The following is a 261239-nucleotide window of genomic DNA, read 5'->3' on the forward strand; positions in this document are numbered from 1 at the left end:
CTTTTGTCTGTACTCACCAGCCATCCCTGTGCATTCAGATGAACCACCAGCACCAGGCCACTACCTTTAAACTAGAGAGAGTCTCTGAGATTAACAGGATATTGTGAATATAATGGAAGAGAAATACGTCTCTCATGGCAGTCAGCTGCCACAGGGCCCCACGTGCTAGTGGAGAGTCACCTTGGGATTGTCCCCACAACTTTCTGCTCCCCGTCCTTATTTCCAGACATGTCAGGGCTCCAGGGAGTTTCCTTGGCCTCCTGGCCTACCTGTCTCTTGGGCTCCACATAGCAGGCTTGGAAACCTTGTATAATAATTGCCCAGCCTGGAGACCAAAGAACCCAGAAACAGTGACAGAGACATCAGTGGGTTATTGGATAGGGGATCTTATACTTTTGAAGCAAAAGGTCCTGGAGTGACACCCTCTTTGTGTATGGTGGGTGGGAGCTACCAGGACCTTCAAGACCCCGGAGAGATGGAGGCTACCATTTATAGGGGAAATTGCCGTAAGGTTGGCTCATCAGTTACCAGGGAAACCAGCGGCTGGGGCAGGGGGCAAGCATGCTGATAGTTACTGATTAAGCCCTGTAATTGGATAGCCATGTGAGTGAAGCAGGGTCTGGTCAAGCAGGAGATGTGCAGACAGCAGGAAAACAGCCATCTTGAGTGGCCTGACCATACATGGCCCTAGATAGTTATGATGCATAAGGAATAATTTCTATGAACCCAGACTCTTGCATCTTTCCATACAGAGAAAAGCATTAAAACCATTAACTTGAGATGCCTGTTTTCTGTGATTAACTGTAATCTTTAAATGCTTGACTGCACATTTGTTTGTTTCAGCAAAATCTCCTATATATCCTTCCTCCTCTCTTACCTATTTGGAGCAGTTCCTCCAAACTATCTGAGAGGCTATGGTCCTCAGCAAGGTCCCCTAGAAAAACACAGCTTACAACTTTTAGGTTGTACATTTTTCTTCATTTGACATGATTGTGTTGCTTTATAACTATGGTTCTGATAATTTACAGGAGGTTTACACCAACTGCCACTTTGTTTATTGATTGCAGTGAGACTCAGGATTCACTCCTGGTCTCACTCAGCACCCTGGAAGACTCTGCCTTGATGGGATGGTGGAATTACCTGCTGAGAGACAGCATCCTGCAGGACTGGGGTGCCATCCTACGAGATACAGTATATGCCTAAACTGGTGCCAGTATATTGGGCCATTTCCCCATAGACAAGATTCATGGGTCCAAGAACCAAGGGCTGGAGATGAGAATGGCCCCTTTCGGGACTTCCCTGATGGTCCAGTGGGATTAAGACTCCATGCTTCTAATGCAGGAGGTTCCAGTTCAACGCCTGGTTGGAGAACTAAGATCTCACATTTCACGAGGCCAAAAAAAGAAAGAAAAGAACCCTGTCCAGAAACATGCTGGCAGAGGTTAAGGAGAACAGAGAATGGAAGGTGTAAGAAGGCAGCTAAGATTACCTTGGTCTTGGGTCAGCTATAGAGATGGGAATGTAGCAGCCACATTTGATGAACTACAACTGTTTCTTTTTCTTACCTTGTCTGAAGAACACCAGTGATTTCAGATGGAAGCATAACTAACTGGCATCACCCCCAACATGATACAGTAGCTGATAGGACTTTATGAGTCCTTTGTGTTGGGGAAACAAATTGTTCCTGTGGACAAAGGTCTAGAGTGGATGCTGAGGGCCAAAGGGGTGGACTGTGCCATTATCTTTTGTTTGCCCCTCCAGACACCCCCTGTCACCCCGCCCCCACATCCCCTTCACCCTGCCCTCCGACCCAGGAGGCTGATCTGTATGGTCCACATCCTGTGTCTTCAGCATCCTGGCGGAGCCCAACAGGAGATCAGAGAGAGAGAGAGAGAAAGTAAGAGTGTGGTCAGGTTACTTATTCCCTCTCCTTGAGCTGGCTGTGTCCCTCAACAAACGACCATGTCTTCTCACCACAGCCTTGAGGCACAGCTCTCCCCCACCCACTTTCAGCCTCATGATGGCCATGCCTGGCTGCTCCTAAACTTGGGTTACTGCCCTATCCTTGTGGTTCCCCAATACCCACGTCTTTTTTTTTTTGTAAATAAACCCTCCTCAAATTATCCTATTTTGAATGTGCCATCTGTTTCCTGTTGGAAGACTGACTGATGCAGTGGGTTTTATGCCACAACTACTCTGCTAACAGTTTTTTGTTTGAACACCAACTTGTGGTGTTCTGGCATTTTCTGCCCTTAAATGGGAACCGCTTTGAGCCCCCTAGAAGTGTCTGAGCCATGACAAGCAAAAGGGTGAAATAAGACAAAGAAATTGCCTACCACAGTGCCTGGTGCAGACTCAATAAATGCTAGAAGAATCACCCTCCCCATTGCACCAGACTCTGCACTGCAAACAAGAATAGTGGGGCTTGATATCTTGTGTGTGCCTGTCATGCATGTCAGTAATTTCTGTAGAGAGGGTTAAACTAGAAAAATTTTGCTCCAAATGACTATTTTATTAAAGTCCTGCTCCATTCTTAAATGTTGATACACCACAAAAGGCAAGGAGGAAACATATCTAATTTAAGATGTTTGGAAATAAACAGCGAACTCTAGGCAGAGCTCACCTAGTTGTGGCCAGCAGGGGTGGGTTTCCTGCCAAGTCGTGACACACAAACCCAGGGCCTCTCTACAGCTCTGTGCCCAGTTTTGCATTTATAATTTGATTCCTTTTCTTAAACAAGGAGTCCAAATTGTTTAAGCTTAAGGAGTCCAAATTATTTAAGGCACCATGATACCTGGGGACCCACGCTGCTGGAAAGTTATTACATTTGGGCTCGTCTCTGGGAAAGGTGGAATGAGGGAGACTGAGAGGCCAGCTCACATTTGCTGGAAGTCACTCATTCTGGATGAACACACACAAACCAAGGGCCGCGGGCAGATGTGAGCTGTGCTCAGGACAGTGGTGCGGCTGCAGCTGTGACAGGAGAGCTCTTGGTCTCAGCTTCACCTACAGTCAAGACACCTGAGTGTGTAAGACCATAGACACAAACTCTTCCCCACCTTCTCCAGGGCAGGTTGTGCAGCCACGAGCACACACTTTTCAGAGCGTGGGCATCAGTCGACTTCCAAGTGAGAACGAGTTCCTCACCATGGCCATCACCACCTCTAACCGACGCCGCTTCACTTCACAGCATGAGAACTGTCCTGTGCTACAAGTGGGCTCATTGCCTCCGAAGCCTAACCTTCTGTGAATCCTTTGACCCTGCAATTCCATGTGGAGGAATTTATTCTGAGGAAACAACACTACTGTTTACAATGATATTAGTATAAAGGCATTCTCTCTAGCATTGTTTGTAATAGGAAAAAAGAATAAACTTCAGTGTTTACATTTTTTCAGTGTCTGATGATAAAGCATTGATTAACTCATGGTCCATCCATATAATAGAATGTAGTGAGTCTGTTAACATTACATGGAAGTGTTAATAGAATACATAATGATATGGAACAATAAATACATTGTGGTGGACAGACCTTAGGGGGGACCTCATAAATCCTACCCTGTGACTTGCTTGTAGCCAATAGAATGTGACAAAGATGAAGGGGGTTTGCATTGGTAATTAATGTCCTAAATGAGCTGATTTTGAAGTATAGCATGTGTGTGCATGCTCAGTTGTGTGTGCTTCTGCAGCCCCATGGACTGTAGCCCGCCAGGCTCCTCTGTCCATGGAATTTCTTAGGCAAGAATACTGGAGTAGGTTGCCATTTTCTACTCCAGTAGATCTTCCCAACCCTGGGGTTGAGCTCGAGACTCCTGTGCCTCCTGCATTGGCAGGTGGATTCTTTACCGCTGAGCCACCTGGGTACAGTAAGTCCCCTATATATGACTGAGTTCCTTCCTGAAAGCACGTTCGTAAGTCTAATTTGTTTATAAGGCCAACAAAGTTAGCCTAACACAATCAGCTATATTGTACTGTAATGGGTTTATAAAACTTTTCACACTAATAATACATTAAAAACAAACATGAAAAAATGGAGAGAATATTTTTAATCTTGCAGTACAGTACCTGGAAAATTTCAGCAGTACCAGCTACATTACTGCCGACCTTATGCTTGCTTCCAGACATCCTGGGCTTGAAATAAAGTTACCGCATTGCTGTACTCTCTGCAGTACTGCTCAGGAAAGCATGCAAAAGCTCAACTACTTGTAGATGTTGCACGCACTTGACATGGTACACCAGACACGTGAGCGAACTTACGTGCTGGGACATGTGAATGCATGTTCGCATGTTTGAAAATTCAAAACTTGAAGGTTCACAGGTAGGAGAGTTACTGTAGTCAGAGGGAAGTTATTGTGGGTGGGTGAGCCTGACTTAATCAGTTGAAAGGCTTTGAAAGAGGATCTAGGCTCTCAAGGTCAGAGACTCTCCAGTACTGGTTTTGAAGCTTCTGTATTGTGGCAAGCTGAGTGTCACCCAAACGGACGACCAGCAAAAGACAGAGACTCCACAAGCTTAAAGAGATGAATTCAGCCAGAAATCCAAATAAACTGCGAAAGGACTGTTTCTCCACTTGAGCCTCTATTTAGATCATAGCCCCTGCTGACACCTGAAACAGATAATGCAGGTAAGCTGTGCCCAAACTTATGACTTACAGAAACTATGAGACACTGTGTATTGTTTTAAGCCACCAACTTTGTGGTGACTTATTACACAGCAGTAGAAAACTAACACACATGATGTGTTGTTACATGAAAAAAAAAGCACATTATAAAATAATATGTATAGCATGATCCCATTTTGATTTAGAAAATGAGATATTGACATCTGCTCAGGAAAAAACCTGAAAGAACAAATACCAAAATATTGGCCCAAGATGGTCGTCTTAGAGCATACTTTCATTTTGTTGATTTAAATGCTTCTAAATTTCCCACAATGAACATGTAAGAAGTTATTTTTAAAGAGAAGAAGAATATCAGTAAGTGAGAGTAATATTTTTCATTACTTTTTTAAAATGGAGGGGCTTCCTTGGTGGCTAAGACTCTGTGCTCCCGATACAGAAGACCCCGATTCAATCCCTGGTCAGGGAACTAGATCCCACCTGCTGCAACAAAATGTTCACATACAGCAACTAAAACTATCCTGCATGCCGCAACCAAACCCAGGGCAGCCAAATAAATTTTAAAAAAATTTAATAAATAAAAATGGAATCCTAGACAATGGAGTTAAAAAGAAAAATCTAGACTTCTGTTTCTGAAAATATCAAAAACCCTCCCATAATGATTGCCTAAAATGTTGGATAAAATGTAACAAAGATCCTTTTTTCTTTACTGAGATAGAGCTGACCTATAGCATTATATTAGTTTCAGGCATACAGCATAATGAATCAATATATATATATATTGAGAAACGATCATCAGAGTAAGTTTAGGTAACCCTAGAATGCTCTACGTAACACGTAGATACAATTATTTTTCTTGTGATGAGAGCTTCTAAGGTCTACGCTGTTAGCAACTTTCAAATATACAGTGTTATAAACTATGATCACTATACCATACATTACATCTCTATGACTTATTTTACAACTGGGAGTTTGTACTTTTTTACTCCTTTCATTCTTTTGCCTACTGCCCACCCCCTCACCTCTCAAAACCAACAAGCTGTTCTCTGAGTATAACGAAAAGCTTAGATTTTTTTCTTCCTGAGTATTTGTCTTTTCTGTGTCTCTTTTACCTTCACATAAAACACTTCAGTTCTGACACTTCTGGCCACCAAATGTGTGGAACAAACCTCTGACATTGCTGCTAAGTCATTTCAGTTGTGTCCAACTCTGTGAGACCCCATAGACGGCAGCCCACCAGGTTCCGCCGTTCCTGGGATTCTCCAGGCAAGAACACTGGAGTGGGTTGCCATTTCCTTCTCCAATGCATGAAAGTGAAAATTGAAAGTGCACTCACGCAGTCGGGTCCGACTCTTCGTGACCCCATGGACTGCAGCCTACCAGGCTCCTCTGTCCGTGGGATTCTCCAGGCAAGAGTACTGGAGTGGGTTGCCATTGCCTTCTCCATCTATGACACTAGTGTCTTACAATTTAACTCAGTTCTGACACTAGCCAGAAATAGCATCAGTTCTCACAGCTTAAGGGCTCAGTCCCACAAGACTGCCCCACCATCACACATACACACTCTCTCTTCAGATGGCAGTGCTTCCGACTAACTGGTATTGATCTGAAGTTCAATGATCCCCCTTCTTGGGTTTAATTAATTTGCTAAAGAACCTCCCAGTGTGCATATATTCACCAATTGGAAGCCCTCCAAACTCCATATGTACTATTGGCATTTTATGGAGGCATCTTCACATAGGCATGTTCAATTATTAACTTCATTTCCAGCCCTTGTCTCCTCTCTGGAAGATGAGGGTGGGACTGAAAATTCCAAGCTTCTCATCTTTGGTTGGTCTTTCTGATGACCAGCCCGCATCCAGGAGCCTCTTTGGAGGCACTTCAGTAGAACAAAATATGCTTCTAGTTCTCGTATCACTTAAGAAAATTATCCTGCCAGGTAGTCAATAATACCCAAGGGCTGTGAAGTAGAAAGGTGGAGCTGAGTCCTCATCTAGATCCATAATCCTCAGAGAGTTATAGCCTCAATGAAAAGGTGATCTGGGGAAGCATATCTTTCCTAGCCCAGGAAAATAGCAAAAAAGGGTGTCTCAACTTGGGTTCTGGGTAGAAAATGAAATTCTCCTGTTTAGAATTTCCAATAATAGGTCTGTGTTTCCTGTTTGGGGCTTGAGTTTACACTGCCTTTATGATTATTTAAATAAGATCCAGCAACAAGACAAGAGAATAACATTTAAAAAAAAAATTTTTTATAGTGAGTGATACTGTTGGGGTTCATAAAAGAAGCAATCACAAAGTAACTCTGGAATATCATGCTCTCAACCCAGATCACATAGGATCCCAAAGGATAAAGCCCACTGAACATGAGCTTGCAACCCAGAATCACAAAAAAGAAAGGAGAAAAGAAGGGTGTGGGAGGGGAGGGAGGGAGAAAAAGAGGAAAAGAAAGAAAGAAAGGAAAAAAGAAAGGAAGGGGAAATAAGCCATCATAATGAAAGACTCAGCAGACTTAACCTCAAAATTAGACTCTCAGGTATCTGAGATGTTATATGAAGACTAAAGATATTATACAATAGATATCATTAAAATCTCTAGATGCAGGTAAGGCATTGAAAGCATAAGAAAAGAATAAAATACTATGAATAGATATAAAAGAACCAAATAGAATTTCCAGAAATGAAAAAATAACTGAAATACACAATTCAATAAATAGGCTAAACACCAGATTCAATACCAATGAAGAGAAAAATAGTGAATTGGGAAACTGGTCTAAGAATATTACCCAGAGGAAGAAGAAGAAATAGAAATTATGAAAAAGAGGTTAAGTGATGCAAAGAATAAGATGAGAAGGTCTACCATATGTCTAACAGGAATTTCAAAAGAGAATGGCCAAGGCATTATTGAGAGATAACAGTTGATAATTCTTCAGAATTAATGAAACATATGCCTCTTCAAGTTTGCTAAGAATAGTAACACTTACTTCTAAACTATGCTACCTGTGTTTTATCCATCTTTGTAAATATACTTAAATCTTTTTTTTTTCTTTTTTGGAACAAGATCAAATAGAGACAGAAATTTTCATTAATTTTAAAATAAATTAAATGAAAACATGAATGTAAAGTTTCACAGAGGAAGGACATCTGGATCAGGCTGGGCTGGAATATGTATCAGTTAGTACCGTTTCACATGTAAATGGCATAAAAATCCATTTAAAACTGTCTTAAGGGACTTCCCTTGTGGTCCAGTAGTTAAGAATCTGCCTTGCAATGCAGGGGATACGAGTTCAATCCCTGGTGGGGGAACTAAGATCCCACATGCTGTGGAGCAACTAAGCCCACATGCCACAAGTACCAAGTCAGAGCAGCACAGCTACCGAGTCAGGGCACCACAACTACCTAACCAGAGCACCACAACTACTGAGTCAGAGCAGTACAGCTACCGAGTCAGGGCACCACAACTACTGAGTCAGGGCACCACAACTACCGAGTCAGAGCACCACAACTACCAAGTCAGGGCACCACAACTACCTAACCAGAGCACCACAACTACTGAGTCAGGGCACCACAACTACCGAGTCAGGGAACCACAGCTACCGAGTCAGAGCACCACAACTACCGAGTCAGAGCACCACAACTACCAAGTCAGGGCACCACAACTACCTAACCAGAGCACCACAACTACTGAGTCAGGGCACCACAACTACCGAGTCAGAGCACCACAACTACCAAGTCAGGGCACCACAACTACCTAACCAGAGCACCACAACTACTGAGTCAGAGCAGCACAGCTACCGAGTCAGGGCACCACAACTACCGAGTCAGAGCACCACAACTACCAAGTCAGGGCACCACAACTACCTAACCAGAGCACCACAACTACTGAGTCAGGGCACCACAACTACCAAGTCAGAGCAGCATAGCTACCGAGCCAGGGCAACACGTCTGTCTGCTGCAACGAAAGATCCACAATGCAACAAAGATCCTGCGTGCCGCAACCAAGCCCCAATGCAATAAATAATTTTTTTTAAACTGTCTTAAGAAACCATGGCCAGGGCTTCCCTTGTGGTCCAAGGGTTAAGAATCCACCTTGCAATGCAGGGGATACCTGCTGGGTCCCTGGCCTGGGAAGACCCCACCTGCCGAGGATTAACAAGCCTGTGCACCACAGTTATTGAGCCCACAAGCTGCAGTTACTGAGTCCGTGTGCCCTGGAGCCTGTGCCCTGCAGCGAGAGAAGCCCCCACAGTGAGAAGCCTTCATACCACAACTAGAGAGTAGCCCCTACTCTCCACAACTAGGAAAACCCAAGCTCAGCAACAAAGACCCAATGTAGTCAAAAGTAAATAAATAAACAAAATAATTTAAAATATTTATTTAAAAAAAAAAGAAAGAAACAAGGGCAATGATCACTAACGTTACTGAAAATATAATGAGTAGGGTTGCCTTTAGGTATGGCATGATGCAGGTTTCAACCATGCATTCAAGTTTTGTTTTTCCCAAAACCCCAGCTCTGCTCTTCTGCACGCTGGCTTCATTCTCAGGCTCTATGCCTGAGAACAGAGTCTCCCCCCATATGAGAATAGAGTCTTCCGCTTTTTTGTTCACAGTTTGATCCCCAACACTTAGAATAGTATTTAGCACATAATACTCCAAAAATATTTGTGGGAGTAAGAGGAGGAGAAGGCAGAAGCAGTAATATCAGCATAATTTCTGGCAGGAAAAAGAAAAAGGAGACTCTACCAGATATGTTTTAGAGAAACTGCAGACCAGTGGAGACAAACAGATGATTTTAAATCACCTGACAGATTACCTACACAGGAAAACAATTCATAGCAGCCTTCTCAACAGCAGAACAGAAGACGGAAGTCAGAGGCACGCTACATTCAAAGTGCTGACAAAAACTAACTCACCCTAGAGTTCAAACTCCCCTAAAATACCACTCAAGAGGGCTCCAGTTGGCTCTTGCTGCATAGCAAACCTCTCCATAATATAGTGACTTAAGGCAACCACCCCTGTGGATTCGCTCACAGCTCTGTAACTTGGCAGAGGGGGAACAGCTCGTTTTACATTCTGTGTGGTGTTGGCTAGGGTGGCCCATCTGAGACTGGAAGAAACAGGCAGCTTCACTCACACGCATGGCCCTCAGCGGAAGGGATGGGAATGACAGGTGACTCTCTGGCCTCTTCTCATCTTTCATCCTCCAGGCCCCCTCTCTCTCTTCAGTGGGGCAACTGGGCTTAGCTTCATGGTGGCTGGATCCCAACTGGGTGAAAGTGGAATCAGTCAGTCTTCTTATGACCTAAGGCTGGACATGGCACGGTGTCACTTCCACATTCTACTGATCAAAACAAGTCACAAGGCCAGCCCATGTTTAAGGGCAGGGGAAATAAACTCCATCTCCTTGGGGGGAGTGACATGGGCATCACAGGGATGGTTGTGATGGCCACATTTGGTGGCCACCTTTGCTGACAATCCAACACAAGGAGTGAGAATGAAATAAAGACCTTTTCAGATGAAGACTGAAAAGACTACCATAACGTCACCAGGTTAGGGCTGCCAACACATTTATTTTAAGAGAAAGGAAATGGAACTCAGAAGGTGTGAGACATACAAAAGCAGTGAAGAGCAACAGCAAGGACCTACTGCATAGCACAGGGAACTATACTCAATGTCTTGTAATAACCTGTAATGGAAAAGAATCTGAACAAGAAAAAATTATATATATATATATGTAACTGAATCATTTCGGTGTACACTTGAAACACATTATAAATTAGCTACACTTGAATTTTTTTAAAAAGCAATGAAGAGCAAATACACTCTTTTAAACATGTGGGTAAACGGATATAAGCACCAACTGTGGAAAACTGCAACTGTGATGGCAGTGAGTTGGAGGTGTGAAAACTAAGGCAGACCCACAATGCTGGATGGTACTATGCAAGGTGGAGGAGGTGATCAAAGTATTCCAAGGGCCCTTCCCCCATCAGGGGACGGTCATGTTCCTAATTAACTAGAATCAGTGTACATGTGAAAAGAAGGGGAGAGAAGCCCTAAGGAGTAGGAATGAAACTTACAATTTCCAAGAAAATGAATGAAAGAAGGAAGGAATAAAAGTAGAAAAAATAACAAAAGAGGCTCTGATTTCCCTGGTGGTCCAGTGGTTAGGAATCTGCCTGCCAATGCAGGGAGCACAGGTTCTATCCCTGGTTGGTGAACTAAGGTCCTGCCTACCGAGTGGTGCAGCCAAAAAACAAAACAAATAAAAAACTAAAAGAGACTCACTGAATTTGATCGATATAGGAAACAAGAGAAAAACGAAAAGGAAAAACCCATGAGAAAATTAAGGAGCACGAAATAAGATGGTAAAAATAAGTCCAAGTAATGACAATACTTAAACTTGTAAGTTAAAAGACACAGATTATCAGATTAGATCTATGTATTAATATGGCTGAAATTCAGAAACATACAAGCACCACAGAAAAAAGAAAAAAAAAGCAATGAACTGCTAAATGACACAGTACAATACCCTCCATACACAGTACATAAGATTTTAAAACACGAAAAGCAGTACTAGGGTTCCTCAAACAATTAAACACAGAATTACCATATGATCCAACAATTCCATTTTTGTGTGTGTCCCCAAAAGAACTGAAAGCAAGTACTTGAACAGATACTTATATATCTGTGTTCAATTGCATTATTCACAGTTGCCAAAAGGTGGAAACAACCCAAATGTCCATCAATTAATGAATAAACAAAACTTGGCTGACATGTGCGATGGAATATTACTCAGCCTTTAAAAGGAAAGAAATTCTGATACATGCTACAATATACAGGAACCTTGAAGATGCTATGCTAGGTGAGATAAATCAGAAACAAAAGGAAAAATATTATATGATTCTATTCATACCAAGAACCATAAATTCATTGTGATAGAAAGTAAAATGATGGTTTCCAGGAGTTGTGGGGGAGGAGGGAATTGGAACCTTATTGACAAATGGACACAGAGTTTCAGTTTTGGAACATTAAGAATCTCTAGAGCTGGACAGTGGGGATGTTACACAACACGGGAATGTTCTTGGTGCCAGTGAACTGTGCAATAAACAATGGTGAACATGTTCAATGGGAAATTTTATTTTATGTGTTTTACCACAATGAAAAATAACATGCAAAGCTAATACTACACGTAGTCTGTCGATACATACAGCAAAAGTATGAAGATGTGCATGAGAATAGGAAACTGCAAATTCATAAGAGCAGCAATGCCTGGGAGGGTCAGGAATGCAAGCAGGGACCTGTTTCAGCTCTAAAAACAAAGAAGAAAATAGGGCAAACTCAGGTGGTAGGCATTCGTGTGTTTCTTGCCATTACGTTCTCAACTTTTCAATACTCTTTGAGTTTCTTGTAAGCTGAAGAACAGGGTACCAGGTATGCCTGCTAAGGAGGAGTCATGAGCCAGCCCTGTTTGCCCCACACAGACCCATCGCCTCTTTGGAGACTCAGACCTAGGAATTAGCTCCTCCCTCCTCATGTCCAGAGCAGCCTCCACTGATATGCCACGTGTGGAGCAGAGCCGGGAACTTTGGAACTTTTTAATTGATGTATAATTGATTTACAACATTGTGCCAATCTCTAATGTATAGCAAATGACTCCTAGACATAGACGTATATACATTCTTTTATATTCTTTTCTATTATGGTCTATCCCAGGAGATTGGATATAGTTCCCTGTACTATACAGTAGGACCTTTTTTACTCATTCTAAATGTAATCGTTTGCATCTACGAACCTTAAATTCCCAGTCCATCCCTCTCCCTACCCATAACCCCCTTGGCAACCACATGTCTGATCTCTATGTCTGTGAGTCTTGTTTGTTTTGTAGACTGGTTCATTTGTGGTATATTTTAGAATCCACATATAAGTGATATCATATGGTATTTGGCTTTCTCTTTCTGACTTACTTCACTTACTGTAATAATCTTTAGGTCCATCCATGTTGCTGCAAATGGCATTATTTTGTTCTTTTTTTATGGCTGGGTGGTATTCCATTGTGTGTGTGTGTGTGTGTGTGTGTGTATATATACACATATATATACCACATCTTCTTTATCCATTCATCAGACATTTAGGTCTCCCTATCTTGGCTATTGTGAATAGTGCTGCTATGAACTTAGGATGCATGTATCTTTTTGAATTATAGTTTTGTCCAGGTATATGCCCAGGAGTGGGATTGCTGAGTCATATGGTATTCTACTTTTAATTTTCTGAGGAATCTCCAGACGGTTCTCCATAGTGGCTGCACCAACTTACATTCCCACTGAAGCTGTAGGAGGGTTCCCTTTCTTCAACACCCTCCCCAGCATTTGTCACTCATAGACATTTTGATGATGGCCATTCTGACCAGTGTGAGAGAGCTTTGATTTGCATTTCTCTAATAATTAGTGATGTTGAGCATTTTTTCCTGTGCCTAATGGCCATCCACATGGCTTCCTTTGTAGAGCCTGGAACTTTCAGTGTCAGAAGATCCTTCCAGGCCCATCCCCTCCAGGCTGACCAAACCACATCCTTCTTGCAGGAATCCCCAGGAATGGAGGGGCAGAGAGATGGCCTGAGGAATGCACCTATTAACAAGCAGTGAGCCTGGACTGTGAGTGCCACAGGAGGCCTTCTGTGGGGAATCCCAAAGCCTTCCAGTCCAGGGTATCCATGGCCCCACGCTGGGCTGCAGGCCGCTGTGGGTGGCTGACTCTGAGCAGCCTCCCTGCCACCCTCCACTCTACCCAGACTGCAAGGCCCCCAGAATGGCCCTCTTTTGTTGCTTGGAGATTGGTCTTTGCTTGTCCAACTTTAGTTGTCCTTGGCACAATGCTCATTCAGCTGGGCACCTGCTGGCCTACCGCCTACTGCAGGCTTGTGTCATAGAAGGCTCAGAGCTGAAGGATCTGGAAGGACAGGCTCATGGGGAGTGGCTGACAAGGTCTTCCGGGGGAGGGTGGGGGCTGAGGGAACCTTAACCTCACCTTCCCTTTAGCCCTCAGGGACCCTCATCCACATGGTGCGAAGCCTGCACGGGTCCTCAAAGAGAACAGTCCCACTCCCACCCCTCCGCTGCTGGGATGGACTCAACTAGGGCATCTCCACTCACGAACATAGCAGACGCTGCCCTTGGCTGACTCTCTGTACCTGAAAACACATCACATCTAATTTTTACAACACGCCTGCAGGAGAGATAATAGCGCCACTTCACAAATCAGGACACTGAAGCTCAGCCTGGTCACCTGACTTGCCCATACAGGGGAGACCTGTGTGACTGAGACCCCCACTCAGAGGCAGACTTGGCTCCGTGACCCTGGGGGGCCGGAGTGGGGTGGCAGGTCACGGGCCCTACGTGTGGCAGGCCCTGATTGAGGAAGACGTGTGGGCGGTGACAGACGGTGGCGGGAGTCTCAGGCCGTGCACTGGCGTGTTAGAGGCAAGCTGTTCCTTGCTTGCCCTTTCATTTGTTTTTTAACTACTTCTCACCACAACAGAAACTGCTGATCTGCAGGTGTGCAGCTATTCTGAGAGAATGAACTGGCTGACGCTCGATTCCATGGAAGGCTCAGGTCCTGCCCCCTCACCCTGCCCCTCCCCGGGAGGTGCCCCTCGCTGGCTCTTCAGGTCGCTGCTGGACCGTCGAGGCTGCGGCCACCGCCGACCCTCCCCTCCTGTCCAAATGGGCCAAATCCAGCTGGCTGACGGCCTCTGAAATTTTGAGATGATTTTACTGTGAATTAAGGTCAACGCGGAAACGTCCATAAAGCACAAGCGACGGTGAACAGATCACGTAAACCAAACACCTTGTCGTGGGCCATGAAATAGAACATCGCCAGCACCCCCGGAGCTCCAAGTGTCACTTTCGTCTGGAGTCACCCAGCTCCCTGGCTTCACTGCCCGTGGGGCGGCCGGGGGCTGTGGGTGCTGATGAGGACGCAGGGGGTCTGGGGCTCGGTTCAGAGACTGTGAAGGTGGTGTGCTAGGACTGACCCTCTTTGGACTGATCTGCCCCTCCACACAGAGCTGGACTGAGGCTAGGCCAGGCAGGCAGGGGCACTGTCCCCCTGCTGGGCCAGGACACTGTGCTAGGAATGAAGGAGAAGGACTGACCAGAAGGCCTCGGAAGAAGGACCTGCCAGAGCTGGAGTCAGCCAAAAGGGACAGAAATCTGGACACCAGCAGCTTGAACAACTAAGGGGTCTGTTTTTCTCATCTGAGGGGAGCCCAGGGCTGTGAAGTCTTCCCAGGAGGCTCAGACGATAAAGAATCTACCCACTGTGCGGGAGACCCTGGTTCAATTCCTGGGTGGGGAAGGCCCCCTGGAGTAGGAAATGGCAACACACTCCATGATTCTTGCCTGAAGAATTCCTTAGACAGAGGAGCCTGGCAGGCTACAGCCCGTGGGGTCGCAGAGAGTTGGACACAGTTGAGTGACTGAAGCACACACATAGGGCTGTGTGACTCACGGCACCAGCCAGGGGCCAGGTTCTCCATCTTTCTGCTCTGCCATCTCCAGACCCTGGTTTTCAGCCCGGGGTTCACTGCCTTGTGGTTGCAAGGTGGCTTCTGCAGATCCAAGCACTTAATCTGTGTTCAAGGCAGGAAGGAGGGGGAAGGGCAGAGGCCCAAAAGCAAAGCTGGCTGAGTCTCTCTCCTCTGAAGGAGCTTTTCCAGGAGCCTCGTCCAGTGGCTTTCACTTGTGTGTGTCAGAACTGGGTCCCCAGTCACCCCCTCACTGCAGGGGAGCCTGGGAAATCAACCTCTTAAAAAAAGCTGGTCACATCGCTACCCTGAGAAGAGTGCAGAAGGAAACCAGTAGTTCTTCCTCAAAGAAATACTCTGGGACCAAGACAAGGAGACCCCTTCTCCTCCTCCCACTCACCCCCATCCCTGCCAGCTGCCTTCCAAGAATGGGGGCTCTAGCAGCACTTTTACTGATTGAGGGTGCAAGTTTGGGCCAGAGTTGGCTTACTGAGAGGGCTGAGAGAAGCCTGGGCTGCCTCTCAGGGTCCCCATTTCAGTTCATCCCCCACATAGCCTGCCACTTCACTGCAAAACCAAAGCTGAATAAATATTTTAAAGTATTATCTTTCCCACCAGTGACACATCTGCTTGTAAATGTGCTAAGAAGGACTAGACAGACAAGTTAAGTGGTGAGACCTGGCTGAGAACATCTAAGAAGGTCAGAGCACAGAGGACAGTGAGGAGCTGCGTCCCTGTGGGCTGAGAGCTGAACCAGATCCAGAAAAAGAATGAACAGAGCATCATGTTTATCAACCATCCAAAGTTACTTTGTAGATTTTTTCCAAGTGTGACAATATTACTTTTCCTTTTTTATTTGCAAGAGACCTTTACATATTAAGGATCTCAATCCTTACATATTAAGAGTATCTTACTACAAAGGGCTTCCCAGATGGCGCAGTGGTAAAGAATCCACCTGCTAATGCAAGAGACACAAGAGATGTGGGTTTGATCCCTGGGTCAGGAAGATCTCCTGGAGAAGGAAATGGCAACCCACTCCAGTATTCTTGCCAGGAAAATTCCATGGACAGAGGAGCCTGATGGTCTATGGTCCAAGGGGTCACAGAGTCGGACCCGAGTGTGCACACACACACATTACATTACACGGTGAAAGGAACACATGACTTGGAGTCAGCATCCAGGCTGACTCATTCAATAGTGGGGCTCTGGATACCATGAGGAAAAGGGAATCCTATAGTGGGCTCAAGTCTCCTTCTTCCTTCTCCTCACTTACACACAGGCTTGCACTTCTGGAGGTACAGTCAGAATTTGGGACATCGAGACACTTAAAAATTGGAATATTTCATGTAAAATATGGATCTCCACCTTATGCTGAGAAATTGGAAGATGTAGCAAACAAGGACCCCACATTCCCCTACACTAGCCAGCAGAAGAGACCTCAGTTACACAAGAATGTATTTTCTGGGGACTTCCCTGATGGTCTAGTGGTTAAGAATTTGCCCTGCAATGCAGGGGACACAGTGTTTGATTCCTGGTTGGGGAACTAAGACCCCAGCTACCACAGAGCAACTAAGCCAGCACACTGCAACTACTGAACCCATGTGCTATAACTAGAGACTCTGTGGCTACAAAGACCCTGCATGATGCAAAGATCTCGAGTGCCACCACTAAGACCATCACAGCCAAAGTAATTAATTAATCAATTAATCAAATTTTTAAAAAGGAATGTACTTTCTGGTCATCCCAGCCCCGCCGAGCATCTTCCCCCTTGCATGGTTAGAGTTCCTTACTCTCAATGACATCCCGTAATTGTGTCCTGGAATTTGAGTTTGCAACCCCTTGTGGCTAGCAAAGCCCTCAGGAGATACAGAGATGACCTGCAACGGCAGAGCGAGCCGCTCAGGAACCCACAGCCTTGTATGGCTTCAATCAGTGGCTCCTGGGGCCCTGTTCTGGTTGAAATACTCTCATGGAGACTTACAAACATTGCTAATACCCTTAATTGCAGAGCCTGGGCAGGTGTGTGACTTGAGTGGATCACCTGGGAGCCTGTGAATTTTGCTAATACTGGGCAGCGGCCCTGGAACTCCAGGCCAGGCTGGGAGACGGCCAGTCGTCTGGCATTGTAGGAGTCCCTGTTCTCACGGGGAGAGGAAGCCGCCACAGTGGTTGAGGTGAGAACAAGAGGTTGGACATCCTGGGTGGACAAAGGCAGCCACAGACAGCTGCCACAGGCTGGTGCCAGGCCCAGATGCACCCTCACACCCTTTCTGCAAAAATCGCTGTCATGTGCAGAAATGCAGAAACGTGCAAAGTCTGAGGGCGCTCAGGAGTCCCCCCACCGTGTGTGTGCAGCCTCAGCCCCAACCATGTACATCTTTCAGGCAGCTGAGGATTTTAAAAAAGACGTGTTTTGATCTACAGGTGCTGTGGTTTGAGTGGGGGCGGGGAGGGGAATTGAGGCTCCCTTGTCTCGCTCCAGGCCTGGCTCTGGGTGGAGGGGCAGTGCTGTGTTGCGCAGGCTGGTGGCCAGGCTACAAAGCAGCAGGTGCCAGGGTGTTCTGCCCTCCTCCTCTCCTCCTACCAGACTGCAGCCCCTGCCCCAGTCTCAGTGGTGTCCTGCCTGCTCCCTTTGTCTTCTGGGGCCTCTCCTGTCCCAGGTATGGCCCAGAGCAGGGCCTGGCCCAGGATACATGAGCATCCGGGTTAATGTGATCCAGCCCCCAGAGCCCAGATCAACACTCCTTTCCTGGGAATGCAGGAGCTCACGCATGCACTAACATGACCTGAGAGGAGGAGCTAAGTCACTGGTGCTCCTGGAGCCGGGCAGGGCCTGGCACTGGGGCTCTAGGCCCTCCATGCCCAAGCAGGAGGCTGGCTCAGCTGTCCTGGGGCCCACAGCCCCGAATCGCCTAGAACTATCAGGTCATCATCTGAGAGGTGGGACTCAGTCCCCCACCCTCCTGCCCAGGGAAGCCCTGACACTCAAACCAGAGGGAACACACAACAGATTGACAGGCTGGCCAGTTGGGTCCTCACCTGGGGCCCCCGTAAGGGACTTCATAGTGATACAGGGCATAGCTCCTCTCCCGGAGCTCATGGAGCTGCTCCTGTTCTTAGTCCAAAAGTCCAACTCTAGGGACTTCCCTGGCGGGCCAGTGGCTAAGACTGGACCCATGCAGGGGTCCCAGTGCAGGGGGCCCAGGTTTGACCCCTGGTCAGGGAACTAGATCCCACATGCCACAACTAAGAGTTCGAATGACCCAAAGAAAGATTCCACATGCCATATCTAAGACCAAGCACAGCCAAATAAATAAATTTTTTTTAAAAAGTGCAGCTCCAAGGCCAAGGTGTCAGTGTGGTCCCTGGGGTGGAGCCGGGCTGGGCACCATCTCAGCCCAGACGCCTCGCCCCAACCCGCCCTGGGAGTCTCAGGAAGGGGGTTGCCGGGGAGCATGGGGAGGGGTGCCCACTACAGGAAGTCAGTTCTGCAGCATGCCCTTCACCGTCGTGGGCAACTCAGAGAGGAGCAGACCCTCCATCACCCAAGAGTCCCTGGGGGAGGAGAGCTCAGGCATCACCCATTGCCACCCTCTGTCCTACATACCCAGGCCACGTCAGGGTGCCCACCCCATTCACCGGGCTAACCCCTCATTCTCCCCTGCAGTCCCCGGCCATTTGCCAGTAGTAGAACTCCACAAAGCGCCCACCGGGCACAATGAAGGGGTGTCTTGAGTAGATCAACGAGAACTGCTTGGGGTGGATGAGGACCTCTGGCTTCACTTGGAGTCAGAAGAGAGGACACGGGCACCCTGGGCCCATGTGGAGCAGAGGCTGGCGGCCCTGCAGCCCGGGCATGGGCTCTGGCTCTGGTGCTGCTCAGCCGTGTGGCCTTGGTCCAGGCCTGGGCCATGGGGAGTCTGTCTGCTGGTCCCCACGTGCCGGCCTCCAGAATCCCAGCAGGAGCAGCGGCGTGCAGGAGCCCGGAGCCCTCAGCCCGGCACCGCAGCACTCACCACACAGCAGCCAGTATCAGCAGCCAGCTGGTGGGCATGTCCTTGGCTCCCAGTGCCCCCCGAATCTCTGTGACCACCGTGAAGCCAGGCCCAGAGGATCAGGGCCCCCAGTTCTGGCCCAGGTGTGGATGAAACCCCCACAGCTTTCTGCAGTGAGGCAGGTGTGGATGAGCGTGCCCTGGGGGAGAGCACGGGAGCGTCAGCAGGGCTCTCGGCTCTACATCAGGTGTTTTCTGTTCATCCTCTCCCAGCCTACACACGTGAGGGCTTTAGTGGGAGAGGTCAGCCTGTCAGAGATTTGGAGGGAACAGAGGAAGGGGCCCAGGTTTTTCCCTTTGGGTGGGGGCTGGTGAGGATGCAGCCCAAGCCGGCACATGCATGACCCTGGAGCCCTGCTCTGTGCAGTGGGTGCCAGGGCCCTGGGGCCAGGCGGGAGGACAGGAGCTGTGCAGCCTTGGGCAAACGGCTGCCCTCTCTGAGCCTCAGACAAAGGGGAGAAAGTGCATAACAGACGGTGCTGAGCACAAGCCTGGGCCAGAATCAGGGGGAGCAATTATGGTTCCTGAGCAGAGGCCTGGCCCGAGGAGCTCAGGTAAGAGGGACCAGCAGGGGAGTGAACATTCACCACGGGGTGTGAAGGGCAGGACGGGGCAGCTGGGGGTGGAGGATGGGCTCAGTTTGCCTGGGGGAAGCTGGGAGGGCTTCAGGGAGGAGGTGAGGAGTTAGAAGAAGTAAATTGCCCTCCTACTGGGTTCTTTCTAGAGAGTTACTGTAGGGTCCGAGTAGGGGCTCCGTTTACTCCTTCTAAACCCAGTGCCACCAGGAGAATGACTCCCAAGCTGTGAAATACTGAAACTTACAGAAACTGAGCTAGGTCACCCTGAAAGCTGTCCTGTGAGACGAGGAGAAAGGTGACTGGTTCAAATATGGCCTTCAGCGTCAAAGATTTGGGAGTTTTAGGCATTTACCACACTCCTCTGGGCCGGCTGCTTGTCTGGCCCGGACAATGTGGATAAGGCTCTGAAAGTCCTGGAGGTGAGGAGGCAGCATGGTGGGCTGATACACCGGGGCAGGACCACCTGCTTGCTCCCTGACCTCTGGCAAGTGGCAGCCACACACCCAGGCTCCACCCAGTGTCTTACCGGCAGGTCCCACTTCGGCCACCAGGGGGCGGCTGTGAGCCAAGAAGAGAAGGCCCAGGAGGGGTCCCCTGGCTTTAGGAGGGCCCAGCCTCTTGGCTCCCTGTCCAGCCCCCACCCACAGCCACGATAATGTCTGGAAGCTTCTAGGACAGCCGGATCCTCACCTACCAGTATGGAATCCCGACCTCTCTCCAGAAGACAGGCCAGCAATGGGACTTCCCCAATGCCTGGGCCCCCTGCAGGACCTGGTCATCAGAGGTAGGGAGGCAGGGATGGGGCCTACCCCACCTCAGCACCACGAGGGCAGAGGCTCGGCCTCCCTGGCACTGGGGAGGCGTGAACAAAGGATGCAGAGGCCTTTCTCTAGCTTCTCTGCTCTCTCAGCCTCTCAGCAAACAGTTACACCTGCCCCCACCTGTCAGGGGAACCAACCCTCTGCTCTCCTTGAGCCAACCTAGGTTAAGAGCAGTTTGGCTTCTGGTTCCAGGAAGGAGGTCTTAGCACCTGGGCCTCTTTACATCCTTGGGAGAATCAGGTTCAGGCCTCTGCTTCTGCTGGGATTTGGGCTCTGGAGATGCAGGGTCCTGCCTGGGAAATGGGATCCCATAAGCTACCTGCCCCAGCCCCCCCCCCCCCACCAAAAAAAGAAGACATTCAGAAGGCCAAGGGGCACATGAAAAGATGCTCAACATCACTGATTATTAGATAAATGCGAATCAAAACTACAATAAGATATTACCTCACACCAGCCAAAATGGCCATCATCAAAAACCCTACAAACCATAAATGCTGGAGTGAGTGTATGGAGGTTCCTTAAGAAATTAGAAATATAGCTATCATATGACCCTGCAATCCCACTACTGGGCATAAATCCAGAGAAAATCATGATTCCAAAGGATACATGCTCCGCAGTGTTCATTGCAGTGCTATTTACAATAGCTAACACATGGAAGCAACCTAAATGTCCATCCACAGATGCATGGATAAAGAAGACCTTGTACATGCATACAATGGAATATTACTTAACAGTAAAAAGGGATGAAATTGGATCATTTGTAGTGATGTGGATGAACACTGAGTCTGTCATACAAAGTAAAGTAAGTCAGAAAGAGAAAAACAAATATACATTAATACATATATATGGAATCTAGAAAAATGGTAACTAATTAACCTATTGGCAAGGCAGGTATAGAGACGCAGACATATAGAGAATGATCTTGTGGACACAGGGAGGGAAGGAGAAGATGGGACAAGTCAGGAGAAGCATTGACGTATACACACTACCATGTGTAAACTAGAGAGGGAAGCTGCGGCGTGGCATCGGGAGCTCAGCTCTGTGAAGACCTAGGGGGATGGGACTGGCAGGGGGTGGGAGGAAGGCTCTAGAGGGAGGGGACGTATGTAAGCTGAAACACAGCATTGTAAACAATTATACTCCAAGTTTTAATAAATAGATAAAATAGATAGCCAACAACGACCTACTGTATATCATGGGGAACTAAGTACTCTGTAATAACCTAAATGGGAAAAGAACTTGAAAAAAGAATAGATAACCGAATCAATTTCCTGCACACCTGAAACTAATACAACATTGTTAATCAGCTATAATCCAGTATAAAATAAAAATTAAACAAAAAACAGAAAAAGACTAAAAAAAAAAAAAAAAAAAACCAAGCCATGTATGAGAAGGTGAACTGGCCCTGAGCCCAGACCCTCAGGGTTCTTCTATCCAGGGCGAGATGGGGGCATTAATTGTCAGGTTTCTCAACGCCGGTGCCCAGCACGTTCAGGGACAGTGGCGGCACCTGCTGGTCATTCCTGGGCACTGCAGGGCTCAGCCTCTGGCCAGAGCAGCTTCTCCCTGAAAGGGGCTCCCGTTTCTTGCTTCCCTAGAGGCCTGGGGTTGGGGGGCTGTGACAGGGCTTGACCTTAAAGCTCATCCTCTTGTCCTCAGTATGACATCAGCAACGGTGGACAGCCAGGTGGTGGAGGGGAGTATGAAGTTCAGGTGAGTGGGCCACATCCTCCAGGGAACTTCGGGGCTCTGCTGTCCCCATAACTGGCCATGACCTCCCCTCTCTGGGCCTCAGCTTCTTCCGTGGAGGTTAGATCCCAGGGAGGAGCCCGACTGGCGCTCCCTGGTACCCCTGGGGCTGGGCCTCTAGGTGGGGATCCCACAACCCGTAAGAGGACTTAGGGGCCTGCCCCAGGGGTCTTGCCCCACGGACCTTACCTTTCTCCAGGAGGGGTTTGGCTGGACCAATGGCGTGGCCGTGATGCTGCTGGACCGCTATGGGGACCGGCTGAACTCGGGGGCGCAGGCTGCTTTCCTGGAGCCCCACTGCCTCGCAGACGCCCTCCTGCTCAGCCTCCTGCCACAGTGACGGGCCTTCAGGTCCCCATCTGGCTCCAGCTGCTGCCGATTCAACCTCCACACGCATCCCTACCTTGTCCTGCCCCCTGATCCTTTATCCCTAGAGAGCCCACCCCCTCCCTCTCCCCTCCCCCAGCCCAGTCCTTGGTCATAGCAGAGTGGGGGCAAGGACCTGTAGGTCATGGTTGGGCCCTGGGTCCCTCCTGGAACATTTAATAAGCTGGAAATGCTGCACCGTGGATCAGACCTAGTCTCCTTTCCCATGAACCCCAGCCCACGCCTCTCACAACCAGGCCTCCCAAACACATAGTCCAAATGCTTTATTGTTTTGCTGAGATGCTTGCAAATGCTTAAAATCACCCAGCCTGGGGTCCCTGAAACCAGGGGTCACAAGTGCTAAGAAGTGGGATCAGAACAGTGTCAAACACTGCCCTCCTAAACTAGCCCATCAAGGGAGTTCAAATTTGAGTGCATTAGTATAGATTATTTTATTTCTTTAGAGATTTTAAAAAAAATAAAGCCAGCAGTTATTTTATCAGCTGAATGTACTCCAGGAAAGAGGAAGATCACTGTCATCCCAGGGTTACTAAGGGTATAATTAAAGCTGAGCCCCCTAGAAGCAACATATGCTTAACACCAAGGGAGGGAAATAGCCTTCACTAAAATAAACTAGGCAATCATTCCACACACACACACATACAGATAACAATAACAAGCCCTGGTTGGGGGGCATGGGGAAAGGGAGACAGTCCCCCGATTTGCTATCTTATCCTAAATGTCCATTTCCCAACAACAACAACAAAAATTATGAGACATGCAAAGACACAAGTATCACACACGCACACAAAATAGAGAAGAGAAATTGCCTGTAAGAGTGAACAAACGTAGATTTAAAAGTGAAAACTACAAAGTGACCACTATAAATATGTTCAAGGAGGTGAAATACTTAAAGAAGTATAGGACTCCCCTGATGGTCTAGTGGTTAAGAATCTGCTTACCAATGCAGGGGACACAGGTTGGATCCTGGGCCAGGGAAGATCCCATGCGCCGCAGGGCAAATAAACCCGTGCACCGCAACTACTAAAGCCTGTATGCTCTAGAGCCAGCAAGAGAAGCGCTGCAGTGAGGAGCCCAACACCGCAACTGGAGAGCAGCCCCCGCTCTCCTAGAGTAGAGAAAGCCATGCACAGCAATGAAGACCCCGCGCAGCCAAAAATGTAACTAATTAATTAATTTAATTTTAAAAAGATAACATCCATGTTGATGTTGGACAGAAAACAATAAAGTTCTGTAAAGCAATTATCCTTCAATTAAAAAATAAATTTAAAAAAGGTTAACATCCAGACTCCTTTATATGTTTTTTAAAAAGAAGTACATGATACTGTTGCACCAAATAAAGGATATACAGAAATTTATTTTTTTAAAAAACCAAACAAGTATTTCCAGTTTTTAGTTCAGCACATAAAGAACTTGGAAGTCATCACTCTGTTTTAACAATACTGAAAATTAAGAACTCTCAGATCTGTCAGAGATTGAAGTAATGGCAAATTGATAGCCCCCAAATCAGAGAGACAGGTGGATACAGAGAATCACAAGTTACCAGAGCAAAAACTTGCAAGTCAAAACTTCTACAGGAGTTAACTATTAGATTTCTTTTACCCAGTACACCATGTCCAGGCTTCAACAAAAAATTACAAAACATACAAAAAGAAAAAAGAAAAACCAGTTTGAAGTATCAGAGAAAGCACCAGAATCAGATTCAGATATAACAAGGATGTTGGAACTATTAGACCAGGAATTTAAAAACAACTCTGGGCTTCCCTGGTGGCTTAGCAGTAAAGAATCCACCTGCTAATGCCAGAGAAGCATCAGCTTCAGTGTTCAGCTTTCTTTATGGCCCAACTCTCACATCCATACATGACTACTGGAAACAATGTAACTTTGACTAGACATTCAAAAAACAAAGATCATGACATCTGGTCCCATCAATTCATGACAAACGGATAAGGAAACAGTGGAAACAGTAACAGACTTTATTTTGGGGGGCTCCAAAATCACTGCAGATGGTAATTGCTGCCATGAAATTAAAAGATGCTTGCTCCTTGGAAGAAAAGCTGTGACTAACCTAGATAGCATATTAAAAGCAGAGACATTACTTTGCTGACAAAGGTCCATCTAGTCAAAGCTATGGTTTTTCCAGTAGTCATGTATGGATGTGAGCCATAAAGAAAGCTGAGCGCTGAAGAATTGATGGTTTTGAACTGTGGTGTTGGAGAAGACTCTTGAGATCCCTAAGACTGCAAGGAGATCCAACCAGTCCATCCTAAAGGAAATCAGTCCTAAATATTCATTGGAAGGACTTATGCTGAAGCTGAAGGTCCAATAGTTTGGCCACCTGATGCGAAAAACTGACTCATTTGAAAAGACCCTGATGCTGGGAAAGATTGAAGGCAGGAGGAGAAGGGGACGACAGAGGACAAGATGGTTGGATGGCATCACTGACTTGATGGACATGAGTTTGAGCAAGCTCCGGGAGCTGGTGATGGACAGGGAAGCCTGGCATGCTGCAGTCCATGGACACGACTGAGCGACTGAACTGAACTGAACTGAGTAGACGGACCTTTGTCGGCAAAGTAATGTCTATGTTTTGTGATTATAATTTAAAACTTCCAATGTATAAAACTCTATGTGATAATTAATTTAGGTGTCAACTTAGCTTGGCCAAGTTACCCTGATATTAAGTCAAAGATTATTCTAGATGTTTCTGTGAATATATTTTTTAGGTGAGATTATCCTTTAAATCAGTAGACATTGAGTAAATTACCCTCCATAAGGTAATTACCCTCAATTAGTTGAAGGCCTTAATAGAAAAATGATCAACCTCCTCAAAAAAAGAGAGAATTCTACCAGCAGAGAGTCTGTAGACTTGAACTGCACCTCTTCCCTGGGTCTCCAGTGTGCTGGCCTATCTTGCAGATTTTGGACTTGCCAGCCTCCCTCATCATGTGAGCAAATTCCTTAAAATAAATTCTTTCTCTCCCCTTCTCATATCTCCCTGTTTTCTTTTCTTTCTTTCTTTTTTTTTTTTGGTTTGTTTGTTTTTCTGGAGAACCTTAATACAGTCTAAGAACAAGGGCTTCAGTGGTGAACTCTACCATACATTTAAAGAATTAACACCAATCTTTTCTCACACTCTTCCAAAAACAGAAGAGGAAAAAACACTTCCTAACTCCTTCTATGAGACCAGTATTACCTGACGCCTAAGCCAAATAAAGATATCACAAGAAAATTATGATCCAATATCCTTTATGCACATGATGAAAATACCCTCAACAAAATACTAGCAAACCAAATCCAACAGTATATTTAAAGGATTATACCTCATTGCAAGTGAGATTTACCCCAATAATGCAAGGGTGCTTCAACATAAGAAACTTAATCAATGTAACGCCGATAGTACATTAATAGTACACGTAACAGTAATTGTTGTTTAGTCACTAAGTGGTGTCTGACTCTTTGCATCTCCATGGACTTGCATGTAGCCCACCAGGCTCCTCTGTTACAAGAATTTCCCAGGCAAGAATGCTGAAATGGACTGCCATTTCTTCCTCCAGGGGATCTTCCTGGCCCAGGGATCCAAACTGTGTCTCCTGCATTGGCAGGCAGATTCTTTACCCCTGAGCCACCAGAGAAGTTGGAGGAGAAAACCCACATGATCATTAATTGATGCAGAAAAGCCATCTGACCAAATCCAACACCCATCACCAACTTGAAGGATATGGGCGTGAGCAATCTCTGGGAGTTGGTGATGGGCAGGGAGGCCTGGCATGCTGCAGTCCATTGGATTGCAAAGAATCGGACATGACTCAGTGACTGAACTGAACACCCATCCATGATTAAAAAAAAAACAAACCTAAAAACTAGAAATAGAAGGTAATTTCCTCAGTATAACATAGGGAATTTATGAAAAACCCACATCTGGCAGCACACTCATGGTGAAAGACTGAAAACTTTCCCCTAAAATCAGGGAACAAGACAAAGACATTCACTTTACCACTGCTATCGAACACTACTCCAGAGTTCTAACCAGAGTAACAGTGGTGGGGGGGAGGAATAGAAGTCACTCAGATTGGAAAGGAAGAATATTCTATTCACAAATGATGTGATTCTACATATAGAAAATCCCAAAGGATCCATAGGAAAGCTACTAGATCTAATAAACAGGTTCAATAAAGCTGCAGGGTACGAGATAACACACAAAAATCAATTGAGTTTCTATACATTTGCAAAGAACAAACTGAAAAAGAAACTTGAAAAGGAATCCCATTAAAAAGAGCATCTTAAAGAATAAAATACTCAGGAATAAGTTTATCCAAGGAGATGAAAGCCCTGCATACTGAACACAAAAAACATAGCTAAATCTAAGTAAGATCTACATGGATGCAGAAGCATCCAGTGTTTGGGAGTAAGAAGGCTTAATATTGTTAAGATGTCCTGAATACCTAATGGGATCTACAGATACAACACAATTCCTATCAAAATTCCAACAGCATTTTCTGCAGGAATGGACAAGGTGATGTTCTAATTCACATGGAATTGAAAGACACCCTAAATAACTAAAACCATCTTGAAAAGAAGAACACAGTCAGAGAACCAACACTTCCTGATTTCAAAGCTTACTACAAATTTTTAAGGCCAAAAAACTTGAATAAACATTTCTCCAAAGAAGATAAACAGCTTATAAGCACATAAAAAAATGCTCAGCATCAGTAATCATTAGGGAAATACAAATCAAAACCACAATGAGACATAACCACACACCCCTTAGGGTGGCTATTACAAACAACAAACAGAAAGAAACAAGTGCTGGGAGCATGTGGAGGAAGTGGAACCATCCTGCCTCAGGGGTGGGAATATAGCAAGTGGAAAACAATCTGACATCTCCTCAAATAATAAACATAGATTGACCACATGATTCAGCAACTCCACTGTTAGATACATACTCAAAAGAACTGAAAGCCAGGACAGGAACAGATATTTGTATGCTCATGTCCATAGCAGCATTAAACACAATAGCCAAAAAGTAAAAGTAACCCAGACATCTGATGACAGACGAATGGTTATAGAAAATGTGGTCTACAAAGGAACTTCTGTATGGAAACAGAAACAGGCCCACAGACATGGAGAACTGACGGGATTGCCAAGGGGGAGGCGACACTGGGGAAGGATGGCATTTGGGATGAGTAGATGCAAACTATTACATGTAGAACGGAGAAACAGCAAGCTCCTACTGTATAATGCAGAAAAATACGCTCAATGTCCTGTGATAAATCAAATGGAAGAAAATAAGGAAAAGTGTGTTTATATGTATAACTGACTCACTTTGCTGTATAGCAGAAACTAACTCAACATTGTAAATCAACTTCAATAAAGTAAATGTTTAAAAAATATACTAATTTTATGAAAAACCCACATCTGGCAGCATACTCATGGTGAAAGACTGAAAACTTTCCATTTTCAAAAAATATCTCTACTTTTTTGTTGCTGTTTGTTTTTGCTTTAGTAACTCTGCTAAGAGCTTAATTCCCCAACCAGGGATCGAACCCTAGCCCGTGGGCAGAGAAAGCTCAAGTCCTAACCACTGGATTGCCAGGGAATTCCCCAAAACACATTCATCTCTAAAAGAAAATGTGGTCTAAACATACAATGAAATGTTATTCAGCTTAAAAGAAAAAGAAGGAAATTCAGATACATGCGACAACATAGACTGACTTTGAAAATGTGCTAATGAAATGACAAATACTGTATAATTTCACCTACATAAAGTATCTAGAACAGGCAAATTCATAGAGACAGAAAGTGGAATAGTGGTTTCCAAGGGTGGTGGGGAGAGAGGATTGAGGAGTTATAAAGTGTGTGTTTGGGATGATAAAAACAAAAAGGCTTGGAAATAAATAATGGTGATAGTTGCCAGACATCGTGAATGTAATGTAAATTCAATTGTGTGCTTAAAAACGGTTGAAATGGCTTGTATTTATGCTGTGTCTATTTGATGACCAGAAAAAACTTTCAAGGAAGGAAAGAAGGAAGCAGGGGAGGAAGGGAGCATACAGCGTCTGGAGGCGGGGATGCCAGGAAGGAGGTGGGCAAACCCGCAGAGCAGAGGACCGCTGGGGTGGGAGGGACAGGCCGCTGGCGAGGGCGAGCACGGCCTGGCCACCCCGTCTGGGGCCAGACACCGAGCGGGCACCACAGCTCCGGGCAGCGAGCCCGCGTCGCAAAGCAAAGGCCACACGAGCACTAAACTCAGGCGGTGCTGGCTGGCAGCACCACCTTCCCACCCCACCCGACCCCCCACCCTTACAGGCCTGAGGCAGGGGTCCTGGGTCGGGCTGCCGCCTCCTCACCCGCCCCTTCCCACCCCTGCCCCTAAACTCCCTGCCCTGTAGGAGCGGGAGCTTCCTACAGCAGATCAAATCCTGCTGCCTCAGCTCACAGGCTTCTCTGCCAGCCCCCTCACTGGAACCCGCTGCCTCCTCGGCTTTGGCAAAGGTCCCCGACTGGCCGGTGCCAACACATCCCTCTGGCCTTGCCTCACTTCCCTCCCCGGCACCAACCCCGGTTCTCTCCGGCCAGGCTGGGCTTCTTGCAGCTGCCCTGCTCCTGCCAACACCTGAACAGTCTCCAGCCCATTCCCTTGGCAAACTCCTAAGTCATCTTCAACACCCGCAGCAAATGTCCCCAGTGTGGTGGGTCCTCCTCCCGCCTGTGCTCCCACCGCCTTCCTGGTAGATAATCGCAAGGGTCCTGGGCTTTCATACTGTACCTGGGACAGAATCTTGAGCCCTTCTGTTTGAAATGTTAAAGGAAATGGCAACCCCCTGAGGTGGTAGCCTCGGGGCCACGAAAGGGACTGGCATCTGGGTCACAGATGTGTGGCCAAATTTCGCCCCATCTCCCCACCCTTACCCCACCTCGGGGGGAAGATCCTGAGCAGGAGGAACCAGTTGAGGCTGAGAAACAGAAGGGGAGGAAAAGACAAAGTCGGCGGGGGGGGGCCAGGGGCGGCCGCTGTGAGCTGAGAGCAGGAGCGGCGAGCGGCCAGCGTGCTCCAGCTCCTCGAGCAGCCACGCCTCAGACCTGGACTTTGGTTGCCCCGGGCTGGCGGGCGAGGCGAGCAGACTGTGCCCCGGCTAGCAGGAGGCACCTGGCACTCCCGTGTGGCCGAGCCACAGCCGTCATGCAGGGGAGGACCTGGGGGCTGCGTCTGCTGCTCCTGCTGGGGTCGGGGCTGGGGTCCCAGGAGGCCCTGCCCCCACCCTGTGAAAGGTAGGAGCGGAGAAGGCAGCTGGGGATGCAGCTGGAAGGCCGGGACTGGAGGACCGGGAGGAGAGCTCAAGCATCAGGGTCAGCCCTCCAGGGAGGAGGGAAGGGAAAGAAATCAGGCCGCAGGCTCTGTGCTGGGCACTGACCCCCAGTGCCGGAAAAGACGGGGCAGCCCGTGGGCGGCTAGACGCAGGCCAGGAGCCTGCCGCCCAGGGAGCGCTCCCTCCCTCTTGCCCTCCCTCTAGCAGCTCCTTCAACTGTGCAGGCCTGTTCTCAGGGTTGTTCTGGGAAACTTTCTGCTCAAGTTCCCTGCCTTGGATGTGAGAGTGGGAGTAAGGACCTGCAAGGAGCCCCTGGGTTTGACCTCTGACCTCCATGACCAAACCTCTTTCCAAAGCCACAGTTTCCATCTCCAATAGCAGGGATGAGTGACCCCCTCCTCCCTCTGGGACTCACAGGGCAGCCACTCTCCCTTCATCTTGGGTTTATTGAGCTCTCTTTATGCCTCCTGGGTTGCAGCAGTGAACAAGAAAAATGAGGTCCATGAAGGTTATTAAGGTTATTATTACATAACAAGCAAGAAAAGAAATGATAGAGGTTCACTGGTGATGGTTGCTGTTTTTTAGTCCCTAAGTCGTGTCTGACTTTTGCGACCCCATGGACTGTAGCCCACCAGACTCTTCTGTCCATGAGATTTTCCAGGCAAGAATACAGAAGTGGATTGTCATGTCCTTCTTCAGCAGATCTTCCCAACCCAGGGATCGAACCCATGTCTCCTGCATTGGCAGGCAGGTTCTTTACCACTGGGCCACCTGGGAAGCCCATATCTTCTAATAGTACTCACCAAATGTTTATATTCATGGTTACAGTTTAGTACACACATGAGGCATGGCCAGCCAGGAAGCCTTGGCATCCATGAATTTTTACGGGGATCAGTTACAGGGACGTAGTGTATCCTCATGGTGACTTTAGTTATTCATTCTCCAGGTCTCTAAAGGTCAAAATGATAATGGATGGCCCTCAGCCCCCACCTTAAATACATTAATAGGATAAAATATCTGGCATGGTCCAAGGTCCCAGTAAACAAAAATTTATCAGGTAGGGCCCCAGGAGCTTAGAGGGTATCTCTTAGGCACGTATCAGACTGTCTTTGAAATGTATGGGGTGTGAACACAGTCGATCTGTTAACTCAAAACTGTTTACTGCAAAAACAACTTGTATAACAAAGAATTTGTCCAGTCTTTGTCCTGAGTTCCTGGAATACAACTTTTAAGATCTTGGAAATTTCCCAAGTGGCAGGAGTGTCTTTGGTATTCAGGTTAAGCTTGAATAGCTTCTATGAGTGAGGTGACTCATGGTGAGTACCTAGATGGGTCATGCTAATAAGATGACTAAAGTAGGATAGGTCATGTTAGAAGATGAAGTGATTAGAGGGTTGGGGTTTTGGGATACCTGATACCAGCCTGACCTCCTGACCTCTGGGGAAGGAAGGGGGTGGAAGATTGGGTTTAATCATATAGTTGATGATTTAATCAATCATACCTATGCAGTGGGTAACCCACCTACCTATGCAGGAGACATAAGAAACACAGGTTTGATCCCTGGGTTGGGAAGATCCCCTGGGGGAGGGCACAGCAACCCACTCCAGTGTTCTTGCCTGGAGAATCCCACGGACAGAGGAGCCTGGTGGGCTATGGTCCAGAGGATCGCTAAGAGTCGGACACGACTGAGTGACTTAGCACGCATGCAGGCACACACCTATGCAATGAAACCCCAAGAAAAACCAAACTCTGGACACCAAAGTTCAGTGCAGCCTCATTTTGGCTGACACTTCAATGTGCCATGAGGTTGAAGTGTCCTGATTCTGTGGGGAGAGGACACAGAAGCTCTTTGTTCAGGACTCTCCCAGACCTTGTCCTATATGTGTCTTCATTTGGCCAGTCCTGACTTGTACCTTTAGGATAACTATATTACTGTCACAATACAGTGCTTTACTGAGTTCTGTGAACCATTCTTATAAATCACTATTAATTCTAGCAAATTCTCACGGGAACCCCTGACCTTGTAGCCAGTGGTCAGAAGTGGTGGAAAGTTCAGGACCCCTGAACTTATAACTGGTGCTAGGAGTGAGGGCAATCTTGTTGGGAACTATAGCTTTGACCTGGGGGTGGCATCCAAGCTAACTCTTAGTGACAGAATTTTATTGCAATATTTTAATTGTGGTCAGAACATGTGTAATTTGCTAGGATGATCTTGTCTCACTAAAACACGTGGTTTGGAAATTGCAAGATGAAAGGGCAGGGAACGAGCATCTTTTGATTCCTGAACGGCCACAAGGTCACCCATGTGTTCAGAATAGCAGTTGTGTTGTGATCAGTTACTTACTGGAGGTAAAAGTTACCAATGAAAGTTAGAGCTGATGGATCCAACTCTTGGGATATTAGCTAACCAAATGCATAAGAAAATGCAAAATAAGAAGAAAAAAAAAAAAGAATTTCTTGGTTATTGTCATCTAGAATAGCAAAAGTGAAAGTGAGAGATAAGCCAAACTTAAATTCTGGTCAGTCCTAACTACAGTCTTTGGTCTCAGGGCCTCTGCTAACGGAATGTGTTGGGGATGGGCCTACTTCTGGCTGCCCTGATGTGCAGCCACTAGCCCCAGAGCCATTTACAAAGGAAAAAATTATTCTGAAACAACAAATAATGAAGAAAGTTTGATTCCCAAGAGAATGTGATAGACAGAGGACAGAGCCAATGGTCTCGTCCCAGCAGGATAGGCATCTTTAAACAGTTATTAAGAATGGGATGAGGACTTCCCTGGTGGTCCAGTGGTTAAGAATCCACCCACCAATGCAAGAAACACAGGTTTGATCTCTGGTCTGAGAAGATCCCACATGCTACAGAACTAAGCCTGTGAGCCTTAATTACTGAGCCCGAGAGCCCTAGAACCCATGCTCTGAAACCAGTACCAAAGACCCAGCAGAGCCAAAAACAAGTAAATAAATTTTTTTTAAAAATGGGGTGAATAAGAAATTCCTTGGCAGTATAGCAATTAAGATCTGCACTTTCAGTGTCAAGGGCATGGGTTTGAGCCCTGGTGGGAGAACTAAGATCCTGCAAGCCCTGCTGCATGACTGAAAAAAAAAAAAAAAGAATGGAGTAAATAAAGCAAATATTGATGGGAGCAAAACAAAAGAGGAAGAAGAGAGGGAGTCAAAGGACTGATTTCTTTTCAAGAAATGGGATGAATAAAGCAGCCACGCGTGTGTGCACGCTAAGTGGCTTCAGTCATGTCCGACTCTTTGCGACCCCATGGACTGTGGATAGGCTCGAAAGAAAGGTTTTCATGCAGCATCCTTAGAAGTTGACTGAACCAATGGGAACCCCTGCAGGTCATCCAAAATGAAAAGGCCCTAGACAAATTTTATTCACCCTACCTGGGAGCTACTTGGAAAACTGCAAGATATAGGCAGCAACAAGAAGCCTGACCTCCAATCTTGTGGGGCAATGGTGCCGAAATAAAATCAAGATCAAGGCTGATGGCTGGGTCAGAGTCCCTTAGCTCTATCCCACACTGGGGACCCAGACCTGACACATAGGAGTGGGCAAAGTGGTCAGAGGGTAGAGGAGGCTCCTGGACTCTCTGACGTGGGAACCCCATGCACTGAGGCACCAAAAACAACTGGTGAAGACCTAAAAGAGGCCTACAGTCAGATTAAGAGAATATAGAAATGTAAGAGTTGATGGGATGAAGGTGAAAGGTAGTATGAAAAAAGAAATGGAATGTTTAAACAGGCTTTATGTCAAAGGATTGTTTCTCCTTCACCTGATTGTTTTATGGAAATGAATGTCATGATTGACGAGGAACACTTACCCTCCCTAGTACTCAAAACCCAAACCTGCTGAAGTTCTAAGAGGTGCACAGTGAGGGATGCAAGCGTTGGTGCAACCAAGATGAAAGTTTGAATGAAAATTGGTGTTTGAACAGTTCTATTGGGAAGTGACTGCATCTATTTCACCTGAATGTATTACAGGAATGGATATTGTGCCTGACTGGGGAATGTTTCCACTGTCTAGTATTATAAAGCAGAAGACATGTAAAGCCACATCTCAAGCAATATTAATTGAATGTTCCAAATGAGAGCCAATAAGATTGCCTGAGTCTACATAGATTGTAGCCTTCTTCTGAGGATCACAGACTGGGACTTACAGGAAAAGCCTTTGGGCACCTCCCAGCTGAGACTTTGGACTAAAGAATTTCAACTGGAGAGGCAGTTACTAGTTTTCTGTCAGATATTAATTAAAGTTTTCCCTGTGACTGAAGGTCAAAAGATAATCTTGAAACCTGAAATGCCCATATTATCTTGGGTGATATTGGAAAATGCTCTAAGAAGGAGGGACATGCCCAGAGGAGTTCCATAAGAAAATGAAAATGGTTTATGCAGGACCATGCTGCTGGGGGTACGGAGAGTTACTCAGTGTATTTAAGAGCAGATAGGCTCTTTTCCCTTAGGAATGACGTTGAAACCACCTAAGGAACTACCAGATTTAATTGTCACCTAGGCAGGTGCCCCATGAACAGCTCTTGATTGACCAACAATGAACTGCATGGTTTATGGATGGCAGTTCCAAGGTGAACATACAACATACTGTTTGAAAGACTGCCACTCTTATCAAAGAAGACAAAACCAAATCAGCTTGGTGGGCTGAGTTACATACCATTTGTCACTCACCGTGTTTGGGTTTTTGCTTACTCTTGGTCAATGGCCAATGGCCTGGCCATATAGTCAGACAGAAGAACGGCAATGGAAAACTGGCATATAAAAATGATGCCCTTCTGTGGCGTGGTCCTAAAAACACTATGGGAATATGAATATTGCATTAAAATAGAACACACTGATGTCTACGGGTCAATATAAAGCCAAACATAGGGGCTCTCATCATTCAATTCTTCCATCACTGCAAGGGAAATGAAAGTGTTAGTCACTCTTTATGATCCTATGGACTGTAGCCCACTGGGCTCCTCTGTCCATGGGATTTCCCAGGCAAGAATACTGGAGTGGGTTGCCATGTCCTACTCCAGGGGGTCTTCCTGACCCAGGGATCAAACCTAGATCTCCTGCATTGCAGGTGGACTCTTTACTGTCTGAGCCAGCAGGGAAGCCCCACTGCAAGGGAAACAGCTTGCAATTTAGCCCATAGGGCTGGCTTGTTTTTATGTTTTCCAAAGATCTCCATGAGGCAGTTAGGGTGCAGGGGCTTTCCAACCAAGATACTGTCTGTCCACTTGGAACTGCCATCAGTAAATGACCGAGTTTTTGCTTGGTCAATAAAAAGTTATTCACAGGGTGCCTCCTGGTGGCTTCTCTGTTGCTTCCCCAGTCAGCCCTGCAGGAAGTGAGGCCACCTGCCCTTGAACACAAAAAGTACCTCCTTGTATTCCCCAAGCAGCCTGCTCCTGCAGAAACCATTTCCATCGTTAGGAAACTCTCGGGGCACTGCCTTCTTTATCAGAGGGTTTCTCTGACATCACCCAAAGCATTATGGGTATTTCATGGTTTCAAGAATATTTTGTGCTCTTCAGTCATAGAGGAGGTTTCCATCAATATCTGATAGCAAGCTAGTGATCATCTCCCATATGGTGTGTATTGTACACTGCATCTGGAAATTTCCTGGTTCAAACTTTTCGTTATTGCCACTGAGTATAACTCACAGAGTTTTGCCACAAGCCCTTCCAATTGGGTCCACATGGAGCCGCTGAACAGAGAACTGGTCCATCCCACAATCGCTGATTAAAGCGCTACTGAACAGTGCTCCGGGCTCGTGTGCCCAAGTGTGCTGCTTCCTCACCAGCCCCCCACCCAGAGAGAACAGATCCGAGCCCCTTCCGCTCCTCCCCTCCGAATCCCTGGTTGGCTGACCTCTCTCCCACTAAAACTACCTCACATGCGTAGAGCTGGGAGAGGATGAACAGGCAACTCCTGATGTGGACACGCTCTGAGCTACAGCGCCCTCCCTCCTCTTGTCTAGCTGGTTTTCTATGCTGTTTCAAATTAACCAGAGAGCTGGGCTCAGGCAACTGTTTAGGTCCTTTCCTGCACAAGGACCCTCTGCGTTCTCTCAGCCCTGATGTCACCACCACCCATGAACCCCTGCCACACACCTGCACAGGTGCACATGTGCCCATGCCCTGGCACACACACCGTCCTCGCTGCTCCCAGTCACCATGCCCCAGACTCCCGTTTTCTTCTCCCCGTTGGTGCTGACCCGACATACTCCCCTCCCCGACTCTCCCTGCAGCCAGATTTACTGCCATGGGGAGCTTCTGCACCAAGTTCAGATGGCCAAACTCTACCAGGATGATAAGCAGTTTGTGGACATGCCTCTGTCCTTAGCTCCAAGTGAGAACCCCAGGGGCCCCGCCTTCTCCTGAACCTTCCACCAAAAGGCAGGGGGCAAGACCAGACAGGCAGGGGCCCCTGATCAGGGAAGGCTCCCTGGGGTCCCGCTGACCCCTCCTGCTGCCTGTCCCCCAGACCAAGTCCTGAGGCGCTTCCACGAGCTGGCCCAGGTCCACAACCTCAGCATCCCCCGGCAGGAGCTGCAAGTGTTCATCCAAGAACACTTCCGGGCTGTGGGGAGGAGCTGCAGCCCTGGACCCCTGGGGACTGGAGAGACAGGTACAACCCTGGACGCGCAACAGGAGAGGGGCCTTTGCTCAGGGCTGCCCCCCTCAACCCTGTGGGGGTCTTCCAGCCCCCAGTTTCTGCAGAAGATATTGGACCCCAAGCTGCGAGCCTGGGCAGGGCAGCTGCACCAACTCTGGAAGAAGCTGGGAAAGAAGGTACCAGTGCCCTGAGCCTGGCAGAGGGAGAAGGAGGTGGGGAAGAGGTGAGCCATCTGGGGCCCTTCCTGTTCCCTCTACGCCCTCACCTGTGTAGAGCTGGAAATAGATGAACAGAAAACACCTGATGTGGACCCAGCAAGACACTGGGCCCTATTTCCTGAGAACACAGTCCTTGAACAGGACTCTCCAAAAAGAGCTTCTGAGAGGCAGGAAGGCAACAGCTACTTCTAACTCCTCACCTCCTCCCTGAAGCCCTCCGAGCCTCCCCCAGGCAAACTGAGCCCATCCTCCACCCCCAGCTGCCCCGTCCTGCCCTTCACACCCTGTGGTGAATGTTCACTCCCCTGCTGGTCCCTCTTACCTGAGCTCCTCGGGCCAGGCCTCTGCTCAGGAACCATAATTGCTCCCCCTGATTCTGGCCCAGGCTTGTGCTCAGCACCGTCTGTTATGCACTTTCTCCCCTTTGTCTGAGGCTCAGAGAGGGCAGCCGTTTGCCCAAGGCTGCACAGCTCCTGTCCTCCCGCCTGGCCCCAGGGCCTGGCACCCACTGCACAGAGCAGGGCTCCAGGGTCATGCATGTGCCGGCTTGGGCTGCGTCCTCACCAGCCCCCACCCAAAGGGGAAAACCTGGGCCCCTTCCTCTGTTCCCTCCAAATCTCTGACAGGCTGACCTCTCCCACTAAAGCCCTCACGTGTGTAGGCTGGGAGAGGATGAACAGAAAACACCTGATGTAGAGCCGTGAGCCCTGCTGACGCTCCCGTGCTCTCCCCCAGGGCACGCTCATCCACACCCACCTCACTACAGAAATCTGTGGGGGTTTCATCCACACCTGGGCCAGAACTGGGGGCCCTGATCCTCTGGGCCTGGCTTCACGGTGGTCACAGATATTCGGGGGGCACTGGGAGCCAAGGACATGCCCACCAGCTGGCTGCTGATACTGGCTGCTGTGTGGTGAGCACTGCGGTGCTGGGCTGAGGGCTCCAGGCTCCTGCATGCCACTGCTCCTGCTGGGATTCTGGAGGCCGGCACGTGGGGACCAGCAGACAGACTCCCCACGGCCCAGGCCTGGACCAAGGCCACACGGCTGAGCAGCACCAGAGCCAGAGCCCATGCCCGGGCTGCAGGGCCGCCAGCCTCCGCTCCACATGGGCCCAGGGTGCCCGTGTCCTCTCTCCTGACTCCAAGTGAAGCCAGAGGTCCTCATCCACCCCAAGCAGTTCTCGCTGATCTACTCAAGACACCCCTTCATTGTGCCCGATGGGCGCTTTGTGGAGTTCTACTACTGGTGAGCAGCCAGGGGCTGCGGGAGGGTGAGGGGTGGGGAGGGGAGCCCAGTGCCAGCAAGACGTCTTGGCGTGGCCCGGGTGTGTAGGGCAGAGGATGGGGTGGGCGATGCCTGAGCTGACTGTCCTCCTCCAGGGACTCCTACTGGGTGATGGAGGGTCTGCTCCTCTCTGAGATGCCCGAGACGGTGAAGGGCATGCTGCAGAACTTCCTGGACCTGGTGCAGACGTAAGGCGGGGTGGGCACTGCAGCCAGGGTCGGGGGAGCAGGTGCCGTGGGCCTGGGGCCGGTTTGCCTCGGCTCTGGCAGCCGGTGGGCCAGTCAGCAGGCCTCCTTTTGGCAGGTATGGACACGTCCCCAACGGGGCCCTAGTGTACTACCTGCAATGGAGCCAGCCCCCGCTCCTGACCCTCATGATGAACCGCTACGTGGCCCACACCAACGACACTGCCTTCCTACGGTGGGAACCCCTCCCCATGCTGCCCTGAACCCCCCTTCCTGGGACCTCCCGGGGCAGGGTGCCTGGACTGAGAGGGTGCCCGGCTCCATCCCAGGGACCACATTGAGACCCTGGCCTCAGAGCTAGACTTTTGGAGTAAGAACAGGAGCATTTCTGTGAGCTCCGGGGGAAAGAGTTACATCCTGAACCGCTATGAAGTCCCTTACGGGAGCCCCAGGTGAGGACCCACCCGGCCAGCCTCAATCTGTTGTGTGTTCACTCCGGTTTGAGTATCAGGACTTCCCTGGGCAGGAGGGTGGGGGACTGAGTCCCACCTCTCAGATGATGACCTAATAGCCCTGGGCGGTCCGGGGCTGTGGGCCCCCCAGGACGGCTGAGCCAGGGTGGCTGGGCCTCCTGCACAGGCATGGAGGGTCTAGAGCCCAGTGCCAGGCCTTCCACTCTCTTCTCACCAGGCCGGAGTCTTATAGCAAAGACGCAGAGCTGGCCGCCACCTTGCCGGAAGGTGAGCAGCAGGAAGGGAAGGGGCTGAGCGTGGGCCTGGGCCATGCGTCAGGCCCTGGCCTCCCGTCTGCCGCTGCCTTGTTCCCTCAGGGAACCGGGACACTCTGCTGGCTGAACTCAAGGCCGGGGCCGAGTCCGGCTGGGACTTCTCCTCACGCTGGCTCCTAGGAGGCCCGAATCCCAGTTCGCTCAGCAGCATCCGAGCCAGCAAGCTGGTGCAGGTTGACCTCAACGCCTTCCTGTGCCAGGCGGAGGGGCTCATGAGCAACTTCTACTCCAGACTGGGTACGCGTGCCCGCAGGGAAGGAAAGAAGGGTGCTGCCAGCTCGGGTCCCTGCCTCAGCCTTGGCAGTCAGCTGCAAGGAGGACCGTGACAGGCAGACCTCCAGCTCCCTGGCCTCATCCCACACCCCCAAAGCAGCCGTATCCCTCCCTTTCTCACTGACAGGACCTAGGAGGGGACACCCTACCCCACAGATCCAAACCCCTCCATCCCCTCTCCCTGCCCTTTGACCCCTCAGAGCCAGGGGAATCCACACAGCCAGCCTGTGTTCCCGTGAGGACAAACCTGGGGACAGGCCGGGGCAGGGCCTGGGAGCTGCTTGGGACCGTGTGCTCAGGGAAGTCCCGGCGCTACAGGCCTGAAATACAGTGGGCTCTGCTCCACATCGGTGTGGCCCCTTGGTTCTCGGGACCTCTGAGTCCAGGGGAAGACAACAGGGGGCCAAACTAGAGCCCCTGGGAGGCGGGGGGCCCTGTGGCTTAGCCTAAAGGCAGTGTTGCCCCAGGGAATGACTCTGAAGCTGCGAAGTACAGAAATCTGCGAGCCCAGCGCATGGCTGCCCTGAAGGACGTCCTGTGGGATGAGGGCAAAGGGGCCTGGTTTGACTATGACCTTGAGAACGATAAGAAGAAACTGGAGTTTTACCCATCCAACTTTGCTCCTCTCTTTGCTGGCTGCTTCTCTGACTCGGACGATGTAGATAAAGCTCTGCAATACCTGGAGGTGAGGAGGCAGCATGGCGGGCTGCTACACCGGGGCAGGACCACCTGCTTGCTCCCTGACCTCTGGCAAGTGGCAGCCACACACCCAGGCTCCACCCAGTGTCTTACCGGCAGGTCCCACTTCGGCCACCAGGGGGCGGCTGTGAGCCAAGAAGAGAAGGCCCAGGAGGGGTCCCTTGGCTTTAGGAGGGCCCAGCCTCTTGGCTCCCTGTCCAGCCCCCACCCACAGCCACGATAATGTCTGGAAGCTTCTAGGACAGCCGGATCCTCACCTACCAGTATGGAATCCCGACCTCTCTCCAGAAGACAGGCCAGCAATGGGACTTCCCCAATGCCTGGGCCCCCCTGCAGGACCTGGTCATCAGAGGTAGGGAGGCAGGGATGGGGCCTACCCCACCTCAGCACCACGAGGGCAGAGGCTCGGCCTCCCTGGCACTGGGGAGGCGTGAACAAAGGATGCAGAGGCCTTTCTCTAGCTTCTCTGCTCTCTCAGCCTCTCAGCAAACAGTTACACCTGCCCCCACCTGTCAGGGGAACCAACCCTCTGCTCTCCTTGAGCCAACCAAGGTTAAGAGCAGCTTGGCTTCTGGTTCCAGGAAGGAGGTCTTAGCACCTGGGCCTCTTTCCATCCTTGGGAGAATCAGGTTCAGGCCTCTGCTTCTGCTGGGATTCGGGCTCTGGAGATGCAGGGTCCTGCCATGGGTGGGGTCTAGGTCTGGCCAAGTCTCCTTCAGCCAAAGCCCAGGAAGTAGCTTTCCAGCTGGCCCAGAATTGGATCCAAACCAACTTTGATGTCTACTCCAAAAAGTCAGCCATGTATGAGAAGGTGAGCTGACCATAAGCCCTGTCCCTGGGGTCCTCCTGCCCAGGGTAAGATGGGGAATTGTCAGGCTTTGCAAAGCCCGAGCCCAGTATAACCCGGGGCAGTGGCGGCACCTGCTGGTCATTCCTGGGCACTGCAGGGCTCAGCCTCTGGCCAGAGCAGCTTCTCCCTGTAAGGGGCTCCCGTTTCTTGCTTCCCTAGAGGCCTGGGGTTGGGGGGCTGGGGCAGAGCTTGACCTTAAAGCTCATCCTCTTGTCCTCAGTATGACATCAGCAACGATGGACAGCCAGGTGGTGGAGGGGAGTATGAAGTTCAGGTGAGTGGGCCACATCCTCCAGGGAGCTTCAGGGCTTTGCTGTGCCCTTAACTGGCCATGACCTCCCCTCTCTGGGCCTCAGCTTCTTCCGTGGAGGTTAGACCCCAGGGAGGAGCCCGACTGGCGCTCCCTGGTACCCCTGGGGCTGGGGGGCAGGGGCTGGGCCTCTAGGTGGGGATCCCACAACCCGTAAGAGGACTTGGGGGCTTGCCCCAGGGGTCTTGCCCCACAGACCTTACCTTTCTCCAGGAGGGGTTTGGCTGGACCAGTGGCGTGGCCGTGATGCTGCTGGACCGCTATGGGGACCGGCTGAACTCGGGGGCGCAGGCTGCTTTCCTGGAGCCCCACTGCCTCGCAGACACCCTCCTGCTCAGCCTCCTGCCACAGTGACGGGCCTTCAGGTCCCCATCTGGCTCCAGCTGCTGCCGATTCAACCTCCACACGCATCCCTACCTTGTCCTGCCCCCTGATCCTTTATCCCTAGAGAGCCCACCCCCTCCCTCTCCCCTCCCCCAGCCCAGTCCTTGGTCATAGCAGAGTGGGGGCAGGGCAAGGACCTGGAGGTCATGGTTGGGCCCTGGGTCCCTCCTGGAACATTTAATAAAGTGGAAATGTTGCACCATGGATCAGACCTACTCTCCTTTCCCACGAATCCCAACCCCACGCCGCTCACAACCAGGCCTCCCAAACACATAGTCCAAATGTTTTATTGTTCTGCTGAGATGCTTACAAATACTGAAAAACATCCAGCCCAGGCCTGGCAACCATGGTCCAGGGCTGGGAAGGGGGACAGGGAGGTGGGCTTAGTGTTAAGGCGCAAAGGGCTGAGCCCAGACACCTGGAGGCCTGGGCCTCTGCTCTTCATTTCATCCCCATTCTGAGGGGAGGGCAACCAGACCCTCGGGCTCCCCCTCCTGCTCAAGACTTCCTCCAGGGAGCATCTGAACAGCCCTCTGTCCATCAGAAACTCAGCCATATACCAGAACCCCGAGGACGGCCCTCCTAGCTCCTTCTCCCATCTGATGGCTCCTCCTCTGGCCTCCAGTTCCCGGCTTCGTCCCTTCTGGCTCTAAGCAAGGCACGAGTGTATGGGGGAGGGCTGGAGGGGGGAGCCGGCAGGCTATGTATCAGGGCCTGGAGACACAGGCAGGGGGCAGGGTGAAGGTGTTTAGTCCCTTTCCCCATCCCCAGCAGGAGATGCCCAAGGGCCTGGGCTGGAGAGATGATGGCACGTACCCTCAGATGGGCCCGCAGCTAAGCAGTGGGCTGAGCCACGGAGCCATGGCAATTAGTATGTAACCATGGTGATGAAGCAGTCACTATGGTGACCGTGGTGATGGGTCTGCAAAAAGGGGCTAGGGCTGGGACCTCAAGGATGACACTCAGTCTCTGGTCCTTGAGCAAAATCATAAAAAATACAAATGCGGCACAAGAATGGGATAGAGCGGGGTTTGAGAATTACACTGCCTGAGCTGTTACCCTACTCTGGATGTGGAGCTACTCAGCCCCCAAGGGCCCTGCAATGGGGGCTGAGGCAAGAGGGGATCTTTGGCAGATTCTGGTACCATAACGTGTCCTTTAGAAGAGAACACAGGCAGGGAGCGCAGGTGCCAGGTCAGAGTGGGGGGGCCCCCTCTGTGACAGCACCTCAGCCTGGGGGGGGCCCTGGGGCAGGACCCTAACAGGCTATTGCAAGTTCTGGGCTCCCAGGAGGCAGCAAAGCCCCCTCCTCAACTTTTACCTCCTGGCTGGTTTTTCAGAGGGGGCCAAAGCTCAGAAACTCACAGGACGAGCTCCTTACAGGACATTAGAGTCTCTTGTACAAAAGCCCCAGTCGTGCTCCGCCTTCCAGGGCCTCTGGGAGCCCAGGGCGCGACTTCCTGTCCGGAGGCAGGTGGGGCAGTGGGCGGCTGGGCCCCGGTGGGTCAGTTCATGAACTGAGTGTAGCCCTCGGCCCTGTGACGATGACATCCATCCAGATGCACATGGCCTCAGTTCATGAACTGAGTGTAGCCCTCGGCCCTGTGACGATGACATCCATCCAGATGCGCATGGCCTCAGTTCATGAACTGAGTGTAGCCCTCGGCCCCTGTGACGATGACGTCCATCCAGATGCGCATGGCCTCTGCGGACGGGGCCACCATGTAGTACAGCCGGTCGTGCGTCTTCACGCAGAAGGTCAGGGCTGGGTTCGGGCTCTGCGGGGGGAGAGGAAGCTCTGAGCCGGGGCCCGCCGCTGGAGGCCAGCCTGAGGCACCTCACGCCCGCCTTGCCGTCCACCCTTCTTCTCTGCCTCCAGGACGCCCTGAGTCTTCCATAGGCCTGGAACCCGCTCCCCACCAGCCCAGGCTGGGATGTCCCCTCCTCACATCTGGGGCAGTCTGCAGACCTCAGCAGGATCATACCCTGCCAGGTGAGGACACCGTTCCTTGGCGCCCTCGGGCACAAAGAGAATACTAAAAGAATCAGACGCAAAGGGATGACCAGAGTCCTCTCCCATTAAGAAAGGAGCAGATGGAAAAAGCTGCGAGCCGGGTGCTGGGCCCCAGGACCCCAGCGGAGCAGAGATGAGGACCGGAGCAGGCATCGCCGGCCTGGCAGGAGGGAGGCCAACCCACACGAAGGCAAACAGCCCCAGCCTCCCGCAGCTCCTGTCCCTAAGTCCTCTCACCCAGACCTCGTCTCTTAGGAACCCCCACGCCCCCTGCAGCCTCCCCGTCGCACTGCCCACCCCCAGAGAGGGAGACAGTCTGCTGCCATCTCAGGACCCGGAGGCCAGTGAGCTCCCCCGAGCTCACAGGGGCTCCCTGCTGTCTGCACCCGCTGCATTCCACCCTCAGGCCTGCAGGGAGGGGAGGGACTTAGGGGAGAGTCAGGGAAGGGTCAGGGGCCAGGGGGGTCCAGGAGGCGTTAATACGCGGTAGTTCTGGTTAGAGGTGTGTGGGGAGGGGTACCTCAGTCACCATAGTGAAGCTCAGAAACCTCTTCTGGGAAAGGGAGAGAGGAAGAGAAAGTTTACAAGAGGACGAGGAATGGGTCCGAGCCTCTGAAGGGGGCAGGCTGGAGGTCTCTACCCCAGAGCCCCGCCGGCCCACACTTCCCAGGGCTGGCGCTCACCTTGGCGGCACTGCGCAGGTGGTCATAGTACACCTCCTCGATGGCCTGGAAGTAGATGACCCCCTTCAGCTTCGTCTCGTGCTTGTCTGCAAAGGAAGACGGGCAGGGCTCAGGAGGCCTGGGGGGCTTTAGGTCAAGCTCCGTGGACACAATGTCCCACCCGGGAAGTGGGGTGACTCCCGGGACTCGGAAACAGAGCCCAGATTCTGTGTCAGTGTTTAGCCTTGCCCAGAATGACAGAGGAGGCAAATCGGAACTCCATTGAGATACCAGCGCTCACCCATCAGAGCAGCAAAGATAAACTCAAACACACAGCGCACCTGTGACACGCCTGTGGGGAGACAGGCAATATAATAAATCAGACAGGTGGGGATATAAGTTTGTAGACCTCTAGGAACGACGGCCTCTTTGACCAAAGTTAGAAAGGTGTTTGCCCTTTGAGCCAATTTCAGTACTTGGAAAATTTATCTTACACATGTACCTCTCTCTCTGTGAAAGTCACTCAGTTGTGTCCGACTCTTTGTGACCCCATGGACTATATAGTCCATGGAATTCTCCAGGCCAGAATACTGGAGTGGGTGGCCTTTCCCTTCTCCAGGGGATCTTCTCAACCCAGAGATCAAACCCAGGTCTCCCGCATTACAGGGGGATTCTTTACCAGCTGAGCCACAAGGGAAGCCCAAGAATACTGGAGTGGGTAGCCTATCCCTTCTCCAGCAGATCTTCCCGACCCAGGAATTGAACCGGCGTCGCCTGCATTGCAGGCAGATTCTTTGCCAACTAAGCTACTAGGGAAGCCCCACACATGTATGAAAGAAAACATTTACAAGATTCACCGTGGCAGTAATTATAGTCACAAAAGATTAAAAACAACCCAAGTATCCATCAAGTGGAGGCAGCTAAGTAGAGTGTGCCTTGTGATGAAATACACCTAGCTGTTTAACAGAATAATGAATATCTGATATAGATACACATTCAGAAATAAATCTACAAAGACTTCCTTGGTGGTCTAGTATGAAGATGATTCTGTGCTCCCAATGTAGGGAGCCCAGGTTCAATCCTTGGTGGGTAACAAGATCCCCATGCCACAATTAAGACCCAGTGCAGCCAAATAAATATTTTAAAAATAAACAACACACTTCAAATAATCCATGACCCAAACTAAAGTTTTTAGATAAATTAGAAAAAATATTTTTAAAAAATCTACAAAATACATCTGGATATCAACATCTAGACATTGATATATTTGAGACAGACCTCTAAGATAACATAGCAGGAAAACAAGGAGTGTACTGGGTGTTATCTTTTGTGTAAGAAAAATGTTAGTCACTCACTCATGTCCAACTCTTTGCGACCCCATGGACTATAGCCCGCCAGGTTCCTCTGTGGGTGGGATTCTCCAGGCAAGAATACTAGAGTGGGTTGCCACTCCCTTCTCCAGGGGATCTTCATGACCCAGGAAAAGGGGTAAGAATATATGTTTGCATTTGTTTAAATTCCCTTAAAGAAACTCTAGAAGGATACATAAGAGATTGATAAAGGTAGTTACCTGTAGTCAGAGGGGATATAATTCTCAATTTAAACCTTTTTATGTGTTTTGAGTTTTGAACTACATGAATGCATTTATCTATTCAACTCAAACAGTAAAAACATGGAAGAAGCATACAGCGTCTGGAGGCAGGGATGCCAGGAAGGAGGTGGGCGAACCCGCAGAGCAGAGGACCGCTGGGGTGGGAGGGACAGGCCGCTGGCAAGGGCGAGCAAGGCCTGACCACCCTGTCTGGGGCCAGACACCGAGCGGGCACCACAGCTCCAGGCAGCGAGCCCGCGTCGCAAAGCAAAGGCCACACGAGCACTAAACTCAGGCGGTGCCGGCTGGCAGCACCACCTTCCCACCCCACCCGACCCCCCACCCTTACAGGCCTGAGGCAGGGGTCCTGGGTCGGGCTGCCGCCTCCTCACCCGCCCCTTCCCACCCCTGCCCCTAAACTCCCTGCCCTGTAGGAGCGGGAGCTTCCTACAGCAGATCAAATCCTGCTGCCTCAGCTCACAGGCTTCTCTGCCAGCCCCTCACTGGAACCCGCTGCCTCCTTGGCTTTGGCAAAGGTCCCCGACTGGCCGGTGCCAACACATCCCTCTGGCCTTGCCTCACTTCCCTCCCCGGCACCAACCCCGGTTCTCTCTGGCCAGGCTGGGCTTCTCTCGGGCCCTTATCGGTCCACTCTGCCGATACTGGAATGGCCTCTAACATATTCCCTTAGCAAACTCCTAAGTCACCTTCAACACCTGTTGCAAATGTCACCACTACGTGATCAGTTGTGCGCTCACACGCTCCTGCAGCAGGGGTTCTCCTCTTTACAGACTTACTGTGCTGAATCTGAATCTTCCTTTAGGAGACTTCCCTTCCCTGGTGGTCCAGTAGCTAAGACTCTGAGCTTCCCATGCAGGGGCCCCATGTTTGATCCCTGGTCAGGGAAATAAGATCCCACATGCTGTAACTAAAAAATTCTGCATGCTGCAACTAAGACCCAGCACAGTCAAATAAGTAAACATAATATCTTAATGACCTGGATAACCACAATGGTGTGGTCACTCACCTAGTGCAGACATCCTGGAGCGTGACGTCAAGTGGGCCTTAGGAAGCATTACTATAAACAAAGCTAATGGAGGTGATGGAATTCCAGTTGAGCTATTTAAAATTCTCAAACATGATGCTGTGAAACTGCTGCACTCAATATGCCAGCAAATTTGGAAAACTCAGCAGTGGCCACAGGACTGGACAAGGTCTTCATTCCAATCCCAAAGAAGGGCAATGCCAAAGAACGTTCAAACTACTGCACAGTTGTACTAATTTTACATGCCAGTAAAGTAATGCTCAAAATCCTTCAAGGTAGGCTTCAGCAGTATGTGAACCGAGAACTTTCAGATGTAAAAGCTGGGTTTAGAAAAGGCAGAGGAACCAGAGGTCAAATTGCCAGTATTCAATGGATCATAGAGAAAGCTAGGGAATTCCAGAAAAACTGCTTCATGGACTACACTAAAGCCTTTGACTGTGTGGATCACAACAAACTGTGGAAAATTCTTAAGGAAATGGGAATAGCAGACCACCTTACCTGTCTCCTGAGAAACCTGTATGCAGATCAAGAAGTGACAAAACCAGACATGGAACAATGGACTGGCTCAAAATTGGGAAAGGGGTATGACAAGGCTGTATATTGTCACACTGCTTATTTAACTTATATGCAGAGTACGTAAGGCGAAATGCCCAATTGGTTGAATCACATGCTGGAATAAAGACTGCTGGGAGAAATATCAACAACCTCAGATATGTAGATGATACCACCCTAATGGCAGAAAGTGAAGAGGAACTAAAGAGCCTCTTGCTGAAGGTGAAAGAAGACAGTGAAAAAGCTGGCTTAAAACTCAACATTCAGGTCTTCCCTGGTGGCTCAGTGGTAAAGAATCGGCCTGCCAGTGCTGGAAACACGGGTTTGATCCCTGGTCTGGGAAGATTTCACATGCCGCAGAGCAACTAAGCCCTTGGACCACAACTAACTAAAGCCCGTGCTCTAGAGCCTGCGAGCCACAACTCCTGAAGTTGCACGTTCTACAGCCCCTGCTCCACAACAAGAGAAGTCACCACAATAAGTCCGTGCAACTTTTGCAAGTAGCCCCTGCTCGCTGCAATCAAAGGAAAGCCTGTGCAGCATCAAAGACCCAGCACAAAAATAAATAAATTAATAAAAATTTTTTTTAAAAACCTCAACATTCAAAAAACTAAGATTATGGCATCCAGTCCCATCACTGCATGGCAAACAGACAGAGAAAAAGTGGAAACAGTGACAGATTTTATTTTCTTGGGCTCCAAAATAACTGCAGATGGTGACTGCAGCCAGGAAATTAAAAGATGCTTGCTCCTTGGAAGAAAAGCTGTGGCAAACCCAGACAGCATACTAAAAAGTGGAGACATCACTTTGCCAACAAAGGTCTGTATAGTCCAGGAGTCATGCACGGATATCAGAGTTGGACCATAAAGAAGGCTGAGTGCTGAAGAACTGATGCTTTTGAATTGTGGTGTTGGAGAAGACTCTTGAGAGTCCCATGGACAGCAAGGAGATCCAACAAGTCAATCCTAAAGGAGATCAACCCTGAATGCTCATTGGAAGGACTGATGCTGAAGCTAAAACTCCCAATTTTTGGCCACCTAATGCAAAGAGCTGACTCACTGGAAAAGACCCTGATGCTGGGAAATATTGAAGGCAATAGGAGAAGAGGTCGGCAGAGGATGAGAAGGTTAGATAACATCACCGACTCAATGGACATGAATTTGAGCAAACTCCAGGAGATAGTGAAAGGCAGGGAAGCCTTGCGTGCTGCAGTCCATGGAGTCACAAAGAGTCAGACACGACTTAGCGACTGAACAACAACAATAAAACATTAACGAACCCTCCTTTATCTGTTAAGAGGTCAAGCTCTTCCAATCTGGACTGCTATGTACCCAGCAGGTCCTCAATCGATGTAGAATAAATGAGTTCAAGGAAGCGGGATCCAAAGAAGTCAGAGACCCTTTTCTTAGGAGCCCACAGTTTAGGGGTGAAGAAAGCAGACACACATCCACTGTGTGACTTGGGCATGGTTAGGACTCCAAGGGAACACCTACAGGTTACCGGCGGTCATGAGCACTAAGTGAGAGGACACACTCCAAGGGTTCAGCACAGCGTCTGGCACAATACATGTGGATCTGTCATGACATCATTATGCCCCAGGGCTGATGTCACATGGCAGAGGGACCCTGTGTAACGCAGGAGTTACCCAGAGGAGGGCAGGAACCACTCCCAGTGAGGTGGGGCTTCACAGAGGTGCGTTCTGATGTGGACCCTGTAGAATGGAGGGGTTTCATGGAGGAGGGAGCAGGATCCAGGAAGGCCAGGGAGAATGGCAGCATTCTGTTCTCTCCTGGCTCTTCCTTCACTGGAAATAGTAACACATTCCTGCCTCCGCTTCCTCACCGCCCACCTATCCTCCACCGGATTGTGTGCAGTCTGGCTCCCGCCCCAGCACACAGTGGAAACCATTCTCTCATCAAGATCCAATCGTTGAATCGAATGGCCTTTGGGTGCACATTATCCCTGGCCTTTCTGCAGCATCCATCATCACCATAATGTCTCAATTTCTTCCGTAAATTATACTTTTTTATTCCATGACACCCCATGCTGGCAGGCACACATCCACTCCTCTGCCTTCCCCATTTCCGCACCGCCCTCCCCATCCCCTCCCCAGCTGGTTTCACAGACATGAAGGAAGGTCACACATGCCAAGCGCCAGCTCAGCACCCGGCCTGTGCCGTCCCGGCTCCTGCACCCTGCTTTACTGCAGCCTCCTTCTCCCCAACAAGGGTGGGCCTGCCCTGGGGTACAGTTCTGTCTCTCCCTCTTCTCTGAAGTCTAACTGTCCGAGCTCAGCTGCTGAGAGACCTTAGGCAAGTTACCTAACCTCTCTGTGATTAATTTTCCTCATCTGTAAAACAGGTGTAAAAACAGTGCTTCCTTCACAAAATTATGATGATGATTAAATGAGATGATACATGTGGAGGGCTGAGCACAGCATCTGGCTCACATGCCTGTGCAATATGATCTGCTACCATCATCATCATTATTATTCCAATCGCTTTGACTTTCACTCTACCTCTAGCCCTGACCCTTCTCATAACCTTAGACACCCCAGGGGCCCTTCAACCTCAACGCACCTAAGATGGAGTTGTCCTCCCAGGCCTGACCAAGTCCGTTCTCAGACTAGGCAGAAACATGGGGGCACCCATATGCCTCTCCACACCCAAGGCCCAGGTGGGCAGGGAGGGCTTCCTGGAAGAGATGGCATTTGCCCGGGGACCAGGCCGGGGGGGAAACCGGGTGCTCCAGGCTGCATGACTCCAGCATCACACACTTCTGGCCCTTTCCCTCCTGCTGAGCAGGATGGCTCTCTTGGCTTTGTGGTTGGGTGGGGTGGGGTGACTGGCTGAACAGGCCCGCTAGTGACTTGGGGACAGACTCCACCTGGGGAATTTAACTCAGTGCAAACCCAATCACATTTCTCTTTACTGCCACTGCAGCCAGCAGCATTCCAGAAAGGCATGCTCTGAAGCAAAGAAAGCATCCACACAGGGCAGACCCCCACCAACCCATGACAAACATGGACGCAGATCAGGAGTAAGAAGAACTTTGGTTCTGAGCTCCTGGGATCTTAGGATGGGGTTGCTTCTGCAGCACAGCCCAGCCTGTCGTGACGGGGCTATGATACAACATCCCAGTCTCCAAGTGGGAACTGTCCAGAGGGAACTCCAGGGCTGGGAAACCAAGCTGGAGGCCGGGTGCAGAGCGCTGAGGGAGCAGAATGGCCTGGGGTGCTGCCCCCTGGGCACTGCTCAGCTGCTTGTCTTGGAGTCTGTGGGAACTTGCCTAAAAGGGATCCACAGGACTCCATGCACCCACAGCATCTGGGGTCTCCTACAGCACGCCCATCATTCTTTGTTCACTGTTTGCTTCCTGGCAACAGGCTCCAGGGGAGAGGGTTGTGGCTCCCTTGCTTATCATCAGAGCTTAAGATACTGATATCTTAAGCTCTGATATCATCAGAGCCTGGGACTTACTAGGTGCTTAGTAATACTGCTGGAAAAAAAAGTGAATCAGTGAACAAAGAAAAGGAGGTAAGCCAGGTATACCTTGTACATTTTCAGGGAGGGGAGAACAAGACCCAGCTCAAGGCCCAGGTCCCCACCTGGAAGCTTCTGTGTGACAGAGCCCTGGGGTCCCAGCTCTGAGGCAGTCTAGGGGGAACTCACCCACGTAATAGGAAAGGGTGCGCTTGAGCCGGTCAAAGACAAACCAGCGCTTCTTCCATGACTTGATCTTGCCGCCCATCTTGACCAAGTAGCCACGGCAGACCTGGTGGGAAGCAGGAGTGAGGCAGGACCCAAATGCACAGACCCCTAAACCTTCTTCCCTGAGCAGCAATATCAGCCCATCACCTGTGCCTGTGTTCACAGGGGGCTGTCTCTAGCATCTCTTCAAGCCAGCACACCTGTCCCGGGACAGAGACCGCTGGTATTAGGGCGGGAGCTGAGGCCACTATTCCGAGGACCCAGGAGGGGCCTCTGACCGTGGGGTCCCCACCATGCCCCCCAGAGCCCCTCATGCCTGTACCTTGCTGCTGAGCACCACGTGCAGACAGGTATCCACGCCGTGGCCTGACGACTCGATGTGGGTCTTCAGGTCAAAGTCTTCCTTCCGGATTGGCAGGTAGCGCGTCAGGGGTCGTGCCTGGGGACAGAGAGCAGGATGAGCAGGGGCTGTTCCTTCCCATCATCCCCTTTTCCAGGTCCCTCGGCTTCAGTCCTGAACCCCCACTCTGTCCCTCTGGTTCCACGGGGCTTTGGCCCGAGCAGAGACCTGGCACGCCTGTGCTGACTCCACCCAGGCCTGGGCAAACTGCTGAACGGCTCTATGCCTCAGCTTCCCAGACCCAGCCGCCCTGTCCCAAATGCGATAAGGCGAAAGAATGCGGTCTCGGAAGAAAAGCCCAGTACGAAGCCTGGCCTTCCCGGGTTGGGGGGGGGCTTTGTTTGGGTCACAACCGCTCTCTGGGCTTATCCTCATGTGTAAACAAGGGCTTTGAACTAGAGAATCTCTGAGGTCTGTTCCACCTCAAAATTTCTGAGACTTATCTATAATTTTCAGGCAATGGGAATTTTCTTCCTACTCTTTATTTCTAGGAAGAATGTTAGAATGAGGTGAAAAGGAAACACTACAGATTATTTAAAGAAGCAACAAGATGTCCAGCTTCCCAGAGGTGCCCAGAAACGATGAGCCCACCCCACCGACTCTCCCAAAGATGTGTGGCCACACCTGAGCCCCAGGGCAGCTGGAGGAGTTGAGTCCCAGAGAGGCCAGAGACACGAAAGGGGAACGAGGCATACGACAGCGATCCCAAGCAAACTCCCGGAGTTTCTCATTATTTCTGAATTCTCAAACCAAACAATATACCCCTTAGACTTTATGTCGCTGCATCATTAGGAAATCAAGGAGCTACAATCACCAGTCACTGCAGGGCAGGACCCCCACCCCCGGGGAGGCCCATGGAGACCCCACAGGAAGGGACGGACTGTCTTGAGTCTCACGGGCTCTCCTGGGGGCCCAGGATCTGGGACCGGAAATGCAGGTAGATTTTCCTGCCTAACCTAATTTCTTCTGCCTTCAACTCCTCTGCTTAAGGCTCCCGGGTAATGAAACACCCTCAAGTCGGATTCTGTGTAGGGATGGGGTTCTTGTCCCAGGAAGAAGCTGGTACAATTCTCTTTTGGAGATGTAAACCGCAAGTCAGGGTAAGCTCAGCTGCTGGTGGTGGGGCCTGGAGCCAAAAGGTCCGGTGGAGTGAGGCCAGGACAGACACCAAGCACTTGGTGCAGGAGGGCACAGGGATGCGGGAAGGGATGCGGGGCAGATGCACGAGGAAGACCCACGAGGCCTCTGAGAGAGGCCGAGGGGAGTCCCCTAATCTGTACACAGCTCCCACCTCTGGAAGGCCTGCGCAGACCCTCGTCTCAACAGGGTGGCCTGCCACACCCCCAAACCCGATCCCGCCCCCCCCCAGCACACACACACCGGCTTGCACAGTCCCTAGTGGGTCCCTGTTCTTCAGGGCCAAGCAAGTCCCAGGTAGAATCCTGCTTTGGTAAAACTTCCTGGAGAGAACAGGCTCCACCGCCCAGCAGGGGTACCCTGGGCCACCCGGACCCCTCCACAGTCCCACCCCAAGCCCCCACCCGCTCACCTGCGAGAACTGCTTCTCCCGCATCTTGACCTCCTTCTCCACGAGCTGCTGCCTCCGGGCGCTCTCGCTCTGCAGCCTCCGTTCAACCTGCTCCCGCCGCCTCCGCTCCTCCTCCAGGGCCTGCCGCCTCAGCTCCATCTCCCGCTCCTGCACCCAGGGCTGCGGCTCAGTGTCCATGGCTGCCCTCTTACCCCCAAGCCCCCCATCTCCCCTCCTCGGGCTGGGCCAGAGCTACAGGAGACACCCACCTCAGAGGGCAGCCTGGTATGAGGGACCAGGGTCCTCCAAGCCCACCCTCCTCTCCATGGACCGTGCTGACAAGGGTAAATGCCTTAAAGTGAGACCACCCTGCCTCCAAGCCCTGGTTCTACCACCACTGTGAGCACCAGACCCTGACAAACTCCCTAAGCCTAGTTTCCTCCTCCGTGAGATGCGGCCAAGAGCGCCTACTCCTGGAACTGTAGGGAAAATTAAATGCGATCTTGTAGGTAAATGTCCATCACTGATGCTGGCAGGATGGAAGCACTCAATTGAAAAAAAAAGGGGGGGGCTTTTAAAATCTGTATCTGAATTCCTAGGACATGGGTTATCGAAACAACTTTTTCTGACATCAAATGCATTCAGCAGTTCTGCCCTAATCACTAAGTGAAGGCCCTTTGAAATTCCAAACAGTCACAGTTGACCTTCAAATTTTATGGGGAAAAAAGAACTTATGAAAGCCATTATCAAAAGATTTTTAGTCATTAAAACAAATCATTAAATACAGAGCACATGGGTGATGTTTTATATCTCTTCATCACCGGTAACAACTTTCACATTACTAACTCCCATCTACCATTTCTTCCCAGCTGAAAATTTAGCAGAATCTGTTTTTTTTTTCCTTTTGCCAAGAGATGTTTGCAAATGTGCCCTCCTTTCAAGGGAGTTTAAGATTCAGAGGCCTTCTTTTCTGGTTAGTCTCCTGCTCCCAGGGCCCCACTCTCATCTCCAGACACACAGAGCGCCCCGGATAACAGAGACCGAACGTCTTCAGCAGATTCTTTATTCAGCCTCCTCCCTGGGCACAGTTTCCCCAGCCTGGCTGTGTCCCAGCCCCAGGTCCACGGGCAGGGAACGTGATGTGCCCACAGCCAACGCCTCTGCTCTGGCTTGGATATCTGCTTTCTCTCTGTCCTCATCCTTCAAGCCCCAGTTCCCGACTGTCTCCAAAAGGAGTGACCTGGTACTCAGGTAGACAGGCATCAAAATTTTCTCGGTGGCCAAAGGTCCCCTGAAGTGAACACACAAAGACTGGAAGTTCCCATGCAGGAAATTCACAGCTGGACAATGGTTACCGTGCTCCCTCCCCTTTTCCTAAGGGCTGTGAAACTTGTCATCTCGCCAAGCCTCCCGATCCCCCACTTGAGGAACCCAGGCTTGGAAAACACTCTCTTCCTCAAGGGACTGCGGCAAGAACAATGTGGGAAAGGGGCCTCAGAAGGGACGGAGGCCCCGGGCAGGCAGAGGGCAGCCCCAGGGCCCAAGTCTGCCTCACCCTCGACTCCATCAGCCGACTCTTCTCTGCGTGAGCTTCTTTCAGCATCTTCTCCATTTCCTCAATCTTCCCCATGTCCAGGCCGCTGGCGCTGGGGAGGAAAGGGGGGAGGAGGCGGCTGGTGGAGGTGGAGGCCCCGGGGTGGGGAGGACAGAGGCCGTGCCCGTCGGTGGCCGGGGCCCGGGTACCTGGACATGTTGTCGGGGGAGCAGACCGAGTTGCCCCCCGTGGAGATGCTGGTTTCCATGCTGTCGGAGCTCTCCAGGCTCAGCGTGTCGTAGGCGTGCTCACCCTCCTCGCCTCGCTCCCGCGAGGCCGGCAGATGATGCAGGATGGAGTGGTGCATGAGTGGCGGGAAGCCCGCGGGCCCAGTGGGGAAGGGCGCTGCCCCGTGCAGGGCGTCCCACTGGCACTGCGCCTCCGCCGCCGCCTTCTGCTTCAGCTCTGCCAGCCGCCGCCGCTGCTCCTCGATCACCTGCTGCCCTGCGCGGGGGGACAGGGGACATCACGGTGGGCACCCCACCCAGCCAGGGAGGACACTGGCAGCGCTACAGACAGAGGGAGGTGGCGAGCGGGGAGAGGTAACATTAGCAGCTCCCTCGCCCCCCACCAGCTTCCCCGAAGCCCCCGCAGCTCTGGGTCCGGCTGCCTTGGCTTCATCACCCGCACAAGTGGCCACAGCCGTGCGGTCCGGCTTCAGCATCCTCACTGCATGCTGAGTCCACACAGGGCCCTGAACCTGCCCGGGGGGCGCCCCGGGGGCACAATGACCTGGTGGCTCCAGCTCACAACCCAGGCCTGAACAGGTGGGCAGGGCGCATGCTCCCAACCCTGCTGCTGGGAGGAGGAAGGGGTGCCGGCAGCCCGAGCACCCACATCAGTGCACACCCCGCGGCAATGCAGAAGCAGGAGCTCACAGGAAAGGAGGGAAGGGAGACAGGCGGAGCTCCGCTGCAGCAGAAGAGAGCTCGCGAGGCCAACCCGACACCCCAGCCCAGCTCAGCCTGGGGGTCTTGCCCGCGGGCAGAGGGGGCCTGGGCAGAATCCATCATGCAGAGGCCCGGGCGGCGGCCGCCCGGCCAAAACAATGCCCTTGGTGACCAACGCTCTACCTGCTGGGTCGTCGGTTGGGAGGGGCTCGGCAGGAAGCGACTCGACTGGAGTGGGGGGCCCCGGGCAGAGGGCAGGGCAGAGACACAGAGGGGATGAGAGGAGAGAGAGGCACAGACATGGGCTTTCGAAACAACCAAAATGCACACGAGCAACCAGCACTCCTGGGTGTTCCCACGAACTAAAACGTTAGGGAAGCACTTATGGAGGTCATCAGGCCAAACCCCATACCTCCAGACAGGGCAACGTCTAGCCCTACTGAGGTCAACAAGCATTCCCCTTACTTGCTGGGCTCTCTAGGAAAGACGCCACAGCCCAGCTACCCTGAGTCCCCTGCCCCTTAGCCTTTGGATAAGCCTTCAGGAGTTTCTCTTCCTTAGGTCTCTAGTCCAGACCCCTTCTGCTCCCCATGTAAAGGGAACACATCCTGGGCAGGGTGTGGGCGTGGATAAGCTAGGGTGACGGTGTGGCAGACGTCCAGGGCCCCTGGGACAGCAAGTGGGCTGGCACGGCGGCCACTCACCCTTCTGCTGCAGGGCCAGCTGGCGCTTGGTCTCGATATCCTGCAGGGTGGCTGCCAGGTTGCGAGGAAGGCTGCTGGTGCCGTTCTGGGCGAGCAGAGTGCTCTGTGGGGGAGGAAACAGGGCACTGGGACCCGAGGCTCAGAAAACACCCACTACCCACAAGGCTTCGTGGGAGGCTGCGGTTCCTGCCCAGTGTGGCCATCTCCAAACCCCCCCAACCAAAACACCACCTTGCCCCACACGCAGCCCACCCACTGTTCTCAGACCTTGGGTGAGGGGCTGCGGCCCAAGGTAGCCACGCTGAGCTGGGAGGAGGAGGAAGATGAGCCAGAGGAGGAGGGGAGCGGCCCGCTGCGGGTGCGCGGCAGGGGGCTGGTGGCCTCGCCGTCCATCTTGGAGCGGTAAACCTGGAGGGGGGAGGTGGTGTCTGCTAAGTGACCTCAGGCCCCCCGGCCAGCCACCACCCCCACGGCACCAAGCAGGCTGGGACCCAAGGTGCCCAGCACCAGGCCCCTGAGGGCTCGGTCTCTTGCTGACCACAGCACTGAGCCTCCGGGGCCAGCCCAGCAGGCGGACATTCCCGGCAGCTGCCAAGCCTCTTTTCCAGGCTGTTCCTCCTTGGGTCCACCCCTGGTCCAACCCCACATCGTAGAAAGGACCGTGTAAACCGGCCCATGTGAGGAGTTAGCACCGATGGGCTGAGTTTTACAGGAGGCCGACTGGAGGCCAGGGCTCCCTCTGGTCCCAGCTCTGCCAAGTAACGGGCTAGGTGACCTTGGGCCACGCACCTCCCCACTCTGGGCCTCAGCCTCCTTATCTGCAAGAGGAGGGGGCAGGGCTAGACTAAATAACTGCCAGCCTCCCTCTCGGCACTCATGTTTGGTGACACAGTCTTTGGAGTCAGGAACCCTGACTCTCAGTGTTTCCCCCGCCACTTCCTAGTTGTGTGACCTTGGAGAGATTACTTATCTGCTCTGGGCCCAAGTGTTTGATCTGTGAAATGAGAGGTCTCGTTATCTACCTCAAAGGCCTGTGGTAGAGATCACGTGAATCAAAACATGTAGAAACCTCAACCCAGCTGGGCACAAAATAGAAAGGCCATGCCAACAACTCCTAAAGGGAACGTGGAATTTCAGCTGAGATCGGTCTTCGAGGTACTAAGTCTTCACTCTAGGAATGAATCTTGAGTGGGCAGGGGCAGGGGGTTGTTCAGGCACCACGGCCAGTCAGTGGAGTAGAACCTGGAGCAGAAGACTGCCCGAATACCCTGCCCCACACCACGGTCAGCAGCTTGCTTGGGGCTCCAGGAGACCCATTGCCCCTCACGGCGACTCTGAGTCCAGGGAATGAACTCAGGGCCGTCACCTGAGAGGCTCTGACCTACTCTCTCCTGCCTTGGGGAGTCATCCCTGGGGAGACCAGGAGAACAAAGACGGGCGACTCTCCCAGGATACACAAGCACCAGGGGCAACAGGCTCAGGAGGGTGTGAGGACTGAGCGAGAAGCTCTGGGGTGAGAGTTGCCGAGCACAGAGTGAGGGTGTTGAGTGCCGCATGAGGCACTGCCGCTCCCCAAGCCCCCTTCCGTCGGACCGTCCAGCGCATCACCCTCGGATTCAGGAAGCTGGCCCTCCATGCCCCGAGGGTCAGGATGGCAGCCCGCTCAGGGTCCAGAGGCCCCTGCTGCACTGGCTGGATTAATCCCCCACCATCTGTGCGGCTGAAGGGTCGGCAGGATGTACCCAGAACAGAGAGGAGCAGGGCTGGGCGGTGAGGGACGGGTTACCTGCAGCTGGCGGGAAGCTTTGGCGGGCAGAGGCGGGGGGGAAGAGCGAGGGGAGGCGGCAGCGGGGCCCGGCCCCAGCCCGGCCATCAGCTCCTGGTACCACTGCTCTAAGTCTACAGCGGGGAGCAGCAGCTTCTCCATCTGGAGGGGGCGTGGGGGAGGAGGACAGGGGACGGGAGGGCAAGGATGGAGAGAAAGAGGTCAGGAAATCAAGAAACAAGGGGAGCGGAGGGAGGAGGAAGGAAAGGGTGAAGAAAGGGTGAGGTTGGAGGACGGGTCAAGGCAGGCCATTATCGGGGAGACAGGAGGGGAAGGGAAACGGGGAGGACGGGAGAAAGGAGAGCATAAAGAGAAGAAAACACAGTGAGAACACAGTTGCCATGAACGCGCTAAAGGCAAAGAGAAATAGGGCACAGATCCCAGACCACAGGCATGGACTACGCCAACCACGAGGCCAGCCGGCCGCAGCCCGCCCGGCACACAGCGCTCCCCTGGGGCCGGCCGCGGATGGCGGCACCATGGTGTGGGGGGGAAGCACACACAGACAGAGCCACGCCGCGAGTGGGCTGCACGGGCGGCGGGGGCAGAGACCACCAACCTGGGGCGAAGGCGTGACAGAAGCGAAGGAGGAGGAAGAGGGCAGCGCGAGAGGAAGGCAGGAGGTGGGAACCAGGTCCTGGGAGGCAGGGGCCCAGGGAGGCAGGCCCGGCGCGGGGGCCGTGGGCACCAGGGAGCTGCCCCACATCGCCTTTAGCTGCTCAAGCGTCACGTACTTGGGGAAAGGCCGGACACGGGAGGGAATACAAGAGGTTAATGGGACTGGAACCCAAGAAATGGCCCTGCCCAAGGGTAGGAGCCGGGGAGGCCTGCAGAGCCCGGGAAAGCCAGGGTCCTCTCAGCAGGAGGCCCTCACGCTGGAGCAGAAGGCCTTCCCTCCTTGAGCCCTCAGGGGCTGAGAACGCAAGAGCGGGAACCGCTCCCAGCTCCCCTTACGCCAGGGGCCCTTCTCCGTCACTGCTGAACAGACCCTGCTGCCCACCCCCTGCCCCACACCCCGGGGCGATGCAGGGCACCCACGAGCAGGCCCGCGGGCACAGGTGGGCTCACTCGGTGGCCGGTACCTCACTGTCGGGCAGGGGCTGAGCGAGTGCGCTGGGGGAAGTGGCAGAAGCATAGGGGTCCAAGCGGGAGCACAGGTGGAGAACCTCTGCCAGGCTCACATACTCCTAGGGCGCCCAGTGCGAGGGGGGGGACGGGCAGAGAACAGGTTAACAGGACTCCACCAGGCACCGGCTACCACACTTCACGCCATTCAACACAAAATCCAAGGCAGGGGTGGGGAGCTCGCTGCGGCCACAGAGGGCTGTCAGGGGGGCTGGAGGGAGGGCAGAAAAGGGCAGGCAGAACTATCTGAAGGCTTTTTTTTTGGCCACACTGCACAGCTTGTGGGATATTAGTTCCCCAACCAGGGATTGAACCCATGGCCTCAGCAGCGAGAGTCCTGACCACTGGGACTTCCAGGGAAGGCTCTTCTTGACCTCCACTTATGAGGCTGCCCTGACATCCAGCCAGCTGCAGGGCCTGGATAGGCCCTGAATGGGCCCCCTGATCGCCCATTCCTGGGTTTGCCCTTGGCGAGGGGCAGGTGAAGAAGTCATGAGCCCACCAGGGATCAGGACCCAGCTCCCAGAGAACCCTTCTGTCTCCAACACCTTGGGCATCCCCCGTGGGGCACACACATGCACTACTGAGCACCAGCCACACCATTCCCATGGGTCCTCTCACACCCCACCTGCTGGAGCTCCAGGAGCTGGAAGGGTGGGGGGTGGAGGCACTACGAGCACCTGAGCAAGGTGGATCCTGAGAAACAGACCTGAGCAGGGAGCGGCTAAAAGCCCAGGCAGATAAACATGCCCACTGCCCAAAGGTTAGAACTTGGAAAGATGCTCACACAGTAGATCGTGGGTTGGAAAGACAGGCACTGTCATATTCCCTGAGCGTATCCTTAGAATCCTGAGTTTGTCCAGGTCTGGAGGACACAGCAGGCACCCAAAATGCATGCGGAATCAAAGCCCAGGACCCTAAGCCTGCCCCACCCAGGGGAGCCCACCCTGGTCTAGCTCCAGAGGCAGACTGTCCTCCAGAGGTCACAGAACAGGGAAATGAGCTGGAAGGTCCAGTGTGTTGTGGGAACTGATGAATGGCATGCAAAATATATGCAAATTGATACGCAAATTAACACTCTGACTTTTGCATGAGCTGCCCAGCCACCTATGGAACCACTGGCCAGACAAAGGATTACTGCCACTTGCCCTTCAGCCGGGCCGGTGGGAGGAGTCGAGGGCAGAAGCTCATCAAGCAGGCAGACAGGCAGTGATCTGTGATTACCTCTTGCGCTTTGAGGCAGAGCTGAGTGGAAGCAGGTGGGGTTAAGGGAACAGAGAAGGCCCCAGCCTGAGAAGACTCTGGGAAGGGGCCCACAGCTGCCATCCCCAGCCCCACCTCTGAGGACTCAGAGATGAGCAGGTCAGCCTACAGAGAGGGTACAGGTGAGGGGCCTCATCCCTCACACTCAGCCCAGCCACCCCACCTGAGGCCTAACTTGCTTGTGCAGTGAGGCAGAAAACCGGGCATGTCCTGGTGGGACCTCACATGCCAGGCGTGCAAAGACTCAGGGAAGAACGGCTGAAGGAGCCTCAATGCCCACATCTGCGCCCACAGCCCAGCTCTAGACAGAAGCCCAGGGAGCTCCAAGATCAGGACCCCGAGATCCCTACACTCCCCCTCAAGTTGGGTCTGCCCTGCCCCATCCTGAGCGGCCATCTTACCCACCCGAAATGTTAAGATCAGCAGGCTCCTGGGAGCCAGAGAGGAAGCTGAAAGGCAGCCAGCTGGTAGCCATGGAGGATCTGATCCCAGACCTCAGGGCCATTCCTGCTACATCTTTCCAGTTCAGGAAAGTGTCCCTACACTAGACCTCAGCTACTGGGGCGAAGGTGCCACATGTTTCTCCAGAGCCTCCCAGGAGACCCTTGGGCTCATGAGGCTGGGGCTGACCCAACCACGTTACCTCTTTGAGGGTGGACGTGGTCTTTGGGAACGGCCGGCCACCTGTGAGCGAGTGGTATCTTCTTTCTAGCATAGCCAGTTTCTCCTTCTCCTGCAAGTCCAAAGCGGCAGAATCAGGAGTGGGAATGAAGCAAGGAGCCCCAAATAAAGGGGGATCCCACAGGGTTGGCCAGTCTCCACCCCGCACCCTGCACTCACCTCCCACTCCCCCAGCCCCTCCCTGACCCTCCTCCCCCCCTCACTCCTAGACTGATGGGGCTACCTTCTGCAGCAGCTGCAGGGCGGCATTCTTATCCCGGGCAAGGCGTTCCGACTCCTGCACAGCCTGGGACCGGATCTGCCCAGCCTGACTGTCCAGGACCGCCAGGCGCTCCTAGAGAGGATGGGAACAATGGGTGAGGCAGCCCAAGGTGAGGCCTGGCTGTCTCTCCTGCCCAGAGGCCCTGGGCTTGGGTGAAGGGAATCAATCAGCACTTCCGCTCAGCCTCTCACCCCCGGAAAACGCAGGCTGCTGTGGTCAGCTCCTTCTCTCACCCCTCAACCAGGGAGCCCTGGGCCACCAGGCACACCAGCCAGAACTGAAGTTCCCAAACCCCTCATGCCCCCACCCCCCAAAGTCAACAGGTCCTGAATCCTGGAAATGCTGAATGGTCCTCCACCTGACCCCGTGCCCTCAACCCACTGGCACCATGCCAAGCCAGGCCCTCTGCTTTCCCGGCCTCGACCTTTCACCAGCCCCTTGTTTCCACTCTCTCACCTTTCTGATCCACCCTACACTGCCACAAACAGCTTCCTAAAATGGCCTTTGAAAGGGTTTGCTTGTTTGCTTGTCTGAATTTCCTAGACTTTTGGGAATGTATATTGTGTGTTAGTTGCTCAGTCGTGTCCAACTCTTTGCGACCCCATGGACTGTAGCCCGCCAGGCTCCTCTGTCCATGGAATTCTCCAGGCAAGAATAATGGAGTGGGTTTCCAGCCCCTTCTCCAGGGGATCTTCCTGACCCAGGAATCGAACCTGTATCTCCTGCCTTGTAGGCAGATTCTTTATGTCTGAGTCACCAGGAAAGCCCAGAATGTATATTACTTGAATAATTTTCTTTAAATCCATGAATAAGGGTAGATCACGCTTCTCAAAATCTTTCAGCGACTCCTCACTACTCACAGGATAAAGCACAAACCCCTCAGCCAGCACTCAAGGGCTCCTGGACCTGGACCTACTTTCCAGCCTCCCTCCCACCCTGAGCCTTTGGCGTGCCCTCAGCTTGGCCCTGTTGTACCATCAGCTGTTCGGGTGTACACTCCCGGGCCTTTCTTATACAGTGCCTTTTGCCAGGAATGCTGTCCTGTCTTCTCTACCAATCAGGAGCTTACTTCTCCTCTAAGACCAAACCTAACACTATCTTCTCTCCAACATCTCCCCTGATTATCATTCAATTTCTTTGCTCCTTGTTCTATGCTCAAATTATTCCCTATCACTCTTTGCCTTGGATTACTGCTACCTATGAATATATATCTCTCAACACCACCAGCTGTATGATCCCACCCCAGCTGTATGATCCAAGGACAGGCTCTATGTCTTTTCTGTCTCCATATCCCCAACAGGACTTAGTGTAGTGCCTGGCTCAACAATCGAGTGCTAAAAGGGAATGAAAAGATACTAAGTGAGAGAGAAGGATGGGGGCTAGTGGAAATGAGCTGTGTTTATCCCAGGAGGTCTTCCTGAAAGAGGAGGCCTTAAACTAGCACCATTAAGAGCAAGATATAGGAGAGAAGGGAGGGAAGAAGGGAGCTGTACTAAATCTGGGGTCAGTCCAAGCAGACTGAAGCAGACCAAGTGGTAATCGGGCAAGATCCGCCATTTACAGAGAACCTGTCAGGACCCAAGAACACTGCTAAATGCTTTGCTTTGCATGTGTTACTTCACTTAACTCTCTTATGAGGCAGGTGCCCTTATGCTCATTTCACTGATAGGTAAATGTATTTGTAAAGCAGAGCAGCTCAGGGAGAGAAGCAACAGATCTGGATTCAGGGGGAAGTTCAGTGACTCCCCCACTTACCACTAAACTCAGACTAGCCATCAAGCCCCACTTTTTGACACCCTTCTCCAGTCTCACTGCATTCACCTCCCACCTACTCCTTCCAGCCTGGCAAAGTGCACATGCACACATATGTAAGCAAACACACCTGGTCCACCCGATCCCTTCTCCTCACCCGCATCTTCCTAACCTTGCTTAATACATCCTCACCCCATCACCGTGTCCCGGTCTTGTTGAGATCAGGAGTGGATTTTATAACATCTGAAGCATCAGACTAGACCAGAATAGATGCAATACCCAATCCTCTTGTTTCACAGCTCAGCTGAGCCAGGACTGAGCTGTGGCTGGAACCAAAGTGATGCCTTTCTAGGACCTCGGGCTGGCTCTAATATCCAGATCTCAGGTCTGTGTCCCAGCACTTCCATCGGACGGAGAGCTCCACAAGGGGCAAGCCTCCTCTTCACCCCCCTCCTCCTCGTCCTCCATCTCCATCTCTCACTTCCCGGCCCAGCCAGTGCCCAGCTCCGAATGTGAGCCCCATCCACTTTCCACTAGAGGACCGGGGTGTCACAGCTTCTAAACAATGGCTATTGTTCCTCCAGAGCTTACTATGATCACATCCTATGCTGTTTCCACATACATCATCTCCTTTAATGCTCACAACAGCCTGTTACTGTTCCTGTTTTACAGATGAAGAGACCGAGGCTCAGCCAGGTGAGGTCAAGCCGGCACTGCCAGGGATGGGGCGGGCGCACCTTCCTCTTGGCGATGCTACGGAGCAGTTCTGCCTTGCTCCGGAGCAGCCCCTGGCCCGCCAGCTCGCGCTCCTCCTCCACGCGGCTCTCCCGCTCCAGCTGCTGGAACTCCAAGTCCTCGAAGAGCTTCGTCTCCGTCTCCAGGGCCTCGGCTTCCTTGAATGACAGTGACAAAGGGGGTCGGGTGGTGCTCACGATCCCACTCTGCGCCTGGAAGGCCAGGCCACAGAGGCGAGAGCTCTGGGGGCCGGACCCGGGGAAACGGAGGAGGGGCCCTGCCCCCACCCTGCCCCCTTTCCTCCGCTTGGCCCTGCTGCTTTCCCGGGCAGCGCGGCCTGCAGCAGCAGAAAGGAGAACCTCCATCCCCAAACCCCCCATCCTTCCCTGTCCCCTCCAAGCCACAGCACCGACCCTGGCGTCCGGCAGGTACTGCAGGGCCCGGGCGCTCCCGGCCCACCGCTCCTCTCTTCCGGGCGGGCGGCCCTCGGGGGCGGGGAGGGGGGCTGGTGAAACTGACCCTTCTCAGCTGCTCCAGTAACTGTTCCCGCACTGACTCGGGGCAGTTATCGAGCTGCGTCTGGAGCTCGGCGTAGAGCGCCTGGCGGGCCTCCAGGTGCCTCCGTCCCGCGGCCAGCTCCGCCCTCTCCTGGTCGCCGGAGGCGGAGGGGGCGGGCACAGGGGAGAAACAGAACACACACTCCTCAACTCCGGCCCGGGGCCGCGGCGGCGCGGGGCGCGGGGCGCGCGGGCGGGAGCAGAGCCGGCGGGGGTACAAGCAGCAGGGCCGAAGAGGGCCGGAGAGAGCCAAGAGGAGGAGGAGGAGGAGGTGCCGACTGGGGAAGGCGAGGAGCCGGGGTGCGAGACGGGACTCAGGTGCAGGCGACGGTGGCCGAAGCAAGGGTGTGGGTCCGGGCAGAAATGTTGGTCTCTTGGAGTCCCCTCACTAGAGAGGTTTGGGGGGTGGGTCCTACGAAGAGGCCCTCTCTTTTCTCTCCAAACCGCTCAAAGCCAAAGCTGGTTCCACATCACAAACCCGGAGCCTCCAGCTCCTGCGCCCCCCACCCCCACTCCTTCTCCCACTTCCCAGAGACCAAAATTTAGCCCTGGAAAAAAAGGGTAGAATTGGTGAAGGTTAAATCCGGGGGTTGGGTGTGAATTGCGAGCCGAGGATGTTAAAGCTAGGGCGGTGCAGCGGAGGGGACCCCAACCCAACCCCCTCGGCCTCCCCCACTCCTGCCCAGGGCGGGGGTGGGGTGCTGGCACTGCAGCCTGAACTTCAGCAGGATAAAGGTTGCAATTAGTTCGGCCGTCGCCATGGTAATAGGAGCCCCAGGAGTGGGTACAGAGAGGAGGTGGATGGCTCTGTCTGGGGTGAGATGACACCTCTGAGGGCGGGAAGGGGGATGAAGGGGGGTCTGGTGAGTCACCCCCTCTGAAGGTCAGGCAGAGGAGAGACTGTGATTACAGATTCCAAAGCCAGAGTGGGGCGAAGGGCTGGGGCGGGGAGGGGGTGCTGCTGAGGGAACCTTCCCCATTGCCATCACATGGCCACCACCATCTATCTCCATCACCACCACCACCTCAATAATTGGGCCCAGAGAGAAGACAAAGTCCACACCTGCAGGCAATGCCAGTGCAATGAGAAATGAGGCTAGGCAGGTTCCTGCTAAAATGCTGAGCATCACCCCGGAGTCCTCATGTTTCCTCTACCCACCCCTCCGTCCCATGAGGTCCCCATCCCCATCCAGGAGAGGGGGACATGATCAGGCCAGTTTCTGAGATCCAAGCACTTCCCCAGGCTTGGACTCAGCCTACGATGTCCTATAGGGAAGAGGCCTACCCCTTCTTCCCACCCTCTGGTTGGAGTATCTGCAATTGGGAAGCCCCAGAGGAAAACTCAGAAGGGTAGCCACTGGGTGGCAGAGAGCCCTTGTCCACGCCCTCCCCGGCCATGCCACCACCACTGACCTCCTTACCCCTGTGCTCAGGAGGGAAGGCAGATGATGGCTGGAGCTCAGCCTGCCTCTCCCCTGTGCAGGAAATTGCCAACAAGCTATGGAGGCCACACCCTGGCTTTTCCAACTGAGAGGAGGCCTTCAGGCTGAGAGGCTCCTCAGCCAAGCCAACCTCCCCCAATCTTGAACCCCTCCTGCCAATGCCCCCTTGAGAAAATTCAGCTGCACCCGCTGTCCGTTCCTTTCTGATCAAAACCCTGGGGTCCCACACCAAGAAAGGAAGGAGGCAACATTAGACGGGAGAGGCCAAGGGCACACAGGTGCCCATGGAGTTAGTGCAAAAGCAGGCACGGCTCAGCCCTGCCTGGGTGGGTGGTACTGGCAGTTAGGGGCATGCGGAGAGCCCAGGACAGTGATTAGAGAGGGCATTAGTGCAGGCCTGGTTGGTAAGCGTGGAGTTAATTTGGCACAGAATTTGGGAGTGTGGTTTTGGGGGCCAGAGCCAAAGCTCAAAAAATAAAAAAATTAAAAAAGGATGGGCGGGTCAAATAATTTTTAAGAGCTTCAAAATTGAGGGGCAGGAGGAAGACACTCTCCAAAAAATCCAGAAGGAAAATTTAATTCTTGGAAAAATACTGTCAAGTCCAGAAAGAGGTGGCCCCTCTCCACTTCGGAGCTTTGGTACGTTGTTGGGCATCTTGGGAGTGGCTGGTATGGCCCCTGTGGGATGGAGCGGCCCCTGCAGGCTGGCAGGAAATCTGAAAGGGGCAGGGGCAGGAGCTGGGACCCCCTGGGATGGGAGGCTGCAGATCCTGAAGGCTCAGGGAAGCAGAGACTCGAGAGCCATCTCCCAAAGTTCACATCCTTAGTCCCAGAGCCCTGCTTGGAGGGGATGTCCTCCAATGCAGGGACTGGACCTGAATCACTCCCCAGCACTGGTCCCCTGGGCAGTGCTCACCACCCAAGAAGGGGCTTCGACACTTCCAAGAAGGGGCACGGAGGGCCCAGAACAGCAGGCACCCAGGCACCCAGAGGGAGAACAGAAACCCAGGCAGAGGAGACCCCAGACACCAGCCCAGACCCTGGCAGCACCCTCCACGTTGGTACTTTCCACCAAGGACAAGGCCCCCTGCCCCTGTGGGATGGACGATGAGGTAAGGGGTAAAGGGCACTTCTCCTCTCCCAGGCCGCTGGCTCCCAGCAGAGCTGGGCCAGGTTGTGGGTTACCTTGTCCCTCTCCTTCTGGATGCTCGTCTCCAAGGTCATCAGCTTCTCCTGTAGCTGGTCCACCGCCTTCTGCTCTTTCTGCAGCAGCGCCCGCTCAGCCTCCCTCTCCCCCTGCAGCAGCGCCCGCTCCATTTCAGCCTGCAGGCCAAGGCAGGGTCCATGTCAAGGCCACTCAGGGCAGCTCAGGCCACGCTTGGGGTGATCACCAAGCCTGGGAGGAGTCCTGCCCAGGGCCCTTGCTCTCACCTCTCGGGCCGACTCCTGCAGCTGCTGTTCCAGCTCCTTCACCCGGACTTTGAGCTGCTCTATTCTCCCCAGCACCTGAGCCCGCTCCTCTTCCAGGGCCAGCACCTCTCCCTGGAGCTTGGCGCCGGGGGCATCCTCGTGCTGGAGGGGAGGGGGGCCATCAGCTTGGGGGAGCCTAGAGCCTCCCAGGGTGAGACTAAGAAAATGGATCGCTGTGTCTCAGGACACTCAGAAGGAGCAGCTGGACTGAGAGGAGGAAATTCCCCTCCCTACACGGAGAGCAATACGGCTCTAGGCTGCAAGGAATAACGACTCACTGTCGAGAGCCAGGCCTGGGTGGGGCCCTGAGGAAAAGGTAGGTCATAAAGCATATTTATAGCTTGGGAAACTCATCAGCACCTCCCCCTGTTCCTTGCCTCCTCATTTCTACACCTCTCATTCCTGGGTGTCCCAAACTTCTGTTACTGCCCACTCGCAGGGCGAGGTACCCACCCATGCCTGCCCGCTTGGCCCCGGCCCTGGCCCCGCGCCCGGCCGGCTGGCTCCCACCTCCTGCTGGGTGCTCTCAGTGCTACTGCATTCCTCCTTGAGATTCTCCTCGTCCGAGCGCTCCACACTCTCCCACAGGCGCTGGGCGGCACCTCCAGGCTCCTCGCTGCCGCGGCCTGGGGCCCCAGGGCCCACCGCGAGGCCTCGTGAGGGCCTCCGGCTGGCCAGGGCCAGGGCTGCGGCTGCCTCCCCTATGCTGGGCAGCTCCCCGGCCTCGGGTTCCCCATCCGCCCGGCTGTACTCGGCGCACAGGTTCAGGATGGTCTCCAGGCGCTGGCGTTCCTGGAAGGGCGGGCAGAGCAGGCGTGAGCAGACGGTCCTGGGGCCAGGAGGCTGCCTAGACCCAGGTCTGGCACCTTGTCAGGAGCAAGGACGCGGACGCCAGGGGCTCGGACTCAGAATCAAGTCAGGAGGGCCCTGGCCCCAAGGTCTGGGGAGGCAGACAGAGGGAGGGCGGGTGCCCCCGAGGCAGGCGGGGGGAGCCAGGCTGTGTGCCCCCTGCCCAGGTGACCAGCACCTCCTGCCTTCCTGTCTCCTCTCCCTTCTCATCTTGTCCCAAGGTGGGTGTCCCCGTGGACAGAGAGACACACTCAGGAGCGCACGCTGGTGAGCACGTTCTCATTAAAGGCCACGGTGAGAATACAGATAAACACTTCAGGTGCTCACGCTGACACGGGGACCCCCAGAGACACCCCAGCACAGCAGCTCTGACACACGAGGACACAGCACGAGCCCCGGCCGGCAGTAACAGGCAGGCACACACAGACACCAGCCCTGACACGCACGGACGCACACTGGCACACACTTACTCGGATAAACACAGCCTAGCACACAGACGGGTGGGCGCCCACACAGACGGGGCCGGAACACAGACTCAGGGGCCCACGGCGACCTGACACCGGCTCACCCTGCCCCAGAGGCCTGAGCCGCGGTCCTCACTCCCGTCTCACCTCCCCGTCACCTGCTGGCAGCTCTCAGCTCTCCGCCGGCACAGCAGGTCCCTGGCCCAGCCACTCCATCCGCCCCGTCCCTGTACAGAGCCCACCCAGACACCTCCCAGGGGCCTTGGAGGTGAAGACAGGACAGTACAGGCATGCCCCGGCTCCCACTCATTACACCCCAGATGTGGAGCCTCCCCCCCAGGCTCCCTTGACTCCCTGGCATCCCACCACCTCTGGTGTCTCTCACCACGGTTTGGTCAGGACCCCCCACCCCCAGGCTCTTACCCAGCTTCCTTCCTGCTGCTTGCCCAGTTCCATGGCGCCAAAACCAGGAACAGAGTCTCAGCACCCAGGAGGCTGGGCCAGTGCCCCCGCCCCTGCCCCAGGACACAGATAAGCAGCCTGGTTGAGGTGGGAGGAGCAGGGCAGGCAGCCTCTGAGATTTAAAGTGGCAGGTGGGGCAGGTCAGGGCTGGTGAGGCATCTGGGGGTGGGGTGGGGGCGGTGGTGGGAAGGCTGAGTGGAGTTGAGGGAGGCTGGGGCCACCACTCTGCCTGCGCCAGGTTCATTGTCCCCCCCTCCAGGATGAGACCCCAGGGCGGGCCAAGCATTCTTGTCTAGGCCAAAGCAAAAACATAGAAGATACAGCTGTGGAAGAGACTGGGGGGCCCTGCCTCGTCCTTCCCCAACCCCCCCCAATACACACACACTGTCTCACACCCTCACCTCACCCAAAGCTGTCCCAGCCTCCTCCTTCCAAAAGGGCTCCAGACAAACCTCCTCTGTTCTGACTCTCCTCCTTAAACCAATCCTTGGGTCCCAGGGCCCCCAGGGACCCTGCTTTCCTGCTCACAAGGGAAAGAGGCAGAAGCTATTTCCCTGTGCATGTGCTCCAGGGTATAGACACCAGCCAGAGCCCCCAAGCTCCCTGCGCTATCTGGGGAATCCCAGCCCCCACCCAGCTCAGATGCCATCTCCAGGACAGCTGCCCAGAGCCACACCCGGCCCCCAAATACACCCATGCGTGCATGTGTGTGCGCATGCACACACACACAATTACTATCACACAGGCTGGTCACAGATCAGCCGGGGCTGCCTGTCGTGTTTTCTCCTTCTCCCCCCATCTCCAGATGATCCTGCATAGGCCAAGGTGAGCAGCTCCCACCCATTGAGAGAGGCCAAAGAGAAACAAATGGCAACCCACTCCAGTATTTTTGCCTGGAAAATTCCATGGACAGGTAGTCTGACGGGCTACAGTCCATGGGGTCATAAAGAGTCAGACCTGACTGAGTGACTAAACAACCACAACAACAAAGGGAAGCAAGAAAGAAGGACCAGAGGCTTTTTTAAAGAAAAGCCTGGAGAAGACAGGAGAGAAAGACAGGAAGTATGAGTTCAAGTCCAGTTCTGCCAGGATGTGCTGTGTGACCTTGAACAAATCCACTCCCCTCTCTGGGCTTCAACCTTCTAATCATTAAGCCCTGTGTTCTCAAACACAGGTACAAGCCTCATCCTAAACATGGTGTGTTTTCCTAGAGCTTCCCTGTATTCCAATAAATCATGTGAAATGTTAATTTATACATGAAAACAAACACTGTTACAGAATAAATGCAAAGTTAGCATGCATTTGAAATAAGGCCTTAGAGACTTCAAAGGAAGGGCTTCAGGGGACCAGAGCCTTGGCATCCAGGTCACTGTGGTGTACCCTGGAAGTGGAGAAGCCTGGGAAGCCCAGACTCTGTCCACGCGCCCCTCCCTCCTTGCCAGCTGGCCCGCCCACACCCTGGCAGAGCGCCTGTCGTGATGCCCGCAGCCTCCCTGGCATGGCTCACCAGCCTCTCCATCTCCTGCTCCCGAAGCCGCTCTTGGCGCTGCCGCCGGTGGTACTCCAGGAGGTCATCCTCATTGTCACTGATCTCCGTGATGCTGTTTTTCCGCTCCCGGGTGACGGGCACCCGCAGGTCCCCGCTGGAGAGCTTCCTCTGGGCGCGGGGGCTCTGGCGGGGTGAAGCCCCTGTCAAGGAGCCCAGACTGTAAGCTGGGCTCAGTCTGCCACTGAAGCTGCCCTTGCGGGGTGCTAGGGACTCCCCGAGTGTGGGAGAGGGGCTCCGTGTCCTACGGCCCCGGGCCCCCAGTGTCAGGGAGAAGTCCTCCGGCGAAGCCCCGTGGGCTGCCCAGCGCCGGGAGCGGGGGCTGTCTGCCACGTCCCTGGTTAGCTTGGGATCTGGGGCGGTCCGGGCAGGCATGGGGGAGAGCGCCCTGCGGGACAGAGATGGGCTCAAGGGAGGCAGTTCTCTCATGCTGTCCAGGCCCCGCCGGCCAAGGCGGGGGCTCTCTGGAGGCTGCAGTGTGCGGGTGGCTGAGCCATCCGAAAATGTTCGGCCCACCAGCTGGCGTGAGGGGCTGGTGGTCAGCACCCGCTCAGCGCCTGGCGGCTCCCGGAAAGGGCTGGGAGGGCGGTCCTGGAGCGTGCCAATCTTGTTTCGGGGTGCAGGGACTGGCGGCTGGAACTTGGGGCTGCCGGGAATGCTGGTGGGCGGGCCCCGGGCACTGGAAGCAGGGTATTCACTCAGGCTGATCGCCACCACGGGCAGCTGCCCACCCGGCCGGGGGCTCTCGGTGGCTCTGCGGGCCTCAGCCAGGACGGTAGCTGCAGGGCTGTCTGTCAGCAGACCTCGGAGACCAGGGCTGGGAGGCCTCTCGTGACCCCCCTTCCTGCCCAGCCGGGGGCTCTCGGAGGGGCGAGCACCGCTCGGTCGGGACTGTGGGGGCTGCAGGGCCAGATGGTAGCTGGAGGACCGGGCGGGCACCAGGGGGGGCAGGGAAGGTGCTGGTTCCTGCCCGCTGGGTGAGTGGCTGGCACAGCTCCCACTGCTGGCTGGCGAGGAGAGTGGAGAGAAGGCCGGAGAGGTGTTCTCATAGCTGGAGCCCACAGACATGGCGCCGGGGCTGGTTGGGGGGGACAGCAGGTAGCGCCCGCCATTGGCCATTGGTGACAGTGGAGATGTGGCGGCAGGCTTCTTGCCAGCAGCTCCAGGCTCCTCTAGCACCAGTGAGTCCATGATTTCCTGCAGGTCCTTCTCAATAGAGCTCACCAGGGAACTGTGGCTGCCACAGGCGGAGGGTCCCCGGATTGCAGGCTGAGGGGTGTGGTTCCCGTTGACCAGGCTTTCGGATTCTGTGAAGGGAAATGCAAACAGCCTCAGGCCCCATCTTCACCTCCTGGGCCCTAGGGACCTGCATATACACAAGAGCCCGCACTCCCCACCTCCTGCTAGGAGGGCGGGGCTGCCAGGGCCCTGGAAGGTCTCAGTCCTGGGGCCAGCTCTGCCACTGACCTGCTGCTGCACCACCTTCCCCAAGTCGCCTGCTTTTGGTTTTGCCTTCTGCATAGGAAGAATGCTCCTCTGGCTCTAATATTTTATGACTTAGGGCAGAGCTGGCAACAGTGCTGGGCACTTCTAGGTTCCTCCCTGCCTTGGTTTCCCCAACCTCCTTGACCTCTCCTTCAGAAAGGGCAGGCACGCATTTTACAAAGAGCAGGGGGGCATGCTGGGGAGCAGGCCAGAAGTTCCAAGGGGTTGCCGTTTATTAGGACATTAGCGCCTCCCAACACGCAGCAGAGACCCAGGAAAAAAAACACACACATAGCCTCCAGGGCTGGGTGACACTGCGTGCAGCAGCACTTTATCCAATCAGAGGCAAGGGAGGGGCCTGGCCCTGAAGGCCAGTTCCTGAAAGCCAGGCTGGCTAGCAACTAGGTGCAGCTCAGGGCCTCCAATTAGACCATTAAGCCACGCCAGCAGGAGCCTGCTTTTGCCCTGCCCCAGCCCTCGTCAACCAACCAGGAGTCTCTGGAACCACTGCCCCAAACAGCTGAGAGAGTGGCATGACAATTTAAGGCAGGGTAGAGCTACCCAGGGAGTGGACTGGAAACCCAGGCTTCTGAGCTCCCAAGAGCCTAGTATACAGGAGGCAGAGGAGAAGGGAAAGCCTCTGTAAGCCTGAGTCTGGTCCAAAATTATGGGGACTGTGTGGGACCAAGGCAGAGGGGTTGCCATGGATACTGGTGATCCCAGTGACCACCCATCTTTCCTCAGATCCCCAGGCAATCCATTGAAACCACTGATGCCAGCCCACTCGATGCACCTGACACACACGTCCACCTGTCCCAGTACCATGATGACCACTGTCACCCTACAGCCATCTGAATGCCTGTGCAAAGTCTGGGGTGGCAGGCCTATGGGCAGCCTCCTGGTCTGCACCCCACCCCCAAGGCAGCTGGGCTGAGGTGGGGGCTGTGCTGGTTCCCTGGGACAATCACCCACTCTCCTCTAGGGATCAGTAATTCACACACAAAGTGCAGCTGCCCCACTGAGTCATCAGCTGGCATGGCCTGGCATGGCCTGGGGGCAGGGCAGAGCCCAAAGACACAATCACAAGCAGGTGGGCTCCCCCCGCCTCGAGCTTACAGCATCTCAGTCTGATGCTTCCTTCTGCCCCCTCAGGCCACCCTCAAGGGTGAGGATCCCTGGTGGTGACATAAGAGGGTCAGGGTCCCGGACATTGAGGTGGCACCATCCAGGGCAGTGGGACACAGGCTGGCAGAGCACCCCCATCCCTCAGGCACATGATTCTCCCTAGTTCCAGCCAAGCAGCACTTCTTGGATCTCTCCCCGTGGCCAGACTGCCTGGCACTCTCCCCCAGTGGCCCATGGCATGTGGCAGCAAGCCCAGATCATGAGTATTGTCCCACCCTGACACTATAAGTATGGCTGGAGTGGGCAAGGGGGAGGACTGTCCACGGGGTGCCATCAAACCAGCCACCTGCCCCAACTGGGTACCCACCTGGGCCAGGACCGTAGTGGGGGCCAGGGGCCCGGCCCCCTGCCGGGATCATGCTCTTCATCCACTTGGCTTCAGCTGGGTGGTTAAAGCGGAGGAAGGTGGACTGACCCAGGCACAACATGCAGCCTGCAGAGAAAGCACACGTTCAGAGGGGCAGGGCAGAGCAGGGCTGAGGCAGCCTTCCACCCGCAGCACCGGCAGGCTCATCCCAGGCTCCGAAGAGCCATCCCCACCTGCACTCCCAGCGGCCACATGGTCCACCCCTGACTCAGCCCGTGCCTGAGGCCCCAGCTCGGCTCCACAGCACATGGCCCCATAGCACATGGCCGAATGGAAAGAGCACTGGCTTGTAAATCCTAGTCCTAAATGTTCTTCATTACCACCTGTGAGATCTGGGGAAAGTCATTTCACCTCCCTGAGTCTAATTCTCTCAGCAGAAAAATGAGGACAATACCACTGCCTTGCAGAGTTAAAAGAGACAGTGTATGCCAGTACTCTGTCAATGGAGAAGGTTCTCCAGAGAACACAGACCCCCACGTGCCCCCACCCAACCTGGACTCGTGATCCATCTATCTGCCCCTTGGGTGGAAGGGTCAGTTCGAGAGGCAGCAAATTCCAGGATCACAAACAAGCTCTGAGATAGGAGATGGGGAAACACACCATGGATCCGTCAGATGCCCCGGCCACCCTTTCTGACCGTCGAGAGCGACTGCTACCCTCTTTCTCTCTGTCGAAGCATTCTGTGGCCTGACATTGTCCCACTCCATGGACTCTCCTGCAGTGTAGCCAAGCCTAGGCCAATGGGCCGAGCCTCAGTCAAGCACATTCCCAGGCAGTAGACACAAGCCCAGTCCTGCCCAGGAAGTGTGAGTGCACAGAAGGGGGAGGGCATAGGGGAGTCAGAAAACATAGCCAGGGGCACTGGGAGTGTGCGCGGCGACAGGTGTGCCCACAGCACCTAAGCCTGTCTGGCAGAATTCCTCTTCCCGCCACACCAGGGGCTGGAGCGAAGAAGATGCTCTATTGGGAGAAACCAGAGTCCTGTGCTCTCTACCACCCACCCTTCCAATCTGTCCACATCCTTGGCCCCTGGCCCCAGGCTCCTGTCTACCCAATCTGCTGCCACCTGGCACCCCAAGCTTCATGCCAGTCTGAGCTAAGACTGGCAAGGAATTCTACATTCCTGGACGCTGAGACAGTTCAACTCAGGCAGGCCACAGGGGCATGGGGCATCCCGGGCCACGTGGGGTACCTTGGCGGGCCCCCCACTGAGAAGCTCAGCAGTCTGTTGGGGGGGCACCCTGGGTATTGCCACGGATGGGGGGCTGGCAGTCTGAGAAGCCCACAGCAGATAACATAGTAGACAAAACCACCCACTACATTGGTATACCCACAGGCCCTCCCAGGCAGGCGGGCACAAACAATTCTAAAGGCTGATGGGTGGTTAGGAAAGGAGGGAGCCTTCCCTGCCAAGCCACCAATCAGAGGAGCTGATCACAGAGTAATTATAACCGGAATAAATATTAGCCAGCCACACCGTCCACCTAATTACAACCACAGCTGTTTCAGACAGAACCCTGCCATTCCCATCCCCCTCCTTCCAGCCATTTAACAAGCTAATTAATGATGAGTTCGCAGGGTCTAGACAGACCTACTCAACCCTAGGTTGACTGGGGGGGGGGGGGGGGGGGCAGAGGGGGACAGCTCAGGAGCCTGACCACACAGTCCAGACTGGGAAGGACTGGGGAGTCTGGGTAGATTCCAGCCCATCAGCGCCAGGCCCACCCAAGGAGGCTGTAGGCAGGTAGGGACCCTCAGCTCTGGCTCCTCTAGCTGTGAGCCCCCTGTCCCCTCCTCTGCCCCTCACCCTCCTCTATACAAGGGGTGTGGCCATGCTGCCTCCCTGGCTATAAATAGGTGATGCCAGGCAGCAGAGCTGGGTCTGTATTAATAGAGCGGGCAGGAGGGCAGCAGGACTGATTGTAGCCCAGCTCCTGCCCAAATTAACTTTCTATTTGCACTCAGGGGCCCCAGGCATTGCCCCTACTCTTGTCCCGTGCCTCCAGGGGCCTGGCCAGCCTGTTTCTGGGAAGAAACCTCCTCTCTGCTCACTCCTGCCCCCGCACCGCCAAAGGTCAGCCCACGCAGGAAACCCCAGAACCCCTCCTCATCCAAGCAAAGTTGCGTTCCTGTCCCCCCTCCCCAAAGGGGCTCAAGGCCCAGCTGTGTGCAGGTGGGTAAAGGAGCTGCACATCTGGAGGGGAAAAAACGGGGCCAAGGAGAGGGTGGGTCCTTTCTCTTAAGAGATGCACGCTGCACACAAACACACCTACACACTCAGAAACACACAGACTCACCCAGAGACAAGCAGGCTCACACACTCAGAGCGACAGTCAACTGCCCTGCTGGCCACACAAACAGAATGAACTGGCCGAAAGGAGGCTGGGTGTGGGGAAGACGGGAGAAAGGGCCTAGGCTCCTTCCATCAGAGACCCCTCTTCGCCATAAGCCAGGCTCCCCTAGTCCTAACCGGGAACCCTCTACCCGGTGGAGAGGCAGGTCCCAAGGAGGGGACCACCGAGCGCGGGTTGGGAAAGATGAATTCTACCCCGCTGAGGAGTGGCCCCGAACCCAGACGCCCCACTTGGATATGTTAAGGGCTCTCTCTCTCTCTCTCTCATACACACACCCAAGTCTCGCAGCCTCAGGCTCCCAAAGTGCGGCCGGGGACCCGATCCCGCTCCAGGCAGGCCTCCCCACCCCCTCCACGCCCCTCCCAGTCCAAGCGGCTCCGCGCCGGGCTGCCGGGGCTGCGGCGGCCGGGGGACTGAGGACTCACCACCGAATTCGGACCTCCGCACGGCTCGCCCCCGCTGGCCCGGCCCTGCAGGTCCCCGGCCCGCCCCGGGCCTTTGAGGGGGCGGGCCGACCTCCCGCCGCCGGCTCCCGGCTCGGAGCGGCGAGGCAGCGAGGCGGCGAGCAGCCACCAATGCCCGGGGAGGGGCGGGCCGGCCACCGGCGGCGGGGGAAGGGAGCCAGGAGGGAGGGACAAAGGAGAGGAGGAGGGGAAGAGGAAGTGATGGAGGAGCGGAGGGGAGCGGGATGGAGGGCGCGGGGCGGGGCGCGGCGGGGACGCGCCGACCGAGCCCGCCCGGGGTCCCGCAGCCCGGGGCAGGGGCAGAAGTGCGGCGGGGAGCGTTCGCGCGGGAGGACAGAGAGAAGGAAACGGGAGGGACAGACACAGAGGCCAGAGGGTGAGCAGCCAGGAGGCAGAAGTGAGGAGAAGCGGGTCTCACTGAGAGCCCTCTGCGGTGAGAAGTCACCAGACGCCGGGCAGGGGCCAGGCCAGCCCCCAGGTCAGCGTGGGCAGGCTGGCCTCCGTGACAGCAGAGGTTAAGCGCTGACACTCCACGGCTCCATGTATTAGAAGCCGCAAGCCAGTCAGTTCTAAAGGAAATCAACCCTGAATACCCAGTGGGAGGACTGATGCTGAAGCTCCAGTACTCTGACCACCTGATGTGAAGAGCTGACTCCCTGGAAAAGACCCCGATGCTGGGAAAGATGGAGGGCAGGAGGAGAAGGGGGCAACAGACGATGAGATGGTTGGATGGCTCACCGACTGGATGGACATGAGTTTGAGCAGACTCCGGGAGATAGTGAAGGACAGGGAATTCTGGCGTGCTGCAGACCATGGGGTACACAATATATTAGAGAGAAGAGTGAAAGTCCCAGGAATCCAGCCAGGTCACTGGGTCCAGCTCTGGCCCTCAGTCTGCCACTGTGACAAGTGGGAGTTCAGGATGAGGCAGGGCTCTGTGAACAGTCTTGAGTCTAGCTCCTGTCTCCACACTATATACCTCTTCCTCTGCCCCTCTGGCCCCCACTCCCCACACTCCCAGCAGTTCACCTTACCCCATGACCCAAACTGGACCCGGGCACTGGCTCTTCCAAGCTAGCCTATTTCCTTGGGCTCCAGGAGCCAACTCACCCCTTCCCAACCACAACCAAGTGTGCAAAGAGCTCCAGTAGAGCTGGCCCACTCCAAGGAGGTACCTTCCCATCTGGAAAGAGTGCCACCCACCTCTGGAGCCCCGGGACCATGCTGAGGTTCTGGGCCAGGCAGGTACTCACCACCCAGCCTCAGTCCCAGAAAATTCCTCACATTCCAGGACCTGCACATTCCTGGCCTCTGGACACCAGAACCTTAAGGCACATGCTGTGTTCTCTCAGACGTCCTCTGTACGCTCAGAGCTCACACAGCCCCACACACTTCTCTCAAATACACACCAACACCTGCCCAGCCAGACACCACTCAACTGTGCAGGCTCTGAATCACACAGACACCCCAGTTAATGTGTCTCATACACATTTATTCTCCAGCACACAACCCCTCAGGCACCAGTCCCTCTCTTGGTTCCACACTCACTCAGGCACAGATAGCCCTTCACTCAGTCTTGGAGAGACTCTGAAATCAAAAGTCCACCTCCTGGGACTTCCCTGGTGGTCTAGTGGCTAAGACACCACATTCCCAATGCAGGGGGCCTGGGTTCAATCCCTGGTCAGGGAACTAGATTCCGCATGCAGAAACTAAGACCTGGAGTGAAAGTGAAATGAAGTCAGTCACTCAGTGGTGTCCGACTCTTTGCGACCCCATGGACTGTAGGCTACCAGGCTTCTCCGTCCATGGGATTTTCCAGGCAAGAGTACTGGAGTGGGTTGCCATTAGTAGCCACATAAATAAATATTTTTATTTATTTATTTGACTGCACCAGGTGTTAGTAGCAGCACGCCGGATCTAGTTCCCTGACCAGGGATCAAACCCCAGACCCCTGCACAAAGTTTTAGCCACCAGACCACAAGGGAAGTCCCTATAAAGAAATATTTTTAAAAAGCCATTTCCTTCCATAACTAAAAAAAAAGTCAACCTCCTTAGAGAAACAATCAAACAATTTTTCCACCCTCGATGAACACCTACCCACACTGCCATACTACACATACACATACACACACACACACCCATGCATGTACACGCATGCACACACTCACATGTGCACAGGCAGCTCATTCCCCTTCTGAAGGAAAAAGGAAAACCATATAGGGTCAAATGCAAAATAGGGGGAGGCTTAAAAAAACCTCCTCAGGAAATGTGATTCATCGGTCTGGAAACTGTGACAGCCAGCTGGACAGACCCAGACAGACCCAGAGGACACTGCCAGGGAGAAGCAGGGCAGCAGGCAGGCGCACACAAGTGGGGAGCTAGGAGCTTTTGCTTTTTCTCTCCTTCCTTTGAGCTTTATCAGTCGAGATCTTTATCAGTCTCATCATTGAAGACAGTCGAGGCTTCCCTCCCATTTCACAGAAGGGCTAACTGACAGGTGGGTGGAAGAGGAAGCGGTCCATCGTCCTGGATCCCAGAGGGAGGCAGCTGTATTACTCAGGAATCCTGGCTCCAGCCGCATTCCAAGGAGCCTCCCGGCTGGCCCTCCCAGAAGCCCCTACCCACCAGCAAGGGGCCTGGGGAGCGAAGGAGACTCGGAGGAGGCTCAGAGGCAGGGGCTGGCAGTGAATGGCTCCGAGAGGGTAGGGGACCTTCTGTCTAGACAGCCTGGGCCCCGAGCTGCGTGGCTTTCTGGGTCCTTCCCTACTGGGTCTCCTCCCGGATCTTTCATGTGGTCTGGCACTGTGGTCTCAGGGTGGGGCAGCCTTGACCCAGATTGAGATTCCTCCTCATTTCCTTAGTCCTCTTCCCAGCTCCATCGACCTCTTGCTCTGTACAGAGAGGGCTGCCTGGGATGTCCCAAGGTACCTGGGGACAAGACTGGAAGCAGGATCTTCCTGGTTCTCTCCCATCAGGGCCCCATGGCCATAGCTTTCGCTCAAGTTGTCGTTGGCATCTGTTTTCTGCCAGCTTCCCCTCCACCCCGCCCCTGGCCCAGGCATATTCCTGCTCGAAGAGCCTGTCACTGCCACTCTCCTCGTTATGACGTGTGCCTCTCCAAGTTGCCTATGGCTGGGCACAGTGCCCAGAATGATGCAGCCAAGGACCAGCCCAGCCAGAGAGGGCTCCGTGTTATTTCTAGGGTAGTCCTCTGGTTTTTCAAAGAGGGGGTCCTCCCGCACCAAGGCTGGATCAGGGAACAAGACAGGGAAAATGGTTCTCTTGCACATATGCCCACAGATAGTCCGGTGGTCAGTGAGTGCTCCTGTCTTCACAGGAGCACACCAGTGGACGGTTTGGTACCACCAGCCCTGAGTTCACCCTGCCCCCTACTTGAACACTGTGATCCGTAAACACAGGGAAAGACACAAACACAGAGATATAAAGTCCAGAGTCACAAACACATCCGGAGACACATAAACACACTCCAGTCACACAGACACACAGAGATAGCACTTGCACCCCGAGCCACCCAGTTTCCAGGGAAACACACTCCCAAGAATGTCCGGAGTGGGGCCAGGCAGGGCTGGGCTTGGGGCCTTGCTCCAGAGATGAGACAAGGAAACCCTCAGCTCCTGGAGCCCAGGGGAGGGGCAGTGCTGGGGAGAAGAACACCCGTTCCTTTGTGCCTCTGCCTACCCCTCCCCAGGCTGCCAAGCTTCTGAGACAGGCTAGCCTAGACAAGGCGGCTGTGGGGTGGGAGGCAGGGAGAGGGAAGGGGGTTTAGGGTCAGGAGAGAGTGGGAGGGTACATACTTGGCAGGGTGGGCTTCTGGCTGGGGAAGAGTTGAGGGTCACTTGGGCCACAGGAAATGCCTGAGAATTCCATCTCAGCCCAGGCCCTCCCTCTTCCCACGGAGCTAAATGCTGCCCTGGAAAGACTGGGAGGGAGAGACCTGCAGAGCATGGGTTCCTCCATCCTCGTCCATTCGTGACAACACACAGGGGCAAAGCGTTCTTGCCCAGGAACATGAGGGATTTGGGGGTGGGCTCTTGCTCCAGCCTTCTCTGAATGCTGCCCCTGCCTCTCCTTGCTGCTCTGTTATCTCACTCTCATGTACCCAAATCTTGGGGAAGATGCTCTCTTGGAAATGGAAGAGGAGGACGGTCTGGAGCCAGACAGCAGCACAGCCAGGCCCCCAATTTATGGGGGCCCCCCCTTAGCTGGAGTCAGATAAGAGGGAGAGATAATAGGCCCTCTGGAAGAGACGCGGGCCTGTTTGCTGCTGGTGGTGGAGTCAGCTGTCCCCTCCTCACACACCCCCAAGGGCAGGCAGGCTGGGTCTTCTGGGTCAGCCTTGAAGGGAGAGACCCCAAGGGCTGCGAAGAGCAGGAGAGGAAAACAGTGGAGCGGGTGGGATTCCCACTGCCAAGGAGCTTCCAACCAGTCAGAGGTGTGCCTGTGCTTAGCGGCTCAGTCATGTCTGACTCTCTGCGACCGTATGGACTGTGGCCCACCAGGCTCCTCCATCCATGGGATTTCTCAGGCAAGAATCCTGGAGTGGGTTGCCATTTCCTCCTCCAGGGGATCTTCCTGACCCAGGGATGGAACCCACATTTCCGGTATATCTTTCATTGGCAGGTGGACATTCTTTACCACTGAGCCATCTGGGAAGCCCAGTAACAGGTAAGAGTCCCCAGAAAACACTGCCAGGGCATTGGTCCTCCTCCTTAGAGCCAGGCTTAGTCCAAGCTCCCATCCTTTACGGCTACCCAAGCCCACTTTTCACATCCCCCTAATATGACGCTTCATTGTATACACTGATGCCCAGGGCAAACACACCTGGTCTATCAGAGTGCTACCTGGGCCAAGCCTTTCCTTACCTGCCTCATCACCATAGTAACTGGAGGCCCAGTTTTTAGAGCTCCCTTATACAACAGAGAGACCTGTTCCTTTGGGAAACAGAGTGGTAAAGACATTCGTGACTCAGACGCTGTTGTCAACAGTGTTTTAACAGGAGTGAGCGTGCCCTCGTATTTTTTTGCCCTTGTCCCATCTCCTTTGTCCTGCTCTCCCCAACCTCAACAGCTTTCTAGAACACCTGCCTCTTGGCATCATGGAACCATGCCATTGTTCCCCTCGTTGCTGCTCCAGCTCTTCTCCCCTAACAACCATTAGCGACCACTGCACAGCTCCCTGTGTCCTCCGAGAGCAGGCAGCGGAACCTCTTCTCTCTCTTCCTACCACAGTGTGAGAGGTAGGGTGGGGCGACCGGAGAAAAAAGAAACCGGTGTGGATGCTGGCGGGGGTTTTGAAATGCACCTGATCCAGATGCACCTGAGCACCCCACCCCCAACTTGGCCACTCAGGCAGTTACCATGGCAACCAAAACAGCAGACTTCCCCTGCACCTGTCACGCACAAGCTTTTAAACAGAAGCTCCCTGGCTTCAGGGCGGTCAGACCTTACCCTGAGTGAGCCGAGTGGGCTGCCGGACCGGGAGCCCATCAATAGTGCAGGCATTGCCGCAGGGGTAGAGGGTGAGGGTGCCCCGCAGGTTCTCGATGTAGCAGTGCTCCGGAGCCAGGCCCGGACCCTGCAGTGAGATGTCCCTGGCCGCAGAGCCAATCACGGTCCTCCCTGAAGACAGGAGGCAAGTGTCAGAGGGCCAGTCCAGGCGGAGGAGGCAGGGAGGGGCTGGGAGGGCCACGGTGGGACTGCCATCTCCTACTCCAGGGAGAATCGCTGCCCACCCCGTGGGGCCCCTGAGCCTGGTGGAGACAGTGAGGGGTAGGAGCCCGTCTCGGCCCCAGAAACAGGAAGGCCCAGAGGGCACAGAGGATCTGCAAACTTGGTAGGAGCTTCTTCTGCAGAATTTCCTTAGTCCCCCCAAGCCCCCCTACCCAGAACTTTTCTCTCCTTCCCTAGCCTCCCCCACCTTTTCTTCCAGCTCTCCCCCCCCTCCTCTCCCTCCCTTCTGCCACCTGCAACCCTTGCCCTCCTCACACCCCCTCTCTCCCCAGCCCCTGGAGAGAGAGAGAGCTCCTGGACTGGTATTTGGAGAATGTGGGGAATGTAGTATCACCCAGGCAACAAGTGCAGCCAGGAGAGGAGACAGGAAGGGCAGAAGCTGCAAGGTGGAGGGGGCTGTGCCAGGGCCTGACTCGGAGGTCTGCCCCAGGCCCATCTTGCCCATCTCTCCAGCTCCACCAGCGCCTTCTCCCTCTCCAGGCATGGCCCTGGATCGGAGTTCCCTTTCTTCTTGGCCACACTGGTTGCCAAGAGCCATGAGCTCTCCTATTTCAGGGCTCTCCTCCTGATTTCTAAGCTGATCTTTAATCCTAGTCATGGAGCCAGATTAGTCTGGGGAGGCACAGACAAGGGAAGCAAGCTGGGGGGCGGCAGGGGGGCGTTGTGACATGGCCTCCCATTTGGGAGAGGTGAACACTGTCAGCAGGTAGCAAAAGGGGCCCCTGCATGCATGCCTGGATTCCCAAGCAGGAATGTCTGTAAGGATGGAGGGGTGGCAGGCAGGATGCACCCCAGACTCACCTTCTTCCAGCGGTAGAAGGGTGATGGCTGTGCTGAGCCGCCCGCTGCCCAGGCTCACCAGATGGGGTTTGTCCGTCTGCACTTTCAGCCCTTTGCCTGTTTCGATCAGGTCCAAGGGTCCTTTCTGTAGGTGGTGGAGGTAGGGGATGAGCATCATGAGAGATTCCAGGCGGGCACCATACCACCCTAGTCCCAGTCACACCAGCACTCTCTCCAGCACCTATCCTCTCTAAAGGGCTCTGTACGTGTACAAAATCTTGTGCAGAGCAGTATTCCATTAAATTGTAATTAGATCTGAATCTAGGCCACTAACTCATCCCACTGGATTTATCTCACATCTTGGTTTAACTGCCCCTTTTGTCTATTAGGACAGAAACAACGAGAAACTAAGGAGAGCTGGAAGGTGCTTGCTAAGAGTTGCGGGGGGAGTTGCTATAGAGGGGACCAATCAAGACTCATCCCTGTAGACTTGTCCATGGCAATCCACTTGGCCACGGCTTGCCCCTGTTAAACTGAATTACAAGAGAGGGCAGGGCGGAAACAGCTACAGCTCCGAAGTTGAACTGTAAACCACTTCCTGACTTTCAAAGGGTATTTTCTGGGTGAACCAATTAACCTAATTCAGCTAAAGACTTAGCTGTGAATAGGCTTGGGACCTGGGGAAGAGCATGGAGGTAGTGTGGATGTCATTCTTAAGCTGGGACCACAGGGAAGGAGAGGAGCCGACCTGTCCTCACCAGACTGCCCTCTTGCCCCATGGCCCCCACCTTGCTCACCTGCACCAGGGCCGGGGTCTTACATCCAGGGCCCACCTGGTTCCTATTGAGAGTGTCCATGTTCCTGGGGCCCCAGAGCTCCTGTGGACACAGCAGAAAACAGGTGAGGCGAGGAGGCCAGGGCAGAAAGGGGCAAGGAGTGGGTTCTGCAGCAGTGTTCTCAAGGCAGGAGCAATGGCACGGTGGCTCCCAGCAAGCTCCTGCTGAAGGAGACCTGGAGGCAGTTCAGGAGCTTGGGGCGGGGTGGGGGCCATGCGGAGGGAAGGGGGCGGCGCCACGTCTTCACCCACAACACAGGTCAGCGTGGATGCTACCCCACCACACTGGCCCTGACCCCCCCGCAAGCACACACACAGAGCGCCCCCCCCCAAAAGTCCTATAGGGCCCAAACCATATGGTCTCCCTCTTGCCTCTGACAGCCAGGACCCAGGCCTTGGCAGTTGAGGACCCTCGGGCATCAGAAGCCATAAGAAGGTGGGGAAAATCTACCTTAGAGAGGAAAGCTAGCTCAAGGCAGCCCCTCCAGGGACACTGGTAGACAGGGGGCCCCAGGCAGGTGGCAGGGCTGAGTGGGCGCTCCCTTCCACAGCCTCTCCCCGTCTCTTTCCCCAGGAGTCTCAGAAGGATGTTTTCTTCAAGGAAACATGAGGGGGAAATGCCACGATTACTGCCATCTCTGTCTCAATTCCTGCATCCTCTCCTCCCCAGAAAGCATCTTACCCACCCCGACCCCCACAATCAGCAAAAATAAAAAATAAACCCCCCAGTGGTGACTAACACTGAGAATATAGGACTCTTGGGTTCTCAACCTGATTTGGTACCGTAGGGAGCTGAAGTCCTTAGAACCAGAGGTAGAACAGATTCCAGAGCTCCAGAGCCTTCCACTCCAGAGCACTGGCACCTGAGAACTGTGAGGAAGGAGCTTTACGTACTAATCTGTGCCTACGTGCCCATCCCTTGGCCAACTTGCCGAGGTGAGAAACTTCCTATTGACTGCTGCAATGTTACTGGGGAAGCTGAAGAGAGTGTGACCACAGGGAGGGAGGGAGGGAGACCCAGGAAGGCAGGGTTCCCTTCCACTTTCTCTTCCAGCCATCTTCTAAGAGACTTGAAGAGGAAGTGGGGCAGGAGCCAGCGTTCCAAGGAGTGTCTGACCCTGGCAGTGGGGCCCAAAGGTCTTAGCAATAGTGTTACTAATTTTACCCTCCCAGCTTCCACCCTTCCGGACCTGGCATGCATCGTCTCCGTCACCATTTCCACCCAAGCTGGAGGAAGAGAAGCTGGAACGGGGCCTAAGGCCCACCCCAAGTCTGCCTGGGAAGAAGGAAGGCAAAGGCCGTTAACCTACAGCAAGGCGCGAGCCGGCCTGGCACCTCCCCAGGAGATCTGGCCGGGGGGAAGAATTTCCAGGGACAAAGATGGTGCTACTGCTTCTTTCAACTGAGGGAAGTCCTTCAGGTTTCTGAGGGAGGAGAGGCAAGACAGTGAGCTGGGGATATAAGCGTATATAAAAGAGGGGGTGAGAAAAACAAAACAATGAACAACGGTGAAGGAAAGGCATCACTGGGTAGCGGAAAGAGCTTTAGACTGGGATGCAAGAGCCTTAAATTCTAATCTTGACTTTCTTATTTATTAACTGAGAGAAACTTAGACATGTTATTTAACTTCTCTGAGTGTCAATCATTCTCTATAAAACTGGAATAATGATTTATATTAAAAATAATTTAAATAAATAAAATAAAAAATAATATTGTCTGGATTACTGCTTGCCTGGGGCTAGGGGTGGAATGGGTGAACCAATTAGACCTGTCAGAGGGACCATCTAATGGGCTATAAAAATGGGCAGATTTGGGGGGCATGATAGAAATGTTCTAAAACTTATTTGTGATGATGGTTTGCCCAGATCTGTAAATACACTAAAAATAACTGAATGTACACTTAAGTGAATTTATGGTATGAACATCATTCCTCAATAAAACTATTAGTTTGGTTTTTTTTTTTTAAGATGATTGTCTTAGAAATTCAGAAAGTGAAAGTTGCTCAGTGCTGTCCAACTCTTTGCAACCCCATGGACTATACAATCCATGGAATTCTCCAGGCAAGAATACTGGAGTGGGTGAAGTGAAGTGAAATGAAGTCACTCAGTCGTGTCCCACGACTCTTTGTGACCCCATAGACTGTAGCCTACCAGGCTTCTCCATCCATGGGATTTTCCAAGCAAGAGTACTGGAGTGGGTTGCCATTTCCTTCTCCAGGGGATCTTCCCAACCCAGGGATGGAACCCAGGTCTCCCACATTACATGCAGATTCCTTACCAGCTGAGCCACAAGGAAAGCTCTAGAGATTCAGATATTATATCAAATGACACTCTGTGAAGTGCAGAGCACTGTAAATATGCCAGTTACTAGTATGAGCTTCCTGAACTTAAAGTCACTTCACTTTTCTGGGCTTCAGTTTCTTCATCTCTCAAGTTTGTCACCATCACTCCGTGAGGGAGCAATGAGTGTGTTCACTTATTTACACCACGGATTTCAAGTGGCGATAAATCCTGTAAAAGAACAAGGTTGATGGGGGAAAAGAGTGATTGGAGGGAGGAGAGAAGGAATAAGGAGGTGAAAGAACAGGAAGAGATAAGGAGAGAGGTGTAGGGAGAGACGGAGAAGACAGGAAAAGATGTAGAGTCCGGGAGGCTCGAGGCCGTGGCTCCAGGTCCGAAACTCAATCCAGGTGGAGTGGAGATACACCAGACCGACGCGTCCCGGCCCGCGGGCGGTGCTGACCCACGGGCTGCACTGCTGCCCGGAGAGCCGCCACCGGGGGGCGCTCTCTCTTCCAGCCGCTCCCCTGGCGGGGAGAGCCAAGCGAGCTCCGCCGGGGCGCCCCCCAGCGGCCCCAGCGGCCGACCTGCTTCGTCCCACCAGGCTGCCCACTGCCCGGGGCTGTAATTATACCCACCCGATTCACCCCTCTGGCCTCCGCCGCGGTCCTGGGAAATCCGGCCCGCCCGCTGCCAAAAAAAGGGCGCTGCGGTGCGTGTCCGGCTCTCTGGGAGGAGGGGCTGGGGAAGCGCCGCGGTCAGCCCCGGCTCTTGGTAGCGGTCTCCCACTGCGAGCTGAGACGCCCAAGCGCCTCCTCGGGCGCAAGGTGGCAGAGACCTGGATGTCTAGGGAGCCCCGCGTGGGTGAGGCCAGGGCTCTGGCAGGTGACCCCGCGCCGGGCCCCCGCGGCCTCCCGGCCCGGCGCGAAAGCCCGGGCATCCAGGCCACCGGGGATCCCTTGCCCTACCTGGACCCCAGCTCTCTGCCCGCGTGGGGGAGTCACCGCTTCGGGGGACTCGGTCGGTCCCTTAACGACGGGCGCGGGAGGCCCTGGAGAGCGACTGGGAAGTTCCAGAACCAACAGGGATTGGAGGAAGTCCAGCCTCCAAATCGGGCCCCAGAAGAAAGGCCGGAGGCCGGCCCAGGAGCGAGAGCGGTCCCCTGTGGCCCGGGCGTCGCACGGCCCGGGAGCGAGGCCGAGTTGGGATCCTTTCGGCGCGCGTCTGCCCTCGAGGAAGGGCCGCTGGCAGAGGAAGGGGCCGGAAGGGAAGGAAACTGAGGCCGGGAGCCCAGTGGGCGGGGCGCCGGAGCCGGGCAGGGGCCGGGGAGGACGTAGGGGAAAGGACGCAGAGAACTTGACTGTTAGTCGCTCAGTCGTGTCCGACTCTGCGATCCCATGGACTGCAGCCCGTCAGGCTCCTCTGTCTACTTTCCAGGCAAGAATACTGGAGTGGTTTCCATTTCCTCCTCTAGGGGATCTTCCCGACCCGGGATCGAACCCACGTCTCTTATATCTCTAGCATTGGCAGGCAGGTTCTTTACCACTAGCTCCATCTGGGAAGCCCTCAGAGAACTTGAGAAGATGGGAAATCGGGGGTCTGCGGAGGGGTGGGACGGAAGGGAAGATTAAGGGTTTGGAGAGAAAAACAAAAGAGGGAGACTGAAGAGTGAGGGGAAAGGAGGGCTGGGGAGAGAAGACAGGCAGAGGATGGGGAGGAGGCGAAGAAGGTGGGAAACAGGATGGAGTCCGGAGGACGCAGGGGAGGCGGAGGCGGGGGGTGGGGTGGGGAGACAGGGACCAGAAGGAGAAGGACTGGGGGACGAAGGAGATGGGGGAGACTGGGGACAGACGAGTGCTCAAGGTAAGGGGGGTGACGGTACGGGGGAGCAGTCGAAGGTACCCAGGGTCGTGGAGGAGGAGACCGGCGTGGGGACGGGAGGTGAGGCTCTGGAGTGAAAGAGGGGTCCGGAGGGCTGGCCTGGGGACCCAGCTGTAGACAGAGACTGTAGGCGGGCAGCCGGGGCTGGAGCAGGCGGTGGGACGAGGCGCGAGTGTAGTTTGGGGCTGTGATTTTATTTGTGTGAGGAGTGGAGGTGGGGTGCCTCCGCACGGAGGGCTCCCTGCTGCCCCTCGCCGCCCTCCCCAGGGCCGCCAGGTGGGACAAGGCCGCAGTGTTGGGCGGCCCCGCCCGCGGCTGACGCCGGACAAGCGGCCTTTCTTTGGCCGGGCCGGGAGAAGGGGCCGCTTGTTTGCGCGGTCCGAGAAAGGCGCGGCCCCCAGACACCGCCGGCTCCCCGCGGGCGGCTGCGGGAGGGGGCCGCGCGCGTGGCATTCGTGTGTGCGGACTGAGTGTGTGATGGGCGGGAGCGGCAGGTGGGTGTGTGAATCGCGGGATGCGTGTGCGCGGGGGCTGCAGGTGTGGATGTGGGCTTCCTGCGAGGGCTGCGGGTGCTTGGCGTGTGCGCGGAGTGGGTAGAGGTGTAGGTGTTGTTGGGTCCCACACGTGTCACGGCAGAGAGACGGGCGTGTCCGCGTGGCTTGCTCGGTGGGAAGGGTGCGTGGGTGATGCCGGCTGGGGCGCCGAGTGTGTCTGCGCGTGGGATGCCTGACCGGGGGGGGGGGGGGGGTTGTGTTTGTGTGTAACCGGCCGGATGAGTCAGTCCCCGGAGCCTCCGGGACGGCTGAGCTAACGGGCCCAGAAATGCAGCTCCGCCCCGGCGCCCTGGGTCCCCCGCCGGGCCGCTGCGTCTCCCGGCCCAGCCTCTGCTCGCGCGCGCCTCGGCGGAAGCGTCCGTGGAAGCCTCGGCAACTCCGAGGCCCCTCCCAGTCCCCCACCGCCCCCGCCCGCGCGCTTCCCCTTCCCCGAGGAGCCCGGATGACCTGGCTCAGCCCCGGCACGGGGGAACTCCGCAAGGGAGTCGAATCTGGACTGTGCGGGCGTGGCATGGGCCGGAGACTCACGGCCCCCACGGCCCCCCTTCCAGCCTCCCGGACCCCTAATGACGCGGGGCCCAGGCAGGGCCCAGGAGGCCCCAGATGTGCCACCCATCCCCTGAACACACCCAGCGGTCCCTTCCGGACAGCACTGCCTCCGAGCCCGACTCCGCATCCCTTTCCTGTCCCATCAAGGCGGCCCAGCCCGGGACGGCAGCTGAGATGCCCCCAGGGGACCCCGCTGTCCTGGCGCAGGGCTCTCAGTCCTTCTGTCGGCGGGAGAGGGGAGGTGAGGGGAGCAGGCGGACGAGACCCCGCGAGTGTCGCCCAGTCGCCCTCAGGAAAGTCCTGGGACAAGGATCCGCGTTCCCCCCGGGGCGGCGGGCGGCGGGCGGCCGTGGTGGGGCGGAGCGCAAGGGCCCCCTCTGGCGGCGGCGCCGGCAGCGGCTCGGGAGGGCAGAAGCACGCCGCTCCCGGGAGAGCAGCGGAGCCCGCTCGGCACAAAGCCTCCCGCGTCCCCACGCACTCACCTGCGGCGCCCCTCTTCGCCTACCGGCTTCTCCGGGATCTTCCAGCCCAGAGCTGGTCTGAGGGCTCTTGCCAGGTCCCCGGGACTTCCTCTTATCCCGTCCCAGCCGCGCAGCGAGCGGGACCCGCAGGCGTAGCGGGAGGGAGCGCCCTCACCTCGAGGGGAGAGGGACACACCGGGTCTTTCGCCCAGCTCGGCAGCCGCGGCCCCAGGCTCCGAAGGACACTCTTGCTTTTCCCTGGAAGCCCGCTGAGTAGGAGGAGAGCAAGTGGGTCCCGCCTTCCTCCCCCCCCCCCCCGCTAGTCCCCGCCCCGTCCCCCCGTCCCGTCCGCCTGGCCAGCCAGAGGAGACGCCCTTGTGGGACTGGAGCCCAAGGTCCCCCCACCCAGCCTTTCCCAGAGCGGCACCTCCCCCCACGCCCGCACAGCGCGCGCTTTGTTCATCTTCGCAGCTGGGCTTTCCACCACCACCGCGTGCACACCCTGTCCCCGCTCGCCCTCCCCTTCGGACTCTCCTGGACCACCCTCCACCCCTAGGCCTTAAGGCTCTTCTGAGGGTGTTTTCCCGTTTCTCTCTAGTCCGCCCCTCCTCTTTTTTTCAGTTTAGATGCCTGAATCCTCCATCAGATCCCAGTGAACTTCATGGTCGCAGCCGTGCATGTTCTTAATATCTCGGAATATCTGCTGAAGGTATCCAGGTCTATCTACCCTCTGTCGCCCCTTCTCCTCATCCTACTCCAAGCCCCTCCGCCAGGACGAGCTGTAAATGGGGTTAATAACTGTCCAGATAGGGAGTCACAGATATTTCTGAAGATAGGTATAAGAAGGCATGGTAAAATGCCGCGCAAACTGTAAAGCACAAGAAAACGGAATGGAATTATCATCTTGCCCCCCTGTCAATCCACCCCCCCCCCCCCCAACCTGCGGGATTACAGCTGGGAGGCAAACTGGTGCTCAAAGTGGTTGAGCACAGCATCCTGTAGCAGTTTGGGTCTCTGTAGGAGTAAGGGTTTATTAAGGAAGAAGTGGGTAGGGAGGACCTGAAAACCTTAGAGAAGCCTGGAAACAGCCTGGGAGAAGGTCATTCTTCTTTTCAACCACCACCCGAAATCCAAGCTGACAGCTGATCCTTACCTTGTAAAGCCCAGCTCTTGCCCCAGGAGACTGATGGGGGAGGACCTAGGGATTTGAACCCAACTAGACTGGACCTTTTAAACCTGCACTGGATGGACCCCTAAGACTCTTCCTCCCTGAAGGATAGGAAGCAGAAAGCCCCCAAGGCTGTAACATTGCAGTGAGCAGAGGACAGCAGAAAATAATTTGTGGTGGACAAATCTTGTTCTGATTCAGTGCTTTTACTGTGCACCCTCCCTGTTTAACCCAGGAACAGCAGGAAGCTGAACTGCAGGAACTTTTGGTCACTCATTGACAGGGCCAGCACTAGCAGGGGGACCCTCCCCACCCCCAGCTGGAGGCTGGAACCAACGGAACTAGAAGCAGGAGGGGTGGATGGCTCTTTGCAGCTACCTGCTGTAGCTAACAGAGGTCAATCTATCAGGCTTCATTCAGCATGTGCCGTGGGTATCAGGAAACCCCAGGATCTGTCCAGGGGTGGGGGAGCAGTGTTGAGAGCGGAAGACTTATTCTTTCTTCATACCTTTTGCAGATCATAAAAGTATTTTAACTCTAACCACCTTTCATGAAGCAGATCACAACAGTAATTTTCAGGCTATTCTGTTAAATAAAAAGAAAAGCAAACAAAACCCAAACTTGTATCTTATGTGCCAAGACCCAGGATTTGAGGGGAGAGGCTCAGACTGGAGTGCCTCACAGACTTTTCACTTAACTGTGCTTCACAAATCCAACTCTTCCTTGCTGTCTTGGTCAGGAGGAATTTGGGGGAATAATCAAGCCTGCCACAGAGGCAGCTGATGCTAAAGCAGGGGGTTGAAACATCACGCAACTGCTGTCCTCCAGCCCAGCAGTCCGCTGAGCCCAGCACAAAGGCTCTGTGCGGTGTGTCCTTGCTCCCGCTGTGTCCGGGCCCTGTGTTCCCACAGTTGGGGCGCTCAGGGGACTTCAGACCTACCATCCCCACCCTCCACCCCCACCCCGCTCCACATCTGGAGCCCATCAGAAAGACTCAGTCCTCTCACACAGTTACGCAAGAGGTCGAGCAGCTGGGAGCTCAGAAAGGGGGAGGAAGAGAGAAGAAAGCAGAAAGCAGCTTTCCAAGCATGCTTCAAACTTTCCGAGGTGGAAGCAGGGGGAGAGGGCAAAGGCTGGGTGTGGAAGAGTGGATTTTTGAAAGCCCTCTGCACTTGGTTATGAATGTCAGGAGTCGATTTCCACATCCACCCTGTCCTAGCCACAGCACATTTCCCAGCTGTCCCTCCTCTCAAATTGTACTCCCTCCAGCCTCAGAAAGAGGTTATTATTGCTCATTACAGCAAGCAATCCCTGTAGATACACACCCTACCCCAGGAAGCTATCCCTTCTGGCATCTTGGGATCCTGAACTCAGGCATCATTAGTGTAGGTGTGGTGCCACCAATGATGCCAAGTAACTAACTCCTCACTGCATCCAATTTGGGGAGAAAGTTCAAACCTTTCTTCAGTAGCTGAAAAGAGCAGAAACTCTTCTTCTCAGCCTGTTTTTGAAATTACACAATCCACACTTCTATTCACAGCTAAGATACTTCCAAGCTGAGTGGAAATTTTGTGTAGGATGGAAGACTGGGCTTATCTACCTTCCATGGCTCTGGACCTTCCTATGAGCAGAAATGAACAAGGATTCATTTAGGCAAAAAATGGGAAACAAGACCTATTTCCATTTCTCTCAGGGCTTTGAATTTGTAACACTTCTTTCCCAAATAGCACATCAACCTGATCTCAAGAGTTACACCTATGGGAACTTCCCATAACCCCTGCCCTATGAACAGCAAGGCAAAAAAACTTTCCTTTCTGGCCAGTGGGAGTAGGGGATAGGGGAGTGGCCTAAGCTTCTAAAAACTGCCTGGTTGCTTGACCTCTGGTGTTAAGAGGGGACAGCTCAGTTTGGAAAAGTAGTCTAAACTTCCTAAAGGCTTGTCTCCTCATCAATCACTAACTCCCTAGGGTGAGAGGTGAAACTGACTCTTGTAGAGATGTTGTCTGCTCTTGGGTTAAGACAGGACACAGCAGCCAACCTACTTGTGGATCTTCTAGGAGTTTCAGAGAAGCTCTACAGCTCCAGGTATATTTACCAAAGGGGGCAAAAACAGGGAATGCAGAGAAAGGACGGTTGCAATGATACTTGTGCATGGTCCAGGGGAGTCAATTCTGCATTTTTGCTTAATTTTACCTTTAAAACCTACCAGACCAAAGCCCTCACCCTTAGAGACCCACACTGAGAACCCCTAGTTGCAGTTGAAGTGTCTGCTTTAGCAAGAAAGCTACACTTTTAAGGTGGTACAGCTGTTGCTTCCAGTTCAACCTTCTTGAGGATGGGGACTTTCTGTTTTCCTCTCTTCCTCCCATGAGCCCTGCAGATATAAACTTTTTTTTTTTTTTTTTCCGGATCTTAGCTCACCAACCAGGGATCGAACCTGCAGCCCCTGTAGTGGAAGGGCAGAGTCTTAGCCACCAGACTGCCAAAAAAGTCCCACATAACTTTTTAAAAAGCTGTTCTGTATCGACTCTGGAAATCTGAAGCTACCTAGTGTGTAAGATTTCAACTGAGGGCAATGTTTCCTGCAGCGATGCATGGGCTGATTAATTTGGGGTTTGATACTGAGTAGATGAATGACAGACTTTTTCTTAAAAGGAACTCACCTCCCTCCCTACCTCCTCTATGTGGAATTAATGAACCCAGAGCAGGAACCACAAACCTCCTACATCAAACAGAATGCTCAGTCAGATGTAATTATTTTGTTAAGTCTCCCTCACAAGAAGCCAACAAAAAGTCCAACTGACACCAAGGAGGTATCAGCTGCCAGAGGGTGTGGTGTGGGTTTGGTGTGCTTCATTTCACTGGATTAACGTTACAGCCTCAGGGAGCCAAGCTACACTTTAGAAACATTAGACAAGATACTTGCTAGTTCTCTTAAGTAAAAAAAATTCAAAATCTTACCTCTCACCATTAAAATAAAAACTTACTCATCCCAGAAACTTATTATTCATCAGAGATTTGCCTTCCAATTTGGTGACATTCTATAGTTTTAAACTTAAATAGAGGGTAAGGAAGCAGCCTTTTTGGAGGCATTATCCAAGGCATTCATCACTCATGCCTGCATCACTTACTTCTTACCACTGTTTGTCTAATGGGGAAGAGAATGCACCAAGGTATCACCACCTATGGTTACTCCTTCAAGATGAAGCTTCATTTTTCTGATTACACAACTGCCCCTGACAAAATCAGGATCAAAAGCCCATAGTGTCATCAAGTTCAAAAGCTATACTGTCAGGAGTACATGTATCTGTGTCTGTTCTCAAATGCAGAAAAATACACAAGGAGGTACAATACTTGTTATAGGGAGAAAAGGCAATGAATACTCTTAGAGATTATTTCCTCTTAAAAGAAACATATCATTAATTTTTAATCTTAGATCCCATTACATCATTCTGAATCACCAAGACAACACCAAAGGATGAGAGGGTCAAGAGTCTAAAAACATTCATTTTATAATACTCTTTATTTGATTAAAGAATCTGTCTTCTGTGTGTACACTGGAATGTTATATTCCCTATGTATTTTACAGGGTTACAAAATGTCTCTCATTTTAAATATTACCCCAAAAGTAATTTCAGAAAAAAAAGTTTTTGTGAAACTAAATCTCACTTTTAAAAAATCATATGGACAAGCAACTCTCAAACAAAACTGAATTAATAAGATTCCTTGTCTACGTAACTACATGACAGATTTCTTGTCCCAGTCCCCTTCCTCAAAAAACCTTATGTGGAAACCAAGCTAGAAATAAGGATTCTTCCCTGATGCGATTAAGGGGAAGGGAAAGGCCAGAAATTTCTTTGGCAAACAATTCCATCCATGGCCATTTGTGTGTGACTGCTTTGCTTCAAGTACAGTACACTCTTTGCAGGGAAGGCCAAATGTTCAGAGTGATACTCTCCAACCAGCTGAGAGTGCAGGAGGGCGTCTATTGTCATCCATCTCCACCCCCCACCCCCCGCCCCCGTGGCTGCAGCCTGGCAACAACTCTACTGATCCCCAGTGCAATACTGGATTAAAAGACAACCCAAGGCTGGCTGATGCAGTCTTCTCCACTGAAGAAATAATGGATGGGGGGCTGAGAAACAATCGCTACATGATGACACTCAACAGAAAAGGCTTAGGGGAGAAAAAGGAAGGATTTCAGAGATGGGAAGGATAGGCTGCTGAAAAAAATGTTGAGGAGGCTAGAAAGGAGTATTATCAGCATTCCTATACAGCAATATAATCAGCTGCATCTTTTTTTTTTTTTAATCAGCTGCATCTTGAAAGGCTAAAAATCTGGTGGTGAAACTGGAGTCTCCTTGACAGTTTAGGGCCAACGGCATTGGCACAAAGACTCACTGAGGGTTCAGCCTCCAAAATCATAACCTTATTTCAGATGGAAAGGAAAAAACTGATGACACAGAGAGAACATTCAGGAAGAGGAAGGTGGTGAATCTCAGGAATGTGAATGGATTACAAAGACCATGAGCTATCATGTATTAGCTGAAGTACCCAAAATGTGGAGAATGGAAGGATGGGTAGCACCAGCAGCAGACATGATTACCTGCGAGTGTGAAATCCCTAACTGGACATGACCGTTCTCCTCCCAGACACCTTGAAGTGGGGGGCTATGCCATCTGGAAGCTGCTTCTCAGCTGTCTTTATTATTGACACAATAGGATTCACAGTAGTGTTCTAAAGCAAAGCGACAAACCTGAAAAGAAAACAGCTTGGCAAAGGAATGGAGGGATGAATAGATATAGGAAAAGGACATAAGACAACCTTATCTTTTAATGTGCAGACCTCATACCCCTCAAGCAGTTCACTTGTGTAGTCCAAAAATCAAGACTGGATTAGATCAACCAGTTACGGGAGTGCCAGATACAATGCCTATATGCAGATGACCCCAGGGCTTGATTGGATATACAAAAGAAAAAAACTGAAGGTAAAGAAGTATGAAAGATTAAAATCTTCTGCAGAGAATACTTTTTAAAAACAAAGTATGAAATATAATATATTTAAGGATTCAAATAAAAGAACACTTAGGCAAAGGGAAAGAATGATTAACTGGGGGCATTCTCTGGAGAGCTTGTTTTCCTGCTGGCCAGTAAATCTGCCAAAGAAATCAGCAGCCTTTCCCTGTATAGTGTGCCATTGCTTTGCCAAAGAATGTCTCTGTGACACTGAAACACTGAGGGGAGCTGAGGGTCCTTGCGCTCAGAGAATCGTGCACTGTATTTGGAAAAAAAAAGGGTCTCCAATGGCTTGTGGGTTTGGAAAAAACTCTTCAGCCACTGCTGGCTTCTTCTTTATTTGAAAATTTTCCTTTTCGGTTCCTTCTCGGTATTACAGAATTTCATACTTATCCACTAGGAAAGTGGTCTCTGTGGAAAACCTTACAGGGCTGTTTCCATCTACCTGGGTCACTTTGGTAACCTAGGAAAACAAACAAAGAGTAAGGTAAAGCAGAACAGCGGGTCTTCAAGGTGCTGGCTAAATTCTCAGTACAGAACAGATCAAATTCACGAATGCAGTATTAAAAGTTTAACTCAGAAATACTAAAAAGTTCAATTCACAACTGCAGCTCACAGCATTACTCCTCCCCATCAACATGATTAATCTGTTCTTTGACAGAAAAGACAACTCTTGAGATGACATGTAGAATGGTATTAAGTAAAAGGTCCACAGTAAGCAGTCACTGCCCAGGCCCTGCCCTATAAAACCCATTAGGTCACAGAAATTCTATAAGGATGATCAATGAACATTTTGACCCAAAAGGCAGTATTTTAACAACTCAACATTACTTGTTAAAAGTGCTCTCAAAGTCTCATTAAGCCACTCTATCATACTTATTTTCCAGATATGGCTGGGTCATTCTAATGAGATTTCTTTTTATTAATAATAAACATCCAGTTTAATGAATTACCTGTAACAATGGTGCCTGTATTGACACCAACACAAAACTTGAACCACTGACTCACATTTTCTAATGAAGTTCTGATAGAGCAATTTATACTGTCCTGTTCTTCAAATGGTCCCTAAGACGAAAATGTCTCGGGTTCAACAATGTGCTCCAATACTGATGGGGTTGAGCCAATAACTGAGTGGGGGCAGGGGAGAGAGAAAACTGACAAGAGGAAAACATCTGACAGAGGAAGTTATAACTTCCCAAGCACTCAGAGGAGAGACAGAGACCATCTGGAAAGGTAAGAGTGCAAATCAACAAGTCAGAGGTGAAGATGACAATATAAACTCAGTGCTTGTAACGCAATTTCAAAAACTAGAAAAACAAGGAGTTAAAAATAATGACCTAAGAGTTAAAAATAATGACCTAAACAGTTTAAAGGGAATTCCCTGGCAGTCCTGTGGTTAGGATTCGGCACTTTCACTGCCACGGGGCCTGGGTTCAATCCCTGGTTGAGAAACTAAGATCCTGCAAGCCATGTGGTGCAGCCTAAACAAATAAATAAGGAACAGTTCACAAATTTCCACTGTTTTGTCTACCTAAAGGACAAAGTTTACAGCAGAAATAGCTTATAATGATCCATATTAATGATGGGAAGCTGTCTTTGGGTTCAAATAAAGTGACAATACTACAAAAGGCATTACTAAGTCATGTACTGAATGCTTTGGTAAATGGATTCTAAGATAACATGAGATTACTGAAAAAACAGGCAACTAAGAGATATGACTCCTGCACACCCATAATACTTTTATACATAGTCACATTCAATTTCTTTATCTGATCTAGAGAAAAAAACTGAAATAAAGCAGGTGAAGAATTTGACCAAGACTGTGGCTCAGCATTAAAGAATCTGCCTGCAATGCAGGAGACTCGTGTTTGATCCCTGGGTCAGGAAGATCTCGGGAAGGAGGGCACAGCAACCCACTCCAGTATTCTTGCCTGGAGAATCCCATGGACAGAAGAGTTTGGTGGGCTATAGTTCAAAGGGCTGCAAAGAGTTGGACATGAATGAAGCAACTGAGCATGCATGCAATAAAATGAGACAGCAATGGAATCCATGGGGGACATAGTTTTTTCTGATTTTTCTGCTCTATGAAGTCATATTGCCTATTAAACATTTGTTCTACCACCTTCCCCGTGTAAGATCTCTATTAAAAGGGAATACCTGTATGTTACAGTAATTTTTTTTGGAGATGAAGGAGACTTGAACAGGGAAGAAGTCATTGGGCTGCCCAGCAATGCTGAACTCAAGGCTGCCACTCTTATTTTTGGCATCAATCACTGGCAGGCACCACTCCAAGGTATTTCGTCGACTGTCATGTCGATACTCGCCATCAATCTCACCAATCACTGGAGCGCCAACACCAGATCTGCCACAAGAAACACCCATGTCAAAAAAAAAAAGAAACACCCATGTCAAGTTAGCTGTCCAGAGTTAGAAAAACTCTGCCAAGGAAAACCAGCCCCAAATTTGATTACGCTTCTCAAATTCTGCCTGCTTTTATACAATCCTAGAAAAAATTAGACTCCTTAATAACCTCAAGGACCCTTACATTGGCTAAGGTTTCTTTCACTCATCCCTTCTTGTAGGTACAGATATATACAACCGTAAGTACTTGGCACACAGTCATGAGCTGTTTCAACTTATGGACTGGATCTGGAGCTGGCAGGGGACTGAGACTGACAAATGTGTAAAGTGGGATATATTTCAAAAAATCCTGCACTAATGGTTTGCTGCATTGTCAAGAAGGAATTTTAACACAGTGTTGTTCTCTTTACAGATGCCAATGAGGGGGAACATAGGTTGATAATAACAGTGGGGGAGAACTTAAAAATGCCTATGGTTATTTAGAATGGAAATGAATTTGGACCTCTGAGAGAATATTTTCAAAAGATTTCAGAATGTTTCAAAACTTACTGGAGTTGATGCCAGCGGGTTTATTTGATTTACAATCCAGGAAGTGAACTTTTATTTGGTAAGTGAAAGAACAATTGCCCCTGGGCAAAACGTGAGCATGATGGGAAAGAGAGATACACAGTTGTCCTAAATCTGCAGGAGAACCAGGGCTAGTTAGGATGTATTTCACACCCCCACACACGGCTGACAGGCAGTGTCACCTACTCCTACACATTCTAAATTTACCACCTTTTAATTCACCAGTGACATCCAATGTCTGCATCAGGGGCTCGGTAAATAAGGGAGACCAAAAAAACTTTTATAAGGGTGAGATAACAGCATTAACTCTTTTATGCTCCCAGTTGTACGTATGTTTCTTCCCTTTGCCCTTGTTCCCATTCTGGTTCTAAGCTCTAATTTGATCAGTTCTAGACAAAAGGGTAAAGTGCTATCCAAGGGTCTCTTCTGGAGACTGTTGCAAAATTGAACTAAGACACAGGAAACCACCATAACCACAATTATAGGGTAGATGGAGAGGCCTAAAACTTGTGGCATCCTAAAAATAGTCTAGCAAAATAAATCTTGACAAAATAAAACCCACACCTGTCACCAACGCCCAAGTCTCAGGATGGTTCAAGGCAGACATCTATTGTTCTGAAATACCAACCAAGCTGTGAAGAATTAAGATGATTAGCCCATTAAAGGGGACACTGGTAATAAATCGTGTTTTAAAAAATGAAAATAAGAATGACTAAAACCAGACCTGGCCATGTTAAAACCTAACTCAAACTAAAATTTAATTTTAATTCAAATTAATTTAAAATTAAATTGAACAAACCTGCATATTAAATTAGAACCATCTTCTCTGAGCAATTTAATAGTAAAAACACACTAAGAATATACTTACTAGGTATTCATTATTAAGCCCTGTACTTAATCATGGGGATGCTGAGAGGCAGAGTGGAGAAGCAGGGATTCAATGGTGAAATAATAATAGTTCAGTAACTGGAAATGCTAGTGAGGAGATAAAGTAGAGTATTTCTAGGTGATCCTAGAAAGTATGCCATTTAAACACACATCAAAAGCTTACTGGAACTAAACTTCTGGGGGTGATGGATTTTTGTTATTTTAATTGTGATCATGGTTTCACAGGTGCATATAGGTCAATACTTAACCGACTGTACAATTTAAACATATGTAGTTTATTGCATGTCAACCATACCTCAATGAAGTTGTTAGAAAATTTCCTGAAACTAATGCAAATACCTTATTTCACCAAGGACAGTACCCTGAAATCATACTCTCATCTTTAGCTGGTAACTTAGCAAAGAAGGTGTAAAAAGAATTCTGTCTGACAGACTCAGTTTCTTATTTAAGAGCTGCAAAACAAAACAGAGAACTGGCTCCTCCTGCTGGAAGCCTTCATTACTACAAGAGCAAACTGAAGACCAACATCTGAAAACATCTTCAGAACTACAACCAGCTTTGTATGCTTGGCTTTAAAGTCAGTAATATGCACTCCTTCAAAAGCATACAGTTTGATGCATTTTGACAAATGTATCTTGTAAGCACATTACAATCAAGTCACAGAACATTTCCATCATCTCCAAAGTTTCCTTGTGCTCCTCTGCAATCAAATGCCTGATTTCTGTCTCAAGAGTATTATCTTTTCAGAATGTATTATACATGGAATCATACAGTAAGTATGCAGTCTTTTGTACCAGGTTTCTTTCACAACTGGCCTTTGTATCTTATATATCTTAGCAGGGATAGTCGGCTAAGTGTTGCCTCCAAAATTGAGTTCTAAAAGACTAGTTTTATAAGCTTACTACAGAAAAAGTGATTATGTGGGGAACTTACGGGAGTGGAATGGTGATAACCACATCATTCAGTTCTAAATTATCTTCTTGTAGCTCATATTCTATGTTGACATCACAACCATTTCCACTTTCTGAGGGCCAGCAATTAACTGAAGACAAAAGCAAAGCAAGTATACTAGAACATTAGGAAAAGAATGAAGCAAAGTTAAGACAGCAAATCAAAACTGATACCAGCCTTAAAACTTTCTAATGTAAATTATTAAAAACAATGGTTTCAAAATTAAAGATATTAAAAATTAAATCTAATCATTAAAATATAGTCCATTTTAAAAGGTCATTTTGTCAAAAAGAATTATGGCAATAAGGGTAAGAGTACCCAAGTGACCAAGGCTATTTCTAATTCTCAATGCAGACTAGCTTAGTAGGACTGGCCAGAGGCACTTACTTGTCAGTGGAATAAAAGATTCCTCTGTGGTCTGTAGTCTCCACTTTAGCACCCCTACATCACTGTTGACTGGAAATGATTTCTCTGGATTCTTCAAACCAATTAGAGATTCTGCAGTGAAAAGTTTTTTATCCACATTTGGATGGGTCTGAAATGAGAAAGGAAAGAAAATTTCTGAGGTTCAGACATGACAAGACAGGAAATAAATTCCTTTTGGTCTTACATGGCCCGTAATCTAAACATCTAAAATAGGGTGCCTAAAAATTCCAATTATTTTTGATTTTGAAGAAAGATTTCCCTTCCTCAAAGACTGTTTTAAAAAATTTTGTCTGCTCTGGGTCTTCACTTCGGTGAGCAGGTTTAGAACCCCACAGCATATGCGATCTTAGTTCCTCGACCAGGGATCAAACCCACATCCCCTGGTTGGAAGGTGCAATCTTAACTACTGAACCACCAGGGAGGTCCCTGAATGACTTTTAAAGATTTAAGACATTTTAAAAATAGCAATAAAGTAATTTTCACTCTAACCCATTTTGTTTGTAACAAGTTAGTAATTTTGTAACTGAAAAAGTCAAAAGACCATCAGCCAAGTCCTTTACAAAATACTTCAAGGGAAAAAAAAAACAACTTCAAGGGGAGCAGCGTCATGGTGGGGCCAAGCGTGCCAAATAGAAGAGCAGAGTCAGAGGTTGATCAGCTGTCTGTGTCACATAGCAGTCCTCACCTTACACTACTGAAGGAGAGGGAAACTGCAGCTGCTAAGTCACTTCAGTCGTGTCCAAGACTCTGTGCAAACCCATCCCTGGGATTCTCCAGGCAAGAACACTGGAGTGGGTTGCCATTTCCTTCTCCAACACATAAAAGCGAAAAGTGAAAGTGAAGTCACTCAGTCAAGAAAGCTCTGTGCAAAGTTTACTTGCAATTTTGTGTAGAGAGCTAAAGTTGTTCAAACTCAGGCCAAATAAGATGGACTAATCTTTATTAAAGAAGTCACATTCAGGGGAAAAAAGGAAAAAGAAGAAACTTCTGGATTGATGACTACATACACTTTACAAGCCAGCAATGCTACTGTCAAATAATAAAAGCACTACTTCCAAAAGACAACTGTGTGTTGGTTATGCTTTTGAATTGTGGTGTTGGAGAAGACTCTTGAGAGTCCCTTGGACTGCAAGAAGATCAAACCAGTCATTCCTAAAGGAAATCAGTCCTGAATATTCACTGGAAGGATTGATGCTGAAACTCCAATACTTTGGCCAACTGATGTGAAGAAGTGACTCATTTGAAAAGACCCTGATGCTGGGAAAGACTAAAGGCAGGAGGAGAAGGGGACGACAGAGGGTGAGATGGTTGGATGGCATCACTGACTTGATGGACATGAGTCTGGACAAGCTCCAGGAGTTGGTGATGGACAGGGTAGCCTGGAGTGCTGCAGTCCATGGGGTCGCAAAGAGTCGGACACAACTGAGCTGAGCTAAACTGAACTATGAGGGAGGGAAAAAAGTAGACAAAATCACCTTCTTCTCTAAAAAGGTTTTGTTCTTGTGACAAGAGATGTAAGATCAATTATCTAAATAAAATATAACAATCTTCCTTGGTAGTCCAGTGGTTAAGACTCCACACTTCTAATGGAGAGGAGGTGGGTTTGATCCCTGGTAAGGGAACTAAGACCCCATGTGCCACACAGCGCAGCCAAAAATTTTTAAACATAAAATAAGACAGGACTTCCCATGGCTCAGTGGTAAAGAATCCACCAGCGAATGCAGGTGATCAGTCCCTGATTCGGGAAGATCCCACATGCCATGAAGCAACTAAGCCCATGAGCTACAACTACTGAGCCTGTTTTCTAGAGTCTGGAAGCCTCAACTACTGAAGCCTGTGGGCCTAGAGCCTGTGCTCTGAAGCAAAAGAAGCCGCTTCAAGTGAGAAGCCTGCACACCATAGCTGAGAGTAGCCTATGCAGCAACAAAGATTCAGCCAAACCATCAATAAATAAATAAAATGTTTGAAAATAAGTAAATAAAATGTAACAAGAACAAGTGTTATAAAGGTTTCTTAGAAAGAAGTCACATAGATAGAACATACTCATTTTTAAGAATTTTATGTACGTTTCGAATATACCATTAGATACTGTCCTTCAGCTAACAAAACAAGCACTGGCAGTTTATAGAGTAGCAGAATGAGTAAACAGTGTCATTTGTTTTAATAAAATACCTGCCCATTAAGTTTTAAAACTTGTTGTTTAACTATACTTCAAGCAAAATCCTAAATGAATTTACTTTTGCATAATAGTAACAGATAAGCATTTCTCTGTACCTCTGTTAGTGATTATGAAGTCATTTATTAGATTTCAAAATGACCTTTCACTCATTTTCAATATTAAAAGGCCATACTAATACAGTTGCTGTCAATCACTCACAACTGGCTTGGGAAGGCATTTATCGACTCCAGGCATCCACTGTTGATAACAGATTAACTTTCTTCCTATGCATCTAGAACGGTACTAGTTACATAAAGTAAATAATCATCTGTGTTCTATGGTTCATACAGGAGCTCCAGCTGAAAAAGACTGTGCTAAGTAGACAAAAGCCTTAATAATCCCTTATTAAAAGCCTCTAGGCACCTGTAGCTGTACTCCTTTCTTGTCTTCATTTTCCACATGAAGACGAATTCGGCCAAACTTATCATCTGAGATCCTAAGCATGATCATGCCGTGCAGCTCCATGTTCTGTAATCCTCCATCTCGGCCACAGGTTAATGTGATCTTTTCCTCAATCTTCATATGCACACTGTAGAGAAAGAAAAATAGATCTGTTCAGAAAGGTAAAAACCAGAATTCCCTTTCTCTGGGCTTTAATGCTGATTAGCCATCAGCAACTTATTTTAAGGTGTTATGGCCATATGGATCAAAATATACAGCATTATACAAACTATTACACTTTTTAAAAAATTTATTTTTGATTGCTTTGGGTCTTTGTTGCTGTATGCCAAACTATTACATTTAGAATGGATAAAAAAAAATGTCTTGCTGTATAGCACAGGGAACTATATCCAAACTCCCAGGATAAACCATAATGGAAAAGAATTCCTATATCTGTATATGCATAACTGAGTCACTCTGCTGTACAACAGAAATGAATACAACACTGTAAATCAACTACATTTCAATTTTTTAAAAAAGGAAAAGAATACTTTATCACTATAGAAAATAAAATAAAGCATTATATCCTTTGGTTTAGTGATTCTTCATCCGATAGATAAGTCTACACCTGTGAAAAACAATGTTGTATGTTATTCACTGAAAAACTGTTTGCAATAGCAAAAGTTTAGAAACAAATGTCTATCACTAGGAGGACGACTTAAATACATAAAAGTATGTCAACAAAAATGAATACTGGGCAATTACAAGAAAAAGAGGAACTGACAAAATTCTTTATTTGAAAATAATGTCAAAAATTTAAAAATCAGGGACTTTTCTGGTGGTCCAGTGGTTAAGACGCTGCACTTCCACTATAGAGTGGGAGTTCGATCCCTGGTCAGGGAACTAAGTTCTCACATGTTGCACAGTGTGGCCAAAAAAGAAAAAAATAAAATAAAATGGTAACACAAATATATGTATACCCTTTTTTTCTATTGCTAACATTTTATCCCATTTGTTTGATCATTTGCATGCTCTATGTAACTATATTTTACTTTTTCTCCTGAACCATTTACACGCAGATCATATACATCATGGCCCCTTACCCCTAAACATTTTTCAGAATATACTTTCTGAGAATAGGATATTCTCTCACATAACCACAGTTCTGTTAATAACTTCATAAATTTATCAGTTCAGTTCAGTTGCTCAGTCGTGTCCAACTCTTGACTGCAGCACACCAGGCTTCCTTGTCCAACACTAACTCCCAGAGCTTGCTCAAACTCATGTCCATTGAGTCGGATATGCCATCCAACCATCTCATCCTCTGCCGTCCACTTCTCCTCCTGCCTTCAATCTTTCCCAGCATCAGGGTCTTTTCAAATGAGTCACTTCTTCGCATCAGTCCTTCCGATGAATATTCAGGACTGATTTCCTTTAAGACTGACTGGTTGGATCTCCTTGCAGTCCAAGGGACTCTCAAGAGTCTTCTCTAACACCACAGTTCAAAAGCATCAATTCTTCAGTGCCCAGCTTTCTTTCCAGTTCAACTCGCACATCCATACATGACTACTGGAAAAACCATAGCTTTGACTAGACGGACCTTTTTGGCAAAGTAATGTCTCTGCTTTTTAATATGCTGTCTAAGTTGATCATAGCTTTTCTTCCAAGGAGAAGCATCTTTTAATTTCATGGCTGTAGTCACCATCTGCAATGATTTTGGAGCCCCCCAAAATAAAGTCTGTCACTGTTTCCATCATTTACCTATCTATTGCCATGAAGTGATGGGACCGGATGCCATGATCTTGGTTTTCTGAACACGGTGTTTTAAGCCAGCTTTTTCACTCTCCTCTTTCACTTTCATCAAGAGGCTCTTTAGTTCTTCTTTGCTTTCTGCCATAAGGGTGGTGTCATCTGCATATCTGTTATTGATATTTCTCCCAGCAATCAATTAATTTTTCACTTAACTGAAGACAAAAATTTCCTTATTAACACCCAAAAAAGATGTCCTTTTCATCATAGGGGACTGGAATGCAAAAGCAGGAAGTCAAGAGAAACCTGGAGTAACAGGCAAATTTGGCCTTGGAGTACAAAATGAAGCAGGGCAAAGGCTAACAGAGTTTTGCCAAGAGAACACACTAGTCATAGCAAACACTCTCTTCCAACAACACAAAAGAAAATCTACACATGGACATCACCAGATAGTCAACACCAAAATCAGACTGATTACATTCTCTGGAGCCAAAGATGGAGAAGCTTTATACAATCAGCAAAAACAAGACTGGCTGCTGACTGTGGCTCCGATCATGAACTCCTTATTGCCAAATTCGGACTTAAATTGAAGAAAGTAGGGCAAACCACTAGACCATTCAGGTATGACCTAAACCAAATCCCTTAAAATTATACAGTGGAAGTGACAAATAGATTCAAGGCATTAGATCTGATAGACAGAGAGCCTGAAGAACTATGGATGGAGGTTCGTGACATTGTACAGGAGGCAGGGATCAAGACCATCCCCAAGAAAAAGAAATTCAAAAAGGCAAAATGGTTGTCTGAGGAGGCCTTACAAATAGCTGTGAAAAGAAGAGGAGCTAAAGGCAAAGGAGACAAGGAAAGCTATACCCATTTGAATGTAGAGTTCCAAAGAATAGCCAGGAGAGACAGGAAACCTTCCTCCGTGATCAGTGCAAAGGAATAGAGGAAAACAATAGAATGGGAAAGAATAGAGATCTCCTCAAGAAAATTAGAGGTACCAAGGGAACATTTCATGCAAAGATGGACAAAATAAAGGACAGAAATGGTATGGATCTAACAGAAGCAGAAGATATTAAGAAGAGATGGCAAGAATACACAAAAGAACTATATAAAAAATATCTTCATGATCCAGATAACCACGATGGTATGATCACTCACCTAGAACCAGACATCCTGGAATGTGAAGTCAAGTGAGCCTTAGGAAGCATCACTACAAACAAAGCTAGTGGAGGTGATGGAATTCCAGCTGGGCTATTTAAAATCCTAAAAGATGAGATGATGCTGTGAAAGTGCTGCACTCAATATGCCAGCAAATTTGGAAAACTCAGTGGCCGCGGGACTGGAAAAGGTCAGTTTTCATTCCAGTCCCAAAGAAAGGCAATGCCAAAGAATGTTCAAACCACTGCACAACTGCACTCATCTCACATCTTAGTAAAATAATGTTCAAAGTTCTCCAAGCCAGGATTCAACAGTATGTGAACCATGAACTTCCAGATGTTCAAGATAGATTTAGAAAAGGCAGAGGAACCAGAGATCAAACTGCCAACATCAGTTGGATCATAGAAAAGGCAAGAGAATACCAGAAAAAAATCTACTTCTGCTTTATTGATTATGCCAAAGCCTTTGACTGTGTAGATCACAACAAACTGGAAAATTCTTCAAAAGATGGGAATACCAGAGCACTTTACCTGCCTCCTGAGAAATCTGTATGTAGGTCAAGAAGCAACAGTTAGAACCAGACATCGAACAACAGACTGGTTACAAATAAGGAAAGGAGTACATCAAGGTTGTATATTGTCACCCTGCTTATTTAACTTCTATGCAGAGTACATCATGAGAGATGCTGGGTTGGATGATGCACAAGGTGAAATCAAGACTGCTGGGAGAAATATCAATAACCTCAGATATGCAGATGAAACCACCCTTATGGCAGAAAGCAAAGAACTAAAGAGCTTCTTGATGAAAGTGAAAGAGGAGAGTGAAAAAGTTGGCTTAAAGCTCAACATGCAGAAAACTAAGATCATGGCATCCAGTCCCATCACTTCATGGCAAATAGATGGAGAAACAGTGGAAACAGTGGCTGACTTTATTTTGGGGGGCTCCAAAATCACTGCAGATGGTGATTGCAGCCATGAAATTAAAAGACACTTACTCTTTGGAAGAAAAGTTATGAGCAAGCTAGGCAGCATATTAAAAAGCAGAGACATTACTTTGTCAGCAAAGGTCCATTTGGTGGTCAAGGCTATGGTTCTTCCAGTAGTCATGTATGGATGTGAGAGTTGGACTATAAAGAAAGCTGAGTGCCGAAGAATTGGTGCTTTTGAACTATGGTGTTGGAAAAGACTCTTGAGAGTCCCTTGGACTGTGAGGAGATCCAACCAGTAAATCCTAAAGGAAATCAGTCCTGAATATTCATTGGAAGGACTGATGCTGAAGCTGAAACTCCAATACTTTGGCCACATGATGCAAAGAAGTGACTCATTTTAAAAGACCCTGATGCTGGGAAAGATTGAATGGAGAAGTCAACGACAGAGGATAAGATGGTTGGATGGCGTCACCGACTCAATGGACGTGAGTGTGAGTAAACTCCGGGAGTTGGTGATAGACAGGGAGCCCTGGTGTGCTGCTGTCCATGGGGTCACAAAGAATTGGACACAACTGAGCGACTGAACTGCAGTGAAAAAAGCAAGTGGAAATGTGTCAAGTACACCACCACTTAAGTATAACAAGAGAAAAACAGAATTATACCATATTTTTATTCATCTATATATACACTATCTCTCTTGGAAGATACACACAAAAAGCAGTTAATGCTAGTTGCATCTGAAGACAGAATCCTGAATGGCTGGGTGGGAAGAAGTTTTAGTGTAACATCCTTTGAACCTTTTGAATTTTGAACAACTACATGAATGTATAATCTAGTTTTTAAAATAAGTAAAATAAAAGGTATTGCTGCTATGGACCATTTTTAAGTACAATCTATCCATATTCCTCACTAAAACAGTTTTTAGCTGGGTGAACTGCAGTGGTTTAGAACACTATGCTGGCGTCCTACTTTATTCTGTTCCAACCTCTAAGTCTTCCCAGAAACAAAAGCATGAGACTCAAGACCACAGAGAAATGTATCTTAAAGACAACGCATGGTGTCATTTACCTTCATAAGCATTTGCTCAAGAAGTATTCCAACATTCAGAAAAGAGTTTCAAGCTCTGTCTGGTACATGATAGTCTCCAACATCTTATTAAATAGTATCAAACCTGTCTCCCTCAGAGCAACCACTAGGAATAACACAGGAGCTTTAGTGATTTAAAAGATTTATCCCAACAAAACCTTGTTCATTTCATATAAAATAAGACACACAAAACATCCTCTTTGAAGCACACCTGATAGAGGTATCCTCTGAGACTCATCTTTCACCTGACCTCAAAACCATCAGTAACAGTAGAAAGTCTGGGCTTCAAGACAAGAAATCTGAGTCATGAAAATGTGAACTTGGTAACTACCACTTAAAAATGTTACCAACCATTATCAAGTGTGAAACAGATCACCAGTCCAGGTTGGATGCATGAGACAAGTGCTCAGGGCTGGTGCACTGGGATGAGCGAGAGGGATGGGAAGGTGAGGGAGGGGGGAGGGGGGTTCAGGACGGGGAACACATGTAAATCCATGGCTGATTCATGTCAATGTATGGCAAAAACCACTACAATATTGTAAAGTAATTAGCCTCCAACTAATAAAAATAATTGGGAAAGAAAAAAAAAGTTACCAACCAGTACCATAGTCCTGAGATAAGAAACAAATCAAAATATTCTATACTGGCCTTAAATACTTAAAAAGCAAAAATAACAACAACCAAAAAAAAAAAAGGCAAAAATAACACATTAATTTGCTACTAAAGGTATTTAAAATTTTTGTCCTAATTAGAGAAAGACATGCCAAAATATAGTACAGAGCTAATCATTGTTCTAGTATTCTAATTCAAGTCCATTTTAAGAGACAAAGTATAAACTAAGCATGAAGAAAAGTTATTTTTTGTTTAATTTAACCACCACAGAGTTGGTAGAAAGGTTAAGTTCTAAACAGAAAACAGATGGCTAAGAGTCCCCAATTATGGTTCAAAGAGGGCAGAGGGGAATAGCTCATGTTAACACTTAAAATTTTACTGAAGTGTAGCTGATTTACAATGTTGTGTTTAATGTCTACTGTACAGCAAAGTGACTCAGTTATACATATGTATTTATTCTTTCATATTCCTTTCCATTATGGTTTATCAAAGGATATTGAATGTAGTTCCCTGTGTGATAATATACAGTAGAACCCTGCTGTTTAGAATATACTCTTAAGTCTTTTAAATCTGGAAAAATTAAAAAACATAAAAAGAATTTATAAACTATTGAGACAAAAAAATTTTTAACACCATGTGGTCTGTGTTCCTACTGAAAAAGTTACCACTCACCTCTCCATATTAATGGGTGGAGCATGCACTTTGGTTGCTTCAGAGGTACGCTTGACCATATTGGAGGATATGATATTTTCACCTTCAGATTTCAATTTGTCAACGAAGTTATCTACTTCCTTTCCTTTGGCTCCCAGTTTCAGAGCCTTGCTAGGGCCTGAAGGTCTAAGTGGAAGAATGCAAAAATAAGAAAAAATACACATATGATTTAAAAAGTTAAAAACTAATAATTCCCTATCATTAAAGCTTTCCCTAAAGCCGTTCTTTAAGAGAAATGTGAATACCTCAAGGGAAAAACTAAAGTTTCCTAGTGTTTAGTGGACCACTAAACTATTTCTTGTTCGAACTGGCAGATGGATTACTATTAACATGTAAGTTTCAGAGATTCTCTGGTGGTCCAGTGGTTAGGATTCTGTGCTTCCAGTGCAAGGCACAGGTTCACTCCCTAGTTGGGGAACTAAGATCTTGCATGCTACAGGGGCATGACAAAAAAAACAAACAAACAAAAGAACCACATAAGCTTCAAGTAACCAAAGACCAAAGGTATACTTCGATAAGCATGTGTGACCTGAGGAAAACTTTGTATCTTCTATCCAGATAAATATGTACAAACAAACTTTTTCATATAATCTTAGGTAGTTTAGATTCTCCCTGAAATCCATTTATGAACACTAGATTAAAAGTATGTGTCCCTTAAACAGTTAAATAACTTCTCTTCCAATATAAGGCAACTCTCATAGGAAACTGAGCTTCATGGTAAAATCTGTAAAAGAACTCTCTTTTACACAAAAGGAAAAACACCACAATCAGATTTCTCCCTTATCCCCATATTATCAATATGCAGCCAAATTTAATATTACACTTACTTTATCAAGGCACTCATTATTTATAGTTTGCCTAGAAATCAGATTGCTCTGAGATACACACATACCCAGCCTTCATCTGCCATTCTAGGACTGTATTCTAGGTGATTACACTAGATTATACCTGGCTGGTGCGGGTGCCACTTTTGGTTTATCAGTTTCAATGATGGTCTCTGTGATTATAGAAGTCGTGCTGCCTCCAGACACTGTGGAGCTTCCAAAGCCCCCAAATCCTGGTGCTTTTTTGCCCTGTCTCTCTGCATCTCTTCGGGCCTGCTGTAATTCTTTTGCTTTACGCCGCATCTCAGCCTTGGCTTCACGCTCTTGAGTCTACAAAAAGAGACATACTTGGATGCAGCTTTGAGTTCAGACCAGACTAGCAAATAAAAAAAGGAAAGTCAAACAGAGAAGCCTAAAAGAAAGACACAAACCAGCAGTCTCAAAGAAGACCCTATTTACCTCTCTGACTGCTCTGAACACCTTCTCCTCATGGGAATCCATTTCTGTGAAGGTTCTGATCTGTGCCAGGTTAACATTCTCCCGGTATCCCAAGGCAACAATTTCATCAAATGCAAAAATCAAATCAAAACAGTGTTCAGATATTTCATTCTCTTCTAAGGCTCGGCAATATTCAGGAATCTAATCATGGGAACAATGGAAAAGAAATATTTAGAATGTGTCAGCAGTTATGCTTTCCAATTCTTATCCTGTAAAATACAAATTTCAGTATGCCTGAATTGCTTTACTAGCTCCTTTCACTACTCTTTAAGCAAGTCTTTGGCATAAGCCTTTGTATGTTTGTGGCTACATCAACATATCTCATCAGATTATTATCTAAAAATATGGCCAAACAAGTGTCAGAACCACAAGGGCAGGTTACAGTTACTGTTAGAGAACTGGGAAACAAGAGCAATTTTCATACTCTCCTTTGTAACATTTACAGTCTTAGGAATCCAGTAAAAGGAGATGTGACATAAGATGCTGGGACAGGGACTACTAGGTGCATAGAACATGCAAAATAATAAGCATCAGATGCTTTGGGGGAAAATAGTTTCACACAAAAAACTTAAAATCCAAAAATCTTAACCCAATATTACAGGACTCTTACCACTCTTGAGAAGAGCCTTAGGGTCTCCAGATCTTCTAAGATGTTGCTGTTTTTGGTAGTGATCAGTACCATGTACAATTTCTCCATAGGCTGGTAAACATATCTGACACTCTCTGTTTCCACAAATGTATGTTGTTTTCCAGTGTTCATGAGCTTTGGAAAAGCTGCTAACAAGCCCTCAATCCGAGTTCGAGTCATCTCTACAAACTGTCGAGAAACAATAGCTTTTCCTGCTTTTGTACAGACCGCTGCTGCCAACAGCACCTGCAAGGAACATGTAAGTAAGTACTAATCATTTTTTTACATGTGTTTTCTCAACATCCTCAGATCCGTAGGATGCCACTCTCAGTTATTTAGTGATGTAACTACTACTAGAATGCTGACTTTCAGACTCTACTTCATTGCTCTTTTAATTATACTATATCATTCATAAGATAAAGGTGAAGTACAGAAAAATGAAGCTATTACTCCTATTTTTCAATAACACACCTAGAGAAAAACTTAGTAAAGAAATAATTTTTTCTAAGTCTACACACATTATTAATGGGTCCTCTGTGAAATGGCAACCCACTCCAGTATTCTTGCCTGGAAAATTCCACGGACAGAGGAGCCTGGTAGGCAACAGTCCATGGGGTCGCAAAGAGTCAGACACGACTGAGCAACTTCACTCACTTGTGACTCAAAACTGAGTTGCTCTCTGCTTTGGCAGACCCATAAATAGCTTAAACTTTTTCAAGGAAAAACAGAAATTTCTACAGAGGTCTGATCAGGCAGGCTGAATAGTTATACAAGGCCCCAAAACTTTCCTTTCATTTTTTCCTAAAATACGGAACCAATCTAGTGAGTCTAAATTTATCTTCTGCTCTTTGATTAACCCACACTAACTTACCTCCAGACACACAATCTGTAAAATGAAAAACTAAGTGGCTCAATGTTTCACACAGGTTTGGACACTGGGCAATGATCAAGACCAACAGCCTTTTTTTCAGAGTCTGGCATTTCGTTAAACAAAACAAAGCACCAAAGAATATACAACCAAACATTAGCAGAGTATTAAGAAAATTAAGTGCAGTGTTAATAGTCTCTTCATTGCAGGAACCCAGAAGTTTATAAGGACAAGTAACAGAAAGACTATTTACACATATTGAAAGCCTCAAAAGTAGGATACAACTTCTGAAATACCAACATTCTATTGGGTCAGGCTCCTCAGTTTTATAGAAATCTTTCCTCTACAGGTGAGCAGCTCGAAAAAACACAAGTTAGTCAATTTGAGTAGATATTCTTTTAGTTTCAAAACATGAATATGTTTTACAGTGATTACAGGAGAACATAATGTCCTTATTCATCAATAGGTCATCAGGGTATTTGGGAGATAATTACCATCACACTTAAATGTCCAAGCAGCTAGGTAAAAACAATTTATAGTGAAAACTGTTTGACCTATATCTTGCACAAATAACTTTCCTCTACCAAACAGATCTTTATTTTTACCAATTGATTTACTTCCCATGAACACTGTGCAAATTTTCTCACATGAAATCTCAAGAATAAATCCTATCAACTGCTCTGTTTCCCAAATAACAACTGCAAGTTTAGAAAGAAACACATTTAAGAGAGTAATACAATTTTATGATCCTGAATCTATCAATTCTATGTTGAAACTTACCTTAATTATGCTGGCATAAAGTTATGTAGTATAGAACTCAAAAGTGGGTTTTCTTTTTAAAGTAGTATAGAACTGAAAAGTGTTTTTTTTTTTTTTAAGTAGTTCCACCTCATAAATAAATACTTTCAGGAAGAATCTTGCTTTGTGAATTATATGCTTTTAAAAATATGTGTGCTTAGTCGCTCAGCCACGCCTGACTCTTTGCGACCCCAGGAACTGCAGTCCGCCAGGTTCCTCTGTCCATGGGAATTCTCTAGGCAAGAATACTGGAGTGTTTCCCGCGTTGCAGGCAGATTCTTTACCAGCTGAGCCACCAGGGCAGCCCAAGAATACTGGAGTGTGCAGCCTGTCCCTTCTCCAGGGGGTCTGCCCCACCCAGGAATCAAACCAGGGTTTTCTGCATTACAGGTGGATTCTTCACCAGCTGAGATACCAGGGAAGCCCCTAAAATAGCCCCTGTATGTCTAAAATATATTTTTACATTTGTAAAATATAAAAATATATTTTATATCTTATATTAAAAAATATAAGATGATATTTTAGACATATGGAAAAGTAGAGTATAAAAATTACAGTTGATTACTTTAAAAGTGGTAAATAAGCTAGCTTAAAAGTCCCAGAACAAGCATCTTTCCCCAAAATACTTATAATCTTTTAAATAAATAGTTTTATACTTAAGAAATATATCATTCACCATCACAACTACTTGGGAGGTTGCTGTTACCACCCAGGCAAGAGGCAAGAAGATATACTGAGGGGAGTAAAAGATCCCCCAAAAAGAATAAAAATGCAACAAGGTTATGACCCATTTTTTTCAAAGAAATCTTCCACTCCATGTCTTTATTATTTGTTGCTGTTGTTGCTATAGAATTTTTTTTTAATTCAGCTTTATTGAGGTAGAATTAACATATAAAGTATTTTAAGTGTATATGGTGATTTCATGCCTTTAATTTTATTTTTTTCTTCCAGTTTAACTGAAATATAACTGACATACAGCACTGAAAGTTTAAGGTGTACAGCATAATGATTTGACTTATATACATCACAAGTTTGGTGAACATCCATCATCTCATACACGTACAACATTAAAAAAATATAAAAAAGGGAATTCCCTCATGGTCCAGTGGTTAGAACTCTGCACTTTCACCGTGAAGGATCCAAATCGATCCCTACTCAGGGAACTAAGATCCTTTAAGCTGCCTGGCATGGCCAAAAACAAATAGAAAAAAAACTTTCTTCCCGTGTGATGTTATTCTTTTAACAACTTTCATATATATAAGATGCAGCACTGTTAGTTATATTGATCATATTGTACACTGCATGTCCAGTACTTCCTTAGCTTATACCTGGAAGTTTGCACTGTTTTTGACTACCTTCATCCAATCTCCCTCCCTACCCCGCCCTCCTCCCCACCCCGGCCAACCAGTCCCTGCCACTAGTGACAACAAATCTGATCTCTTTTCTATGAGTTTATTTTTTTAACAATGAGATTAAGTTTATTTATTTTTAATTGGAGGATAATTGCTTTACAATATTGTATTGGCTATTTTTAAAGTATAACTGACCTACAACACTATGTTGATTTCTCATATACAACATAGTTCTTCCATAGTTCTATACATTTTAAAATGTTCACCATGGTAACCTAGTCACCATCTGTTACCATACAAAAATATTACATAATTATAGACTATATTCCCCACACTGTCCCCATTCATGTCTTTAATAGTGTGAAATAAAGAAAGATTTCTTCAAAAAAAGGCAAGGACTCCTATAATTCTTGGTACACACATGTGCTTAGTCGTTCAGTCCTGTCCGACTCCTTGTAACCCCATGGACTTTAGCCCACCAGGATCCTCTGTCTACAGGGATTCTCCAGGCAAGAATACTGGAGTGGGTTGCCATGTCCTCCTCAGGGGATCTTCCTGATCCAGGGACAGAACCCAGTTCTCTTGTGTTGCCGGCAGATTCTTTATCATCTGAGCCCCCAGGGGAGCCCAAGAATACTGAAGTGGATAGCCTTCTCTACGGGATCCTCCTGACCCAAGAATTGAACCGGGGTCTCCTGCATTGCAGGCAGATTCTTTACCGGCTGAGCTACCAGGGAGGCCCTGGTATACACATAGTAATACCTTAATCTTGAAGGAGAAGAAACTGACCTGAAATTATCACCAGGCAAGAGACTTAGACTTATTTAGAAGAATAAAACCAAATATACTAAAAAATTTGCTTTTACATTAGTTTTTATCATATGAAGTTCATGTTTCAACCATCTGCCTATTTCTGGCAGAAAAAGAAAAAAGAAAAGGTAGTTGCTGCTTTTGTTTATGAGTGATAAGCAGGTATGTCTTTGTATGTGTCATATTTGATTTATATGACACATATATCCAAATAAAGTAAGATTTCTGTCCCAAATGAGCCCTCATAAAAGAGCTATGTCACATAAAAACTTGTACACATGTTCATAGCAGCTTTTTCAAAATACCTAATACATAATAAAAAGTGGAAACCAGGAATTCCCCAGCAGTCCAGTGGTTAGGATTTGGCACTTTCACTTCCATGACCCATGTTCGATCCCTGGTCAGGGAACAAAGATTCTGGAAGCCACAAGGCAGGGCCAAAAAAACTAAAAACCTGTGTATTTACATAAGTAAATAAACAGTGAAAACCCAAATATCCACCAACCTATGAATGGATAAACAGAATGTGGTACATCTAAACAATGGACTATTATTCAGCTATAAAAAGGAATGAAGAATATGCTATAGTATGGATGAACTTTGAAAATATTACACTAAATGAAAGAAACCAGATACAAAAGGCAACATCTCACATGATTCTATTTACATGAAATATTCAGAATAAACAAATACAGAGAAAGAAAGTAGATGAATGGTTACCAGGGGCTGGGAAAGGGGAAATGGAAAGCGACTGATAATTAGTATGGGATTTTTGGGGGGGATTATGAAAATATTCTAAGCTTAGGGATGATGGCTGCAAAACCTATGTGAGTATACTAAAAATCAATTAATTGTACACTTAAAAAGGCTGGATTTTATGGCATGTGAATTATATCTCAATTAAAAAAGGAATGGAGGGCAAACCCATAGATTAAAAGACTTAAGAGACATGTTAACCAATCACAATGTATAATCTTATTTGAATCCTGATTCAAACAACTGTTTAAAAAAATTATAAGACAAATGGGAAAATACGAACAGTGAATGAACAGTTAATGACATTAAGAAACTATTGATAAATTTTAAGGTATGATATATCCATTAAAAGTATTTTTTAAACAAGGAATATTTATCTTAAGAAAAAAAAGAGCTGTATAGATTCAAATTCTTCTGCAGTCTTTCATATTACAGATTTTCTCTCAATTACTTTACGTTGAACATCTAAATGAATTGTGTAGGGTAGATTTTATCCTCCGTCTCAAACTGTGCTAGTTTTACATGTACTAATAAAAGGTCATCTCATTTATAAATTATCCTGAGGATCAGAACTCACAATTTCATGTGCTGGATGTCAGTAATGATTTTTTTTTTTCTTTTTCTGTACTATGTGGTTTGCGGGATCTTAAAATAGTTCACCAACCAGGGACTGAACCTGGGCTCTTGGCAGTGAAAGCTCAGAGTCCCAGCCACTGGACTGCTAGGGAATTCCCAATAAATATTTCTTTTAAAATCAACTGCTCTACTGTAATACAAATGGGTTTTTATGACTCATAATACAGTTTCCAAAAGTATCAATATGATATATGGATTCAAAAAGTGCTAAATATTAAAAGTTGTATGTATAAAAGTTATAGAAAACTGTAATTCAAAAAGCACACCTAGTGACAATGATGCCTGTGAAGAATTTGGATAAACAGTTTCATGAACATAAGAACAGGAAAAAATGAATTATTTTTCAATTTAAAAATCAACAGTTGTGAAACAGATCGCCAGTCCAGGTTGGATGCATGAGACAAGTGCTCGGGGCTGGTGCACTGGAATGACCCAGAGGGATGGGATGGGGAGGGAGGTGGGAGGGGGGTTCAGGATGGGGAACACATGTAAATCCATGGCTAATTCATGTCAATGTATGGCAAAAACCACTACAATAATGTAAAGTAATTAGCCTCCAACTAATAAAAATAAATGAAAAAAAAAAAAAAAACAAAACCAAAGACAAAAAAATAATAAAAAATCAACAGTATATTTAAGTAAATTATTAAATACTTTAAGAACATAAGTAAATGTTTAAATACTTTAAGTATTTGTGCTACAGTCCTAAAAGTTTATATACTCCAAAAAGGTTTCCTTAATATTATCATCAGGAAAATGAAGAATTTCCTTATATTTGAGATGATCTCACATTGGTTTCTTCTTTTCCCAAAGACTATGTGAATTAGAAATAGTGTTCTAAATTTGCAAAGAATCAAGTTAACATATTAGGAAAGTTAAAAGATTAGAAGTGAGACGATCTGGATCCTAGTTTTTGTTCTATTTACTATCTGTCTGATTTAAATTATGTTTCAACCCCTCAGCCTCAGTTTCCTCCCTTAGAAAATGGAGCATCATCTGACAATCTCATAAGTTATTATGAGAATGAAATGAGTATAATAAAACTGTAAGCCAAAGCATTATATAACTTACACCACATATACTCAAAAGGTAAAGCAGCATCATTATTAATAATAAACTTGCCAAGAAATGCATCCTATTTAAAAACTTTGTCATTTCAAAGCAATGGATTTTTACCTTTATGGATTTGGCAATATTTTAACAGATTAAAAATGGACACACATTCCCTAAAACATTTTACATTTAATGTCAGAAAATTCATAGAACCTCTAGAGTAGTAATTCTCAGATGATCCATAGAGAAATCACTTTATGCAAAATGGGAGCACATTATAAATTTAATACTTACAAAGGCCCTCCTCACCAAAAAAAGGCTAAGAATCACAATCCTAGAAAGTATGATTCCCCCACCCGAGAATTTTACAATGTTTTGAAGAATAAAATAAGCCACAGTAGAAATACTAAGCACAGCACAATTTAAACACTTGAAGTAAAAAATCTACCCAGAGAAAGGATTGCTCAGACCAAACCTTCAGACCTATATAAATACGCTGCTTAACTGCAAAGCCCATATCTAATATATCTAATAACAGTAACTCTATTTGAAACAATGTTTATAGGCTTCAGGGTAGTTCTCAGACAGCTAGAATTCAAAACACCTCCATATCATGCAGATAAGAGTTTAGGTAAAAATTAATATCAAGGCAACATTAAAGGGAAAAAGAAATTAAAGACAACCTATGACCAGAAAGATGTATGCTATGGAAGGGGGCAATCCATTCACTTTGCTTTATCAACTGGGCATGGTCAAAGGCTAATTACAGGTACTGGCAATCTCCATTTTGGCTATATTACTATAAGAATTAACTAAAAAATTATCTATTGGATACCTACTATACATACTAGATGCTCTCTGGGAATACAATGAGGAAATTAGTAGGACGAGCATTCTTAAGAAATCTAGTAAGATCTCAAAAGTTCTTATCTCAAGAAAAATAAATTATTTTCTAACTATGTATAGTGGTATTTTTTTTTCCATTTATTTTTATTAGTTGGAGGCTAATTACTTTACAACATTGCAGTGGTTTTTGTCATACATTGAAATGAATTAGCCATGGATTTACATGTATTCCCCAGTATAGTGGTATTAACTAGACTTATTTTGATGATCATTTCACAATACATACAAATATCAAATTATTATGCTGTAAACATGAAAATAATATACTGTATGTCAATTACACCTTGGAAAAAAAGGCAGCAGCAGCCTAGCAGGGATAAGACACAAACTAGGCAGAACGTGTAAAATAATGCACTATGGGAATTCAGAGGAAGAAGAGATTACTTCTAGCTCACAAGATCATGAAGATTTGATGGAAGAAACACTACTTAAATTATGCTTTGATCAATCAGGAAACTTGAGTATGTAAAGATGAAGGAACAGTAGGGTAAAATCGTAGGTTCTCTCTTTGAGTCATTCCATTGTTCAGACAGAAGCAAAGTAAGGCTCCCAAAGCAGGACCGAAGTGCCCAAGACAGTATGACTCTCAACTTCAAAACACCCATGACATCACAATCACAGTTTCCACAAAGTTGACATAGGTTTCTATTCACTGTTATTCATGTTAACACAGCAGTTAATAACTTGGTTGGAAGGTATGGTCAACAAGATAAATTTAACCTATTCTAAATCAACATTCATCTTCTTAAATGCCTTGAAATAATTTTCTCTTCACATCAGTGTTTACCAATTATTAAAACAGTATATACTAAAAGGTAGGTTAATTTTTCCTACTGTAATTTGACCTGATTTTCTTTGGGAAACAGTGAATAGTGTGATTCTCTATACAGTTAATTTACTTGTTTTTTACATTTTTGGAAAAGAGCATCTAGACCTAAAACAAACTTTCAAGAGTTCTTGCTTTTTTTTTTTTTTTTTTTTTTAGTATTTATTTATTTGCCTGTGCCAAGTCTTAGCTGACAAGGGATTTTTTTAAAATTTTCCTTTCAACATGCGAGATCTTAGTTGCAACATGTGGGATCTAGTTCCCTGACTAGGGATCAAACCCAGGTCCCCTGCATCCAGAGCACAGAGTTTTAGCCACTGGATCACCAAGGGAGTCCCTCTGGGCCCAGAGTTATGGAGATGATCTCCTCAGGATTGTTTTAAGAAATAAAATTCCCCAATAGGTTAAACTTTGTTAGACAACTTTTCTCTTAATATACTTAAAATACTTTGAATATATCATCATTTGTTTTTTGGATTAAATAACAACACTCTCCTATCCAAGTTCCTTGAGTAAAGAAAGCTGGATAATTAGATTTCTGTTCTGCCTCTACCACTAATTATATTACGTTGGACATCACTTAATTGCTTCTTGAAATACACCTAAAATAGAAGTTGAAGTGAAGTGAAGTGAAAGTCACTCAGTCGTGTCCAACTTTTTGCGACCCCATGGACTATATAGCCTGCCAGGCTTCTCTGTCCATGCAATTCTCCAGGCCAGAATACTGGAGTGGGTAGCCATTCCCTTCTCCAGGGTATCTTCCCAAACCCGGGGATCGAATCCAGGTCTCCCGCATTGCAGGTGGATTATCGGCCTTCTGAACCACCAGGGAAGGCCAAAATAGAGGTTAGTTTATGTGAAAGTGCCTTTGCATCATTATGATACTGTAACTCTAAGCATCTGAAAATTATAGAAACAGAAAATTTGCAATGCCTCCATTTCACACCCACCACTCCAGTGATAACTACTTTGGAACCATGTTTTGCGTTAATATTAAGCTGCCGAAAGGCAAACTGCCTAACCAAAACAAATCACATGTATGTTTATAGAATATGTGTGTCAGATAGCTGCCATATCATCCCTTCATCTCCACTAGCAATAGAGGTCCAAAAATAACAGGAAAAATATGAACAATTCCCTAAAGAAAAAAGTCAAAGACTTCCTTGAACCTCTAAATGCTTCAGTATTCCTCCCTTTCACAATTAGCTGGTAACTCTGTTCTTTGTAATTCACTGTAATGATGACCTCTATATAATTCACGATCATATTACGGCTAGTTTCTACAACTGTCATACAGAATCTTTTTGTCTTTCTTGCTTGCATGAAGTGATTACAGATAATATCAAATCAGGGGAGATTACAATAAAACATAGAGCACAAAACAAAACCAAAACTTGAAGTTACTCAGTGAGAGTTTTAAGCTCATCACCAAGTTCCTGTTCTAAAACAAAAAACTTGTAGTAGAGTATAAAAATAAAAGGACATTGTTCTCCGTTTCTGCAGTGTACTTCCTATTTGGACAATAAACAAGATGGCAAATCAACAGAAACTCAAGAAATTATTTTCATTCTTTGTTCTCCTCTGAAACAACAATCAAAAAGATACATAAAGAATACAACAGGTGTGCAGCTGCTGCATTGCATATGAAAAAGAAAAAAATAACCCCCTAATTGGGAACTGTTATTACTATGTAGGATTTCAGTGCCCGCGGTCCCAGCCCCCAATCTCAGACATAGAAACCCAAATCTAGCTTTCTAATAACTAATGATTCTTGGGAACTGAACATACTGTGATCACTGATATTTAATGAGATCACTACAATAAATTTACTCACTCCCCACACTAAGTAAATAACAAAAGAATAGCACTCTGTAGATAAGTAAAGTCTTCACAGATTAGGGCTACAATGAGACTTAATATCAAGTTCATTCAAATATAAGTTTATTAAGGAAAAAAACTGACTATAACGATACCTGACAAATGTTAAGAAAATAAGATGTTCTCATTAACTTGATGAAAACTAGAAAAAAGATTTTTAAAAAATATCTTTTTTTTGTACTTGATTTTATAACAAAGTCATCATAAATCATTTGTTTTTCCATTTGTTCATTTTATTTCTCTACTAGGACTTTGCAGTGTAGGACATTTTGCACCAAGTTCAGTCACTAAAGCTAAAGGAAATTTACTATTCAAAAACCAACATTTATATACTGATATCTACAATTTATTTTAAAGTGCACTTAAAATATATGTATTTATTTATTTGGCTGTATGAGCTCTTAATTGCAGCATGTGGGATATAGCTCCTTAACCAGGGATCAAACCCAGGCCCCCTGCATTGGGTGCGTGGAGTCTTAGCCACTGGACCACCAGAGAAGCCCCTAAAATGCATTAGAAAAAAAATGATGACCACAGGATGGATGAATAATTAGAGGTGTGATAAAGCAAAAATAGTGAAATGTTAATTACAGACTAGCTGGTGGTTACATGGGTGTTCACTGTAAAGCTCTCAACTTTCCTACATGTTTGAAAATTTTATTATAGATCAACTTTTAGAACTTTGGATACAGCTTTTAGATTCAAGAAATCTTTGCAAAATGTTACCCTATTTGGACATTTCTTTGTCCAGGGATCTCTTTGTAAAGGAACGGAACCCATAAATATTACACAGAAAAAATACTTCATAATGCCTTAATACTCAACAGTGCAGAATGTACTGAGATAAGCTGTTCTCCAGAGTACACAAATCTGCAGATATCTGGATCCTGCCAAGTTCCAAATAATTCAGAACTATAGGCATATTTAAATGCGACACAACTGTATGTATATGCAGTGTCCAAATAATATGCAAAGTTTATGTTTTTATGTTTACCACTCAACACCTAGGGCCCTATGGGCTCTCTGGTTATTGATGAATTAAAAATATGACTAGGGAAAAAAACAGCATGACGTTCCCAAGAACTTTTCAACAAACTAGGTTTTTGTTAAGATTATCTACATTTGGTTTATATAATAAAGCCTTTAATTTTGCTTTTAATGTTATAATATACTCTGAAATCCATTACATGTACATCCAAGATGTAAAAAGAAACTAGTTTTTAAATCACTACCCGAATACTAAGCCTCCTAGTGGAAATAAAGAAAGGAGTTTTTGGAAATTTTATGTCCAACATAAAAATTTTATGAGACAAACCTGCTTGATGCAATTTATATGCCTGAAGCTGAAGAAAACTGTTCAGCGATTTAAAGCCCAAGCCTGAATCTCCTCACCAACCAAGTTTTCATCTAAAAAGGCTGTGAACAGAACTTAGTATAACTGGCACCAAATTATACTGTCATCTCTGAAGTGTGTAGGAAGATGCTTTCATAAATATTCACAAATCATAGCGATGAAGCCAGATGCAGTGGAGTAAGCACTCTGTTTTGTTTCATCTCTCACATACATTAATTTTAACCTTCTCTACAACAGATGGGATGGGAGAAGAAAATGGCAACCCATTCCAGTATTCTTGCCTGGATAGAGGAACCCGGTAGTCCATGTGATCACAAGAGAGTCAACTTAGCCACTAAACCACCACCACCACAGACGAGAACACGAACATAATTCAACTCAAGGCAAGTAACAGGTCCCAAAGAACAAACCCCTTCTCACTCCTGTGAGACACCGGATTCCGATATGCCACATCCACACTTCACCTCAACCAGAAGCTCCTAGAAGACAGAAAACCTGTGTGCCTAATTGGCTCGCATCTTCCCAGTGCTCTATACACAGAGTATACCCAATCACACCGACAAACGGACACACCTAAGATCTATAGAAGAGGGGAGCAGGGTCCCACAATTAGTACCACATCGCTGTCAGAAGTTACTCCTTCCTGTTCTGTGCCTCCCTATGCACTTTCCTCTATTTCTCCTTTTCGAAAAAACTAACGAAAAAGTCCTCAATACTGATGATTTAGATTTCAAACATCCACGGCCTACGGAACACCGGGGATGAGAGATGAGTTGATTACAGAACGAAGCGAACCCCTGACAGAAACCCAGCTTGGGGCGCCGAGGCACCCACTGAACCTGCTGGACACCAGAGGCCAGGTCCGCAGCGTGGGGTCCAAGATACATCACTAAGAGGTAGGTTCTTGCAGAGCAAAAACCCCGGGCCCACTTTAGGGCCCGGATCCCGGCAGTGGAGGGTGCCTAGCTGATGGCGGGGGAGGGGTGTGGGCGCGACGATAGAGGGACTGCAGTCAGGTCCCTCGGATCTCCTGGGGAGTCGAGCACAGGGTGGAGAAGCCCCCAGAGCCCCGAGGAAGTGTCCGGCTCCCGGCCCTTGGGGCGGGGCTCCTCTAGCCCCAGCACAGGCCGGCGGCAGGGAGAACGGTCGAGCAAGGCCGGACGCGGGAGTTGAGCCCGGCTCGGGTCTTACCATGGTGACGGCGGTGGCGGGGCGCACCCGCGCGCTCTGGCTCCACTGCGGCTAGGGCTGGGGTCAGGGGAAGGGGAGGACCGGCCGCTCCGGACCTGCTGCCCCCTGACAGGAGCGCCGCCGACTCGCCTCTTACCAAGATGGCGGCCTCGAGCCACGTCTCCAACCGGAAACGGCGCGGGTCAAAGGGCGGGGGGCGGGGCGCCGTGGGGTGGAGAGACTGTGGGCCCCGGGTTGCATAGCTGATTGTGCCAGGGCGGCAAGGGGGCTCGACCTCCAAGGTGGAGCCGTAGGCTTCTCTCCCTTCCGTGTTCGTCAGCGCTTTTGGTTAATTTGCGACATCTCTTGCAGTTTATAAACCTCTCAAAAAGACCTTATCATTTGATATACAAGATGACTGGTGTTCATAAGGGACTAGTAGCCAGAATATACAAAAAACTCTTAAAATTCAACAATGGAAAGACAACTAATTCGATTTTTAAATGTCTAAAATAACCATTTCTCTAAAAAAGGTATATAAATGACCAGTAGGCACGTAAAAAGATGCTCAACATTTTTAATCTTCAGAGAAACCCACTTCACATCCATTATGATGGATGCAATAATAAGTGTTGATGAGAATGTGGGAAAATTAAAGCCTTATACACTGCTGGTGGAAGCATGAACTAGTGCTGCTGCTTTGAGAAAGTTTGGCAGTTCCTCAAAAAATTAAACATAGTGTTACTGTGGGATCCAGCAATACCACTGCTAGGTATATATCCAAGAGAATTAAAAGCACATATCCAAAGAATTCACCTGTCAATGCAGGGGACATGGGTTTGATACCTGGTCCAGAAAGATACCACAAGCTGCAGAGCAACTAAGCCCACGCACTGCAACTCCTGAGCCTTCTCTAGAGCCCCCATAGGGCAACTACAGCCTGTGCTCCGGAATAAGAGAAGCACTGCAATGAGAAGCCTGGGCACCCCAACAAAGAGTAGGCCCTGCTTTCCACAACTAGAGAAAGCCCACTCACAGCAGCAATGAACACCCAGCACAACCAAAAAAAAAGTATATGTCCACACACAAATTTGTACTCTAATGTTCACACAAGCATTATTCATAGTAGTAAAAAAAATGGAGACAGTCCCATCAATTGATGAGTGAATAACAAAATGTAGTATATCTACACAATGGAATGTTAGTCACAAAAAGGAATAAAGTATTGATATATGGCACAACATGGATGAACCTTGAAAATATAATGTTAAGTGAAGAATGCCAGTTACAAAAAACCACATCTTACATGACTCAGTTTATATGAATTCTTCAGAACATACAAATACATAGAGACAGAAAGTAGGGCTGCAAGGGACTGGAGAAGGAGAGAAACAGAGAATGAGATTTGGTTTTTGCTCCTTTTTTTTTTTTTTGGCTGCGCCTAGAGGCATGGGAGAATGCACCTACTGGTCATAGCAAACACCCTCTTCCAACAACACAAAAGAAGACTCTACACATGGACATCACCAGATGGTCAACACCGAAATCAGACTGATTATATTCTTTGGAGCCAAAGATGCAGAAGCTCTATACAGTCAGCAAAAACAAGACCAGGAGCTGACTGTGGCTCAGATCATGAACTCCTTATTGCCAAATTCAGACTTAAACTGAAGAAAGTAGGGCAAACCACTAGACCATTCAGGTATGACCTAAATTAAATCCCTTATGACTGTACAGTGGAAGTGAGAAATAGATTTAAGGGACTAGATCTGATAGACAGAGAGCCTGATGAACTATGGACGGAGGTTCGTGACATTGTACAGGAGACAGGAATCAAGATCATCCCTGTGGAAAAGAAATGCAAAAAGGGAAAACGGTTGTCTGAGGAGGCCTTACAAATAGCTGTGAAAAGAGAGGCAAAAAGCAAAGGAGAAAAGGAAAGATATTCCCATTTGAATGCAGAGTTTCAAAGAATAGCCAGGAGAGATAAGAAAGCCTTCCTCAGCGATCAATGCAAAGAAATAGAGGAAAACAACAGAGTGGGAAAGACTAGAGATTTCTTAGAAAATTAGAGATATCAAGGGAACATTTCATGCAAAGGTGAGTTCGACAAAGGACAGAAATGGTGTGGACCTAACAGAAGCAGAAGATATTAAGAGGTGGCAAGAATACACAGAACTGTACAAAAAAGATCTTCACGACCCAGATAATCACAATGGTGTGATCACTCACCTAGAGCCAGACATCCTGGAATGTGAAGTCAAGTGGGCCTTAGAAAGCATCACTACGAACAAAGCTAGTGGATGTGATGGAATTCCAGTTGAGCTATTTCAAATCCTGAAAGATGATGCTATTAAAGTGCTGCACTCAATATGCCAGCAAATTTGGAAAACTCAGCAGTGGCCACAGGACTGGAAAAGGTCAGTTTTCATTCCAATCCCTAAGAAAGACAATCCCAAAGAATGCTCAAACTACCACACAATTGCACTCATCTTACACGCTAGTAAAGTAATGCTCAGAATTCTCCAAGCCAGGCTTCAGCAATACGTGAACCGTGAACTTCCAGATGCTCAAGCTGGTTTTAGAAAAGGCAGAGGAACCAGAGATCAAATTGCCAATATCCGCTGGATCATCGAAAAAGCAAAAGAGTTCCAGAAAAACATCTATTTCTGCTTTATTGACTATGCCAAAGCCTTTGACTGTGTGGATCACAATAAACTGTGGAAAATTCTGAAGGAGATGGGAACACCAGACCACCTGACCTGCCTCTTGAGAAACCTGTATGCAGGTCAGGAAGCAACAGTTAGAACTGGACATGGAACAACAGACTGGCTCCAGATAGGAAAAGGAGTACGTCAAGGCTGGATATTGTCACCCTGATTATTTAACTTCTATGCAGAGTACATCATGAGAAACGCTGGGCTGGAAGAAGCACAAGCTGGAATCAAGATTGCCAGGAGAAATATCAATAACCTCAGATATGCAGATGACACCACCCTTATGGCAGAAAGTGAAGAGGAACTAAAAAGCCTCTGATGAAAGTGAAAGAGGAGAGTGAAAAAGTAGGCTAAAGCTCAACGTTCAGAAAACTAAGGCCATGGCATCTGGTCCCGTCACTTCATGGCAAAGAGATTGGGAGACAGAGGAAACAGTGGCAGACTTATTTTGGGGGGTTCCAAAATCTCTGCAGATGGTGACTGCAGCCATGCAATGAAAAGACACTTACTCCTTGGAAGAAAGTTATGACCAAACTAGATAGCATATTAAAAAGCAGAGACATTACTTTGCCAACCAAGGTCCATCTGGTCAAGGCTATGGTTTTTCCAGTGGTCACGTATAGATGTGAGAGTTGGACTATAAAGAAAGCTGAGCACCGAAAAATTGATGCTTTTGAATTGTGGTGTTGGAAAAGACTCTTGAGAGTCCCTTGGACTGCAAGGAGATCCAACCAGTCCATCCTAAAGGAGATCAGTCCTGGGTGTTCACCAGAAGGACTGATGCTGAAGCTGAAACTCCAGTACTTTGACCACCTCATGTGAAGAGTTGACTCATTGGAAAAGACCCTGATGCTGGGAGGGATTGGGGGCAGGAGGAGAAGGGGACGCCAGAGGATGAGATGGCTGGATGGCATCACCAACTTGATGTGCGTGAGTTTGAGTAAACTCCGGGAGTTTGTGATGGACAGGGAGGCCTGGCGTGCTGCGATTCATGGGGTCGCAAAGAGTTAGACACGACTGAGCAGCTGAACTGAGAGGCATGGGGGATCTTAGTTCCCCCACCAGGGATAGTACCTGTGTCCCCTGCTTTGGAGGCATGGAGTCTTAACCACTGGACTGCCAGTGAAGTCCCAAGGTTTGTTTTTTGGAGTGATGAAAAATTTCAAGAACTAGATAGAAGTGGTGGTGACACAACTTTGAGAATACACTAAACACCACTGAATTGTACACGTTAAAAAGGTGATTTTTATGGTAAATTATATCTTTTTTAAAAAAAATGTGTAGAAAGCAGGGCAGTTACTGTGCTTATGTCCATTTTGTAAATGAAGAAAATGACAAGTTTAAGAAACTACCTAAAGTTCTAGTTCTATAAAAGAAACAAGATTCAAATCTGGCCTTCTGATTGTATTGGTGTTCTTCCATTACAAATGTTACACTTTACAGAGTATAGGTGATTCAGGGGTTCTTCCCTGTATTATTTTGCACCATGTTAGTAGCTTAACTCTTTATTCATTATTGCTACAATAATTTTATTGGATGTTTATTTTGTATCAGGTACTTTACACGAATTATCTCTAAGCCTTGTAAACAACAATCCCGATAAGGACCCTGAGGATCAAAGAAGTTAAGCATCTGCCCAAATTCATTCAGCCAGTAAGTGGTAGAGCCAGGATTCAAACTCAGTTTTTCTCATTATGTCACACAGTCTCTCTACATCTCCTGTGTATTCCTTAATGTTTATTGAACACTTACAGTGTACCAGGCTTACTTCAAAATCTTCACACAGATTATCTCACTTAATCCTCACAAGAATTCTCTGAGATATGTACCATTTAATACTTCCCTTTTGCAAGTGGGGAAACCAAGGTACAGAGAGATACATTTTACCACAGGTTTCAGGACTAGAAAGTAGCCAAGCCAGGATTCCAACGAAGGGTGCTCATCTTCACAGCCTGCACCCTTGAATACTACATTTTAGAATTCTCACTCTTACTAATTTCAATTACATTTCCAATGGCTTTCTAGTAGATTCTTAACAAAACAAAAACTTTTATTTTTTAGTATATGTGCTGCCGAAGTGAGCACAAAACAAAAACTTTTAAACTTTAAATGTCTGGAAGGGTATATCAGTTCAGTTCAGTCGCTCAGTCATGTCCGACACTTTGAGACCCCATGAACTGCAGTATGCCAGGTCTCCCTGTCCATCATCAACTCCTGGAGTTTACCCAAACCCATGTCCATTGAGTCGGTGATGCCATCCAACCATCTCATCCTCTGTCTTCCCCTTCTCCTCCTGCCCTCAATCTTTCCCAGCATCAGGGTCTTTTTCAATGAGTCAACTCTTCATCAGGTGGCCAAAGTATTGGAGTTTCAGCTTCAACATCAGTCCTTTCAATGAACAGCCAGGACTGATCTTTAGGATGGACTGGTTGGATCTCCTTACAGTCCAAGGGACTCTCAAGAGTCTTCTCCAACACCACAGTTCAAAAGTACCAATTTTTCAGCGCTCAGCTTTCTTTATAGTCCAACTCTCACATCCATACATGACTACTGGAAAAACCATAGCCTTGACTAGACGGACATTTGCTGACAAAGTAATGTCTCTGTTTTTCAATATGCTACCTAGCTTGGTCATTACTTTCCTTCCAAGGAGTAAGTGTCTTTTAATTTCATGGCTGCAATCACCATCTGCAGTGATTTTGGAGCCCCCCAAAATAAAGTCTGCCACTGTTTCCTCTGTTTCCCTATCTATTTGCCATGAAGTGATGGGACCAGATGCCATGATCTTAGTTTTCTGCGTGTTGAGCTTTAAGCCAACTTTTTCACTCTCCTCTTTCACTTTCATCAAGAAGCTCTTTAGTTCTTTGCTTTCTGCCAGAAGGGTGTTGTCAATCTGCATATCTGAGGTTATTGATATTTCTCCCAGCAATCTTGATTTCACCTTGTGCATCATCCAACCCAGCTCTCTCATGATGTACTCTGCATAGAAGTTAAATAAGCAGGGTGACAATATCCAGCCTTGACGTACTCCTTTTCCTATTTGGAACCAGTCTGTTGTTCCTTGTCCAGTTCTTTTTTTTTTTTTTTATTACCTGCACTATAAGCACTTTACATGTCCAGTTCTAACTGTTGCTTCCCGACCTGCATACAGGTTTCTCAGGAGGCAGGTCAGGTGGTCTGGTATTCCCATCTCCTTCAGAATTTTCCACAGTTTATTGTGGTCCACACAGTCAAAGGCTTTGGCATAATCAATAAGGCAGAAGTAGATGTTTTTCTGGAACTCCCTTGCTCTTTTGATGATCCAGCGAATGTTGGCAATTTGATCTCTGGTTCCTCTGCCTTTTCTAAAACCAGCTTGAGCATCTAGAAGTTCATGGTTCATGTATTGCTGAAGCCTGGCTTGGAGAATTTTGAGCATTACTTTACTAGCGTGTGAGATGAGTGCAATTGTGCGGTAGTTTGAGCATTCTTTGCCATTGCTTTTCTTTGGGATTGGAATGAAAACTATATCAAACAGTAATCTTTAGTTAAAAGCACATGATTTTTTTTTAAAGATGAGCACATGCTTTAAAAAACTTTATTTTATTGAAGTATAGTTGATAGACAATGTTTTAATTTCCAGTGTACACCAAAGTGACACAGATATGTATATATATTCTTTTTCATTATGGCTTATTACAGGACATTGAATATAGGTCATTGTGTTATGGAGTAGACTTTGCTATTTTTCCATTCTATATAAAATAGTTTGCATCTGCTAATCCCAGACTCCCAATTCATCCTGTCTCCACCCTCCTTCCCCTTGGCAACCACAAATCCTTTCTCTATGTCTGTGAGTCTGAAAAGTGAACCAATTCTTAATTTAAAAAAGTAAAAATTCTGCCTAGAATTATTGCTTTAAATGGCAACTTCCAGGAGCCTTTAATATAGACTGCTGAAGTTCACAAAAATCAATAGATCCTGGTTCTTTGAAAATATGAAATTAGCTGAAACTGCAGAATAGAAGCACCTGTGTAAGCATGCGTCCTGAGGAGCAGCTCAGAGACAGTACATCACAACGATTAAAGGCAGAGACTTGGGAATGAGACTGATCCATTTTCACCCTTACTGCCTGGGTGACTTCAGGCAAGTTTTTTAAATTCTCCTAAGCTTCAATTACCTGATCTATATATTGGCAGTAACACTTACCTCATAAAGTTATCAAGTTAGAGAACATCTTAGTAAGTAAGATTATCTACTCTAAGTGTTCCTATATACTAAGTGCTCAACAATACATACCCATTATTGTTAGCCATAACATGACAAAATATTTCTGCTTTGCAGTTCCCTTTTTAACCAGAAGCGTCTCAGAAGAGGTGTCTCTGGTTTTCCTTTTCAAAGGAAAATCACCTTTTGCTTTTCTCTGGCAGGTTTTCATGAACAAATTTCCAAAATTCTTTTGTTTCTCTCCCCCTGACTCCCCAAATTAACTATGTCTGTAATTTTAAAATACTTGTTCCTTACATTTTCATTCACTCATTCCTTCATTCACCCACTCAATGAGCATTTTGAAAGAACCTAATCAAAAAAGCAAGAGAATTCCAGAAAAAAATCTATTCCTGCTTTATTGACTATGCCAAAGCCTTTGACTGTGTGGATCACAATAAACTGTGGAAAATTCTGAAAGAGATGGGACTACCAGACCACCTGAACTGCCTGTTGAGAAATGTGTATGCAGTCAGGAAGCAACAGTTAGAACTGGACATGGAACAACAGACTGGTTCCAAATAGGAAAAGGAGTAGGTCAAGGCTGGATATTGTCACCCTGCTTATTTAACTTCTATGCAGAGTACATCATGAGAGATGCTGGGTTAGATGATGCACAAGGTGAAATCAAGATTGCTGGGAGAAATATCAATAACCTCAGATATGCAGATGAAACCACCCTTATGGCAGAAGGCAAAGAACTAAAGAGCTTCTTGATGAAAGTGAAAGAGGAGAGTGAAAAAGTTGGCTTAAAGCTCAACACGCAGAAAACTAGGATCATGGCATCCAGTCCCATCACTTCATGGCAAATAGATGGAGAAACAGTGGAAACAGTGGCTGATTTTATTTTTGGGGGCTCCAAAATCACTGCAGATGGTGATTGCAGCCATGAAATTAAAAGACACTCCTTGGAAGAAAAGTTATGAGCAAGCTAGGTAGCATATTGAAAAACAGAGACATTACTTTGTCAGCAAATGTCTGTCTAGTCAAGGCTATGGTTTTTCCAGTAGTCATATATGGATGTGAGATTTGGACTATAAAGAAAGCTGAGTGCCGAAGAATTGGTGCTTTTGAACTATGGTGTTGGAAAAGACTCTTGAGAGTCCCTTGGACTGTGAGGAGATCCAACCAGTAAATCCTAAAGGAAATCAGTCCTGAATATTCACTGGAAGGACTGATGTGGAAGCTGAAACTCCAATACTTTGGCTGTCTGATGAAGAGCTGACTCATTGAAAAAGACCCTGATGCTGGGAAAGATTGAGGGCAGGAGGAGAAGGGGAAGACAGAGGATGAGATGGTTGGATGGCATTACCGACTCAATGGACATGAGTTTGGGTCAACTCAGGGAGTTGGTGATGGACAGGGAGGCCTGGCGTACTGCGGTTCATGGGGTCTCAAAGAGCCAGACGCGGCTGAGCGACTGAACTGACTGAACTGAATCTAGGCAATGCATTGACGCTATGAAAAGCTTAAAAAGTAATTGGATACAGACCTGCCCTAATGAAGTCCAGTCTTCGTGAGATAAAAATGAAAGAGAATGAGTTAAATTTGAATCTCAGATAAATAATTTGTTAGTACTCTAAGTATGTCCCATGCCATGGGAAACAATGGAGGGAAAGAAAGGACTATTATGTAATAAAAATGCTATAAAAGGTCGTACAAAGTGTCGTGGGAATTTAAGCAAACTTCCGAGTTTGCCTAAACTCTGGCTGGACTGATTTAGTAGGAATTGCAGCCCAGTGATCCTTGATCTGGGAAGAAAATACACACCTTACCTCCGGATGGGAAGGCTAACTCTAGACGAACCGAAATTCATCCGTCAGCTTTGCCGCTTCCCGACGCTAGATGCCGCCACAGACGTATTTTTTGAAACTCGAGCCAAACGGGATCCAAACCCCTCTGGATCCTCCTTGGAGTCTTCGCTGGAAGAGACGTAACGCGCTGGAATGGAGAAGATCTCACGAGAGTGGAGGAAAGTCTCGCGATTTTTCTTTTCTTTCTTTTTTTTTGTTAGCAACTGACAATACGCCAGTTGCTCCGAGTAGAAGCCGTGGCTCTCTCTTAAGCAGAAGTGGCCAGGCCTCAGATTAGAGTGAGACCCCAGTCCTAGGCTGGGGTTGTTTCCATATAGAGGAGACGGATTCAGAGGGGCTACAGGTAATTCGTACTCACTTTAGTAGAAAGAGAACTCTGTTTCTCCTTCCCAAATAGGAAGGACTCCCGTTCCCTCTCCCCAACCTCCAGCACCTCTTCCCGTCTTCTTGACAAGTATTCTCTCTCCTCTTCCTTCTCGCCCTCGCCAATCTTTGTTTCCTTTACTCCCCGACAAACTTCAGTGGGATCCGACCTACAAGACGAGGGTGGGATGGTGGGGATAAGGGTGATGGCTTTCGGGATTATTGGATGGGACCAAGAGCCGAGTTTACCCTCGCTTCGCGGAACCCCTCCCCCCGCCTCCTCGGTAACCCGAGAGACTGAACTGTTTCTAGAGCCTCCACAGGCTCCCCTGAGAAACGCCGGCAGCATTGGACACTGACCGAACCCGAGGAGAGAGCCGTTATCTACAGAGGGATGCTCTATTACCCTCGCGCGCGTATTTTAGCAGCTTTGGGTACCTGCTGCAGACACTAGCTGTCGTTTCTCTCCTCGATTCCCTGGTTCCTCAGGCAGCCTGCCAGCAGTCCCTAAATAAGGGCTGCAGCAAAGTGATTTAACTGCGTGACTTGGGGCCAAGAAGCCTTGAGAGTTTGAATCGGGGGTAAAGTGGATGTGGAAGTGTTAGTCGCTCAGTCGTGTCCGGCTCTTCGCGACCCCGTGGACTGTGGCCCGCCGGGCTTATCTGTCCATGGGATTCTCCAGGCAAGAATACTGGAGTGGGTTGCCATGCCTTCCTCCGGGGGAGCTTCCTGACTCAGGGATCGAACCTGTGTCTCCTGCATTGGCAGGAAGATTCTTTATGTCTAAGCCACCTGTGGGGTAAAGGTTTCAGGTAAAACTGATGTCTTGGGTAAGGAAGAGGAACCACTGCTTGTTTGGAATCCACCTCTCCAGAGAGTGCTTAATGTCCTGTGATAGGAGCTATGTAGTCATACTTCCTTTTGCTTAGACCAAGATTATTGAAAACCAGACGTATGATGAGCGTCTAGAGATTAACGACTCTGAAGAGGTTGCAAGTGTTTATACTCCAACCACGAAACACAAAGGTAAGAGAGGCATAAAGAGGAAAGAAGAGAAATGGTTGTTTTTGGTTTTGTTTTGCAATTGTAAATCACTGGTTATTAAAAATAAACCAAAACTTGTAAAGTAAAAAACTGATTCAGATTCGTATTGGTGACTATTATTTACCAGGACCTAGGTCCTATTCTTCCACATTAAGTTTTTTCGACTGATCCTTGCAACAGTCCTGAGTGACAAATATTACTGACCCGATTGAGAGGTGGGACTACGGACACCCAGAGAGGTTGAATCGTTTTGTCCACATGATAGAGTTGTCCTTTAAACCGAGTCTTCTGACTATAAATCCAGCACTCCTTTTGCTTCACTAGTTACTGACTTTATTTCAACAATAAACTAAGGGCAGATTTTATGCTATTTGTGTAATGGCAGATAATCAGTATTAATATAATGTCTAACCCAATGCCTTAAGCGTAATAATAATTAGTAAGTATATCTTGAATTGACAGAGCCATGCTAGAATTCAGTTTCCTATCTTTCAGTTAGCTATTCTTATCAATTCTGTTTCATAAAATGGTTAGAGCATAAAATATTATAAATGAAAAATGTCTTTAAAAATAATTTTAATAACCTAATTGGAAAACTTTTCTTCTAAGGAGTTCCTTGTTCCTCCCATCTTTCTAACAAGACTATGGCTGATAACAGCAGTGATGAGTATGAAGATGAAAATAACAAGGTGCAGTATAATCCAAAGCTTCTTGTGAAATTGCTGCTTTGTATTTTTTGTAGCTAATTTAAAGTGACACCAATTCAGTAGCAAATTTCTTGAATACTCACCACTACTGGTTAGGTGCCTTTAAGCTCATGGAGAACAGTCAAGGGCCAAGAGCCTTAAGATTGTGATTCTCCTTCAGGAATAAAGGTTATTGTTATAGCTGACTTTTTGGCAAGAAATTTCATATAACACAGTCCAGGATTTCTCAAACTTTCCTGGTCATGTTAATCAACTGCGGTACTTACTGGAAAAAAAAAAATTACCAGTCCCCACCCAGCACTACCTAATTGGAATCTTGAAGATAAAAACCTGAGAATGTAAATATATTTGAGCAAGCACTGCAAATAATTCTTATGATAAAGCAAGTTTGAAATGACTGGTCCTGGTATTTGTTCATTGTCAACACTTGTGATACTGCCAGTATTTTGTGAAAGAGACTTTAATTTTGAAGTCTTAAGGCCTAGATGTACTTATTGATATTTTATGAACCAAGAGAATCACCATTTCTGAGAGAAAGATGAGAAAATGCCTACAGCTCTAGATGGATGGGGCCTTGAATTTGCATGTGTGCACTGCTTAATAGCCCTTGTGGTTAGCCTTAGCACATTGTCCAATGCCTATGCTTTAATTATCCTCCAAGAATAGGAGTTTTGAGGACTCAAGTGAAGGAGAATATTTGAAGTAATGCAGAAAGCTACAGTGAGAGAGGTGGATTTCACAGGAAGTCTAAAAGGTAATGTTTTGAGATAGCTCTGCTTTGTGACTATGTGCCGTCTGACATCTCACCTACAAAGTAATTTATTGACCTCTTCTCTGGTATATAAAGTCTTCTGCCTTTGGTCAGAGATTTTGCAAAGCACTACTTTGAAGAAGCAGACAAAAGTGAACAATTTCCCTAAATTGACCTCCTAATTTTGTGTGTTCATCCTGAATTTTTCATCTTCACATGATACAGTCAATATTAAAGGCTCACTTATCTTCCCAATTTAATATGCACCTAGAATCAGCAAAAAGGATCCACTTTTGAATAATCTTTAAGCTGACAATATTCTTAAAAAGCTTCCCTTGCCACACTGCTTCCCATGTGACCCAAGAATAATTTGGGCAGATTTTGACTTAGTAAAGAACACTGGGAGATCCTTACCAACTGTATACCAGTAAGACAATTCTGCAACTGTCATCTATACCACATGTTACATATTAGTTAAAATACATTTTTGTTGATGTATAATAAATCTTGTGTTATGCTTAGAAGAAAATGTAACAAAAAGTATGGGGTTTTTTTGATGTCCTATGTCACAGTTTTATATGTCAGAAGCCACTTTAATGTAAAAGAATCATTAAATAATTTTTAAAACTAGAATCAAATATCTCTTAACCTCAGTATAAGCCATGTGGAAACTGAGCTTGAAAACCCATTTTTAAAGGGAGCCAGTTGGCCACCTTTCAGATCCTAAGTGAAGGCATACCACAGGCTCCAGGCCCTAGAGGCAAAGACAGAGACCCCCATCCCAACTGCCCTGGCAAGCCCAAGTACCACCAGACCCCTTCTCATGGGCTTGAGGGGGTGGGATGTTACATTGAGAACCAGAAGCTCAGAAAGGTAGGGCAAAATGCCAAGAACAGAAGAATCTTTTATCTTGAGATATCAGTTCAGTTCAGTTCAGTCACTCAGTCGTGTCTGACTTTGTGACCCCATGGACTGCAGCACGCCAGGTTTCCCTGTCCATCACCAACCCCCAAAGCTTGCTCAAACTCATGTCCATCGAGTCAGTGATGCCATACAACCATCTCATCCTCTGTCGTCCCCTTCTCCTGCCTTCAGCCTTTCCCAGCATCAGGGTCTTTTCCAATGAGTCAGATCTTCACATCAGGTGGCCAACGTATTGGAGTTTCAGCTTCAGCATCAGTCCTTCCAATGAGTATTCAGGATGATTTCCTTTAGGATGGACTGGTTGGATCTTGCAGCCCAAGGGACTCTCTCAAGAGTCTTCTCCAACACCACAGTTCAAAAGCATCAATTCTTCGGCGCTCAGCTTTCTTTATAGTCCAACTCTCACATCCATACATGACTATCTTGAGATATAAGGTACAGTTATTTTATTTAACTTGTGGGGGAAGGAAGGGAGACCATGAATAGGTAAGATCCATTGAATGCAAAGGAAAACCCATAGTCTCTGGAACTGCTGGTCAGAATCCAGGCACAGTGTTGAGTACAATTTTTCTTCGTTAGTTATAAGCAGCTTACCCTGGGCAGTCTTGCAAATTAAATACTAGATTTCCTCCCTGTGATCTTTGTGAGTATTAAGATCCCCTAAAATGTGTCTTCCCCACTTCATCTTCCCCCTATTTCCTCCCAAAATAACTATTTAGAGGCGCTTTCTTCTTCAGAAGTCCCTCAGTTTTAGAGTTGAAGCTGACCGGATAAAGTTTATGCAGAGTTCTCAGGATCTCCTAAGTGAGAGGTAAAAGAGATATGTACTAAATAAAGTATACACAAGCCACACACAGCTGATTAGACTATGGATATAGAAAGTGGGGACTCAGTAGCTAAGAAGGAGCGAAGAAGGTTCTCATGGCCCTTCTGGGGAGGGCTTCCTTCTCTTTCCAGTGAATTGGTGCCAAGTGGGAGGGTTCTGGTTAGAGCGCTAGGAGAGAATTAGGCAAAAGTACACTGGTGGTGGTGGTTTAGTCACTAAGTCGTGTCTGACTCTTGTGACCCCATGGACTGTAGCCCACCAGGCTCCTCTGTCAATGGGATTTTCCCGGCAAGAATACTGGAGTGGGTTGCCATTTCCTTCTCCCAAATTTCTCCTAACCAGGAGCTTTCTATGCCTACCCTGCTTTGTCTCAGGAGAGAAGAAGACCTCACAGCTGACGCCTCAGCGGGGCTTTAGTGAGAATGATGATGATGATGACGATGATGACTCATCTGAAACTGATTCTGATGATGATGATGATGAAGAAGAGCACGGGGCCCCTCTGGAAGGGTAAGGAGAGCACCCTAGCGAAGGAGGGAAACTCCTCCTTCAAAACACTGGACAGGAGGATGTCATTGAGAAGTGAACTTCTAGCAGCTCTTTTGATATCCTCTTCTCAGGGTTATCAGATGCTCAGAAACCCAACATAATGAGTTTCCCTTCTTTTCTGGCTCCACTGCCTGAGTCCTGTGATGTCACTATGATGTCACTTGTACTGTCTGAAACATCTGTGGGCTTAGGGATTTCATGAGGATTCGATGAGTCAATTTAACTGATGGTCTCTGACTCCAGGGAGTTTACATTTTAGGGAAGAGAAGACAAATTTATAAATATAAATTTATATTATAAATTGTATATTAAATATATACAAGAGAAGATAAAATTATACATCAAAGCAGTTTTATTTATCGAGAAAAACATCCATGTGCAGGAGCATTTCTATTTTAGGCTCAGATCCTTTTAGGACAGGTAGAGAATAGGGGCTCTATTCTCCCATGTTGAAGCAAAATATTCCTGGATGATGCTTCAGTAAAAATTCTTCTCACCCTGTTCCAGGCCTGGTGCTAGATTAATCATGACCTACCCTGGTAGGTTTTAATCAAAGTAAATTCTAAGGCCCATTCATTTAAAATACAATTACTAGTTAAATAAATGATGGTATAGCCAAATCAGTAGAGTTCTTTCTGGCCATTAAAAAGTATGAGCCAACACTCTGATGTGGTGGTAAAGAACAATCTTCAAGGGACATTGTTACATTTTAAAAAGGTATAGAAGTCTTTGTATTGTGCTAGCATGTGTATCAAACAGACATTACACAAGCTATGTCTAGGCTACACTAGGAACTCATAACAGTGATTACTCTTGGGAGGGGAGCATAACTTTCCACTGTATACATTTTGTACCTTTTACTTCCTATCATGTGCATGCATCACTTATTCAATGAAATAGTTTAATAAAAATAAAAATAGTTACATTTTAATTATCCACAGGCAGGTAGACACTAAGTAAATTAGGCAAGTATTTAATACCAGTCTGACTTTTCATGCTTCGCAGTTTACCTCATGATCCTGCTTCCATAAATTATAATCTGGGAAAAGGTAAACTTTAAGTAATCTATTTAGTTTTTTTCTTAAGCAACTCTCCCCAGAAGAACCTTAAATAACTTTCCAAGTCACTTATATACTTTGTCAGTTCATTGTTGTTTAGTCATTCATTCATGTCCAACTCTTTTGTGACACCATGGACTCCAGGCTTCTCTGTCCGTAGGATTTTCCAGGAAAGAACACTGGGGTGGGTTGCCATTTCCTTCCCCAGGGGATCTTCCTGATCCAGGGATTGAACCTGCATCTCCTGCATTGGCAGGTGGATTCTTTCCCATTGAGCCATCTGGGAAGCCCTATTAATTCATTACATTTTACTTAATTATAGTCATTAATATGTGCTCTATTATTTTTTTTAACTGTATACATTTCATGTATTAATGCAAGTACCTTTCAATAACTGCAGTGTTTAGCTTGACCTATCAAGTGTTAGACATTTTATTTGCTTCTAATTTTTTACTTTTATAAATAACACTGAAAAACATCTTTGTAACAACTCCTATTTTTCTTGGGACAAACCATTTTCATGTCAGAAATTAAGATCTCATTTTATCTTTTCTCTTTATCCCCTTCATTTAAAAAGAAAAAAGGAAAACAATTTCTGCTACACTCTAAAATTTTTCAAAATTATGTTTTGGATTTTCTGTAACTGTTTTTCTTCGTCAGAGATAACTGAGAGACAATTATAATCAGTTTTAAAGTTGCCTTGCAAGTCACTCAGAAGAGGCAGATGTGGGTGGAGCAGAAAGTAGGTTCAGAGTCACATGCTCTGTGGCTGACCCAGGGCTCAGCAACCCCCACTCTTCTCTGGCCACCTTGAGCCACGGTTTCCTTTCCCCAGGGCATACGATCCTGCAGACTATGAGCATTTGCCAGTTTCTGCTGAGATTAAGGAGCTCTTCCAGTACATCAGCAGGTGAGTACCAGGACCTCCCATCATAACCCCCAGCCCTGCCTTGCCCTTTCCTTCCTCTTATCTGAAACATGACCATTCCCCTTAGATTTTTTTTCATTCTGAATAATAAAGTAAGTTTCACTGACAGTCTCCACCTTCTCATGCCAATATCTCCTAGGTATACACCACAGTTGATTGACCTGGACCACAAACTGAAGCCTTTCATTCCTGATTTCATCCCAGCTGTTGGGGATATTGATGCATTCTTAAAGGTCAGAACATCCTAAAAATGACTCCTTAGGTGTTTCTTCTAACCCCTCTATTACTCTAACAGTTAAACTAATTTCCTTGACTAGCAATAACTTAGTATATATTCTAATTTCACTGGAATTCTTAACTTGCTCTCAACTCGAAATTATACTCATTGCTAATAAGTAAATGATTATCTCATTATGTGTTAAAAATTTGTCATACATTTGCCTCCTAATTATCCATAACTTCAGCTTTATATTTAATGTCATGTATTTTTTTCTAGATAGTATTTTAGTACAGCATGATATATAGGCATGCTTTTTAATATTAGTAATAGTAATGAACCAGAAAAGTTCTTCCATAGCTTATTGGAAACAAGTGTCCCTTTTCATGTTCTTACCTTTCTCCTTACCAGGTTCCACGTCCTGATGGAAAGCCTGACAACCTTGGCCTATTGGTATTGGATGAGCCTTCGACAAAGCAGTCAGATCCTACAGTGCTCTCACTGTGGTTAACAGAGAATTCCAAACAGCACAACATTACAGTAAGTCACTGGCCTAGCACAGGCCCCAGCTCAAGGGGGCTGAGAGTAGAAGCCTTGCTTGTATTTGAACAGTCGACTTATCGCCTGTTAAAAGGGATGGCTATGATTTCAGCCAGCCCTATAGTTTAGATAACAGTTGTATTAAAATATAATGTAACTACTGTGAAATTCACCTTTTTAAACTGTACAGTTCAGTGATTTTTGGTATATTCATGGACTTAATACAACCATCACCATTATTTAAGAACATTTTCATATTCCAAAAAGAAACCCCTTGGTAATTCCCTAGTGGGGAATTACCCCACTAGGTGGTTATGGCTCAGCACTGCTGTGGGCCTGGTTCAATCCCTGATCAGCTAACTAAGATTCTGTAAGCCACTCATGCAGCCAAAACACAGAAACAAAAACAAACAAAAGGAAACCCTATACCCATTAATAGTCACTCCTTTCCTCATTCCCCCTGCTCCTAAACCCTGGTCACTACTTCATTCCCTTTTTTATGGCTGAATAATGTTGCATGGTGTGGATATATCACATTTTGTCTATGCATTTACCTGTTAATCCCACTTCTATTATGCTTCTATGAAAATGCACATGTTTTTGCATGGACATATATTGTTATATGTCTTGGGTATCTTGGGTATAGGTAGAAGTAGGGTTACTAGGTCATATGTAAACTGTTTAATATTTTGAGGATCTGCCAAAGTGAGGATTTTCCAAAGTGGTTGATCATTTTATAGTCCCATCAGCAATGAATGAGAGTTCCAATTTCTCCACATCCTCACCAACACTTGGTATTGTCTGTCTTTTTTATTCTAGCCATCCTAGTAGGTTGAAATGGTCTCTCATTGTGACCGTTCCTGTCCTGTTGACTTGCCTCTTTCCCCTGGCTCCAGAAGACTTTATCAGGGTTTTCTATAATCTTCATTTGGCTGCTGGAAGGCTTCCCTTTTCATCAGTTACCTTGAATATGAAATAGCATATGAGCTTCCTTGTGAAGACAAGGGAGCAACTTCATTGCCATCAGCCTGGCTTTCCTGTTGTTCTTCTAGCAACATATGAAAGTAAAGAGCCTGGAAGATGCAGAAAAGAATCCCAAAGCCATTGACACATGGATTGAGAGCATCTCTGAGTTACACCGTTCCAAGCCCCCTGCAACTGTGCACTATACCAGGTAAGAAATAGCACATTCTTCATCACAGTAACCCATGGTAATCTTCACCACCTAGGAAGTCATTGCTTCTGAGGAGGAGGTGCCAAGATTGGGACATATGTGAGATATATCAACCTCAGGACCTATGGATCCTGGCCGCTACTGGCTAAGATTGCAGACATAAAGATTATGGTTTACCTGGTATTTTTACTTAGCCAACTTCTCCAAACCCTAGGTCTTGGGTAAGTTTGGCCCACCCAGTCTGTGTTCTCTTGAAATCTTAATGTGCCCAGGTTGAGAACCTCCCTTTAGCTTAGAATATCATGATGCAAAGATTGCTGATACCAGCCCATGTTTTCTGTTCACATTTGCCTCTGTAATTCTAGGCCTATGCCTGATATTGACACACTGATGCAGGAGTGGTCTCCAGAGTTTGAAGAACTTTTGGGAAAGGTGAGTGGAAGGTAGCAGGAGCTTAGAGAGTGTGGCATTCATTCTAGGGACCACGGTTTCTCTCTTCTTGTATTATCATTAACTTCTAAATTTATGTATAATATAAAATCAGAAACAAACACATTAAGGGTTGATTAATTTTCACCAACCAGATACCTTTGTGTAACCAACACATCAGATCAAAAAAACCAGAACATTGCTGGCACCCTGGAAGCCCCTTCAGGCTTCCATCTCCCAACTTAACTACTATCCTGACTTCTAACAGCACAGATTAGGTTTGCCTGTTTTGTATTTTATCTAAATCTAATCATGTTCCTTTGTGTCTTATTTATTTGCTCATCTGTATTGTTCATCCATGTAGAGATTTTTTTTTCCATTTATTTTTATTAGTTGGAGGCTAATTACATCATTGCAGTGGTTCTTGTCATACATTGAAATGAATTAGCCATGGATTTACATGTATTCCCCATCCCAGTCCCCCCTCCCACCTCCCTCTCCACCCGATCCCTCTGGGTCTTCCCAGTGCACCAGGCCCGAGCACTTGTCTCATGCACCCAACCTGGGCTGGTGATCTGTTTCACCATAGATAATATACATGTTTCAATGCTGTTCTCTTGAAACATCCCACCCTCGCCTTCTCCCACAGAGTCCACAAGTCTGTTCTATACATCTGAGTCTCTTTTTCTGTTTTGCATATAGGGTTATCGTTACCATCTTTCTAAATTCCATATATGTGTGTTAGTATACTGTAATGGTCCTTATCTTTCTGGCTTACTTCGCTCTGTATAATGGGCTCCAGTTTCATCCATCTCATTAGAACTGATTCAAATGAGTTTTTTAATGGCTGAGTAATATTCCATGGTGTATATGTACCACAGCTTCCTCATCCATTCGTCTGCTGATGGGCATCTAGGTTGCTTCCATGTCCTGGCTATTATAAACAGTGCTGCGATGAACATTGGGGTGCACGTGTCTCTTTCAGATCTGGTTTCCTCAGTGTGTATGCCCAGAAGTGGGATTGCTGGGTCATATGGCAGTTCTATTTCCAGCTTTTTAAGAAATCTCCACACTGTTCCATGTAGAGATTTATCCATATTGTTTCTTAGATTGTGGTTATACATTTATTCTAATTATGGTATTCCATTGTTTGAATATAGGACAGTTTATTTATCCATTCTATGATAGCCATTTGAGTAGTTTCCGGATTTAAGTTGTTATAAATTACTCTGTAATATTACTATACTATTGCTTTGAACACATAACTTTTGGTGAATATACGTACCTAAAGTATTGCCACTGTAGACTTACCCTTTCCACAGAGATATATGTGCTGTTTTGAGTAGCTGATGTCCCATTCCTAATGATCCTAAAATTTTAAAAAGTGCCCAGGAATATATTTAATAAGAAATTGTCAAAAAAAAAAAAAAGAAATTGTCAAGACCTTTTTGAAAGCAAATTATACAACTTGAGTGAAGGGCAGGCACAAGCTTGGAGCGAATGAGGAGTCAAGCCATGTTCCTGGAAGGTACCGTCAATCCTCCCTGGTTCACCATGGCAGTGGAATGCTGTTTCAGTTAGGATTTTAATTGCATTTTTTTTTTTTTTTTAGAAACTGAAATATTTGTAACAAAGGTTATCTGAGAGAGTCAACTTTCAAGTCTAATTAAAATTTCAGGGAAAAAATGATGGAGGATTTGACTGTCAGACATTAGGAAATTATAGAGCTATAGTAAATGATAATGTTCTGGTTAGGAACAGAGCTAGATCAACAGCACATAGACAACCCAGAAAAAAACCCACATAAATGTGGAAATTTGATGTATAAGAAAGATCGTTATTTTACCTTTTTTTTGGCCATGCCTCACAGCATGCAAGATCTTAGTTCCCCCACCAGGGATCAAACCCATGCCCCCTGCAGTGGAAACACAGAATTTTAACCACTGGACCATCAAGGATGCCCAAGAAAGATGTTTAAATGATTACAGGTAAAATGGGCTGTGATGAGATTATTGACCAGTCACTTGAGAAAAACAGATCTATGCCTCAACCATATGCACGCTGCTGCCGCTACTTAGTCACTTTAGTTGTGTCAGACTCTGTGAGACCCCATGGACTGTAGCCCGCCAGGCTCCTCTGTCCATGGGGATTCTCCAGGCAAGAGTACTAGAGTGGCTTGCCATGCTCTCCTCCAGGGGATCGACCCAGGGATTGAACCTGAGTCTGCTGCATTGCAGGCAGATTACCACTGAGCCACCAGGAAAGCCCCAACCATATGCATACATGAATTCCAAATGAGTTAAACAGATAGAGTAAAAATAAAGCTATTACAAGTACCATTTTTTTAATATATAGGAGAAATATTCAGTTGTCCAAAAAAAAGGTTCGTTCGGGTTTTCCTGTATGATGTTATGGGAAAACCCAAACAAATCTTTTGGCCAACCCAATACTACTGTTGGGATGGTGAGGTATTTCTTTGCGTAATAAGGATCTTAAAAGTCATGTGGGAAATGTGACAGTTTATACTCATGCAAATAAAAAATTCTAACAGTTACCATAAACAAAGTTTAAAATATGAAGGACTGGGAATCCCCTGGCAGTCCAGTGGTTAGGGCTTCGCACTTTCACTGCCAAAGGCACAGGTTCGATCCCTGTTCCTGGAACTAAGCTCCTGAGCGGCATGGCTGAAAAAACAAGTGATGGACCTAGAAGTTACTTACATATATATATGTGACAACATTACTGTCCAAGCAAGGAGCTTTTGTGTGTGTGCTGAGACATCGAACCTGCGTCTCCTGAGGCTTCTGCATTGCAGGCAGATTCTTTACCACTGAGCCACCAGGGAAGCCCAAAGAGCTCTTACATATCAAGAAAATTGAGCAAAGATGATAACAGGTCCTTCCTGGTCATGGTATTTAAAACTGCTACCCCATGTTCCCCAAGCTCTTTACCTGCTTTTTCTCCGTAATACTTACCTTCTGACATATTATATACCTTATTTTGTTTTTTGTTTCCCCCTACTAAAATGTAAGCTGATGAAGACAGATTTTTTGGGGGGGTATATGTTTATTGAGAAATTATTGTAAAAAAACAAAGAATCTGATTTCAATCTCTTTTATCACATAATTTAAAAACTGTAGCTGAGGAAAAAATGTCTGACTAGGGAACTGAATTAATAGATTGTGGTACATCCAGTCAGTGAAATATTCACACGATGAATTATTTGGCCTTATTTTGCTCTGATACAGAGAAGTATCAACTATATGTTGGAAAAAGGAAATTGCAGAACCTGATTTTTATAAAATTACACCCTGATTTTTATAAAAAGAGAACAAAAAGTTTTTAAGATGCTTATGGTTTTTAAACTTACAGTATGAACTGGTTTTGATCTGGAGCCTGAGATACCATGTCACTTTTTCTGTTCCTATGGTGTCTAAGGACCATTAGGCCTTGTAACTCCAAGTAACTATAAATACTTGGCCATAACCTGGGTCCAGTTTCTTCTTCACAAATATAGGAAGACTGCATAGCAGTGTATTTTACTTATAAAATATTTTAGCCCTGTTATATCTTCTGCTACTTCAGTGGTTAATGAGTATGACCAATTCCATTTTACTGATCAGGAAAAAAAAATTGTATTATTTGCTTAGGCTGCCATAACACAGTACCACAGACTGGGTGGCATAAGCAAAAGAAATTTATTTTTTCATACTATTGGAAGTTGGACATCAAACTGTCCACAGAGCTGATTTCTTCTAGAGCCTTTCTCCTTGACTGTCTCTTACCTGTGTCTTCATGTGGTCTTTCCTCTATGTGTGTCTGTGTCCTAATTTCCTCTTATAAGGATTCCAGTTACTCTGGATTAGGGTTCATCCCAATGATCTCATTTTAACTTATCTCTTTTATGACAATATCTCCAAATACACCACCTGACACACTTGGGGTCAAGACTTTAGCATATAAATTTGAGGAGAACACAATTCAGCCCAACACACCCCTTATGCTCGGAGCTCTTTTCCTTCAGAGAAAGAGAATAATGCTAGGACCACTGAAATTTCAGCCTTTTGATTTGGGTCTGCCCCATGCCTCTCTTAGGTGAGCCTGCCCACAGCAGAGATTGATTGCAGCCTGGCAGAGTACATTGATATGATCTGTGGTAAGCCCTCCTGTCCCTTCCTTGGCCCTGTCTTTGGATAAATTCACTGTGGGCTGTTGAAAAGGCTTTTTTACTCTGAGTTACAACCTTTTCTTTAAGCCAGTTATGCTTTTTGGCAGCACTTGAGGGTGGTGTTTGGGTTTTTGTGACTACCTGCTGGGTATTTAACCCTTAAAGTAACACATTCCATCTGGGAAGGGACTGGCCACCTAAACAGAAATGCCCCATATTCCCAGATTTTTTTTTGTTTCTGCTCATGGGAGTTCTCGATTTCAGCCATCCTAGACATTCCTGTCTACAAGAGTAGAATTCAGTCCCTCCATCTGCTCTTTTCCCTCTACTCGGAATTCAAGAACTCACAGGTAAGACCAGCACTGGAGACTGACTTAAGCTGTAGTGACTGCTGTCAGCACTGTTCTCAGTCTGCTGTGATTCTGGCACAGTGGAGGAGGAGGTCTCTGCCTGGAGTTATCATTACCCTCCCCATGATGAGGGAACTGTGAAGCAGGCAGGGGTAGGGCTTGTAAAGGAAGGGGAAATAGAAGCCATGCGGCCCTTAGGGTAGGTGAGGATCTACACTGGACACTCAATCTTACAGAACCAAGTGGCCTAATGAATGGAAGCAGGAAGCATGGGAAAAAGGGGGTTCATGTTTGAAGGAGGTAGGGCACATTTCTAGCTATTTTTCAAAGACAACACCAAGAAATTGTTTTAAAAGTAGAATTGGGAGAAAAATGGAGCTTAAAGAGTTGTAAAGAGGTTGTGTGTGTGCTAAGTTGCTTTATTTGTGTCCAGCTCTTTGCGACCCCATGGACTGTAGCCCACCAGGCTCCTCTGTCCATGGGATTCTCCAGGCAAGAATACTAGATGGGTTGCCATGCCCTCTTCGAGGGGATCTTCCTGACCCAGGGATCAAACCCATGTCTCTTCCATATCCTGCATTGGCAGGCAGGTTCTTTACCACTAGAGTCACCTGGGAAGCCCTATGAAGAGGTTAGTTCTTGATAAAATGTCATAACTAGCATATCCCCCCATCCTCCATATTCCCTCTCCTCTCTCCTCACAGCATTTTAAAGCTCTAGCTGAAGGCAAGACAGCATTCACCCCTCCATCCAACTCCAACTCCCAGGCTGGAGATGCCGAGACATTAACCTTCAGCTGAGACACCTCCCATGTCGCTCTGTTTCACGGCTGAGCCAGCTCCTCTGCCCCGGCTGAGGAGGGATCACTGTCAGCCTCCTGGCAGCTTTGCCTGCCTCACAGCTTGACTCAGGCATGGCGCACGTCCTACTACTGTTTCTGCCAGAAAGCACTGCTCGCGACCATTAAATGGCTAATGCCTGTTTCAGAGCTCCTTCACACGGAAAGTATGCGTTGACACCACTGTGGGGATTTGAGCTAGAAGCACTGGAATTCCTGGGATCCCAGGCTGCTCAGGCTGGGAGGAAGGCTGGAAAGATGTTGTTTTTGAGATAGCAATAGGATTGTTTTCTTTCATTCTTAAAGTCAATTGGCAATGGTTTTATAAATAAAATGCTCTTATCTTTCCGGTTATCCTGCTGTCCTTTAATAAAGAAGAGAGAAGGCAGACTGACCGTAGGCAGAGATGAGAAACTTGGCCTAGAGGCATTCAGTGACTTGCAGTTTAAGCAAATCAACCTTCAGAAATAAAATCAAACCCCAATCCTTCAAGGTTGGCAGTAGAGGGGAAACATTTTTCTCCCAGAACCTATTTTTTCTGGGAGTCTCCCACCAGGTACTGCTGCCGGTCTTACAGGCTGCCTGCCTGTCCGGCTGTGGTCTCAGGGAGCCTAGCTACTGCAGCCACCCAGGGGAGAGAGGATGGGGTCTTGGATTAGGGTGGTAGTGGTAGAGGTGGACAGACTGGGGAAATTTTCTGAAGGTTATATCACCTAAATTCTACTCAGGAAGACAAATTCTAACAAAGGATGTTAAATATGGGCAACTGGTTACAAAAGTGTCTGAAGGGCTGAAGAAACAAAAGGGAGAATGAAGGTGCTTGAGGAACAAGGGTTTAGTGTCCACTGCGGGGGTTGGAAACAGAAGAGTTGCCACTGGGGTCAGGACTGCCGAGCAGTTCCATAGCCCCTCTTCCCAGGCGACAGCCACCCTCCTCTCCCACCCTCTCCTGTTCTGCCAAGCGCCTCCCACTGGCAGAAATTAACAGTTGGCAAGGGAATCTGGAAAACTGGGCAGCATAGAGTACAGTAGGGAGGGTGTGGGGTAAGAGACAACAGAGAAATAACCAGCAGAGGTGGAACCAACAGAACTTGGTGATAGAGTGGATGTGGGGGATGGAAGAGAAGAAATCAAGAACGACTTGCAGGTTTTTAGGCTTGAGCAGCTGGGTGGATAATGGACGTGAGAATACTAAGCAACTCTGAGAACAGGGATAAGGGGCCAAATTTAAAATAAGAGGATAAAATAGAGGAATGAACGGTGAGGCTCTCAGCCCTCTTCCAGGCTTATCCCTCCAAAGCAGAATATTGGAAGAGTCCTAAGCAGCCAAAGAGAAAAGACCTAAAGATATTGATGGGGTAATCTAAGCAAATGCCTCGGTCCTGCTACCTACCCATCAGCTTGCATTCAGCTTTGGGGTTTCTCCTTGTGTGTATATGTGTGTGTGTGTGTATACACAGAGGCATGCCTGCAGCTCTCATTCTTAAATATGAATGTACAGTCACTAGGCATTTGAAGAAAGCCAGAAAAAGAGTAAAATACAGCAAAGAAAATCAGAGAAACTAAACTTTTTTTTAACTATAATATTCATAGAGAAGTAGTTCTCAAATTTGGTTGCATGTTAGAATCAACTGGAGATCTTCTAAAGATAAATTTCCTCTCCCAGACAATACACCAGACTAATGAAATCACAACCTCTGAAAGTAGGATATAAGAATCTGTATTTTTTAAGCTCCTCAGATTATTTCAATATGCAGAAAAATTTGAGAACCACTGTCAGAGAGATGAGAAAATACCACATCCATGAAATAAAAGTAGGAGACTTATAAAAGGAACATACAGTACAGCAAGAAGATACAACAATTATAAACATTTACACACCTAATAACAGACTTTCAGAATATGTGAGGCGAAGTTGACAACTGAAGGGAGAAAGAGTTTTACAATAATAGCAAGACACTCTCAATAAGGGATAGAACACCCAGACTGAAGATAAGTAAGGAAATATCCTAAGCAGCACAATAAACCAACTAGTTCTAACAGACACAAACAGAACTCTAGCCAACAGCAGAGAATACACTTAAGTGCACATGGGACATGTTCCAGGATAGAACATATGTTAGGGCACAAATTAAGTCTCAACAGATTTCAAAAGGTAGATAGCATACAAAGTACTTTCTCAGACCACCATGAAGAGCAGTTAGAAATCAACAACATAAGGAAAACTGAAAAATTCTGCGGAAGTTAAATGATACTTAACCAATGGGGCAAAGAAATCACAAGGGAAGTTGGAAAATAACTTAAGACTCTTAGAGATAAATGAGAACAAAAACACAACATTCCAAAACTTATGGGCTACAGCGAAAGCAGTGCTCAGAGGCAATTTGTAGTTATAAATGCTTACATTAAAAAAGTACTCAAGGGACTTCCCTTGTGGTCCAGTGGCTAAGACTCCTGAATTCCCAGTGCAGGGGGCCCAAGTTCAATCCCTGGTTGGGGAACTAGATCTCACATGCCACAAGTAAGACCGGGCACAGCCAAATAAAGCAGTAAATTTAAGTACTCAGTCTGGCTTTACAACCCGAGGAATTAGACAAAGAACAAACTAAACTCAAAGATAGTGGAAGGAAGCAAATAAAGATTAGAGCAGAGATAAATGGAGAATTAAAAAAAAAATTTTTTTTGAAGGAATGAAACAGACATGTGACATTCACTCAGTCAAGTTTATTGAACCTACTGTGTGCTCAGCACTGTTCTTGGCGGTATCGAGAGAAATTACAAAACAAGGTATCAACAAGGGAAAAATATACTTTGCACGCTATTAATTTGCAATCTTTCATGTTGCCTTTCAACAGTGTACTTGGGTTGTTCTGGGATATGTGATCTCCCCTCCTTTCCCACAGCTCCCTAAGGTTCCCAGCACTGTCAAATTATGTGCTACTGTGACCATCCTCTAAAGAACGGAGGATGGGACAAGAACAGTTTCTTGCTGGTGGGGAGGTCAAGGCCAGGCGCCCATGGAAGGGGGAGATATTTTGAGCAGAAACCCATCAACCCCAAGGGCTCAGGGCACTCACAGTGAGTCATAAAAAGGCCAAACTCGGGAAAGCCACAGCAGGGCCCGGGGCCCACACTCCCTTCCCAGGAGATGTGCTTCAAGTGCAACCGCTGTGAAAAACGAGGCACAGCTGCATGCAGTCCTGGAGGCACCAGACTTCTCACCTCCCTCTTGTCTCCTGACTTGTGCTAATACCAGGCTCTGACACCACTGGGGCCCAGGCCAGTGGGGAAGTCTAGTGCCCAGTGAAGAAATGAAGGTCCAGCGTATAACCTACGATGCCCAAGAGGGGGTGGGCACAGAGGGGCAGAGAGATGCAGCAAAAAGGACTGGTCTGTGCTTCACCAGCACCCCTGGATCAGGGGTGGGTTCATTGGAAAGGGCAGGTTGGTTCTCTACAGCTAGCAGGGTCCTAAGTTTTCCCTGAGGGAACAAAGCTGCACAGCATGTGAAGGAAATCCAGGACGTGCAAGGCCCCCCGCCCCCCAACCAAGCATGCCCCATGCTTGTTGTACACAGTGCTGAGGAGCACTGGTGCGGGGCAGAGCCGGCCCGAGCCAGCAGGGCCATGCCACGCTTAGATGCTGGCTGACCTCCAGGCACACCTGGGCACGGGCAGTCATGCAGGCCCCCAACTGGAGTCAGAACAGGTCCAGGTCCAGCCAGGAGTAGGTCCAGCTGGCAGCCTAGCCAAGAATACCCGTGCCCCCAGGCAAGCAAAAGTGGCAGAGGCATGGCCTCTTCCCATTGGCAACATGGCCATGCAAAGGATGCCTTGGACGAGGACCAGGAGGATGCCCAGGGGCCAAGAAGGTATCTTCTCTCTTGGCCTCATCTCAGAGCCAGATTTCATCACTGCTCACACTGGACACCCGGTAAATGTAGCCCAGCATTGGGAGGCGGATGAAACCTGCGGGGTCACAGATGCCAGGAGACTCGGTCACCCTCATTTCTTGGAAGCTTGGAGACCACTCTCTGCCCTTGGCGACTCAGAGGCCTTTGGCACACGTGGGAGGGCAAGGGAGCGAGGCAGCAGGCCGCTTTCCCTACCTCGGCTGGTGAGGAGGCCACCAGGCTCCGGGTCCAGAAGGTCTGGCCTGCTGTTGTCCTGAGCCGTCTGCTGGTCTGCTGGTTTCCCTGTGGGGGGACAAAAGGGGTGGCGCCCGGGATGAGGCGTGTGCCCGATGGGGCCTAGCCCCTCCTGAGGTCCAGCGTGTCTCTTTTTTTCAGAAGCCCCTCTGAAGATAAAGCTGGGGCAAACAGCTTGCTGGGTGTACCTCTGCAGTCTGGAGTGAGGTCATTGAGCTGAAGGTTGGATGGGAGGGACATGTTCTCGCGTGGCAGGCGCACGTTGCTGAGTTTCAGGTTGTTGGAGTCGCTACGGGAGGACAAAGGCTCGGATGGGCCCTGGCACCAGTGGGAACAGATTCCTGCTTGGAGCCCATTCCAGAACCACCAGAAAGCCCAGGATCCCGCCTGTCCCCATGCCACCTCTCCATTTGGCCCCTCCATACAGCCCCAGGAGAGTTACCTAGAGATCAGGGATGGGCGCCGGGAGGGGCCTGAGGAGAGAGAAATCACAGCACTGTCTCAGTGCACCCACCCTCTCTGGGCTCTGACCCTGCCCTCCCAGGCCCAGGTCCCTCGGGCAACGGGCCTCTCAGATGACCAGACAGGGTTCCAGTGCCCAGCACGGTTCCCTGGGATGTGTGTGGTCTAAACCACGGCCACACCCAGGAAGACCTGTCCTACCACTTGTCAGAGACCTGCCCAGCGCCAGTCACTGCCCGTGCTTCACCCTCACCCCTGACCGCATCTCTGCGCTCCCAGCATCCTCTGTCCCCCCTTGCTTTGGCCTTACCTTTGGTCTTCTTCTCTTTCCTGCAGATCAGGCAGGCCACCAAGGTGCTGAACCCCACCAGGGTGCCCAGGGCAAGCCCTCCAGCCACAATGATGCCCAGCAGTGGCACTTCCACCCGGGTGGCCAGGAGCCCTGCAGGTAGTCCTCTGGTTAGTTCCAAGCGGGCATGACCCCTGATTCGGAGATGCCACAGGTCCCTACCCTGTCCTCTTTGCCCAAGGTGGCTGGGGACAGCTTTCATGAGAACTCACCCAAGAGACAAGTCTTCCCATTTCTGTACCCTGACCTTACACTCACCCGAGGCTCTGCTGGGCCCGTGGCTGGCAGTGCTCACCTGGGGCTGGAAGCGAGGAACTGGTGACACCCACGTCGTTGGTGGCCACCACCGAGAGGTTGTGTGGCAGGCTGCGGAGCTGCAGCTGCACGGTGTGGTTGGTGAGCCAGGGGTAGTTCTGGGCATCCAGCACCAGGAAGTCCGAGGTGTTGACAGTCACTGGCCCATCCTGGTCGATCCAGGTCACATTGGCAGGCGGGTTGGCACGCACGAGGGCAAAGAGGATGACCAGAAGGCCTGGGCCCTGAGCTTCCTGGTACTTGGCCCCAACCTGAGCAATCTCCGGCTTAACTGGTGCAAAGCAGAGACCACTATGTTCCCACCACAGCCCCTTGCTTGCCTTGCCCTTTCTTCCCAAACCCAGAAGGGAGCCAGGGGCCTGAACCTCTCCTTAGGGGGCACCAGAAAAAAGGATGGCTGGGTCTGCCAGAAACAGTATTTCATAAGGGCATAAACACTAGAACCAAATGTCCAGAATCCTGACTCTGCTACTTACCAGCTCTATGACCCGGGCAGATTGCTTAACCTCTCTGTGCCTCAGTTTTCGGATTTATAAAATGGGGACAATAGTAATTAACTCATAGGATTGTTGTGAGGATAAAGTGAGTTAATATTTGCAAAGTATGTAAGTGTTAAAACATCCTAGCAAACTGCCTGCCTGGTGGCTGTTGGGGGTCCCTGGGCAGAGAACCCCTCTCTGGCCACCCGAGGGGCACTCACATTGCACATTGAGGATAACGGATGCATTGGCTGACTGGCCACTGCCTGGGTCCTGCAGGGAGCAGTTGAGTTCATGCTGGGCCCGCTGGGCAGTGACAGTGAAAGTGCTTGTGCCTCCAGAGAAGGCCTCCCTGCCCACACTCAGCAGTCTCGAGGTGCTGGCCTCCTGCAGCTGTCCATCCAGGTACCAGGCCAATCGAGGGGTGCCAAGTCCCCCTGCCACATGGCAGGTGAAGGCATGGCGTTCATTCTCTCGAAGTGCCCGCTCTGCCCAGGTCTGACCATCAATTTGTGGCGCCAGCTCCCCCCAACCTAGAACATAGTGGAGTCTGGGGAGAGCTGGTGGACAGTTAGTACTGTTATGTGACATGGGTGAGGTCCAGTTCCAGAGGGACCTGGGTTCTCTCACCAGGGACTGGCTGGACCTTGGTAGGTGGATGAGGAGAGCCCAGTTCTGGTGTCTAAAGTGGGTACCCAAACTGAAGATGCAGGCAAGGAGGGGAGAGACAGGGACTTGACCCCACAAACACATGCCAAGGGATGAACAGGGGTGTACCTGAGCTCAGAAGGGCCGGCAAGAGCAGAAGTGTGTGCAGGAGGGTAGCTGGCCCTGGAGGCAGTGCCATGGTGGCACAGGCCTGGGCCCCAGGCTGCTGAGAGAAGGGGGCGGGCCTTGATGTTAGTAGCCAGGTGAGAGCAGGCAAGTTTAGTAACTCCTCCAGGAATTTATCTCAGAAACAAAAATGAACCATGCACGGAAACACAAATGTAGAATGACCCACAGTGGTGAAGGCAAAGATGTAAATGATCAAGGCCCATGGTCCAAACCCAGGTTGGCACGTACCTGTACACCCTGCGGGCGCAGAATTGAGTCCTGACTCCAAGGGACAAACAGGCACACGCTCGCAGGTACACAGAAACAACGAGCAACCGTGCAGCCCGTACCAGGCCAAGACGCACAACACACACACACACTCACCCACCTATCACACCCACCCACCTATCCCCACCACCACCCCCCCCCCCCCCACACACACACAGACGCAGACAGTCGGGTATACAAGCCCCTCCCCAAAAAGGACCGTCCTTCTCCCGACCCCGGCTCTCTCCTGCCCGCTTCTCTTTTCCCATCCTCCGGATCTGGGCCGAAGACAAGGTGAACCAGGACGCAGGAGTAGAGAAGAAACATCCCCGCTCCCGCCTCCGCCCAGCCTTCCTGGGCAGCTCACCTGGCTCACTCCCCGAGCGCAGCCAGAGCGACTGCTCAGGCCTGCGGAGCACCGCAGTCCGCCGCAGGGCCCGGGGCTGCGCCAGGCAGGGCCAATCGATGCCCGATCTCGGCCCTATGGGCCCTTCCTCCCCGGCGGCGGATCCGGGACCGTCTCATGCGTAGGGGACCCCTGAGCGTGCATCGCTGCGAGGATCGGCGAGCGGACGCGGACATAGGCGGGGGCTGGGCGAACCGACAGCTTTATTGGTTGCTGGCGCATCCCCCCACACTCCTCGCTCTCCCGCCTGCCAGCGCTCAGCGCCCGTCGCGGGGCCGGCGCAGCTGCCCCATCACGTCGGCCAGCATGCGGTTGCACAGCGCCGCGTACGGGTTGAGCAGCACCAGCTGGCGGCGCGCAAACTGGCTGCCCAGCCGCGCCGCCCGCTCGAAGTCACTGCGGGCGTCGTCGTCCCGGCCCTGCAGCCGCGCCACGAGCCCGCGCTGCACAAAGCCCTGGCGGGCGGTGCGACCTCGGCCGCCGCTCAGCTCCAGCGCGCGCTCCAGGTCCTCCAGGGCGCCTGCGGGACGGACCGACGGATGGGCAGGGGTTAGGGCCGCGGCCAGCAAGATCCGGCCCCTAGTGCAGGCTCTGGGGCTCAGCCATTTACATCCCGCCCGCACACGACCCTCGAGATCAGTGTTATTCCCGTTACGCAGAGATAAGACTGGAAGAGTGGGCAAAACTCGGCCTAGACTGCACAGCCAGTTAGTGGCAGAGTTGGGACTGAAGCCCAGGTCTCGCCTTGTCCGTGTTATTTTCCACCATCTGATATATCAGAACAGGGGTGGTCACTATATTATGAACCTGCTCCTGTTGCCCGGCACGAAGCAGGTGGTTTCTTCCACACATCCATTATTAACCTTCTATTATTAGCCAGGTGACTGACTCTGAATCCCAGGGTCCAAAAGCATTAGTATCAACTGACAACTATTTCTTACACAATAAAGTCCGTTTTTTGTTTTTTTTTTTTTTTGGCTGCACCAGGCGGTATTCAAGATCTTAATTCCGTGACCAGGGATTGAACCCTTGCCCCTTCAGTGGAAGGGCAGTCTTGACCACTGGACCACTATGAAAGTCCCTCTCTAACGTTTTTTCCCCCCTTTAATACGTATTTTTATGTATTTATTTGGCTGTGCTGGGTCTTAGTTGTAGCATGTGGGATCTAATTCCCTCACCAGAGATTGAACCTGGGTCCTGTGCATTGGGAGCATGTAGTCTTAGCAACTGGATCACCCAGAGACATCCTTCTCTAACTTTTCAAGACATTTTCTCTCCTTTTCCTCTGTATGCCTTAAAATAGCTTCTCTCACCTGTGTTCTCTACTGACTGCCTCTCCTTATTCTTTATTTCCATGGTCTTCATTATTTTGTATCTAATTTTCTTTGAAGGAGGTCTTGGAGCCAGAGCTGGTCTGCAGCACTTTTGTCACCCTCGTAAATACTTGGCTTCTTAGGCATCAGAGCTCTGAACTCAGCCTCAGGCAGCCAGTTGGTATCCACAGTAGGTCCACCGAGCTGCATTTGTTCTGGGCTCTGCTTCCGTTCACTCCTGTCCTCCAGTCTATTGAGCCTATCAGGGCAGGGAGCTAGGGGAGTGCCAGCAGCATCCTACACCAAGGCTGATCTCCCCCGTCCTCTGTGTTTTGGTTCTCAGAACGCAGCAGGGGCTCTGCTCCCTACCCCACCTGGTGGGTTGAGAAGCTCTCTAATCACAGCATTTGTTGATTTTCCTCAGAGGAGCTGGTCTAGAGGAACTGAAGGCAGAAACCCCTTGGATGCTCTCTGGGGTTCTGGTCTGTAGGCTTTCCCCAGCAGCCTTTATGGCCTTGCTCTGCCAAACTGGTGGCAGACAAGCCTGGGAAAGGGGCCCTCAGAGTTCCCCGATATCCTCAGAATGGAGCCCAGCCTCCCCAACCTGGCACTCCTGGTCCCAGGAACACCACTACCACAAGTGCCCTAGGAGCTCCCTACCACGCTTCTGTGGGTTACTCTTCAGTGATTCCTGGTGTTTTCAAGACAGAGTTCGATCATGGCCTTATATTACCAGTTCATTGCTCTCTTGGCCTCTGTTTACCTCAGGCTTTGAAGAGACTCCATCCTTCCAGCCCTCCCTTTCCAGCCAGAGTGGAGATCTGAAGCTCCCTGTACCTGTCCAGGACTTCTGGACTTCTACAGGCCGTGCCTTTTCCCACTCGCTGCCCTCCAACCAGCTAACTCCTACTCATCTCCAAAACTCACCCCTCAGGAACAGACCCCCAAGCTGAACCCTCTCAGCTTATTATGTGGCTATTAGGTTTGTGTCTGTCCTGCACTCAAGGCTGAGCTTCATGAAAAGCAGTATCACGTGGGGATTAAGCCCTGCCACCTGAACCAAATCCCAGCTTTGCCACTTCTCAGCTATATGACTAGCAAGCTATTTTACTTAACTTCCAAGCTTTAGTGTAACATCTGTCAAATGGAGACAAGAGCATGCACCTTTTTAGTGTTGTAGTGAGGGCTAAACAAATGATGACAACTGACATGTAAAGTGCTCAGTCAGGGGACTTCCCTGGTGGTCGTGGCTAAGACTCTGCACTTCCACTGCAGGGGGAATGAGTTTAATCCCTGGTCAGGGATCTAAGATCCCATATGCTGCAGGGTATGGCCAAAAAAGAAATAAAAATAAATTTTAAAAACCTTTATTATTTTTAAAACAGGACTTCCCGAGTGGTTCAGTCCCCTTCCAATGCAGAGGCTGGGGGTTTGATCCCTGGTCAGGGAACTAAGATCCTACACGCCATGGGGCAACTAAGCCCATGCGCCAAACTATTAATAGAAAAGCCCCCTCCATGTGCCACAGCAAAGACCCAATGCAAACAAACAAAAAAACCAAAAAACGGAATTTCTGAATCCATGATTAAAGAGGAAAGACAAGATGCATCTTGTACAGAAAGCTGTTGGTTAACAGATTTAGAAAGTAGGAGAATAAAGTTACCATTAAGAAAATATATACAAGGGCTTAGTGCCTGGCACATAGTAATTGCTGTTAAGAGTCCTCAGCACCTAGCCCACTGCTACAATATAGGCTCTCATTAAATGTTGTAAATAAACAGACTGTAGTCTCTCTCTCACAATATCCCCAAGAGATCAGCAGGGCCCATGACGTATCTCTTATGAGTAGGGACGTAGGTTCCAGAGCTCAGTGACTTCCCACACTCCATGTCCAAACCCCACGGCCACAGCATCTCTGGTCTGTGTCCTCCCAGACGCCCTGCACAGGCTCCAGGGACCCTCCCCTCACCTGCCACATCCCCCTGGAGACGCCGGGCCTGGGCTCGGTTATTGTAGGCTGAGGCCCTCTCAGGCAATAGGTTGATGGCTTGGCCAAACCTCTCCAGGGCTGTGCTGAGGTCACCAGCCTCTGCTGCGATCACCGCCTGCAGCTCCAGGGCCTTGGACTGCTCCAGCTGCGCTCGCGGGAAAACTTCATCTGTGCCGGGGAGGGAGCCAGGAGGAAACAGCTAGCCAGGAGGTTAGCAGCAGGAAGCAACAGTCCCCTTGGGCTTTGGGAACCTGGGACATGAGCCAGGGCTGACCAGGCAGGGTGCAGGTCACTACAATCAGATGCAGTGTTTGGGGCAGGGGGAGCAGAGGCCACTGAGGAAGAGCTCTGGCACTGCCTAGTTCCAAAGAGACCTGGGAAAGTGGCCTTGGTTGGCTCCCCAGTGCCAACAGAATGAAACCCAAACTCTCTAGCCTGTAGCTAAATCACTGGTTGAAGGTCACACCCCCCAGAAGTTGCACAGATTGGATTGGAACCCAGGTCTTTCCGACTCATTAGTATGTCCCCATTTTGTTCTAGTGCATTGCTTCCAACAGGAAGGCCTCCATGATACAGGGTCACGAAAACCTTTTGCAATGTTTCCCTCAGCTTTTCAGCCTAAAGTTTCATTAAGACTTAGGCTTCGCTCCTTTAGAAATAAAGAGCATCAAAACTTCCGGATGGTGCCAGTCCCTCTTATGGGCCAGTAGAAAAGCCAGTGAGCATGTTCAACCTGGAAGCATTAGCTCAGGGCTTGGCATTTAAAGGTGACACTGAATGCTTGCTTAGTTGAAACTGATTAGCTGAGCTACCCCCTGCCCTGTTTCTGTCTTCCATGCCGTGGAGGGTGATACCATCTGTTCTAACAAACATGTGTGAATTTCACATGGCCCCGCTCCCCGCCACCACAGTTAAACATGGGGCAGGGTTGGAAGACAAACTCTGGCTTTCTCCTCTGGGTTCAGTGACTCTTGCCAAGCTTCCATCAGTGCACTGAGGATCAGCAGTCATCATCCAAGTGTTGGGGAATGAGCAACCTTGTAAGACCACCTACTTCCGCCACCCCAGTGAGGTAGCAGACCAGCCAGTGTGGAGAGCTGGATTCCAAGGTCAAATACTCACCTTCATCTACTTCCTTCTCTGCTTCATCTCCCAGGTCCAACCCAACAATATCTCCAAATGGGGAGTCGGGGTTGAAGATGGCCTGCAAGACGGCCTGATCATTTGGAGTCCCCATGGTGTTCAACTCGCAGATAAAAAAGGTGACTCACAATGAGGGGAAGGAAAAAAGGCTGAGGGCTGAGCCTCTTGTCAGTTTTAAGCCTCTACCTGATCCAGAGGGAGGAGGTCTGTTTGAGGACCAGCTCCCAAGAGGAGTGTTATCCAGTCTTCGGCTGGAGTGTAAACTCAAGCCCCTTCAGCCTGGGGACAGTGACCCTGGCTTGGCTGAATATTTACAAGTATTTCTCAACTGCTTCCCTACCCCCACCCCAGTCTGAGGGAGAAACAGAAAAAGTAAATCCCATTTCAGCTTTAAGGTGGAGTGGAGCCAAGAGAGAGGGTACTGTCCATCTCCCAGAAATGTTTTCTTTATACTCACAGATTTGGGAAGAAATTGTTAGAAGCCAATGCCTGACTGCCTGTGGATGAAGACTGGGTATTTGTAGGAAGTAAAGGAACTATTCTTTTGTTCTCTTGACCCCTTCCTCACATCCAGAGTTAATTAGGTCCCAAATATATATCACTGATGAACAAGAGAAGAAAATACGATTAAGAGAGGCAGTGTAGAGTGAGACCTGACAGAAGGGAATGATTTCAAGATTCCACCTTAAAAGAAAGGACTGTGGAAGAGATTTTGTAATCAGGTCATGGGCCACAGCCCTCCCACCTCAGCCAAAGCCAAAAGAAAGTTCAACCATGTGCAGCAATAAACTTGACATGTTTATTAATTAAACTATCACTTAAATAAAAAAAAGTGCATAGAAAATAAACATGTTTAAAAACTCCTTTTTTTTTACAACTATGTACACTTTTTACTTTTACATTCAGTCTTTCGTAGACAGCTTTCAGCATTATTATTTTTTGAACTATTAAAGTATTTTCCTTCTTCCCTGTCACAGGGAGTTAACACTGATGGACTTTAGACACATTTTTTTCCTTTTTTTTTTTTTTTTCTTTTTCTCTAACCAGAAGCTTGGAAGAACACAAGGGAAAAAAAAAAAAACAAAACCGAAAGATCTGTTATACATGATAAAGTTGTCAAGAAAGGTCTTATTCCTAGAAAAGAAGCTTGTCTTCTGTTGAGCTTTTGAAACAATTATTCAACTACCTGTATTTACTAAAGAGACTGTTAAAAGTTCAATAAAAGAAACACCACAAGTCTATTTTCTTGGTTGAAAGACAGAACTAGAGTACCTCGGAACAAGATACCAGGAAAGCACAGAACACAATTTTCCCCTAAATGCAGGTGGTAACCCCAACATTCATAACCAAAAATAGAGAAACAAGGAGTACAGGTACTGACTGGCAACATTCACAGGCAGAAAAAACCCAGGTGACACCATTTCTGCATTTCTCTCTGATCCCGGGAATGGACTGCTTTACCATCCCCTTAGAGTTGGAGTCTCCTCCCATGTGGGGGGATCAGAGGAGCGCCAGACTGACAATTTCCTGCCACTACTAGCAACTGTAACACAATCCTTATCTATAGTGTTAAGAGAATTAAAGCCATGGACTGAACTAGGCTTTGTTACATGGTGCATTACTATATTAGTTCCTATATATATCATATTTATATTTATTTGAAAACCAAAACAAAAAAGTTGCAAGGTTTCAGAGTGTGAGACTTGACTGGTATTCATGATTCGGCACAAAACCATCTGCTCAATAACCTTGTATTGCTTTAAAATGAAGGAAACGAAACATAAAATTACACCCAGCCCTTTGCAATGACCCGCTTTTCCTTTAAAAAAAAAAAAACAAACACCAAAAAACCCACAACTTGATTTCTATTAAAAAAAAAAAAATCCCAAATCAAACTTAACATCTGACAAGGTTTTGACCTTTAGTATTTTCAGATATTCGATTGAACGTCAGTCCTTTAGAAAGATACATTCATTAGAAGGTTTTTTTTTGTTGTTTTTTTTTGTTGTTGTTGTATTTTTTTTTTTTTTAAATCAAGGGAGCTGCATGGTGCTCACAGCATTGGCCGGGGGGGTTGACAGAGGCAAGCGGGGTGGCGGAGTGGATCCCGGCAAAGGAGTCTGGTTGAAAACTTTTATATATATATAAAGCTGCCAGGGCTTCCCCCTTGATTCTGGTTATTGGTCTAAAAACAGGAGGGGCTGGGCTGGAGGTGGCGGACGGTAACGGAGGGAGCCAAAGGGACCAAGTTCCGGCCAAAGGGTCAGCGCCATGCAGCTCCTCTGGTTACACAGTTGTCGCTGGCCACCAGGAAATGCAGCCACAAGAGGTTCTAGCAGCAAAGCTGTAAGTGAGCTGGCTCTCTCACTGAGAACTGACCCGGTTTGCAGCTGTGACCCCCTAGGGATTAGGAGTGCCCCTTAGGGGATTCTTGGGAACAACCCACCATAGTTCCTCAGTCTGCACTTTTGTGCGGAGATCCCCTTGGTCACTTTCACAACAGACTCAGAGGTGTCTTGGAGATAGCTATGCCGGTTTTGTGGTTGTTTTTTTTCCCGCCTTCTTTCCCTCTTGCAGGGAAAACCTTAGCTTAATCCCCAAGTTGCTGGCAGGTACGCTGAATTTTGGCAATGGACTCAAGGCTGAGATCTAGGAGGAACTCCTCATTTCTGTGGTTGACAGGGAGTGGAAAGGCAAGGCAAACCATCTGCAGCTGGCAGGAGAAGGAAGCTGGGGGTCCCTCCCCGGCCTCAGGGTTTGGGGTTGGTAGAAAGAGATGAGGAGGGGGCTCACAGTACAGCGCGGCCTAGCAGGGCAGTCACTAGGTCTACTGAGCTGAGTTTCCCCCACTCCCGACTGGCCTTTGGGTCTTCCTCAAGGTGAATTCATGACCCGTCAGTGCATTAATCATTTCAGTAACAAATGCAGCTTAAGGTTTTTTTTTTTTTTTTCTTTAAAAAAAAAAAGAAAAAGGAATACAAGGATATACAAAAAAACCTCACACAGTGCAATAATAAAGGAAACCAGACACCAGTGGAACCCCTTGGGCCACTGTATCTTGTTCACGGGCAAAAGGAGGAAGGGAGGTGAGGTCTGGGCAGACTGCTTTGCCCCAGGCCCCTGCTGGCACTTCTCTGAGATGACAGGGAGTCTCTGCCATCCTGGCCACAGTGCTGGGTTCCCTGCACAACAGAGGAAACAGTGACAGTGTTCCAGCAGAGCCACCAAAGTTCTTAATTAAGGTCACGGAAGAACAGGGAGCCCAGGGTGGAAGGCACAGCAGAGCCGTGAGTCCCGGGGCAGAGAGCGCTGGGCTGAGTCGTATTGCTTTGCTAGACTTCCTTCCGGAGGAATGGGCTTGTGGTGAGAAGAGGCGCCCTGCCCTCCACTGGACTACGCTGCTCTGAAACCTCGTGGCTGACAGGCCGAGGAGCATCTGCGTTATCGTGAGTGGTCAGACTGTGCTTCAGTTTCAACGGGCTGCCCAAAAGAGGGCATGGGGGGACCCAGGGGGTCTTTGCAGGCGTGAGGACTTGGTGGGCAGAGAGGGGGGGGACGAGGTGACCTACGAGGCAGATGGTGATGGAAAACATCAGGTTGCCATTCAGCTTGGTTGATAACTCTGAAGGAGGAAAGACAGGGAAGTGCTGGCGCTCACCTCTCAGCACTGGGCTGTGCCAGGAAGGAGGGAGAGAGGCGGGCAAGAGGAGGAGGAACCGCTGTGTCGAGACCCTACCGCAGCCATTCAGGAGCTCTGACGAGGGAAGGAGGGGAGTGGCCCGATGGTGCTGGGGGCACCTTCCTTTTCCACTTATTGTCAAAGAGCAAACCCAGGAAACGTTTATGTCAACAGGGCACAAACAAGCTACACATTAAACAACGAAAAGGACACCTTCCAGGGGGAAGTTGGGCAGGAAAAACCAGACTTTGTGTGTACAGCTGAATATTTTCTCTAACTTCATCCTATGAAAATAAAAAATTATTAAAAACCGATCTTCTTTTAAATTAGGATAATACCGCGGTTTAAAAAATAGCCTTGTCATAAGTGCTTCTCCCTATGAAGTGCTTCTCATAGAAAAATATACAAAATATATTTACATTTATAAAACCTTAAATAGTAAACTGTAAACAGAACCGAGTAAAATCCAATGACTTAATTTAACAGGTTCAGGACACCGTCTTGGGGAAGAGAAGAGAAGAGAAGAAACATTTGATGCTGTTTTGACCACATCCTAAGGAGTAATCAGGGCAGTAGTGTCATTTCATTTCATTTGCTTTAGCCACAGATTTTGCACAGGTGGCAGAGGTCCCTCAATACAAGGTGGTCTAGTCCCCAAGTTTTGGGCCTTGAAATCTGATTAGTGTTCTGCCTTCAACTGGACACTGACCATTTAAAAATTAAGTCTTCCTATGTCTTAACAAGGGGAAAATAAAGTTACCATGTCCTAGGAATGGGACCCAGGGGTCATCCTGGTTGTGAAACTCTGACTGTTGCATGATTCAAATCCTATTTAAATAATCTTCCTCTTCTACATATATTTCTTTAAAACTCTCAGTGGAGCTTTATGAAAACATCTCCAAATTCTGTCTGGTTACAGCCAATGGCTCCTGTCCACTTTCCCACTGGGAGTGCTTACAGGCTCAGGGAACATCTTGTAGGCACATCCTATGCCCAACAGGGAGTGTTCTTACACAGGAGTCACTCTCCCTACCACCCAGAGAGAACGGGAAAGCGGTGGGATGCAGAATGGGGAAACGAGAAAGTGGAGTGAAGAGAAGGAATGAAAGGGAAGCCGCTCCTATTGTCTAGGAAGGTGACTGACTGAGATAAGGCTCATGGGGCTGACACTCCCGCTTAAAGCCCACAGGCTCAATGTTTGGTAATGAACTGGCACAACCCCAAGACAGCTTTTGACACCAAAGGTGCTAAGAATCCTGTCTCCCAACCAGAAGGGAACTGTCAACTGGGAGGATAGTAGGGAAAACCACCAGACCGTCTCTCTTTGTTCAACACACGGCTACAGGCTGGGCCCGGCTGGCAACCTGTCAGGTCTCCAACCAACCCCGCACCAGGGCTGTGCCTGACCCCTCGATTACAGGTGCTCGGGAAACGCCAAGACGAGGATGGCAACTTCTGAGGAGGTGCTCAGGCCAATCTCCCTACACAACTAACCCTCTACAGGCTCCTTCCAGGCAAGTCTGCTAGGGACCCCTTCTCCCACTTTTTAACGGCACACAATCAGAGGGGCCCCAGTAGAAAGCCGATCATGGATCTTTTCTTCTAGACCTCATCTCTCTCCAGGACTATGATCACATGTAGAATGTGAATATGGGACCCAAGGGAACCCAGCTGTCACAGAGGCCCCTCAACTGTGCCCGCTCAATCCTGGAATACCTGGCTGCTGGCAAAGGCCTTCGGCATCGCAGTGGAGGCCCTGGGTCCTAGTACTCCGATACTGGGGAGGAGAGCAGCTTTAGTTTAGGAACTTCCGGCATTTCTTGGCACCACAGTTGCAGGGGAGCTTGTTGCTGGCATCCTCAATGGGGAATTTATAGTCGTAAGTGAGTTCCTCCCCTCGATAGATCTTGCGCATGGCAAAGATGACAATGTGCTTCTGCCCATCGATGTTGATGACCCTAGAGTAGCAGTTGGGCTCACATGAATGGTTGATGAAGCGGGCGGCGTTCCCGTGCATGGTGGCATCCACCACTTCAGAGTCATCGATCCGGAACATGTAGCAGCCGATACCCTGCAGGAAGGAGGACAGAGAACAGCCTGGCGTTGATTACAGCTCAGGCTGGACAACACCCAACCTTTTTCTGATGTGATCTTAGCCATTGACGAACAAAGTTCCTTCTGGTAAAATTTCTGGATTTCTCCCATCTTTCAAGATGCTTCCACGAGAAATTCCTAGATTACAGGCACTGGACCACAGATTTATTAATGTCTCCGCAAGAGAAACCTACAGCTTGCGTCACAATGTGCTTTTGATCCTGGGATCCATTCAGACAAATCGCAAAGAGTATCTTTGTGTGCTAATCCCTAGAGTGGACTGGGCCCACCACAAATTCAGAGATGTCAAAATTTAATAAAACAGTGTCTAATTAATAAAATACACAAACTCCTCTGGGGTCTGGGGGCCATCTGTGTAGGTGATGGCCCCTTTCTATAACCAAAGAGCTGGAGAGTGCAAGCGTGCAGCTCACCTTGCTGTCATAGTACTTCTCTCTCTTGTCAGTCTGGATGGAACGGATGACATTGCCAGCGTACTCAATCACCATCTCACCTGCATCAATGTTTCTCTTACAGAAAAGACCTCGGCCATGGATGGGAGACCTAGGGCATAAAGATGGAAAAGACATCAGCTGCCGATTTTGCAAATAAGGTTAAATGTGTGAATACATGAATAAAATCTCCAGGTCTAAGAAGAGATTTACTGGTCTCTATTTCTATTGGCTCTATTCAGTAGAATCTCTTGGTCACCATTTCTCCAGGAGAGATAGACACTTGGGAGAGAAAAACTGGACCCACCTGAGTATACTAATCATTCTAACAAATTGCCAAGGATTAAAGATTTCTCCATTCCGTAACCGACCAGAAGTAGCAGTACATTAATGCTCACTGTGTTAAATTCCTTGTTCAACACAAGGAGCTCCAGGATCCCAGGACATCAGGTTCAATTAGTAATACTGATAAAAACCTCACTTACTGAATGAAGGAGGTGACTTCAGCATTTGGTCCACTTTGATTTTGGAAAACTTCATTAGTTTTCTAGAGTTCTTTCTATAATTTTAGCCATACCTGTAGACGCCAACTGCCTCCTTAGAAGTCTTTTTTAAGTGCCGGAAACGCATGGGCATTGGTAGATCCATACTAGTTGCCCTCCTAAAGAAAGAAGGCTCGTTATTAATAAATTCTCTTTAGGAAATCACCAGTTTCGAGTCTTGGATCAAAGGGTCCTAGAGCATGTGACTACACTGTGTGTTCAATGCTAAGCCTAACAAGTGACTTAAAAAATTTATTGTTGCTTAGTTGCTAAGTCATGTCCCACTCTTTTGTGATCCCACAGACTGTAGCCCGCCAGGCTCCTATGTCCATGGGATTTCCCAGGCAAGAATACTGGAGTGGGGTGCCATTTTCCTATTCCAGGGGATCCTTCTGACCCAGGGATCAAACTCGAGGCTCCTGCATTGGCAGATGGATTCTTTACTACTGAGCCATGAGGGAAGCCCACCTTATAAAATTATGCCTATAATATGTTATATATGAAACCTATGGTGGTACACCCAAAGCTGACAGAGTATACCATAGTTGAATAAAATAGACATCTTATATAGTTATTTGAGTTTCTCCTCTGTAACATATTCTTCTCTCTTTGCCAGCCAGCTACTGCTACTTCAACACAAACTATATTCCTCTTCTTAAATATTATTTGGGATATTCTGATCCAAGCAAAACTGGAAGAGAGGGAAGCAAAGAATATTTCTTTATTTTTTAATATAGTTGATTTACAATGCTGTGCTAATTTCTGGTGTATAGCAAAGTGATTTTACTTTATATTCTTTTACATATTCCTTTCCTTTATGGTTTATTACAGGATATGGTTTATTACAGGATATTGAATATGGTTCCTTGTGCTATATGGGAGGACCTTACTGTTTACCTATCTTATATATAGTAGAAGTTTGTATCTGCTAACCCTAGACTCCTAATTTATCCCTACCCCCTTTCCCTTTTGGTAACTGTAAGTTTGTTTTCCATGTCTGTAAGTCTGCTTCTGTTTAGTAAAATAAGTTCATTTGTATTGTATTTTAGATTCCACATAATATAAATGATATCATATGGTATCTGCCTTTCTCTTTTTCACTTCACTTAGTATAATATCTAGGTCCATTCACATTGCTGCAAATGGTATGATTTCATTCACAAAGAGTGTTTCTGATGGCCCCTCTCCACCCCAGACTCACCGGGCTGACTTCAGCTGTACCTCCTCCTCTTCCTCATCATTGGGGTTGTACTCGGGAGGCTGCCGGTGTTTAGAAGCCAGGAAGTTAAACATGTCAAATGCTGACTTCCTGGAGCCAAAAGATTAAGATACGTTTAGAGAGACAGTTCAGTAGAACCAATGAAGGACAGTATTAACAGGAAGTCTCAGAGGTTAAGTGGGAAAATAATTATACCAGTAGACGATAAAATCAGGACCCCGCACTGCTTAAGGAAAAGAACAGAACTTGCCTCAGGTGGACTTCAGCCCTGGCTGAGCCGTGAGGGTTCAGTGGGGGCTCATTGGCCTCCTCTGGCTTGTGGAAACGGAATTTGTAATTCCTACAGTGCTTGGCACCAGACAGTTGCTCAATCAGGAATACAACAGCGTCATGGAGAATCCCCAGCATCCGCAAACCGTTCACACCTGTAGGATCGAAGGCACCAGGGTAGTGAGGAGCCCAGCCAACAGAAGCCACATACAATCACAGAAATGCCTAAGCTAGGGAACAACTCTGCCAGGGGCCGCTCAAGAGTGAATTATATAAAGATGAGCTAGAAATGAGCATTAGGTAGCCAATAAAATAATGTGGATATAGATCCATATGGAAAACACTTGTGACACTGAAAAAAGCATGCCGTCAAATTCTGGACTATTTTCCTTTCTATGGTCCTGTGTACATGGGAAATGCTGTGGTATTTCATTACAAGGTCACAGTGACCATGAATTATGAGATGAGGCAGGAGTTACTAGCCTCATCTCAAGGAAAGTAAATCTAGATTCACACCTAAGGTAACCTAGCTAGTGTGACAGGATTTGAACCTTGGACTGTGTAACTCTAACTATGACTCCATTTTTGTTTATAGGTAATGGAGCACCTCGGAGAAGCCCATGGCACCCCACTCCAGTACTCTTGCCTGGAAAATCCCATGGACGGAGGAGCCTGGTAGGCTGCAGTCCATGGGGTTGGGAAGAGTCGGACATGACTGAGTGACTTCACTTTCACTTTTCACTTTTATGCGTTGGAGAAGGAAATGGCAACCCGCTCCAGTGTTCTTGCCTGGAGAGTCCCAGGGATGGGGTCGCACAGAGTCGGACACGACTGAAGTGACTTAGCAGTAGCAGCAGCAATGGAGCACCTGGATTCTATAAGCTCATACACATACACACAGGCACCTCACTAAAATCTATAGGGAATGTTGGCAAACCCTAACAGAGAACTCTCTTCCATGTTATTACGGTGATTGTATGGAGAAATACACCCAAAAGCCACTTTGCTTTACTCTTAAGTCTTAATCCACTAATGAGCACTTCTTATTTCATTTTATTTTTTAAAATTTCTTTTTATAAAAAAAAAAACAACATTTATGTAAGTCTGCTGGCATAGATGGCTTTCTGAAATGATTGTCTTCCTTCATTAATGAATGGGACAGAGTAATAACTGCCATCCCTCTTTTTGACACTAGCAAATAGCTAATTAAGCAAACAGTATTATTTCATGTACAATTATTGTTTTTGATTATTAATAGATAACAAAATAATAATGGTGTCTATTGCAGATAAGATATATATTTCACAGGCCTAACTGTGCTAGAATACATGTAATTCCAACAGACATATAGCTTATTTAAAGCATATTTATAGAGATGTAATCCTAGTGTAATTTGGGGGCCTTATGTTATGCCTCAAAGGATGTCTGTGTTTAAATGTTAACAATCACTTCTAGGAGGTGGAACCTCATCCTACCTTTGAATTTGTTATTGTGGTAGTTAATTTTTTCAACTTGTAAAATTTTACATCTTGGATAATTTTTCTAAAAAGGGAAAAGTTATTATTAGATGCCTAATTTCCACTTTACTTAAGAATATTCTAAGGGATATAATTTGGTTTTAGAGGCAAGCAGAAAGTTAAGTCTCCAGATAAACAACATTCTTATGATAAAATTATTGTTCTGATTATAACTCAACCTATACAAGTATAAAACACAAGTTGACAATATAAGAGCTTAAGCCATAAAAGGCAATGACAAGCATTTAAAATATATATATATTGGGCTGCACTGGGTCGTAGTTACAGCACATGGGATCTTCAGTCTTCACTGTGGCAAGAGGCATTTTTAGTTGCACCAAGCAAACTCTTGGCTGCAGGATATGGTATCCAGTTTCTGACCAGGGATCAAAGCTGGGCTGCCTGTACTGGGAGCACAGAATCTTAGCCACTGAACCGCCAGGCAAGTCCCACTTTTTTCTCTAAAGAACATTGAGTTTCTCCCAAGAATTTCTTCCTAGCATTTTAGATTCCTGTGCATTCCGACAGAAAAAGCCATTAAAAAGATACTTACGGGTATTTTCACAAAATTCATTTTAAGGTTTAGTCTGAGTAACTCTGCATTTACTAGAGGGCTTACAATGAGCTTAGACATTGTGTCAATAACAGGAAAAGAAAGATGAGTTATGCATGGTGCCTGTTTCCAAGGAGCCCTTGGCATAAGGAGGTACATTACATACACAAACCTCACAATGTAAAAGCAGCCAGATAAATGTGTAGGATACAGTACTGTAGGAACAGCCTAGTCTCTGGTGGGTGATTCACTTACTTGTCCAACAAATATTTACTGATCCCCTACTGTATCACCTGCATTTGTTCCGTCTACCCACTGTGGCAGAAAGAATCTTGGGAAAACAAAGGTGAACACAACTGGAAGGTACCTGAGACAGGAAGGTCTCAGTTTTAATGTCACCTCAAAAGACACCTTTCCTGACCACTCTATCTAGAAAAGACTCCCTGCCAGCAATTACCTACCCTTGTGTCAGCCTCTCTCATCACTCTGTTCTATCTCCTTCAGAATGACTGATAGCTGCCTCTAGAACATAAGGGTGTGAGGACAAGGACAAGGCGGTAGCCTGGGAGATGGAGAATGATAGACAGGTTCTGGATTACGGAGCACAGTGATCAGCGTGGTTCACTCCCAGCATCTACTACTTTGTTTTCTGTGTCTGTGTGTGCTAAGTCGCTTCAGCCATGTCCGACCCTTTGTGACCCTATGGACTGTAGCCTGCCAGGCTCCTCTGTTCATGGGATTCTCTAGGCAAGAATACTGGAGTGGGTTGCCATGCCCTACTCCAGGGGATCTTCCCAATCCAGCATTTCCTGCAACAGGTGGGTTCTTTACCACTAGCACCACCTGGGAAGCTCCATGTCTGTGGGTCTATTTCTATTTTGTATATAAGTGCATTTGTATCATCTTTTTTTAAGATTCCACATGGTGGCACTACTAGTAAAGAACTGGCCTGAAATGCAGGAGACCTAAGAGATGTGGGTTCAATCCCTGGGTAGGGAAGATCCCCTGAAGAAGGAAATGTTCACAGCACATTCGTAAGTGATATCATACATTTGTCTTTCTCTGTCCTCTCTTCCCTCTTAAAACAAAAATATTATAAAGAAAATTCCTCTAGGTACTCACTCATTTTCCTTTCCAGGAGCAATCTGAAAGGAGACTGTTAGAGAGGGGGCTAGATACAGAAGAGTCAGGGTGAATGGAAGGTTTTCTCCCACCCTAGATTAATTAAAATCTGTAACTGTGCTTGAAACTGCCGTGTGATATATTTTTACACTGCCTAAATTTAATTTGAAATCTAATACCAATGAATCTATTTCAACTTTAAAAAGAAAGTATAACAAAAACACAATGAGATACCAATTCATACTCACTAAGAAGTCTATGATCAAAAAGACGGACACTAACAAGTGCTGACAAGGATATGGATACTGGAATCATTGTATATTGCTGGTGGAAATGTAAAATGGTGATGCCACACTGGAAAAACAACTTAGCAGTTCTTCATAAATCAAAGCACAGAGTCACCATAAACCCAGCAGTTCCACTCCCAGTAGCAGAATCTTACGTGTATTATCAATATTCAGTTCAAAGTGACCCCAAGAGAGGCCACATACAAATTTTTTAGTTCACCCAATGACCACCACAGTTGGACAGAGCAGAATCTGTGAAACATATTTTGTTGCCCCCAAAGTATCTCCCTCACCAATCTAAAAAACAAAAAAGACACTATCCCCAAAGTAAAAGAGAAGGCAGCCCACAGAATTAAAGAAAATATTTGCAAATTACATATCTGATAAGGAATTATTATCCATAATATACAGAACTTCTGAAACTCAACAACAAAGAAACATCTTATGAAGAAATAGACAAAGGACTTGAATAAACATTTCTCTAAAGAAGATATATAGATGGCTGATAAGCACAAGAAAAGATGCTCAACCTCTCAAGTGATTAGGGAAATGTACAGAAAACAAGAAGTATTGGTGAGGATGTGGAGAAATTGGAACTTTTCTGTATCACTGGTGGGAATGTAAAATGATATAGACACTGTAGAAAACAGTATGGCAGTTCCTCATAAAATTAAAAATAGAATCACTATAAGATCCAGCAATTCTACTTCTGGATATATATCCAAGAGAATTGAAAGCAAAGTCTTGAAGAGATATCTGTACACATATGTTAACAGCAGAATTATTCAAAATATCAAAAACTGGGAAGCAAGCTAAGTGCCCACTGATGGATCAATTGATAAAGTAAATGTAATATACATTAAATGGAATATTATTCAGCCTGAAAAAGGAAGTTCTGCAACACGCAAGGATGCACCTCGGGGACATTATGCTGAGTGTACTAAGTGAGGCATAAGAGGACAAACACTGAACTATTCCACTCACATGAGGTGCTTCAAATAGTTAAAATCACAAAGATGGAAAGAAAGAATAATGGTGGCTACCAGAAGTTGTAGGAAGGGGAGAATAGGGAGTCACTGTTTAATGGATACAGAGTTTCAGTTTTACAAGATGAAAAGTTACATGAACTTCCCTAGTGGTTTAAAGAATCTGCTGGCCAATGCAGGGGACAAGGGTTCAATCTCTGGTTTGGAAAAATTCCACATGCTACGGGGCAACTAGGCCCATGCACCACCACTACTGAAGCCCATGTGCCCTAGAGCTTGTGCTCGACAACAAGAGAAGCCATCACAATGAGAAGCCCGTGCACTGCACTAGAGAGCAGCCCCCACTCGCCACCAGAGAAAGCCCACACACAGCAACGAAGATCCAGCGCGGCCAAAAACATAAACAAACAAATAAGATGGCGAAGTTATAGAGATGGATGGTGGCAATGGCTACACAACAGGGTGGTTGTATTTAATCCACTGAAGTGTATACTTACAGATAATTTAAAATTACTTCTAATTAAAAAATTTTGTTATGTGTATTTTGCTACCATAAAAATTGTAAAAAAGAAAAAAAAAGGAATAAAGTACTGAGGTGATGTTACAGTAGAGAAATCTTGAAAGAATTATATTAAATGAAAGCAGCCAGGCACAAGAGGCTACGTCCTGTATGAGTCACTTCTGCAGGAAATGTACGAGTAGGTGAACCCAGAGAGACAGAGGCGAGGAGTGACCGCCAGCGGGGCTGGGGCTGGGGCCGAGGAGTGACCGCCAGCGGGGCTGGGGCTGGGGCCGAGGAGTGACCGCCAGTGGGGCTGGGGTTTCTTTCAGGGATGAGGGAAATGTTCTGGGATTATACAGTAGTGATGGCTTGCACAGCTCTGTGAATACACTAAAAGCCGTTGATTTGTATGCTTTAAATGGGTAAACTGTGTAGTATAAGGCTTATGTCTCAATAAAGTGTGAAAAATGGTTTTTTTTTAAAGGAGGATGACTTTTTTTTTTTAGTAGAATCAACCCTGTCGCTTAGCGTCATAGCTACCAGAGGATACTGAAACAGGCGGAAGATGACCTCTGCCGCATTACCTGCAAATGACAGCTGCTTCAGGCGGGCGTTGGACCGAGCCTCCTGGACTTTGTCTGTCAGCGACTTCCAGGCGTCTGTAAGGGAGTAAGACACTCAGTTAGTGTCGCTCTGCGATGCACCTGAAACTATCACAACACTGTTAATTGATTATACTGCAATGTAAAATAAGAATCTGCTTTTTTTAGAGAAGATTTTCAGTCAAACATCTCAACACCAATGTAGTGAAAATATTCCCTGCTAAATCAGCTTTATGTTGCTTTTAGTTTAAATCAGTTCAGTGAAAAGAAAGCTGGGAAGGTGTCTCACCCAGCAGGGCTCCTTTCTATTACAAAGGATGCAAAAGCAGTGATGAGATGCCTATCTTCTGAAAATGACCCCTGATCCCCAAGCACTCATTTCCCTAGAGGGTAGTTTAGGTCGCAAACCTGAATATGTGGTATGAACTCTGCTCCCTGTACCCCTAACCAACACAGTAACAGCAATAATGGTTAACCAGGACTGTGGGAAGGAGATCACAACCTCTCAGCTCCTTATAATTAAGGGGTACAACCAGAAAACCTTCACAATCCCTTCCACCTCTAACTTGAGTCTGTGATCTCTCTTTCTATGCTCTGCACTCAATACATCTTATATAGAACTTGCACACTTATTTTTTTGTTTGCTTTACATATCACTTTTTTTAGTCACCCAGGCCTGAATCTCCAGTCATCTTTGACTCATCTCTCTCTGCCCTCTACTTCCAAGCAGTCACGAATGTGTCTGTTCTTCCCTCCTTTCCTTTCCTCTCCTTCCGTAAGTGGGCTTTCTTACCTGACATCTCTACTGCAACAATACTCTAACTAGTGGCCTCTTGCCTTCTAGTGTCTCCAATCCAAACTGTCATATACGGAGCTGCCCGCATAAATGGTACTCCTACAGATCAAGTGCAGCCCTGGCTGAACACAGCCTGTGCTGTCAGGCTGACCTAATTTAACCCACTCACCTTCAATACTTTCTGCACATATCTGAAAGCCATCGTCACTTGAAATTTCAAAAACAAGTCCTTTCTTGGGCTTTTTCTCAGCAATGCTTTCCTTCCGCTTCTGTTCTTGCTGGAGCCAAAGCATCAGTGGAGAGCTGAAATTACTTTCTTCTTCTTCCACCATTTTAGGTTCTGTGAGGGGGAAAACGGGGGCCAGAGTGGATGCCACAGCACACACGTACTGAGTTCTTTACACACATCATCTCTAAACCTAACAATATTTCACAGCTGGCTTTATCATTCCCATTTACAGATAACACACCTGAGGCTCAAAGAAGTGGAGCAGCTTGCCTGAGGTTAGAGCTAGAAAATGACAAAAACAAGAATATACACACATATTTTTACATGAAGTTATACTGTCTCTCTAGTGAGTTTCTATAATCACAATCTGGCCATTTTACACTAAGTAATTGCCCTCAATAGAGTCAAAGCTAAAAAACAACAATGGTTAACATGTATGAGGCATGCTTCCAGGAACTTTCTATATTAACTCAGATAAACCTCAGAACAATTCAGTGAGGCAGGTGTCATTATTATCTTAATTTTAAAGGTGAGAAAACTGAGATGGAGAGAGGTCAAGGAGTCCAAGTTCATACAGTTAATGTGGTAAAGCTGGGATTTCAACCTACGTGGCTCCAGAGTCTGCACTCAGCCACTACCCTTCAAATTGCCCGCTGACACAGACATATCACTCCCCTCTAGGAATCAGCAAATCAGCAGAATGTGACTACTGCCCAAACCCTATGCCCAAGCATCTTCTCTACCTGATTTTCTTCCAGGAATCCCCTCAATGGGAAAGGGCAAAGACTTATATCCAGAGCTCTCTAGTCTTGAAGTGACTACTTGTTTACCGATGAAATTTACCAGGACAGATGGCAGTTCTATGGAGATGTATCTGGTGTCATAACCTAAATCTGGCTATATTATATAGTAAGAATGGTTCTTGGTTTTCACTAGTGACAACTAAAGGATGGAGGCAGCTCCTTGTGAGTATTTATAGTATAGGTCTTAGTCTGCTGTTCTTTGGTCAATCACGTAAGTTTTTTAGAGTTTTGACTTCTTTTTCCTTTAATCTAGAAAATCAATAGGTGTAGAAGGCAATTTTTAAATTTTTTTTTTAACATTTAGTTATTTATTTGGCTGTGCGGGGTCTTGGTTGTGACATGCAGGATCTTTAGTTGTGGCCTAGGAGGTCTTAGCAGCGTCATGGGGTATCTAGTTGTCTGACCAGCGATTAAACCCAGGCCCCCTGCATTGAGAGCATGAAGTCTTAACCACCAGTGAAGTCCCAAGGTGATTTTTATAGTGCTTCTGGCTTTGAAATTCTGATTCTAACATGTTACCCACCCACATACCTGAATTTTCTTGTTCATGTGCTGGATTCTGTGTTGTCTGAATCTCAGGAAGAGCAGCCACTTGCCTACATGAAAACAAAACCAAACAGGAGATGCAATACCAGCAAGTTCTTCAATTCAAAGATAAAAACTGTCCACAACCTGCCATACAGCTGTCAGTTACACCAGACATGAACCATGGATGCTTTGTGTACAACCTGCCCAATGGACACACCACCACACTACTGTATGATACACAACATCAACTATCTTTTGAGAGATTCTTCCCCAAACACTGACATTAAGTTTCTGCTTTTGCAATTGTAGATTGTGTTCTTGAAATTCTTCTCATACCCTTAAGTGTCAGAAAAAAAAAAAAAAGACACTTGTTAGAAGCAGTTCTGGAGTTGCTTAAGTGAGCTAGCTGGTTTAGTTAAAAACAAAAGCAGGCTGCGCAAGCCAGTAATCCACACCAGTTTTCACTTTTTAAAATTAAATAAATCATGCAAACAATCCAGATGCAGATCAACAGGAGACTAGTTAAATTACTGTAGCGTCTACACAATGGACCTGGAGGCAGTCATTAAAAAATGAAGTGGCATAGAAATATGTACACAATACAATAGGCGAAGAAAAAGTACAGAATGGTATGTACAGCATTATTCATTTTATGTAAAAAGGGTATATACATATTCATGTGTACATCCTGTAAATCAATATGCACAGAAATGTTGGCATGAAATGAAAACAAATTACAAGCAATGATTACCTCTAGGCAATAAACTGGGAAGGGGGCAAGCAGGATGAATGTGGAATCTTTACTATTTAAGTAATTCTATGGTTTTTTGCAAGCATGTATTAATTCCATTAAAAAAAAAATCAATACAAATCAGGAAGGACTATTTTCTAAAATGAGGTGGACAGAGCTGAAGGTTTCATCTTAGGTAACTAAGTTTTGTACTCACGCTGCAGGCTGCCCACACTCTTTCTGTGGTGACTGTTCCACACTAGCTGTATCCTGCTGCTCAGCTTCTGTTCCTGGAGTCCTGGAACAGAATCGTTTGGATCTTTTCAGGAAAAACAACAGTAAATATGTACCCAACGTGGAGGTCTGTCTAAAGAAATGACTCTAACAGGATCACATAAAATGTATGGGCTGGGAAAACTAACCTGTGGTGATACAGGTACAGTATGTCTAACCTAGCCAGTGACTGCCTCGAGGAGGTACTGACTTAAGAGAGGACACCGGGGGCCTTCTGGAACACTAGAAATATTTTACATTATGATCTAAATGGCAGCCTTGTGGGTGCATACCTAAGTAAAAATTCACTTGTGTACTGTATGTATATTTTAATGATAATGTTTCAGAAAAGGACATCAGGAGGATCTCCAACAGGTGGTTTTTGCCCTCCAGACAGGAATAATCAATCATCCCTTAAGTCTCCTAACTGAGCCTCAGCAAAAAGAAACATGAGCAAACAGTAGCACTGTTCTAAATCAGAGCAGAGAGTGATTAAAGATGTGGTTCTGTTCACGGGACAAACTGCCATGAATGGAACTTAATATTACTCTATAAACTACCACTGTGAGAGAAAAAAAAAAGTCAAAGCCCAGAAAACCTGACTAATGCAACTTGGGCAAAGGCGTGTCCCTCCCAGACCACTTCAACAGCCTCTAAGCCAGAGCATGAAATCCCTCAGACCCCGAGGAGCCGAGGTCCGCATCTCTCACCCTGTGACTGAGGTCTGGGGTGTCGTGTTGGCTTCTTGGTCTGGAATGTGTGCTTCAGAAGAACTGGTCCGCAATTGGGAAACTTTGTGCTTCTTGCCACTCCCTTTGTCCAAAGGCAGCGGAATCCGTTTGATTTTTGGTTTGGGTTTCGTGGGCCCCGGCACTGAGGGACTCGCTGACCGCTGTCCGGAGGATGGTGAACCCCCTGGAGAGGCGGAGCTGGCTTGCATAGCTGAGGGTAAAGTCTTGTTCTGCTCCAGGCCCATGGGATTAGGAGCATCTACTGTCTGGGTAAAGCTGGATCCCTGGGACCCTGGAGCAGAATCAAGATCCCGTTGGGAAGAGAGAACCCCGGTTTTGCTGGCGAGGAGCTGGTTCACATGGTGGAGCTGATAGTGTTCTTCCGTTTCCCCGGAAGGTGAAGCCGCTGTGACGCCAGCGGTCTGGGTAGACGGGAGCACACAGATGCTGGGTGTGGCGGTCAGCGCGCCCGTGGAGGGAGTCTGTGACGTCCCCAGTGGTGGAAACATTCCTGAACTTGGCGGTAAAGCCACAGGCTGGTCTTGAATCCCCAGGCTCTGCTGGCTGGCTTTGATTAGAAGATTGCTTATGGAGCCGATATCTGGGGTACCCAGCAACCTGGGGTTGGTTAATGCCACGTGTCCTGGAACAGATGCGCTACTTGTGGGGGCGGTGGTAGTTTGCATGGATACAACGTTCAGGACAGAGGAACCGGAGGCCAGGCCAGACACGGGCCCTGTCGTGAGGTGGCTCGTATCCTGGCTTATGGTAGCAGTGCCTGCCGCTGGGGCAGTGGTCCCCCCAACACTCTGCGGTAGCAGGGATGCCTGTTCAAAATACATGATGCCAGATTTAGACCTTTTTATGATGTTGGGGACAGTTCGGTGAGATGAAGTATTCAGTGACCCCAAGTCTAAGAGATTGGGATGATTCGGAAGTTGGGAGGGAGTGAAGTTAATCAGTGTCATGTTGGAAACCACGTCTGAAGGGGCAATGTTGGAAGGGGCACTAGAGGGGGCAAGTTTCTTATTCTTTCGGGTCTGCAGGCGAGATATGGGTCTTTTCTTGAGTCCAGAGGATGGAGTGGCTACTGTGGTACTGAGGTCTGTCCTCTGGCTGGCTTCTGAAACCAAAAGCTGGGGGTCCGGAGAAGGCTGGACCCCGATGAGTAGGCCCGAAGGAGGACTGCTGATGTTGGGGGGGAAGCTACTCTGAGTAGCGGTGGGGAAGGAATGTAAGTGCTGGTGATGAGGCATGGGGAGCAAGCCTTTGGCAGCAGGAGGGAACAAAGACTGAGATGTTGGCAGGTTCGGGTTGAGTCCTGTGGTGAGGGTGAGGCCACTTCCCATGGGCCCCAACACGGACGTGTTTGTCTCCATCACACTGGGGGCTGAACTTACAGACGAGGTCAGCTGGATTTTCTGGGTCACTCCATTCGGAAGGGTTTGGAGGACGTAGAGTGGCTGCATGTTCTGGTTAACAACAATGAGTTTCTCAGTGGCTGGTTTCAGGTGGGGTGGAGTGGTCTGGACAGCGGCATTGGAAATCTGAGACGGGCCAGGGCTATCGGTGGAGTTGGGTGCGTATTTCTGATTCTGGATAGGAACAGTAGGGGAAACAGGTACCTGAAGCCCAGGGGTGCTGCTGTTTCTAGTTAAGTCCTGATTGTTGCCATGACCTTGCTCCACGGAACCACAGGGAGGGCTGGAGATGTGGTCTGCATCCATGTGACCTTGGATAAAGTGATCGGGAGTCATGTGGCCTTCGGGACTGGGGTCTACCCCTGGACTCAGCAGGGAGGAGTCACCTTCAGAGGAAGCTTTTTCTGTGATGGTTACTCTCTTCTCTCCCTGTGAGTCTGAGATCACAGCTAGCCTACTGGAGTTCTGGCTAGGGACTGTGGGACTCCGGGTTGTCAGGACGGAGAGATCTGATGGCAGCTCTAAGGGCAACTCAAACTGCTCTTCCGCTGAGATGGAGGAAGAGACACTACTGTCCACAGGCTCCGTCGTCGGCAACTGCTGGGAAAACACTTCAAAAAGACCCATGTCTTTTTCACGATTGCTGTCAAGACCCAAGCCTTCACCAAGGTTGAGGAGTTCTGACGAAGAGGACTCTGGGCTCTCACCCAAAGCCTGCATGGACGGAGTATTCTTCAGGACAAAGTCCATAATGTCCGAGGGCAGGATGTTCCCACAGTCGTCACTGTTGTTGTTATCCGAATCTGACTTCAGGAGTTCAGTGTTATAGGTGTCCAGTAAGTTTTTGTCTGAAGGGGTGCTTGTGTGGACCCTGCGGCTTGACTCCAACGAGCTGAGCTGAGCCTCCAAGGAATCCTGTCCCTGGGCTTTCACTCTGCTCACAGAGTGGCAGTTATCCATCTTTGGCTCATTCTTGTGGCCAACTGAGCTCTTAATGACATGTTCCTTTTCCCCAGCGTCTTCAGGCCGATCCATCTTCAAGTTCTCTGTTCCGTTTTCTTTACTGTTTCTTTTTGGAATCTGGCTGCTCTTCCGAGTTGTGGCTGTGACACTGGTATCGCTCTCTGTCCCATCATCGACGCCATCCAACTGTGAGATTTTTGGAAGATCACACTGTTCTTCCTCCCGAAATAAATTATGGGGTGTCAGCCGTTCCTCTCCACCTGAAGAAATCACTGTCCTAGAGAAGTTGTAATAGTATAAGTCGTCTTCGTCTGAAGTGCTCAGGTCGTCCGCCCCATCCACCTGTCCTTCAGCGGACCTCTTGCCTCGCTTCTTCCCAGTTGAGCTGCTGTAAAATGGAATGTCTTCTTCACCGTAGGATCTTACTCCATAGAGTGGGGTGAGCCCAAAGAACATGTTAGAGCGTGCCCGGGCACTGCGGCGGGGGTATCTCCTCTTGAAAGAGCCATCTTCCTGAGGTTTGGGGCCATCCGGAAGCATCAGGTTTCTGTCCTGTACTGGAAGATTCTGATAGTTGTTACTTTGAGAATCCTGGGATGAGGTATTATTGGGGCTTGGTTGGGCCACAGGACCATCTCCTGGGCTTTCTGAGGCAGAAACCGGTTCTGTCGGAGACACAGACTCTATCTGCAAAGGGGAAACGGGACTACTTTCTTTCAGGGTGTTCTTGGACTGACCCTCACTCTCCATTTTTAGAGGTGTCAGTGTTACTTTAACTGTGCGTTTCCGGGGCGTCTGTAATTCCTTTGCAGACCCTTCCACTTGCATGGATGGAGCTTTGGGGACTCCTGGAATAGGATGGGCTTTGTCCCCAATCTTCTCAGAAGAAACATTATTACATGGTCGTTGCCCCATGAAATCAGGAGTCAACACTTCATCAACAAACTCTGGCTTTAGGTTTCCTTCCTCACCAGTTGCCACCTGACCAGGTTCCAAGAAAGGTTTACTGGAATGCTTTTCTTTGAAAGTTTCTTTACAAGATTTTTTCCCTTTCTGTCTCCTATCTCTGGAGCTGGCTCCCACGTGTTCATTGACAATGGATGACCTGCTGCTCACTCCAGACAGTTTCAAGCTTTTGACTTCGGCATCTTCATCAGGACTGGGGTTTGCCGACTGGCTGCCATTTGTCTGCTGGTCTCGCTCGTTTCTCTGCCCTCTCAGATGGAGCGGTGGGAAGGGGAGGCCCTCTTTAGAAGAAAATGGCACTGAAGAAAGGTCAGCAAAAGTGCCCATTTTATTAACAGTTAATTCTCCAGCTGCTGCATTATGAACCTGTGGGGCCAGTTTCGGAATGCCAGGGTAACCAACATTATGGGCCGATCCCTCTGAGTTCTTGGAACTCAGCATCTTGGTCTTCTCTGCCTTCAAAGAAGAGCTCTTGGATGTCAAGTCTGAAGCACTGGAATGCTTCGTTTCTAAAGAGGAAGAGCCATCCAAGTGACTGGTTTTAGTGCCCACAGTAACTGCTGTCCTTTGCAAATTTGAAGAGGTGGGAGTGTTCTGCCCTAAATTAGTATTAGAATTCAGTGGCCCTAAGACATGATCAACTGCTTTGGCACTTGACTCAAGATCTGCAGTGGTCCCTGTGATGGAGACAGAGGAAACACTATTCCTGGAGTAAGTGCTCCCAGTTCTCATTGGAGACATTATCCGGAGTTTAGACCGCTGGGGTGACAAGGAAGAAGTACTGTGACGCCTGGAGCCAATGCTTCGAAGTCCAGAGGAGAGTAAAGGGTCACCCACTGTGACTATTTCATGAGTGGTTGGGGTAGGGCTTCCTAAATGAAAGAGAAAAAGTAACAAAATCTGTTACAGATAGGATAAATGTGTTGTAGTCTCTGGCTACATTGGCTGTGTATGTTAACAGGTAACAGAAAATCAACACTTTCAATTGGCAAATGTCATTAAGATAAAGTTGCCTGAAAGAATTACAAACTAATCTTGAGCTGACCTTGTTGGGTCGAGTAGGTCAGTGAAGTCCTTTACCTGCAGAAGGCAGTGGTCGACAGCCAGGAGATCTCTGTGTTGGAGAATAGCTAGGTGTTCGAATCCTAGGAACCTTTGAGATGACATGATAGAAACAGGAACCAGAGGTTTGGGAATGAGGAGGTCGATCTGGTGATGGAGGACTTACAATTTCTGCTGTGTTTTGACTTTCCTTAGGTGAAATTTCTGTGGCAAGAAATAAAAACTCTTACTAAAAAAGTTTAATTAAAAAAAAATCAAACAAATGAGCCAAGAAAAAGCCAGCTATCAGATAAATACCAAAACAGAAACAAATGCCACCTCACAAAGCAATGCCTTTTCCCTACCCTTCAATCACAGCATTCCCTCAAATCAAATTCAACTCCCAACTTTTTTGCAAATAAAATGAAAAGATAATCCTCAGAATGGGAGAAAACATTTCCAAATGAAGCCACTGATAAGGTATTAATCTCCAAAATATACAAACAGTTCATGCTGCTCGGTATCAAAACAAACAAACAATGAAAAAATGGGCAGAAGACCTAAACAGGCATTTCTCCAAAGAAGACATACAGATGGCAACTCGCACATGAAAAGATGCTCAACATCACTAACTATTAGAGAAATACAAATCAAAACTACAATGAGATATCACGTCACACTGGTCATAATAGCCATCATCAAAAAATCTACAAATAATAAATGCTGGAGAAGATATGGAGAAAAGGGAACACTCCTACACTGTTGGTGGGATTATAAATTGGTACAGCCACTGTGGAGAACAGTATGGCGGTTCCTCAAAAAAAAAAAAAAACAAAAAAACAGAACTATCATATGACCTAGCAATCCCACTCCTGGGCATATACCTGGTGAAAACCATAATTCAAAATGATTCATGCACCAGTGTTCATTACACCACTATTTACAATAGTCAGGATATGGAAGCCACTTACGTATCCATCAACAGAGGAATGGATAAAGAAGATACAGTACATACATACAATGGAACATTACTCAGCCATTCAAAAGCAACGAAACAGTACCATTTACAGAGATGCGGATAGACCTAGAGACTGTCATACAAAGTGAAGTAAGTCAGAAAGAGAAAAACAAATACTGTATCACTTATATGTGGAATCTAGAAAAATGGTACAAATAAATTTATTTGCAAAGCAGAAATAGAGACACAGAGGTAGAGAACAAACCAAAGGGGGAAGGGTGTGGGATGAACTGGGAGATTGGGATTGACATATATACACTACTATATATAAAAAAGATAACTAATAAAAACCTACAGCATAACACAGGAACACTACTTAATGCTCTGTGGGGATCTAAATGGGAAGGAAATCTAAAAAAAGAGGGGGGATATATGTATACCTATAACTGATTTCACTTCCATGTATGGCAGAAACTAATACAATATTATAAAGCAATTATATTCCAATAAAACATTTTTTAAAGAGTAACCTGCAAAAGATGGTGGACTGTGAGCGATGGTCCTGTTTTCATCATGTTCAACAGTGCTGTTGATATCTGGCTCTACCACCGGAGGACGGCATTCGACGATCTTGCATGTGTACACACAGCGCTTGCGGGCATCCGTGGTGCTCCAGTACACCCGGGAACACCTGCACGCAGATGGTGACGATCACCGTCAGTGAGAGGACAGAAGAAGATACTGAGTCTGTCAAAACCTCTTCTCAGCCAAGGTTCCCTGGCCTCCTTGATTTACAGAATTTAGCTTTCTTTCATGGATTCTTATTAGAGAGTCCCCTAGTTAATGGGTTTTCTGAGTTTTTTGAAGTTCTTGATTTTTTCCTGCAAACAGCATCAAATCTTTTTTTATTGTGTTGTAAGCAGGGGAAAAATTAGTAAAATATCCTAAAATGCAAAGAAAAAAACCATTATTACAAGACATAGTTATGGGCCTTTTTAGAAAGGGAAAACTGGCCCACAATGTATACAAAGTAAAGCAAGATCACACCTGGCATGTTTCCTTTGCAAGAAAAGTCCCATGAGACAAGAGAAACGTAACTGCTTTAAGTCAGCTAGATAATGGTGGACCCTAGTGCTTTACACAAAGGGCTGCCAGCTAGATGTGGAGCAGAGACTGTTGACAGAACTGAAATGCAGAATAAACTGGTGTATATATAGAACAAATGAGACTCCAAAGGGGAAGAGAAAAGGAGTTTTAAATTTATATCGTCAGTTTGCTATAAGTTTAAACAATTTGCTGCTGTGGGAGATTATAAATTCTTACTGGAGAATCTGATTGTTATTGTGGGGGTTTATATTTTCAGAAGGACCAATAAAATGTAAAATGTAAAAGGAGGACAGAGGCATAAGGTGTTTGATGCCTGACAACAAACTGGACTTATGAACTGAGGTGAATGGAATTTAGTGGATTCTTAAAGGAGACTGACCTGGTGTCTTCTACTTAGGTTTTATTTGGAAATGATTCTGAAATTATGTCAACAACTCTTTCCTTCTACAATTGGATCTAGCTGACATAAAACGATACCCGAGTCCCAATCTACAAGATATGGCCAAAAAAAAGCAATTACTTAAAAGTTGCTAACAAGTATGGCTCTACATCAAATGACCTCTGCCTCAGGGTGTTCACGTGGTAGGGCTGCTGTCTTCTCTCCACAGAGTTACTTACTGATATCCAATAGGAAAGAGCTTATCCTCACAGTCAGAGAGATCATTCAGAATCCCTAAGCAGTCAATTGTCATGGAGCCTGAGTAAGGAAAGAAGAAGCCATTAGAGGTGACTATGGGAAGGCCCACTTTGTAACTGAAGACTTAAGTACCTCAGTGATACAGCCAGCCTCCCCAACAACCAAGGCCCATGTCCTACCAATCATCATGTGGATATTTTCTGGTTCTAATCCATTGAGAAACTTCCTTCTCAAGCTGATTCCTTCAAAGTCCACAAACACTCTTCTAAAAACTTCAAATCCATTCTCAGGAACCACCTTAAATGAAAGGCCAGGGTAGCTGTTAGGCTCTCCTTTATACACTATTCTCATGATATTGACTCAGCAGGAAAGACAAGGCATATCTCTAAATCACTCTTCTGTTTCACTAGCAGTGCCTGTGATAACTCTCCCAAGAGGAGGTGATTCTAGGAGCACCTAGTAGGAAGGTGTAATAAAGCTCACCACCTTGCTATTAATATTTTCAGCCTCTTTTCCCAGAGAATTCAAAAAGCAACTAAAGCTCACCTCGCCTTTGATCAAATCCCGATGTCGTTGGCAATACACTTTTTTATCATCCAGAAACACACAGTTCTTGGCTCGGGAACACATGAAGTGATAGTTGCTGGTGCAAGATGTGAGGCAGCAACCCACAGTGGCTCCTGGCTTTTGGCAGAATTCACATCTCTAACAATCCAGAAAGAACAGAGTCTGAGTCAGACTTTCAGATGTTTTAGCCATTCTCCAACTTCTCTACAGAGTCACCCCATTCTGGGTTTCCCACAGTTCATTTTGTTATTATAATCTGCTGAATTACAGAGAAGTGATATGAGCCATAAAGCCTCCTCTACAAATCCTTTCTTTCCCACAGCCCATAGGGCCTAGAATGATTAAATTTATTATTATTATTTTTTAGAATGATTAAATTTAAATATGATGACTTGCTTAAGAACCTGCATCAAAACAGGTTTTTCTAAGATGCACAATTGATTCAGAGAAAATGAAACTTTGAACATCATTGTTAAAAACATCATCTTGGAAGAAAGCTATTATATCCAAAAGAACTCAGTTCTAGAACAATTATACTAGTCAGAAACATAGTGGTTCTTAATTTAGGCTTAACTGATGAATTTATATGATGCAAAGATTTTCTTCAACCAGGCTGTATGTTACCACCTCATTCTGTCACAGTCACAATCTGGGCTCCTCTCCGGGGACTTTTTCTTTGTGCCCTCCACACATTTTATTTACATTTCTTATGCATGTGCTATTTTTATTGCTTTCTGATAATCCTTCATTTTCTCTCCTCCTTCAAAACACAGCTTTAAAAATTCTACTCCTTCATGGCCTTTTCTGATTACTCTCAGCTGCTACTAATCACTTTCTACAGCCCCTCTCTGTGTATGTACTTTGTGGGTTTATCCTAAGGAGCCTCAGAGTGCTGATTCAACTGGAACCTTTGAGGTCATTTTGTCTAAACCACTTAAATGAATACCTTTCCTGAGCATCTGAATTATCTCTCTAACCAGATAAGACTATTTCCTATTTCTTTTGCACCCATCCTCCAAGGGTCAGAATAGCAATCTGCCTACAATGCACACCAATATCTGCTGCTGGCTAAACCATTCTGAAGGCACCAAGAGAAACATCAGCGAGGCAGCACTGAGCCTCAGAAAGAACATCTGGAAACTGAGAAGGAGTCTTTTCCGTGACATTCACCCACAAGTTCTTACCAGCTGCTTGCCCCTGATCACAGCCATATGCACATTCTTTAGTGATCCATCATCATCTTCAAACACTTCTGCTGACCACAAAGCACAATTTACATGTGTCCATTCATTTTGGCCAATGTAAAGCAAACGGCCAGCATCCTGTGAAACAAAGAGATTTCCTTTTTTCTTTAAAGAATGTAACATCAAATAGGGTTTTCCTTGGCATTGGCTTTACCTGAGTCAGGATAACTTCAGTAAATCAATTCAAAATCTTTAACTCAGGGATGCAAACAAAAATCACAATTCGAAGTTTCTTTCTTTTCACTTTTCAACTCTTTACCTTTTCCACAGACTGGAAATATTTTATAAATAATTAAAAAATAAGCAATGTGATAAGTTTATAGAAGTGCCCACTGACTTCTTTAAAACCATTTTTCAAAGCCAGTTCTCTCAGCTTGCATTAAAAATGTTTTTAAAAAAAGTATAAGCTTACTATGTGCCAAGCAGGCCCTACAAAAGGCTTTACATACATTATTTCCTTTAATCCTCATAACCGTTCTGAGGTAAGAATTATTATCCTTATTTAAAAAAATGAAACTGAGGGTCAGAGGTTAAGCTCCTTGCCAAGGTCAACAAGTAGGCAGCCAAGCACAGAAGTGAATCCAGGCAATCTGTCAGAACTAGGAATCTTAACCACACTGCTAACTACATTAGAGACAGCTATTTAATGTGCAACTTCTATTTTATTGACTCTCATAAAAGTCTTTTTTGAGAAACTGCCTATAGAAGTTTATGAGAAATCAGCATATTAATATAAGGTAAGTCATCTTTAAATCAACTAAATCAGTTATAGAAAAAAATCCCAAGTACCACAAACTAAGTGACAAATATTCATTTTATTCATTAAATAAAAAGTCTAAACTGGTAACCAAGTTTAGACACAAATAGTTCACCACGGGTTAGTCTATTAAGCACAACTCAGTGCACCAGGGTACTTACGTTAGCACTGTCGTCACCATAGGTCAAACACAGTGCACACTGTCTGTTATCTTCTATGCCTGGGGGTGGGTTCAGTTCCGGACTATCTTCTCGGCTCCTATCAGTACCTTGGAACCCAAAAGACATCCCGTTAAAACTGTTAACACCATGTCTGATTAAGCAAAAAAAAGAAAACAATATAGCTTAAATAGTCTATAGCCTATGAAACACTTTCAAAGTAATGCTATCTTACTATCTGCTTTCTGTTACATTACTTGTATCAATTCTCTGGTAACATTCTAAGTGAAACAAAAATGATTTTATTACATTTAAGGAGCACCTGGAAGTTTTCCAGTATGGAATTACATTAACTTTAGATTCACAAAGTCAATCATTTGCACTTAGAAATGGATAGCAAATCTTCATTTGGTGTCTTACTCAAAATTGGTGGTGTAGGAGGATGTAGAGGAGTTGGTGAGTCTGGTTCTCCAGGCCCTTTAGGTTTGGGAGCTGGAATGATTTTCTTCATTAAAGGAGGTTGCTCAGTGTGGCTGTTTTCCTCTCGCTCCTGCCACTGAGCATAATTATGGTCAAGTGAAGGTGGAAGCACTGCATTTGGTAACATCCCACTGCTGGAAACAATCGATTCAACAAGTATTTATTGAACTCCTACAAGATACCCAAAACTGAACAAAACAGTTAAATTCTTGCTATCATCAGGGCTTGAGCCTGTGCAGTATATAAGAACAAATCACAGAATTTGAAAACCGCCTACACAGGACTTTATTATTTTTAAAAACAAAATCCTGATGTATTGTGACTCTTAGTTAAACTTCTAGAAACAAATGATAACCCTGAAAATCAAAAGGATTTACTAGAATAAACAGAAGTTTAAGGTTAAATATGGAGAATCAGAAACTGTTGAGAGCATCATTTGAAGTAAATGAAATAGAACATAGTTATAATTAGCCCAATTACTAGGATATATATAGTACATGTGCTGTACATATGCCACAAGTTCCCTAAAACATAACAAATACATAAAGAAGAAAAAGGCAACAGATTACAATAAACAGTCAATGTTGTCTCTAAACCAGCAATAAAAAGGAATTTAACTGATTAATCTTCAAAAATAAAACTGAGTCTAAAATAAAACCTACATCTAAAAAGATAAGAAAACTCAGATTTCTGATGAGGAGAAAAAAAAGTAATAACTGAATTTACTCACTTGCTTGATACTTTATTTGGCTCCCAAAACCTGGACTTTTTGACACTGAACCATGGAAAAACACGTTCCATTTGCTAACAGAGAAATAAACAAAATGTAAGCATGTGACCACTCATTTGGAAAGCACATAAAAATTAACAACTTCACACCAGCTTCTTTGTCAATATAAGGATGATTTCAGGCCACATCAAGAGAAAGTCCATCCTCTCTGGGACCTCACTAATCTCCTCCCCAAAAATCAGAGGAACTAATTAAACCAAGATAATTTATACACATGGCAAAGCAAAACACAGACAAGAACAAGTCTGTTCTGTTCCTGGGGTAACAACTCACAGATTAAGTATCAAAGACATGAACTATTAATATCATTCACCCGAATAAAGAAGGACTTGACCATGCTGTTGGCTTTCTTAATCTCTGGCTGCCCTCCATCTGAATTAATGGCTGCTTGAATGATCTTCACGATATCGTCACTGAACTCCAACTGTATACAAAAACAAAGTATTAATTATTCATAGAATAGTGTGCTCTCAAAATAATTTCTTTTTCCTTCCTAACTCATCCAGCAAAGACATCCAACAGAAAACGGACACCCTAATTTAATATGGTATCATTTCTCTTTAGTGGAGGCCTCTGGGATTTAGTTCATAGTTAACTTGCAGCAATCAGGAGATGCCAGACTAATAAGGCAAGAATGCAAATAAGTTAGCTGTATAATGCTACGTTATCCACACTGGGCCATGATTTTTCACTTAGACTGAAATGAATAAACAAATGAACGGTGGATATGAGACAACAGATCATTTCCTACTCATTCTTCAAACCATAAAATTAAAAGACTTCTATCTTCAAATAAACATCCAATGTAAAAAGACACATTATTCAGGTGTATCTCACAAGAGGCAAACCCACTAACTTCACATCAGCGTTTCTGCATAAACAGTTTTAATATAAAAATAACCTTAAAAGAACTCAGATGAAAGACGATACCCTCTCTATCATAACCCGTCTTCCAAAATACAGAACTAAAACAACACACATATTTTTTATTTTTTAATGCTAATAAATCATCTTTCAGTGCTAACATCCAGCTTCATCCCTAGAAAGACTCAAGGAAGCTAAACTGGCACTGGAAATTTGGGTAGTTTGCTGTATAGACATACCACAGATGTGTAGTTCCCTTGGTCCATTTTCCTCTTGACTCCTTCCAGATCTAAAGGCTGTTGATCTTCCTGTTTGCTGACCTCAGTGAGCACTGGTGGATCAGGTCCTTCTGGGGAACTGCGGGAAGGTATACTCTCCTCTGTCTCAGGATTTAAGTCCGGAGGTTTGGCAGCCTGTTGTCAGGAAATAAAAGTTTATTCTATCTAACACTGAAAATGAGATATACCCATAGAAATTCTATTTAAAAAATTAATAGAGACTGGAAAAGCAAAGACATCACTTTGCTGACAAAGGTTCATATAGTCAAAGCTATGGTTTTTCCAGTATTCATGTACAGATCTGAGAGTTGAACCATAAAGAAGGCTGAGTGCTAAAGAACTCGTGCTTTTGACTTGTGGTGCTGGCTAAGACTCTTGAGAGTCCCTTGGACAGCAAGGAGATCCAACCAGTCAATCCTAAAGGAATCAACCCTGAATATTCATTGGAAGGACTGATACTGAAGCTCGAATACTTTGGCCACCTGATGTGAAGAGTCATCGGAAAAGACCCTGAGGCTGGGAAAGATTGAAACAGGCAAAAGGAGAAGGGGGCAGCAGAGGGCAAGATGGTTGGATGGCATCCCTGACTCAATGGACATGAATTTGAGCAAAGTCCAGGAGACAGTGAAGGACAGAGAAGCCTGGCGAGCTGTAGTCCATGGGGTAGCAAAGAGTTGGACACGATTTAGCAACTGAACACCAACTGGATGATGCATATTATAAAAACCCAAAGAATTTGAAAATAATCAGAGATTTCTCAAACAGCAGAAAAGGAAAGTTAAAATGAGCCAGCTATCTAATAGCTTGGCTAGGTTAACTCAGGAGCTTTGCTTGGTAACTCCCAACCTAGTATGAAGAAACAGAAACTGTCTAATTCCTTTTGAGTAAGACAGCAGCTAATTTTCCTATTTAAAAAATAGACTTTATTAAAAGATAAAGCAGGACTTCCCTGGTGGCTTGGTGGTGAAGAATCCACCTGCCAATGCAGGAGACACGGGTTCAGTCCCTGGACTGGGAAGATCCTACACGCCACGGAGCAACTAAGCCTATGCACCCCAACTATTGAGCCTATGTTCTAGAACAGAGAGCCACGACTGAGCCCATGTGCTGCAGCTACTGAAACCTGCATGTCTAGAGCCTGTACTCCACCATAAGAGAAGTCACTTCAACGAGAAGCGTGTGACCCGCAACTGGAGAGCAGCCCGTTTGCTACAAACACAGAAAAGCCCATGAAGCAATACAGACCCAGCAGGGCCAACAACAAATAAATACATAAAATTATTTTTAAAAAAGAGAGAGCAGCGGCTTAGCTCTGAGTTAAAAGTTAGCTATGCGGTTCTTCCAACATTATACCTGTGTTCCCAATGATGAATTTATGTATAGTTCATGACTTGAATGGACAAAACATACTGATTTTCAAATTGTGTCCTGAGGAGTCCCAGAACTGTCTTAGAGCCGAAAGGCCTCTGGCCCCACTACCACCCTTGTAGATCAAGCCACCACCCTGCTCCCTCTTACCTAAAGCACTATACCTGCCTCCCAACTATGGCTCCCACCTCTAGGCTCAGTCCTCGCCAATCTTCCGTCTCACTCAAGTCATTGTTACAGGGTTTTTTTTTCCTCCCCTAAAAAGCAACCTAGACAGCATATTAAAAAGCAGAGACATTACTTTGCCAATAAAGATCCATCTAGTCAAAGCTATGGTTTTTCCAGTAGTCATGTACAGATGTGAGAGATGGACTATAAAGAAAACTGAGCGCCAAGGAAATGATGCTTTTGAACTGTGGTGTTGGAGAAGACTCTTGAGAGTCCCTTGGACTGCAAGGAGATCCAACCAGTCCATCCTAAAGGAGATCAGTCCTGGCTGTTCATTGGAAGGACTGATGTTGAAGCTGAAACTCCAATACTTTGGCCACCTGATGTGAAGAACTGACTCATCTGAAAAGACCCTGATGCTGGGCAAGATTGAAGGCAGGAGGAGAAGGGGCGACAGAGGATGAGATGGTTGGATGACATCACCGACTCAATGGACATGAGTTTGAGTAAACTCCGGGAATTGGTGATGGACAGGGAGGCGTGGCGTGCTGCAGTCCATGGTGTCACAAAGAGTCAGTCACGACTGAGCGACTGAATTAAACTGAAAAAGTAACTCTCATCAGGTTACTCTTTTGAGTGAAGTCCTTCACTGATTCCCCATAGCCTTCATAATACAAAGTTCAAATTTCGTATTACAACAGCAAGACCTCTGAAAGAGACATGGCCCCTTCCTTCTTTGTACCCCAGAGAAGCGTTTTACTCTGTGTTAAAGTTTTTCTCACTGGCCTAAGGCCAAAACAAGGAACTCTACAAATCTAAATGAAGAATGAAGCAAAAGAAAACAAATTGAGAAGCACACAGACACAAAAACCAACACACTCCACGACTAGGTAAAAACGACCAAAGAACAAGCTCTCAGGATATAGAACGATACCTGGACCTACCTGTCGGTAGCGTAGCAGGTGGCTGGTGGTCCGAGAGTTCAACAAGGCTGTCAGTACTTGCTTCAGCGAGATCTGGAGCTCTTTCTCAAGGGCCAGCCGCCACTCCGCAGGGTGCCGCTCTGTGCAGTTCACACACGTGTAGGCCACACTCTCTGGCAGATTAGACAGAATCTCATACATCTCATCTGGGGAGACAAAAACCTACAGTGACAAGGTGCTCTCAGAGTGGAAAAGGGGGAAAAGAGGAAGTTATCCCACTGAACTTAACATTGGGCTGTATGTAGGAACGTTATTAAGTCTCTCACACCCCCTAAGAACACATACGTATTAATCTCCAAAGGGACAGTATTACCACTAATTCAGGATTCAGCTATTGGAGAGCCAACAGGTTATGGTATCCACAAAAGACAACATTTAATTATTTTAAAGAATATGTTCAAGGTAAATGAGCACAATGTAATACAATGATCTTATTTTAGAGACAAAAAATAAATTTAAAAAGACTTCAAGTAACAGCACGACTGTAATGTTATATTTATAGTACTTTGGGGCTACTAGTGCAGTGTACCAAGAAAGAAGGAAATTGTAATAAAAAGACTCCAACCTTCTGTACCTGAAAGATTCTCACATTTGGAATGGACCCATCGATCACATTTCCCACATTGCATCATCTTACTCTCATAGTCATCATCATCATAACACTTATCACAGAGAGGGCAGAAGTTTCCTGAAAGCAAAGCAAAGTTCTCAGCAGTGCTGTGGTTCACACACCAATGCCTCTAACACCCTCAACTCACATACGACCAACCTGATCTAAAATGTGAGCCACGACAGTCTGCTTCTGAAACTACTTACAAATGCCAGTCTTCATCTACCATGAAATGTTCACACATCTGTAAAGTGTCAAGATTATTCTGAGCTCACATAATATTCCACTAGTTCTCTTCTTTAGACCCATTTTTAAAGGTCAAAAGGTAGCTTTTATAGATAACAGAAAAATAAAGGAAGACAGAGCTTTCTCTCTTAAACATTCCAAAGAAATGTTTAAATTTTTTTTAAAAAGAGAAGGTAATGGGAGTAAAAAACACAGTTAATTTACACTTCTCCCTTATTCCTAGTGCTTTTACATTAGAGTTTAGAGCAGTGCTTCCTAAAATTCAGAAAAGTATACAACCTTCATCAGTTTGTTTTATCTGTGTATCATCTATTATTTTTTACTTAATATACAATATTGATTTGCTTAATTTAAGTAACTTCAAAAGTGAACTTTATATCATTATTATCCTAAGTCAGTTTAATGTATTGGCTATTATCTTTTTCAAGCACAACTGTTAAAATCCTGGACTCAGTACCACCTAAAATCATTTCTGAAACAATGAAATGTATATTTACCCCACTTTGGGAAGTAATGCTTTAGAGCATCTCTCTGTGGTGAGTTACTATAAACAATCCCCTTTGCAGCCAATTAAGCAGACTGTGCTCTTCCCCCCACGGGGGCCCCGTGTACAAGGGCTGCACACAGCAGCCTCCATAGGAGTGTAGGCAGCCTGTCACCTGTACAGGTTGCCCCAAAGGATCTTAGAGACAGCCCTTTCCAGTGGACATTCATGACTAGCATGTTGTCCCCAGTCCATGCTCCATGCTCCAGTATCCGGAGCCTCTGGAGAGCCCCAAGGCACAGTGCCCAGGGTCCACATCGGCCAATTATAATGTCCATCTGCCCCAAGCTGCAGAATAAGGAGCCTGTGATTGAGGCCCTCTGCAGGGCCAAGTTCAAGTTCCCTGCCTGCCAGAGAGCCACATCTCTAAGAAGCAGGGATTTATTAAGTATAACAGGGATGAATTTGAAAGCATGGTTTCAAATGTTTTTCTGTTTCTCGACTGAACGGCTCTTCTTCCTCAAAAGCAGCTTATCACAGACGGCTGTGGGGGGGTCAAATACATCCCTAATTGTGGCCCCTTGGATAAATGGCGGGTCTTGCAAGTATGACAGCCTTGGCGGTGTCCCATCCTTACTCATGCCCACCAGTAAATTCAAATTTCCTGTCCAAAAAAAGTCCCCTTAATTCATGCCCTGAAAGTTAAGAAAACCTTTCTAGTTGCTACAATTCCGTGTGTAAAGAAAAGAGCAAGACCAGGAACTCAGGAAATGTGTCTAAATGGTATCCTTGACAAGAATGGTCTTTCCACTGCAATGCCCACTTCACCTCCCAAACACTAAGACCAACCTCTAAAAGCTGACAAAGCGAGCTTTTCTGAGTTACCTTTAGCAAAGAGTTTGGCACAATCATGGCACAGTGAGAAATCGTGAGACCACTGTGCATCCCACCCTTTGCCGGGAGTCGTGGATCCACAGCTCTTGCAGCGAACACACTTGGTACAGATCTGGAAGAGATGCAAAGTCAATAGGAACTTCTTATTTTTAATATCTCTTCTCTTTAAGAAGATCTTGAAGAAATCCATTTCCAGAGTTGATTTCTCGACTAGAACGGCTCTTCTCCCCTCAAGCAGGATGGTCCTCTTACAACTTGTGCAAGCCCAGCAGCCCAGCCCCAAGACAATTCTTGAAAGTTCACATTGTGTATACTCACCCAAACCTTCTTTTTCTTTGTGGGTTTGGTGGGGTAATTTGGTCCCAGGCACTCAGGGTGATAGCTGTTTCGGCACTTGTTACACTCCAGCAGCTGCTGTAGGGAAATAAGACAGCAAAACGGTGGATGTCATCTCACCTCCACTTAGTACCCATTTCATACTTCTCAGGTAAATCCAGCACATCACTGTAACAGTTTAAATTTCCTCATAAATTACTCTCAAGGCATAGGGATTTATTTCCTGCCAAAGGTACTCAGTGATAAACATTTTGACAAAGCAGGTTTGAGGATTTTATCAAATACCACATTTTCTTCTATATTGATGGCAACTGATTACACTGGGTTAAATAGTCAAACCAGACTAAGCCAACAGAGAAAAAATATAGATACAAAATTCTAAATTAAAAGGCAGAAATGAAGACAGAGAGTAATACGCTAAGTGATTCCATCACCAAGCTTTGTACCTTTGTAGCCTGATGCTGCCTCCCACAAACATGACAGAACTTGCAGCGGCGACAACACCAGTTTTCCAGCTGGTCCTCCAGAGGGCGCTCGTTCTCCTCCAAACAAAACTTGTGGAAGGGCTCACAACAGACTTGGCAATACACAAACTAGGGTAAGACAGCAGTATAGAGGTTATCAAATACCATGCAGAAAAATCAACCAAATCCTATCTGCTTATTTTGACCTTTAGAAGTTCAGCAATATATACTTTTTATTCAATATGTTCACTAAGCAATGATTACATTGAAAAAAAGGAGAATAGTGGGAACTGCAGGAGCTTCAGAGGACTAAAGTAGTAATAATAAAATTATAAAATAACTAAGCAGGGACTTCCCCGGCAGTCCAGTGGCTAAGACTTCGCACTTGCAAGGCAAGGGGCCCAGGTTCCATCCTTGGTCAGGGAACTAGATCCCCCATGCCACAACTAAGAGTTCATGTGCCACAACTAAAAACTCCTGCATGCTGCAACTAAGACCCAGGGCAGCTAAATGAATAAATATGTACAAATAAAATAAAATAATTAAATAGATATATAATCTAAAGATTTAATAGACTGTGCTAAGTACCATAAAAGAAGTTATCAATAAAGCACTAAGGCAATGTAAAAGAGTGTGGTACGGGGAAATAGGGAGGGTTTTAAGGATTTTCTACAACCTACTAAACAACTGTAAGTTCTGATTTGTCCTTCCCATCTCTTATTTTAGAAACATGTTACTCTCATTCTGAAACAGGGATTTTCAAAAATTCAAATGAGGGTGACTCATAATTTTCTTTTGCCATAAAAGATTTAGTGGGTCAAAACTATAAAGTCTACTTAGATAACTATAATACACCAATGTTAATTTCCTTATTTGTATAATTATACTGTGATTATATAAAAGGATGTCCTTGGAAATACACCGTGTAACATTTAGAGGTTTATAAAAGCGCATATGTCTGCAACTTGCCCTCAAATTTAAGAAAAAATGTCTACATGTAAAATATATATATTTTATTTCTTATTCTGTAAAATACACATACAAAGAGAAAAGGATAAGGTAAATTAAAAATAGTTTGGAGAATCCAGGTACAGGATATATGGAAATACTTTGTACCACTCTTGCAGCTTTTCTGTAAATCCGAAATCATGTCAATAGAAAAGGTTTCAATGGTGGGAGAGTTCACCAATCACTGATTGTGCTTTAGGAGTGCAGTGCGAGCAGTGGGCTGTTCATTTGCTAATTCAGTTTTTAGGAATCCTGCGGGACTGCTTTGCACAGCTATACAATTTAAATTTGAGCAATTATACTCTGCGGAAAAAAAAGCAACCTGTTTTAACACAGAAGCTGAAGTACTGGTATTACGAAAGTAAGTTAGTCCTGTGGGGAGCATGTGTGTGCATGTAAAGCCTTGAACTGAGTAGGAAAAGAGATACAGTAGATGCCTGGCACTTACAGATTGAATAGTCTTAGTTTCAATGCTATCTAAAGCAACCTCAGCACTTAGAACAATATGTTTTTTGTAACAGGCACTAAGAAAATATTTCCTTAAAGAATGAATTGGTGTTATTCAGTCACTGAGTTGTGTCTGACTGTTCTGCGACCCCATGGACTGTAGCCTGCCAGGATCCTCTGTCCATAGGGTTTACCAAGTAAGAATACGGGAGGCAGGTTGCCATTTCCTTCTCCAGGGGATCTTCCCGGACCAGGGATTAAAACTGCATCTCTTGCATTGGCAGCCAGATTCTTTACCACTGAGCCACCAGAGAAACAAAGAATGAATGTGCTGTGCTGTGTCACTCAGTCACGTCTGACTCTTTGCAGTCCCATGGATTAGAGCCTGCCAGGCTCCTCTGTCCATTCGGATGCTCCAGCCAAGAATACTAGAATGAGTTGCCATGCCCTTCTTCAGGAGATATTCCCAACCCAGGGATCGAACCCAGGTCTCCTGTATTGCAGGCAGATTCTTTACCATCTGAGCCACCAGGGAAGCCCAAAGAATGAATACCAGGCAATAATTTGTAATTTTGCTAATGCATAATTTAAAATAGCAAATGGGCAGGGCTGAATCTCTTAGCCAGTGATTGTTCAACATCTGGATTACAACTTGGCTTTAGGTTTTATGACCTCAGAATACATATGAGATAATAAGCTAAGGAGGTATTCAGGAACAGAAATACATGAATGAAAATATTACTCTTTCCTATTGAGAACTGTGCTATCTTTTTCTCCTTTATTGTACAGGTAGCAAATACTCACTGCGAAAACAGTCAAACAAATAAAGAAAATAACAAAAGTCACCAATAATCTGACTACATGCTTAAGATTCTGGTGTAATTCGTTCAGAATTCTTCCTATGTATATATTTCAAAAATATTTTTCCAAACCAAAATCGGATTGTGCTTTACATACTATTTTGTGACCTGCTCTTTTAACTCAGTGGTGTGTCATGGACATCTTTCCATGTCACTATGAACCTGTATCATCTTAAGGACGTCGTATCTGCCTCTATGTGCATGTCTTATGATTATTTTAACCAAGTTGCAGCCCCTTACTGATAACTTCTGGAGTTGTCTCCAGTTTTTTATTATCATAAATACTGAAAAAAGCTCTTGTTTATCATATGTATATACAAATATGTATACATACAGAAACACATATATACATACATATACATGTTTGCCGGGTTACCTAATTGTATCTTCAAGATAAAAGCCTGGAATGCAACTGCTGGGTTAGAGGGTATACCCATTTTAAAGATAAATACATATTCCCAAACAATCTTCGCAAAAGATTTTAACTACATTTTCAGAAACAGGAAGTCTCCATTTACACTTGATCCTTTTTACCATGTTTTAATTTACAGTGTATGGTAACAGGAAAGTTTGACATTCCCTGCACACCATGTTTTTACTTCTCATTTTGTGAATTATATATTCCTGTCCTTAGACTATTTTTTTAAACCAGGGTGTTATTCTTTTTTCTTATTAACTGCTGAGAGCTCTTTACAGACAAGGTAGTTTTGCTATTCAAAACTATAAAATGACTACCAACAGCAACTTTTTCTAGAAAAGCATTTATCATTTGTTTGGATACCTAGAAGAAAAATCAGAACTCTATTGTAAGAGATAAAATTGTTAAAACTTTTCACACTCAATAACTGCTACTCTAATAAAAAGCAGACTCCTTCCTAAAATTTCTAAAAAACAAAAATATTTCATTTGCTGGTTTAAACAGGGTATAATGCCTGCTATAAACCAATGAAACAGAATATAATGATTTCTTTCACCACAGCAAAATAATCTCTCATACTGTCTGGGGTACCAAGAAGCAGGAGATCTTACCTCTACATGCCCACTACTGGCACAGAGAAAGCAAACTACCCTGGGTGTTATAGGGACAGAGGTCAAGATTCCTAAGCCTCCCATCTCCCACACATTTTCTGCTTCACAATCCTCCTGTGGAGAGAGAGAAAGATCATTTACAAGAGCCATATGACACAACACTGCATTGAAAATAAGGATAAAAAGCATAAAAACAGAGTGACACCAGAATGTCAAGAATATTTCATTTCAATGAGTTCAAAACTGCTGCTTTGAAAATTTTAAATCTCAAACACAATCTCTTGAAAGGCTCACCTGTTAACCACAATGCAAAAATTTATTGGGACTGTATTTCCCTTAGAGTTTGGCTGATTCAAGTGATCATCATGGTTTGATAATTTCTATGTGAAACAATCACTTCCTCAGACACTGTTCTCATTGAAATGCACTTCAGAGCTCAGGATGGGCAGGGCTGTCTCCGTGCCTCTGTCCTCCAGTCAGTTCACAGACTGACCTGGTAACAAGTGACCAGAGCTCTTACACACTTGAGCCCATCTATTAATGGGAGGGCTTCACCCACCCCTACTGCCCACGGCAAGGATTTCTTCTTTTTCAATGCCTTTGGTAACATCATTTTCTTTTACTTGTTTGTTTAACACTACAGTCCCATTTCCTAAACTGTTCTGTTGTTGTTCAGTCCCCGAGCCATGTCTGACTCTTCGTGACCCCATGAGCTGGAGCCCACCAGGCTCCTCTGCCCATGGAATTTCCCCGGCAAGAATACTGGAGTGGGTTGCCACTTCCTTCTCCAGGTAACATCATTTTCTTGATTTAAAGTCCACAACACTTGGACTTCCCCTAGGGGCAGCGTAGTTAAGCATGTGCCTGCCAGTGAAGGGGACATGGGTTCGATCCTTGGTCCAGAAAGATTCCACATGCCACAGAGCAATGAGGCCCATGCCCCACAGATACTGAAGCCTAGACGCTCTAGGGCCCGTGAGTCACAACTAATGAGCCCCTGTGCCACAACCACTGAAGCCTGTGTGCCTAGAGCCTGTGCTCCACAAGAGGAGCCACCACAGTGAGAGGCCAGTGTACCACAGCTAGAGAGAAGCCCCGCTCTCCGCCAACTAGAGAAAGCCTGCCTGCAGCAATAAAGACAGCCAAAAGTAAAAAAAAATTAAAAATAAATTCATAAAGTCCATAATACTCAATACACTCTGTGGTCACTGAACACTTTTACCTTAAAGTCCACTCTGATCCTGTGGACGCCATCTGCTGGAACTTTCTGCTTGGAGCTATTGCCATTGGAGAGAGTGCTAAGGATGTTCAAAGTGCCTGCATTTTCCTGCTTATTGACCGGAGGTGGCTTCTCCTGCAGGGACAGAAGATGGATAAAGGACAAATCCACATCCGGCTTGCCTTCACTCTCACAACAGAAAATAACACAAACAACAAACAGCACTACTAGTTCTGGAAAACATGCTTCCCATTTAAGTATCCTATAGAGACAGAGAAGCAATCTTCAGTTCCTCCCCCTGCCCCACCACTGAGGCATTTTATTGGCACATATGTATTATATCCCTGGAAAAGACATGCCAGGATTTTTGCTCTCATGCATCTTCGTCTTGCTTCCTTGTGGTCCATGATGCCTGCTGAGGCTGTCAGTACAATGAAGCCATGCTGATGAGACAGAAGCAGGTTATTCTGCCACTGTTCTAGATCTTGGGACTTGCACACATCAAATGCAGAGCTCACTGCTCCACATTTGTGTAACCTGCCTATGAGATTCAGGACAATTTTCCCACCTCTGTGCTCATCAGTGATTTCAAATTTGCAACAGGACCACGCTTCATCATCACAGTTAGAAACAGACAATGACTCTGGAGCATGACTTAGTAAGAACTTGGCATCTGCCTCTCTTTTCAGCACTGCCGATGTGCTCCAAAGCACTGGCCTAGACGTGCATGCACACCATCATGGGGGCACTGAAAGAACCAGAAGATTCTTAAAGACCTGTCTCCACATAATAAAAATAGTGGACACAGAGAAGGGTGACTGTTATAGACAAATACTGCTAAAGGATGTTGAGGGGGGAAAAAAATTATACTAAGCAGCCTGTAATGTACACATAAGCATGTGGGGTTACAAAGAAGGGGAAAACAACTGGGGGAAAAAGGGAGCTAAAGCTTAAACCTGAAGTCTGCTAATTTTAAGAAACTCCACTGCCATCTACATAGAAGCAAAAATGCAGTATCACTCAATCCTATAATTGTTCAGGACTGGACCACCTTCCTACAGAACAGAACCCATGCTTGAGAAAACAGCAGAGAAAACAAATCTCTCCTCACCTTTTCTTTTGGCTTTTGTTTTACAGGAATACTTGGGCGAGGAGCCACTTTTTTCTGCTTGCTTTGCTCTGGACCTAAAGAATTCAGAATAAATTGCAGTCAGATGCCACTCAACACTCAGCTAATGCTAAACAGCAGTGATGACTCTGGGACTGATGGCCCTGTGAGGAAGAGGGCATCAGAAAAAAACAAAAAGCTATTTAAACTCTAGGCTTTAAATAGGAAATTAACACAGTATCTCCGACTTAACTGGTTTTCACTTCTATTCTTTATTATTATATAACAGTTAGAAAGAGCTAATAATCTTCCTGTACCAAAGACTTAAAAACAAACATTCCAGGTTTCCAGATGCTGTTTGCGACTCCAGGGCCCTGTGCTGGCTGCTCCATCTGCCGTCCTCACTCACCTGACTCTGGAGGTGGAGGTGGCTTTTTCTTGGGCTCACTGGGAGTGGTCTTGGGAACTTCTTTTCTTGGTGGTGCTGCGCTGGGGGGTTGTGGGGGGATGGCTGGTGCTGGCTGGGAGACCTGCTTGCTGGACTTCCTGGAAGTGGGCGTGGCCACATGCTTGGCCTCAGGTCCTGGGGTGGCGGTGTTCCCTTCCTCACTCTTGTCCTCCACGGGTTTGCGGGGAGGAGGGTCACTGTTGCTTTTCTTAGGGGCAGGATCCTCTCTTGCCGATGGGGTAGATTTCTGACTAGAGTCCACCGAGTTCTTCACAACGCTGCTCTCTTTGCTCTCCTTCTTTTCACTGGTCTTAGATTTCTTCTCTTTCTTTTTCACAGCTGGAGAAGGGGTGCAGAAAGCAAGATTTTTTAACGCGAGAAAATTCTATTAAAAATATAAGTAAAAGGACTTCCCTGGCAGGGGGCCTGGGTTTGATCCCTAAGATTCCACATACCACAACTAAGCCCACACGCTGCAACTAGGGAAGTCCTCATGACACAGGCTCTAGAATTCTCTAGCTCAAGTGCCACAATGAAGGCTCAGCATTAGTTAAATAAATAATGAAGATATAAATAAATAAATAAAATATAAATATAGGAATGTAACAACCTTAGTCTGAGTTTCCTACAGCTAACATTGACCCTGAAAGGCTCAACTTGCCAAGTTGGCAACTCAAATCGGTATACTTTTATCATTTTAAGGAAATGAAACATAATGTAAAAAAAGAAAAAAGAAAAAAGAAACAATATAATTTTATATGACTTCTTAAAAAAATTTTTATTATGGAAATTTTCAAACATATTCCAAGGAATAGTAAAATGAACATTCATGTACCTATCACCCAGCTTCAACAACCATCCTGGGAAAGAGCAGCTCTTGAAAAAAATCTTTACACTACCTAGTAGTGTGTACCAATGACATTAAAGCAGGAAGCATTTTGGAAAAGATCTCTTTATAACACTACCTTTTGCTTGCTTCTGAAGGTAGGCTTTGGAAGGCATCCATTGTAGATTCTGACATTTTCGCATCCTAGAATAACAAGGAATACCATAAGCAAACTTCATTGAGGAGAAGCAACTGAAACAAGTGTCAATTTGAGGGCAAGAATCAGTGAAACTTTATTCAGGGTCATTTTGGGAATTGAAAAAAAGACTGCTCATTATTTAGACTAAATCCAAGTCTCTGAATCTTTTGATCAGCAATTTCACCTTCCTCGAGGATTTAAAAGAGAAATTATCGATTTATTTTTGAAATGGGACTCAAATGCCTTGCTTCCCAGTACTGACTAACACCACACAAAACGATCAGTCATTATTTCTTGTAGTCAAATTAGTTCTGCTTTCTTTCTTTTTTTTTAAATTTCTATTACTGTATTTTATTTGTTCTTTTCATGAAGTCACTCAGTTGTGTCCAACTCTGCAACCCCGTGGACTGTAGCCTACCAGGCTCCTCCGTCCATGGGATTTTCCAGGCAAGAATGCTGGAGTGGGTTGCCATTTCCTTCTCCGAGTTCTGCTTTCTTATGAGATAAATATTCATAGTAATCTGAATATAAAATGGACTGAAACTACCCAACAAGTCCTTTGTCTACCACTATAATGCTACAGGGTCTGTCTTAGGGCTTGGATATATATATTTCAGTCCTCAACTTGATTAAACTCAATTTGAAGTCTAAAATTGAACTGAATCCACTGAAACGCCTATTTTAGTGCAAGTTTATCTTGCTATCGTGTACCTTTTTTGTTGATCTGTGAATTGTCTCACTTCTTTCCACTAGTGGGACCAAGACAAGATTCCTGCTTAGGGCCAGACTAAACCAAAGCCCAGAACTACCTAGTTTGTCCTAGAAACTGTCTCACCTTAAGTAAATAATGCAGCATTTTCCCCAAGTATATTTTATATAAATCATTTATATGTTATTCATTCATTCAGCAAATATTTACGGATAATATCTATTCCCGGTGCCAGGCACCTGATGAGATATTCAGACACCAAAATTTCTGTTTATGCAACCCTCTGGATCCATTTTAAACAAATTATCCTTGAGAGTAGAAAGTGCATTTACAAACTGACTAAAAAAAGAGGGAAAAGGTAGAGTAATCAAAACTTCCAGAAAATTCCCTGGCAGTCCAGTGTTTAGGACTTCCATTCTCACTGCCATGGCCTGGGTTCTGCTCCTGGTCAGCGAACTAAGCTTCTGCAAGCTGTGTGCAGAGTGGGAGAGGCTTCCACAGGCATGAAAACATTCTGAGAGTTAGAGAGCAGAGAGACCTATGTCACCAATATTTCCTGAATGCCATAAAGGTAATTTCAGCTGACCTAACAAATACTATGCCTAAATTTGTCAGCATTTAAGTAGTAACCCTTCAGAACTGCATGGATAAATGGTAGCTCTAGGCACATGTGGCTAAGTTTAAAATTAAATGAAAATTTTAAGTGTTGTTCCTCAGTCACACCAAACACGTTTCAGGTGCTAACCAGCCATGTGGCTAAGGGCTACCTGACTGACCTGAGCAGATACAGAAGGTTCCCAGCACTGCCCCCAAGGTTTTCTTATTTAAGCGCGACCCAAACCTAGCACAAAGTCCAACTGTGCAACTCACTGTGCAACTCAAAGAGACCCAGCACAAGCACACTGGGTGTTGGGATGTGTTTTCCTCTGACAGGCCAGGACAGCGGCCAAGGCCACCCCTCGGGGGGACGCGCACTCACTTGCAGCACTGCTTCTTTATGTTGCGGCCACCGAACTTGGGCTTGTCCAAGCAGTTAGTGCAAACACCACAGTCCTCAGGCACCTGGCAGCCGGGACACTGCCCACACCGCCTGGACCGCCGTCCCTTCTTCACCGGAGGTTCCTGAGGCGCCTTGTTTCTGGTGACAGGCTTAATTGGTTTGATGGGTGGAGCAAGAGGTTCAGCATCTTCTGAGCCAGCGATCGATGACTTGTCTGTTAAAGAAATGCATCATCAGCTCTGAGGGACTATCTGGTGCCTTCCCATGAGCAGAGGGGAGATTCTCACAACCTACTGATGTCAGTATACACATTGAAACCTTTTAACTGGAACACCAGAAATGAAATTCACTATAATAGTCAAATGCAGAACTCAGAGCCTGTTTTAAGTAAGTACTTTAAAGTTTCAAAATGCCTACAACTTGCAGCTTGACAACAGCAGAAATCCAAATACTGAAAACAAAATACAGTGTGACCAAAAGTCAAGAATATGAACTGAAGGCTTCTGAAGACTCTAACCTCTAAATTTCATTTGAGCAGTCACCCAGAGTTTAGGTACAGTATGGTAACCATGAGAATATGTCTCAGGACCTCCAACCACAGAGAGCCTAACTGACCATGGGCCCCAGCTGCGGCACTCTGAAATTCAGGGGTACAGAGGCCACACTCATCACAGGGGCTGCTCTTGGTCTGTGACAAGCATGGCAGCGACACTAAGGCAGGCCCTGCTCCGAGGAGACATGAGACTCCCCTGACAGTCTGTGTTTGCCCAAGGGCTCCCCAACAGCCTTGCCAAGCTGTCTCATACTGCATGGCCTCCAGGAAGATTCTGCCCGGCCTTCCTGCCCGCTCTCCTTTACTATGGTCAGACCTACAGAGCAGGCGGACAGCTCCCCCAGGCCTTCCTAACTCCCTTCCCATATATCAGGCACTTCTTCTAATAAGATCCTTACCTGGTCAATCCTCCCACTGACATCTGGTTCCTGGGGGGCCCATCCTAACATACAATGCTGGGCAGAGCCCACTGCGAACCCGCAGGATGATCAGCACACAAACCCAAGGTCATCCCCAACCTACCATCATTTCCCATGGAAGACAAAATCTTTTCTCGTTCTTCCCATGGTAAGGCACTCAGGGTGGGCATGTCATCAGGAAACACAGCTCGTTTTCGGCCAAGGGCAACAGCAGCTCTTCTGCAAACATGTTTAATCCGGGGTCCTCGCACAGACGTCTCCGAGGAGTCGCTTTCTTGACCCTGAGTAGGAGGCAAGCCCAGAACAAACAATGACAACCATCTGTGGTGAAAATAAAACTGAATGAAGCCAAGGTATAGTTGATTAACTTATAGTCTAGAGTCAACACATACAACTCTAGTTATCCCCAGCTGATATGCCACATCAATATACAGAAATCATTTACTTCTAAATTTGGCAGAAAAGGATTCTAATAAAAAAACCAGAAATCAACTAAGCTTCTATTCCCAATTATACTACTTCTTTAAAATTCCCCTCAAAAAAATTCAAGCTGCCAGTCTGTATTATCAAGGAGTTCAGTCTCATTTAAATACGGCTTATCTAACAACAGACTGTTTCTCTGATCAGCAGAGAAGTAAGGGGAAATAACTTACAAATGGAGGCATAAAAGGCCACAGCTCCAAAGAGAAATGTCTAACATTTTAGAGAGCTACAGCTCCTATCACTAGGAGATTAACTAAAAATATCCAAAATGGTGTCACAAGTCTCATCATATTCCTTCTAGACCTCCCAAATGGCAGAATTACTAACTGTAAATGTGCCACTATGCTGAATTACATTAAAGTCTAATTGGTGGTCATTTTAACCTTGATATGTTAATATAAACATGCAACTACTACATGACAATTTTAATAAACAATCTAAAGATTGGCAGGTTTTCTCATAAAAGGCCAGTGTCTAGCTCACTTTGTAAAAAAATTAAACAGTGCTGCTCTTTACAAAGATCTGTTTGTCATCATCTTAACTAACTGAACTGTACAGCTTTTCTGTACCACAACTTGAGGCTAAGTGCTTCTCATATGAATTCTGCAAACACCTGTTATCTAGTGACCTGTTCTAGTCACTCACTACTCAGGGGAAGAGATATTCCCCCCCCCCCCCCGTTTTCTATAGCAAACAACAGTAAAACAATTAGACTGCAAAAATGTACCTTCAAAATTAAGTGAGATTCCATCACACCAAACCCATTAAGTACAAACAACTTGGCATTCGATGTAATATGGCCCCACGTACCTTTGGGTCTTAGTTCATCACTTGCCTTCATGAAGCAGTCCAGCTATTCCCTGCTTGTGCCATATATTTTATACTTTTCTGTATCTATGCTGTTTCTCCTCTTTTAAAGTTCTCCTCTATCATTTTCTACCTATCAAAATCCTATCTGTTCTTAAAGGACCACTGCAGATGCCACCACCTTTTCCTGATTCCCATAACTGGATATTAACTGAAATGGCCTCAAACCTGCTCCTAGAAGGGGCTCGAGAAACTGTTGATTTTAACGGGCAAGATGGAAAAGAGTACCTGTGCTTTGGGCTGGTCAGTTTGTTTAAGACTCTTACTCTTCTCAATCTTGCAGAGCTGGGCTTTGGCCTTTTTTAGGAGGCTGGCAACCCTCTTGTCAGTCATTGGAAGCTTGTCTGCCTGAGCCAACATGGAGCCTATGGAGGAAGTGGAATGTTTAACAGTGCTAGATGAAGGAGTGGAAAGGCAGAGGGTTTTCTCCTTCTCCAGGGATGGGGCAGTTGGGCCGAGGTCCAAGTTGCTTTTTTCCAGATTTCCTCTCCCTTTCTTTATAAGTATTTTGGTTTTGACAGCTGTCGTATCCCCAAGAGTCACAGAAGCAATATCAGTCCCAGAATCGAGTGATGAAGACTTCTTCCGCCCGGTTGCTTTTTTGGCAGAAGATGAAGCGGCCACATCGTCACCAACAGCCTTCTCTTTGGAAACTCTACCCACAGGATACAAAGCCGAGCTACTCTGAATTTCTGATCCCTTTTTCCTTTTCTCTTTCTTGGACTCCCGCTTATTCTCCTTTTCTCTCTCCCGGTCTCTCTCTCTACTCTTGTCCTTCTCCACGCTCTTGTCAGCATCTCGCTCTTTGGACAGCTCCTCGGGGGCCTTGTCTTTATTTCTCCCTCGTTCAGTCTGGGAGCCTGGGGTGAACCAAGGGAAGAGAGGAGTGGGACTACTGGATGAAAATGGCTCTGCCGGAGCACTAGTCTGCTTCCTTGGTCTCTGGTTTTTCTCTGCAGATTCCCCAGACTGAGTCAGGGAATGAGAAGGAAAAGTAAAAGTTGGGTTTAAGGCACTAGTGGCAAGAGGACCAACAGAAATGCTTAACGAGGAGGAGACAGAAGACGGTGGGGTGAGAGGTGACAGCTCAGAAGTGCTAAGCCTTCCACTTCTTGTCCTCATAGAGTGAGAAGGAGATCTTGGTTCAGATCGAATAGGGCTAAACACCTTTCTTTTTCTTTTCCTGTTAGATACTCCTGAAGAAGATGTTCCAGCAGAAGTTCGATTACTAGGCAAGGTTACAGACTCAAATATCCTAGAGTGAGCCTCACTCGGAGTAAACCTCGGAGCTCTCAGAAGTGGGCTCCTTTTGTGCATATCGAACCTTGTTCCAGAATGGAGAGGTGAAAACAATCGGGCTGAAGAAGCAGGACCAGACGTAGAAAACCCGGACGCGAAGCCGACATCCTCAGGAGTTAGTGGAGGGGGGCGGAAATTATCAAAGATTGGTTTGCGAATAAGACCTTCTTTGGCATACTTTGCTGAGGAAAAGTACTGTGGCTCTGACCTAGAGTGCTTTAGAGAGGTCCACCTAAATGTTGGTTCCCGCAAAATAGATTTTCGCTTCCCTTGCATGGGAGCAGCGGAAGTAGGCAAAAATGGTGATGCTAAGGGGATGGTTGGAGGCATGAGCCAAGGTGTGTGGTCAGAGATACTGGAGGCTGGCTGCAGTGGGGGTGGCGGTGTCAGCAGGGGTGGAGGAGGCGAGGAAGAGGTCTGCTGCTGGGGGGCACTTTGCAGAGTGGATAATTTTTTTGTGGTTCTGGATCCGAAACTTCTCTCCGACACCGAATACCTTCTGCTTCTCCGGTCACTACTGTCATTTTCTGGGGACTGGGAAATAGGCAGTGGTGTATGGACTTCAGGGGTATCGCTCCGCTCTTCAGGAAGGACCTGAATCTCCTCAGAGGCCTGAGAATCTGTGGAGGTATCGACACTGGGGCTACTGGATCGGGAGGAGTCTGAAGACATTTGAGAGGAGTGCTGAGATGCTGCACTTGATTTTTCAGAAGATCCACAGGACGTGGCACTGAATCTACTGTTCGGTGTAGACTCCAGTCGGGCAATTTTAATTGGAGGGTCATAATCTTCATCCTCTATGAACCGCCGAGGGGTTTTGATGATCCGAGAGGAGATGGCACTGACAACAGGCATGATGAACTGTCGGATGTTTTTGACCTGTGTCTTCACCTTTCTTCCTTGCAGCTGAGCTGCTTCTTTCTCGATTTTCTTTTGAGCCCCCTTTTTTGCCCTCTGCAAGAGCTGCTTAGCAATTGTTGCATCTGTCCTTTTAGAAGAAGGAATAATCCTAACCGGCTTAATCCTTCGAGGGCTTTGTCTGACTACTGTCTTATCATCTTTTGTGAGTGGAGGTGTTCCTTCCTTGTCTTTCCGGACCTTCTGGGGCTTTTCCAGTTCAGAGTTAATGAGGAGACCTGAAGGGGTCTTTATCCTTTCTGTTGATGGAGGCCGTCCTCGCCGGCGTACAATTTGTACCCCCTTCCTTCCTATTTGAAGCTTCCCTGTCTTAAACTTTGACTTGAGAGGAGAGAGTTTACCTGCTCTTAATTTTTTAATCTTTGTGGCTTGCTGAAATGTAGCGGAAGGCGTGCGTTTCATTTTCTTCAGGCTATCTTCTTTGTTTCCCTTTGGTAACTCGGAAATGTCCTTTCCATGTGTTATTTTGAGTTTTACTCCAGGGAAGGTGGGAGGTCTTCCTCTCTTCTTTTCTATACTTTTAGAATCTCTCTTCTTGATCTTATCTCCAGATTTGGTCTCTGATTTACTTAGAGGGGAGAACACAGATGGGTCTGAGAGGAGAGCTGAATTTCGGTCAGAGCCACTTCTAGGTCTCCCGCGAGGTTTTCGAGGACTAGTTTTAACTGTGTGTAGAAATTAAACAATGAAGAGCATATATTTAGCTTTGCAGTTTAGGTCTTAACTAAACTGAAGATAATTTAGCAAAAGTTATTCTGTACTGAACTCTATCTGGGTTTAATCAGTCAATAAAACATCTTTATTGTGCTTAGTTTCTTTTCACCAAAAACCTGCCTCAAAGAAATCAAGTAAATAACATTCTACCTAAAAGAACCCTTAACTCCTTTTTTGATAGAAAAACTAAGATAATCAAAGAGGTTTTCAACTGAGCAGTTAATATATACAAAACTAATTTTCCTACATCTTTAGGTGAACAAGGCTTTTTTTCTGAACTTAAAAAAAAAAATCTGTTTTAAAAAAATCTGTACGACCTTTTCCACATTCTAGTCATCAAGAGTAACATTTGAGAACACATTTATAGTAAGTCATCCCATTTTTTTCAACTCAGAATTTTGGCTTTAATAAATATGAAACAGGTTCTCTCCAATCAATAATATACCAACTTCCATAGGCTACAATAATACACCAACTTCTACAGGCTGCTCAGCTTCCTATATTTTCAATCTGCTTTGCCAAAGTAAGTTAAGAAAGTTTCACTGAAAAGAAAAATATTCATTCATGAGACATCAGAAAAAGATCACTGAACTCAGTGGCAGGTGAGCTAATCAGTCAAATGGCATGAGATATCCATTAATCTACTCCCTTATCTATAGGTTCTTGAACCAGTCTTAAATTACAAAAAAGATTTAACCATAATTGATGTCAAGAGCAAACTGACTATTTAAATCAGATTTCTTCTATTCTAAATAAAAAGAATCTGCCAACTTTTAATCAACTCAATTTGCTATGGTATCAAGAGGCTTCAGAAAACCACAGTTTTCTAAAATTCTTTTCTTTTGGGTGGGAGGAGGTGTTGCTCCAAGGCTTGCAGGATCTCAGTTCCCTGACCAGGAATTGAACCCTGGTCCCAGGAGTGAAAGCCCAGAATCCTAACCACTAGGCCACCAGGGAACTCCCTAAAATTCTCTGTATTGTCTGTACTTTCTAAATGTATAAATAAGAGTTGCCTCGCCTGTCACATCACTTCTCTCATGACTTTTCATGTTTTATATGACTCAACATTCTTCTGAGATTAAAACTTCCCCTAACAGGTACCAGAAGAGATTTATGCCATTGTGATGAACATTTTAGACTTTGGAACCGGCTTCCTAACAGAACAGAAGTCAACAAAGCTCTGATTGTTGAGCTTTCTAAATATATATGCTTTCCTCACCAATTAACTTGAGACTCCTCTTAACAGATTAAGGATTCATGTATCTGTTCTCAGTATGTGCTAATCACAACAAAATGGACTATGGGACAGCAGGAAAACTATGCTTCATTCCTTTAAAATAATAAAGTACATATAAATGGGCTTTTTAAATTTAAAAAAAAAAAGACAATATTTGAGATACACTGACAGCCAAGGGAAAAAAACAAGAGGAAGCCATCAAGGGCTGTGAATCAACAAATTAAACCCTACCCAGATGTACATCACAAGATTCCTTATAATCTTGGTAAATCTGAATGTGGCCACTCATAGGCCTTTATTAATTCTGAAAACCTCTTCGATCCATCTTTTACAAGAAACTTTTGGTGGACAAGTAGAAAAAAGCACAACAGAGAAAAGTCCAGCTCTGCTGCTAACTTCCATAACCCACAATATATTCAAAGAACTCACAAATCAGTTAGAACTAACTACTCAGCGTGTCTTTTCCTGGCCTCATTTTGTTATCTATAAGTGAAGGATTAGACTAGACAATCTCTAAAATCACCTTCATTCTGATATGAAGTTTTAAGATTTTATCACATCTTTAAAAAAAAAGATTTTATCACATCCTAAAAGAGACATTGCTGCTCTCTAAATGGCACAGGTACAGGAATACTACTGGTTAAGCTCTTCCAGCTAGAACAGAAATACTATCACCACTTGGGAAAGGAAAAACTGTTAACGTACTGTGCTTGAGTTAGATTACTCTATAGTACATGATGACTCTTGAATGAAATGCAAATGATGACAAACAATCACAAACATCAACGACAAGAACCAAAAGCACAGCTAACATCATATTTAACTAGCCTGTTTATCTACATAAAATCAAAGACAACCATACAAGAAGACAGAATGGCAGCACAAATGGGAAATTTTTATTTATCATAAGATCTATCTCCCTCTTATACAGAACAGAATTCTGCAAGCCATTAGATGTTATTTCCACTGAGGATCATCTCACAGGAAACTGCTGTCAAGTCTAGAATTTCAACACATTCTAGATATTTTCTTGGAGAGAACAATGGCAAATATTGTTAATAAATGGAAACACCCATGTCATTTTTATTTCCTTTCACATAGTTTTTCAAGGATCAGGTAAAACAGTTTCATAGAGTGCCAATATTTTGTTTTTAGTTCTTTGACAAAAGTAGACCAAATTTCATCTGTTTAAAACAACGGTCAAAAAAAAACAAAAAAAAAAACACAACGGTCAAATTATTGGTACTATACATTCAAAATGCATAAATCTGAGGATGCTATCATTAGCAAGTAACCTTCAATTTGCCTACCAAATTTTATAAGCATTCGAGGGAAATCTAGCCCCATGCCACAGGTGGTTCCCATAGAGAAGCATAATTAAGGATAAACCAAAAGTGATCTAACAGAGAGGAGCCCCATAAAGAGGGCTAGTTCATAAGCCATTTCCTACTTAGTGTGAGGGAAAGGGAAGGATTTCTCCAAAAGAAACCTAAGACCACCTTTTACATGCAAAGAAGGCAAGGGGAAGTCACAGTCTCTTAACAAACAAAACTTAAAGGCGTCATGTGTTTAACTCATGTGTTTAACGGGTCATACCTGAAGGAGACCTCGTGGGACTTCGTACTCTGACTTCTTCATCTGAGCCAAAACCTAAGAACTGCTCATCCTACAACAAAGGAAAATTATTTTAAAATCAGGAAAAAAAACCAACCCATAAATCTGAACATATCCCAAAGAAATGCCCAGAGGAGACACAAATGAATTTGGAAAATTTAGCCTCTATATATCAATCATCATCATTCCTATGGATATTATTATAAAATAACTTAATACTGAAATAAATAAACCCAGCCATATGGCTTCAGAGTCCAGAGTGCTAACCATTACACAGCCATATGGCTTCAATACAGACAAACAGGAGCTGTGTAGTAACTGAACATTGATAAGTCACCTTTGGTGTACACAGGGGACAGTCCTAAATTTCAACCTATAGATACAGCCCAAAACAATTAAAGAATGACTTTAACTCAACTAAGCAAATCAGTACAATGGCAGAAATACACAGCCCCAATAAAAAATATTTTCAACAAGTAAAGTTTACAGACACATAAGGAATAACCTACAGTATCATAATCTCGTCTACTAAATATTAAGAGACTGAAATTGCCAAAATCGTCAGTTCCTTAACTCAGGAATTGACATTTAGATGTGATTTCTATACATTTGAGATCCAAAGATTCTCAACATGCATTTTATGGCATCATTTTTAAATGCCCTGTGATAAGAGACTTAATGGTGGGCAGCAGCATTTGTGAAAGGATGGTGAATTGGCCACATAAAGGGTGAAATGCATCCAAGGATAATTGAAGAAAGCCTTTAATTTCAGTTGTATTAGAAAAGGCAAAAGGCAGAAACTTTTCTTTCCCTCTAACTTTTAACCTGCTTTAAAAAAAAAAAAACTAAGGATTTAACCAATTTTGAACAAATTCTCAAGAAACACGGTCCATTTAAACAACCTGATTAATAGACATTCACCAATTCAGAGACTAAGAGTTCTTTCTAGAAAGAGACAAGAAAGAGAATTTCAGATGCCAGAAACAAAATCCACATAAAAGAACAAATTAAGGAATTAAAGACAGATTTTCTTGTACCTCCAACTGATACTGATAGTCCCCAAATTAAATTTGAAGAGTTAAAGCCCCCCCAGTTTTAGAGGGGACCAGTTCAACTCTTGTTTGTGGATACACGACACCACTGTAGAGAAGGAAGGGTTAGTCTGAGGTCTCGATTTCTTTATTTATTGCAGTGTTACAAGGAATAAATGAAATAATTTATGGAAGTTATGTAATTTATGTAAAATCACCCAGAAAACTAAAATGTGGCATCCACACTGCAGTTATTATTATTGATGCGATTTTAGAAATTGAAGCTCTGAAAGGCCAGATGACTTACCCAAGATCATACAGTTAGTTACAAAGAACTTTGTACCATAATGCCTACAGTCTAAAACTAGATTTAGAGGAATCCAATAAATTATCTACACTACAAAATTCAATAAATTTTTTCCGCTACTATTAAAGTAACATGAAGCCCATTTTCAAATCCTTAAAATTTCTGATTTAATTCATTCTTTTCAGACACTTTCTTTATGGAACAACCTGGCAACCTATGCATTTCACAAAGACATCTGGGGATTTCCTAACACTTACCAGGGGACTACATTGCTAAATGCATAAGTTCTATGCTCTGAGAGTGTTGCAACAAGAGAGGTCTAGCAACTATACACACACTAACCAACAGGTAAAGTAACCAAAGCAGAAATAACGAAACATGATTAATCTTTAAAAGAAACATGAGATTCACATTGCTATGTTCCATATTTTAAACTTTCACAATATGTAACTGTACAACTGTAATTCAATCTACTCCAAAACAGAGTACTACAGAGCTGTCAAGCAGTAATTAAACTAACTGCCAATGTTTAAAGTTTCCAAGTACTTTCCAAAATGACAGAAAGCGTTAACTCTTTCTCTGTGGCCTTGTAGTTGGAATAAGAAAAGACTGACTTTACTTCCATCCAAAACTTTCTTTTCACTTGAAATATATTGACAGGTTGACTTCTTGAAGCACACTTAAAAAATAAGCACCCATTGTTTAAACAATCCAGACAGTTTAGTCAAAAACAAAAGCCATCATTGTTATGTTAAAGACTCTGGTCCACTAACTGTGAACTTCCAATTCCATATAAAAGCCCCCCAAGCTGAGAAAGCACTGGGAGAAAAATATCCTGCAAAAAGGTGCTACAAATGAAGTTCTTTCTGCCTCTCCTGTCTCTCCCATAACCCCCTTTAAATTCATCAGTTCCTGGAAGATGCAGTAAACAAGGTAACAGTGCTGGCTTTCCTCAGACTTGCCTAGAAATCAAAAGACCAAGTCCAAACGTCTACAAAAAGATAACAAAGAGGAGCTGCAATTAAATCCATGGTGGCTCAGATGATAAAGAATCTGCCTGCAATGCAGGAGACCAGGGTTCAATCCCTGGGTCGGGAAGATCCCCTAGAGAAGGGAATGGCAACTGACGTCAGTAATTTTGCCCGGAGAATTCCATGGTCAGGGAAGCCTGTAGGGTGACAGTCCATGGGGGTGGGGGTGGGGGCCCGCAGAGTTGTACACATCTGAGTGACTGACACTCTTTCTTTCACTTGGCACTACGGCCAAGTAAGCCTAGTCAGCTCTGAAAAGAGGAAACAGGAGACACCGTCCTACACAGGACCAAGTATTTCTGGAAACTGGGCCCAAAGAGCCAGCTACACTTCTCACTCTGGCTTTCTCTGACGAGCACAGCATTCCAAGACAAAGTATAGGCAAGAGGCAACAAACCTATTCCTTCTGGATAATGATGTCCTTGGAGATCATCAAAATGGTATCCTTTCCTTACTACCAAAGATAGAAAAATATGCTTGCCAAGCTAAGCCCTTAAATCATATTTAGCTTCCAGAGATTAGGAATCCAATGAAGCTAATGTCATTTCCTAAGTGAAAGTTAATTCTAAAATAATAAACGTGTAGAATTTATTACCCCCACCCTTATCTCTAGGGGTTATTTGAGAACTTCCAAAAGTATCTTTTAATAGCAAATTCTACATTACCCATAAATATCCTAACATTTGAGGATTTTTACTTTATGCTAATGGTAGTATTTTAATCCTTTAATGGCTCTTATATTTGTGATGAAGCGATAAAGAATGTTTTCCACAAGGGAAACTAAGTGAACCCAAAATAAGTATTACAGACAATAATGTTTACATACAAAATGTAATGATGAAGACATTTTAGAAAAATACATTAAGTTCTATATTCAAGGAATTATGTACTACTAGGACAACTTTGCAAACAAAGCACTATTTCTTTTACTTTTCCATTCATTCAAGAACCATTTATACACTATCTGTTTCTGATGCAAAGAGGAGTAAGACATGACTCTGCTCCCAAGAAGTATCTAAGGCAGATAGGCTGGTGCCCAATCTCAGCCTTCCTTTCAAAATCCTTTAAAATGTCGGTGAAGGATAAATGACTATGTAATTCATATTCTGGAATTTAAAAACTGGCTTAAATCTTGAAATAGTGCATTCTTCCTCTTGTATCAGTGTTAGGTTCATGGAGAAATATTCAACACATTTCAAAATTCTTCCAAAGGATGGCAATGTCTATCTCCATGCCTCAGTGTTGTTCTAGGCACCACTCCAGCGTTAGAAATCGGATAGAGTTTAAGTAATGGAGACCTAAATCATCTGCGGTGATTAGATGTGACACAGTTCCTAGGAATACCAGTGATATCTGATCTAACTTGCAACTGATAGATAGAGGCCAGTGCATTTTCCTCCCTACTCCCAACTAAAATGCGTAGATTTTATCTCCTTCCCTCAATTCCTCCTGATTTACCTTACAGCAGAAATCACTCACCTGAGTTTTCCCATCTCCCGATTTTATGTGGTGATTCCAAAGTTATTTTGAAAACTAATAAACAAGCTTGGGCACATCTGGCCTTCAGTGAATAAGGTTTTGGGTGCCTGCTCATAGCTCCTTTCTTTTCTTGTGAGATTCCTCAGCACTTCAGAGCACTGAATTAGGTGGTAGGTAACTTAGCACCCTTCTGTCTCCAAAATGTTTACTCTTTTGGGTTTAAAAATACCAAATTTCTAAAAAAAAAACAAATTTCTTCAACTACAAAGGTTTTACTGATGGATCAGCTCATAAGTAACATCCATAACCACAGACTGTATCAAAAGCACCCTGACACCTAACTGTTTGAAACTGTTTTGAAGGCCCATCATCATATATGGTTCCATCATATGAGGAGGCCATAGAACTAAGAAAATTACTAAGAACTAAAGAAGATGAAGAAACATCAAGGAGGCATACAGTGCATCTCAGTAGCTCCAGTTAAAGAGTAACACTTCTCCTTTGGGAATTTATTCCCGTCAGTTATCACTTCTGCTGGCACATTTCTCGGTGTGACACCGGCTACAATTCCCTGGTGATCCAGTGGTTAGGACTTGGCACTTTCACTGCTGAGGGCCCAGGTTTGATCCCTGGTCCAGGAAGATCCCACATCTGAGGGGCAACTAAGCCTGCGCACTAGAACTACTGAGTCCCTGAGCCCTAGAGCCCATGCTCTGCAACAAGAGAAACCACCAAAACGAGAAGCCTGCGCACACAAGGAAGAGGAGTCTCAGCTCGACACAACTGGAGAAAACCTGTTCGTGGCAACAAGACGCAGTGCAGCCAAAAATAAAATAAATAAACAAGTAAACCTTGGGGAAAAAAAAAAGAACACACAGGGAGATTGACCTCAGGCTGGTGGTGGTAGTTTAGTTGCTAAGTCGTGTCCGACTCTTGCGACCCCATGTACTATAGCCTGCCAGGCTCCTCTATCCATGGGATTCTAGGCTGGTTCAGTTCAGTCGATCTGTCGTGTCCAACTCTTTGAAGTTGAATGGCAGCACATCAGGCCTCCCTGTCCATCACCAACTCCTGGAGTTTACTCAAATTCATGCCCATTGAGTCGGTGATGCCATCCAGCCATCTCATCCTTTGGCGTCCCCTTCTCCTCCTGCCCCCAATCCCTCCCAGCATCAGGGTCTTTTCCAATGAGTCAACTCATCTCATGAGGTGGCCAAAGTATTGGAGTTTCAGCTTCAGCATCAGTCCTTCCAATGAACACCCAGGACTTATCTCCTTTAGGATGGACTGGTTGGATCTCCTTGCTGTCCAAGGGACTCTCAAGAGTCTTCTCCAACACCAAGTTCAAAAGCATCAATTTTTCGGCACTCAGCTTTCTTCACAGTCCAACTCTCACATCCATACATGACCACTGGAAAAACCATAGCCCTGACCAGACAGACCATTGTTGGCAAAGTAGTATCTCTGCTTTTTAATATGCTATCGAGGTTGGTCATAACTTTCCTTCCAAGGAGCAAGCGTCTTTTAATTTCATGGCTGCAGTCACTATCTGCAGTGATTTTGGAGCCCCCAAAAATAAAGTCTGACATTGTTTCCACTGTCTCCCCATCTATTTCCCATGAAGTGATGGGACCAGATGCCATGATCTTAGTTTTCTGAATGTTAAGCTTTAAGCCAACTTTTTCACTCTCCTCTTTCACTTTCATCAAGAGGCTTTTTAGTTCCTCTTCACTTTCTGCCATAAGGGTGGTGCATATTTGAGGTTATTGATATTTCTCCCAGCAATCTTGATTCCAGCTTGGGCTTCTTCCAGCCCAGCGTTTCTCATGATTTACTCTGCATATAAGTTAAATAAGCAGGGTGACAACATACAGGCTTGATATACTCCTTTTCCTATTTGGAACCAGTCTGTTGTTCCATGTCCAGTTCTAACTGTTGCTTCCTGACCTGCATACAGGTTTCTCAGGAGGCAGATCAGGTGGTCTGGTAGTCCCATCTCCTTCAGAATTTTCCAGTTTATTGTGATCCACACAGTCGAAGGCTTTGGCACAGTCAATAAAGCAGAAATAGATGTTTTTCTGGAACTCCCTTGCTCTTTTGATGATCCAGCGAATGTTGGCAATTTGATCTCTGGTTCCTCTGCCTTTTCTAAAACCAGATTGAACATCTGAAAGTTCACAGTTCACGTACTGCTGAAGCCTGGCTTGGAGAATTCTGAGCATTACTTTACTAGCGTGTGAGATCAGTGCAATTGTGTGGTAGTTTGAGCATTCTTTGTAATTGCCTTTCTTAGGGATTGGAATGAAAACTGACCTTTTCCAGTCCTGTGGCCACTGCTGAGTTTTCCAAATTTGCTGGCATATTGAGTGCAGCACTTTAATAGCATCATCTTTCAGGATTTGAAATAGCTCAACTGGAATTCCATCACATCCACTAGCTTTGTTCGAAGTGATGCTTTCTAAGGCCCACCTGACTTCACATTCCAGGATGTCTGGCTCTAGGTGAGTGATCACACCATGGTGATTATCTGGGTCATGAAGATCTTTTTTGTACAGTTCTTCTGTGTATTCTTGCCACCTCTTCTTAATATCTTCTGCTTCTGTTAGGTCCATACCATTTCTGTCCTTTATTGAGCCCATTTTTGCATGAAATGTTCCCTTGATATCTCTAATTTTCTTAAAGAGATCTCTAGTCTTTCCCATTCTGTTGTTTTCCTCTATTTCTTTGCATTGATCGCTGAGGAAGGCTTTCTTATCTCTCCTGGCTATTCTCTGAAACTCTGCATTCAAATGGGAATATCTTTCCTTTTCTCCTTTGCTTTTCACTTCTCTTTGTTTCACAGCTATTTGTAAGGCCTCCTCAGGCAACCATTTTGCCTTTTTGCATTTCTTTTCCATGGGGATGGTCTTGATTCCTGTCTCCTGTACAATGTCACGAACCTCCGTCCATAGTTCATCAGGCTCTCTGTCTATCAGATCTAGTCCCTTAAATCTATTTCTCACTTCCACTGTATAGTCAAATCTAGGCTGGTAGGAGAGATTAAATCAATTCATTCACCCATTCATTCATTAAAATATATATAAGCCCGTTTCTGGGTCAAGGGATGAATATAGAGATAAAAGACAGTTTCTGCCTTCAAGTATTTGCTAGTCTGTGACAAACAGATCTTTCAATCAATGGAATAAGTAGCCAATATTGTATAATAACTAGAAATGGAGTAGTATAACCCTTAAAAATTATGAATCACTATATTGTACACCTGTAACTTAGTATTATACAGCAACTATACTCTAATTTTTAAAATGTTAAAAATAAATAAAACATTTTTAAAATTAATGGAATGCAGTGTGTTTCCTGCCATGCCAGAGGAATACACATGACAGAGGAATGAATATGGAAGCACAGCAGAAAGGTGACTCACTCAGTCAAGGAGAAGAGCCAGGAAAACCACTGCAGAAAGGATGAAAAGCTTACTCCAGCTTCTGAAGGATAATAAATTGGGGTTGAAGGGAGATACTGCAAGCAGAGAGAAAAACACATACAAAGGGCAGAGGTACAAAGGAGCATAGCATGGAGTGAAGTTACAAACAGTTCAGCAGAGCTGAGGCGCTGGCCGATGTGGGAAAGGCATAAGATATTGAAGGGGAAAAAGGCTGAGGCAAATCATGAAAGGTCTTAAACGCCTTTAAGAGTCTGAAGTTTCTCTTCAAGGAAGTGCAGGCCTCATCCTGAGGGCTCCAGCTCATCGGTAACATTTTCGGGCAGGAGAGAGGCATGACTAGATTTATATTTTCAAAAGATCACTATGACAGCAGTGGGGAAGTAGAGATTATTACCTTTAAAGCCAGAGGCAGTAAGAACAGTTATAAAATGACTGCAGTGGCACTGGGGATTGAGGAGAAGCGCAGATTACATAGACGGCTAGGAAGCAAAACGAACATGGCTTTAACATGAAGGGTTATCTGTAAAGATGTGCAAGTTGATGGTGATATTTATAAGACTGGAACTAAAGAAAGAAGTTTCAATGAGGGGGAAGGGAAATCACTTTAGACAACTGAATTTGAAATGTCTGTCCAAGTTGTTAGAACCATCTGATTCAGTGAATTTATGAATGCTGAAACTGTACGTATAAATGCAGTCACCCAGGGAGAGAATACAGAGAGAAAAGGGGGACCCATGGCGGGTTCCCAAGGAACACCCAACCTTCACCTACAGGGGAAAGGGAAGCTTAGGGAGGAGACAGAGATGGAATGGCCAAGGAGAACAATCTTGTATCTAAGTACGTAATAGTCAAGGGAAGAACACACATCAAGGGACAGCAGAGCTGGGGAAGGACTGAAACTTGTACAGAGGTAATTGGGAGGTCACCTATGAACATCCCGAGGTCCACTTCAAGGCAGTGTCAGAGGCAGGAGGAGCCCAAGTGCAGTGGGTGAAGGTGTGACTGGAAAGTGACTACAGCGAAAGTGAGTACAAACCACTCTTTTGAAAAAAACTCAATTACAAAGGAAAGGAGAGAATGGACACAACGCAGGGACGCACCTGGGAGGATGACTTTTTGAGCTGTTGTGTTCATTTGCTGAAGGAGGACACAGCAGCCAGGGAGAGGCTGAAATTTCTCAGCAGCACATCAGTAGTAGAAGAAAAAGGGATGGGAAGGTGGGGTGGACTCTGAGAGGCAATGAAGACAAAGTGTAGTGGAGGGGAGTTCCCTCCCATCAGGAAAGAGGCTAAGCATGCAATGAGCAGTGGACAAGTTGACAAGCAGGAGAAAGCTTAGAGATTTCTCTGAAATCATAGGCAAAACTTGTTTACATGGGCATCTGCCAGATGAAGACACAAATTCCTTCAGATTCTCAAAGAGGCTCACAATCCACACAAGTTTTTTAGCATGCTGCTCTGAAGGAAATAAATCATGCAACACGGCTGATTTAGAATAAATGGGATGGGGTAGTGGAAAGAAGTAGGAAAGATGCAGAGACTGATAAAAACTGATTTGGTTGGAAAGGGGCAGCCACAGCAGGGCCAAGATCAAAGACAAACGAACTCTCAGAACCTTGTTAATTCCAGGGTGGCATGGTCAAAATTCAGCCCTAAACAGCAGGAGCTACTTTTGAGTTTCAAATGTAGAAAAGGTGTAACTCTGAAATTTGTTTCTTCTAGATAGGATATTTAAATATATACACAGAAAATTAGAGTAGGAAAGAGACTGAATAAAGGGAGACCAGATAGCAGTCGACGGTTAAAATTCAAATGTGATTGGTATTTAGTCATTCCAGAAGTATTATATTGTCATAAACACTGCTTTAGATGCTAAAGATACACAGATGAAGAACTGACAAAATTTCTGACCCATGAGAAAATAAATATACAACAAGGAAACAAAGGCACTAACGATTGATGAAGGGTTACCAGTGGGAATTATTTTCACTCGGATGGTCAGGAAATGCTTTTCTAAAGTGATAGTTTACCAAAAACTGGCAAACTGTTGGCCACAGGCCAAATCTAGCCTGCCACCTGGTTTGTTCAGTCCATGAACTAACAATGATTTCTAACATTTTTTATATGGTTTTAAAAAAAGAAAAAAAGAAAAAAAGAAAAGGAAAGCCTTCCTCAGTGTTCAATGCAAAGAAATAGAGGAAAACAACAGAATGGGAAAGACTAGAGATCTCTTCAAGAAAATTAGAGATATCAAGGAACATTTCATGCAAAGATGGGCACATAAAGGACAGAAATGGTATGGACCTAACAGAAACAGAAGATATTAAGAAGAGGTGGCAAGAATACACAGAAGAACTATACAAAAAAGGATCTTCATAACCCAGATAATCACGATGCTGTGATCACTCACCTAGAGCCAGACATCCTGGAATGTGAAGTCAAGTGGGCCTTAGGAAGCATCACTATGAATAAAGCTAGTGGATGTGATGAATTCCAGTTGAGCTATTTCAAATCCTAAAAGATGATGAAAGTACTGCACTCAATATGCAGGCAAATTTGGAAAACTCAGCAGTGACCACAAGACTGGAAAAGGTCAGTTTTCATTTCAATCCCAAAGAAAGGCAATGCCAAAGAATGCTCAAACTACCGCACAATTGCACTCATCTCACACACTAGTAAAGTAATACTCAAAATTCTCCAAGCAAGGCTTCAACAGTATGAACTTCCAGATGTTCAAGTTGCATTGAGAAAAGACAGAGGAAACAGAGATCAAATTGCCAACATCCGCTGGATCATTGAAAAAGCAAGAAAGTCCCAGAAAAACATCTATTCTGCTTTATTGATTATGCCAAAGCCTTCGACTGTGTGGATCACAATAAACTGTGGAAAATTCTGAAAGAGATGGGAATACCAGACCACCTGACCTGCCTCCTGAGAAATCTGTATGCAGGTCAAGAAGCAAGTTAGAACTGCACATGGAACAACAGACTGGTTCCAAATCGGGAAAGGAGTACGTCAAGGCTGTATATTGTCACCCTGCTTATTTAACTTATATGCAGAGTGTACATCATGAGAAACGCTGGGCTAGATGAAGCACAAGCTGGAATCAAGATTGCCAGGAGAAATATCAATAACCTCAGATATGTAGATAACATCACCCTTATGGCAGAAAGCAAAGAAGAACTAAACAGCCTCTTGATGAAAGCAAAAGAGGAGAGTGAAAAAGTTGGCTTAAAACTCAACATTAAGAAAACTAAGATCATGGCATCTTGTCCCATCATTTCATGGCAAATAGATGGGGAAACAGTGGAAACAGTGACAGACTTTATTTTCTTGGGCTCCAGAATCACTGCAGATAGTGACTGCAGCCATGAAATTAAAAGACACTTGCTCCTTGGAAGAAAAGTTATGACCAACCTAGAGAGCATATTAAAAAGCAGAGAGATTACTTTGCCAACAAAGGCCCGTCTAGTCAAAGCTAGACGGTAGTCTAGTATGGATCCAGTAGTCATCTATGGATCTAGTATGTATGTAAGTCTAGTATGGATCCAGTAGTCATGTATGGATGTGAGAGTTGGACTATAAAGAAAGCTGAGCGCTGAAGAATTGATGCTTTTGTACTGTGGAGTTGGAGAAGACTCTTGAGAGTCCCTTGGACTGCAAAGAGATTCAACCAGTCCACCCTAAAGGAAATCAGTCCTGAATATTCATTGGAAGGACTGGTGCTGAAGCTGAAACTCTAATACTCTGGCCACCTGATGCAAAGAACTGACTCATCTGAAAATACCCTGATGCTGGGAAAGACTGAAGGCAGGAGAAGGGGACAACAGAGGATGAGATGGTTGGACGGCATCATCACTGGCTCAGTGGACATGAGTCTGAGTAAACTCCGGGAGTCGGTGATGGACAGGGAGGCCTGGTGTCCTGCAGTCCATGGGACTGCAAAGAGTTGGACACGACTGAGTGACTGTACTAAACTGACTGATATGGTTAAAAAATCCAAAAACTCATGCACATGAAAATTATATGAAATCCAAATTTCACGGTGCACAAATAAAAGTTTTATTGGCACACAGCCCCTTGTGTCACAGTTTCTGTATCGTCTATGGCTGTCCTTTAGACTACAACAGCAGAGGGGAGTCTGGCAACAGAGACCATTCAGCCCTTTGCAGAAAACACTGGCTGAATCCTGGTTTAGACCGAAATGATGACAGAAAGACAGACGGTATGAAGATCTAGAGGACACATTTTCTCAGTAGACAGGAAGTGCAAAGGCCCAGAGACAATGACGAGCATGACACATATGACAGATCACAAGGTCAGTGTGGCTGTGGAGCAGAGGGAAAGAGATGAGAAGAGATGGTGCTGGAGAAGCAGACCCGACCAGAGGCCGGATCACGCACAGCTTTGCAGGACAGGAGAAGGAACCTGGATTCACTCACGCAGTTGGGGGAGGGAAGATGGGGGAGAGACACCCACAGGTTTAAAGGAGAGAATAGTAAGAATTGATGGATTTACATTTGGAATCCACAGTTACTGTGTGAAGAACAAACTTTAGTGAAGTAAGAACAAGCAAGGAGATGAGGGAATAGTCCAGTCAGAAGATTGTAATAGCGAAGACTTCTTGTGCTGGAAGAACGAATGAGAGAAAGTTGCACTGAAGGTATTCTGAAGGTAATACAGATTTTCCTGATGGGTTATTTGGAATATGAATATAGGGGTAAATCAAGGATAACTCCTATATGTTAGACCCAAGCAACTGGGTAAATAGCAGAGTCATTCTGAAACAAGAAGAAAGGAGAAAAAAGTCAAGACTTTCTGGACATGGGAAGTGTAAGATACCTACTAGATATCCAAGCACTTCAATGGATACCCGTTTCCTAGTCGGGGAATAGTAGTGGCTACCTCAGCAGGTAGGCATGATTAGGTGAGACAATACCTGTGAAGCACTCAGAATACTGCCCAGCCTACCACAAACAGTAAATGCTAACCATGCTTATTATTATGCAGATGGAGTGTCAAAACAGGCAGTTGGAAATATAGGTCTGGGACTCCAAGAAGTAGTCAACGGTTAGAGACAAAGATTTAGAAGTCCTCTGCAAACAGATAAGGCCTGGATGAGGGCATCTAGGAAAAGTGCATAGATAGAGAAGGCGGCCAAAGGCAGACTCCGAGGTGACTCCAACATTCAGGTAAGTTAAGCAACGAATGAAGCCACAGAGAATACTGAAAATTAATAACTGATGAAAAAAAAAAAAATAGATGAGTGTGGTGGGACAGAACCCAAGAAAGGACTGTTTCAAGACAGGAGTGGTCAGCTGGTTCAAAAGGTACCCAAAGTTGAATAGGAGGAGGGCTGAGAATTAGCTATTCAATCTGGCAAGAGAGACGCCCTTGAGGATTGCGAAGAGCAATTTCATAGAGTCATGAGGATGAATAAAAGCCCAACTGCACTGGACAGGGAGTGGCTGAGAGGTGAGAAAGTGGCACCTGCAAATACACATGGCACTTTCAAGGAATTCTGTTGTGAAAGGGAACGGAAAATTGGGTAGTCGCTGGGAAAGGAAGTGAGGTCCATGGCTTTTTAAAAGAACTATTTAAGTCAGTTAAACAGTTTTATATGTTGATGAGGCAGAAACTGCCATGGATGAGAGAGGAGGGGTAACTGCAGGAATGACCCTGAGTAAAGGAGAGGGGATGGAATCCAGGGTACAAGTGGAGAGTGACACTTCTTCAGCTGCAGAAGGCAATAAAAGATGTGCTAGTGATTGTGTGTGTGCACGCTCACTCAGTCGTGTCTGACTCTTTGCAACCCCATGGACTGTAGCCCACCAGGCTCTTCTGTCCATAAAATTTTCCAGGCAAGAATACTGGAGTGGGTTCCATTCCCTACTTCAGGGGATCTTCCCAACCCAGGGACTGAACCCATATCCCTTGAGTCTCCTGAACTGGCAGGCAGATTCTTTACCACTTCACCACCTGCAAAGCCCATGTGCTTAAGTTCCTTTTTCACAGGAAGGGGAAAGAAAGCTATTAAACACACTTGGTATAACTGACACTCAAGAATCAGTAAACAAAGAATACTACTTGAATCGCTCCCAAGAACAATTCTGTTAATATTAGCTTTGAGAGCGTCAACCTTCAAATAACCAATAACCAAAGTATCTTGCAAGGTATTATAATTTTAGTACTTATATTCATGCTATATTTTAAGCCAAGTTCGGTAAAGAGGAATTAAAAGTAAGTTTCATAAACGAAGGGACTTATTCAGGGCTAATGCCCCAACATTTGGTCATTGCCCAGTACATAAGACATTCTTAGAAAAATAGCTAAGATAGCTAAGTAGCTATCTATCACTTTGTAGAGTGCTATGTTTATGAATGCCATTGGGGGAAGATAAGCCTCTTTGCAAGCTCTTCATCATTTATAAAGGAAATCTATATAGTGACACTTGTAAATCACTTCCAAATGTGAGTTTAACAATAATTTGACTGAATTTATAAGAAAAAAGTATAGGGAGGTGGGAGGGGGGACTGGGATGGGGAATACATGTAAATCCATGGCTAATTCATTTCAATGTATGACAAAAACTACTGTAATGATGTAAAGTAATTAGCCTCCAACTAATAAAAATAAATGAAAAAAAAAAAAGAAAAAAGTATAAAAATATTCAAGCATAGTCAAATACACAGATATCAGGAGATAAACTTCTTAAGCCAAGATGGTTTCTGAAATCCAACCAGATGAGACATGTATACGGTTACTGAACTGACATCATCATCTCTTGTCAACAAATTGGCAGTGGCAGGGCCAAGGCCAGATTCTCTCTGGCTCTTGGTGCCTCAAAGAGAACTATGGCTGTTTGAATGCATAACAGATAGGAAGATATTTCAACTGTTTTAAATATGTTTTCTGTCTGATATTGAACTCCCAAAAGATACCTAGGATTAAAGAGTGCAATGACAGTAATACACTGTCCCTCAGTAACAACAGTTGGTTAAGTCTTCACCTACGCAGGAATGAAATCGTTTTCAAATATTTAATTCAATTTTACCTAGCAACTGTTACCTACAAAACACAAATGCTACCCACTTTGTAATTAAAGAAAGAACTGTCTCCTTATCCTCACTCCTTATCAACAGGAGCAAGAAGCAGAGATGCTCAAAACAGCACAAGAGACAGGTGAGCTCCACCCATCCTGCTCCGGAAAAAGAGGCAAACCTAAAGCAGCTCATCATCTTTAAAAAAAAAAAAGAGAGAGAGAAAAAAAAGGCAAAATGAACCCACTACATCAGACAGTAAGCTATACAGATTCTTGGCAATGCTCCAAATTACTCTGCAGGATCTTTAAAAACAACAACAAAAAAAAACCCCAAAACAGAACAAACAAAAATTAAAGACTTTCAGACTTCTAGGCTCCAAGTCTGAAGGTTTGTCTACTTGCTGAAGTAGAAGAAATAAAGCCCACTGATATACTATAGACATTAAATTAATCAACACAATGAGAGGGTTTCTTCTTTGTTTAACAGGGAAGTACCACAAAATGACTAGATCCACTTGAATAGCCTGGAAAAATTAAACAAACACCAACACTGTTTTCAGAGATGGTTCTTTTATTACAAGAAGTTTTGGTCCTCCATAGGCCAACTTCCAATAGTTAACTCTGCTTTGAGGTATATGTTCATTCAATTATAAATTTCTACTAGAATATTTCATTTTTTTTTCTTCCAGTTTGTTGTTCTGATCTTGGTGCAGAAGTCAGATTGCATCTTTCCTTCTGGGCTGTTGAATGACCAATAGCAACTAAAGTAACACTGAGTAGTTCACAACTTTCTTTCCTCTAAAGGTAAATAGAGTTATCTCTACAAAGAGTCAGTTTTCCAAAGGAACAAAGTAAATTCGGACACAAAAGTAAACATTGTCTCTGGCAAAACAACAAAGCTACCAGTCAACAGAATATGACCTAACATTTTTGAAGAATTAATGTTCAGTGTATGAATTTGGAAATTTTGTGTTCTTTAAAAAACCAACTGACTAAAAAAAAAAACAAAACAAAAACCAACTGACTGACTTCTACATCATATGTGGAAGTTTATCGTCATATTCTGAGAAGCTCACTAAAGTTTATGTGGCATTAACTCACTAAAACAAAAAAGTCCCTGGTATTTTATTACTCTAACACTGGAATCTCTCAAGGAGAACAGACAATTATAAGAAGTATTCTTTGCTTTTGTAATCTCTTGCTTTCTTAATTTATACCTGTATGACAAGCAACTAAAAGTTACAGAGAAAATTGTTTAGTCACAACGTCATCTCCAATTCTTTTGCAAACCTGTGGACTACAGTCTGCCAGGCTCTGGGATTTCCCAGGCAAGGATACTGGGGCAGGTTGCCGTTTCCTTCTCCAGGGGATATTCCCGACCCAAAGATTGAACCCAAGCCTTCTGCATTGGCAGGCGGATTCTTACCGCTGAACCACCAGGGAAACCCCACAGGAAAAGTAGGACTCTCTTATATTTCCAATTCCCAGTTTCTCAGATGGCACCAATTTTAGAATTCAGTAATCAAGCCACCATTCACTTTGCCACCACTTGCAGAATCCCTGCAACAATCCAGCTTCACCTCTGAACTCCAGTCATTTTAAGATGGTCTGGTTAACAGTGGACAGCATTCTACATGAAACTTAGAAACTACTCATTACCTTTATATCACTTAAGGCCACATAACCTTAAATAAACCTAGTATCAATTTACCTACCAGAAGGAGTTTATACACAATTCCAGTACTAAATTCCAAAGTCCTAAAGCTTCAGTAACCCACTCAAGGTTGTGGGACTAAAAGCTAGCAGGAAAAAGAGCTGGTGTTAATATCAGTTCTGCCCAGACTCTTCGTAATCTATATGAATAATCCCAATTCACAGTTTTCATTCTGACTGTGCCGGAAATGCTTTTTGCAACCCAACATATCTAAAAAGGTTTCATTCTGAGTAATGCAAGCCCTCCTCCTGGCCTCAAAAGCCAAGGGTCAGAGGCCTTTGTAATCCTCATTCACATGAAGCCAACCTTACTAGACTGGAAACGATATACAAAGCACTTGTTATAATGCATCCAGAAGCAGTGATGCCCTTACAAGGAATATTCTGCAGCACATCTCTTTAGACTACAACTGAAAATGGATATAAAAGCTATAAATATTTGTTTCCTATATTGAGACCAGAACTACTATCTCCCCTGGTTTCTCCTGATTTTAAGATTTCCCCCTTAGTTCTATTTACCAAGTTTTTATTCTCCTATAAAATCACTATAAAATCATTTCATGAAGACCTTTCTCTAGAGCTTGCTACTGAAAGTTAATTATTGCCATAAACTGACAATTCAAATAAAATACTTCTCAGGGAGCCAGTGAGACCCTAGGACCCCTTGGGGAATATTAAAATGTATAGAACATGATCCACACCCTCCAGGATCTGAATTAAAAAAAAAATACTGATTCAGAGAGTGAGGAAGTTAGCTTGAGAAGTCATTTTACACATATGTAAGACTGTACTTTAAAATTCACCTCCAAAAAAATAAAATAAAATTTACCTCCAGAGAAGATCATAAAATTATTTCAGTAATCTTTTCACCATCATTATCATGAAAATTATCATTAGCAGCAAGTTCTTTACACAACTATCCTTTGCTTCAATTTAAACCTATTTTTCTCTTATTTGGGCATCAGTGGAGCTGGAAAACAGCTGGTTACCATTCCTAATAATGGATCCATTCATGTTTTTTTGAAGAGTTATTAAGTTGCCTCTTAACCTTTCATTCTCTCAACCTCTCCTCACAGGACTGACTTCCAACCATATAATCATCTTTTGAGTCTCCTCGGAACGGTCTCCAAGGTCTCCTCATCCCTTCTAAGTTGAGGAACCTAGAAATGGAAACAACATTCCAGTAAGGGGGTGACCAGTGCCAGCATTATCTCTATAAAAGATGATACCACCCCATCCGGATTCCTCGACATCACTTCTAAAGCCCCGACCACTACTTTTACAAAAGTGTCCTTTGATGGCTCTTAGGCTTTCTTCTGCTGTACTTAAGTTAGCTTCAGAATTATCCTGCTAATAGTCTTGAACAACATAATACCTTAGGCAATATATCCTTACAAAGTATTTCTAGAAGTTGTATGTATAACAAATTTTCAATTCAACATTCACTGGTCACCTTCTAAATGAAAAGTCACCATTGTAAACAACATAAAACAAAAACAATGACTCAGAAATGGTCCATGTCTTAAGGAAATCATAATCTAATGGGGGAAAGACAATCAAAAGTATGTACAACAGAAAGTATCCTGGAGTGAATTCTTTAAGGTTAGGATAAAGAACAGTAAGACAACAAAAAAGGAAAAGCTGAATTTCAGATAGTAGTGGTATCTTGAAAGCTTCACGAAGAGTGGGATCTGAACTGTGCCATGAGAGATGAATAAGTCAGAGGCAGGTCAAGATGGGAAAACACTTTAAGGCAAAGGAGAGGCATTAGCAAAGGTATAAAGGCAGGTACACACACACTGTGGAGAACATCTAACAAACAGGTAGTTCAATATGGCTGAAGCATGTTAAGTGAAAATGTGTGTTCAGGAGATAATGTTCAAAATGTAGGCCAGCTAGATTATGAAGGGCTGGGAATTTTAAATCTTATTTTACATTCAGTGAGAAGTCAAAGAGTTTTAGGAATAAAGTGACAGAAGCAGATCTGTATTTAAGAAAACCACTGGCAACACTGTATATACAGTGAAAAGGAAAGCAGAGAGACCAGTTAGGAGATTATGATTATAATCCATGCAAAGGTAATGGAAATTTAAAGTAGGATGATAAAAACAGAAAAACAGGGACAGATTAAAGAAACACTACAAAAGTATCACAGACAAGCCCCAGAAATTGACTGGATGGGGTGGGAAGAGAAAGAGACAGAAGGTAGCACAGTGCAAAAAGCATAAATGAGCCTTCAAATAGTTACAGGTCTGGATTTGAATTCTAGCTCCATCACTTACGGGCTTCCCTGGTGTCTTGGCTAGTAAAGAATCCACCTGCAATGTGGGAGACCTGGGTTCAATCCCGTTGTTGGGAAGATCCCCTGGAGAAGGGTAAGACTACCCACTCCAGTATTCTGGCCTGGAGAATTCCATGGACTGTATAGTACATGGGGTCGCAAAGAGTCGGACATGACTGAGCGATTTTCACTATCTATCACTTACTAGCCACAAGACTTAAGGAAATCTATTTAACATGTCTGTAAGTTGGTTTTTTCATCTGTTTAAAAAAAAGCAGTATATCAGGTATTTTAGCAAAACTATTTTTAATTGAGATAAAACTATATTTTTCCTCCTTAAGCATACTATCCTCTACTAACTATTCTTAAAGCTTAATTTATTTTTTGACTATTCTACTTGTGGTTATTTTTATGTCTCAAGTTTAAGTTCCAGCCTACAACTTAGCGTTTCTTCTGTAAATTGTAGTTGCATTGATCTCCACAGGCCTAAACTTACTCTCCTTAAGCTGAAACTTGAGAACAAATGTCAAACAGTTACCAAGTATAGACTAATGAATCTGAACCTGGGGGCCAAGCACCCTGAAGAGCCTCAGAGCTGTTTCAGGAAATCACCATGTACTCATACTCAAAAAGATAAGGAACACCAGTTATAGAGACCAAGAGTAGCAACCCCAATATGGCTGCCTAGGCCTGATAATTATGCAACTCGTGAAGGCACTGCCTTCCTTGGTTACCTACCTGCCTATTTACTGTCTTGTTTTTTTTCCTCACTTTTTGCCTTATCTCTAATTATATTCTAATTAGATACCAATGGTACCCACTGTTGGCAAGATGTGTGGCTGGCTTCAGTTTGGTTCCACCTAGCTTAGTGATGAACCTGACACCTATACCAAAAGCAAGAACATTCTTAAGTCAAGATTATAGCACTCAAATAGATATATATGTACACACATATATATGTATACCTCAAAGTAATAAGAACCTGTTATCTCGGTGGGAAAAGAAGCACTCCTGTCCTTTAAATCTGAGTCTTAATAATAATTAAAGATTTCTATGTACCAGGCAAAGTGCTAAATACTTTGCATGCATAATAATTTCAAGTAAGCCTCACAATAATCTTATGAAGCACAATTAGCACTACTTTACACATGAAGAAACGGAAGCCTGGAGAGGTTAGGAAAGTTTTCCAAAGTCACTCAGCTGCTGAAAGGCTAAGGCAAGTTCTGAGCCCCGCCAGCCTAAATCCAGAGCTCATGTCCGAACAGCTCCTAATTAGGGGAGAGTGAAAAAGTGGGCTTAAAGTTCAACATTCAGAAAACTAAGATCATGGCATCTGGTCCCATCACTTCATGGCAAATAGATGGGGAAACAGTGTCAGACTTTATTTTTGGGGGCTCCAAAATCACTGCAGATGGTGACTGCAGTCTTGAAATTAAAAGACCCTTACTCCTTGGAAGGAAAGTTATGACCAACCTAGACAGCATATTAAAAAGCAGAGACATTACTTTGCCAACAAAGGTCCGTCTAGTCAAGGCTATGGTTTTTCCAGTGGTCATGTATGGATGTGAGACTTGGACTGTAAAGAAAGCTGAGCGCTGAAGAATTGATGCTTTTGAACTTGGTGTTGGAGAAGACTCTTGAGAGTCCCTTGGACTGCAAGATTCAACTGGTCCATCCTAAAGATCAGTCCTGGGTGTTCATTGGAAGGACTGATGCTGAAGCTGAAACTGCAATACTTTGGCCACCTCATGCGAAGAGCTGACTCACTGGAAAAGACCCTGATGCTGGGAGGGATTGGGGGCTGGAGGAGAAGGGGACAACAGAGGATGAGATGGTTGGATGGCATCACCGCCTTGATGGACATGAGTTTGAGTAAACTCTGGGAGTTGATGATGGACAGGGAGGCCTGGCGTGCTGCGACTCATGGGGTTGCAAAGAGTCGGACACGACTAAGTGACTGAACTGAACTGAACTGTGCTACACTATCTCATACTATTACAGATTAGATAATGAGATTCTACCTTTCCTTTGTAAAGGTATTTATACATGCATGAATAAAAAATCCTTGCTGGAGAGATTACAAAAGGATTTCCTCATTAACTAAGCTTTAAGAGATGCTATCCACATGGTTTTACTGCTTATAATTAAAGGCAATAATCTAGGGACAATGTTGCATGTTTGTGTTTGATCTAAAAAATCAGTCAATATTCATGGATGGACAGAGGTTGGATACAAGCATGTGCAAATATTTATTCCTCGAGGTGTAGATATTTATTACAGATAACTACTGTATTGTGTGATTAACCACTCCCCAGTTTTTAGAACTGAGAGTACAAAGGAGAGCTTCATTAAAAAAGTTCCTCTAAAAACACTCCTTACAAGTAATATTATTCCCCTAATTCAAGACAGAAAGCCACAGTTACTTTGATGCTGTGAAATGAGAATGAAACAATGATGCTTCAGCGAAGTGTGGATCATAAGGGCTGGATCTCTCTGAAACAGTCAAAATGTTAGAAAGGTTCATAGCTCTTACTGATGAAAGGCACCAAAACGTCTACACTCAAATATTCCAACCAAACACAAAAAAAGAAATGCAAGAAAACAGATAGAATTTATGGGGAAAAAACTCCAACTCCAGAAATAAATGCCAGTTGAATAGATCCTACCTACTGGTTCCACACAAGGCACTGCTGTAGTGATAATTAAAGGTAAAACAGCTGGGGAAATCCCTTCAGTCTATTTGTCAAATAGAAAAACAACTACTCATTTCAAAGAAAGGGGAATTTTCATACACAGCACAGAAAACTGCCAACTAACTCTTACATTTATATCTTCAACTGTTTCCTTAAAACTAAAACACATTAGAATAATTATATTCAACATCTAAAAACTTAAACCAAGCTTGGCCTCTAAGAAGTTTCATACTAAGCTTACAAGAGGATTTATATCATCCAAAACAACTACAATAAAATTCTTCTTTCAAATATCTTGGTTTTTAGAAGCAAATGTCTGGCAGTGCCTCCAGCCTTCTCGTGGTTGGCTTCCCCTGGAGGTAACCTGACAAGGTAGAAAGCTCATTGAAATATTTAACAGTGGTGGTATGGATTTCTTTGGATAGGTCAAGACAAGCAGCTCATCCTTTTTAAAAACATAAAGAACCATTTTATGGAATGTCATTCCCTCAGTCCAAGTATCTCTGTACTTCCTCAGGGATTTCTCTGAGAACTTATTGAGGGGGAAAATGAAAAGGCCAACAAAAGGACCCCTTTTCTCTCCCTATTCCCAACATAATCCACCTCAGCCACAGGGCCAGTTACATCCACACTGTCATAAATGCCAGCAATTAGAGAATTAGGCCATAAAACCACCCACTCAGGTATAAGAGCACAGGCCTCCAGCTTTATTTCATGCATGCCATAAAGATCCCGGACTTCCTTCTTTCAGGTCTTCTTCACAACCAAGGAAATGACAATAACAACAAAAAAGCAGCCTTTTGTCCATCTTATGCTGATGTGATCAATGAAACCATCTGGATCCAGGTGAAGGATTCAAGATTACTTTTTCTTAATAAAGACTGCAGTTCCTCTAACATGCCACATAATAAAGGACTGTATTGTGAGCACTTAGACAGTGGGAACTAGAGTAAAACTACATTTTCCAGAAAAATTACTTTCCCTTATTCTGAAACTACTCTAGAAGCCTAGCCAATTCCTTATCTTCTCAAGAAATACTGGAGACTTACAAGAGTATTCTTAATTAACTCAACAATTTCGAGACCCTCCGGAAATCTTTTCTAATCAAAAAAGTTAATTCAAATATCAAAGTTAACTCCATGTTTTAAAATCTGATACAGTGGGCTTCCCTGGTAGTCCAGTGGTTAAGACTCAGGAGCTCCCAATGCAGGGGGTCTGGCTTCAATCCCTGGTCAGGGAACTAGATCCCACTAGCAACTAAAAATCCCATGTGCTGCAACTAAGACCCAGAGCAGCCAAATAAATAAATAAAAATAAGTATTTAAAAAAAAAACTGATACAATTTAATCGATCATTTCATTTGATTGATCATCTTCAAAACCACAGAAAGCCCAAGTCCATGATTTGCTCCATAAGATTTTGTTCAACAAGCTTTAAACCAGTGTAGATAAGACCCAAACAAATACTTTTAATAGTAAACTCTTTAGCTTCCTCCTTCCCGCTAGTGCCTACAGGGTTAAGAATCTGACTTAAATGTAGGTATCACATGTCAACACTCATTAGTAATTTAACCTTTCTTAATTCCTGAAAAAAACATATGTAAACAAAAGAAGGTCCCATCCCAGCAATCCAAGAATAAATTCCTCCCAAAGTAGTGACAGTCACAAAGCTTCCCCCAGTCTCACAGGTCTCTGTCGCTGGGCTCTCCACCTTGGCAGAGGAAGAATGGAAAGAGACAAGATGTTCACAAAAGGCCTGACTGAAGGCCTTCAGTTAAGTGCTAGAAGGAAGCTGAAGTTCTGTGCCAACACTAGTGGAATGTGGGCAGGCACAAAGAGATCTTAATTAGGAGACCTACAATTAAAACAGTGAGTCTCCAAAGGGGAGAGAGGCAGTGCAGTCTGTTATGCCTCACAGCAAGCACAGCAGTGTTACCACCCCCTTTAGCCACAGGGCGAGGAAGGCAGTGGGCAGTGAGTCCTGCACAGCTGCTCTGCAGAAGGCCAGATACCAGGTGAGCAGAAAGGGGAGGGGAGTCAGGATGAGTGTTTTCTCAGCTTCCAATCAAGATCAATCACTATTTTGTGACCCAACAATTTCCTACAAGAGCAAGTGCCTTAAGATAATTAGATGGAAAGCAAAGCTGGAGACAGTGATATGCCTTTCAGTGAGAGATGAAGAAAAGCTCTAAAGATTGCATTTGGGTTGCTCAGTAAAAACCAGAGTATGTTTCTGAGCCTATTAACAACTACTCCCTGCAATATGGGTACCATCACTTTGGACTTATAAATACATTAGTGTCTTGGATTTTTTTTCCATTTAAAAGCTCATACACCTAAAGGAATATACCACCTAGACTGAAAATAACTTCTTTTCGGACAGTCAAGAATCAACAATATTGAAAACATAGAAACAAATTTAGCCAAACAAGAGGGCGTCTAAATACCAGATAATGAGTTATACTCAAAATTGTATCTTCACTTTTCTTATAAATGAAATTGGTCAACTTCAGCTAAGAACTTTTCCCACAGAGTTCTTACATTTTGTCCACACAAAGAAAACTTTCCTACCGAGTTCAAATTTCTCTTCCCAATAATAATGGCAGTTAAATGGGCTAATGTACACTCTGATATTAAAAATTACCAAACAGGTTCACTGACTCTGACTCTTTAAAAAAATTAAGAATTAAGTTCTGATCTGAGCAAATAATTAATATAACAGAAAGGAATGAGAATACTGGAGCAGAAAAGATTCCTGAACTGACATTTGGCCCAACCTTCTCATTTTGCAGATCGAAGTTTCAGGTTAAAAGTGAAATTGTCCAGACTGGTGAGTGAAAGAGATGAGTACGAGGACTCAGGTCATGTCTACCGACTTCCACTCGGAGGGGTTTCTTCTAGCCCACTTGTTCTCTGCTTCACTTTCCTTCTGCCCAGCTCAGGATTAGCTGTGAGGGCAATGAAAGAGCAACTCCCACTCTTGGCACATATACCCAGCGACCATTAAAAAAAAAAAAATCACAGATGCTCTCTCACTCCAGAACTACCATCTTTTCTAATCCCCACTCAAGAGCCCACCTGGGGCTACCTAAACTAAACTGCCATTTCAAGCATAAAGACAAATACATAACAATGTTGTGATTCAGTTTCCATTTATAGCTAATCAAAGTCTGCCATGTTCAATCAGAATGGAAATACTGCTTTTAACCTTTTGTGAAGTGGTATGAACAGTAACTGCAGTATGAAAGTAATAAATAAAGACTACATGCTGATAAGTAGACCATTCAGGGATTCATATTAAAACAGTCCCAATTCTAATCAACAGAGAGGATGCTGAACTATGTATATTTCGATGGCAAAGTAGACTCACATAAATACCACTTGAGACAATCCTCAAAAAGTAGGACCCTGACACCATGCAGGGCAGAGGGAAGGAAAAAAAGCAGACCACTGTGATTTCTTATAGTGCACAATCAAATAAAACTCAAAATAATTCTACTTCATGACTGTCACAAAGAAAGCCCCAACAGGAGACCAGCAACACCTATGCAGATTTTTTAAAAAAATAATCCCATCTGACAGAATTTGGTCATGAAGAACTCTTACACGTAGTTATTACTCAGAGAGAGATTCAATCCCAAGGGAAGTTCAGAATGTGTGGCAGTAAGGGACAAACCTTCTGCAGCTAAAGGAGCTGAAGGAGGGAACTGACCTGGAAGTTCTGTCATCTTTCAACCACTTGAACTTAGCAGTTCAATAAGTACACTTTTGTTATGGAGAAATCATAGTCATTATTCACTTAAAGCAAACCAGAATATAAAGAGGCCAGAATCATTCTGGATCACAAACTATGCCTTCATGAACCAGACAAGGCTTGATACAGATCTGGGAGCAACTTCTGAGAAACAATCTTTAGAACTCCGTGTTAGCCCAGGGAAACCCTAAACCTCCTTTTTGGAACTTTTATCATTGATTTGTAAGACTCTCTAACAAAACGCTTGGTTTCTACACTGAGTACAACCAGGTCCAAGGATGTAATCACTACGGTTTAGTACTAAACCATACATGAGTGAGTACTCATGAACATATACCATTAACCCATCCTAGATTAACTCAAACTACCACATGAAAGGCTTACCAATGGAACTACAGTTCATTCTAGCCGAATTCAGAAAAAATACTGAAGTTTAACCTAAGGAATCAACCACTCTTCTCATACTGAAGTAGCAACTACTGTTCACGCAAAAAAAAAGTCTTAAAAAAAGTGTCAATATGCTCTTAGTTGAAATTACTGCAACTCCTTGACAGGCTTTATACTACATACTAATGCTAAACAAAATAACGCCAGTGGATAAGAAAATGTTAGCACCTGATTAAAACTTTAAAGGTGATTTGTCAAAGAACAACAGATAAAATATTCTGGTGCCCAGACATTAGGTCCCTGAATCCAGGTGGCTCTCTTTCTAACCAGTCTCTTGAAAAGCTATGATTGGAAGCTGTCAGCATAAAACTTTGCTTTTGAATGTGATAACAACATTTGGAATGTGAATAAGTACTTGGTCCTTCAATACAAAATATACAAGCATGCTAAACAAGAAGAAAATGCTTCTCAAGATCCCCTTAAAAATAGACTAACTTCTCCTAATAGAGACGTTCTTATTATACTCAAGTATACATGGGCTAAAATTCTACATATAACCAGGCAAGTCTCAGTTTTGAAAATAAGCAGGTAAATGAAATGTCAGTAAGTCTATTTTTTTTTTTTTTTTGCTGCTGTATCTTTTAAAAAAGCAAAATCAACTCACATTTAAGCACCAACTCCATGCAAGTAACCTGAACGGTTCAGTCTTTTTGTCATGTATGAGGCCTTTGGTTCTCCAACTACATGGGATCTGTGTTGTTAGCTTAAAAAATACAGAATTGGCCTTTCAAAAAAAAATAATAATCTACAGCAACCAATAAATAGTCTCAAACAACCCTGCTGACTGCAGCTGCCTTCTGAAGGCTGGGAAAAGGAGGTGGAGAGAGAGCAGAGAGAGGCAGGGAAGAGGGACGCTGCAGCTAGCTACAGAGCAAGGAACACGCCCCCATCATGTCCTCCTTGCTCTGTCAGAAGGCGGGTTGTTGTCAGTCTCCTCATCATGCTGCCTTAGAAACGATTTAAAAAAGGAGGCAGGAAGACTAACAACTAAAAAATGCCAGCTCCTTGAAAGGAGGGGCCAGGGTCCCTGGGATCTCCTCCCTCCCCTTCTTCCCAGGATCCTTCCGTAGATCTAAAGGGGTGCGGGGCACAATAGGGGACCAGGGGTTTGCCCAGGATATTTTGTGTGCACCAACGGCAGAGCACGCAGGAAACGGCTGGTTGTTATCTTTCCCTTTCTGTTTCAATCAAGAGCACTCCAGAGCAGCAACCCCCTACCCACTCGGCTTCAGCCCCAAGCAGCTGCTCTTCCTCCTTCTAGCATCCCCCCAAGCCATTCTGTCCCATCCCCTCCAATTCAAACTCCCCCTTCTGCATCCAATGGAAAACAAATGCGCAACGCCACTGGCTGAACCTGAACTCAACTTCCCTTCCCAGGGCAACTTTCCTTTTGGCTGAAGGGGGCCAAATAATGCCTATCAAAGCCTCCCCATTCTCCTCCCGGTACTAATAGGGAAGGAGCAAAGCTCGAGACCCTTCATCCTCCCTGGGTCCCCCTTAAAACAAATCAGAGAGAGAGCCCTAACTCCTTCTAAGGAATAACTTTGCTTCATAAGCTCTTCATAACCCTCTTTTTCTCCACCAGAAGCAGCCACCAGTAAAACTGTCCCTTATCTACTCTCCTCACCCCAACCCTGCTTCCCCCACCCCTTCCAAGCCCCAGGATTGGCCTAGGAAAAGGTGGATCAATAATGAAATGACGGAGAAAAGGAGAAGGGCGGGAGGGAGCTAGGGCTGGAGACTGCGTGCTCTCAGGCACAGTGGGTGGGGTAGGAGAGCAGCAGCTGCTTCCCCTGGGAGGATGCTGCCCAAGTCCCCCACAAACACCTCCCCTCACGGGGGCCCCCTTCCCCAGAGCTGGAGGGGAAAGCCTGCCTCCTCTCCAGGGGAAATGGTGGAGAGCTGCTCTTCTCTGAGCCCGAGGGACAGTGGACTATTTTCCCCCGCAAAGATGACACTAATCCTTCATTCTAAAGGAGGGATAGGGGAGTGAAGTAGTGTAAGCCCCTGCTACCCGGAGGCTAGAAACTGCAGCTCTGTAAGATGGGGGGAAACAGACTGCTGTACGAAGAGATCACCGTTATCTTCAGAGGGAAAGGAGGCGAAGGGAGAAAGGTGGAGAGGAAAGTAGCTTTTTCCTGGTGGGGTAGGGCGGGATGACGGGAGGACCTCTCTGCTGGGGGTGCAGGGTGGGGGCGCGGGTGGAGGTGAGGGAAGGGGGAGTGGCTGCTGGTGTAGGGACCTGGTCCGGGGACCGGGCGAGGGTTCACCAGGTCTTCGGAAGCAAGGTGCTGGAAGGGACACCGATCCCCAAGGGTGGGAGAAGAACGTGGCTTTGGATGGGGCCATCACCCGAGAGATGCCCGAGAGGAAAACTGCCCCAGGAGTAAAACATCTGCCCAGAGAGGGAGGCGGGGATGTGGCGGGATCAAGTCTCTAGGAAGGGAGGGAGGGAGGAATCTTGCTCGGATGAGGTAATCTGTGAAAGGGAGGAGGGGTTCAGTCCCGGGATGGGAAACCCGGGAGAGGGGTCTGTGCCAAAGGATTTGGGGAAGGGTCAGGGCAAGGAGGGTCGGGGGCAAAGGCCCTCGGCCAGATGGGTCCGAACCCCGGGGTGGGGGCGCCTGGGGGTCTGCACCCCGGTATGGGGGACCCGAGATGGGAGGGCCGTCTGCCCCGGGTCAGGGACCCCGGGATGGTCCCCGAATTGGGATGCTCCACAATCCCGGATGGGGGAGGGGAGGGGGGCTCCGCAGAGGGTCGAGACCCCGGACCTGGGGGGTTCCTCGCCCCCTTACCTCTCCGCTGCCGCCTCCCCCGCCGCTCTCCCCAAACACGGCCCGGAACCGGCGCAGGTTGGTGCCGATGGCGGCCGAGACCTGCAGCGCCGCGTCGAAGCCCGGGCCCACCCGGAGCAGGGCCGGCCCGGAGGAGGCTGAGGACGATGACGAAGACGAAGACGAGGCGGACGACGAGGAGGCTGCTGAGGCGGCGGCCGCTCCCCCTGGAACCCCGGCCCCGCCGCTTCCCGCCGCCGCCGCCGCGGCCGCCACAGCCGGGGGGGAGGGGGGCGCCCCGGGGCCGCCGCCGCCGACCGGGGGCCCGGGGGGAAGCAGCAGGGCCGGGACGCGTTGCCGCGGGGCGCCCCCTAGGCCCCGGCGCCCCCCGCCGCCGCCGCCCCCGGTGGTCCCGGGTCGGGCGGGGAAGCGCCACCGACAGCTGTGCGCCATGTTCGCCCCGTGAAGTGAAGCAGCGAGAGGGAGAGGCGACAACACAGGGGGGCGGGGAGGCGGAGGGGGGGGCCACGGGCCCCGGAACCTGCCTGGGCCGCCCGGCGCCGCCCGGCCGCCAGCAGGCCGCCGCCGCTATGCCGAGCGCCGGGCCGCGCCAACCAGCCCGGCGAGCTGTATAGCGGGTTTAGGCCCGCCCTGCCGACGCCGGGCCGCCGCTACGCCATCCCGAGGCCCGGGCCGAAGCCTGCCGCCCGCCCGCCCGCCCCGCAACCTGGATAACTGCGTGCCCCGCCCTCCGGGAGCGGCAGACTCGGGAGAAGGCGGGGGGGAGGAAGCCCAGGAGCCCGACGCGGAGCGCGGGTTCCGGGGAGAGGGGGAGGGGCGAGGGCTACGGGGAGGATGGAGGCGGAGGGAGCCCCGCCGCTCGCAGCCTCGAGAGCCGGGAGGCCGATTACACACGTTCCCGGGATGCGCTGGGAATCGAACCGCCCTGGAGAGCCGCTTCCAGTCTAACGCGGCTGCCGGGTCGGGGACGAGTGCGCCTTCTCCGCCTCGAGGCACGGATGCGAGATGGGTTAGCCCGGATTTAATGCTTCTAGAATAAAAGAGCCCTTATTGTGCTACAGGCAAGACGGAATTGTTACCCAGTTTACTCTATGCAAAATAGGAAGGCCCTCAATGAATGCGCTTTAAAAATAAAAAAAATTTTTTAAAGCCCCTCCCATTTTCATGCTGGAGCTCTCTCCAAAATGCGTACACCGAGTGGTTCGGGCTCCGGCCACCTCCTCTTCCTACTGTGCACTCGGGGTTGGGGAACGTCTGGTTTGGGGGCCCTTCTGCAGAGAGTTGGACTGTTTCTCCGGCCCGGGCACTGGGGCCCCGGCGTGCTCCGCTAACGAGGCGGCGTTACCACGAAGCTGAAACTGGGTGGCTAACGGGGCCTGGAGGAAAGAGGCGGGCAAAAGCGCCCCCGCCCCTTCTTCCTCCGTTCTCTGCCTGCCGCTGCATGCAAAGCAGACCCTAATATATGCACGCGGAGGGAGGGGGGCTCGCGAGCACGTTTCTGATTAAGAGAGGGGGAGGAGAAGAGCGTTGAGCATTATGATACACTGGGTGGAAAGGGGCCCGCCGGCGGCGAGCTCTGTGCGCGGGGTTAGTGGGCAGAGGGGGGAGGGGGAAGGAGGAGGGTTAGGGCGGGGGGTGCATATCCACCCCGTTTACTTTATTGCGGGAAAGAGGGGAGGGCGCCTCAAGCTAGGCGTTAGAAGCCTGCGAGGCTGGGAAAGCACAGAAGGGAGGGAGGGGTTTGTACTGGGAGAACTTGCGTTGGCTGAGGCTGGGGGATCGATACACAGCCTGCAGGCCTCGGGGCAGCCTCCATCACCCCCCCACCCCCAACTCCCCGGCCGAGGTGGAGTTCGCTGGAAGGTCACGCAGCCTTCCTGGACTCCCGCACCCGTACGGCGCCGGGCCAGTAATATAACAGCCTGGGGCGGCGAATTTGGGGAGGAGGGGGAGGGTCGTGGTGTGCAGGTTGCAATCAGCTCTGGCCCTCTGGAGGGTGCTCTGCACGCCTCCAGAGAAGGTCCACGGCCTCCTGGTGCTGAAAACCTACGTCCCTCCACCCGCGAAACGTTTGTGCTGAGCGAACGATGGGGTGGGGGGCTAGAGGAGCGGAGAAAGGGAGGAGACATAGGCAAGCTTCAACTCCCCCAACTCGTCCCGGATCGATCGTGGTTCCAACCGCGCAGGATGGAGCCCAGATGGTTTGCAAAGCGCACACTCACACAGAGCGCACACACAGAACCAGATTCCGTTGTTACATCGCGTGGTTTACTAGGTGCAAAAAGGGTGGGAGTAGGGGAAGAGTCTCTTAAACTGCAGCCCCAGGACTCTGCTAAGGACATAGACACCCCATTGTGGACGGTTTCTCCATTGCAATGTATTTAGCGTTAGGCGCTGGGGGTTTTGCTTCAGTGTCGCTGCTCTGATCAGTTACAGATTGGCGACCACGTGGATTCCCGCAAGCATCCTGATTTGTTCCCCCTCTCACTCTCTCTCGCTTATTTTTCTTTTGTATTTGCCGCCCCCCCCCTTTCTTTAATATGCATAACGGTCTACAGAGGTAATAGGCAGGGGACTGAGTGACAGGCTTTACAAAACTGTGTCAACAGGATTTCTTCCCGTCCTCCACCCCTGAGAATACATAAACCTGCTGGGTTCTGAGTAACCTCTTCATTTCAAGCATACTTCTTGGGGCACAGGTAGGAGGTCTTCAGGTTCAGTGGGGACAGCAGGAAGGAAGAGTGTCCCTGAAGATTGTGTGAAGTCCTCAGACTCAAGCCTCCAAGTAGAAAACTCCTTGATAAAATCATCTGATTTGTCTCTTTGCCTCCTGACTAGTCCAAAAGGAGCAAGAGCAAGTCAGAATTTGGTTTATTGTTGGAGCTCTTAAGGCAGAAAGAATAACATATCTGTCGAGTGCTTTCTGTGAGCCTGAGTGCTTTATGCACGTTCAGTTCTCACCAACCCTCCAAGATAATTCTGATTTTATGAATGGGGAAACTGGTGTATTGTCCAAAATCACAGGGCTAGTAAATAAGTGCAAGACCAAATCTCACTGGGGTCTAACCATACTGCTGAATCCCCGAAAGACATACTCACACTCATTAGGATGACTATTATTTTTTTAAAAAATAGAAAACAAGTGTTGGTGAAGATGTGGAGAAATTGGGACCTTTGTGCACTGTTAGCAGGAATATAAAATGGTGCAACCATTGTGGAAAACAGTATGGTGGTTCCTCAGAAAAAAAGAATTACCATATGATCGAGCAATTCCACTTGTGGGGAAGTGGAATTATATACCCCCCAAAACTTGAAACCACAGTCTTGAGGAGATATTTGTATACCCATGTTCATGGCAGCATTATTCACAATAGCCAAAACATGGACACAGACCCAGTATTCATCAACCAATGAATGGATTACCAAAATGTGGTATGCTCATAGAATAGAATGTTATTTGGCCTTAAAAAAGGGAGGGGGAAAAAAAGGAAGGGAATTCTGAAATATGTTACAGGATGGACGAATCTTGAGGACATTATAGTAAGTGAAATCAATCAATCATAAAAAGATGAATATTGTGTGATTCCATTTATATGGGGCTTCCCAGGTGGCTTCTCTGATAGCTCAGTTGGTAAAGAATCTGCCTGCAGTGCAGGAGACCCGGGTTTGATTCCTGGGTTGGGAAGACCCCCTGGAGAAGGGACAGGCTACCCACTCCAGTATTCTTGGGCTTCCCTGGTGACTCAGCTGGTAAAGAATCTGCCTACAGTGTGGGAGACCTGGGTTCGATCCCTGGGTTGGGAAGATCCCCTGGAGAAGGGGAAGACTAACCACTCCAGTATTCTGCCTGGAGAATTCCATGGGCTGTATAGTCCCTGGGGTCACAAAGAGTTGGACACAACTGAGCAACTTTCATGTCACTCCCAGGTGGCACTAGTGGTAAAGAACCTGCCTGCCAATGCAGGAGACATAAGAGATGTGGGTTCGATCCCTGGGTCGGGAAGATCCCCTGGAAAAGGGCATGGCAACCCATTCCAGCATTCTTGCCTGGAGAATTCCGTGGACAGAGGAGCCTGATGGTCTACAGTCCATAGGGTCGCACAAAGTCGGACACGACTGAAGCGACAGCACACACACTTATGTGAGGTACTTAGGGTAGTCAAAAACATAAAGACAAAGTATAATGGTTGCCAGAGGATGGAGTGAGAGGAGAATGGGGTGTTATTGTTTAATTGGTAGAATTTCAGATTTGTAAGTTGAAACAAGCTACGGGGATGGATGTGGTAATAGCTGCACAACAATGTGAATGTATATATATTTTTTGGCTGTACCAGGTCTTAGCTGTGGCACACAGGATCTTAGTTGCAGCATGTGAAATTTAGTTCCCTGCCCAGGGATCAAACCCAGGCCCCTTGCATTGGGAGCACAGAATCTTAGCCACTGGACACCAGGGAAGTCCCAACAATGTGAATGTATTTTTTAAAAGAAGACATTCTATGCCTTACTCATAAGTTACTGTTCACTGCATGTGCTTTATTATTTTTTATGTTAAATTTTAATTGTTTATTTTTCTTGAATACCTAATATATACGTATGGTTACAAATTTAAAGAAATAAAGTTTTCACTTTACTCTTAACTTCCCTTCCCTTCCCTCCCACAGTCATACCTTATCCTTTCTTAGTGGCAACTAAGGTTATCAGTCTCTTGTATATTCTTCAAAAGATAGTTTATACCTATACAAGCAAATACATACAGAAGTTTTTCCACAAATGAAAGACTATCAACCCCATTTCCTGGATCCTGCTTAGAAATCTGTATCTTAGAAATCATTCTGATCAGTGGACAGAATTTCCTTATTCTTGAAAGGGCTATATGGAACAGATGAAGCATAATTTATTTAACTAGCTCTCTGTTAGTGTACACAAGTTATTTCCAAACTCTCAAACAGTCCTGTAGTGTACAACCTTGAACATATCTTATTTTGCGAATGTGTAACTATATCTGTAGTATACTTTCTAGAAGTGGAATTGCTAGGTCAAAAGGTATGTACACTTATAATTTTGATAAATGTTGTGACATTGTCCCCTATAAAGACTGAGTTGCCCCCTTGTTAAGATTGTACTAATTCATACTCCCAGGGTTCCCAGGCGGCTCTAGTGGTAAAGAACTCACCTGCTAGGGCAGTAGATTTAAGAGACAAGGGATCGATCCCTGGGTAGAAGATCCTCTGGAGGAGGGCATGGCAACCCACTCCAGTGTTCTTGCCTGGAGAATCCCATGGACCGAGGATACTGGCAGGTTGCAGTCCAGGGTGTCCCAAGAGTCGGACATGACTCAATCAAAACTTAGCATGCATGCAATTCATACTCCTACACTCTAATGGCAGAAAGTGAAGGGTAACTAAAGAGCCTTTTGATGAGGATGAAAGAGGAGAGTGAAAAAGCTGGCTTAAAACTCAACATTCAATAAACAAAGAACATGGCATCCAGTCCCATGGCAAATGGATGGGAGAAAAGTAGAAACAGTGGCAGATTTTATTTTCTTGAGCTCCAAAATCACTGCAGACAGTGACTGCAGACATGAAATTAAAAGGTGCTTGCTCCTTGGAAGAAAAGCCATGACAAACCTAGACAACGTATTAAAAAGGGGACACATCACTTTGCTGACAAAGGTCCTTATAGTCAAAGCTATAGTTTTTCCAGTACTCATGTATAGATATGAGAGTTGGACCATAAAGAAGGCTGAGCATCAAAGAATTGATGCTTTTGAATTGTGGTGCTAGAGAAGACTCTTGAGAGTCTCTTGGACAGTGAGGAGATCAAACAAGTCAATCTTAAAAGGAAATCAACCTGGAATATTCATTGGAAGAACTGGTACTGAAGCTGAAACTCCAGTGCTTTAGCCACATGATGCTAAGAGCTGACTAATTGGAAAAGACCCTGATACTGGGGAAGATTGAAGGCAGGAGGAGAAGGGGGTGATAGAAAATGAGGTGGTAGGATGGCATCACTGATTCAATGGACATGAGTTTAAGCAAACTCTGGGAGACAGTGACGGACAGGAAAGCCTGGTGTACTGCAGTCCATGAGGACGCAAACAGACATGACTGAGCGACTGAACAACAATCGTAGGCTCAGATTCAGTAGTTTTAGTTATGTGATCTTGAACCAGACACCTAGACTCATGATGCCTTAGTTTCCTAATCTGCAAAATAAGAATATCAATGAAGAATGAATGACCTAATCCAAGTAAAGTGTATTCTCTCTCATTCAGATAGAAACACTTCCTTAGTCAGTGGTGAATATACCTCCTCTCAAATAAGCAATTTCCTTTCTCCATACAGGTCCGCAATGGAAAACATTGTGTTAGTTGTCCCCAAAGTCCTGGAACTAAGAAAAGACTAGTAGCTGGGTCATTTAAACTTGCCATTGGCTTGATCACCACCAAATGGAGGACAGTTCAGAATCCTTACATGTTGCTTTCTTTGGTGAAGGAAGGGCCAAGTCCATTACTCTTCTATGGGTTGCCATTCCCTTCTCCAGGGAATCTTCTGGACTCAGGGATAGAACTCAGGTCTCCTGCATTGCAGGCAGATTCTTTACAGTCTGAGCCTCCAGGGAAGCCTTCTGTGAAGGTACCTTTCCATTAAGGAAGCAGTGGTTACATTTTGCTACTGCCCCTTTCATGAATTTCCTTTCCAAAAAAATTAGGTATTGCTACATCTATGACTGAAAGGACTTTAAATAATTGCCCCAGCATGAGCAGCTAGATTTCTGTAAAGGATTAGGCTGTAGTCTTGGCCAAAGGCAAAGACTGGATAATCTGGGGGCCTTGATCTCTGAGAACAGGCACTGTATATTGCTTTTCTTTGTATCCCCTGTTCTGAGTAGTGTCCTTATGGGCTCAATTAATGTTTGTGGAATAAATGGCCCTTCCCAGCTTCAATCTTGGACCTTGGGATTTATACCCAAAGGGTTTTATTTTGTCAGAGTTGCATGTCCTGGGTTTTTATAAAAATACATTTTATTTTAAATCAGCTACATTGTCTCCATCTGAAATTGTACAAAGTATGTATCAAAGTGTGCATCTCTCAAAGAGAGAAAGATGATAGGAATAATTCCTATTTGATTATTACCGCTTCACCTTGTTGAAGCTTGAAGGAAATGTTGCACCAAAGCGTTTCCTTTCCCTTTCTTCTGGTCACCTCTAATTTGTACTCTTATATAGTAGTCTTCTGGCCACTTTGACCACCTGATGAGAAGAACTGACTCAATAGAAAAGACCCTGATGCTGGGAAAGATTGAAGGCAAAAGAAGAAGGGAGGTGCTAGAGGATGAGATGCCTAGATAGCATTACTGACTCAGTGAACATGAATTCGAGCAAACTCAGGGAGACAGTGGAGGACAGAGGAACCTGGTGTGCTGCAGTCCCTGAGATTGCAAAGAGTGGGACAAGACTTGGCAACTGAACAACAACAACAAAGTAGTCTTCTGATTGGTTTCTTACCTTCAACCTCTGTGTTCATCTTTATTCAATGAGCATGTACTGAACATCTACTTTGTACCAGGTATTATGTTAGATCTGGAGGTACAAAGATGCTATGTTACAAAACTTCCACAGAAACATGAAAAAGAAAGAGGTCTTTGAGAAACAAGGCTTCAGTATTACCCAAACATTAGGTACACGAGGGAAAGTGTCAAAAACTGACTGGCCAGGGAACTACCTGGTGGTCCAGTGGTTAGGACTCCACACTTTCACTGCTGAGGGCCCAGGTTCAATCCTTGGTTGGGAAACTAAGATCCCACAAGCCATGAGGCATGGCCCCAAAAGACAAAAACAAAAACAAAAAATGACTGGTAAGATCATATTAAGGAGTTTGGAATTTATTCTAGAAAGATTAGGGGGAAATGGATAGATTTCAAACAGGGACTGACATGATGGAATTTGTGCCACATCACTTGGCAACTGGATGTAAGGAAGCAGGCCGATCTTGAAGCTAGAGGTAGAAAATGCAGTGATGATATTTCTGACCTCTTCCCACAGCTTCAGGCTCATTTGTCCACACGTAATAATCCAGATGAAGCATGCATAGGTAGTGAACATAACAGGAATGAGCACAGCTTCTGGAGCTACTTAGCAGATAGAATGACTTTTGGTGTCCCTTTTGATCTAGGGGATGAAAAAGGAGTTTGTCTCAGGTTGTCAGCTGGGTCAATCCAGCAGGTGGTGATACCACCAAGTAAGATAAGGACAACAAGAGGAGGAAGGTATTTTTGCTTGGAGATGATGAGCTTGGTTTTATTTATTTATTTTTTAAAATAAATTTTGGGTTGTGCTCAGTCTTTGTTGCTGTGTGGGCTTTTCTCTCATTGCGGTGAGCAGGGGGCTACTCTTCTTTGTAGGTCATAGGCTTAGTTGCTCCGCAGCATGTGGGATCCTCCCGGATCAGGGATTGAACCCATGTCTCCTGCATTGGCAGGTGGATTCTTTACCACTGAGCCACGAGAGAAGCTTGGTTTTAGAATGGCGGAGTTTGAAATCCTGTGAGATCTGCAGGTAGAGTGGTCTAATAGGCAGTTGGAGTCTTAGACTAGAGCTCAGGAGAAAAATCTAAAAATATAGATCTGGGACTTGGAAGTATAAAGAGAGTTGCTGAAACTATGGGCAGGGAGACCACACAGAAAGGTGTGTGGCACACAGAGGCAGATGGGTCAAGAACAGAATCAAGAAGAAACCTATCTTCCTATTGGGTAAGCTAACAAAGAGCAGCCAGTGGAATAAGGCTGAGAAAGGACGCTCAGGGTGGGACTTCCCTGGAGATGCAGTGGTGGACTCCATGCTTCCACTACAGGGGGAACTCAGATCCCACATGTTGTATAGCAGAGCCAAATATATATATATATATAATTCAAAAATGAATTATATATAAAAAAGAATGATCAGTGAGTAAAAGTGGGCAAGAGGGAAGCCAAGGGAGAAAGAGCTTCAAACAGAGGAGCTGGAAACAATGTCAAACGTAGCAGAGGGGTCCAAAAGCAAAAGGACTGAAGAATGTTCCTCATGGTCCCAAGGAAGCCACAGGTGAGCCTGTATGTGCAATGCCAAGGAAGACGAGAGTCTGGAGTTGGACTGTGTTTGGTTGAAAAGATCAGGGAGAGGACAAGAAGCTGGTGGACGCAACTTTGGAGAGGCTCAGCCGTAAAGGAAAGAGGATTTTAGCCAGATCCCCTTAACACCTGGTTAAGAGTTTATTTCTTTTTTAGCTATTATTTTGGTTGTTATAAAAGTAACATACACATGGTAAAATTTTTCAAACAATAGGAAAGAATATAAAATAAGAAGTGTAAATATCCTTTGCTTTGAGAAAGGAATCACCCTTTTAAGTTTGTCTATTACTTCAGGATATAAGCAAATACATATTTATTTATTTATCTGTATGGATGTACACACGGACACACTCACATTCTTCTTTACTCAATGTGATTATACCACATAAACTACTTACTATGCCTCATTCCTTAATCTTTTTCACTTAACCATACGTCCTGGAAGCCTTTCTGTATCTCCCACTCTCTCTCTAGTTCACTGTGCTCCTGCTGCTCTGACCTCCTTGCAGTTCCTGGAACACACCGGCACACTCACACCTTAAGGCTTCTGCACTGGCTGTTCCCTCTGCCTGGAATGTTCTTCCCCCAGATATCCTCTTGGCTCACTTGCTTACTTACTCAGATCTCTACTTAAATGTCACCTTCTCAAAGAGGCTACCACTGTCATTCATGATAACTTACCCTATTCCATGCCGTGTTTCTTCACATCACTTGCATCTCCGACTTGTTTCACGCCAGTCTCCCCCACAAGGACATATGCTCTGTGAAGGGAGGGACCTGGTCCACTTCACTGCTCTGTATCCACAGCCTAGAACAATGAAAAGTCACTCAGTCATGTCCAACTCTTTGTGACCCCATGGACTGTAGCCTCCCAGGCTCCTCTGTCCAAGGGCTTTCCCAGGCAAGAATACTGGAGTGGGTTGCCATTTCCTTCTCTCAAGGATCTTGCTGACCCAGGGATCGAACCTGCGTCTCCATGTAGGCAGATTCTTTATCATCTGAGCCACCAGGGAAGCCCATGCCTAGAACAGCACCTGACCTTTAATATGTACTCAGTGAAATAGGAAAAGGCATATACACCTGGCATAGTATCATCTTATAGATAATAACGTAGTGATTAAGAGTGCAAGTGCAGGATTTCCCTGGTGATCCAGTGGCTAAGACTCCACACTCCCAATGCAGGAGGTCAGGGTTCAGTTCCTAGTCAGGGAACTAGATTCCACATGCCCCCAAATAAGACTTGGGCGTCCAAATAAATTAAAAAATAAATAAATATTTTGTTTTTTAATAAAGAGTATGAGCTCAAACAATTTGGGTTCTAATCTTTATGGGTAAGTGAAAATATTCCCTCCTTGTAAAACAGGGCCATACTAGTGCCTAACTTCCTGGACTGTTGTGAGGTTTAATGCGTGAAGATATGGAACATGCTTAGAACAGTAATGGCATGTAGCAAATTTCTTTTTCTTTTTTTTTTTTCCCCACACTGCTTGGCTTGTGGGATCTTAGTTCCCCGACCAGGGAATTGAACCTGGGCCCCAGCAATGAAAGTGCCAAGTCCTAACCGTTGAACCACCAGGAAGTCCCCAGCAAATTGTTAATAAATATTTACTGCTATGATTGTTAGTAATATTCTAGAAAGTTAATATATTAATAGTAGCTGCAACCTCAGTGAGCTCCTCTTCTTGTCTTTCTTCCATTCTTCCAGCCTGTCTTCGCATCTTCTTCATGAGTACTTCCTCTGTCCTTCACCCGTTAGACGCTGATACCTCCTGAGTGCTTTTCATTTCTCACATTCTCTTAGAGTGAACTCATGGTTGTAACTACTACCCCGGCGGGAGAGTGCCCGAACTGCTACCCCAAACCGCACTGCTCCCCGAGGCCTAACTCTGGCATCCAGACTGCTTTGAGTATTTCAATTCTAATTACTTGTTAGGTTGGATGACTCACTGAAGTGTGGGTTCCTCAAGGGCAGGAATAGTTTCTTGGTTATCTTTGTCTCCGCTTCTCTAAGGGAGGTGCTCTTGGTAGGGACAGTTTGTAGGTGCTCCGAGTCTAGTGGAGAGAAACAGACAACAAACAAGTCACCATCGTAAGTCAACTGGTGACAAGTGCTATGTAAGTAGGATGAAGAGGGTGGAGAACTGGGAGAGACTAAGGTGCAATTGCTTATGAAGGCTGGCCAGTGGAGACCTTTGGTTTAAGGGGTTATTTGAGCAGTGTGCTAAGGAAGTGAGAGGGTAAACTAAATGATGTCTGTGGAAAGAGTGTTCTGAGCATAAACTGAAAAATGCAGATGGCCTGAGGTGGAGTGAGTTTGGGACAACAAAGAGGCCATTGTGGCTGGAGTAAGGTCAATGACAGGAACAGTGGTAGAAACGAGTTGTGCCAAGTAATGGGCGAAGGGGTGCTTCAGATCCCACAGAGAATTAAAATGAGATGATGTGCTACTGGAGGGTTCTTAACAGAAGACTGACAAAATAGTCAATTTATACTTGAAAGGATCACTTTGATTGTTGGTGTAAGAATAGACAATAGAGAGGCAAGGGTGAAAGTGGGGAGGTCTGTTGGCAGGTGACTGCTGTGGTCCAAGTGAGAGGTGATGGAGTCTTGGCCTTGGGAGGTAATGTGGAGGTGGTGAGAAATGAGCAGACTCCAGATATATTTTGAAGATAGAGTAAGGGTTTGTTGGTGGCTTCCCAGGTGACACTAGTAGTAAAGACCCTATCTGCCAATGCAGGAGATATAAGAAATGTGGGTTCAGTCCCTTGGTCGGGAAGATCCCCTGGGAAGGCATGGCACCCTACTCCAGTATTCTTGCCTGGAGAATCCCATGAACAGAGGAGCCTGGCAGACCACAGTCCATAGGGCCTCAAAGAGTAAGACACAACTAAAGCAACTTAGCATGCACATAAGATTTCTTGATGTATTAAATGTAGGGAGTAAGAGAAAGAGGAGAAGCAAGGATGAATAGATAAGTAAATGAATAAATGCATTTTATATATATATTCATTATAGAGTGATACACTACAAGGGCTGCCTAGGTCAGAAAATAAAGAAAGGGGAAATGCTAGGAGAATCAACAGAAGAAAGAGGATTCAAGATACAGTCACATACTTCTATTCACTTGAAGAAGTGTAATGAAAGATAGATCAATAAGTTGAGAATGATTAAAGGGAAAGTATTTTTTCTTGTTGTTTTTTGTTTTTAAGATCTGTAGCTTGAGGAGTAGTATCAATGAAAAAGGAAAGAAAAACTGCTTAATGATAGATGCTGCCAAGTTTCTGAAAAGAATCACCTACATTCATATCCTCACTTCCTTCCTATCTTCCACATACTCTACAAACACTATCATCTACCCACTCACCACCTGCATTAAAACTGCTGCCATCATAAACTCCCTTGACCTTCTAGTTGCTAAAACGGATGGAGACTTTGTAGTTCTTGTTGTACCTGGTCTTTTGGAGCATTGCTGAACTTCTGGAAGCTCGCTTCCTCTCACTAACCTTGCTATCTCAAATCCCTTCAGTGGCCTCTTTTCTCTGTCCATCCCTAAATGTTGCCATTTCTCAGGGTTATGTTCTCAATCCTCTTTTCATTATTTCATTCATTTATTCAAATACTGAATGCTGACTACATACCTGGCACAAGTTGTAGGTGCTGGGGATATAGCAATAAACAAAAGCTACAGAATCATCTGCCTTCAACTTCTGGAGCTTACCCAGTCTTCCTAAGCAATTTCATCTCATTAGCCAGGCCCCAGTCCCCACCCTGGGCTTGTCACTTCCAAATTTACATCTCCAGCATTAACCACTCTTTTTAATTTCAGACACATAGAACCAACACTTGGTCGGGCATCTTCACTTGTATGTCCTTAAACCAAATTCCTGTTTACCCCAAAGTTTGCCTCTTTCTGTATAGCCTCCACTAATTATACCACTGTGCACTCCCAATTGCTCATTTCTCTTCAGGATAACTGCAATTAGTTCCCAGTTTAATCACCCTCTGATAGAAGACTGATCTTTTTTTTTTTTTTTTTAAGACTGATCTTTCTAAAATGCAAATCTGACCATATTACTTCCATCCTTAGAATACTTTAATAATTCCTTATCATCTTCATGATCCTTTGTTATTTGGTCTAACTTTCCCCTCACCCCTTGCCTCCAACACATCTATTCCTTTTGTTCCTGTCTTATGGACTTTAAATTCTCTCCTATGATCACGCTTTGGTGCATGTTATTCCCTCTGTCTAAAAAGTCCTTCTTTCCCCTTTTGGTATCTAACTTCTATGGCCATCTCAGGTGCCATCCCCTCCACCCCAGCCTTTTCAACCTCTCCTGTGTACACAACCATAGCATAATATGCAGACTTCTATCACTGATCTTTACATGATTTATCATAATTGTGTGATCTGTAATTGTTTATTTTGCTACCGCTTCCCTTTGAGCTCTTTGAAGGTAGGAAATGTGTCTTTTATTTTCGGTATCCCAAGCACTTAATAACAAGAGTATAATACATGTTTGTTGAACAAATAAATGAAACAACAAATGAAACAAATGAAAATGGGGAATGGGTAGGACTCTTCAGCTGAAGAGTGGAAAGGCAGAGAATCAAGAGCAAATGTGGAAGGATAATTTTGGAAAGAATGTTTTAAATATTTTCCTCCAGGAGGAGAAAGGAGGGAAGAGTATAATTAGAAATAGATCAGTTGAAGAGGGGGAGGAAACTGAAGGAGTCTGTGCTAGATAGTTTCTATTTTTTTCTGAATGTAGTAGGTAAGTCATTCCTCTTTTCTTGAAGACTTGCATGTGAACAAAGGTGCATAACAGTTTCTTTGAATCTCAACTTTCACACCTACCAGACACTTGATTCTCTCCTCTGTCCCGTAAACCTTACCTCTTGTGGAACTGTAAGAGCCAGGGGGCTCATGTAATGTCTTTGAGGTCTTTGGTTAAGTCAGTGGACCTACTGAGTCTCACTTAAATGACTTTAAATCCACGTAGTTGAACGCTGCTAAATTACAAAACCCTTCTCATTTTATCATTTAATTTCTTCTGTGTATTATCAAGGCTGGAGTTCCTAGTATTAAAAACATTTTGTTTGTCTCCAGACTACTTTGAAAAAATTCACTACTTAACATTACCATATAATTTTTATTTTTTTAACTACAGGCAGAAAGAGGGTAAAACTGAACAATGTTATCCACCCACTGAGATGTCTATCTTTTCTTGAGATAAGCTTAAAATCTAACTAAATGGTCTGAAATTGGTTTAGGATTCCTTTCAGTCACCAATGCTAACCCACCTTAACAAACAAGACTAGAATTCAGTTGGTCTAAATAAGAACAAATTTTATCCGTAGATGGGATGGAAAATTTAGGTGAGGATTAAGGTCATGGCCAAGGTACAAGAGGAGGAAGTCTGAGTTAATTATAACCTAGGTTCTTCAGTCTTAATTCTAGGAATCTGTCCCTTAACTAGATGGACAACTTGTTGATTGAGGGATATTCTCAGAGGAGCTGGAAGCTACCAATTCCTGAATTCTGAGATCAATTTCCACAACTGAAGATGTTAGCATTGAAAGGCTAGAATTTATTGTCACTTGAAGAAGCCCTTTGAGTCACAAACATTTGGTTATTTTCTCTCCAGCAATCATGACTGTCTGGAAGATTTCCCAAAGGTAATTTTTTTCAAGGCAGGTTGAGTAAGGCTGTTTTGATATGTTTTTTACTCTATAGTACAATGCATGCATTATGCTTAATTTATTCCTAGACTTAAAAAAAATACCCACTGTATATCTTTTGGTAGATAATTAAGGTAAAAAACCAAACAAACAAAAGAATGAGAACATGGCCATCACTGTATAAGGCAAAGACTTCATAACCTGTGACACAAAAATGTAAGCCTGGTTTAAAAGCTGCATTTATTAATATCTCTAATTGGTATAGTTATATACCAAGTTCAAAAAATGGAAATTTATTTTGAAACATTATGGGTAGAGACCTGGTAGTTAAAGGATCACTCGTTAATTTGACTTTTAAAATAATTAGGATTATCATTTAGCATTTTCTCTTTAGCCCTATTCTCTTCTCTGAGTTCTGCCTAGTAACATTTAGAAAATCCTATTGCTTAAGACCCAGGAAAAATTATGGGACTCTAAAACAAATGATACATTATGAATCATCACTTGTTCCTGCTGAAGTTGAAGTGTCTTACACATGAGTTAGAGTTCAGATGTAAGTTTGTGAATAAACACATAAAAAGCAAACCATCCCCCTCTCCCATTCCTGCCCCTCACGGTGCAATAACCAGTTTAAATATCCGAGCATAAAGAGGATGTAGTTAAGAGTTAGGAAACCAGGAATCAGGTCCTGCATTCCAGTTCTCTAACCCTGTTTCACTCACCTCCGGCCAACAGTTCCACTTCATTTCATTCTGCACTGAAAAGTGAGGAGAGTAAAATTTTGTTTAGAAACTTCTAAGTTGAGGGGCTTCTGCTAACTTGCATAAGGCCTTTGCCTTAGCTGAGACTGGCAAATAAGAAAAATATGCAGTGGAAGATGCCATTTTAAGAGAGAAAAGAAAAAGATTTTTGCTGCTGATGTATCTTTTATGTAGGTCTTCCTGTAGACAGCTTTGAGAGCCTTGCTTCTCAGTCTTCAGAGGCAGCTTTCTTCTGGGATGGATGGATGGGGGGGCCAGATGGTGATGGCGGAGTAAACAAACTCCAGGGTCTCAACTCCAGGGCCATTTGGCTTGAGTGTTTACCCTCAGTGCAGTGGGGTGAAATTTGGAGCCTCCAGTGAAGTGGAAATTAGTCTCCTTCATGTAGCAGTAACATGGCTATCATGTAATAAGGCATCCTTCTACTAGCAATATTCAATATTCAGATGAAATCATAACAGGATTCAAAGTAAGGCAATGATGATCAAAACATCACTCTTGATAATATTTATGTGGTTAACATTACCTTTAAAACAAAAACAAAAATCCTGGGCTTACACGGCTTTCTTTCTATGCCCCCATCTGAAAGGTCATTAAAAACGGTAACCATTTTTCTACTATCATGTTGGAATTCGCTGTTATCTCAGAACTATACTTATTCACTTGTTCTATTAACTTCCTTACCCTCTTGAGACCTAAAGTGAGATGATGTCAAGGTAAAAATGTAAGTGATCCTTAGGGGAAACAATAGCCATTTTAACAAGGAGGCTGTAATTCAAAAACCATGCAACACTGTTTTAATTGCTTTTGGATTTGACAACACTGGAATGTAATACAACTTCGAGGCTCTAAAGACAACCTTTTTTACTTTGTGCAATAAGTTCAATATATAATTCCTATAAAAATCCTTTCATAGTTTGCATGTGTAAAGCCTATCAGGAAGAGTGTGGTGCTACAAACTTAGATATGATATGCTTCTTTCAGCTCTATGAAGAATATAAATCCTGAAAGGCAGGCGTGGCAGAGAAAGAGGGAGTTAAGATGATCAATGCCTAAGGAATTTCTAGGATTTTCAGATTTCAGGCTAGGTCTTCTGTAAAGGATCTTCTGCTGCCACCCTCTCACTCTTCCCTTTGAGGCCTCGTGAGAAGGCAGTCCTGGCTTAAATTAACCTTGCTTGGTAATGAAGGTCTGCTAATCAGAGGTCCAAATCTCTGAGTTTCAGAGTTAGAGGTTGAGATGCAGGAGTGACTCAGCTGGCATCAGCTTTGTAGCAGCCTGAGCCTGCAGGCTTTCAGGAAATGAGTCCCCCAGGCCTGCATCTCCCTCTGTGGCAAACTGCCACTAAACTCTGCTGTTTATCAACCTAGCACCAAACACGCTAAGTCAGAGTTTGCTGATTTACTGTTTGAAAACCTATGATATACAAGCCAGATAGATAATGTGATAGGCTAGGATTACAAAGCTGAATTAGACACTGTACTTTCCTTAAAAAGCTTATAGTTTGGCAATGGGAATAACAAATGTTAAATGTGTCATTAGGGTACAATGCTGTGTGCTGTAAGAGGCCCAACAGGAGGGCAAAGGGAAGCAGTTTGTGAAAATCAGAAAAGACTTCTCAAAGTACAACAGACACAGACAGGATAAAGGCAGAGGGAATAACATTTATTATTATTTTTATTTATTTATTTATTTTTTATTTTTGGGGGGAATAACATTTATAAAGGTACAGATTCATTAATGGATAAATTAACTTATTCATCACATCTGTATTGAGTGACTATATACTTGAAACTTGGGATGTATCAGTGAACGAAATAGATTTTTCAAAATTTCTGCCCTTCTGGGGTTTGCATTTATTTTAGTCAGGTAAATCAATAAACATAACAAACCAGTAAATCATGTGAAATGTTAGAAGCTGAAATTTTTGGAAGAAGGCAGGGCAGGAGAGGGGTATTTGGAGGGCAGTTTCTGGCAATTGTAACTAGGATGTTTGGGGAAGCTCATACTGAAAATACCGAGTGAGGCGAGGAAGCCTCAAGGCGAACACCTTGAGGGAGAGCATTTCAAGCCAAGTAATCAGCAGTGCTAAGGTAATCAGTAGTGCTAAGGTAATCAGCAGTGCTAAGGCAGGAGTTGCCTGGTGCGTTTGAAGAAGTGCAAGGGGGCCCGTGGAGAAGCGTGAGAAAGAAGGTAGAGAGAGGCAAAAGCCAGATCTTGTTGGACCTTGTAGCCTACTGTAAGCCTACTCAGATTTAGCTTTGAATCTGAGCAAGGCAGGAACCACTGATGTGTTCTGAGCAGAGGACTGACATCATCTGACTTGCCTTTTGATAAGATCACTTTGACTGAAGTAAAGAAGGGACCAGAGACAGGAAATCTTGGAAATGGGAGGCCATTTATAAGGGCATTTCAGCAATCCCCGTGAGAGGACAGCACTTTGGTGTTAGCAGTGGAGGTCGTAAGAGATAGACATATTTTGAAGGTAGAACCAATAGGATTTCTTGAAGGATTGATGTGGAACATTAAAGACAGGAATCAGGGATGACTCCAAAGGTCTTTAACCTGGGCAACCAGGACAGAGCTGCCTTCAGCTAAGAGGGAGAAAACTGTGGAGCTGGTTTGGGGTGGGGATGGGGAAGAAAATCAGGAGTTCAGTTTGGATATATTGAGTGCCTATTAAACACCCAAGTGGAGGTGGAGAGGCATATAAGCCTAGAGTTCAGAAGAGAGGTATAGGTTACAGCTATAAATATGAGAGTTGTCAGTTAATATGTGTCAAACCATAAACCTAGATGAGATCTCCCTTTAAGGGAAATTTTTAATGGAAATGATGGGGGGAGGGGGAGGGAGGGAGAACTGAGCTATATGTTTGGAATAGTTCAAAGGAGAGACCAGAAAAGGAACCTGAGAAGTGAACAAAAACTAAGGAAGGAGGAAGGCCAAAGGAAAGCTCTGGAAGTCTATCAGAGAGTGCATCAAGCAGGAGGAAATAGCTGAGGCCAATTTTACTGAAAGATCAAATGAAGTGAGGATTGAGAAGTGACCCATTTAATGTGTCAGAGCTGTTTCAGTGGAGTGGTAGGAATGAGTGCTGGATTGGAATGGGTTGAAGGGAGAAAAGGATTTGGAGACATCGAATACTGATAACTTTAAAGGTGTTTTGCTGCAAAAGGGGGCTAATTTTGTAAAAAAAAAAGGGGGGGGTAGATAATATGTATATACACTCTTAGGAACAACAGAATAGTGGGAGAAACTAATGACGTAAGAAAAGGGCAGAAATAAGAGCAGCACAGACCTTGAATAGAGGGACTGGCTTTAAAAAGGAGCATAATCTAGGCAGGGTGGAGAATATTTATGAGTGCAGATAGCAGTATGTGAGATGATGCTGTGGGAGTCAATGGAAGTTCTCCAATTGTTTCAGTTTCAGTTAAGTAGCAAGCCAGGTCATCAGCTGACACAAATCATAGCCCAGAGAAACACAGTGTGGTTGTCAGGTAGCACTAAGCGCCTTCTTAAGGTTTTGATCATGAATATAGTGAGACTAGCCACCTTGGCTGTTTCCTCCAGCTGCACTCAGCTACATGGGTGCAAGTACAGACTAAGACTAAGCGGATTTGGCCAAGGATGTGGTTTTGGCAAATGAATACAACAAAATGAGAGGCAAGGCAGTTCAGGGTTTAAGACAGTGATCCTGATAGACTATGGAATATAAACAAACTGGGTAAGGAAGGCAAAGAGGACATCAGGTGTGAGGGAGGTGTCAATTTATTGATGGTCATGGTGACTGCAAATTAATAGTTGGGCTATTAGAGGGAATGGGCTGGAAAATAATTAACAGGTGATCAGAGAAAGGGATGTGTGAAACTGAAACTATGGAGTGGTTGAATTTCTTGGTAATGACAGGAATGAGTGCCCAAGGAAGGTGAAGACATAACTGTTGGACTTTCTAAGGGAACTGAGGATAGTTTGTTGGAAGCATCAGTTATGTCAACAGTTCTCAAACTTTAGCATGCATCAGAAATTAGAGCGCCAGTTGAAACAGATTGCCAGATCCCACACCTAGGTTCCAGGTAGGGCCTGAGAATTTTAAATTTCTAAGTTTCCTTTCTCTGAAAACTACCAATCCATGTGTATGTTGAAATTACCCAGAATTAAGACAGAAACAGTTTTGTAGAGTGACATAGTCAGGAGAAAAAATTTACCAAGAAATATAGAGCAGCCTGGTGAGTGGTAGAAAACTGCAAGTCAGGGGCAGTGGGTACATAATCTGAAAATTAAAGCTTCGAGCCTTATGGGGACTGGTTAAAAACTGTGGCTGAAACCCTGACTGGTAGCAGAATGAGATTCAAGTAAGGCTAAGGCATATTGTCAAGGATAAAGGCCTGGCATGTATTTTATCAGTATTTTAATAGTATCAGGGCCTTTCATTGGGTAAACAGGTCTGATAAGGGAATCTCTGGTGGAATTGCTATTGTATTCATCTGAAAAGTGATCTACCAATTTGTATTTCAGTAGAAACGAAAACCACACTAATTAGGAAATATTAAGTCTCACAAAACTAGAGATCACTTTACATTAAGATTAGGTAGCCTGACATCTAATAGGACAAGAAAGCTTAATAGCTTGACAGCAGGGCAAAAGACTGAGAATTTACAGACAGCACTGAGAATATACAACACAGAATGGAACTGTGATTGAACAGAGGGCAGTATGTAAGGAGTAAAGGAGGGGCAGACTATGTGGGATCACCCCTGGAGCCCAACTGTGGTCCCACTGAGTATGGGATCCTAGCCAAATCACCAAGTGTTTCTGATGCTTAGTTCCTGACTTCTTAAGTGGGTCTACCATTTATGCCACATGCCTCAGAGGAAAGCTGAGGGCTAAATGAGATAGTGCTATACAAAATATGAAATATTAAAAAAGCAAGCTATATTATATTATCAAGGGTGAAACAGATCACCAGCCCAGGTTGGATGCATGAGACAAGTGCTCGGGGCTGGTGCACCAGGAAGACCCAGAGGGATGGGGTGGGGCGGGAGGGGAGATCGGGATGGGGAATACATGTAAATCCATGGCTGATTCATGTCAATGTATGGCAAAAACCACTACAATATTGTAAAGTGATTAGCCTCCAACTAATAAATAAACGGGAAAAAAAATAATTTAAAACTTAAGAAAAAATTAAAAAGCAAGCTATATTGAGCTATCCTTAGAAATTTGGGAAGCATATATACTTCCTTCAATGGGTTCTCATTTCCTGTCCTTAATACAGTCCAATCCTTAATAAAGACACTTTATGATCTGGTCCCCACTATCTCTGGTCTCCCTTCACTACTCTCCTCTGTAATTGGTCAGCTGTACTGTGCTCTCAGAACCACCTCAAATGCACC

The 261239-nt window shown here is 46.1% G+C and overlaps 7 protein-coding genes, 2 long non-coding RNA genes and 1 other non-coding gene across 34 annotated transcripts; 5 read left to right on the plus strand and 5 right to left on the minus strand.

The window, feature by feature from the left end:
* Positions 1-29905: 29905 nt before the first annotated feature.
* Positions 29906-41621, plus strand: TREH (trehalase). Its single transcript, XM_070472874.1, is given in 16 exon segments — positions 29906-29994; positions 36292-36392; positions 36528-36629; positions 36632-36671; positions 36748-36841; positions 38030-38124; positions 38259-38351; positions 38467-38583; positions 38678-38800; positions 39039-39088; positions 39178-39372; positions 39876-40093; positions 40348-40459; positions 40806-40918; positions 41178-41231; positions 41481-41621. Coding segments are annotated over 16 exon segments (1737 nt in total).
* A 301-nt stretch (positions 41622-41922) lies between these two features.
* On the minus strand, positions 41923-89992 carry PHLDB1 (pleckstrin homology like domain family B member 1). 12 transcript variants are annotated; one of them, XM_070473496.1, is made up of 27 exons: positions 89740-89992; positions 83957-84037; positions 83181-83304; positions 82098-82268; positions 73752-73877; positions 70736-72081; positions 67964-68245; positions 67415-67555; positions 67169-67306; positions 64504-64632; positions 63987-64142; positions 61459-61569; positions 61198-61287; positions 59249-59353; positions 58726-58899; positions 58128-58268; positions 56609-56749; positions 56342-56444; positions 55821-55865; positions 54897-55191; positions 54709-54799; positions 53175-53321; positions 51548-51664; positions 51187-51289; positions 44349-44434; positions 44186-44218; positions 41923-43429 (listed from the first exon to the last, which is right to left on the minus strand). In XM_070473496.1, the coding sequence occupies exons 2-27, from the start codon at positions 84014-84016 to the stop codon at positions 43289-43291; spliced, it is 4596 nt and encodes a 1531-aa protein (XP_070329597.1). In that variant the 5' UTR covers positions 84017-84037; positions 89740-89992; the 3' UTR covers positions 41923-43288. The 12 variants fall into 12 exon arrangements, with proteins under 12 accessions (XP_070329597.1, XP_070329598.1, XP_070329599.1 ...); XM_070473497.1 differs by lacking the exon at positions 89740-89992 and adding an exon at positions 85305-85385; XM_070473498.1 differs by lacking the exon at positions 89740-89992 and adding an exon at positions 85301-85384.
* A 4286-nt stretch (positions 89993-94278) lies between these two features.
* ARCN1 (archain 1) lies at positions 94279-133151 on the minus strand. 2 transcript variants are annotated; one of them, XM_070473512.1, is made up of 10 exons: positions 133035-133151; positions 111873-112136; positions 111224-111403; positions 110889-111094; positions 109902-110066; positions 103676-103841; positions 101056-101203; positions 100651-100759; positions 98059-98263; positions 94279-96364 (listed from the first exon to the last, which is right to left on the minus strand). In XM_070473512.1, the coding sequence occupies exons 2-10, from the start codon at positions 112068-112070 to the stop codon at positions 96275-96277; spliced, it is 1467 nt and encodes a 488-aa protein (XP_070329613.1). In that variant the 5' UTR covers positions 112071-112136; positions 133035-133151; the 3' UTR covers positions 94279-96274. The 2 variants fall into 2 exon arrangements, with proteins under 2 accessions (XP_070329613.1, XP_020727627.2); XM_020871968.2 differs by lacking the exon at positions 133035-133151 and adding an exon at positions 124319-124474.
* A 91-nt stretch (positions 133152-133242) lies between these two features.
* On the plus strand, positions 133243-135940 carry LOC139037164 (uncharacterized). Its single transcript, XR_011490001.1, has 3 exons — positions 133243-133416; positions 134366-134462; positions 135090-135940. It is a non-coding gene; the product is annotated as an uncharacterized lncRNA (long non-coding RNA).
* Positions 135941-136912: 972 nt separating this feature from the next.
* IFT46 (intraflagellar transport 46) lies at positions 136913-148293 on the plus strand. 2 transcript variants are annotated; one of them, XM_070473515.1, is made up of 10 exons: positions 137034-137297; positions 137600-138198; positions 140131-140205; positions 140363-140456; positions 140852-140980; positions 142033-142154; positions 142520-142586; positions 146679-146739; positions 147016-147101; positions 147806-148293. In XM_070473515.1, the coding sequence occupies exons 2-10, from the start codon at positions 137963-137965 to the stop codon at positions 147899-147901; spliced, it is 966 nt and encodes a 321-aa protein (XP_070329616.1). In that variant the 5' UTR covers positions 137034-137297; positions 137600-137962; the 3' UTR covers positions 147902-148293. The 2 variants fall into 2 exon arrangements, with proteins under 2 accessions (XP_020742354.2, XP_070329616.1); XM_020886695.2 differs by having other exon boundaries at positions 136913-138198.
* Positions 148294-150643: 2350 nt separating this feature from the next.
* TMEM25 (transmembrane protein 25) lies at positions 150644-155264 on the minus strand. 8 transcript variants are annotated; one of them, XM_070473513.1, is made up of 9 exons: positions 155142-155264; positions 154469-154562; positions 153913-154224; positions 153193-153483; positions 152859-152990; positions 152529-152559; positions 152275-152375; positions 152048-152134; positions 150644-151907 (listed from the first exon to the last, which is right to left on the minus strand). In XM_070473513.1, the coding sequence occupies exons 2-9, from the start codon at positions 154536-154538 to the stop codon at positions 151834-151836; spliced, it is 1098 nt and encodes a 365-aa protein (XP_070329614.1). In that variant the 5' UTR covers positions 154539-154562; positions 155142-155264; the 3' UTR covers positions 150644-151833. The 8 variants fall into 8 exon arrangements, with proteins under 8 accessions (XP_070329614.1, XP_020742349.2, XP_020742350.2 ...); XM_020886690.2 differs by having other exon boundaries at positions 154469-154565; XM_020886691.2 differs by lacking the exon at positions 155142-155264 and adding an exon at positions 154757-154864 and having other exon boundaries at positions 154469-154565.
* Positions 155265-155365: 101 nt separating this feature from the next.
* TTC36 (tetratricopeptide repeat domain 36) lies at positions 155366-159918 on the minus strand. Its single transcript, XM_020886696.2, has 3 exons — positions 159606-159918; positions 158463-158651; positions 155366-155700 (listed from the first exon to the last, which is right to left on the minus strand). Exons 1-3 carry the CDS (start codon positions 159718-159720, stop codon positions 155438-155440), a joined length of 567 nt encoding a protein of 188 aa, XP_020742355.1. The 5' UTR covers positions 159721-159918; the 3' UTR covers positions 155366-155437.
* A 485-nt stretch (positions 159919-160403) lies between these two features.
* Positions 160404-240745, minus strand: KMT2A (lysine methyltransferase 2A). 5 transcript variants are annotated; one of them, XM_070473509.1, is made up of 37 exons: positions 240299-240745; positions 238105-238203; positions 212265-212334; positions 206729-209382; positions 205254-205431; positions 204158-204392; positions 202410-202474; positions 201406-201783; positions 201000-201073; positions 199892-200023; positions 198670-198783; positions 195308-195454; positions 194844-194936; positions 194517-194637; positions 192857-192979; positions 192253-192437; positions 189734-189907; positions 188944-189054; positions 188571-188644; positions 187781-187974; positions 187364-187470; positions 186386-186523; positions 185181-185339; positions 184814-184931; positions 184616-184694; positions 183421-183581; positions 181972-182157; positions 177521-181763; positions 176755-176835; positions 175811-175875; positions 174417-174587; positions 173434-173508; positions 167863-168037; positions 167595-167702; positions 166429-166512; positions 165834-165963; positions 160404-165376 (listed from the first exon to the last, which is right to left on the minus strand). In XM_070473509.1, exons 1-37 carry the CDS (start codon positions 240728-240730, stop codon positions 165101-165103), a joined length of 12009 nt encoding a protein of 4002 aa, XP_070329610.1. In that variant the 5' UTR covers positions 240731-240745; the 3' UTR covers positions 160404-165100. The 5 variants fall into 5 exon arrangements, with proteins under 5 accessions (XP_070329610.1, XP_070329611.1, XP_070329609.1 ...); XM_070473510.1 differs by having other exon boundaries at positions 192866-192979; positions 194844-194939; XM_070473508.1 differs by having other exon boundaries at positions 194844-194939.
* On the plus strand, positions 161654-166059 carry LOC139037165 (uncharacterized). Its single transcript, XR_011490002.1, has 3 exons — positions 161654-161972; positions 162963-163072; positions 163792-166059. It is a non-coding gene; the product is annotated as an uncharacterized lncRNA (long non-coding RNA).
* Positions 193708-193842, plus strand: LOC139037249 (small nucleolar RNA SNORA70). The gene has a single exon (XR_011490080.1). It is a non-coding gene; the product is annotated as a small nucleolar RNA SNORA70 (small nucleolar RNA).
* Positions 240746-261239: the final 20494 nt, after the last annotated feature.

The sequence above is a fragment of the Odocoileus virginianus genome, chromosome 10 (assembly GCF_023699985.2).
Source record: "Odocoileus virginianus isolate 20LAN1187 ecotype Illinois chromosome 10, Ovbor_1.2, whole genome shotgun sequence".
NCBI classification, from domain to species: Eukaryota; Metazoa; Chordata; class Mammalia; order Artiodactyla; family Cervidae; genus Odocoileus; species Odocoileus virginianus.

Bases quoted from the DNA above. Each gene is read 5' to 3' on its own strand.
- PHLDB1 (XM_070473496.1), bottom strand. From the start codon at position 84,016: ATGGACACTCTCAATAGGAACCAGGTGGGCCCTGGATGTAAGACCCCG. The intron at 64,633-67,168 runs GTAACCCACAAC...TCCGGCGACCAG, and splicing joins TCCAGAAGGAGAGGGACAAG to GAGAGGGCGGAGCTGGCCGC. The intron at 61,288-61,458 runs GTAGCCCCATCA...TTGGACTTGCAG, and splicing joins CCCTGCAGCTGCTGCAGAAG to GAGAAGGAGAAACTGGCTAT.
- ARCN1 (XM_020871968.2), bottom strand. The intron at 111,095-111,223 runs GTAAATAGGGTC...CTCTTTTTGTAG, and splicing joins TGTTCAGAGCAGTCAGAGAG to ACTCAAGAGCGTGAAGCCAA. The intron at 100,760-101,055 runs GTAAGTGCCTCT...TTTTGTCTTCAG, and splicing joins ATCTTTTATTCCACTGACAA to TTAATTGCTGGCCCTCAGAA.
- IFT46 (XM_020886695.2), top strand. From the start codon at position 137,963: ATGGGATTTTCCCGGCAAGAATACTGGAGTGGGTTGCCATTTCCTTCT. The intron at 138,199-140,130 runs GTAAGGAGAGCA...TCCTTTCCCCAG, and splicing joins CACGGGGCCCCTCTGGAAGG to GGCATACGATCCTGCAGACT. The intron at 146,740-147,015 runs GTAAGCCCTCCT...TCTCGATTTCAG, and splicing joins GTACATTGATATGATCTGTG to CCATCCTAGACATTCCTGTC.
- TMEM25 (XM_020886688.2), bottom strand. From the start codon at position 154,444: ATGTGTTTGTGGGGTCAAGTCCCTGTCTCTCCCCTCCTTGCCTGCATC. The intron at 152,560-152,858 runs GTAAGGCCAAAG...CTCTCTCCTCAG, and splicing joins GAAAGAGAAGAAGACCAAAG to GCCCCTCCCGGCGCCCATCC. The intron at 151,908-152,047 runs GTAGGGAAAGCG...GTGACCCCGCAG, and splicing joins TGGCCTCCTCACCAGCCGAG to GTTTCATCCGCCTCCCAATG.
- TTC36 (XM_020886696.2), bottom strand. From the start codon at position 159,720: ATGGGGACTCCAAATGATCAGGCCGTCTTGCAGGCCATCTTCAACCCC. The intron at 158,652-159,605 runs GTGAGTATTTGA...TCCCCGGCACAG, and splicing joins AGAGAAGGAAGTAGATGAAG to ATGAAGTTTTCCCGCGAGCG. The intron at 155,701-158,462 runs GTGAGGGGAGGG...TCCGTCCCGCAG, and splicing joins TCTCCAGGGGGATGTGGCAG to GCGCCCTGGAGGACCTGGAG.
- KMT2A (XM_070473508.1), bottom strand. From the start codon at position 240,730: ATGGCGCACAGCTGTCGGTGGCGCTTCCCCGCCCGACCCGGGACCACC. The intron at 205,432-206,728 runs GTACTCTTTTCC...CCTCCTACTCAG, and splicing joins CTGACCAGCCCAAAGCACAG to GGTCAAGAAAGCGACTCCTC. The intron at 186,524-187,363 runs GTAAGTACCCTG...TTTGTTTCACAG, and splicing joins ATGGTGACGACAGTGCTAAC to GATGCTGGCCGTTTGCTTTA.